Genomic DNA, 288,358 nt, shown 5'->3' on the forward strand with positions numbered 1-288,358 from the left:
TAATCGGACACTCGTCATCCCAGACATGAAGAAAGGAACAGCAGCACTTAAGGACATATACTGGGTCTGCGGCAAACAGGCGTACTTGCACCTCCCACAGTCCTGGAGGGGCACATGTTCCTTGGCAACACTGCATTCAGCATTGATGGTGATTCCGGAGAGCCATATTAATGGGGGAAAAGGAGTGTCAGATGCCCGTTGTGAACAAAACACTCAGCCAACAGAAGAACCACTGCTGTACGCCCTGTCCCCAGGAAATGTGCAGAAGGTGTTATCAAGGCGGCAAATATCATCCAATTACATATCCAAAGCCTCTTCTGAACTATTGGCACAGATGTCAGACAGGTACCGACTGTTCAATTCTGCTGATACATTCTTCGCCTCCCTCGTTCCAAGCATCCAGGTGCGGGCAAATGCAAAATGGCTCCAAATCACACGCTGGGAGCTGATCCAGCTCGCTAACAACACTGAAGAAGGGTTTAACATGATCGAGGTGGAGCTAAGAGCCCTGCGGTTAATGACCATGCAGATCATATATGTCCTAGACCTGTTGACGGTGATGGACGGCGGTGTTTGCCAAAAAATCGGGAGTGCATGTTGCACATTCATACCTTCTGAAGACGCAGACAATGGTACACTGTCACATGTTATCACAGCAGTGCACAACCTTGGGGAACGAATGAAAGATGAAGGTGGAGCAGACACCAGCACCTGGTTCGACAACCTTTTCTCCTGTGTACCATCATGGCTTGGATTGACGGTCAAAATGCTGATGCCTGTCGTGGTATTTTTACTTTTGGGTTTTTGCGTGTGCCAGCTGGGTCTTCGGTGTTGCGCAAACGCAGTGCCTAATGGCGCAATGATGATGGTGACAATGGGCAACACTAGGGGAGTGCCACAGATCATGCAAAAGGCTCAAGTACAAACAAGTGAGGATCCAGAACCAAAGTACAGAATGGTGTCTTTATATTATGATTGGGACATAGTAGATAGGTTATATCATACCACAATAAAGGAGCCTGACGAACGGGAGTGGTATACAGAGGTTTGGGTGGACATGGAGGGAGATGGGGGATGTATATATATTACCTGCACACCAGATGAGTATGCTAGGAGGGGGGAGAGCCTGCGGGGGGTGTGTAGGGTGTGTAGAGCATGGATGCCAATAAAAGGCACACCAGCATGGGATGAGGCTGTAGCGAATGAGAAAGAGCGCCAGAGGTTGGGCGAGTTACAGTATTTGTTACTTAAGTAACAAAAGGGGGGAAATGTATGGGAGGATAGGTCCATGGGACCCCCTCCCCGACATGCCCCACCTGCGTGAGGCTAGTGGCTCGACGGAGGCCCACCATGCACCTGTGCTCAGGTGACAGGGTGGCTGCTGATCGACACACAGGGCCAATCGAATTGTACTGTAACAGGGCATGGACTTCATTTTGAAAGTGTCAAGACTCCATTTTAGATAGAAGCGACTAAAACCCCAATGAGGCAGCCTGCCTGTGAAAGCTGCAGCTTGGCCCCCACTCGCTGTGCGCAGGGAGCCATGCACTCCCCCGGCGCCTCCACCCCATGGCAGATCCGCTGGAGGCCCGTTCTCACGAGCAACCAGACACGAGCAAATATCAGAACAAACACTGTATAATTTACCTTCCGCAGTACACCACTGTCCCCTTCGTGACCTGACTTGCGGTTCAAGTCTGGAAAATAACAAAAACCATCCCAACTGAACAGGCCTTAACCCAGCACCTAACCCCTAACATTTAAAATATATGGTGTCAATGCCCTCCGTGTATGAACCCCTGCCTATGTTCCCCAAAATTAAGTGTCAACCGCATATCAGAGGCTAACGATTCGTAAAGTGTGTATAAGTTATAACACGGGTGTTGGGAAAGGGATAAAGGTTTACAGTACTGATAAAGCAAGAATGACCCCAGCCCGTCACAAGATATTATGTGCCTTGAAGATTCAATGAAAGGGCTTGACCCAGCCCACCTGGTGCTAACTAACGATTGCTGCTAATGTACAAGGCAAGGCGAAAAATCATTACTGAAGTGTGTCATACAGTGGTACATGTTTAAATGTATAACAAGAATGTAAATGTACAATCACAAATGAACGTACTGCTTCTATGCTCCTGAGAACACAACCAAACCTAATGCTACCTCATGTGTCATCTATCCATCTGTTGCCTTATGTAATTGCTAAAATGTATTCAACTAAATGTTATGAGATATATGTAAACACTGCCAGACTCTCATAGTCACATATGGAGTGGTACATGAATGTATAAACACTAGAAATGTGTAATCATCCTAAATGTATTAACGTTACTAATCATCCCCTCGTATGGTATTGTTGGTATTGTGTGCAGCCCAGGCACAGAAAATTGCATATAACCACAAGGCCATCTCCCCCTCCTCCCGCCAAGGCCGCCAGGCCTTGCTTGTGCGCGAGCAGCGCGGCCTCACCTCCCCTCATTTAGTTGGACCAGCTTCAAATATTCACCTCCCCCATGTCCAAGGCCGCCATGGTCGGCCAAATTAATTATTTACAACCTGATCCTAAACCCCACCGCCTCAAGGGGCCAGAGGTGCACCCTTGCTGATCCAGTAGTACTCCAGTTCACCCCAAGTTAATGGGCCTTGGAGATAGGTATTCAACCCTGTACTAAAATATCATAAGTAATCCTTCACTACATCTAATAAGAACGGAATGACAGGACAGCTCACCTCGTGCCCTCAGACCAAACACCCAAGTTTATGACACCCGGTCAGCAGGTCAAAAGTAACAGTGCCCTGATATATTGGTGAAGCTTCATATTGCATGCTGTTCCTCCGGTCTCCTATTATTTCGTAGAGTAACATATTGTAGGATTTACAGGACAACTGGAATCGTCTAACGGATGAGTGTTAGTGTGTGTGTGGCCACAAGGGCAGAAGGTTAGTGCTGCCATCTATCAACGACACTGACTGCGTCTGACCTGGCAGCTCCCCCCCGATGAGCCCAGCTGACCCATCCACCCCACGTTGGCACTACGCAGAGGTCCACCAATCCTGGAGCGGCTCATCGCGGGTTCACCTATAGTTAGTCGACGCCACCCAATCCCTGAGACTATGTGCCCCCTGTAGTGTGTAGGACATGTGACGTGGTTTTGTAATAAATTAGACTGTCTTTGCTATTGTCAGACAGAGCGCTCTCGGAGCTTGCAGAGTCCTTTGCATGCCCTATTTTGATTAGATAAAACTCTTTATATTCACCTGCACTTGGTCGTGGTCTCATTCCCTCCTGGGGTGTGTCCTTATTGCCTCTTATTGCGGGGAGGGTACTGCCTTGGGGGACACTTGCTTTCAATAGGGTGGTAGTTAGCCGGCCCGGAATCATTGGCAGAGGGCGTTTTTAGGAGAGGATGCACAAGGAAGTGCTTGAGGGGTAACGGTAAGTAGCCGGTGGCAAAGAAATGAGTACAGAAATCAGCCAAGGCTGGAGCAAGGCAGGTAATGTTGTCCTTGATGCTGCTGGAGGAGCAGTGGAGCACCTCTTTGAACAGGCACCGGGGGATGCGCAATGCAAGACATGGGCAGGAGCTTTTGCCGCCTCACTTGCATTTCGAATTCATCCTTCACACAGGGATAGACACGCTTTAAGGACTGGTCACTCTGAAATGTGCAGCTGAGAGTCTGTAATACATCATTGTTACATCATTTCCGCTGCTGCCCAGTCCACTGGAAATGTGCAGATCAACTTTGAGAGTAAAGCGACCTCCACTTTTCCAATAATTGGGCATCTGAAAACAGCTCATCCTCTCAGCTATTTTTGAGAATCCGGGCCCATGTCTCTAAATATGAATTGGTATAATAGCTTAATCTTTGCCAACAGTTCGCATTCACTAAAATTGCACTTGAAGGCACTTGGGCTGACAAGTCAAAACGACAGGGATACAAAACATGACAACTCTGATAGCTGGTGCTTTATAGGAGGGCATGCATAGGATATACCCTCCCAAATAAGCCTCAGTGAATCTCCCCTAAATCCATATGCAAATCCCCACCACCTCGATCGCTGGATTTGGGCATAAGGGGCAGCCCATGGAAGGAACAAGATGCCCAAAAGGATCATGCAGGAATGGTGAAGGAGAGAAGACAGGATGAGCATGCAGGCAAGAGCATGAGCATGCAGCCCTCCTGAACCACTTATACCAATGGCACAGGGAAGTGGATGACTCGTTCCACCCCCTCTAAAAACAAACAAGTGAGGAGGAGGGGGGCAGACTGCTGGCAGATCACTGGCGAACGTTGCCGTCATCATAAGCTAAAGCGTGCACCTCCAGTGAATGAGTCCTGCTCACACAGCAGATTTGCGGCCCCCCCACACCAAAGGCTCACAGCTATTCCAGGCCTGGGACATGGACAACATGGTCTGGCAGATCAGGACTGGGCACATTGTTAGCCATGGAGAATTGGTGGCTAGTGGGCTTCAGCATTGTTTGAAGTACCAACCCGACCGCATTTGGAAATGCTGACAGTGTTGTTGTCGTGCCACAGACACTAATCAAAATTGTCCAGTTAAGTTGTATTTATTAAGCACAACTTACATCCCATCGCACACCTTGGCGATGAGGGATAAACTAAGAGATACAGTTTCTAATATGAATTTATGATTACGCTGTTATATCATTAGATAGACCACCTGACGGGTTAATGAGCATTTCATAATGTTTTGAGCTGGTTTCTGCAAGTATGATGATTGCTTTCTTTGCTAAATGATGCAGTGATGAAATCCCATACTGTCACTGCCTTTATCTAGTTCCCCACTTTAATAGTACATTTCCAAGTGGAATAAAAAGGTTCTTGTCATTAGAATAATGAGGACGATTTGGGATATGTCTTTTGAATGTTCTAGCTAAGAAACATGGACCTGTGGATTGAAAGGGAATGGACATGTGACCATGTCTATTGCAATATGTGAGCATGGGTGTTATTCCCACTTGTGCCAAACAGACTTGTTTGCGAAGTTGGGCTTTGGGCTGGAAGAAGTGAAGTGTCAGAGACAGCCAAGCCAATGATGAAATTAGAAGCACCAGTAGCCAGCTCAACCAGAGTTCCAAAGCTTGCACTACTTGTCCTTGGCGGCTAATTTGCTACTTCGACTTGCTGCCAATTTTTTCCAAACGCAATGTGTGCATCAGTTACAATTTTGGTGCTGGGTGTTTCTGAAACAATTCCATATCTTCCTCTCCCATCCCAGAGTTGGCCACTGACCCTGTGGACTTGCTATATATTGATGCTTGTTGCCTTACACATTCATATATTAATGGCATTGGTGTTGTGCCATGTAATGCTGTGTTGTGTGATCTTCCCCTTAACCTCGGCTGCTGGTGCCATCTGCAATGCTGCAATAATCATGCCATCTCAGTACAAATGCTTCCACTATCCAGGCAGATGGTGCATTGCGACACATGCCCATTGGCATTACTACTCTACTCATGCCACTGCCTGATTACCAACACCATTCAACAGTTTCCTCCCAGCGACCCCACTTTTCACTTTCTCTCAAAGTGGGAGTAAGAATGAAATAAATGCATGCACTGCGGTCATCTATTGGACTAAAGAGTGGGTGGATTCAAGCAAGCTACTCCAGAGCCAAATGTGCAAATATAAAACTTAAAATTAGATTCTGTTCAGCACTGCCTAAAATTACCCCTAAAATCAAGGCCCAACTGCCCTGACTAAAGTACATTTCTACAGTTTTCAAACAGCAACACTCATCACGCTGCTGCATCTATTAAAGCAAGTCTCTAGCCTAGAGATGCAATTCTGAATGCCCCAAGCCAATTACGTGAACCTCTCAGAGGTTTGAGAAGTTCAGTGTACCCCGAAAGTAGTATGATTGAGGAATAAACTGAACTTATTCACCCAGGCATTGATGCAAAATGGGGGTAATAGTACTTCCATCCTCCAATTATTGTGCATATGTTCATGTACTCTACACATGTGGCCATATTGTTTGCTTGTGCATTTAGTTCTAAATCCCTTTGTGAATAATGCACAATTGTCAAGTAGTCAAATCGCATTTCTTTGGTACTGTAAATTATGTTTTGACTCATAATAATAATAATTCTTCTTCTTATTATTATTATTATTATTGTTAATATTATTATTAACAATTCACACTTGTTCATTGCCTCACTAGCCCATACCTGGGAAGGAGAGAGAAACTCTCCAAAATGGCTGTATCACATCCCAGCACCAGAGTGTTCTGGGATTGCAGCTGGATGCTGCTTTGATTGGTTCCTCGCCCGTTAAAGAGGCCAATCAGGGAGCCGGCAGGCAAATGCCTGCCGCCCCCAAAGGCCCACGATTAAGGCCCCTGTCTGAGCCTGTCGGAGCACGATATGGCAGAATAGACAACCTTACTTTACTATTAAGATTACATTCTAATACAAGCTGCAGGACCTTGCCACCAATCTTCCCTAAAAACCTCACTCTTTAAGAGCCTTGACACTCCCGTTGCAGCTCCACCAATATAACAACCTAACACAACCTGCCTCAAATCACACTTGTCCAGTGAAGCCTCCCCTCTGAAGCCCACAGCCCCTGATGGATGCACGCTCCTCCACCCTCATGCTACTTAACTTGCCGCTCTCTCTTACTAATGGGAAGAACAATCCCGATGTGAGACACTCCCATCCTGCCCATCCATCACCATCAACGGGTCAATATACGGAAAAGTCTACAATATATACATCCGAACCCTGCATATTGACTTTAACCACTCTCATGCTGCGTACCGCGCTTGACTACCGAAAATCTTACTTAGATATGTTCTATTGCGCACATTGTGCTGCACACTCACCACGATCTACACCTGATTACTGAAAGTCAAATCTAGATGTGTTTTTGCTTACATTTTGTTGCGCCTTCACTGTGTTCCATGCCTGTTTACTGAAAGTCATACCTTGATGGGTTCATTTTTATTGTTTACATTTTGTGGCACTCTCACTGCGCTCCTTGCCTCACTACTGAAAGTCATACCTTGATGTGTTTATTTTTATCGTTTACATTTTGTGTCGCTTTCAATGCGCTCCATGCCTGATGACTAAAAGTCATACCTTGATGTGTTTATTTTTATTGTTTGCATTTTGTGGCCGTTTCACTGTGCCCCATGCCTGACGACTAAAAGTCATACTTTGATGTGTTTATCTTTAATGTTTACATTTTGTGGCGCTCTCAATGCAGTCCATGCCTGACTACTGAAAGTCATACCTTGATGTGTTTATCTTTATTGTTTGCTTTTTGTGGCACTCTTACTGCGCTCCATGCCCGACTGCTGAAAGTCATACCTTACTGTGTTTATTGCTCAAACTCGCCTCACTATTGACAGTGTAATCTAGATCTGTTTATTGCTCAAATTTTGCTGTGCGTTAACCGCGCCCTAGGCCTGACTATTGAAAGTCACATGCATACATACCCTCTGCGGAATATGCCCATTGCTCGTACAGAAAGTTTGATAAACCCTACCCTATCAATTGCAAGCAAGTCTCACACCTCTCCTGGTCAGAGGCCAACTCCAATCTAAGGCAATCCCCCCAGTGGCAACTCTTCCACAAGTCTAGTCCTGTACCATCTCCAACCAATAGATTCTCCCCATTCAGCCACCTAACCGGGGCTAGCTTAGACCACCATGTAACTTGCAGGGGTACTACACAATCACCTCCCAGACCTAACATTCAAAAGAAAAAGCCCTATGCAAATGGCACTTGTGCTCCCCGACACCCAAACACGGCCCTTCCCGCATCCCACGGATCCACAAAATATACCTAGGACCACCAGTGAACAGAAAACATTGGACCGCACAGATCCCAAAAACAAACCCTGTATGCCAAGCACTATGACAAACACTGCTCCATGCTCCCTCGAACTCAGAAACAAACAACTAGCTTCCTGCTACATCCAAATCATGAAGGACACAGCAAAAAACAATAAGCCGGGAAAGCCCAAATCTAAACTGCTGAACAATGAGCAAACATCTTCATTATCCAACATTAAGGGCACTCTCATCAATGCTAGATCCATCCTGGCACATGCGCTAGCCATAGCTGACCTCATCGCCACCCTAGACCTGAACTTCCTAGCAATCACAGAAACTTGGCTCCATGCAGCAGCCAGTCCCACCCTCTCCATTGCCATCCTCGAAGGATACACTATCTTTAGGAAAGATAGAACAGGTTACAAAGGAGGGGGAGTAGCGCTCATTGGAAAAACAAACCTCCAGATAAGAACAATCATCAGCCAAACTTCACATCAGGCTAACTGATCTCATTCAAACTCTCACTCTCAGCAACATCTACTCTCACTATAAACCTGATCTACAGACCGCCTGGCCCTCTGACATCCTTTGAGGAAGATATAGCAACCCTTCTCACCACTAACACCCAATCTCTATCAAAAATGATCATCATGGGTGACTTCAAACTAGGCCTAAATTACACTTCCGACTCCCAGGCTACTACCATCGCCAACACTATAGAAGCACAAGGATTTACCTTCAGAATCACAAGCCCCACACACAACAAAGGATGCACTCTAGATTGGTTAGCTGACTTGAATTGTCTTACCAACATCCTAGCCAACTCACCTTGCCCATGGTCAGACCATAACACCATTCAATTCAATATCAGTTTCTCAACGAAACCCAACATCCTACCGCAACCAACCTCAGCGGTGCTTGCAAGAAACCACAAGAACATTACACCTGACAACATGCGCCCCTTACTACTTCCAATCATTACTCACGCAAACACCACAACCAACCCCATCACTCTAGTAACGCTCTACAACCAAACATTACAAGATGCCTTTGACAAAGTGGCCCCCCTAGGCCTTTGCAAATCAAAGCCACTTGCCCATTCCAACACATGGTTTATGGAGAGCCCAAACAACCTTCGAACAGCCAAAAGATTAGCAGAGAGCACCGAGAAAATAAATCTCCATCAAAAATAAATGTCTCTTCAACTCCCTAGCATCAGAATACAAGACAGCCACCATCCACGCGAAGGGCAACACCTACAACACGAGAATCAAGAATGCCAACTCTGACACCAAAGAACTTTTCACCATACTAGGGGAACCCGAATGATATGATATGATTGGTTATTTATTACGCGCTTAATACCCATCGGGTTCTAAGCGCGGACCTGGGGATCGAACCTGTGGTGCTCTGTGTCACCTTGCTTCCAAGGCGAGCACATTGCCCCTGAGCTATCCTCCTGAGACAAACACACCCACCCCACCCCTGACCACAGTATCAAGGATCTTCCCTGGTGCACCAACATCCAAAATGCCTTATCTGGCAAAAGCACCTCACTTTACAATAAAATCAAAGCCAAATCATCAAAGTTTGTCCCAGTCAGCCTGACGCCTGACCTTCCCCCATCCCACAACAACTCTACCCCTAGATTCAAATTTACCCCAATCTCCACCGTTGAAATGCTCAGAATCATCAATGGACTAAAACCATCCAGATGCCAAGGAGACATTTGTCCAGTACCCATCATCAAAGAATGTGCTGAGAAAATTGCACTGTTTATCACAACCCTAATTAACAACTCCTTCAACTCTAGTAGCGTACCAGGAAACGTGATAGAAGCATGGGTGCTCCCTCTGCTAAAAAAAATCTATCCTAGACCCAGACATCCCTACTAACTACCTACCTATTGCCACAGTACCGTTTCTCTTGAAAAGCCTTGACAGAATCGCGTACCTACAAATTAAAAAATACTTTGAAACCCACAACCTCCTAGACCTCTGCCAATTAAGATTCCGCCCGGGCCACAGGACAAAAATGACCCTACTGGACCTCAAAATCCAAATGGATCAAATGAAGGACAAAGGCGACCTGGCAATCCTCCTCCTCCTAGACCTGTCCACTCCATTCAACCTAGTCAACCACAATATCCTGTGTCAACATCTGGAACATGCAGCCCACTTCTCAACTAGTGTAATAAAATGGATCAAATCTTTCCTGGCCCACCGAACCACAAGAGTTTTCTCATCCACTTAAACTTAAACTCAAACTTAGGTGGCCTCTGTACCTAATACGCTCTCACTGTTCTGAATTGTGGTAACCAGGGTTTTTCTTCCCCCGCAGGATTCTCAAACTTAGGCGGCCTCTGTACCTAATACGCTCTCACTGTTCTGAATTGTGGTAACCAGGGTTTTTCTTCCCCCGCAGGATTCTCAAACTTAGGTGGCCTCTGTACCTAATACGCACTCACTGTTCTGTAATGTGGTAAACTAGGGCTTGCCGCTCTCTTACTGCCTGCGTGCTCTTGTATCGTCTGTTTTCCTCCCCCACTCCCTCCTACTCCATGGTGCTCTCTATCTCGCCTATCTTATCTAACTGCTTCTCTATTGACTACCCTGCTCTCCTCACTAAATCTGGTAGGAAAAAGTTTAAAAAGGACATCCTGGTCTCCAACCCAGGCCTCCTTATCACTAACACCTACACTAGTGCCTGCTCCAAGGAAACTCTCACTGACATCCTCTTTTTCGTGCCTTCGCCTGACCTATGGACCCTTCATATGGTCTCTGTGCTCTCTCCTTTCTCCTCTTCTCCCATTAATGGTGGCACCCGTTGGGATGTCCTCTTGGCCTCCTTCCACTCCTCTAAGGCCATCATTAATGTCTACGCTAATGGGACCGTCTTGGTCCAAGGCCCTCAGGCCAGCCTTCACCTCTTTGATAGACGCTTCCCATGCCTCATGAACTTCCTTTCCTCTCCTGCTGTCCCCCCTCCTCTGTCCTCGGCTACCTTGCCTCTACCCTCCCTCCCTGCACCCTCTCTTGCTCCTTCTTCTACACCTCCACAGGGCGTACCTCTGATCTGTACCCCTCCCCGGAAGTCCTTCAAGGATGGCAACCTTCTCCACATTGCCACTCTTAACTCTCGCTCTGCAATCAAGCATTCTTCTGATATCTGTCACCTTCTTGAGGAACTGGACCTTGACGTCCTCGGTCTCACTGAGACATGGTTCACGGCCAGCTCTGTCACCAGCTTTGACACACTCCTACCTGACGGCTACAAGATCCTCTCCGTGCCCAGGTCCAACGTGCAGGGGGGGTGTAGCCCTTATCTTCCCTGAGTGGATTCCTGCCACTGTCACTCCTCTTTTGAATGCCTTGTCTGCCGTCTCTCTCTCTCTCTCTCCTAGCCATTCCCTTACCGTGGCTACTATCTATCGGCCACCTGGTCAAATCTCCTCCTTCCTCTCTGAGTGGGCTGACCTCTCCTCCTCACTCCTGTCCTCAACCACTCAACTCCTCTTTCTTGGTGACTTCAACATCCACTTGGATGTCTCCTGTCCCCCCACAGGACTCTTTTGTGACCTCTGCGACTCTCTCTCACTCTCTATTCTCCCGTCTGGGCCTACTCATTCTGCAGGGCACACTCTTGATGCTCTGATCTCTTCTGACCTTCGCCTCTCCGTCCCTCTCTCCACTTCTCTCTCCTGGAGTGATCACTTTCTCCTATCCTCCCACCTCACCCTCCCTACCCCACTGGCAAAGCCACCCTCAGCACTGCCACCCACCTTCTCGGTCATCCGGCCCATGAAGCGTGTGTCAGTTGAGGCTTTCACTGCCACCTTCGCACCCCCCCCCTTCGGCTGACTCCCACCCTGACACTGCCCTCTCCATGCTCCACTCTGCTATATCTGATACTCTTGATATCCTTGCTCCTGTCATGAGAATCCGCCTGAAGCCCAAAGCCAAATGTAACTCCTGGTATGACTCGGAGCTCGTCACCCTTAAACGCAAGTGCAGGGTGGCAGAGAGGAAATGGCGTGCTTCATGTTCATCCTCTGACAAACTGGCCTGCCACCTGCTCCAAAGGCAATACCGTCTCTCCGTTCTCTCCAAGAAGAGAGCCCTTATCCAAGCCCGCATCTCTGCGGCATCTAACAACTCGGCCAAAGTCTTTAAAATCTGCAAGGAGCTTGCCAACCCTGCTGCAGTCTCTACCTCTCCTGTCCCCTCTTAGGCCCTCTGCACTGCACTTGCCTCTCACTTCATCTCTAAAACTCAGGACATCCTGTCCTCACTCTCCTCCTATCACCTCCCTCCCTCTCTTCCTGGCTCTTCCTCTGGCCCTTCTACAGCCACCCCTCCTCCCTCCTTCTCTGCCTTTCCCCTTTTTTCTGCTCACGAGGTTTCCAGACAAGTCCGATCTATGAAAGTCTTGTCTAAACAGGTTCACCCCTGTTCCTCCAAAACTATCAAGGACCACATTGACTCCCTGGCTCCTGCCCTGGCTGACTTTTGCAACCACTCCTTCGCCTCTGGAGTCTTCCCATCCCCCCTTAAGCACTCCCTTGTGCACCCTCTTCTTAAGAAACCCTCTTCTGACCCCTCCTGCCCGGCTAACTATCGCCCAATCTCCATCACTCCCTTCCTGGGCAAGCTCCTGGAGAAACTGGCCATCTCCCAGCTTAACCTCCATGCTGAATCTGTTGGCAGTCTTCATGACCATCAATCTAGCTTCAGAGCTGCCAGAAGCACGGAAACTGCTCTCCTAAACATCCGTGAGGACCGACTCTTGAACCTTGACTCCAACACTCCGTGTGTTCTCATTCTGCTCGATCTCTCTTCTGCCTTTGACACTGTCAACCATGCCATCCTGCTCAACCGTCTCCGTGATAACCTGGGTATCACTGGTCAGGCACTGGCGTGGCTGACCTCTTTCCTCTCCAATCGACCCTCCCAGGTCCAACTGGGGTCCTTCCTCTCTGACATCTTTTTCTCCACCTGTGGTGTCCCCCAGGGATCAAATCTCTCCCCCTGGCTGTTCAACCAGTACCTGGCACTCCTTGCCCATCGCATCGCCGCTCACTGCCCCAACTTTCAGTGCTATGCGGACGATACCCAGTTCATTTTCAGGATACCCTCGGCCTCCTCCTCTCCTTCCCTCATCTCTGACTGTCTGTCTGCTATCCAGGAATGGTGTGCCGCCAATGACCTCTGCCTTAATGCCAGTAAGACTGAGATTCTACTCATCGGCACACCCACTCCCTCCTTCCCTGCAGCTCTCTGGCCGGCCTCTCTTGGCCCTCTTCCTGCTCCTACCTGCATGACAAAAAAACTTGGGTTATATTCAACTCCACACTCTCCTTCTCTCCTCATATATCTGACGTCTCTAAGAAGTCACACTACCAGCTGCACCTCCTCAGAGGTATTCTTCCCTTCCTCTCCTTCCCCCAGAATCTCACTGTCTCACGAGCCCTGGTCTCTCTAAGCTGGACTACTGAAACAGCCTCTATCTTAATCTGCCTGCCTCCACTCTCCACCCTCTGCAACTCATCCAGAACAGAACTGCGAGACTTGTCCTTGGCCTCAAGCCCAGGGACCGTATCTCTCCAGGACTGAAGTCTCTACATTGGCTCCCAGTGGCTGCAAGGATAAAGTTCAAAACCCTCTGCATTGTCCACAAGCCCTTCTGGGGCCTGGGGCCTAAATACCCTCCAACTCCCTCAGGGTCAGCCGCTTCTCGAAGCAACGAGCTGAGGGTAGATCTCTCTCCGCGGCAGGGGCCTCCCTCTGGAACAGCCTTCCTGCCTCCCTGAAACTTGAGGAGAACCATCTATGGCTCCGGAAGCACCTCAAAACCTTCCTCTTTGCTTCTGCTTTCTCTCTCCCTCTCCCCTGCTAATTCCTTGCTGAATCTGCACCGAATCTGCAACTGGGCCACTCTCGCCGACCTCGGTCCTGGGCCCAGCCACTCTCCACTTGCACTGCCTCCCTGGCAACCCCTGCACTGCGGGACTGTCTCTGTATCCCTACAGCCCCCGTTCCCAGCACTTGTCTGCACTTACCTTGCACTTGCCACCAGCTGGCCCTATTTATTTTATTCTACTTACCTTGTACTGCACTTCCCCCCTCCCCTCCCCTTGCACTTTCTCCCTTCCCCCTACCCCTGCACTTGCGCGATCTGAATGACACCTGGCCTAGTAGGATTGTTGTCTGTCTTCCCCTGTTCCCCCCTCCCTGCCTCGTCGCACCTTGAAACACTTGAAACTCTTGTGTATAGGCGCGTTACAAATGCCATATCAAATGCCATATCCACTGCAACAGCACAACCTGTCCCGGTCACATGTGGAGTACAAGGATCTTGTGTCTCCCTACTCTCTACAATGTGTTTACTAAGCCACTTGTTGACTTCCTTGACAAACTGGGCATCATGTACACTAACTTTGCTGACGACACCCTGCTACTCCTACCTATATCAGGCAACTTCGACACTGACACCAAACTCTTGAACAATATTTACCTCACGATCCAAGCTTGGATGGCACAACATGAGCTTTGTCTGGATGACGAGAAAACTGAAATACTCATTATCAGCAACCCCTAGATTAAACTCACTACAGAAAACCTACAAATCCTTCAATATCGATAGCAACATCATCAAAGTGGCCAATGAGGTAAAAACACTAGCAATATACCTGAACTAATCTCTCTCTCTTTTTAGACAAGTCAACACCATTACCTCATCGGCTGCCTACATGGCCAAACTGATCACAGCTAGCAGACCCTTCCTCACGACAGACAACTGCATCACACTAGCCAGACCACTTATCCTTTCAAGAATTGACTACTGCAACTCTCTATTTTCAGGCTCAATCTCCAGAAAAATCAGAAAGCTGCAAATAACTCAAAATAACACAATCAGATCTGCCCTTAACATCCCCAAAAAGCATCACATCTGCACAGCCAGGTGCAACCTCTACTAGTTACCAGGACGTGACCGCATTAAATTCAAAGTCCTCTCACTAACACACAAATGCTTGTCCAATTGTGCCCCAGCCTACCTCGCCAACCAAATCACTAGAGCCCAGACTTACAGACTGACCCGATCGGCATACTCACACCTTCTTACCAGATTCAATCTGCTGGAGGCTGCAGCTTCCCAGTAATCGCGACCAAACAGTGGAACTCTATGCCACTAATTCTTAGAGCAGACATGCCGTTCTGGTAGTTCTGCAAAGGTCTCAAAATGTAGCTCTTTGGCCCAAGACAGCTAAAAGCACCACTAATGCCCACAAGTGCAAACCTGCCACCACTGCGACCAGGGCACACACTACACTATATTCAAGTAAGACAACTGCATAGTCAAACCGTATATACAATCAATCAATGTACCTGCTCTATGACAACCTGTATGTAACCAGCCAATGTATCCGCTCCATTACAACCTGTATGTAACCTAACACTCATGCACGCTCTGTGGTATGACTGCAACCTTATGGCCACAGCAAAAGGAACCTGTAATCAGATTCTTAAGTTAAGTGCCCAGATGCCTGAGGACTTGGTGCTCAATACAAGTGCACAAATAAATAAATACATTATTATGGGCAGAAAGGACTTAGGAATTAGCCTCTTAGTGCACTTAAACTTTTTTAGTACACAGAGATTTACAATTCTTCTTATGCTGGATAACATATGACAACAAATAAAGTTTGTTGACAATAAGAACTAATATTATTTTTTATATAATGCATTCCATTAATATGTACGGATTACTAATGTAAACCTGTTTTTCGTGTTAAAGAATTATTCCTTCTCATTTTAATTCCTCGTTTGAACATTAGCAGTGAATCTCAAGAGAAAGGACTGGATAAGGAAACGATCAATGAAGAAACGCTGCAGTCCATTGGTGCATTTCACTGCCATAGCAACACCAAAGCCCATGATGCCAGGCAGAAAGAACAGAGCTTAGCCAAGAGGAAGCTCTACATAGCCACAGCAATTTGTCTGGCTTTCCTCATTGGTGAACTTGTAGGTGAGTTGTCTTTCTTTGAACGTCGATGAACCTGTAAAGTTTAGTTAAGAAAAAGTACAATGTTGCTAGTACAGAGGTCGTTGTCCAGATCACCAACAAACATGCTGTGATCAGAATTAAATGCTAAGGAAATGGGTTTCTAACAATGCATATGTCTTAATTTAGTTATTGGTTCTAATTCGATGGATTTAACACAAACACATTGGGCCTCATCACGAGTTGGGCGGTAGGGCCGGCGCTATTAGCGCCGGCGCTATTAGCCCTACCGCCAAAACCCCCTGCACTATTAGCGCCGGATCACGGGTTTGGCGGAACGGTTAGTGATCATTCCCCATTGGGCCCATTTGGGAATTCCTCATTCCCCTTTGGGCCCAATGGGGAAAATTTGTGCTATTACCGCTGGCGGATTTCCCGCCGGCGGTATTAGCACCGAAAATCGTCAAATTTCCCCCCAGCTCAGAGCTAGGGGGAAATCCGCAAAGGCCATGATCTGGCGGACCCTTAAATGCGGCGGCAATAGTGCTACCACCTCATTTAAGGGTTACCGCCTGACTCGTGATGAGGCCCATTGTGTGGTGTGGTGTGTTGGATATTGTATTTTAGATCCTTGTTTGATTGATTGATTGTTTATTTATAATGCGCTTATACACAAGTGTTTCCAAGCACAACCATGCATGGGAGGGGAAGACATAGGGAACACAAGAAAAACGATCTTACTAGGCAAGGTACATTTAGATTATGAAGGTGAACAGAAACAGGAAGCGCGTGGGGGGGCAACAGGGACCAAGTGCACCCAGTCCTGGGTTATGTGCAAGGAGATACCAATCTCATGGGTCGTAACCAAAGTGCAGCAGTGCTGCAGCAAGTGCAAGGCCCGGGGGCAAGTGCAGGAGACTGGTGAGGCGGCTTGGGACCTGTGAGGCTCTGAAGGCGCACCATGCAGCCAGTTGGCGAGACTGAGCAGAAGTAGAGGAGAGAGAGCAATAGAGCAGAAAGAGGTGGTTAGCATGGGAGGGGGAGAGAGCAGGAGGAGGCGAAGAGGAAAGTCTTGAGGAGTTTCCGGAGCTTAAGGAGATCCGCCTCAAGACGGAGAGAGGCAGGGAGGCTGTTCCAGAGGGAGGCCCCTTCAGTGGATAAAGATCTCCCCCCAAGTCTCTGCTTGGAGAAGTGGCTTACCTGCAGAGAGTTAGAGGAAGACGAGCGGAGGGCTCGGGAAGGTGAGTATTTAGGAAGAGAGTGTTGCAGATAGATTGGGTCCAGTCCCCAGAAAGCCTTGTGGACAATGTAAAGGGTCTTGAACTTAATCCTTACAGCCACAGGGAGCCAGTGAAGGGATTTCAGTGCCAGAGAGATACGGTCCATGGGCTTGAGGCCAAGGATAAGTCTTGCAGTTCTGTTCTGGATGAGTTGAAGGGGACAGAGTGTAAGAGAGGGCAGGTTGATAAAGAGACTGTTGCAGCAGTCCAGCCTAGAGAGGACCAAGGCACTGGAGATAGTGAGCCTCTGGGGGAAGGTGAGAAAAGGTAGAATTCCTCTGAGCAGGTGCAGTTGGTAGTGTGAGATGTCTGTGGTGTGAGATGAGAAGGATGGAGTGGAGTCGAAGATGACCCCAGATGTTTTGCCTCATTGGTAGGTGGAGGTGCAGGGCCAAGGGAGGCCAGCCAGAGAGAAAGAGAGAAGGTGGAGCAGGGGTCCCATTGAGGACAATCTCTGTTTTACTGCCATTGAGGCAGAAGTCGTTTTGGAACACACCACAACTGAATTTCAGACAGACAGTCAGGTATGAGTGAGGAAGAGGAAGAGGCTGAGGGTAGCCTGAAGGAGAGCTGCGTGTCATCACATAACACTGAAAGCTGTAGGTGAAGGTGGCTATCATATGGGCGATGGGGGCCATGTACCCGTTGAAAACCGAGGGAATAGGTTAGATCCCTGGGGGACACTACACATAGAGAGAGTGATAGGTGAGAGGAAGAACCCCAATTCCACCTCCAATGGACGGTCCAAGAAAAGGAGGTCAGCCGCACCAGGGCCTGATCAGTGATGCCCAGGGTATCATGGAGATGTGCGATCAGGATGTTGTGGTTCACTGTATCGAAGGCAGAGGAGAGGTCGAGTAGAATGAGGACAGAGGGAGAGTTAGAATCAAGGTTTGAGAGCAGATCTTCACGGGTGTTCAGAAGAGCAGTTTCCGTGCCTCTGGATGCTCTAAAGCCAGACTGGTGGTCATGGAAGCAACCAACCGATTCATTCAGTGGGTAGGGTAAGCTGAGAAATAGCCAACTTCTCCAGGAGTTTGCCCAGGAAAGGAGTGATAGAGAATGGACGATAGTTTAATGAAATGCAAGGGTCAGCAGAATGTTTTTTGAGGAGAGGCTGCACAAGGGGAGTGCATAAGAGCAGTGGGGAAAACTGCAGTGGCGAAGGAGAGGTTGCAGAGGTTGGCCAAGGCTTGGGTGAGAGAGTCAAGGTTGTCCTCGATGGCTTTGGAAGGACAGGGGTCCACCTGTTTGGAGGAGGCTTTCATAGACCGGACTTGTCTAGTGACCTCCTCAGGTTTGACAAGGGAGAGAGAAGAGAGAAGAAGGGCAGTGGTGGGGGTGACCAAGGGCGGTACAAGAGATGTTGGCGCATGAGGTGGTGAGGAAGATAGAGGATAGGATGTCTTGTGTTTTTTAGGTGAAGTGTGCAGCCAGGGCAGAGCAAAGGGCCTGCGTGGGTGCGATGGTGGGAGAGGCTGCAGTAGGGTTGGCTAGTTCCTTGCAGACTTTAAAAAGTTATTGGATGCCACAGAGAGATGCAGGCTTGATAAAAACTCTTTTTTTGGAGTGCATGCAGAGTCTATACTTTTTTTTTTAAGGAGGCAGCAGGCCAGTTTGTCAGAGGGTTCGCCCGAGGAATCCCTTTTCCATTCGGCTCTCCTGCACTTGCATTTAAGGGCAGCCAGTTCGGAGTTGTGCCAAGAGTTGCACTTTTTGGAAGGCTTCAGTCGTACCCTCATGACAGTGGCAAGAATATCAAGAGTGTTGCGAATGGAACGATTAAAGTCAGAGAGGGCTGTGTCAGGGTGGGAGTCAGCTGCAGGAGTAGAAGGAGCAGAGTATGTAGAGGCAGATGCAGCTACTGACACTCTATTCATGGGTCAGATGACCGTGTAGATGGGAGTCAGTGTCAGGTTTACCAATGCAAGAGGAGAAGAGAGCTTCAAGTGGAAAGAGAGGAGAGAGTGATCAGTCCAGGAGAGAGAAGTAGCGATAGGGATAGATAGAGGAATGTCAGTTGAGATGAGAGCATCCGAGGTGTGGCCAGTGGAGTGCATTGGGCCAGAGGGTAAGATGGAAAGAGGGAGAGAGAGTTGCAAAGATTGTGGAAAGGTCCTGAGGAATCAGGTGAGTCAAGATGGATGTTGAGATCACCCAGTAGGAGGAGTAGAGAAGATGAGGAAAGGAGAGAGGAGGCCAGGTCAGCCCCTTCCAAAAGGAAGAAAGAGGGTTGTCCAGGTGGCCCACAGAAGGTGGCCAGCAGGAGTAAAGAGCTAGGAGAGAGGGAGATCTTGCAGACCGGGAACTCAAAGGATGAATAGGTCTGAGTGGGAATGACAGACACAGTGATCCACTCAGGAAAGATCATTGCTATTCCCCCAGCAAATATGTTTGGTCTAGGCAGAGAGAGTATCTTGTAGCCTTCTGGGGAAGCGTGTCAAAACTTGTGACAGAGCTATCCTTCAACCATGTTTCAGTGAGGGCAAGAACATCAAGATCCAGAAGTTCAAGGAGGTTGCAGATGTCAGAGGAGTGTTTGACAGCTGAGTGAGTGTTAAGCATGGTGATGTGGAACAGATTGTCATCTGTGAAAGATTTATGGGGGAGCAGGGGACAGTGATCCTCCCCATAAGTGGCAAGAGTGCCTGAGGGACAGAGGTGGAAGGGGGAGGAAGAGCCAAGGCCGGCAAGGGAGCTGGGACTGCAGTGCACGAGAAGAGAGCCAGTGCAGGAGGGGCATCAGGGGACAAGGGAGCCTCAGATACAGTATTAGTGGGTGGCAGGTTCATCAAAGAGGAGAAGACTGACAAGGTTGTCAATGTTGGGGGGATGGCAGCAAGGAGGCTGTGCAGAGGGTAGACGTTGCTTAGGTGGTGGCAAGGGAGTCAGGGTGGGCACAGCTGGTAAGAGAGCCAGGGATGCTGAAGGAGATGGTGCAGGAGAAGGGAGGTTGATAAGGCAGGGTGGAGACTATCAAAGAGTAGAAGGTTGGGATGAGGACCCTGTACCATTACAGTAGACATTGATGATGTGGAGGTGGAGAAGAGAGAAGAGAGCAAGAAGGACCTCCCAGCCAGTGCCACCAACGATGGGTGAGGAAGAGAAAGGATAGAGAAGAGCGATCATATGGGGAGTCCATAGGTCGGGTGAGGGAACTACAAAGAGGATGTCGGTGAGAGTCTCACTGGTAGAGGCAGTGACATAGGTGTCTGCAAACGGAAGGCCTGAGTCAGTGTGTCCTTCTTGAGTTTCTTCCTGATGGACATAGTAAGGGGTGAAGGATAAGAGATAGAGAAGCAGTTTGAGAAGATATGAGAGATAGAGGGTGCCATAGCAAACTGCAGAGAATGTGGTGCACTTAACCAGGCTGATGCCACAGAGGCATGGGGAGAACAGTAGGAGGGGGAGGGAGACAGGGAGGAAAAGTTGGAGAAGAACACTGGGAAACTGGGGGGAGGTAATATGCAAAGAAAACAGGGAACACACAGAGGAAAGAGGATAATGGGTATAGGGCTAATGTAAATAACAACACAGAGAGACAATGGGAACTGAGGGGGGCGGGGAGCAGGTAACAAACCAGAGTAGAGGAGGTAACCAATCACTGTGATCCCAACAGTGAACAATGTGAACACAGTGGGAGATGACGAGGGTGGGGGAACCGAAAGCAGACTAGAGAGAGAGCAGAGGGGGTGGAACTGTCAACAGATTCCATGATAAGCAGGTTGTGCACAACGCTAAAATCGAATTTAAATAGCAGCAAGAAATCAGGATGTGCACACAGCTAAATTAGAATTTGGAACAGCAGCAGACAATCAGGATGGCACACAGCCAATCTAGACTCTAAATAGCAGCAATCAGGATGTGTATACAGTTAAATTGGAATCTAGAACAGCAGCAGACAATCTGGATGGCACACAGCTAATCTAGACTTTGAACAGCAGCAGACAATCAGGATGTGCACACAGCTAAATTGGAATCTAGAACAGCAGCAGACAATCAGGATGGCACACAGCTAATCTAGACTTTAAACAGCAGCAGCCAATCAAGATGTGCACAAAGCTAAATTAGAATTTGGAACAGTAGCAGACAATCAGGATGGCACACAGCTAATCTAGACTCTAAACAGCAGGAGACAATCAGGATGTGCACACAGCTAAATTAGAATCTAGAACAGCAGCATACTATCAGGATGGCACACAGTTAATCTAGACTTTACACAGCAGCAGACAATCAGGCTGTGCACACAGCTAAATTAGAATTTAGAACACCAGCAATCAGGATGGCACACAGCTAATCTAGACTTTATACAGCAGCAATCAGGATGTGCACACAGATAACTCAATTTAGAGCAGCAGCAGACAATCAGGATGTGAACACAGCTACATTTGACTTTAAAACAGCAGTAAGAAATCAGTATGCGCAAACAGCTAAATTAGAATTTGGAACAGCTGCAGGCAATCAGGCTGTGCACATAGCCGAAAAACGATTTTCTTTTTAGGTAATCAGATATATAAGCAATATATATTTTTATATATTGGATATTGGATTTCATTTGGATAAAATACCCTTTACCAATCGTTATAACAATATGGCAAGTCACCAAGGGGTCCCAGGACCACATTGAAGGCCAAGTTCCTTTATAACATCATTGAACCTCACAATGACTTGCATTATCCTTACAACGTACATTAAATACATGGTAATACATCTTAATAATAAATGGCTGCACCATCATTCACTTTAACTCTGGACTCTTGATTACTCTAATGAGAGAGATCTTCGAGTTTTTGATATGCATACAATCAATGCAGCATCTGTTCAGAGGAAAAAGGCACACTCGTATTCAGCTGGTAAAGTTGTAAAATATATTAAGCAGTTTACAGAGGGACGTTTTGTGGTTTAAAATGAGAGATAACGTGCAGATCTAATCTTGCTCGCCCGTGTTATAATCCAGCAGGGCACAACATTAGCATAAACGGTTCCTTATCAGTTAATAGCTGGAAAGTGTCACAGAAAAAAAAAACTGTTTTAGAAGAAAGGAATCTGAACTCTAGTCACTGCTTTAAATAAGCATACCAGTGACCTCTGGGATTCTGCTCTGCACTGTTTCAAGCATCAGGGATTGTGCCATCACATGTTAACTGTGCAAGTTATTACAGCTGCAGTAGTGATGCAAATTCTTTTATTACAGTTGAGTGATGTCACTTCTAGACTATACTAAGGAAATTATGTACAGGGTTTTATTTGGGCATTGCAGGCTTCTATCAATTACACAGTGTGCAATAGTTATAACACAGTCGCTTTAGAGTGATGTAGTGGCCAGAGACAGAGTGGTGTAATGCAAATTAGCACTTGTACATTCAATATTGACATTCTCTAAGCCAATCGGAATGTCTACAGTGCAGTCAATATTGACTACGATCTGAATAATCTGCCTAGTGACTAGACAGGGAAAAAACAATGCAATTCCCAGGCAAGAATTTGTTTCAACATTACAATTCCATTCTGGGAGAACCGTTTTTTGCTGCAGCATGCTATTTAACATACAAAAGAGAAAGATAACACTTTGGAAAATGCTTTCATGTTATACTCATGTTAAACCTATTCCAGTTCAACCAAATCGCAATTAAAATGCTTAACTTACGAAAACAACCATGTTTTTCAAATACTACAAAATAAAACCACATTTAATTTACAAACTGAGTTTCATTTACTTTACTCACTCCTAAAGCACCATTTTTAACTTTAGCACAAAAACTACAAAGCATATATTGCTACTACCACCTCGTGCTAAAACCCTTATGGACCTCGACAGGTGCCATTATCACTTGGGATGAAAACCCTTCCCCACTTTATGGCGCTCAGCTTTACCTCGGGTTATAATTTGGTGTGCCGCAATAACCACCCCTCACTATAATGCTATAATATAGGAAGTCCCATTGGACTGCAATATTTGTCACCTTCTTAAATTAAGTGTGAAATACTTTGTTCATGACGAGCAGCTGTAAGAACTATTCAATCAGTCACTTTCCCTTTTCCCTTAATATGAAATGAGTGAGAATTAAATTTATTTCTGACTGAATTATATAAAAGCGGTGATAACAGCTGTTGTTACTGCCTAACTCAATGCTACTTGCGTTATCCACCTCAGAGGAATTAGAAGCTGATTGGATGTGCTCGCTTTTTAGCATGCGATGTGCCATACTAGCATGTGCAAGTCACAGGCTTTGGGGCAGGCAATTTCGTCTTTTATGGGAAGTGCTTCTGTTTCCGTAAAGAAGTAGACTACAAAACGGGTATATACAAATGTAGTTTGTAATTGTATGAGTTTGGTGGTAGAGATCCACAGTTGTCATATTTTCAGTTGGCATTTGAAACTAATGAATAATTTGGGATACTATTTGTAAAGTTTTAAAAGCTTGTGGTATCTGAAAGATTTATTAGTTGGTCAGTCATCCAATTAATGGATTTTATTTCGTACTAAAATCCCATACATCCAATTCACACCTTTTATACCTTAAAAAACATCTTTGAATGTCTCAACTGTCAAATGTTTATATAATATTGTAGCATAAATCATTTCAATTGGGCAAACAGATGTATGTGTAAGGACCCCACAAGATAAATGCATATGGGGACTGCAAATGAGGCCTGTGCAGCTTGTAGATTTACACAGATTAAGCGGTTGGAGCATAGAGCGTACAGAGAAAGAATGTATATGTGGCTTAAATGAATACCTCCAAGTGGATGGACATGAAGAGCATGCAAATAAGAAATGTACACACGCTTCCATCTTGTTTGGGAAACATCAGTTTGAAAAGCGTTACATGTTTATCCAACCAGAATAAGAACTCAGACTGACTCACTGGGTGTAATGGGGGAAAACAGTACTCTGGGATCCCCTAGGCAGACTTGGGGGTGATATGGTGGGGCTACAGGTGGAGTCATGGCAGATACGCTTCTAAAATGTGTACAAAGACATTGCTAAAATACAGAGATGACATGAAATGTGCAGAAATGACATAATAAACCAACCTGACAATCCAGTTGTGCAAAAAGGGAATGAGTATGGCTGTGATTTACCACATCTTAAATGAAGGCCTACTAGTACCAGCATGCAGAATAATGGAGGCCTAAAACATCATCTCAGAATCTAGAAAGAAACATAGTTCATGAAAAACAGCTGTCCTTGTCATGGTGTCACACAGCATGCATCTTTATGCACCCTCATGTTTAATTTCCCACCATTTGTACCTATTCATACCTCTTCACCATTTGAGCACCCAGCGTGGGTGAAAACAAACTCGATTGTTTTGGTGTGTCAGTGCCCATTGATGTTTATTGACGGCTAAGTGCCTTTGCGTTGAGTGAACTGATTCCATGATGGGTGACAAAGCATGTGCGTTACACGGTGTGCCTATGAAGAGACAACAGCCACTCTTAGCCATTCACTGCTGCTGTGTCTGCAGCAATCTAACCTTTTCTGCACTTTTATGTGCTTAAACTCAACAACAACAACAAGACAAGCAGAGCAGAGCTCTCCTGAGCTTGGAATGCCTCTGGCTGCTGAGAACAGCTGATGACTGTGGGTGCACTGTATTGTATTAAATGGCTCATCAAGGGTATGGGTTGTTTGTTTTCCAAGATTCAGGATACATGGGGGCATTTTTTGCCCAATTCCGAATCCAGGAATATCCGACACAATTCCATCAATGGCCTGGCTGTGATATATGCCCTGATAACCTGCTTTCTTCATTGCATTCACCAACATGGGTTGTAGAATCCGCTTCTCTTCAGGCAGAGTAGGAGCATCACAAATTACATTGTCATTGGTGAGACAATAGGTCTCTCTTTGTATATGCAGAGGGTAATATTTTTCTATTATGCCCCCTAAGGAAATAAGGTTTAATGTCTAAATTTGCAAAGCAGACATATTCACTGGCCAGTGTTTACTTTTGTAGATATTCACTGAAAGGGAAATCTTAATCCTTCACTTTGTAATGTTTTCCATAGTGCTGAATGCCTTGTTTGCTCTGGAGCCCTATTGTGTGTTAATGTCTTTGATCAGTACGTATCATGCAAGCTCCAGAAATCAGCCAGGTCTATCTCTATGCAACCCTATTGCTTGGATTAGAAAAAGGCCTCTTACTACCTGAAAATCATTCAATAGGATGCATTACAAATGTTGGGGTGGATGGAGGGGCTGTGAGAATAAACATGGTCACACTAACATTAAAATCTTTCAGATAGTGCTCTACACACTCCCAGTTTGTTCGGCACAAGTGTTTGTATTGAGCACTTAGAAAAATATAGTAATTTTCTGGGGTACTTATTATGTTTATCCTTTATGTTAAAGTTGACTTGTAATGTAACATTTTCTGAGAAGAATGGGCAATGTTTCATAGAAACATAATGAACACATTAGCTAATGTAGTCTACATTGCAGTACTTGAACCCTATAGGCAACAGAAATACATTATATTGGCATGACCCAAATACCTACATTTTTCTACTAGGAACTAGAGATGTGCAAGTTAAAAATCTGCTTAATAATTGTAATTCCAAAATCGGATAAAGATCATCAAAAGTGTGGGAGCTATAGACCAATATCATTATTAAATGTAGATTTAAAATATTCAATAGAATATGGTGAAATAGACTGAATGGATACATGCGGGGCTTAATTGATGAGTCTCAAGTAGGTTTTACACCTGGCCGATTTGCTTATCATAATATTAGAACAGTGTTAGATGTTATAGGTACACATGATATTAAGGAGTCAGATTCAGTACTTTTTTTGATTCAGAAAAAGCTTTTGATAGAGTCAATTGGATAGTTTTAGAATTCATACTAAGGAAAATGGGATTTGGACCTATGTTTATGCAGCATAGGTACACATCAATGGGCTAATATCAAGATCCTTTTCACTATCAAAAGGTACCAGGCAAGGATGCCCATTGTCACCTTTCCTATTTAATCTAGCGTTGGAACCATTGGCAGCGTACATAAGACAACAAAATGAAATAAGGGGGGTTCAAGTAGGAAATACTTAACTAAAAAATATTAGCTTATGCGGATGATAAGACAATACTTCTTTCAAATCCTGCAATATGTGGCTCGGTTCTGAAAGAGATGTTTGAAGAAGTTGGGAAACTGTTTGGACATAAAATTTGCTGGGATAAGGCAGAAATATTCCCCTTTCCAGTGTATTTGATAAAAGTGTGTTGGAATCCTGGAATTCTAAATGGTCCCCAAATGGAGTGAAACATCTAGGGATACATATCATTAGAAACTTTAAATAAATTGTCCAATTAAATGTCGATATGATAATAGGGAAAATATTAATGAATATAATGAAATGGGAAAGGCTGACTTTGAATTTGTGGGCTAAGGTTAATGCAATAAAAATGGTAGTATTACCAATAGTATTGTATATTATACAATTGCTTCCTCTATTAATTTAAAAAAAAATCTTAATGAAAGTTGATATGGTTTATCAATTTTTTTTTATGTGGAATTGCCAAATGACTATGTATTCCAAAATATATTTTATTACGTGGAGTAAAGGAAGGGGGGTTGGATATCCAGACCATTTCAAATACTATAGAGCATTCCTTATAAAGGAAGGTTCACATTATTTTGATAATGAGGATATAATAAGTCCGATTTGGTTGAAGATAGAAAGAGATATTTGTAAACCGTATGCTTTGGATAGCCTTTATACGATGGGAAAAGTGTCAGGAAAAAACATGAGATTGCAGTCAATAGTGGCAACAAAGAATGCTTTGGAAGCATGGTTTAAGGAAAATGGTCAACATTTTGGGATTAGTTATGATGCCTCAATCTGGCATAATCAAGCATTTCAATTGCAAAACAGATGTTTGCATTGGCATATCCGGATTAAGAAGGGTATTCTAAGAATAAGGGACATTTTTCAGGGAGGTAGGATTCTGAGTTTTGAGGAATTACATGTAAAATTCAGCTTAAAGGATAGTTCCGGGACTTTTTTTTATTGTCCCTACGGTTCGGCCATGTGTTTTTAAGCATAAATCGGTAGATCGTAGAAAACTTTCCTATGGACCTTACCCGACTTTTCGTCCATTAACGCACTCGAAATCAGCCGCCATTTTCTGATAATCCTATCATTTCCCCCCATCGACCTGGCTCACCTGCTTTTGCGGCACTAAATCAAATCCCCCGCCCCTGAAACAGACTTTATCAAAACATTCATATTCCCCGCCTCTATCCGTGACGTGACTGTGCTGCGTAGGCAAATGCGCCCAGGCATGTATGTGCCTATCTAGGACATCAGCAATAAGTCTTTCAATAAACTGTGCAGGGGACAACTGCATTGCCACCCAACATTGCCTCTGTTCCATGTCCACCTAAAGCAGAGCTCATTGAGAAATACACATCACGGTTTAAATGATTGTAATTTGATTGTCTGTTCTCTCGAGTCTCCTCATGTTGCAGGCCCATTGAATATGTGTATCTATGTAATGTGTAAATAAAAGTGATTGCTCAGTGTACATGCAATGTGTCTCTCCACCCTTGCCCCACCCTTCACCGTGCAGTAGTGCGAACCACCCGGGTGTCACCTGTGACTTTGCTCTCGAGTCTCCTCATGTCGCAGGCCCATTGAATATGTGTAGCTATGTATTGTGTAAATAAAAGTGATTGCTCAGTGTACATGCAATGTGTCTAACCAACCTTGTTCATTTGCGCATTAAATTAAACCAAACAGTAATATAAATCATTTTTCAAAAAATATAGAATGTCTCCGTATTTATGGTTCGCTGGGGCTGCAAATGCACGCAGACAAAATGCAAAGATGGAGTGTAAATTTCAAGTCCTGTGAGATGGCCTTACACTGAATGTAGCTAACTAGGAATGTGTGCTCGTTCAAAGTGAAGGTCAGCTGCTTTGATTTTTTGCTCGGGTGCCGGAATGGCCCACGACTCAGTATAAGGTTCTATTGTTATTTGACCTTGACAGGCCGGGACCATCCCGAAAGACTTCTTTTTGGGGGTGTGTTGCAATAACGTAAGAAACGATAATGAATATAATTTCAGAAACGAAAGCCATTTAACAACATAATATAGTGACCAGGACACTAACCTTCTTTTGCTTTCTTTTCTTTGAAACTTTCTTGCCTCCAACTTCAACATCAGGACGCTGTTGCTCCGACTCGTGTGTGCATGTCTCCACTTCCTCTTGCGCTGCAACGACTATATTTTCATGATAAGCACATCCATCACGCACTGACGCTCCATCGACTCCCTGAAACATAGAACTTTCATTAGTATGTATAATAATATCGAAAACACAAAATGTACTTGTGGACCAATACCCACGTACATCTCAATAGCAAAACACGAATGAACGCTTTGTGTAGAACATTCAAACGACAATTTTTCACGCTTAGTTGATCTAGTTAGATGGAACTGTCAAGATCCATACCTCGGGCTCCTCATAGACTTCCATTGATGATATTATTGAAGATGATGCTTCAGTAACTCCCTGAAACACAGTAATTGCATTAGTATGGTTTTCTATTTTGTTAAAAAGAACATAAACTTTGTGCAGGCGTCAACGGCTCATCTAAATAGACCTGCACAAAAGATCAGTTGTCTAAAATAAATAATGGATATGTAAATATGATTCGATTTGCTCGATCGTTGGAAGTGTCACCACCCAGAGATCTGCATCAACTACTAGGGGTGATGTTCTTGTAGAAGAAGCTCCGTCATCTCCCTGAAACATAGTACTTGCGTTAATAAAGAAGGAAGTATAGCGGATGTAATCACGTCATATGATTTTGCTTGATCGAACTGTCAGTATCCATACCTCGAAATGCATAAGAACATCAAGGCACGATGTAACTGCGGTGCACACTTCTGCAAGCTGTTGCGCCGACCCGTAACTGCATGCTCCCCCTTCTTCTTGGACTAATGCTCCATCGACTCCCTGAAACATAGGACTTTCATTAGTAATGAACACACTATTGAAAAAAGAAGACACATAGGAGGGTGACGACAGAAGGACATATCAATGGCTAAAAACGAAAGAAACATTGTGTGTAACAATCACGCTACAAGAATGCAAGATCTGATGATCTCCATCGATGGAACTGTCCGGAAACGTACCTCGAGCATCTGAGTGACATCAACGGTTGTCGTCAATGCGTTGGACTCCTCAGCATCTCCCTGAAAGACAGTACTTGCATTATTTTGGATAACAATAATTATAACTGAAAACAAAGACTAGAGGACGAGTACAAGGGTGTACCATTAGGTAAAATAATTACACGATAAATTAAAACTATTGATTTACATGCCTAAAACAAGTCAGTGGCAGAATAGCCAAGTAAGATTACCCGATAGGCGCTTGAAGTGGCTGATGACTGCAATAACGACACGGATGGAGAATCTTCTGCCTTCATATTGAGTGGATACATAAATGGGGAAATTATTGTTAGCTAATGCTACACACTACCGCAAGGCCGAGAGATAAATACGTAAACTTGACTCACCAGTGGACAGATGTGGACGAATAGAGTGGGAATAGCGGTTGAGAGCAATTTTCGCCTCGCTCGCGGTGTGTTCTTCTTTATTAGCAATGATGTGGAGTACATGTCTGAGCTAAAGTGCCTGCTGCAGATGCGGTATCGATCACCCCTCTTGTCCGCAAAGACTTCTAGGACTCTACTTTCAAGCTCAGACGGTGGATATCTGCAATATCCGACCCATTCTCTTATCTGATCTATTGTCTTAGGGAAAACATGCATTATAGTACCTTCAGATTTATTATGGGTCTTCGAAGGGCAACCGCCAATGGAACAGGCAGGCATTGTAGAAAGTTCTGAAAAGTAAAGATCAACAATTCTCTATGAATACCAATGTGTTAAAAAATTAAATGACACATAAAAGGTTCAATGCAAGGTTCGTTTTGGTTCTTGGAACTATACACGTTATTCACATGCGGATAAGTATTTGAATAACTTTAAAAAAATAGAAAAATAATTTGACTAAACTCAGAACATGTGACTAGTTCCTTGCATGTACTGTCTTGAACGAAAAGAAATTGGACGCAAAATGATTATGGTACATGGCCTTACCTTGACGAACAAACAGTTAGATGCAGGGATCAGAGTAGTTTCTTGTCGTAGAACAGGGAGCAGTTCACAGGTTGCAAACTGACGAGTTTCCTCGAAGTGGTCACAGAAGTTCACAGAGACGAAGAGCAGATAACCAGCACCTTCACGGGTTGACTAGCAAAGCGCAAAGTTCTCATTAGAAATATGAAGTGGGTTATAAAGAATTCGAAACAGGGTTGTGTTTGTGAATGAATGACGTGTATATGTCGTGGCATTATGCGGTTTTCAGGGGGCCGTCCAGCGTGAGGGGGGATGCTTGGCAGGAGACACGGGGTCTGGAGGTAGACATGGGAACAACAACCCATGCTCTATAGACCACTTTGAAGTGTACATGGTCTTTGGCACCTCTTGGCCTTTATCGCTCCCTGACAGCTCCACTTGCCAGCACAAGTACCCCGGTGCGAACTGCCTTTGATAGGGCGGGGGGGGGTGGATTGGGGCGGTGGTCGTGCAGACAAGACACAGGAAGACTCGTGAATGGAGACACACTTATGTGGATTGCAGGGGGCCGTCCAGCGTGAGGGGGGATGCTTGGCAGGAGACACGGGGTCTGGAGGTAGACATGGGAACAACATCCCATGCTCTATAGACCACTTTGAAGTGTACATGGTCTTTGGCACCTCTTGGCCTTTATCGCTCCCTGACAGCTCCACTTGCCAGCACAAATACCCCGGTGCGAACTGCCTTTGATAGGGCGGGGGGTGGATTGGGGCCGTGGTCGTGCAGACAAGACACAGGAAGACTTGTGAATGGAGACACACTTATGTGGATTGAAGGGGGCCGTCCAGCTTGAGGGGGGATGCTTGGCAGGAGACACGGTGTCTGGAGGTAGACATGGGAACAACAACCCATGCTCTATAGACCACTTTGAAGTGTACATGGTCTTTGGCACCTCTTGGCCTTTATCGCTCCCTGACAGCTCCACTTGCCAGCACAAGTACCCCGGTGCGAACTGCCTTTGATAGGGCGGGGGGGTGGATTGGGGCGGTGGTCGTGCAGACAAGACTCGTTTGCCGCAGGGCCTCACCAAGGAGAGGCCATCTAACTGCATGTAAGAGGCAGGCTGCAGGATCTAGTACATGGAAGGCAGGGGGGTGAGTTTATAAATACCTCACCCTCCCAGGAGAATATATGGGTGCAGTTCACCCTGGAGACCCTGGATGCCTAGGCAGTTAGTCAGCAGCAGGCTGGCCTGTGGTGGCAAGGCGGCACGGGCCAGAGGGGGTCATCTCTGTACCCGGTGCCCAAAAGGATGATTTATTATGATCAACCATATTGATTATTTACCTATAACCATGTTTTGTATCAATAAAATCCAACAGCCTTTTATTGCCAACGCTTGAACAAAGTGGTGTGGTAAGTATTTTTGGGGGAGGAGGCAAGGCCGGGAGGCTTGATGCCAACCCGCAAAATAACATATGTATGTCTGCTGCATATGGGTTCAACGGTTATGTGGATTGAAGGTGGGCGGCCAGCGTGAGGGAGGATGCTGGCCGGAGACATGTGGTGTGACAAGACAAGGCACAGGAAGACTATTCAATGGAGACACACTAGATTCATTTAAAAAATCAAAACAACCATTGTTAAAATATATGTTGGGTTTTATTTTAGATCTTAATTTCAATTGAACATAAATAATAAACATTACACATTGTAAAGTTCCGGTTGCAGCACATCCAGGGAAAATCCGCGGTATTGTCCACTGTCGCTGGGGAAATGTTGTCTAATGGCAAGTACCGCACAGGCAGGTATTACTCTCCGAACGCGGTGTCCGAGCCTCCCGTGAAGCCACCAAGTGAAGCAACGATAGGCCACCAGCCTGTACCACCTGTGAAAATGAAAGATGCAAACTGTATTAAAATGACAAAACTTTCTTATCACTGTCGATTCAGGTAAAAAATGTCATTCTGCTTTGAAAAAAATTCTATCTAGAAAATGCACACTATGGAACCAATTTACATGCATTCGAATGATATGTAGATGTAATTTTATATGTGGGAGACGACCATGAAATAGTAGTGGCATCACTGACATCACAACCAGAGTATACTTACTCGTTACTCGGATTACGCGGACGAACAGTGCCGCGAAGTTCGTGCATAAGCACCATCATCATCCTCAACATGGTCCGTGAGAGGCAGGCTTCCCTGAACTCTGGCAGCTCGGTGATGCATTGCGGACTTGGCTCGCCTTCCGAAATGTAGGCCAAGCACCCGGAATTTTCACGGCAGCAGCAGTTCTCCTCCTCAGTTGGCATTAGCTTGCACCGATTGCACGTGCACCAGGTGGAGACGCCGTCCATGCGACATGGTCCAGGCTCTTCATCCGTTGACTGGTCCTCCCAACTGCCGTCCGAATCCCCATCGTTTTCGCGTGCTTGCCTTTCCAGTAGTTCTTCCTCGGTGTACTCGGGCTCGTACATATACGGCATTATTGTAGCCATTGTGTGGTAAAGAAAGTAAAATAATTTACAGAGATGGTACAGGTGTTCACAAGGCCTAGAAGCGGCGAATGTAGCTGACCAGAGCACAGAAACGAGTCACAGAATACTCAAAGTAACACAGAGAGAGTAATGGAATCGAAAATCTGCTGCTGTGTGTTGTGAAACGGTGTGTTTATACTTATTGAGGAAAGAGGCGTCCTGCCATTTCCATGGCGATACTTCATTAGCTGAGGCGCAGCGATTGTTGACACGAAACGTGCTTTGGCGTTGGGAAATGGGCGGTACGCGTCTGCTGATGTCAGGCTCAGGGGCGGGGGATTTGATTTAGTGCCGCAAAAACAGGTGAGCCAGGTCGATGGGGGGAAATGATAGGATTATCAGAAAATGGCGGCTGATTTCGAGTGCGTTAATGGACGAAAAGTCGGGTAAGGTCCATAGGAAAGTTTTCTACGATCTACCGATTTATGCTTAAAAACACATGGCCGAACCGTAGGGACAATAAAAAAAAAGTCCCGGAACTATCCTTTAAATAGAAGAGAGTTGAGTCACTATATAGAGCCTAGTTCCTTGATAAGCAAATAATGAGTATGTTTGATAAAGAGATAGAGCACAGACCATAGATTTGTAAGCTGTTTGATGGGCGGGAACATGGTGTATCTACTTATATGCATTTTATGACTATGGGGTCGGATTATGCAGGTTTGTGGATAATTGAAAGAGGTTTGGTCAAATGACATCAATTTGCCAATATCAGACATAGAGTGGGATGACCTTCTTAGAGTAGGATCTAATGCAAAAATGGATACGTGTTTACGGTTCGTAAGACAAAAAGTTATTGGGAGAATTTACTGGACTACAGAAAAAATGTATAAGGTTAAGTTGATGAATGATGATGTGTGCTGTAGTTGTGGAGCTGCCTGCGTGTACAAACTTTTTGGAAAGAGGTTCTAGACAGAATAGATATGGTTTTTAACATAACTACTCCTAGGTCAGCTGCAAATGTGATTGTGTTACTGCATAGAGGTAGATGTTTATTTGCAAGGGAATATAATGCATGGATTGGCCAGGCCTTCCTTGGTGGTTGCTCTCAAGTTAATTCTTAGAGTTTGGAAAAGTAGGAAAAACCCTGTTATGGAAGATTGGTTGGTAGAAATGCAAATATTGTCAAAATATGAGAAAGTATCTATAGTAAATAAGGGTTGTGAGGACATATATCTTTCATTATGGAGTACTCTCAATAGCCTATATTAGTGAATAATCTAAGGAGTGTGTTTTTGTTATTGCTTTGTTTTGTTTTATGTTGTGTCTTGTTGTTTGTGTGTGTCAATTATTATATTTCGTTTCTTTATCTTTTTACATGGGATTTGAGATAAACTATCGCTGTGGGGTTATTAGCTCATTGCATAAGATTGCAAGATGATGTCAGAAGGTATGTTATTGTTATGTTAATATGGAATATTAATATGTTTAGACATTTCATAGTTAAGGAATGTTACTGAAATCTGTATGTATTGGGAATGCATATTTGTTGTAAAAATGTAAAAAATATTTATATTTGTTAAAAATCAGCTTTTGTCATTTTGCAAAATGCAGAAATGTTGTAGGCCAGCTATTGGGCAGTTTGGACCTTTCAACTTTTGAACTAAGGGGAGAATAACATAGATTAAGTGACAGCAGGCCATCTTCATACAATGGAGGGCGTGGTGGTGGAGGAATGTTCACACAAGGGGAAAGGTCACCGCACAGTGATGTGTGCCATGTTTCGTAATGAAATATATTATCTCAGAACTTGCTGTTAGGCCAAGTTCCAAAGAATATTCGGCAAAAATACTGTCAGTTTCAAATGGTGATTGTTTCAATTTCTCCCCTTGTTTGCAATGCAAGTGTTTTGGATGTACAGCTGGCCCAAGATCACAAGGCTTCACTCTAATGTCCGGCTCAGATTCCAGTCCTCACTGCTCATCAGATTGTTTTTCCCCATAGCTGGAACACACAAGCTCACAATATAATGTTCACCAAAAATCACAAGGCTGCTCTGCATTGAATCCCTTTTCTTTTCTCTGCATAGAAAAAAGATCTCATAATATACTGCTTGATCAAGACCACAATTAATTCATTAATTCATCTCCCATTGCTGATTTCTCTCCTTTCCTCCTTGTGGAGCTGAATGTCTGTGGGAGCCTACAGAGGTTTGCAAGTCTGCAAAGAAATACATCTCTCTATCTCGAAGTGCTGAATCCATCTCTTTCCTCCCCAGGAATACAAGAGCCTGGAGTACACAATTAACCCACGATCACAGCTATGATCAAGAAGAACCCATCCTTCTTTACACTGTTTCACTGTAACCCTATGATTTGCCATACCACTTACCACTTTCTGTGCAAATCAGTTAAATCCGAGGAATACTGCTCTCAGGTCTAATTCAGCTATAACTACAATGTATAATGTATATCTTTGGGAGGTCTTCCAAATCAAGAGTGCCTTACAATGCAGTTTACCTTAACCATTGCAATATTACATATACACTTGTGTTATGCAGTTCCATAACTACAACATCAACAGCGATTTCAAATTTGCTTGAATTATTTTTGGATGTTTGTATGGAGGGAAGTGGCTGATGTCCCTTAAATCCTCCATCTTGCAATGATATTCCATTTTAATAATACAATTGCAGTACTGCCTTTTTTGGACCTCATTGACAAATCAAATGACAACTCCGAGACCTCTGTGACAAAGCAAGTCACCACAAAACTATAACCACAGAGAGGCACCCACCACTGTGTAACCCACATCGATCCATCCAGTCAATTCCCATGGTGATTAAAACCAGGCATCTTACTACCAAAATAGCTTAACACACAACCAGATCTGCAGTAGAACAATGGGCAACAACAGTCACAAACAACTGAAACAACAAACATAGGCTGATACAAGAAGGAAACCAAAAAAGAAAGACGGATAAAACCACACAGCCATCAAACAACAGGAGCTACCTACCAGAATTCACAACACCACAAAATCAGCATCAACCGCCTCTAAAGTCTAAATGAACTAAAGATACCGACAAAGACAAGAACAAAGACATCATACATCTGTTACCTCTCCACCTACAGTCCTACTACTTGGGAAAACGAAAAACCCACAACAAATGATCCAATGAATACTAGAGTGAACCCAAGGGACTATTAAACCACCCACCACAACATGCTGAACCCAGCAACATTGATAACAGCTTTGGAAAGACACCTATAAGAACCAAAGCTAAGCTAGAATCCCTAACCATACACACCCCTTATATAACAAGATATTGGAAAAATGACTGGACGGACAACTGAACACCCCATTACAATGAATCTGAACACAGAAATCGATTGTGCAACTTAATGGAACTCCTCAACAAAGGGACAGATGACTCAACCATGCACCCAGCAAAAAACAGGCTCCCCCAAGAGAGAGCCGAAGAATCGACGGTCACCACCCCAACGAAAATGTGAGAAACGGCACTTAATAAAGAACAGGTCAACTCACACACACTACACTGCAGCCTACTCAATGTACCATCTAAAGCAAAGCACAAAACTGAAATGTATGACTTCTTAGACGAAGGTGGCTGTTCCTTACAGAAAACTGCTCTGCACCATCTTGAGCAAAAGAAACAAGTGATATGTTGAACACAAGGAGGGCAACCATGTTTATACCTGACCCATCTTTAGTGGACAATATGCTCCCATGAACAGAGAGGAAAATATTTCCATGCTCTGTTGACTTTAAGAAACGCTTTTGACTTAACATGGCATACAGGGATCTTCCAGAAATCTATGGAAAGTTATAATGGGGAAAAGCGTATGATTTGATCTGAGAAATGCATTCACCGGCTGCATGCAGTGTGAACATAAATAACATGAATACAAACCCCTTCTTATAAGAACAAATAGTGAGTCAATAACTTGTCACAAATCATTGATACCCAACTAACTCACGGAGATTAAAGAGTAACTGCCTAGTTTATGCATAGGGCCTGTTATTCATGTCTCCAACCGACATAAGCTTTCAGAAAAGCCTGGACATACATAAAAGCTAATGCAAGCTATTGCGCATTACATTAACCGGACAAAAGATAGTCCCCCTGAAATAAAAACAAAAGGGTAACCAACAAATACCAGTTCAAAATACATAGATTATCTAGCACATATCCAATAACACCAATAAGGAATACAATTCTACAACCTCGGAAATCATAGTTGAAGGTATATGACTGTGTGATGAAATATATTCTTCTTTATGACTGTAAAGTCTGCGACCCAAAATACAGAAAATGGAACACCGGTTGTGAGCCTAGCCCATCAGACAGCTTGCACCTGCTCTTCTGCAAATAAATGCTCTGGGCCAATGGAAATACCCCAGACACTGCTTGCCCAGCAGAACTAGAATGGCACCCACTCTAGTGCCTGATGTAGAGAAATGGATTGCAAACTTCAATATACATCACAGGGAAATCAGCATCTAATCCTTCCAGGCGAAAGCTCTTCAAGCCCAACAGAGAGAGCCAACAAGCTCTCCTAGTGGCAAAGAAACCCCATACACCAATGATTCAGAGGCTCATACCTCCCAGAGAACCAAAGAAAACCTGGAATAACACCACCTCCTCCTGATCCCTGAAGAGGAGCCGCAAAGATACGCAACGCACTTGGAAACCTAGAAACAGACACAGTAGAAAGAAATTATAGTGACTGCTACAAAAGAGCTACAGACTGCCTGTTCACCCCGAAGAACTCCAAGCACACAGCTTATCACTAAGAACATGGTCAGTGACCGCAGTCTAAATATAGAAGTAGGATGAAGCAGAAACACGTGTAAAGTGGAATAAAAAATAATCTGTAAGCAATATGACATATGTCATGTGGGAAATTAAAAATACTTCCTCTTAAACTGTACAATGAACCCCATCAAAGACACTACTAGAAAGAATTTGCAGCCATATGAATGACTTCTCAAAGCCTGAAGTTGCAGAGATTAGAAACGCCAGCTATAGCAAATTAATATCGAACAACCTGCAATACCATAAAGCAACTTAATATCCAACAACTTGCAATAATTCACTAATTCATCTTTTATAACACGCATAATACTGGAGACCAGTCTCTAAGTGAGGGACCGGGATTCGAATGCCCAGGGCTTTGCTTTATGCCGCTTCCAGGATAAACGCCTTGCCCCAGAACTATCCTCCCGGCCCGATATCATTGGTAATTGAAAATTTTAAGTTTCACATATAACTACACTGAAAAATCTGTAAATGTGTGTGAATCTCTAAGCATTATTGTATTATATTATTTTTCACTGTTGTTCTGTAATGTTGTACTAATGCTCATATCTCAGAAATAATTGTAATGCTATGTTCGTGTGTCCATTTGGTTGCAGGTGGGTACATCGCAGGAAGTCTTGCCATCATTACCGATGCAGCTCACCTCCTAGTTGACTTGATGAGCTTCCTTATCAGCCTCTGTTCCCTTTGGTTATCTTCCAAACCTGCAACACAGAGGTTAACCTTCGGCTGGCACAGAGCAGGTAATAGGGTGTCTTTTTACCTTCAGGTTTACTATATTCTTATAAAAAATGGCAGCACACTGGGAATCAGGAAAAGAGTCATCTGGCATATTGCAAGGTTAGGAATCAGAGGCATTTTCCCATATTGCTTTTTCGTGGTGTCCTTTGCCATAGGCATTGTTGTGATGTGTTCTCTGCTACCATCAAAATGCGGGGGTGGAGACTCAGATATGAGTCTTTTCTTGGCACAATTTGTTGATCTGTGTAGGTGTGGGCAAAGACATGCATGACCCCCTTTTTAATTGTATTTTAATTTCTTGAGTGGCAGGGCCCTTGCGCTATCCAAGAATACAATATTCAGTCTTAAAAGATGGAGCAGGCATCCTATTAAAAAACAATAATTACATATAAGTAATCATAATAATATCTGCATCTGCAGAAAACTATTCAGCAAAGGTGTGGACAAGAAGTATCATCTTTGGATGGGAGTCAATGCCACAGAGTCTATAGTCTTGCTTTGCATGGCAAAGTAGCAACATGAACTTTCAATATTGTATTCTCATTTATTCATATAGAGGTGACTTCTTTGGTTATGTTTTACCTGGAATGTTTGCATTGACCAATATCACCTACACTACCTGCCATTATACTTCAGGATTCTTTCAATAATTAGAACACAAGAAAACTTCAGTATTGTACTCTAAACCGTTCCCAGTGATGAAAAATGACAGGCTGGTAGGAAGTCAATAATGTAAAGTATTGTAAAGTGGTCATGTATGCCCATCGGTCCTTCTTGGTAGTCTTGCTGTACATAGCCCCTTATGCAAAGTAGGAGGCGGTTGTTAGAGAGACAGAGGGAAAGGTAGATGATTATTGTTACTAGTATTATTATTATTATTATCATTATTTGCAGAAATTATAAGGAGAACAGTACACTATAGTGTAACAATGAAGGCAGAAATACATATGACTCAATTATTAGGTTCAAGAGACATGATTCAGGAAAGGAGATCTGTAGTAAATAGACATTAAGATGAGTTTAAATTGTGTAAAAGTTCAACAAGAATGAATTGCTGAGAAATTCCACAATTTAGAAGCAGGAACTTGAAAAGAATGAAAACGGGGTGTAGAGAAAGAAGAAACTGAGTGGCAGAACTTAGATCACGAGTGTGGTAATAAAGAGAAATCAGAGGGCCAAGATAGGAAGGGGCAAGAACATGAATATATTTGAAGATAAAACAGAGGTTGTGAAATTTGCAGGGACTGGTACCCACTTAAGATGGGCAAGAAATGGGGACATATGAGAAAAAGGAGGTAAATAGAAGAAATTCTTACAGCGCAGTTTAAAAGCAAACACAAAGGAAAAAAGGCATCATTTGGTTGACCAACGTAAAGTGAGCAATAATAATATACCAGAGAGAGGACCAGAGATTGAAGTAATGTATTAGCAGAGGAAAAGGTAAGCAAAGGTTGCATTTTCTTGATGTTAAATACATGAAAATGACAAGGAACACAGTTATAATTTGAATCTGGAATGAAAGAGAGAGGTCAAATAAAACTCTGAGATTCAGTGCCTGAGATAACACAGGAAGATTAAATGGTGGAAAGAAAATTGATAAAGATGGAGAGTGCTTGGCGGAAGCTGGAAAAAATTGAATTTCAATTTCTTTTAGTCTTGACAAAGGAAGCGGGAAGGTATCTAAGAGGAAATGGCCGAAAGACAGGAAGAAAGATGAAGGTGGATAGAATAATTACAAGAAGGAAATGCCAAAAGAATCTTGGTATCATAAATTTGAACCTGAAAGCAAATATCTAAGATTAAAGAAACAAGAGAAGAACTGTAAAGGGTGAATAATACAGTACCAAGGACAGAACCCTGTGGGACACCATGAAGAAGAGGAAAGAAACTAAATGTAAGGCCCTTCCAAACTTGTGGTTTTGATAAGTGCAGGTCAGAAGTAACCAAGACCTAAGTGCTGTTCTGATTCAATGTGTTTGGTGGTGACATTTGGAAATAGCTTTATTTGGAGGGGAAGGGTCAATGTCTGATAAATTAATGAGCTCTGGGTCTGTTTTATCCACTGCTGTGGGAGGCTTTGTTTGAGGTAGATGTGAGTTTAGTCATAGCATGAGTCTTCTTGTTGCTGTAACTGATAGGCCTATATGGGGCCATAGAGTCAATATTTTTGAGTAGTGTAAGGTGGTAGAAGTTTTTTTGAGGTGAGTTGGTTAGTCTGGAAGAGCTGGGGACTAAACAAATTAGGGATACATGTAATGGGGGGAAAAGTGGTCAGTGCTGCCCAGAAGCAAGATACTTGACACCATCCAGGGAAATAATTATGGCACACTGTTATGCGTTTGTGGAAATATTCAATTGATTTAATTTCAGTTCGATGGAGTCTGAATGTGTCTCTATTCTCCAGTAGTCTTTATTAGGGAGTTGAGTAGAGGTTCCGCATATTATGTCCTTTTTCGCTAGCTGCTTATAACGGGTATAGAAACTATGAGAAGGAGTGTAATTCACTGATGGTTCGGTGCTTGTCTCATGCTGGTGTTTGTTGACTAGCCATCAATACTGTGATGAGGATCTGCCATTCGTAGCTGGTATTTTATCCATTCTTTTAACAAGCACATGTATAAAATACACAATAAAGAGGGTACGGTTGGAAAGGTATCTGATACGATCTCAAAAGAGAGTGAATGGGACAGACTAGATTTCAATTAAATAAAACAGTGTGAGAGGATGAGAGTTAAGAGCAAGAGATGGGTGAAGCCAGGCATGAAGGAATTATACATGTCCAAGAGAGGGGAGAATGTGAAGGTTCAGCACTATTGAGGAAGAAGCAAGATACCTACTTTCCCATGAAAAGGGTAAAATGAATATAGCATCTGGAGCAGGTAATTTTATCTCAAATTCACATAAGGCAGAAAGAATACATTATGCTATCCATTCTGAGAAAGGTGTATGCCACACGCCCACAAAGGTGTCCTGCGCATTTCCCTAGGGCTGTTGTAATGATTTCTATCTATGAAATATGTCTAAATTTCGAATGTTTGATTCATTTATGGGAAATAGCCCTGTTCTAATAACCTCACCACAACAATCCAACCCCAAAGTTCTACGATAAGAAACAGGCTGTTTTTAATCTGAATATCATTTTATATTTAAATAATAAATCCAGACGGTAAAGGTGGCCCCCTAAATGTCAGTGCTTGAAAAGTCACCCACAACATTTCACATATATACACATAACTTCTCTACAAAAATGAAATTCAACCTGCCTGTTTTTATCTCACTAGTGTTTACATTCAAAATGCACACCAACATCCATACGCATTAAAGCAAATCTGAATAACTCTCCTAGGCAAAAGAGTAAAAGCCTCCCCAATATAAATATGCTAATTATTATTGCTTGTCTGGTTCAAAATGACAATTCATTTTAGAACAGAATTCACTTAGTTTTACCTGAAATCATTGACAAGTGTCGGAATCAGATAATAATAATGACTTTTTCCTTTTCTAGGGCTGATTCCACTATAAACTGTTGGACAACATTGGTTTCTAGCTTGGGCATGGAAGAATGTTTGGTAGGGATGACTTGCTTAGACTTATTCTACAGGCTTTATTTCAGGGTTGAAGCATTTATTAGCAAAATATCTTGATACATTAAATGGCCACACAAACAAGGAATTAAAAATTCAAACAGAAAAGGAATCAGGAAGTTAACTTGAATTGGCATTAGGCATCTAATTAAGGCAGCACCCTTCTATATATGTGCAATATTATTTGGGAAAAAATACATTGGTTATTTAAACTGACATTACTTTCTGGGAACAAAGGAAAGAGACTAATCTCCTTGCTATTACACTTTGATGAGTAGAAAATTCAATTCAGGATTTTTCTTTTATGAAAAAAAAATATTGTTTTCATACGTCAATAAGTTTATCAATCCATGAAAATCTGTGATTCATGTTGCTCACAAACAAGATATAATTTGCTCCTGTGAATACTCATGTAACTAATTCATAATTTTGTACCGACATAGATGTATGTGCCCTGTGCAATTTTGGATTTGAGGACATTCAATTTAAGTATACTTCCACAAAGTTTCATTTACATGCCCAGTCCCTCTTTAGAGACACAGCTTGTAAACAGGGTTCCCCCAAAATACATGTAGAAATTCTTTGAGAATAAAATTCATTTTTGGGACATTTATCCAAATGTACTGGCGTTATTGTATTGTTTTTTGTTTAAAGGACCGGGACAGGTGTGGACATTAACAACTCTGTCAGGTAAGCTCTTCCTTTCAGTATGTTCACCTGCTCCCAAATCCCTCTCACGAAATCTGATTCTCTTTTGGAACAGTCTCTCTTCCTTTGCTGCTTTCCCAAAGGTTCTCCTCTCTTCCTGCGTGTTTAACTTTAAATACCCAGCATCATTTGAACAAGACAGGGCCTGTGATAGATTCCCTTCACTTACTGACACCCAGTATAATCCTTTTCTTTGTTTGGGTTGGCCCAATGCAGTTAGCCATATCTTAGGGGGTGTATTTATCTGTGGCTTAGCCCCCCCTACAAGAATTATGATCACATTTGAATAAAATGTGTCTTAATTTCTTGTATGGACCTTTGCCTAAAATGAGACCTATGCATTTCAAATTACAAGAACATTTTGATTTCAGAGACATCCTTCATGTTTCCATTGCTGCAGGCATAACAGAGATATACAAATATACACATTAATTAATCGTCTTCATATTTGTGATGTGATTCGGGATGCTTTGCATAATTGAAATCTACCCCTGGGTTTTGAATCAAGCAAAGTCTTAAACAATTAGAGCCAATAATGTATTTCATTATTTCTCATTTTAAATGCAGTCCGTTTTCAATGCTTCACATTACATGATTTGTAGCGTTAATGATATTAACAGAAAATAATATGCTGAAACGGATATCATTTGAACAAATACATCATTTGATTAGGCTTCTTAATGGCCAAATATGCATTTTACAAGAGTACTTATTGTTCGGCCATGTCAAGGATCGCTTAGACTTTTGTTCTTCTGAAGTTGCCTTGTCCATTGGGAGGTACAGTGTGGTTCACAGCGCCTTCACAAACAATACCGTTTTTGATATTTTCAAACAGTGTTGCAGTACTTAATTACTCCAAGACTTAAAAAAAAATACATTGCTTTTATTGTACTTTGTCACTTTTGTTTTCCCACTGACAAATGGAGCAACAACATGCTTACACTTAGTGTGGCAAGACTCAGTTTGTGTGAAGAGTTCTGCATGTTCTCCCAGCTTGTTACACTTCTGAATATTCAAATGGCTCTCTTTACAAACATGTGTGACTGTTTGGGCCACCTTTTATACATCAATTTGAATTTTTAGTTGAGTAGCTGTAGGGTAAGCGTGACCAATCTATATGTGATTATTAACTTCCTGCAGAGTGCCCTATACTGACACTGACTTCTTGCAAATTGTTTGCACCTTTTTATATGAGCAATGTCTTTATACCTGGAATGAAAAATGTCAATAAGCATTATTAAGGTGCCAAGCATCAGTGGCTGTTCTACATAAACCAATTAAACTCAAGGCTTTTAATCACTTTGAACTGCACAATGTCGAACGTCATTGGCCCAAAAATGATTGCCGGGCTGAGGGAGTTTTTTTATGTTGCATATTCCTTTATAGATATCTAGAAATGGCATCTACAGTGTGCCTCAGGATTTACAATCAATACCAGATGACAACTGCAATGTGACATGACATCACTGCCACCGTAACAATGTTCAAAGATGGGTGGCACTGCTCCCCGTCAAGAAATCTGCAAGTTCAGGAAGGACACAACGCAATTTGCAATGCTCAGGATTCCCTGTGCAGATGTGTGTTCGCCAGCATTTCCATGTCTCATACTACATCTTTCTGACTTGGCTCTGTTCCCCTCATCCCTCCATTGTTCAATCTCCCTCCCTCTGTCTCCAGCTCGGACTTACATGAGGGCTGGTATTCTGGTCTTCTGACCTCTTTGGCCAGATGGCAGCCTCATCCTGCTAAAGTCTCTCCCTATTCAGATGCAGTCCTGCCTACTACTTCTGAAGTTACTGGTCATTCAGACCACAGTTTTGTCAACTCAGGGTTTTCTTCCCCCTGAGGATTTCCTGTGTGTGGTCACCTTTAGGGTCACTTTTTCTCCCTTCACTATTCTAGTGGGAGGTCTAGTGAACTTCAGTGGCGGTCAGTCCTTTCTTCAGTTCAGTCCATACAAGCTTCGCTCTATGGATGAATATGTATCTAGTTCAGCTGTTGTTGATCTGACTGTGGCACTCTAAGGATTTCCTTCACTCAGTCTTCCATCTACTACCACACAAGTGGAAAAATGCAAGCACTGAAGAGGAGACTTGATAATCAGGATGCCCAAACATGCTACCGTCCTTATTTAGAAGGATAGACTCCCAATTGTTCAACCAAAATGTTGCTATTGTTGCTAGATGTTTACTTATCTGCCTCCTAAAATATCACTCACCTCAATGTTAGTCAATGAGCACTGCAGTGTCCTTCTTAAAATCTAAAAATAAATATTTAAGTCATTTTGAACACCCTTGTACATTACTTTTTGCTGTACGTTTTGGAGCCAGTGTGAGATCATTGACTCACTGATTGAGGAAGATGATGAGAGAGCTGCAACCCAGCCCAAATCTCTAATGTCCTCCCATCATGGGATTAACATTACAAACGGAATCATGAATCGTGCTCAGGGAGCTATCAGTTGGAAATGGTGGACTGCAATGTGAGTCATACTTTGCCATTGCACTGCGCTACGAAGTATGTTTTGTATTGTATTTATGGCAAATTGAAAACACAAAAATAAAAATTCCCCGATTGCCAAGGAAATCCAGGCCACAACCTGATTTCAATGGTGCATCCAACAAAAAATCGTAACCGGAGGGGGTAAAAAAGTAGCCTTCTTTATATTTTTTACTGCGATACATTGTTTATATCAAACCGAAGGGCAAACCGGTAGGAATTGGGGAAATCATATGAAAAAAAGGAAGGATGTTCCCACAAGGATGTTTTCTTAATGTCTAGAAATCTATACAGTTACTTTAGCTACTATCAACCCCATGGGGCTACACTTCAACAACCCAAACAAGTGAATCAATCACTAAACTTGCATGTAATTTTGCATGTAATCTATGATATACTGTCATGCATCCGCAGTGGCGTATGTGGCAACGCTGGAAGCTTCAGAGCCGGGCGCAACGTTGAGTCTGGGAAAAAAGGACCATAGAAGTTGGAGTGAAGGTCTAGACTTCTACCAAGATGGCTGCCCGAGATTCGGATATCAATGAACTATGCATTCTACGTGGTGCGTTGTAACCGTTCCTCTTCCGGGTATTCCGCTGTTGCTCTGTGCAGCGATTCCTCCATTCATCTCCCTGTGTCCAGCTCACCTCTCTCCCTTTTTGCTAGTTTACACTAGCGTTTCTCTTTCTGTTGTCTGCCTTCCTGCCGTGAGCCTGATCTGCCTCCAATTGCCATCCACGGAGATCCGGCTCGCTGTTCTCTTCTCATCTCTTCTCTTCATTTCTGCTATGTGCTGCATATTGTAGCCACTGGACTGTACCTCTGTACATCCTTTCACCATTCTGGTGTTCCCTCTAAATGTAAATCCATTATTTCATCTATCTCAGATTCCATACAGGGATCACTCCCTATTTCCTTTTGGATCTGGATTAGACACTCATTCACTTTTTTGGAAGTATTTACGAACCTCTCTCGGAGCAAAACAATCTTCTGAAGGCTTTCCTGAACACCTGGAGCTTGCCATCATCAGGGTTATTTGGTGCTTTCAAGCTTGTTCCCTGCTATTTGGGCTGTCTCCCTGGGGTTCCCTTGTGCTAGGGATTTAGAGCCTGTCAAGGTGGCCTCCAGCGGTGCCAGACCCTACCTGCATTCCAAGAAAGAGAAGAAGCCAAAAGAACCGAAGGAACTACGAAGACCCAGACGCCGGACATCAGAGACTTCCGACCAGACCTTAGAAGCAAGAGGTGAGAAGGGGTCACTGGAGGGTACACCTGAGTTTACCTCACAGGACATATACAAATTAAAGGCATTTCAATCAAAATGAAAGAAAAAAATGGTTAATTATTAAATGATAGCAAAAATATATCTCACATGAAGGAATCCTCTGTAATTCTAAAATAAGATCTCAAGAAGTAAACATGTTTTACACTAATAACACTGGTAAAGTAGAAAAAACACACATAACAACCATAAAGAGTTCACTAACAGAGACCAACTACTCTTTATCTGCAAAGATACACTCATGTTGTGATCAGCATCAAATCCATATTGAAACAAATCACACATAGCACCCAACCCAACCCTGCATTAAATAACAGAGACCAGCTACACCTACACTTTACCCAGGGTCAACATATGGAAATGCATTCAATAAGTAGTGCGTGAGAACAAACTTAGTTAATTAGTCATATAACATGCACCATACATTTCGGTGGATCATCTTAATATTGCAGCCTTCATCAGGACTAAAATGTATTGACCCTGTAAGTAAAACAAAACAAATTAGAAGATAAAAAAACATTTTAAGATTGTGATTAGGATTGCTAAAACCCCTAACCAATAACCTAAGAGGAATGAAAGAACCATTCAACAGTGTTTAAAAATGTTGTCAACCTTTGCAGGGACAGGGCAGACCCACACTGGGTTGACCTCAGTGAGGTTCGCTCTAATTTCATATCTGAAGCTAAAGCACAAACATGCTCTAGTAAAGCGGACAACGGAGGCAAGTTCACAAACTGTTGGAGATTCGCTACAGAAAAGATTGGATTGTGGCACTCACTAATTTGAATGTATATTCCTTTGTAAGAAACAGAATACACAGTAGGACGCCTGGTAAATGAAGAAAAACCGGCAGGCAGCATGATGGGAACAGAACTACATATGGCGCACCTACAAAGTCATAATAAAATAAATGCCACTGTTCTGCCTCGGACCCTGAGTGGCCAGAACTCAGGCCTGGAGTACCAGTTCACAAACTGTTGGAGATTCACTACAGAAATGATTGGGTCACGGCACTTACTAATTTGAAGAGTATTTCAATGTAAAAGACAGAAAACGCAGAATGTTCCCTGTTAAATGAAGAAAAAATGGTCGGCAGCATGGTGGCAACAAATCTGCATATAGTTCACCTCATAAGTCGGAATAATAGAAATAGAGATGATCTGCCTCGGGCGCCCCATGAATGGAACTCTGCATACGAGCAAGCTCAGGGTACAGCTGCTTTGCTAGGTCTAGAAAAGACCCGGGGCTATGCTGATGTTTGAACTTTCGGGACTGGGGCCTAGTTAGCCTTTTGGCTGTAGCTCCTGAGATTCTATCCGGGGCTACAAACAAAAGACCAGGGGCTATAGCCCCCTTAGCCCCCCTCTAGCAACGACTCTGTCAGGGTATCACTACTGCCCTGAGCTTATGTTTCCTCTGCTCGGCGGTGCATGCTAGACTTAGTCACATGATCACACAATAAACTAAATAGAACTAGTACAGTGAAGGTAAATATGAAACCAACATAGATGCCATGTTAAAGATCATAAGGGCCAATATATATGGCTGTGAGGACTGCCCTGATATGCAGAGTTTAACTTGTGGAGAGTATCAAAAAGATTCACTGCCAGCATCTAACATGCATCTGATGACAAGATGGAGTGACACCCCAAGTTTATCACTATTTTATTTTTGCATTGGCTTATGGCTATACTCAAGACACAGAATCCCTGTAGTACCAGTACCAGTATACCCACTAATATTTTGAATGTGTTAGCCAACCAAGTGGGTATCCATGAAAACCGATAACTAAAGCAGTGTTCATCTGCAGTGTTGTCCATCTCTTTCACCATTTTTGCGTGCAATTCTGTCTGTGTGTATATGTTCTCTGTGAGGGTCCCATTTTCTTCATCGTTGGTGGATGTGTATGTGCAGCAAGAAGGTCACATCTTTGCCCACACTCCCTCTTCCATGGCTATTATTAAATAGAGGACATACCAATTTTGAAGGGTCATGATCCGGATTGCTCTTAGCTCTTCCCTTATGGCATTAAAGCCTTTTACAGTCATACTCATCATCTATAACGGCTCCCAACTGGTTATTTGCAGCCACTTGGCATTGTTATTGGCTTGCACACCCGCAGTAAAGAGTGACACAAAGAACATTTCTGTTCTACTGAATAATTTATGCTCATCTGGTATGTCGTCATTTGATTTTTCCGTCTTGATTGAGAAGTAGTTACTCCTTTTTGTGAGTTTGAGGGTGAGGGGCCTCTTGTTTCTTAGTTGTATGTTCATTAACCTTTTTAAGTGCCAAGGACGAGTATACTCGTCCTTTTTACATAGACTTCAATAATAGGAAAATCACTAATCTGCACCTCAGTTTGGGGTACTACTAGGGCTGCAGAGCTTAGCACCACCAGGGAGCACAGCCGTCCCGAGTTTGGAGGAAGCTTCATGTAAGCTGGTCCATTAATACTGCTGTGCCTATTTTCATGCCAGGTAAATCCAAAACATGTTTGCACCCTTTATTTTCCCATATTTTATTGGGCCCATATTTCCAAAACATAATGTGGCATTATTCACTGGTATTATGGGTAAGGGTACTGCTTCATCTTCTACCCACATGAGCTATTTGGAACTTCCTGTCCATTCTTTAATGCATACATCACTTGCATGCTGCACAACCTCTACTGACACTGCTAGGATTGCTATATTAGTAATTGGGGTCTTGCCCAGCACCCAGGTGTTTATTTTCCTGCTGCATTGATGCATTGCAACAATTTATGGTCTGCTATCTTAACCTTTCCACTATTTGGGCCTTGTACCGTATTGCATCACTTCATTTTTTGTTTTAGAATCATCCATCATTGCTTTTATTTTTATATAACTATCTTCATGAGTGAACGTCTTTTTTGTCATCCAATGCAAGCTGGCCCCGCTTCTTTGAAATTGCCATCTAGTTGTGCAAATTGCTAAGTAGTTAGGCAATGTGCTCTCTGTGCAGGTATTTCTGTGTCGACGAATATCCAGGAGGCACTCATGGCAAAGGATATGAGGGAACCAACTAAACATCTGTCATTAGATGTCTCTTTCCCCACCTTGTATATATGCTTATACCACAAATTGTTGGCGACATGCCAGATATCATCCATATATCATGCCACATTGCTCAGGTACATGTCATCTAGCACACTCCCTTGTATCCTTTTAAGCTGTGTGCTCACTTCAGGGAATATCTCTGGGGTTATTTCATTGCCATTGCCATCGGGATCATACTTTCATTTATTGGTTTAGCTGTATTATACATTTTCAGCTGTCTTAATCCAGCAAAAATAACAAAATAAAGACCAAAAAATGTAAAGAACATTGCTATGACCATAATGGGCAGCCAATTTACCTTATTCAAATATCTAGGGCTATAGCTTCCCCTATGTTCTAGGAGAAAACATCACGTTTAGTGCACGCATAGTTCTTTCAAAGAAACTGTTTCTGCCATTTTTCTTATGAGAGCAACTTCTGTTAGTCATATGAGATAAATAGTATAACAATTATACATTATTTTAGATCTAAAATAATATAGTAGCTTGTTTGAAGTACCATGTTCCTGAATGAAAATATTTTTTCATTAGGACTGAGAGGATCCAAACAACAAAAGTGCAAATGCCTCTTTTGCTGAATGTTGACTACGAAAAGTTCTTGTGCTGGAACGTTTATTTCTGTTTCTGTTACTCTTGCTGTTACTCTGACTGTTGATTGGCTCTGGTCACTGGTCTCAACTGCGGTCGCAGAACAACTTCTTCCCCTTCGGGTTCAGTATCCATGGAGGGCGGGTCTCTCCTCTGTGCAGCTTTATGACGTAGAGGTGGATCCAGGAGCGACATCCTTCTATTTTTACTGCAGATGGCGTAACAGTTTCTACGACAAATGGTCCCTCGAAGTGTGGTTTATGCCATCTTCTGTAAAAGCGGGTAGTTGTTTTTACAAGTTGTCAGGATACGATTGTTTGATGTTTTCATCTGTGTTCCTTGTACCCCTGCCACGTCTGTACCTGTTGAGATATAAATATAAGAGATGCCATCCTTGCTGTCAAATATTCATGAACTTCCTTTCCTAACACAGTAGCCACAATTTCAGTATCAGTGTGAGCCCATGTGGGAGGAGCAATGGGCATAGGCATTCTGCATGCTGTCACCTGCACATGTGGAGTAAAGTGATTGTCAGAGCCTAGCTGGTTACATAAGTCAAACGGTGCTAGAGTCAGGTAATATAACCAGCTCTTTTTAAGAGTCTCTTTTAATTTGCCAATTCTTTCTTTTATGTGGCCATTGAGGCTGTCACAAAGACTAATCGCTTGTGGGTGACACGCAAACAAGAATGTGTGCCTTATTCCCAATTGGGAAGAGGTAATGTGTTGAAAGATTTCATTTACAAAATGTGGTCTGTTGCCAGAAGGCTATACATTGCATACTTCCCACCTCAGAAAAACCTCACATACTCAGAACTTGGCTACACATGTGTCATCTGGATGTATGCATGGGCCAACTTTGATCCATCAAGAAAAGGGACATACAACTACTAGCATATATTGGTAGCCATTACAAATTTGGAGCACATCCAGATAGTCGACATGCAAATGCTGAAATGGAAACAGAGGACACTGTATCACTCCTCTCACACTTCTCAGAGTATGGGAAGCAGTGAATGTTTGGCAGATCTAGCAATTAATTATGAAATTGGCAACGTGCTCAGCCATGTTAGGAACAAACCACTCTTCCGAAATCACTACAAGACTTTATCTGGATGTGTGCGCTGGGTAGTGCAGTTGTTCTCACATTACTGTAAGCCGCCCTTGCGGCACAACATGTTTCGTGGTGCTGTCCTGCTGCAACATTGCATCTGTGGGGGACAAGGAGCAGCCTTTCCTTTTTCCTAATTCTTGTTCTCTTCTGGTGGTGCCCTTTCTTGTAATTCCACTATTTGTGCTATGGGCAGTGTATTGAAGCCCTCCTTCAATCCCATGCTGCGTGCACATGTAGATTTGTGAGGTGCAATTGCAATGTCAGATACTTAAACGGTGATAGCCGAATGGAGTTCAAGTGTGTCTATGAGCCTGTTTAGAAATGGATTGTGCTACATACTGGTGTACTGTCTGCATGCAAGAAACCCCTCCTTTTCTGACTTGACAATCCTGCGTGTACTGTTGACATCATCATATACTGCTACCTCCTCATCTGCATGCGCTTCAAACGCTAATATTAATGCAACCAACTCTGCAGCTTGCATTGAGAAATGCACTGGCAAATTCATGTTTGTCACTGTCTCAAAGCTGTCCTTCAATTTTGCTTTCACTGCTGCTGTCCTACTATGACTCTCACCCGTGCTCTGATCGATCGACTAAGACCCATCAATGCAAACAATCCCCCCCCCTAGTGCATTTTCTTTAACATGGGGTACCTCATCATGATATTCAGTGTAGTTTGTGCAATCATGTACATATTTGCCCTCCTTCATGGGTTCTGCTATGAATCTAGCTGGGTTTTCCACTTGACATCTGATAATTTTGATTGAGGGATTTGATATAATCACCTCATACCTGGATGCTCTCTGTGTGATTAATGTGCTTTTGGATTTTTCAAGGATAGCAAATAAAGCATGTTCTGGGAGACAGTAGTCAGAGTCTGAGTTGGGAAGTCTAAAAGACAACCCTGTGTAACTGCCCTGAAGGTGCTGTGTAACACACAGTAAAAAGGTGATGCCTATGGAGTAGGTGAGGCTCCACAGTCTATGAACACAAGAATGTTAAACACAGCAAAACACATGTAAGAGTGGGGAAAAAAGGCTCACACTCTTACCAGGTGAAAAGAAAAATCCTAGAAATCCAGCACAGCTGCTGAGGGACTCAGTAGGTAAGGGAAATTAGCCATTCTGGAGAATTCTCCCTAACACTTCTCTCTTATCAGACTGGGATATGATATGATATTTTATTTCTATTGCACTCATACACAAGTGTTTCAGAGCGCACTATGGACTCTCCTCGCCCTAGACGCCGGCCTGCGGGAACCAGACAGAACTTTCTGCAAGGGTTCTCCTGTCGACCCTTCTCTGTTGCGTGTATGCTTGCTCTCCACATGTCACCTCCAAAGTCCTCAGAGAGCACAGTAGGGACTTTCCCGACACTCTGATAACACATAGCCAACCATCCTCTTCTACCATGAGTTACATGGGCTCAAAAGTCATGGGTATGTCAGAGGTACTGAAATAAATACAAACGAAACTCAAGGAGGAAGAGGACAAAGTGCAAAGAAAAGTACAGCTTTATTATCTTTCAAATAAAGCAGGGACAGCATACAAACATATAAATCTCGAAGCTCTCTCTGAGTAAATGTGAAACAATATATTAAGTACCTTGTTCGCGTAACAGTAATGGGATTCGTAAAGAAACACAGCTACATACAGGTTGTATATGAATCAGACATTTGATTGGGTTAACTGAATACGAAGGCACCTCCTGAGACCACCCCAATATTGATACAAATAAAAATGCATCACTTCTAAAAAAAACAATTGGCTGGCATACTACATGGTGGCTGGTATGATGCTGGGGAATTTGAGTGGTTCGCTTCTTGCTGAGCAACTTTGGACATTTGACAGGTCGTCAAGATATGTGCCAGACTGGTAGTAGGGTAATACAGGTCCATGGACTGTCTTCTGTTCATTAAAGACGTTACCCTCCCTCATTCCTAGGCCCTGAGCCCAAGCAATCTCTTTGTCTTTGGCCTTGGCAGTTAGTGTCCCATGCCTGCTTTTAGGGAGTACCACAGGTGTCCACATCTATTGGCTCTTAATGAATTGACAGTGTTCTCAGTTATACATCATGTGTTAGGGAACCATGTATGAAGTGAAATGAACTCCTATTTATTGGGATTTTAGTTAATTCTAACTTGCGTGTCGTGTTTTCTTCTTCCACCGGGGACTCTATGGAGTTATTCTTCATGGAGCTTGCTGGATTACTATTCTCATGCACCTGGCAAAGAAAGGATGGTTGTCTACATATGAACTTTTTAATGCTGTTGGGAGTATCCTGCTTGTGTCTGGAGAACTGCTATCTTATGCCTTCAATCTGCTATTCTCATCCTCACTATCTCTCTGTAACCTTGGTTATAATTGCTAATTACCACCTGAGCACTGCTGAGCTCTGTATTTCTGTCTATTCAGCGTTTCGAGTTATTTTGAAGTCTCGAGGCCTGGGCCTATTTAAAAGCATGCTGAAGCATCATTTTTAAATAAGATGGCTGCCTCATTACACTCTGGCTTCTATGTTAGTGAGCTATACTCGTGTGTCGTTCATGTTGCATTGAGTTTATACATTAGTTATGTTAATGTTCTTCATGTCTTGTGGTTGCTATGTTAATATTTTTCATGCATAAATGCATGTTTTACCTAGTGTGCGTGTTCTTCCTGTGGAGTGCATATTTGCTTTGTCTCTAACGCATGCGCGTTACATGGTGCAACATTAACTAGACTGCGTTCGTCATCTTCAGCCTTGGTTGTCTACGTCTTGTTGTACCTGCCTGGGATAAGGGCGGTATGGTTGTCTTAGTGAGTAACGTTTCTCACATGTGCGATACTTGATCGGAGGGGAGACAGAAACTATGGGTTATTTCTACATCTGCCTCCCAACAGAGTGAACCTCATTGACGTCGATCCAGTTTGGGCCTGTCGTGTCTCTGCAAAAGTTGACAACTATTTTAAACATTTGTGAGTGGTTGTTTAATTCTCTCTTAGGTTATTGGTTGGGAGTTTTATCAATCCTAATCGCAATTCTAAAGGTGTTTTTGCATTTTTTTGTATTTGGTTTGTTTTACTCACAGGGTCGATACATTTTAATCCTGATGAAGGAAATAATATTAAGATGATCTGCCATAATGTATGGTACATGTCATATGACTAATTAACTAACTTTGTTCACACGCACTTCGCGAGAGACTGTAATTCCATAGGTTGACCCTGGGTAAAGTGGCCTCTTGGTAAAGTGTCCCTTTAGCGTAGGTGCACACGAGCAAGTTTGCACCGGCACTGTCATCTGGATATTTAGCTGTGTGTAACGCTCATTTCACTTGATTTTCCCATCGTGAGTGCATGCCCACTCTGTGCTTTTAAAACACTGACTACTATTGTTCTAGTTTATTTGACTTGCTTATCTGCATTTACAGTGCTATATTGTTTGAACTAAAGATGTATTGCTCTGTGATTCATAAGAAGTTTATTTGTACGTGGGAGCGTTCTATATTATCTGACTACATTTGCTAGCATTTCCTGGGTATATATGCCAGGGTCCAGGTGCATCTGCCCTGGCATTTACAAGCCGGTTTGCGCCGGTTCGCATTGGGTTTGCTTGGGGTCGCAGACAGCTCCTTTCATCTAGGGTTTGCTACATTTTCACACAATGTTTCACTACTTTACTTTGTTCCAGTCGGAGTACTGATGTTGCTCGTGCCTTCTATTTCACAAGCCCCATGTGTGTTGGTGGACTGGGCGTGTGGCACTGCCTTGCGGACTGTGGGAGAAATGGGCAGTGTGGTGAAGTGGGGATGCCCCCTAAAAATGCAGAGATTCTGGACCATTATCTAGCTATGAGTCTCACAGATGGTGAGAGTCCTAAGCCCATTCCGGAAAATTCCTTACCTCGTTTGGTCGCCGACTTGGCTAATGCGCCTTTAAGTAAGTTCAGGGAAAGATTAGAGGACCTTACTGCAATTGCTTCACCAGTTCAAGAGACCTATATTAATTCAATGTCTCTGCAAGGAGGGACGATTGTCCCCTCTTTCACACAAGAGGTTCCCATGCCCTACTGCAATGATGTGTTTTCTATAAAAGGACCAGTTCTCACACACTGTTCTACTGTAGGATATGAGGCCCCCTCATTGATTCTTGATATTTCCAATCTCCCAGCCAGTGTTAGTGGAAATTCTTGACCGCCTCACCTAAAGCGTGATCAATCTCTAATGTTACAAATAAGGATTCAGAACCAGCTACCTTGAAGGTTGCATTATTGAACACCCGCTCTCTCGTGAAACATGCAGTGGAACTTTGTGATTATATCATCGACTCTAACCTAGACATCCCCCGCTCATACCTCCTACATTGCTACCCCAGAGAGCTATAACTTACTTGGTGTTGACTGGGTTGAGACTAGAGGGGTGGGGGGGCACTCTTTTTTTAAGAATACGTCCATCAGTCTCTTGGTCCTTTATAGAACTGATTTAAGATGCCCCATTTTGAGGAGCAACTCTTGGCCTGTTGCAATGAAATACTGAAACTCTCAGGCCATTTTCTACTCATGGGCGATTTCAATTTATGGGCTGAAAATTACCTAGATGCAGATGTTACATGCCTTACCCATTCCCTTGAAGCTCTAGGCCTTATACAACATGTGTTAAGATTTCCACCCACCAGGGTGGCAATATTCTTGACTGGAGTTTGACCTTTCACTTAAAGATGTCCTCTGTAGTGATTGATATCTGTCCTTGGTCAAACCTTCATGTAATATCTTTTGACCTTATACTACCTGTAGGTTTGCTACACGTTCCCAAGCCGTTCATAGAACTAAACTAGCCAGAAATGTCAGGAACATTACTCCTGAGACTCTGGCAGATACTGTCATCGCTTAACTGGATAAGGTCTTACCCCTTGGTTGTGTTGACCATATGGTATCTAACTTCCAACTGGCTATTGGGAAGGCGGTAGACATTCAAGCCTCTCTATGAGAAAAAATTGTAAACGATACAAAGTGGAGACAAATGTGGTTTAATACAGAAATTATCAAAGCCAGAAAATATAAACGAGGCAGCGAACAGCTATGGCGAGAGAAAAACCGGTTCCCAGTCAATTGGTCGACACCATTTGGTCGAATGCCAAATGGTCGAATCTTTTTTTTTTTTTTTTTTACCCCTTTTTTGGTTTTTTTTCCCCACACGAAAACCCACAAAACACATATATATATAAAAAAAAAAAATTCGACCATTTGGCATTCGACCAAATGGTGTCGACCAAATTGCAGTCGACCAGTTTGCTGTCGACCAATTGACTGGACACCAGAAAAACCCTGTGTCCTAATACTGCAAATACGAAAAGTCTTTTCTCCTATATAAGCGGGCCACTTTGACAGCTAAACAAACTAGCTATAATGATAGAATCTGCCTGTAATGCTCACCTAGCTCCCACGGAGGGGCCGGTCTGGTCTGTGGCCTCTTTAAGCGTGATGCGCAGAATTCGGACCACCGATTGAACAGGACCCCCAAATCTTGCTTGTCGGGCCCGTAGGTTTATCCTTCTGCAGATGAGAAAGGGGATTAACTGTCTGCCGAATAGTGTGCTTGCTCCCCCCTCCCCCCCTTCGTTCTTCTCTGATTCCTCCAAAACCCCCGGTTAAAGCTCACCTTATGGTTTGGAAGGATGAACTCTCCATCCTGCTTCTGGTGCAGGGGCGCGCGTTCGTCCAGTTACTTCACTGGTTTTCAGAATGGCACTGACATATCCACTTGACTTTTCTGAGCAATACGCCGTAAGTATGAAGATGCAAAAGTTCAAGTGTGAGCCTCCTTTTATGTTGTCTTTTCTGTCCTTTATTTCAGGTGCAGAACAAAGGCGATGCGTTGAGGGGTTAAATTGCCGGTGGTAAAATCAGGTGAGTTAGTGATGAGGGCGACCCCTCTAAATGTCTTTATAATTCCCCAGTAATGTCTTTTGTCCTTTCCCCATAGGGGCCGGGGTGCGGTACCTGCCAAAGATGCGGCGCCAACCCGAGATGTGGAATGATTCACCAAGAAAAGCCGGTAAGTAATATGGCTAAAAATTCGGCTTTCCTCTTGTGTTCCCTTGCTCACCTTTTGTCTCTTCTTCTCTCCCCTAGGTGCAGAGATGTGGCGACCGGTGCTGAGAGCCGCGATGGAGCCGGGCGGCGTCTCAGGAACAGGTGAGTGAAGCGCGGCGCTGCTACGAGCAACGCAGTGCTTTTAAATGGAAGTCTTCCTTCAGGAATGCTGGCGTGAAGATTCCGGATGCAGGTAAGAAGGTTGAATAAGTTCTTGGTTTTCACCTTTCTCTTCTCTTATTCCCTTACAGGTGTTCCAGGTTCGAGGCGGGCGTGGCTGGAGTCCAGGTGCAGGAGCAGACACGGTGAGCGTTCAGCTGCTGGGATGCAGAACAACGCAAAGCACATGTGGCTGTCCGGGCGTGGCTTAAATAGCTTTGGAAGAAGTTCCAGGTGAGTATTCTTCCACAGCCCCACCCAAGTAACAAAATAGTTCCATCAGAAAAATAGTTCCTCCTAAGCCTCATTTGGCTTGGTTCTTCATGCAGCATGGTCTGCATGAGGTGAGTGTGCAGCATGGTCTGCTTCAGGTAAGTGCACCAAACACTTCCCCTTATGAGCCTGGCGCTTAAGGCGCCAGGACTGATGTCCAACATGAGCCTGGCGCCAACGGCGCCAGGACAGAGTCCAAAGAGCCCCTATAAAGGGCCGCTGGGCTTTTACCCGGGGGCGTGATGCCTGCTCCCGGGGGTGCTGGGCCTGGCCTGGTGCTCCTGGGGTAGGCATCATGACAACCAAGCCAAATCCAGCTCCGGGGAGCTCTTTACTATCCTATGGGAGCTTGAAGATAAAGATAAGAGGCTCTTGGTGCCAAGCCATCCAGGATGAACTGACAACAAAGGTTTCAGGGCATCAGCAATCTATAAAAGCATGTCAATTGACCCCGGAGTGCCTTCATGCCCTACCATCTGCCAAACAATATATCCCACTTCTGTAAGACCAGCCTATGTTTACCTTTTCACAGGTCTCTGAAAATGAGGCTCACAGTACCGTTGCTGGAAGAAATCCACATCTTGTCTGCAGGACATTTGCCCATCCTCTGTGATCCGGGAATCTGCCTTCCTTATACCATGGACCACCAGGATAATGAATGCTTCCTTTGCATAATCTCATGTTCCAGCTACACCAAAGGATGCTTGGATTACCCCCATCTAAAAAGGGATGTGTTCGAACCTACGAAGGCCACCATCTAAAGGGCAATCACCAATGTCCCCTTCTTTCTTAAGATTCTGGATAAACCAAGTTACAGGAGATTTCAGAAACATACACCTTGCTAGGTGTCTGCCAATTGGGTTTCCTGGCCAGGCACGGGACAGAGACAGCACTGCTCAATCGAAAGTCCAACATATCAAGCACAATCAACATCAGGTGAGTCACACGCTTAATGCTTGTTGATCTGTCTGCCGTGTTTGATCTCATAGACCACTCTTTGTTCATCAAAAGGCTGGCCATTTCTCTGAAAGTGCTGCCTCCTTGATGTAATCTTTCCTGACCTCCCCTGTGTCCCGGGCTGCTGTCAAAGGCTTCTAAGCATCCCCTGTCCATCAGACCTGTTGTGTCCCACAGAGAACATGTCCCTCCCCTACTCCGTTAAATCTTTACAGCAGGCCCTGCTGAAACCTATTAGACTGAATGGGTGTCTGCAATACGCACTGCGCGGATGACACCCAAGTCCTGCTGGAACTTTCAGATGATTACACTAAGGATACCCAATTGGTTAATGGAATCTTCACCTAAATCTAATCCTGGTTGATTACGAACTCCCTGGCACTCAATAATAGCAAGACTAAGATGTTGATCCTAGGCTCAGGACCAAGGGTAAGGAAGTTGGATGCATTTTTAAAGCAAACCTCCAGACAATCAGGGCAAGAAAAAACAATCCTTTACTGGGTGGACCTCGGATCTGTAAGGGTCCTGTCATTAGCATGTAAAACTGTTTTGTGTAAGCCCATGAAGAATAAGGAAGGTATCATTGATAACATGGGTGGTGGCACACTTTGTGCTACATCATAGTAGAAATCCAGATTGGTAGTCCCATAGGAGATTAGCTGTTCTCTCTATTGTCTGTTGGTATGTTCATAAGGTCCCTGTTATATTTTGTATTTTTATTGCCCTTGCCTTGCCCCATAAAATATTTTAAAACTAAAAATATAACTATTTTCCCACTCCCTTGCCCTTTTTCTTTCCTCTGTACAATCACAAATTTCCTGAATATTCAAAAAAGTGGCAAAGGCCATATGCCTTTTGTATTCCTAATCCTGTTTGAATCCTTCCTTTGTATGTTTGAGAACCATTTACAATCGTCTGTTCGAGTCTCATGTGAATCCATTCATTTGCCATACTAAGTTGCTTATCTTCTGTTTTTGTGTGTGTCCTTCCTCATAAAGGAATTAAAATCATGAAATGGGACTGGGTGTTGTATTTAGATGGAAGAGGCGATCCTCTACTCAGAGGACGGTGCTGTTCTTTGCTACCGCAAGGGCTTGGAGAATGATATGCCTGTTTTTGTTGTGGGGTCTGTTCCAGGCATCCACAGCCACAGCAAGTGTTTCCTCAAGTGGGAGAATTATTTGGGCATGGCCCATGAAGAAGATTAGAGGAAGGGTTCACAAAGGAGATTTGCCATTCCCACGGGGGGATGAGGAGGTGGAGGAGTAGGTGGGAAAACAGGACTGTAGGAGGGGGGTATGCATATCCAAGGATTCCTTGTGCTGGAGGCGTTGAAAAGAGTAGGTGAGATGGCTGGGTAGGACCTAGCTGCCTTAATGGAGGAGGGTATTGTAGCTGTGGATACACTGCATAACTTAAAGGACAATGCCTTCATTGACTTTGGAGTTGGAAATGGGGTGGAGATCTCTTAGCAGGAAGAGGGGAGGCAGCATTGCAGTGGAGAATTGCACACCAGAGAAGAAAAAGGTGGGGTTGTGGGTGGAGGTGATGAAGGAAATAGGAGACCAACAAATATTTCCTTCATCACCTCCACCCACAACCCCACCTTTTTCTTCTCTGGTGTGCAATTCTCCACTGCAATGCTGCCTCCCCTCTTAGAAATAGAAGAAACAGAGGTAGCTCCCAGGCAAATGGTTCGCGTGGCATAGACAGAGACTTGGGTGTCTGCACACGTACCTGCTCTTGCAGAGGGAGCAAGGCAGGCACAGGCATCACTTGTCAAGTTTCAGACGGGACTGAGGACATTGCGACCCATAACAGTGCCCACCTCATCTTGGACCTGAAAATCGCCAAACCTGCTGGAGAGGTGGAAGGTGAAGGGGTACAAAAGCACACACCAGTCAAGTGCAGAAATCCAAGAAAGGGTTTCACCTCTGGAATGCTGGCAATGGAGAAACACATGAATCAACATGGTTTGACAAGTTCTAGGATACATGTTCAGCTTCCAAAGACCCCTTTCAACGGCATCCACCACTAGTGAGGATTGCAGTTGGGGAGTATCTGGAGAGTCCTCACAGGTGGGCACTCCTGCTTGTCACGGGACTCACTAGCTCAAGCAGTCCTGACTCCCTCTGCCCTCTGAGCCCAATCAAGCACCGCGGACATCTATGCATATTGTGCCAGTGGGACCATCAACCAGTAGGGCCTTCGTAACTGTCACAGCTTGCTGTTGGTGGTGGTGTAGCCTTGAGACTGAGGGAATACTTGAGCAGTACTTGACAGACTGATGCCCCTTGCTGGCACATAGTGTAGTGGAGAGGATCATGCTCCGGCACCATCCTATCCATTTGCAATTGACTGACTAGGAATTGCGCAAGATGATATGAAATGGATAGGTAGAGTGACTGCCCACAGACTCTGACCCAGAGGACTATCGCATGAGTGGCCCTCCAAATGAGTAAGAATGTAAATAATGTGCAGGTCTTTTCCAAAGCCTATTATTTAAAAAAAAAGAAAATTCAACCACTGGAAGATTCATTACTATGCATTACTATCCGCAGAGTTGAAAAGAGTGAAGGGAATAGAAAGATGATGTGGGAGTTAATTTGTTACAACTTCCAATCAGCAATCATGTTAAGGGACCACATTTCACAAGACACATTTATTTTTTCTTTTCGCTAAATATGTTTTCCCTCTCTGTATGAATCAGTTTACCAAAAAGATAAGGCCAGTGCAACTGGGTGATATCACCAACTTAGAACTATGGAATTTCGGTTACTCCATAGAAGACCATAAAGTTGCAGAGGATTTATATTAAATGGCATAGGCCCTCTTTCCTGACATTGCAATGATGTTCCTTTGTTTTTAATTTACTCATTCAATGTTAGAAATGTTCGCTTAATATTAAAGCTTTTCCAACAAGGGCTATCCCAGTGTTTATGTCCCCCTCCATGTTATAGGCTTGTGTCTCGGGCTCTAATCCGATAATCCGAGGAATGGTCATTGTGGTAGGTTAGAAGAAGGAGGTGGACATAATGATATCATTCTCACAATGTTTTATTATAAAATGAATAAAGAAAAGCCCTGTCTATCCCACACAGTAAGGGTTTGCCCTACCTAACATAAACTAGCTAGGGTGCTCGTCATGAAGAATTTAGTCGAAATCAACAGTTTGTTCTCTATCCAAAACTACTCTATGCTGACCCTACCACTATAAAACAAAATATTGAAGAAAGGGGGTCCAGGAAAATGACTCCCTTCTCCTGGACAGGCTTCTTGAGCCTCAGTATGTTATCCTCAAATAGTTCTTTGAGATTTGCTTTCATATGTTTCCCCAGCCCTTCTCCCCTTCCGGGTCTCCTGCCATTCCCTTTACCTCTTCTTAGTTGGATTGGCATCACTAGTTCTTCATTAGGGATTGGGCTCACTCTGCTACAGTGAAAGTGGTCTGAGTTGTTTGTTCTTCTTTTTCTGCATGGCTCCAGGGAGCCTGTTCTCCTGTGGTCTTGGCGTAGTTAAAGGACCAGCCGGTCCATCTTGTTTGGGTCACGCCACCGCCACAAGCTGCTTCACAGGAACACAATGCAGCCTTCTGCCTGCTGTGTGCTGCTTTCTCTTTTTGGTTGCTTGTGTCCTCTCGACTGAGGACCACCCTGTCTCGATTGGCTTCTTTCTCTTTGCAGGTTTGAACTTCCCAGCCTCTACCAACATTGCACGTTGGTCCTTCCTCTCTTTCTGTGAGGATGTTTTGGGTACTCCCCAGTGTAGATCTGTAGTTCTTTGTCCCTCTCCTTTGAGCGTTTGTTATTACTCGCTCAATCTTCTTCGTCTCAGTATAGTTAACATCCAACCATTGAGTACTCTTCATGTTTTTCACACTCTTCTTCTTCTCAGTATATTTGGCTTTCTGTTGTTGGTTTCCTGTGATGTTATAATAGCAAACAGTGACTTGTGTAGGATGGCTCACAGGAAATTCTGGTGATATCGGGATCTTTTAATCTAGGGATTTAGGGAGCTCCTTGACGGAATGGGAGTCCTTATCCCTGTGAGGTCCTGCTTGACACCACCACTAGGGGGAATGGTGCATAGTGGGCTCACCTCCCTAGCCTCACAGGGAAGGGCTCCCCTATAGGGAGAAGTGATGAGATCCCATGAATCCCAACACCATATATAACAAAGCAATAAAGCTGCATTCGGAGGCTCTACTGGGTGGTTATGGCCCACAGCCGAAATCAATTGGCCTGAGTGAAGTGAGCACCTTTAGACCAGGGCTTTTCCACCTGCTATATTCCAAATAATTGTAATTATTAGTATCCTGTGGCAATCCCCCAAGTGCTAAGGGATGTTTCCTGTGTAAAGACATGGACCCTCACCAATCACATGCTCCAAGTTTCAACACCCACAAACAGTGCACTGCAAAATGGCTGGCACAGAATTGACCTGAAGGGCTCCAGCCAAAACCCAATATCAATGTCTATGTCGGTAGGATTCTGGATGTGGAGAGAGACTGTGGGATGTTGGCAAAGCTGGAAATGGTGTATAGGTATGTAGGGTCAGGTGGACTGTTTTTCATTATTTAATGCATATTTAGTCATTTCTGAATTTCATTAATAACTTTCCCTAAATTGTTTGAATCCTCAGAAATCCTTGGTGCACTCTTTTCAATGATCACAATTTGGATTGTGACTGGTGTGTTGGTGTACTTAGCATGTGAGAGGATACGCCGACCGACCTACAATATTGAAGGAACCATCATGCTTATCACATCCATCTGTGCACTTGTGGCCAACATTATGTAAGTCACCTTACTTAAAGTATGTTAGTCTTCTTCAGAAGTGCCACCTCATAATTCTTTATTTTCATTTGATCAGCAGCTTGACATACAACTTTGAGTCATTTTTGTATTGCAAAATCTGCTGCTACATTTCTTTCCCACTCTCTTAGATAAACTATGGGATGCACTATAGACTAGTGTGGTATGCTCTATGAACATTCTCCGTCTCTTACAGATTAGGATTCACTCTTCATCAAGGGACCCACGGGCACAGTCACAGACCACAAAGCAATCAACATATCTTAGAATCAGAGCACAAGCCTCAGGCAAATGCCAGTGTTCGTGCAGCATTCATACATGCCATTGGGGATCTGTTCCAGGGCATCAGTGTGCTCATCAGTGCACTTATCATATTCCTGAAGGTCAGTATTTTAAAATGATCTGTAGTTCAACTGTGTGTCTGCTTTTCAAACAGTATGTATTCACACTGCTTGCCATTTTTAATGTCTGGATTCTTCCCATGGTCATTGTTTACACTTCGTTACTCATAAGCATAATGGCCGGTCTACTCACCTGAAACAGCCATTTGATAGACATGTAGCGTGCGAGGTCCTGCCTTTCTTTTTGTCGCTATTTGTCTCCTTGACATTCAACACAGTTCATCATGCATGAGCATACATACCCTGTCTACAATGTACAATGGCGTCTTTGGGTGAAAGTAGGACCATAGCTAGTCAGGAACACATCATACCCTGATGTTAAAACTCTAACTGGAAAACAGGCAGCAACAGTAGCTGATAGTTCAAGCCTTTTCACCAATGATCTCCTTATTTCTTCTCTTTCCATTGTTAATAATAATCACAGATATGGTGTGGGTGTAGGGTGCTTAATGCTTATTACAGTAGTTATGTGAAAATGGCAGTCTCCATGTGGGAACCCCTGACAGCCTCTACTTTAGTTTCTCCATATGTTACTTGTTGTTTATTGTGGGTTTTCTGCATTTCCCATTTTTACCAATGTATTGCGTGACTTTTATTTTTCCCAAATGTATTTTCCATCTTGCACTGCATGTGACTGTATATTTGCCCCTAACTACAGTTTCTGTGCTATTTATGTGTTTTTTCTGCCAAGTGCTTGTGTGTTCCCCTGTGTGTGTATCTTGTCCTGTATTTAACTATTGCATCAATACTTGATTGTGCTTGGTTCCAACATTGCTTGATCACTGTGTTTTGTATTTTTACTCATGATCCCTATAGTTGCTTGTTTTCAGACACACTGAACATTGCCCACTGTTGACATTGTGTCTTTAGTGTGTGTATGTGACCTTGCCTTGCTATGTGGACGTGTGCTGAGTTCCTGCCTGAGTTTAGTCCACTTTGTGTCCCCTGCACCTGCGGCATGTGTGGGGTTTTTGGAATACCTCCAGCCCTGGCAAAGGTCTCCACCCCCTCCAAAAATCAGTTTCTCCTGTTGTTAAACTTATTCCCAGCATAGACAAACAGATTACGGCCAGTGACAAAGGGATTCCATTCCTTCCAAGGCCCAGCCCACTATGGGCCTCATTCCGAGGCTGGCGCTATCCATGGAGTAAAGAGCACCATGGTAAGCAACCATGGAGATATTTACTCCATGGAAATCCGGCATGGTGAATGGAGTAATTACCGGTCCATTCCAAGGTTGGAGGGAACGGTAATTCCCCATTCACCATACCGGTTCCCCATCCCCATTCCTGCCCCCATAGGGCTCAATGGGAATGGGGACGGAGTAAATTACGGCACAGTAAATTACGGTGCCGTAATTTACTCCAAGGTCCCTTTGCGGGTTGGATTTTTAACGCCTGCTAAAAGCAGGCGTTAAATGCCAACCCGCAAAAGGGAACTCGGAATATGGTGGTAAGTGTTAACGGTCACCGTTGCCATTAACGGTGACCGTTAACCCTTACCTCCAGCCTCGGAATGAGGCCCTATGTCATTAAACCTGTTCCTCGCCCAGCTACCAGCATTTGCAGCAAGTCTAACCTATAGCCTAGCGGTTGGCACATTAAATCTCTTCCTGAGCTAACAGACTGGCCTGCCCTTTACATGTATTGTCCCTGCCTGTGGGCACCCACTTGTCCAACCTTGTCATTTCCATCTCGATTCCTGTCACTGAGCCCTGGCAGGGAACAACCAGAAACCAGTTCTGCAGCCTAGGGCTGACCCTTAACATATCCTCCCCCACTCTCCAGTGACAGCAATCTAATAATCTGGCCTGCCATTTTCATCTATTGTCCCTGACTGTGTTTGCCTACACCCTGAAATTAACCTCCTGTTTGTTCCCATCTGCACTGCACCCTGTAATTTCCATTTCACCTTTCCTGGGAACCACACAAAAGTGAGCTGTCCCCCCCTTGTGGGAATGGATGGGAGGTGAGCTCTGGAAGGACACTTGTCCTACACCCTGTAATTACCCTCCCCTTTGTCACGTCACAACGCATCATGTGGGTGGGTGTAAGACAGTTTTCCCACTTGTCCTAAACCATGGGACTCTCCCTGCCCGTCCATCCAGTAAGCCCTGGCAACATACATAAAACAAGTTCCACGTGTTGTTTTTCTGGGAGTGGGTGGGTAGTGGAAGGGTGGAGCAAAAGTATTATAAGTGGACAGGGGGCCTGGTCTGGATCTCTTTTTTTGTTTCTGGCACCGTGTAGTACTGCCCGTTGAGGTACCCTTGTTTCCTGTCTGACTTCTCCAGTCCCCCCTTTGCTCATCCTCCCCAACCTGCTCTAACTCTCCACCAGTAGGCCTCCTGGCCTCTCTGCCATACTTTCCCATGCTCTTTCTCCTGGCCTCTCTGCTTTGCTTCCCCTTGCTTCTCTTTCTCTGTGCATCTCTGTCTGCCTCTCTCTCTGTGCCTTTATGTGCCCCTCTTTCTCTCTGCCCCTCTCTCTCTGTGCCTCTCTCTTTCAGTGCCTCTCAGTCTGCCTCTCTCTCTCTCCCTCTCTCTCTCTGCCGATTTCTCTTTCTCCGTCTCTCTCTCTCTCTGCCTCTCTCTGTATCTCTCTCTCTGTGCATCTGTCTCTCTGTATCTCTTCCTTTCTCTCTTCTTCTTTCTCTTTCTTTCCTCCTTCTCTCAGCCCTCACTCTCTCTACCAGCCACCTTCCCTCCTCTTTCCCACTATCTCCCCATCTCCACACTTACTATATTCCTCCTCGCTCTCCATTCTCTCCCTCTCATTGTTCCCCAGTTACCAATTCTTTCTTCTCTCTCACTTCTGCAAAGTCACTCTGCCCCTCTCTCCTCCTTCCCAGCAGCCTTCCCACTGGGATAGCTCCACTTGGATATCTTCCCTTCCTCCCTTGGGGTCCCCCTCCACACATCCAAGGGTACTTCTCAGAACCCCAGGTCCCATGCCATTAGGTGTGCCTTGCTATTATGCCTGCTATCAATGCCCAACCTTGTGCCCACAGACAATCATCTGTGTCCAGTGTGCCTAACTTACTCTGCTGGTATTACGTCTACTTCTCTGTCTGTAATAAATACGTTCCTGATTTCTGCAAAGACTTTGGTGCCTTCATTTGTGTTCCCACTTTTCGGCGTAGCCTGCCTGTTCTTGCCAGCGGGGGGACCAAGTCCCTTTGCATAATACAACACACTTCCACCGGAGTCTATTAATTACCTGGCCCAAAACTGTGGCACGGCCTTCCCCATTTTAGCTTGCATCCCACATCCATAGTTTCCTGGTGCTGTGATTCGGATCTAGAACCGGGTCGAGGTCCCTGGTCACAAGAAGAGCACCTTAACATCTGTAACTTCTCTGACTGTTCTGAGGCATGTGCGTTCTCTCCTCTGTCCCTTTTCTGCCTTCAGCAACAGCCATTTCTATTCATGTGGATTATAACTTTCCCCTTTGTCAGAATCTACGTACCAGAGCCCACCAGTCCTGGGGATGAGGGGAACCTCCCATGCAACCTGCCTGGTGTAGCTGTGCCTAGCTTCCTGTCTGTTGGATCAAGTAGTAAGGTAAGAACTGATGCACCAGTCACACACACTGACATCGCCAGCTTGTAGCTTGTGGGGAGGGCTCCTAGTCGCTGATGGGGTGGCAACACTCAGGGTAAGTCTGTGTGCCCATCCATTCAACCCGGGTTCCACTCCCACAGTGGTGAGGCGCTAGTGCACTGCCACTGTCAGAGGAGGACCTGCACATCCACACAACATCACACAATTGTACTGACAAATTGTAGGGTGTACCTTTCTAGATAATTTACCCAACCAGTCATTGCCTCCAGATCGCCACCCCTAATTTTATCTGGTGTTCATTTTGAATCCTGAGAGTTCCTCAGGAGAGGCGGGTCACCTATCTCATGACAAACACACCTTCTAGGCCCATTCTGAAGGGTGTACAAGGGTAGCTGTGGCTCATGGCTCACCTTAGGGACAGGTCCGTCTGCAGCCTCGTTTTTGAAGCACGGTACCTGACACTTAATTCAGTTTACTAGACCAGGGCCACCTAGTCTGTACCAAACTCATCTCCTAGATACTAACTAGTAGTGAACAAGGCTAGTAGAGGGCCTGACCTCACCCACTTACCCAGTTTGATAGTGTCCATATCCTGGTTGTGAGAGACGGGTATTTCTTTAGGACCACAAGAGTGGGACTTTAGAGATCGTCTTTGCCTGGAACTCTTTTGTGTGGAGTCCCTGACCTCCCTGACCTGGCTGCTTTCCTGAATCTGCATAGTATTTCAGGGACGCCATGGAATTATATCTGACACTCTTTTGAAAAGTGGACTAGCAGCTTGGAATTACCACGCCCCCGTCCTGCAACAGTTTATCTCCCAACACCTTCCCTAGTGGAGCACCTGTGAATGTGCATCTGTGAGTGCCTGTGAGCAGTTATGAGTGTGCAAGAGTAATCCTGGCTGACAGACTCAGATAGTAGGGGCTCAGTGGTCCTGACATATGCCTTGTAGTGATTTAGCATTTGACCTGGGTAAATTGTCATGAAATGTATGTTTTCTACGACATTTTTTTGCCTGTCAGAATGTTAAATTCTGCAAGCCAGGGAGTGAGACTTTCCCCAGATTCCACTGTGACCCTCATAACCACAGTGCATAGCCCAGAGGTTGTCAGATCGATGCCAGTATGGCATAAACAGACCAAGCACCAGAGCTTACTGGCCTGGCAACTAGAAGGCTCCTTTCATGAGAACCACCCAGCTGCAGTGTGTTAGGTTCTTAAAAGGGAGAAAGGGAGCTCAGCAGTTAGGCGGTGGGAGGGTTACACGTTGTGGTCCCAGAAAAGTGTGTCTATGGCCTGGAAGAAGTGGTTGAAACAACAAGTGACCCTAGATGAGAAGCTAGAATAGCATAATTTAGAAAAGATGAGAAATGACCCCAGTTATAGGTGTGAAACCTGCCTGTTCCACAGCATTACCCACAGTAACCTCTTCTGCCCTAGGGGATGTCCTCCAGATTTCTCTGAGCTTGCTCCCTCACCCAGCTATTTTTCTCCCTTCCCAGTACCTGCCACTTGGGTGTAGGCCCATGCTGCGTCACCCCCTGTACTGTGTGAACCGTTTGAGCCTGCCCTCCAGAAGGTGCACACACCCTATGGGGGCCAGTATGGAGCTTCTAAAGGCCAACATGGATTTAGCAGGGACGGGATAGGAAGAGGAGGAATCATTCCTCACTCCCAAATGCTCCTCTGAACCCCAGTATGGGGACTATCAGAACCCTCAGTACATGGCCAAGCGTGTTCCAGACCAGTATCCACCCCCAGTCAGGTTCCCATTCCAGTAAGGTCACCTCATGCATCAGGACCAGTGCACCTATTGTAAGGTATGGGGCCACTGGAAGAACAACTGTTCTCAGTGGATTCAGCATAAGCAGAACAAGGCCTCAGTCCTATCTGCTCAGGGTCATCATCGCTGCCTGCAACATACCCGCCTGGTACCTTTCAGCTGCGTGATCAACTTAGACCCCCAGATCAGAATGCTGATTCTGGCTGAGCACCCCATCCAGTCCAACCCCCGGCCAGAACCCAAAACTATGGCTCTCATCCTCCCGTCAGTAGTATGAGCAGCCAGAGTGCCCCTTCGGGCACCGCTTTGCTACCCTGGCCCTAGCAGCCAGGTCAGCGTACCCCCCAGTTCCCAAAAAAGCCTGATGAGAACTGGACCCCTGGTACCTCAGCTCCTCACCCTAACCATCCCCTTCCCATCTAGTGGCTCCTACATGACAGCCCAGGTAGTTAACAGGCATGTCAGGATGCTGGTGGACACAGAAGCCACCTTTAGCACACTGAGACTGGGGAGAGTTCCCGGATGCCCCAGTGCCTGACCGCACTGTCACACCTGTAGGAATAGAAGGCATCCCGTCTAAGGTGCCCCTATCATTGTGGTGCACTGCCTCCTCTGGCCTACTTTAGCACTCTGCTTGACCCATGGCTGCTGTCCTACCTTCTTGTCTGTGCAGTGTTGCAGGTTCTGTATCTCTGGTACATTCTCCCCAATTTATCAGTACAAGAACCGGTAGAAGAACTGACAACATTTTTACAGAAAACTGCAGGCAACCCTAGGAACAAAATAGAGCACAAAGCTTGGGGAAAATAGAAAAGAAGAATGAGGAGCTACAAGCTGGCAAAAGTGTGCACACAGACAGGACTAGGTTTGCCAGATGCGTTGCCTTTGCCCTCATGTACATGAGAGGTATGCCCAGCCACTTTGCTGGACTCTCTCTATTTGAGATCCTGATGGCAAGACCAATGCCCCTGCCAACTGTAGCTCCTCCCTCTGTGAACAGGTTGCCTTCGGCACTGACTGATGACTCAGTTCTGGCATATAATTTAAACACCTTACTTCAATCGCGAGGGCAGCTCAGGGGCAATGTGCTTGCCTTGGAAGTAAGACAACGCAGAGCAACACAGGTTTGATCCCCGGGTCCGCGCTTAGAACCTCTGGGTATTAAGCATGTTATAAATAACAAATTATAATTATAATCATGAGACAGATCTACCCTCAGGTCAGAGAGGCACTACCTGTGCCAGGACAGAAAAATGAACATTTAGTGCAGGAGGGAGATCTAGGACACTGCACTCGAGAGCATAGACTCTATTTTTCCCTCCAAAATCTGCCCTCAACCCTGCTCTGAAACTCTGCCGGCATGGGAACGGTCTATCAGATCATTTTGGTCCCTGGTCCCTTTGATTTTGTTAGACCTTAGTATTTTGACGGTGAACATTTTGTATTTTTGATATTTTTAATTATTACGTTTTGAATTTAATTTTGAATTTGTGACCATTCACATATTGCAATATTTGGAATATTATGTTTGGAGTTCGGTCTGTGTTTTGGGTGTAAAAGTTCTGCTTTTGAATTTCCCCTAGTATCTCATTGCGACCACCATACAGCTACAGTGTATAAGCTAATTTAGCTTTAAGTGTATATTGTTTTACCTTTTCTGTTCCAGTGTACGAGCCTTGCCTCTTATCTCTCATTATTTCACTATGACATCGTCCCGTCTCTATGTACCAGCTTTTTTGATTTCTTTCCAGCTTGCTTTCTTGGAAGATCTCTGCTTTCCCCTGGATCTAGGGAACTTTGCATTTGCTCCCCAAAGGACTTGAAGGACAGAGAGAGAGACTGACTCATCTGCAGATATTCTGCTCTAACCGGGTGTTCTTGCTCCCCGTGGGTCCCCAAAGCCAATCTGTAATGTGCAACATCAGCCAGTTGCTGCTTGCTCTGATCCTGCTGCTCCTCCCTTCTGCATTAACTGACTACCAAGAGAACTCTTTCCTCCAGATCTTCCATTTGGTGGGCCACAAACTCAATCAGACCAACTGCTGGGTCTCTGCCCATATGCCTCTTCATCAGGGCGCAGAGGTCTGCTGCAAACTGTAACTGTCAGTGTCCTCATCATCCTGCGAAGCCTAGTGCCCACATGGAAAAAGCATATTTAACTGTATGGAACAAGGCCACCTCCCGTGCGTGCTTCGATTGGGAAGGTCAAAAGGGGCACGCCTGTACATGTGGATCCCTGACTGCCTCCCTCTGTGTTTAACTTATATGCCACTTGTTGTTTACTGTGGGTTTTCTGCATTTTCCATTTTGCCGATGTACTGAGTGACTTATATTTTTCCCAAATGTATTGTCCATCTTTTACTGCATGTGACTGTATATTCACCCCCCCCCCCCCGCCCACTACAGTTTCTGTGCTGTTTATGCTCATGGTTTATTTCTGCCAACTTCTTGCGTGTTTCCCTGTGTGTGTACTTTGTCCTGTATTTAACTACTGCATTAACGCATCACTGTACTCGGTGCCAACATTTCCTGATCACTGCGTTTTGTACTTTTACTTATGATTAGTATAGTTGCTTCTTTTCTGGCACACTGGACATTGCCCACTGTTAACATTGTGTCTTTAGGGTGTGTGTGTGTGTGTGTGTGTGCCTCTACCTTGTTATGTGCACCTGTGTTGAGTTCCTGCCTTTGGGTTTAGTCCACTCTGTCCCCTGCCCCTGTGGTATGTATAGGGGGTTTGTGGAATTCCTCAAGCCCTGGTAAAGGACGCCATTCCCTCAAAAACACAATCTCCCCTGTTGTTAAACCTGTTCCCAGCCTAGGCAAACATCTTAGAGCCATTGACAAAGGGATTTCATTTCTTGCAAGGCCCGGCCAACTCCACCCATTGTTAAACCTGTTCTGAGCCCAGCTACCATCATTTGCAGGAAGTTTAATCTTCAGCCTAGAGCTGGCCATTACATTTCTTCCGAGGCTAACAATCTGACCTGCCCTTTTCATCAATTGTCCGTGCCCATGTGTACCCATTTGTCCCACCCTCTAGTTTCCATCTCCATTCCTGTCACAAAGCCCTGGCATGGAACAACCAGAAATTAGTTCTGCAGCCTAGGGATGACCCTTTACATAACCTCGTCCACTCCCCAGTGACAGCAATCTAATAATCTGGCCTGCACTTTTCATCTATTGTCCCTGACTGTGTTTGCCTAAACCCCGTAATTAACCTCCCATTTGTGCCCACATGCCCTGCACTTTGTAATTTCCATCTCCCCTTTCCTGGGAACAATACAGAAACTAGTTCTCCCCTGTTGTGGAAATGGTTGGGGGGCAGGCTCTTGAACGACGTTGACCTTTGTCCTACACACTGTGATTCTCCATCCTCTTCCAGCCACTAAGCCCTGGCAACAGCCAGAAACATGTTGTGTTCCTTGGTGTGGGCGGGCTCTGGAGGGGTGGAACGGGCCGTACAAATGGACTAAGTACCTGGGTTGGCTCTCTTTTTATTGGCTGCTGGTGTTGTGGTGTGCTGATCGTGGGGGATGGGTTGACAGCAGAGAAGCTAAGGAGGCCCCCTTTTAGTAGGTACCCTTGTTCCCTGTCTGCCTGTTAAGCAAAATCATATGCAGTACCCTTTGGGAACACCACACACAATGAAGACTATAGGTGTAAGCACAATTTCACCTTTGGTACAAGCCTGTACTACACAGTAAAGTGGTAGCGATGGCTGAGCAGCCAGACTTATCTCAAGAGTAAAGTGAGCAGCAGCAATTACTATGGTTCAAGCAAACACTGATTCAAGGTTTCTGAGTAAAAGAATATACATTTATTTGCACCATCAGTTATAAAACAGTTCACTAATATAAAGCATCAGAAAATCACAGTTTAATATACTACACAACACTGAAATGTGAGCAAAATGGCACGCCAGTAATTTAAAAAGGGGAGGAAAGACAAGGTTATTCAAAATCAACAACACCAACAAGTGATATGCAGGGAAATCTAGAAAAGGATTACTACAACTAGGAGTCAAGTCAATAAGCCTGGGCTAATGTTAAGGGTTCAGAGTCTTTGCAGAGGATCACACAGTTCAAAGTAGTTTGCGGTTAAGTCTTTGCCAAGAGTTCAAAATGAAGTTGGTCGGAGGAAAAGTTATTCAAAAGAGAAGAGAAGGACAAGCCTTTGGAGAGGCGAAGGATTTCAAACACTTTCACCGCGGTCGGACGGCATGAACGACCGGATTTGAACAGTACCATAATTGAAGAAGAATGCTGTAGCTGAGGCGGTCGTTCCTGGTAGTTCCTGCCGGCTCACCGTTCCTGAAGCGACTGTTGTGCTGACAAGATGGAGGAAGACTGGAGGGACCTGCACTGTCCAGGGAAGAAGCCAGCAGCAGAGCAAAGCGTTGAATAAAAGGTGAGCTCCTTACAACCCAAACAGGTTCCCTACTCTTGGCTATCCGGTTCACTGCAGCGATGCACAGCAAATTCGACCAGGAGAGGAGGCCAGCGTTTGGTGCATGGCGAGCTGGTTGGTCTCACCAAGCTCAAGGGTAGAAGATTCCTTGCAGATCTTCTCTGTCGTCAGAGTTTTGGGCGATTTGGACCTGCAGCAGGGCTTCACCAGGATATCCAGTAGTTGCAGCAGTCGTCTTCCTTCAGCTCCTCGTTGGTTCTCTTGTTCCAGTGGCGACTCTGCCTTCCAAGTCCCAGAGACCTGCTTTTAAGCAGTTTTCCCCCATTCACACAGCATGGCTGTCAATCACACAGCAGGGTGTCTGTCCTGGCAGGACAGCCACCTTGCCAATCAAACTAGAGTGCGACTTGGGTCTCCAAGGAGACCCTGTGCAGGGGGCCTAAAACCCCTCCCTCACATCCTGTCCACCCAGACACTCAGGCGCCTAAGGAGGGCTTCTGTGTAGAAGCCCGCCAAAGGACGGCGAACAAAGGAACCAAGCCTCGTTTTGCGTGCAGAGTATAACATGAAAAAGACCTTTACAAAAAGAAATGGCAAATAAACCTGACCTGAACCAAAATAAAATCAATGGGGTCCAGCGGGTTAGAGTTTGAGGCTACCAGCATAGCCTCTAACGTTACTGAGGCTATTTTCATAGCTTGCGGTAGAATAAAAATGGTAGATACCACTGCCACCAACTAAATCTTAGAGAAAGGGGAACAAAATAATGTTACATGAGAAACAGACAGAAAGGGATAACTATTAACCCTTCCAGTACTCTATGGAAGATAGTTTGTACTGGGTCTGTAAATTTAAAAAGACTAGTAAAGTCAATGGCAACTTTACATGTTCTGGGAGACAGTAGTCAGTTTAACAGTGGGAAGTCTAAAAGGACAACCCTGCGTCACTGCACTAAATGTGCTATGTGACACACAGTGAAAAGATGATGCCTATGGAGTAGGTGAGACTCCATAGTACATGAGCACAAAATGTACAACACACAGCAAAAACACATGTAAGAGTGGGGAAAAAAGGCTTACACTCTTACCAGGTGAAACAAATAAATCCTAGAAATCCAGCAAAGCTGCTGAGGGACTCAATAGGTAAGGGAAACTAGCCATTCTGGAGAATTCTCCCTAACACTGCCTTCTCCACGCTCCCCTTCTCTCCTCCTCCTCAACTTGCTCTATTTACCCCCAGTAGGTCTCCTGGTCTCTCTGCCCTGCTTTCCCCTGCTTCTGTCTCCTAGCCTCAATGCTATGCTTCCCCTGCTTCTCTCTATCTCTGCGCCTTGCTCTCTTTGTGCCTCTCTCTCTCTCTCTCTCTCTCTCTCTCTGTGCTTCTCCCACTCTGTACCTCTCTCTGTGCCTCTCTGTGCCTCTCTTTCTGTGCCTTTCTCTGTGTGCCTCTCTTTCTCTATGTGCCTCTCTCTGTGCCTCTCTCTCTCTCTCTCTCTCTCTCTCTGTGCCTCACTCTCTCTCTTTGAGCCTCGCGTTCTGTGCCTCTTGCTCTCTATGTGCCTGTTATTGCCAGAAGGGGGACCCAGTCCATCTGCATAATACAACACACCCTCACCGGGGTCTGTTAATTCCCTGGTCCAAAACTGTTGCTGTGCTTGGGGTCTTCCACAGAGCCTTCCCCATTTTGGCCTGCCTCCTATGTACACAGTCATTCATTACTCACAAGCACCCAACACCCATATTATATTCTCTGAACGATATTAAGGCTTGGCTACAGCTGTTCACTGGTGTACTTCAGTGCTAATACTGTGCGCTAATTCAGCCAGCGGTAATACAGGGCACTAAATGGGATTTTTACCTCCAGAAAAAAAAACTCCTAACTCGTGATAGGGCCAGCCCTGAAATGCAGCGGTAATACCGTAAGTGCTGCAATCAAGGGCTTCAACCCAACTCGTGATCAACTGGAGGGCCTCATCACGAGTTGGGCAGTATCCCTTAAATGCAGAAGTAATGCTATTACTGCAGCATTTAGGGGCTGGCCATATTACGAGTTGGGCAGAAAGTTTGGAGTTTTACCTCCAGCTTTTTGCTGGAGGTAAAAATCCTACTTTCCGACTGTTTTGTGTGCTAATTGTGTGGCGCTAATAGCGCCATGAAACCCCCATGACACAATAGGGAATAAGAACTTACTGTTAACCTGCTACTCATGATCCGACACCAAAAGCGCTGGACCGAGTAGCAGTAACACTATTTGCCCTGGTGGTATACCAGCAACCCAGCAGTATTACTCATGGTTTGGCCAGCATACCGTCAGACTCGTGATGTAGCCATAGTATATAGGGCCTCATCATGAGTTTGCCCTGAGCCCTTAAATGCAGCAGTAACGTTGTTACAGCCACATTTAAGTGCTGGCCAAATCATGAGTTGGGCAGGAAATTGCATTTTACCTCCAGCTTTTTGCCTATGGACCAAATGGGGAATGTGGATTTAACACCCCCCCCCACCACAACTCGTAATCTGGCATTCAAGTATGGTAGCAACCTATTCAAAGAACTGTGCTAGGGCCTCATCACTCAAGTTGGGCGGTATCCCGGCAGTAATACCACCAGGATACCACCCAACACTAATAGTGCTACTGCAAATCGGCCTGGTGCAATTTGCGCCCGAAAACGAGTTGCAGGGGGCGGTAGATACCCATTCCTCATTTGGGTTGGAAAGCGCTATTACTGCCGGCGATAATTGTGACAGAAATGCTGGAAAACAGCCCGAAAATGATCAATTTTACATCCAGCAAAAAGCTGGAGGTAAAAATGCCATTTTCCGGCCAACTCGTGATTTGGCCAGCCCTTAAATGCAGCGGTAATACCGTTACCGCCTCATTTAAGGGCTCAGGCCAAACTCATTGTGAGGACCACATTGTACATCTGTATACTCTATTAGCAGTGTCATACCACAAAATTTGTTTTGGGCAAAGCTATTGAGAGTAGGAGACAATTGGGGATACCCTTTCCCCATTCCTCAGAGTATGCCTTGGCCAGGGCTGCACTTTTTGCTGAAATCCTTACCCAAGCGCTATGAGCTATGAGCAAATCTGAAGCTTCTTACACCCCCTCCAACATTCATTCATACCCGCAGAGAGCTACAGCATACAGTAGTATTCAGTAGTATTCAGGCCATCCATCATGGTTACTGTCCCACACCTCATGTTCTGGGACGACTTTTAATGAACTGTAAAGCCAGAAATATTATTTGTGGCTGAACTCTTGTCAGTCTAGAAAAATGGAAACCTCTCATGATTAACCACAAACCTATTTTGGTGGCGGAGGCCATCGTCTCATGCACGAAACGATAGAAATACAGGTTTCCGAGTTTACCAATGAACGGCCATTTTGATGTAACAAGGATCGCCATTTTTGTTTTCTAACAATTGCTCATTGCTTTCTGTTCATATTGTTTTGCAGCACATTTTCTGCTTACACTGCTCGACTGTTAACATTGTTGTCTGAATGTGAAAGGACAAGGCCGCAGTGCCGCGAGGCTAATAAGAGTTTGTTGAAACACAACGTAGGCAGCGTCAGGAAGGAATGCCAGGCTCCCTCCCGAATGTAGCCTTGAAGCAGAGCCACAGGGCATTTAATCATTTCACAGCTGCCAGCCAGTCTCGTTATATGGTAGAATATGTTAGAATAAAGCAGCTAAAGGCTTGAATTATGCTCTTCTTACGGCCCCCCTTTTCCGAGCCCTGTAGAGCGTGTCGGCTCCCAGGACACGAATAGCACCTCATAGATAGCAAGGTCTGGAATGTGACTCTTCCCCCGTATGTAGCTTGCTTCCAAGAACAGAAGCACTGTGTTCTGTTCAACAAAGAAAAGATGTCTCCGCACTTGCAAAGTTGCATATTGTTGCTAGAATAGACATTTGAAGGTGTCATATTCATCGAAAGTGTTCATCATCGAACCGAGTTCAAAGAAACCTAATAAAGGGGGGTGTTAAACATGTCACAGCTGATTGTATGATATGCATTTTGTATATATGTAACTGATGTACGTAATTCGCTCTCTTGTGTCCCTCGAGGTCTAGAGATACACGTCGCGGGGCGTGAGACCGAGTTGGCCAACTGAGACTATTTGCTTTGCAATAAACCCTAGCTTTGGGAATACAACCTCGTGTCTGGCGTATCTATCGTGTGTGGTGACTTGCCTTGTTTCCGTAGACGTGAGGGACCCCTAGGGGCCCCTTTCACTCTAAGAAACAATGTGTGCCTTTTAACTAAGGCTTTCTCCCTGTCTATGTTTCTCCACACAGGCTCATTTATAGAGCAGCCTTAAGCATAATTTGCTCTTCCTAGGAACCAACGTGTGCCTTGCTACTGAGACAGTTTCTCTTTCTATGTTTTCCAAATATCTATTGTAGAATAAACTCAACTCCTACACCTTTTAGTGCATCCTTCCTAAACCTCCCTCCTCTTCCCTTGCCACCATAATGGTCATGGAAACATGGCATGGCCCAAATATCTGTCAAACCCTATGCATCACCAACCTCACCATCCCTTTCCCTACAAAATGGCTTCCCAACATGAGAATAAAATAAAGTATGTTGCTATAGGATTAGATATTTGTTGAATATGTCATGCCAATACAAATCTAATTCAAAGACTATGGGCCTCATTATGACCACAGTGGTAGGGGGTTAACGGCGCCGGTATAGCTGCCGGCGCCGTTAACCCCCTACCGCCTCATTACGAGGTCCACTCGTGGGACCCTCTAAGGATGCCTGGTTTTACCAGACGTCCTTAGCGGGTCCCGCGAGCGGTCCAGCATGCTAACAGTGGGCCCGTCATTAACCGCCAATTGTTAGCATGCTCCCCATTCCCATTGAACCCTATGGGGGCTCAAATGGGAAAGGGGATGGACTGGGTCTGGGTTCCTTGAACGGGGAAATACCGGGCCCTCCAAGGTCGGAATGGCCCGATATTTCCCCATTCAGGGAACCCAGACCCGGGTTTGGGGGTAGCCATGCCTTTATTAAGGGCATGGCTACCCCCAAACTCGTAATTTTATTCACCAGTCGTGTCTCTAGGAATATTTTTAGCTCTCTTTCGAGCATGTCTTATTGTGCGTTTTGGATACCCACAGCATGCTAGTTTTGCAGCTAGGTGGGCAGATTGTCTGTCATAGTCAGCCGTATTGTAGTAGTTCCTTCAATATCTGAGGAACTGGCCGAAAGGCAAGTTATTTTTGAGACTCAGCGGGTGGTAGCTTTTAAAAAACAGCAAAGAGTTCCGGTAGGTTGGTTTGTTAAAGACCATGCTGGTGATCTCTCCATTTCTTATTTTTAGGGTCAGATCTAGAAAGTGGATGGATACTTGGCTGTGTGTTTCAGTAAAGGTTAATAATCTATTTTGTACAAGAACATTTGAGGTATCCGACAAAAACAGAAGAACTCAGAAAATAAGAACATTTGAGAAATGAACGTGCAATCGCGCTTTTGTAATCTCAGGACTAGGATCATAGTTTTTCCATAATCAGTTACGGACATATATGATGTCTGATGCCCTGTGCGCCGCTTGACAAACGGACACTGGTCGGTACACAATGAAAAAATGACTGTCCATGATGGCGCAAAATGTGGAGAACGGCGCATTTTATTTCCACCTTTCATTTCCGCGCATGCGCCGTGCATATTATGACGTATGTGGATGCAGCGGATTCACAACAGACGGTCGGCCGACAGTGCAGCAGACCGCTCCGCTCTTCGTGGAAGGAAGAAAATCTTGTTTCTCTTCCCATCGACATTCTACCTAGCAGGTAAGCCGTAAGGCTGCTCTTGAACCCTGGTGACATGTCCTGATGGAATATCCCCAATTCTGGTTGAAATAGCGTGACATATATATCTGGAGAAATGCCTAAGACACATCTCTTATAACTAAGCACTGAAATTTGAAATTGAGGACTATTGTTTTAAAGTAACCCCTCCTCCAGCACCCTAGAGACTTATATATTCTTTACATTGTCCTAGGGTGGACAGGAATGCAAAAATCAAAACACATCCAAGTGAGAACCATCAGTCGCCTTACCCACAATGACTACTGAGTCTGGCAATAACCTAGCAAGGGAAAGAAACTCTACCTGACCTACAAGCAGATATAGCCAAAGATTTATCTAGAAGTAAGAGTAATGTACCAAGTAATTCTACATGTCTCTTCCAATCCTGTTACCCCGTTCTGTCCTTTACAGGTGCAGTGATTGATTGTGGGAGAAAAATCCTTTTTCTCCCCTTCTATTGACAGCACGCAAGACAGTGCTGTGGCCCTGAAGAAAGTGGGAAAACATTACATACCACTGAAACCAGAAGGCCCAATCTGACCTTTTTTTGTAAAGGAATTGACCATAGGGTTGGCAAAAAGTTATTTTAGTCAGTGATTTCTTTAAACCCTCTACGCGAGGATGTAAAGTTCCCCCTAATAACATTACACAAGAATCAGAATACCATCTAGTAATGTTGAGTTGGAACACGGACAAAAGTCGCTTCTATAGCCAATTGAAACAGACTTTACTTATGATATTTTACTGTTCTTAATTGCGGAGCAAAGAAAAAGAATAAAGTGAAAAATTTCATTTGCTAAGCAGATGACACATATTTTTTTGAAAATATGTATTTTAGAAGATATGGTGACTGCAATAGAATAGCGATAAGCCTAGTCTCTTGACCTATCCCCTCACCCTAGATAATCGGCCCATTAGCTCAACCTAGGGTTAGCCATCTCACAAGGGTTTAGCTAGATCTGTTGGAGGGCAAGTTAGGTGAGTGTTACATGATTGGTAACGGTAAAAATTAAAAGTAATTGTGAATCATAACCTTAGATCTTATTGTGTGATATAAATATTATGGGAATCGGCAGACGTGAACCCCCCCAACAAGTCCAAAATGTGTATCCTTAGAAGTATACCACACACACATATGCCCTGATACATTAGTCTCCTGATCTGCAACCCCTTCAGTGGTACAGGGCAGGTTCAAGGTTGCATGTGCCCTGTTTGACAGCTGCTGGGACACCAAAGACCAAAGCCACTGCAGACAAAGTGCATCATCATAAATTGGGTGGTATACCGACTGGGATCCTGCCCAACTTTATTTGCTTTACTGCCCACCCTTCCAGCTGTATTCCCGCCGGATCATGGTTTGGGTGGTAAACATTATTCCCCAGGAATTTCAGTGCAATTACTGCCGGCTCTGAGCTGGGGGTAAATACACCATACTCCTGATTGGGCAGACCATTAAATGCAGCGATAACCCCATCACCACCACATTTAAGGGCTACAGCCCAACTTGTGATGAGGACCAAAGGTGGCATTTAACTTCTGCACCTCTGATCCAAAACATGTTTGTGAGACAACCCGTCTGGTGGCAGGGTGATCTCTCAAAATAAGCCACAGCTGGGTTTATTACTAAAGCCACATTAAATTGATATCATACTCATGTGAACCCAGTGAGCTCAGGTCATTATGGAAAGGCTATTTGGATTCATGACCAGTCTGCCTGTTTTGGCTTCAGCAAACAACACAAAGGGCAGGAGAGCTGTCTCTTTTGATCCTCTAGGAGGTTGGGTAACTTCTCCTCTGAGCACAGGGACACTCTAATTTGGAAAGTCCCTGTGAAACCATAACAAAAGGCTATCCTTACACTAGGATGTTGCATACCAAAGGGCCTTTCAAGCTGCTGACTTGGGAAACCAGCAGAGTTAGAATAGTCAGACCCAGCAGAAAGCAATGGAGGAAGGGTCACGCTTGTAACAGCACCAGGGATATTTGTATTTGTATTTTATTTGTATAGCGCAGCCAGGCCCAAGGGCAACCGGGCGCATGTCTTGGCAAGCTAAGTACAGTAGGTAATGGTTACAGTAGGTTACAGTAGGCTAAAGACATAACACAATGTACCGGAGGTACCAAATGTTAGGACAGCTTAGTAAGGTGAGCGCAGTATATACATACAGTAGACAGAAGAGTTATACAAAGTATACAATATAATATGCAGCAATATTTACAGTTTCAATGGCAATGCACAGGGTTTACAGTGTGCTGTGCACAATATTTACACTAGCAAGAAATAAATACAGACAAGGGCAATTGAGGAACCGAAGAATGTCCTAATGTGGATTTATCCATTAGGCATGAGTGGTAGATAGCCACAATTTGGCTCTTTGTTTGATGAGGGTGGAGAATGTTCTGATCTGATAGATAATGGAATCGAGTTCCATAGTTTGGATGCAAGAACAGGGAAGATAATTCCCCCTGCTTTCTGCAGTTTGTATCTGGGGATGGTCAGGCGGGTGGGTGTGTAGTGAGAGAAGTGAGGGGAGAGATAGGTGGGGGCCTGTATGCGTGAGGGTAAGAGATTTCAGAGAAACTCTTTGTGTTACTGAGAGCCAATGTAGGCTTCTCCTTGTTTAGGAAATGTGTGAGGATCTGGTCATGTTGAGGGCAGCTCTAATGGTGTTATTTTGGGTGACCTGTATTTTGTTCAGGTTACATTGGTTGGTCCCTAGATATAAGGCATTGCAGTAGTCCAGCTTGGAAATAACCAATGTCCTGGCCAAGATAGTACAATTCTATGTGGAAAGGAAGGGGTGGCATGCTGTAATGAGCTTACTTGTGTAGGCGGCTGCCGAGACAACTGTGTTGGTTTGTCTGTTAAGTGATAGAGTAGAGTCAAGGTAGATTCCTAGTGTTTTGGTGTCGGAAGAGACTTTAATAGGGTTACCATCAATGTTGAAGGTTTTGAAGGCAGGGTCGAGTCTATTCAGTCGTTGTTGGGAGCCCAGGATGAGGAGCTCCGTCTTGTCATCGTTGAGACAGAGCTCATGCTGGGCCATCCAAGCTTGGATGACATGATAGATGTAATTCAAAGCTTTTGGGTCCACTATGTAGTCACCTGTGATTGGGATGAGTATCTGGGTGTCATCGGCATAGCTAGTGTATGTGACACCCAGATAATCAAGTACATCAAACAGTGGTTTAGTGAAGACATTATATAGCGTTGGTGAGGTGCATGAGCCCTGAGGAACCCCGCAAGGCACTGGAGTAGCCTCTGCTGAGGCAATAGGTGAGAATACCCTCACCTGCCTGTTATCCAGGAAGGAGCTGATTCATTTGGTGGCGTTTGTGGAGAAGTGGGCAGCTGATTTCAGGTGGCAACAGAGGATTTGGTGGTTGACAAGATCAAAAGCTGCCGAAAGATCGAGGAGTAATATTCGGGCCAATTTACCAATGTCTTTTAGGTCCTCAATTTGGGTTTTGAGATCTAATAAGGCTGTTTCCGTCCCATTCTTAGGACGGAAGCCACATTGTCTTGTGCCAAGCAGATTGTTGTTTTCTAAGTATTTTTGAATCTGTAAATAGGCTGCCCTGTCCAAAACTTTCAATAAGAATGGGACCGTGGTGATCGACCTATAATTAGTGGGGATACTCGGGTCCAGCAAGGGTTTTTGAGCAATGGGATGATCCATGCGTCCTTGAGGTTGTCAGGAACAATGCCCAAATGAAATGAGGAATTGATAAAGGCAGTGATGAAAGGGGCAAGTTCATGGGCAGATTCCTTGATGATAGGAGCGGGACAGGAGTCAACTTGACAGTTGGAGGGTTTCAATTTACTAATAATGCTTTCTACCTCAGTGATGGTAAGGGGAGCAAAGCTAAAGGGAGTGTGCGTGAATCGTGTTTTTTAGGGTTATTAGTCAAAGCTTTAGTTTGGAGAGATGTTTGTAGGCAGTTTTGCTTCATATTAATTTTAGACTGTAGAGTGGCTATTTTAGTGAAGAGCGCTTTTTGAATGTTTTCGCACCATGTGCTGTCCTTATTACAGACATCGGGGGTGGAAGAGGGGGATTCTAATTCTTTAAGAATTTTGAATAGCTCCTTCGTATTAGATTCGGCCTGTGAGATGCATAGGTTATACGTCTCTTTTTTGGCTTGTAGAATTGCTTCTTTGTAATTAAGAGTTGCTAAGATGAGGTTGTCTTTGTTAGTCTCAGAAGGAAGGTTTTTCCAGAGTGCTTCGGCATTCCGCTTTTCTTTGCGTAGTGTTCTAAGATATGGAGTGAACCAGGAATTGAGGTGGGCACGCTGTTTGGGGTTCCTAGTTTTAAGAGGTGCTATGGTGTTGATGGGTTTGAGCAGAGTTTGGTTGAAGGTGTCCACCAAGACCGTTGGCTTGTCAGGTGAGAGTGCCTGATTATTGAGTATAGGCAGGATGAGAGGGAGAAGTTTGTCCTTAGTAATGTCCTTTTTGTTTCTAGTAGGGATAGATGGCGCAATAATAGGTTTGATACGAGGATCATTGGCTGGTATATTGAAGATGATGATGTGGTGGTCTGACCAGGCACAGGGGCCGTTAGAGATGATATGTGTGTTACAGTTTAAGTCAGCAATCCAGTCGAGCGTTCTCCCTTTGGAGTGTGTAGGTTCGAGAATGCGATGAGAGAATCCTAGATTAGAAATATTACTGGCGATCTCGCCGGCATGTGAGTCATTGCGATCTAACAAACCGATATTAAGGTCACCAAGAAGTAGAACTTGGGAGTTAGGTTTGGTGTTGTCAGCCTGAATGGTTGAGATGTCATTCGAAAAGTTAGCGAGTGGGCCCGGAGGTCTGTATATGAGGTGCATAGTGGCTGTACTGTTGTGAGATAGAGAGAGTTTGACTGATAGGGACTCAGCCGAGCTGAATTGTGTGTTGGGAATCTGTCTCATATTGACGTCATCTTTGTGGATAAATGCGACTCCACCTCCTTTGGAGAGATTGGAATTGTGGTCATTTCTGATAATGGAGTATCCATTAGGGATGGCAAGTGCCAGTAAGGGACCTGAGGCTGTGTGTAGCCGCATTTCCGTGATAGCAATAAAATCGAGGTTTTGTGTGGTGATGAGATCTGCGATGTCAAGGGCATGGGCCGCGAGGGATCTAGCATTGATAAGAGCACCCTTCACCTCATTTGTAGGTGGTGTCTTAGGGTTGTCTGGTTGTACCTGGGCAGATTGTTTTTGGGTGGTATTTGAGTGCGTGTGGGTGGTAGGCTGCAGTTGGGTACGTGAAGGAATCTAGTTCTTAATCTGATATTTCCCAGATGTAGCGGGCAAGGTTGATTGGGTGTAGGTTTGGTAGCAAAATGTTGGAGCCATAAGGCAGGAGAGTTGAGGTAAGGATTAGGCTTATGGGTGTAGCAATGTTCCGGTGTAAGAAGTGATATAAGTGCGGTGGTGTAGTGAGTCAGTAGCTTGGTAGCTAGGTTCAGTGATGGAGACATGGTAGAGATATGCTCAACGTAGGTCTTGGGTGTGGTGTAAGGCAGTGAAGGGTGGGATCGAATAAGAGGATTATCTGGGGCCCACAGTGCAGTGAGATGGCAGATACTATAAAGGGGCTAGCAGCATAGCGGTGTCTAGGTGTGCAGAGGGTGGCTAATCAAGTGCAATAGTGAGATAATGAGTGTTCTATGCTAAATGTAACAATCTAGTATAAAGCTACCTAGGGCTAGGTACAGCAGATACAGGTAGCAGCATACGGTCAGGGTAAATCGAACAGAGTAGACCACCTAGGGCTATAACAGTAGATCTTAGAGAGCAGCGTAGGCTAGAAACAATAATCCACTATGGAGCCACCTAGGGCTAAGTACACCAGACACAGGTAGCAGCATAGGGTCAGGGAAAATCAAACAGAATGGGCCACCTAGGGCTATAACAATAGATCTTAGAGCAACGTAGGCTAGATGCAATAATCCAATATGGAGCCACCTAGGGCTAGATGCAGCAACAACAGGTACCAGCATAGGTACAAGCATCAGACAAATTTGGTTACGGAGGCATAGCACTATAATGCCAGGCATATAGTGTATTTTTAGATCACTAGATCGGACTAGTCAGGGTCACAGTGGATCTGAGAAGCAAAAGCCAGTTGACGGACGAAATCAGCGTATAGTAGTCAGGCAGCAAAGTGTGGATTCAAAGACACGGCTATTCTCAGGTGCACAGTTAAGAAGAGCAATAAAATGTGGGTGCTATGCAGTAGGTTGGGGCAATGTAAAGCATCACTTTGCATAGGGCTAGGTGTGCATGATGTAGCACAGACCCGATGGGGGCACATAAAGGCAACAGCATTACAAAGAAAACAGTTAGATGCTGGGGTGCAGTCACATATGCAAATGCATGAGTGTGCGGCAAAGAGGGTCAGTTTTTAAAGCTCCGTGCAAAAACAATCTTACGTGTGAACAAAGCAGTAGCGCCGGCGGCGGTTGCAGCTGCAGAGGGATACTGGCCCGGCATAGAGACCACAGAGGGAATAAGCAGCATATCAACAGGGATACTTTTATCCACTGCCCTGTGGCATGTTACCTTTATAAGGAAGGGTTCTCCCACTCCTTTGATTCATCTTGAACCTTTAAGAACAGAAGATGTCATTTGGACCCTGTTGGGAGAGCAGATATTTATATGTATATTTTATACTTTATATTTCTAAAGTTCCCTGGCGAAGACAGGTGTCCCAAGAAAGAGGCAGGCTCTGCCCCCTAAACATCCCCAGAAAACAATAGGGGGCAGACTGCTGTTGGACCAAGGCCTGTCCTCTCTGTCAGGTGCATCGTTACCCAGGATCACCATGGTGAAGTACTCCTGCAGGTGCCACCTAGCATCCCAGACTGAGAGTGCAGAAGAAAAAGACTCATCTTGTCTCAGCACCCTTGGATTTGAACTTGCACCATAGACATCAAAGCAGCAGGATTTCTGTGTTGCACCAATTAGAACTATGCCTGAGTCAACAGCGTGTGAATGCATTTGAAACATTCAGGACCTGTGGTGCTGCCTTTGGTACTATCTTCAAACCTCGAACCACTGTTCATCGCTGCTCTGTCTCAAACAGGAAGCTCACAGCTGCGGGGAAATGTTGAACCAACGCATCACTGAACAGCATCTTGAACTGCCAGGATCTTCACATCAAACTGATCTGGATCTTAACAGGAAGTACTAGAAGCATTCTTTCACCTGACAACTCAACCCAGCAGTAGCTATCGCATTGAACTGGCTTGAATGTAGAACCTAACCTGTTGGACTCTTTGCGCTGCACCATTCTGACACCAACTGCACCGTTCTGACACCACATTGCACTATAATTAGAAATTAGAAATGCCTAAGTACACTGTCTAAGTTATATCTTATGTTAAATCTTTATTTAAAGAAAAGCCTTGTGAACTGTGTTGCTGCAATTTGTTACTTTATATGCACCCCTACCAGTGCATACAAATAAACAATAACATTGAAAAGAATGTGACTCTCAAATCTGCACAACATTCTAAAGTGTCATTAATGTTTTGTTCTCTGGACACTGATTTTTAAAATCAAACAGTGATCTATATTCGATATATGGAAATGTACTAAACTATGAAAGAGTTCTTTTTCTGGGATTTTCCTGTTCTATGGAAAATACACCTTTCCTGAGTCATGTTGTAACAAAACAATTGGCATTGTATAATGTACAAAGCACTTGTCTAAACAAAAATAATTTGCCAACATGTGCTTCGCTCTACAGATCTGTCCAATTACACTATCCTCAGTGAACCTCTTCAGGGTAATTGTACAATGAATCTGCATATTGTTATCCGTCATATTAGTTTAACTACATTCTAATATTTCATGTATTTTAAATCGGTTTTAAAGCAGTTCAAATCTTTGATAAACCATCAATTAGTCTGTACTGTGTAAGAAATCAATAATCAATTTATGATCAATATGCAAGCAATAATCAATATTCAAGCAATAATATGTATTATTATTTATTTATTTGTTTTTACATTTAGATAGCGCACCTAACCGTCAGACATCTGGGCGCTTGTACTCAAAGTCGGTTAGATTGCAATCTTAGTCAAGTTACAGGCGATGCATACATGGGTTAAAAAGTTCAAAATTACATTCATTACATGCATAGGTTGTACGTATCGGCCGTGAGGTCACATTCATGGGAGGGTGTTTTATGTTAGGTAACAGTTTTGGTCTTGGTTCTCAGGAATGTAGTAATTTATTGGGTGTCTTGGCTAAAGAGCCAGGTTTTGAGGCTTCTTCGGAAGGACCAGAGGGAAGGGTCTCATCTTAGTGCCAGGGGCATGGTATTCCAATATTTGGTTGCAATCACCGGGAAGCTGCATCCTCCTCCTTTTTTTCGTATGAACCTTGGGGTGGCCAGGTGGCTGGCATAAGTGGAGCAGGATGGTCTGGAGGATTGGACTTTGGAGATTTGTTTTGTCAATTATATCGGAGCAGTGTTAGATATACATTTGTGTGTTAGGGATAATATTTTGTATTTGATACAATCCCGCACTGGTAACCAGTGGATGTTTCTTCTGACTTTGGATGTGTTGTCTTTTTTCAGGTTATTGAGGGCAGCTCTAATTGCATTATTCTGTACTATCTGGAGCTTGTTCATGGTTTTAGAGGTGGAACCTGAAAAGAGAGAGTTGCAATAATCAATCCTGGAGAGAATGAATGCTCTAGAGATTGAAATACAGTTGTCAGTGGTTAAGAAAGGTCTGGAAGAGGTAATAAGTTTGGCAGTATAGACTGATGCTGATGTAATTGCGTTAACTTGTCTGGTTAGGGAGAGTGACGAGTCCAGGTACATACCTAAAGTTTTTACTTCTTTGGCTACTGTGATGCTATTGTCATCAATGTCAAAGCATTTATAGGCTGGTGGTAGGTTCTTTAGCCTTGGTAGGCTGCCCACAATGAGGAGCTCGGTTTTATCGTCATTCAGGCAGAGTTTGTGTTGCACCATCCAGGCTTGGATGGTGAGGTAGATACTATTCAGGGATTTGGTATCTATGTCATGGTTTCCAGTGATTGGAAGCAGTATTTGGGCGTTGTACGCATAGTTGGTATACGTGACACCCAATTTGTCTAGGAGGTTAAAGAGAGGTTTAGTGTATACATTGTACAATGTTGGAGATATGCAAGAGCCTTGTGGGACTCCACAGGTGACAAGGGTGGGAGGGGCTGATGCGGCAGTGGAGAAGCCTCTCATGGTGCGGCTGGAGAGGAAGGATTTGATCCAGTTTATGGCATTATTCGAGAAGTAGGTTGTCCGAGCTAGGTGTTGGCAAAGGATGTTGTGGTTTACTAAATTACTTTAGTATGGGGAGAGAAATAAGTTACATATCCATCTCCTTTGTTTCCTTGTCAATCTAGTTTTATTACATCTCATTGGTATCTTATATTGTCTTTTTGTGTTTAATTCTATGTACTTAACTATATAGAATCAAACACCCCGTCACAGACTTTTCAACTTTCTTGGCAGCCATGAACAGCAGGAAAGCTCTCTTCACAGCCTGCAAACACTGCTCAAACCGACTGCCTGACCTAGTAATCCCTAAATCTATTGAAAAGTGCAACACTATTAACAACCTTTTCACCAACTAGACCGATAACAAACAACTAAAGATCAATACCAAAAACTGATCATCCCTCACTCTCGATACTACTGCGCATAACTCAACCCTGGACCGCCTTCACTCCCCTCACCTCCATGGATCTTGCTGACAAACTCACATCACTCAAAGCAACCATATACAAAGGTGATGCCATACCCACTGCCTTCCTTAAACAGACTAACGGGGCTACCTCAATAAAGAAAATGCATAACTCATGCAAGGCATCTTCCAAAGCACCGTAAACATTTGACATTTCCTCTCACTGCCTCAAAAAGCCCATCATGGACCCAGACAATCTCACAAACTATCACCAGCCCTCTAGCTTCCCATTAATTGGAATTATCATTGAGATGACAGTTGCTAACCAACTCCATGATTGGATTAATTGAAACAGCCTACACCATAATTCCCAATCTGGGTTCAGACCAAAATGTAGCACTAAAACAGCCACCATCAAAGTCAAAGATGATGCTCTTCAAATCATGGACAACAGTGACTCTTGTCTTATGGTCATTATGGACCTGTCTGCTGCATTCAACAGGGTTGCCCACCTCACACTCAGGAGCCTACTCATGAACAGAATAGGCTTCTTTGGCACAGTTCTCAACTTGTTTACATCTTACCTCTCAAACAGGCACCTAGCCATACTGATGAGAAATTTCATGTCAGAACGCAGACTGGTCACCTGTGGAATCTCGCAAGGCTCAACACTCTCCCATGTCATATTTAATCTATACATGATGCAGTTGGGATAATCTCTCAATGACCACAAAATCTAACTCCACCAATATGCAGCACACATCCATTTCTACCTGAAAGTCAATTGTACCCAGGACAAAACACTGTTTCAGGAATTGCCTTGACACCATGCAAGCCTGAATGACAAGCGCATTGCTAAAGCTCAATCCCACAAAGGCAGGATTCATCTTACTCTGTCACCCATCTAAGCAGGATGCCATCCAAGGTGGACATGTATCTTAAAGGTTTCATACCTCACCTGCCCCATATGTGAAATCGCTCAGGTTCACTATAGACAGTGCTTTCTCCTTCAATGATCATATCAACAAAAGGGCCCAAACCACCTAGGATGAGGTAAATTCCCTCCGGAAGATAAAACTCTTCCTTCCACCGAAGACTTCAGAACCACAGTCCAGACCCTGGTAATTTCCCACAATGATGGGGGAAACACCCACCTCAACAGTGTTCCTGTGATGCTGGTGGCCTCAACTAGGGCTCTTCAACACACCACAGCATTGCTCGTAATGCAAAACAGGAATTCTGATCACATTTCCCCCATTTTAAGGGGGCTGCACTAACTTCCAGTGCCAGCATTAATACTCTTTACGTCTGCATGCATTACCTATGAGACCAACATTTCTCAAACACCAGCCTACGTAGCATTACTCTGCAGCTCAAGTGGGTTGCACTTCCCTAGGATGTAGGCCTTCACTAAGCTTGATAGCTTGATACAAAACCCACATGCAAAAAAAAAGATTAAAAAACAGGTCCTCACTGGCTATGCCTCTCACTAGGAGTACATAATCCCGCTGAAAATCCAGACTGGGGCTACTCTCAAACAGTTTAGGAAGTAATTTTAGTGTACTCTTGATTCAAAACTTGGTGTCACCTAGGGTGCTGGGGTTTTTGACACTTATCCCACCCCATGCCTGGAACATCCCATGCCACACAGTGCAATACCCCACCCACCGTACCTCATAAATGACAGTCAATGACATGTACAGTGACCCATTACTTTCAAACTAGGTTTGCTCTATATAAAACCACAAATACAAAAGAACAATACATAAGTCACTCGCTATCTGAAATAGCCTATTGTACTCTTACATTACAGGCAGAATTTTTCTTGCATTTCATTTTTCTATATCCACCCTAACATTGATGATATTTGGTAAACATGCCCCAATGAAACAGTCACCAAGATGTCATCCTGCACCACAATTAGATTTTAATGTGTATGTGATTGTCTGCTTCCTTTAAAGCTAAGTGTCCTGGGTTGATAATCTCAATTATCAGATCTGGTGCTAAAATGCAAGCCTTTCAGGTAATGGTCATGTCCACAATTCATTGCTTGTAACTTGGACCCAAGGGTGAATTTCCAGGGATACATACTAGAGGGTGCTGTGGCATGTTTCACATATTAACAGATATGGAATATTCTACATGTAGGTTACAGGTAGAAAGGGATTTTGCTTGCATCCTTTAATTCCACAATAAGATACATGGGCCCTCATTACGACCCTGGCGGAAATCGTGGCGCAATATGCACCATGGAGCACGGCGGAAAGCTGCCGATAGCGCCATGGGGGTTGGCGGATTTACCGCCCCATTCCGACCTTGGCGGGGCGGTAAATCCCCATTCCCCATTTTACCCTTCCCCATTCCCATTTTTGCCCCATAGGGTATAATGGGAGTGGGGAAGGCGTTAATTGCGCCACCGTAAAATACGGTGGCGTAATTAACAACAAGGTCCCGTAGCGCCATGGATTTCTCCGCCCGGAAAAACCAGGCGGAAAACGCTCCATGGCGCTACGGGAACTCGTAGTAGGGCGGACGGGTCCGCCGCGAATAACGCTGGCGTAAACCCACTCCGCCAGGGTCGTAATGAGGCCCATGGTGTTTGGTTAAAATGCACCAATCACAAGGTTGTCAGACTGTACCATGCTGATTATGCCCAGGGTAAAATGTGCTTGCAATTTTTTGCATCCTTCAAAGCTGTCTTGAATTGATAAAGCTATGTATAAAATAACATTGCCCTATGAGATGACAGTTGCCTCTCATGGAATTTCAGCTATGTTGCATGCCTGCAATGCATTGCTTTGTCACTGTTTATGTTTTGTTTTGATTTTTTAATGGAGATTACAGGGAAAACAATGCATTAATTGCACAAATATGCATACACAACTTTTTAAGATTGATTTACAGTGCATAGGACTAATGTCCTTAACAATGGGTGAGAGGACATGGATATAAGACCAGCTGATGCAGGCGAGTTAGAAACATGAACCAGGGACAAGAAAAGGAGAGCATGACATAGGAACAGGATAGTGGGTGAAATGCAAAACTTTGGGAGGAAGGAGTGAGGGATAAATACTTTCGGACTGTTATAGAGAGGTATGGGGAGAGAACAGGGAGATTTGGTGGTGTAGAATGCTATGCAAGTTAAATACAATATGTTAAAAGTGCAAATATGGGGGGAAAAAGCGTGCATTCTGCAACAGCCTTTGCCCACTCGCATGCCTATCGCAAACAGCTCTGATGCCCCATTGTTCAGTTTTAATAAGGTCACCACACAAGAAACATGCAGCATCTTACTAAGCCTAAAGCCATCCAGATGCAAAGGGGATATCTGCCCGGCAACTGTAACCAAAGAGTGCTCCCTTGAACTTGCCTCATTCATCACAGCCTTTATCACACCTCCTTCAACACAGGCATAGCACCTACATGCCTCAAGGAAGCTTGGGTGCTCCCATTATTGAAGAAACCCACGCTCGACCCTACCATTGCAAACAACTACAGGCCCATTACCACTGTGCCGTTCCTCCTTAAAATTCTTGACAGAGCAGCCTTCCAACACATTTAACACCATCTAGAAACTAACCACATCCTAGGTATCCACCAATCAGGCTTCTGCCGTGCCCACCGTCCTGAGTCTGCTCTCTTGGACCTGAAAATCCATCTGGACTCTATCAGAGATGAAGGAACGTTGGCTATGCTCCTTCTCCTTGATCTGTCTGCAGCCTTCGATCTAGTTGACCATAATATCTATGTCATCATCTCACCTCCACTGCCACCTGCTCACAGGAAGCTGCTGCCTGGATAGCCTCCTTCTTCGGAGGGAGAGTGATGAAAGTCTTTTCCGACAATGCCTGCGCCTCACCCTGCCCCATTAGCTGTGGGGTATCCCCAAGGATCCTGTGTCTCGCCCATGCTCTTTAACATTTTTACAAAACTCCTCTTTGACCACCTGGACTCGCTCAGCATAGTTTATACTAACTATGCCGACAACACACAGATTTTCCTCCCACTCTCAGGTACCTCGAGAAAGATTATGCCTCTCCCAGACCACTTATTCCACCATCCAAGCCTTGATGGCGACCCACGCCCTATACCTCTACGATGAGAAAACTGAACTTCTCATTGTTGGTCCATCATCTGCACTAAACACACTCGACCCTCAATAATGCAACTTCAACATCGACGGATCTGTGATCCCCGTCTCCTCCTCAGTAAAAACACTGGGAGTTTACCTCGATGACACCCTTTCCCTAACACGCCAAGTAAGCGCCATCTCCTCTGCAGCAGCTTACTTCACAAAACTGCTCAATGCCGCCAGACCCTTCCACCGACAACTGCCTAATGTTTGCCCAGGCTGCGGTGGGCACCAGGCTAGACTACTGCAATGTCCTCTTTGCTGGCACGTCAACTTAGAATGTAAAAAAAACTCCAAACTATCCACAATTGCCTTACAGGCTGCCCTCAATATCTCACAGTCAGATCACATCTCGGCCGCCTGTAGAGCTGCTCACTGGCTACCCATAAACAAAGGAATCATATTGAAGACCCTTTCATTTACCCACAAATGTATCTCAAACTAAGCCCCACCCTATCTGACTCAGAAAATCGTCAAAGTTTAATCTAGCAAGCCAACTAGAACCCCATTCTCCCACAGGTTGGTCGAACCCAAATTCAAACGAGCCAAAGCAGGAGGATACAGCTTCCCAGTTCTTGCCGGCAAGTACTGGAACTCCCTCCCACCTGCCTTGAGAGCAGAAGAATCATACCTGATCTTCCGCAAATCCCTAAAAACTTGGCTGTTCACTTAGTCGAATCTCCCCACCACTTCATTCCAGCTTTGTCTCTACCGATGCACCTTGATTGTAAGCTCATTATGACAACAACTGTATCTATGCTTTGGTAGTTATAATTGTTAAACTGTACCTATGCCTTTTCCCCACCATGGTCCCCATGTAACTGATAAAAGTGTCCTGATGCCCATGTGTTTGTGCATGCTCTACAAATGGAAAAAAGGAGGAGAACTAGGAGGTTGGATTTAAATCGAGATAAAGTGGAAACGGAGCGGTGATGGAGAAGAAGAGCATTCCAGAGTAAATGAGTGAGGACAGGAAGAGAGCAAAAACAAGAGGGAATGCAAGGGGCACAAGTTGAGGCAAGGAGGTGCGCCAAGGATGATTGTTGGGAGCGAGGGGGAGAGTAGGGAGCGTGATGGGCTGCTAGGTATGGTGGGGCAAGTCTGTGAATAGTTTGGAAGATGATGAGAATGACATTATTCTTTGCCCTCTATCTCATCAATAACCTGCCTAAATAACAACGGGCTGGGGAGGTTGAGGTAAAAGGGGAAAGGTTGAAGAGTGTATTGGCAGCAAAGTTGAGGACTTTGTCAAGGGGTGAAAAAGCATAGGTGGTAATGTCATATTATAGACTGGCACAGTAGACAGATTGAGAGAGTGCTAAAGATGAGAATGGTTGAATAGCACGGTTGACGGGAAGAATATGTATGTCTGAAGCTGAGGAGAGTATGTCTGGCCACAGTGGCAGATTTGGAGATGAAGAGCGAGAAGTTGTGAGATGGGTCAATGATGACACCAAGGTTGCGAGCAGAAGCAGATTAGGGAAGGTAGTCAGGAGAGAAGAATACAAGATTGGGAGAGGAAGAGATAGCCTGTTTGGATGGGAAGTATTGAACTTCAGTCTTAGTGGAGTTGAGTATGAGCAAGTGAGATGCCATCTAGTATTTGATGGCAGAGAGACAGTTAGAAACATTTTACTGTAGCTCATCAGATAAGGAGGGAAAGGAGAAAAAGATATGAGTGTCATCTTGTGAGAATTGATAGGAGAAGCCATAGAAGTCGATCCAGGTGCCAAAAGCAGAGGTATAGCGAGTGAAGAGAAGTGGACCCAGGACTGACCCTTGGGGAACGACAACATTAACAGTGATGAGTGGGGAGGTAAGGCTGTCCCAGGGCACTGGAAGTGACACTGTGCTAGTCCCTGATGCCTAGGAGAAATAATGTTGAGAGAAGGTCTGAATTTTTATTTTTTATTTCTCTATTCCGTTTCCCCCTTCTTTTCCATTACAGCAAATGGTATACAATGCACAGTAGACATTTTATTATAAATTATCATAACAGAGAGAAAGGCGGACACATATACCTTCAATCACATAATTCTCCCACTCCCCGACAACTCAATCCCTCCTCCCTACTCCCCCAAATGCTTTTAGGCCCTGTGTCTCCTCTTCAAATAATCCTTATCATGCTTGTGAGCATCCCTCCATGTCTGTGTCCTAGTGTCCTATCTCACTTATTCTATTTCCACGTCCTTCCCCCAGGTACTCTTCATGGGAGGGGGGCCTGTCATATAAAGGGTATGATAAACCACTCAGGAGTGATGCCCATTCCATTCTGTATGTTTGATATATCCACATACATTCCCTCTATCCTGATCAGGGCTGCAAGTTCCTCTTTTGTCCACTTAATCATAACCCTGAACTAATCTATTATTCTGGGGCCCTCTGTGCCGTACCATGTCATAGCTATTCTACTCTTTGCGAGTACTGAGGCCAAGTCTGCCATTTTACTTTTGTCTTCATTGTCTTCTTAATGTGGAACTGTCTCACTGAGCATATTCGGGGAGAGTCCACCTGTTTTGTGTATTTCGGTCAGCACTCTCTTCCAGAAGCCCAACAGCCCAGGCATTGCCAGATCATATACTTGAATTGGGCATTGTCAGACCCACATCAGAGACAATTGGCACTTCGTATAGGGTCCATTTTATGGATGCGACTCAGTGTCAAATATGTCCTCTGTAGAACATTGTATGGTAATAGCCTCAGCCGTGCATTTTTTCATGACACCAATTTAGTATATTCACAGACTGTTTGCCATTGCTCCCCTTCAAACAAACAACCCAAATCTCTCCCCCATTTTACCTTAATGTTCACCCTTTTCCCCTTTCTGTCCCTGTTCTCCATTAACATCTTATAAATTGTGGATATCAACCAGCCCCAGTGACCTAGGACATACATTAATCCCATTAGTGAGCAGGATTGTGGCTCTTCCGGGAGCTTCTGCCCGTCTAATGTGCGCCGCTCATTATTCCTGCGTAAACCAAAAATTGACCCCTGTTTGACCCCAAAGATGTATACAAGTCCTGAAAGGTTCTCAAACTCTCATCCTCAAGCATGTCTCCCCAAAAGGTCAGGTCCACCAATCCCCAGTTGTTGAGGTATTTGCTTCTCAATTTACCTAAGCAGACAGTATTCATACTCAGAGGAATAAAAGGAGAATAAGGATTCATACTCCCTATCCATTTACACGCTCTCTGCCATATGTCTACCAGATTGTGTCAAATATGGCTCCAAACCTTTTTTGCCTTCCTTATATACAATTTCCGTTAGTTTGTATGGTCTCACTGAGCCAGCCCACAGGCTCCATTCTGGAGTTTCAACATCTGTCGGCCACTGCGTCACATATTGCAACTGAGCTGCTAAATAGTATGCCTCCTGTTTTGGCACCTTGACGGCCTCCCCCTGGTATAATTCCTATTAAATTGTTGAGAGCCACACTCTACCTTGCAACTAAAGTATATGTCTCATTATTATATCCCATTGAGCGAAAACATTCTTCAGTACTTTGTACAGCACACTGGCGAAGTAACACAGCTGCCTTGGTAGCACCACCAATTTTATCATTGCCATGTGAGGGGTCAGTAATGCAATGCAGACAACTGCTTTTAGTTTTCTCAAAGGAAAACATTTTATTAAAGTAAATGTTTTCAAATATTGCCTTGCTTGCCCTACTGTACCAAATAATTCCCTGCCGAGACTAAAGGCTGTGGGAACAATCTCTGGCATGGGCAAACCAACCAACATTCAAAGAAAGTGATAAAGCAACACAAGACAATAAACAAAAATTTAACAATATTTGGATGGCCTTCACCTGTCCTGGGTAAAATCCCTTTCCCAGGTTTGTTTTAAAGTCAGCTTCAAAATGCCCAAAAGAAGAGAAAAGTCTTGAACTAGTTCAAAACAAAAGTTCATTAAACACAAATCCACTGGTAACAATTCTCTGGATTAGTTGAAAAGGTCCTCTTCCAATTACAGCAAAGAAAATAGCACCAATGGTAATCGTGTTTTTCTTCTCTTCAACATTATTTGTCAAATTGCAAAAGAATAGTTACTTTTAGGACTTCTCCACCACAAATTTACAACGGGTGAGATACTTCTGCAGACAATTATGTATATTTGTCAGGATTCTTTTCTCTGGGTTCCTGCTTCCTTTTAGCACCCACTTTTCTCCTCTTGTTACTAGAAGAACAGTTACCTTCGTCCCACAGTATCCCACTACTACAAATCACTCCAATGTGACATCCGCTGACAACTTTATATAACACCACAGTTCAGATATTTCTACCACTGCATTGTACTTCAGAATTATCAGGCAGATTCTGACAGATTCTGACAGGACATTTCGACCTCTTCGGGTAGCCTTTAATGACTTTCTAATAGGGGCAGCCTCTTTGCCTCTTCTTTCTGTCTAACTGGCCCAAGGATACAATTACAACTTTTCAATATTTTACACTTTACACTTTTTAGGCATGTATTGACAAGACACTGTGAAGTATTCAGGTAGGCAAGGCACTCTTCCTTTTGATTAATTCCTAAGAAAGGGCAGACTCTTCACCTCTTCCATCTGTCTAACTGCTGCATGGATAACCTGCATCTGCCCACAAGACTTACTTCCTTTAAGCTTCAGCAGTCTTCTAGCATTACAGGTTAACTTCTGTATATTCTTTACATGCACCAGGCTCCGCTTCCCTAGCTTTCTCACACCTTTTCTGTCCAAGTCATTACCCAGAAGCCATAGTGCCACTTTTTTCAGCTTCATGTAACAATGGCACACTTATATCTGACAACATCACAGACTAGTTGGATGGCTTTAAACAAGGTTTGTTTCACCGTGAAAAGGGTTTGTCTCTTGGGTAATACGTGTTCTCCTCTTCAGTATAGTAACTTCTTAAAATAAAGAATTTAAATTCTGAATAATACAAGGTTCAGTTTTAATGTGAAAACATAATTTGGCACACGCAACCACTATTTAAGGTTGATTTTTAAACTTAAAGACTTAAATGTAATTGTATCAAGGAGGCAACTTCTGACTCCTCTCAGGTAACGCAATTGGTCACACGCAACCTTCCTTTGATGCAGTTTTCACTTCTAGCTCTTGTAACTCTTGTGAGACATTAATGTCAGGTATTCGGAATGATTTCAGTAAGCATTACTTCTACACAATTAAGGATATGCGACAACACTGGTAATGCGAAAGAGTTCAACAATGGATGTAATAGTTTTTACTTCTCACACGAACACTGCAGCTTTCAGAAAAAGCGCAAGTGTTACATTTCCATTGTTAACAGTCAGTTTAAGAATAACAAGCAACTTCTACTCACTTTTAACAATACGTGAGCCACTTTGGAGCTGGTTACAGTTGCCGGCAAGGGTTGTTGAGTGAATCTGAACGCTGTGCTTCACCAGCTTCAGGGACACTGTGGTTGCGGGTTGCACTATTTCACCCGACTTCCTCGACTACTTCGGGCTCACTTGGGAGCCAGACCCTTCTCCAGCACAGGTGTCTCCAGTTCGGCCTCCTTCATTGGAAGTCTCTTTTACTCTCGAGACCCTTGGCTTGTCTTCTGCTTCTGGCCTTGGGCTCCTGTATTGTATTGGCTATGTAATCACAGCAACACGGCTCACATGGGGAAAACATCACTTCCGGCATGTCTTCCTCTGCGCAGCCTCTGCAATACAGGTTTTGCGAACACAGGACCCTCTCAGAAATTGCAGGTGAAATCTGCTGTCTTCACATTCTGGGGTCCTTTTTGCATTCCCACTTCTTCGTGAATTGCCAGCCTCTTACTATGCTACTACTACTGTCAGCATTCCAACTCCTCCTCCAGCTCATTATTCCTCTGCTTTCCTGCTAGGGCCTTTTATGCCTCACAGGTTTGTCAATAGGCTTCAGGTGTGAGCTATTAGCTTCAATTGCCCAACTCCTGCAATGGCTACTAGGCTCAATTGCCTTACCACTAAATGTACATACCTCTTCAGCCCTCGTTCTCATCTCAGTCCCTCTAGGATTCTGGGACATGTAGTTTGTTTTAACAAAGTTTGTTTTTTCTGCTTCTTGATTATTTATAAGGGTAGATTTAATTCCCTTCATATTTTTAATGGAGGGGCTATGGGTTTTAACTTTTATGGTGGAAGATGATTTAGAGAAGACAACATTTCCACAATCCTTTGTATTATACCATTGGGATTGAGAGGGGCATTTAGTTTTGAATACCAAAAAGGGGCTTTCTTTTGGTGTACGGTGCTTTATTGTTACAACCATTGGATAAACAACCTTAGATTGAGAGAAGTTAAAATGACAATAAACCATAATCTCTTTTGGCACAGTGGTAAGAGTCTCCCTATCACAGGAAAAATACTGTGTCTCACCCCACGGATTCTCCTCACTACCCTAGGCCTTGTCTCCACCCAGGTGATCCTCCTGCAGTACACCACCACCAGGGTTTGGATCAGGGAAGCCTCTGCCTTCCCATGGCCACCTGGGATGAGACTTTAAGCAGGGTGTCAGTGAGGGATCCACAGGATTCTTCACACCTACATATAAGTAATAGAGGTAGTCTGCTGCAGGGCTCCGCCAATTTCTTTTTCCCCTCCACAGCCCTTAAAGTATTATTTTGAGGCGTGTTCTCAAAATCTCTCCAAATTCTGATCCCCAGGTATGTGCACGTATCTCTTTTCCACTACAAGGGGAGAGTCTGCATTGCCAAGGCCAAGAGAAACTCCATAGATCCCAAGGGGATTATGCAGGACTTCCCCCTTGTTTATCCTGTTCCCTAATATGATGCTGAGGTTGTCAAAGACGTCCATCAATAATGGAACATTTATCTCTTGATTCTGTACATAGAGGAGCATATTATCGGCATACATGGAGATCACATGTATCTCCCCTTCCACCGATATCCCTGCATCCACGATGTCCCGCTGGAGAAAGGTCAGCATGGTTGACGGTATGGAATGCAGCTGAGAGGTTGACAAGAATAAGGATAGATGAATGGTAAGCATGACGAGCGGAAGAGATGAAGTTGCTTACATTGATAAGAGCTAACTCAATAAAGTGCAGAGGTTGGAAAACCTATTGAAGAGAATCCTGGAAGTTGTGTGTGTCAAGGATCTCAATGAGTTGGTTGAAAACTACACACTCTAGGATTTTGACATAGTGAGGTAAAAGAGAGATGGGACAAACGTTTGCCGAACAGTTAGGATGTAGGCCAGGTTTACTAAGGATAGGGATGGCAGTAGCCAACTTGTAGGATGATGGAAAAGTGGCACTGTCAAGAGAGGAGTTGAAGAGGGAAGTAAGAAATGGGGCAACACAGCAATCTTTGCATTTTACTATGTGTGGGGATAAAGGGATGCTAGGGGCACACAAATGGTTAGCCCTGAGGAGAGTGTCAAGAATCTCATCAGGTTTAGTGGGAGCAAAGGGAGGCCTTGTCACAGGACAGGAGGGTAAAGGTGGTTGAGGAAAGTGAGCAGATGGAGGAGATAGGTAATTTGTGAGGTTATTTTGAATGTTGGAAAGGTTTGCAGCAAAGTAGAGAACTAGATCATTAGCACATAAGGTAGAGGAGATGTAGGAGGGATTAGAAGGTGAGAAAATTAAGTTGCAAGATTTGTGTAGACACCTATGTTGAGAGGATTGTGGCAAAATGAGAGAGTGATGGAAGTCACCTTTGGCAGATTCGAGAGCAGAGGTGTAATTTTGAAGAGCAATCAGGTAGACTTGGAGAATCTTTGCCAAGTGCGAAGGTTTTTCCTCATTGTTGTAGTCAGGTTGTTGATGGTAGGTGTAATCTAAGGCAGTGTAGGGGACAGTTTGGGAGTGCATGTAGTAACAGGAATTGAGTAGTGAAGGCAGTGTTAAGAGCATTTTTTAAGTTAGTCAAGGGTTTATCAGTGGGTGGAACACTGAATTTTGCATTGAAGGAGAGATAGTGGTGTAGGGCCGAGAATTCGACAGGGAATATCGAGGAGGGAAACCCGTGCTTGGTAATGGGAGTAGTAGATGGAGAGAAAGGGGTGGAAGTCGGAGTGGTGATTGAGATACAGCCGATGGAATGATTAGAGGGAGAAGGAGCGGTGGGGATATTGGAGGTGATGAGTTGAGAGTAGATGAGAATAAGGTCAAGGGAGTTACCATTTGAATGGCTGGAAAGACAGTGGACAGAAGACAAGGCGGGGTTAAGGAGAAGTCAGTGGATGGAAGAATGGAGAGAGAGGGAGGTTAATGTTACCATAGACAATGAGTTAATGAGGGGGGTGAAGGGAGTCAATTAGTTGGGAGAGGTGGTCAATAAATTGACAAGCAGATCCAGGTCATGGTAGAGAGATGTAATATGAATACCACAGGGAGCCATGATTATGGATAGAGTGTATATGAAAGAGTGGAGTAGGAGAGATAGGAAGTTTGGGAGATGCAAACAGTTCTGCACCAACACCCTTACCAATTGGGTTCAGAGAGTGGGTGAAGGTGTAGGTAGCGATGTGAAGGGCAGCAAAGGTTGCAGAGTCTGACAGAGAAATCCAGGTTTCTGTAAGGGTAATAAGGTCAAAAGAGGGAGGATGGGAAAGAAGGAAGTTGGAGTTAAAGGAATTATAGTTACAGACAGATTGTGCATTCCAAAGACCAATATAGAGAGAGTGATATGCAGAAGCATATTGATATTGAGTCTGTGAAGTAGAGAGGTGCGGGGATAGATGTGAGAAGAAGGAGTGTGATGAAAGTTAGAGCTATTGGGTTTTTGTATAGAGAGAGTAGGTGAGCGAGAAGAGAGATGTTGTTGATGAAAATATAGGGATAGGAAGAGAGATGAAATGGTTTTGAGCAGAGGAGAATGAAGTAAGAAGTAAAAGAGAAAGGAAGAGATTGTAAGAGATGTGTATGGTGGGGAGGGAAAGAGGAAAGATGTAATTGGTGCACACAAGCAAGTAGCAGGGCACAGCAAATCAATAGCTCAGAGGCAAAGATGCAAACAAGATAGAAGAAAGGCTGGAGGCTGACCCTTAGCTGTTTGCCCTTTGCTGGGTCGCCTGGGGCAAGTCGCCCCAAAGCAGAGAGTCAAGTACTGGAAGTGGTGAGAAGCATCAAATGTCAGGAAGGGGAGATGGGACTATCAGCCTGCGCTACAGAGCACAGCAGGACGGGAGATGGAGTGCAGGCCCAGCTGTAAACTGGAGTTGTACTTTGAAGGATTAATAATTGGCAGAGCTGTGACATGTGTCGCCTACTAACCGAAATCACCTATTCTACTCTTACTTTCAGGTAGAAGGGATTTTTTTCTTGCACTTATGAATTCCAGAAGAAAATGGAATGTGTATGGTAATGTATATTGCGATGAATCCAAGGAGTTTATCACCTCTCCCCAACGGGGAGCCACCCCCTTTGGGACTAGGGAGGTGATCGTGATCCACTTAACATCCCCTTGGGACTTGACAAGTGGGACTCCTCTAGAGTTCCCTCCCCATTAGTGGTCAAGGAAATCCCAGAGAGAGAGTTAAGTTATTATTACTTTTCCTCATAGACTAACATTGTTATGGTCTGTGCAGGAAATAAAGCCTGTGAAAACCCCTCAACAATGGCTGGCTTGGCTTCTGATACTAACTTCATTTCATCCTCTTTAGGGAAGACAGCATAACGTTTAATAACAGCCTTCTGAAATCACGTTAAGCAAGAGACCAATCAGGAAGATATATTTGCACAGCCCACAGAGTTTAACATGCACTGCAGGGCAAGTTGGGAAGACAGATTCCTGGAGAGGTGCTCGGAGAGACTGAACGCCAGATGCAGCATTACATATGGATCCTCACACCAGTAGAATGTGATGTGCCCTGGCTGGTGAGAAACTGGTTCCAAGGTCTGTGCAGGCCAAGCGAGAATGGAGGGTCCCAAGGGGCCAAGACAAAGCCACGGAGGAGGAACCACCTACAAGCTCCTGCATCAAGCAAGTGGGAAGCAGGAGAAGACGCCCACCTCTGCAGAGTACAGTTGAGGAGTCATATAGGTCTGCCACAATGAAGAATTCATTCAGTTTAAAAAACAAAAGTAAATTGTTCTGCATACGGCAATGATTTGCTCCTTCTGTGTTTGGAGACAATAACCGTGGCCCCACTAAAAACTCTCTCAAATTGGCACACTTTGTGGGTGGGCACCTTAGCAACCCCAGTCCACTCTCACAAGTTCTGCCGACCATATGGACCATTACACCAGTTATTGAATCACTCTTAAGCCCAGGGATTATTATCCCCACCAGCAACCCTTGTACTACCCCCATTTTGCCTGTGAAAAACATGTTAATGGCATTCTATCATTTTGTAAATGGCCTAAGGGCCATCAATGCAGTGGTAATACCTTAATTTCTGGTGGTGCTAAACCCGACCACCCTACTGACATGTATTTTGCCAGAAGCCACGCAATTCGCTGTAGTTGACCTATGCTCCGATTTCTTCCTGGTACCCTTACATAAAGACTCTCAGTTCCTTTTCACATTTTCCCTCAGAGGAGTCCTGTATACGTGGACTTGTTTTCCATGCGGTTTTATGGAGCACACAGTCACTTCTCACAAAAGCTTAAGAAGGATCTAAATGATATCAAGTTACCTGAGAAGTCGACATTAATACAATATGTTCACTAATTGTTGATCGCCTCACCTTCCTATTAGGCCTGCAAGATAGACACTCAAGTGCTATTAACAGCATTAGCAGAGAAGAGGCACAGAGCCTCCAAGAAAAAGCTCCAGTTGTGTAACTGTACAATCCACTACTTGGGACACAACATTATGGAAGGATATCAGCTGATATCCTCCTCATGAAAAGCGACTGTCCACAGAATTCCTAAACCACAGAAGATCATCGAAATGAGATCATTCATAGTTGTAGTCAGTTACTGCCGACAGTGGATTTTAGGGTATGCAGAGATAATGAAGCCACTTCAGGCCTACATACGTCCTAACACTGTAGAGCCCTTAAAGTGGATGCCGGAGGAGACCTTTATAAAGATGGGCCTCATTACGCGGTAGGAGGTAACCATGGCGCTATTAGCGCCATGGCTACCCCCTTACCGCATTCCGGGTCTGTGTTCCCGGAATAGGGACTTACCGGGTAATTCCAACCTTGGAGGACCCGGTAAATCCCCATTCCGGGAACCATTCCCCATTCCCATTCGAGCCCCCATAGGGCTCAATGGGAATGGGGATGGAGCTAATAACGGGCCCGCTATTAGGGGGCCCGTTATTAGCTCTGAAGTCCCTTAACGGGTCCCTTCCATAACGCCTGGTAGAACCAGGTGTTGAGGAAGGGACCCGCTAAGGGACCTCAGAATAGGGTGGTAAGGGATTACTGGCACTGGTACCCTTACTGGTGCCGGTAATCCCTTAGCGCCAACCGCGTAATGAGGCCCAAAGACTTGTTTGACTGGGGCAACAGTTAAAGATCTTCAAGACCGCAAACATGAATTTAATTTATATTGTCACGAAAGAAACAGTGTCACACTGGCATTGCTTACCCAAAGGCATGGAATCTGTTGTAGACCAGTTGCTTACTACTTTAAAGAATTAGACATTATCACAGCTGCAATGTTGCCCTGCTTATTGTAGCCTGCTGCTCTGCTAGCTGTAGAACAGAGTCAAAATATGGTACTAGGATACCCCTGGGCTCTCCCACATGCATTAGTATCAATAACTGAGCAGACCAGAATATTGAATGCAAAAATGGCAGATTTCAAGGGGCATATTTCCCCACAATTATATGTTGGGAGGGGGGGTTTAGGATTATAGAACATTTGAAAGGAGTATGGGAGGGGCTGCAGGGGTACTCTAGCCACATACAATTGTGGTGAAATGTTCAAAGAAAAAGAATAAAATCGGCATTTGGGCATTCAACATTTTTATTTCTCAGTAATCACATAAATCTGACAAAAACACAACATATTAAAAGAGGTGTGGGAGCCCCCTATTGACAATGTGCCAAATAACCTATTCTAGCGGCAGGTGCTGTAAGGGATCAAGAGTAAGGCTCGGACACAGTCGCATTTTAAATGTTGGTTGCAGACTTTTATTCATCACAAAAGAAAAAGGGGTTTGGAGGAATTCTATCTATCCTGAACTTTAAGAGGGGTTTCCCAGCTTCAACAAAACTAAGGAACATCTGTGTCAGGGTGTTTAAACCAAAAAGCATCCTCCATCCTGTGCCCAAAATCCTAAACTGACCCTTACATGCTAAACTCAAAATAATGTGCAAATTGTGAATTTCTGTAAGCTGTACGCATGTAGCTTTCTTTAAAAGTTCCAAACATACATTTCTAAGGTGCAGAAAAGAAAAGCAATACATTTCCACTAGAAAAGTCTTCCCTTCCCCTAGATATCTTCTGGTAGTTCGAATGTCACTTTAACACATTCCAAGTTTTACTCAAGGGGGATGATTCTTCCCTTGAGTCTCCTTTACGTACACGGTTCTTTTGGATATTTTCTCTCTCGTTTTCTGGACATCAATCATCCCCAAAGGGGTGTGGTTCTTCCCTTTTTGCATTGATTGTCTCTGCTCCACAATTTCAAAGAGGGGGTTCTACCCCTCAGATTTCTCACATTTTCTTACCCCTGGTTGACTCTCCTGCCAGGGTATCACAACTTTGTTCAATCACACAGTTCTTTTGGATTTTTAACCTCTCATTGCCTGGAAATCAATTATCCTTCAAAGGGGTATGGTTCTTCACTTGTTTCATTGATTGTCACTTTCTTACCCCTGGTTTACTTTCCTGCCAGGTTATCACAACGTTGTTACTTGGGTGCGGATCCCAGATTGTCAGACTGCCTGGTTTACTCTCCTGCCAGTGCTTTTTATATCCACTCATGGGTGAGAGTACCAGGCTAGCTGTTTGCTTGGTTCACTCTCCGGCCAGGGCTTTTGCATTCACCATTCACTCTTTGTATCCAGGAAATAATGTTCTCATATATTGGGTCACTGACCCTTTCTCAACAATGTTCGTATTTGTATCAATTGTTTCATTTCCTTTAATTGAGCTCTCTTGTGTTGTCAACGGTATGCAGTATTCACCCTGAAGTGCCCAGGTATCACATTCGCTTTCCCTATGCTTCCCAGTCTTCACTGGCGGCTTCAGCGTCCCTCACGTCTCACTGTCTCATTTGCTCCTGGCCCACTAACTGGGAGTGCATTTCATCAGACTATTGGTCCCCATTTTGCCTTCCACTTCATTCGGCAGCTACAGCTGCCCATGGCAATTATGCGGCAAACTCCTTTCGACTTGTCCTCTCTGCACACCTTACTCATCAGCCTCCTCACTGCACTATGCTGTCTGCTCTCCTACTGTTCAGCTGTGTTGGTTTGTAATGTCCTGGCATTGGTTAGCATTTTCCAATGACTAGAGCGCAGCCTCGGCTCCCAGGGGGGGGCCTGTAAATAAGGTTGCTGGTTAGCAAGAACATGAAAATTCTATGCCTACATTACAATAAGCCATACAAGAATGTTGAAATGTCCAATGGGTGTCACCCAGAAATACAGGTGAAAGATTATTCTGATACAGTGTTTTTATTCTGTCTCTCTGGAGTTCGCCCTTCCTTACGTGGCCATCCACAGATAGCCACCCCCAGGGTCAGAGTCAGGTAGCTTCTGCTTTTCCCTGGCCACGTAAGAGAAGCGTCCCTCCAGGGAATCATGACAGTGTTGCTCGATTCATCACAGTGCCCACTCGGGAGCATCTGCAACCCTGTTTTTGCTCACCCAACCTTTCACATAAGAGAGACATCCATTAACACATCAGTCTGGTCTCATACACTTGGGCAGTCCAGCACTGAAATGCTAGGCAACTCTTCTCTGAACAAGAACACCAACAGCAACCCCAGACACGTGTTTCACACTTGTTCAGCTCATCAATGAGGTGAAGCTGTTCCTTTCATTCCCCAGTGAGCAAGAGGTCCATGTCTGAATTATCCTGGGTAACTTAGGGTTGAAGCCCAAGTTTCTAAACATACACAAAGGCCTGGGAGCCCCTCTACTGAGAACAAAGAAGGCCAAAATAAAATGGCAAAATATGGCAGCCACTTTGGAGGATGCAGATACTTATGGCTTGCCTGTCAAAACTGGCCCTGAATCAGCACCATTTAACAATTCTGGAGGACCTGGCATTCATAGAGGAAAATGCTCCACCAAGTGAGAAGGACAATTGGATCAAGAAGGGCTGCCAGTTGCATTAGGACTCTCTGTTGAGGAATGAGCATGGTTGGTTAGTAGCTCCCAAAAATATTGGTGTCCAACCTTGTTAGAATGTATCATGGTCAGGCAGGTGATAATGCCAATGAATCGCTCATGATTTGCACCTGATTTCACAAACATGGCCCAGGAATATTGTCAGAGCTGTGTAATTTGCTCATAGAATAACATTAGAAATGCTGTTCTAGCCCACTCCCCCATAGGCCACTTGTGTGGCTTCAGATTGATTTTCTGCAGTTTACGCAGTGCAACCAGTGGCAGTATTTATTTGATATTGTAGACATGTTTTCTGGTTGGGTAGAAGCTTACCATTGTAGAAAGGCAGGATGCGGTGAAGATACCAAACAATAAAAAAAAGATAATCTGTCCCTATATTTGAGATACCTGTATGCATCAACAGTGATTGAGGCACTAACTTTGTGAATGATATTATCAAGACGCTAATGTCTATGCTAAATCTCCAACTTAACCTACCCTGCCCACACCACCCTCAGTCGTCCGGGGCAGTAGAGGGACAGGACAGGGTTTTGAAGATTAAGCTAGCTAAGCTATGTCAGGAGATGGAATTGAAGTGAACAGAAGCCATTCCATTGGTCCTATTAGGTATGGGAAGCACCCTGAGTAAACAACAAAATGGGGCTAATGCCCTATGAGATGCTCTATGGATGGCCTATGCAATTACATGTGCCCCCTCCTGTAAAACCTATGCCTGATCATTTGCAGTTTTCTGATGATCGATTACTTGAGTAAGTGATGAACACATTCTCTCCCGTCAAACTCATTCGTTATCACGTCCAAGCAGCCATGACATGGAACCAGCCCTGTCAGGTCATTCAGTGCAAACAGGTGACAGCAGCATCTTAAGAGTTCATCAAAGGAAAACAACATTAGTTAATAGGTGGAAGGTGCAATTCCTGCCTCTCTTTACTTTTAATTTAGCAGTTACAACAACATGGGTTCACATAAGCCACTGCAAAAGGCTGGTAGCCCCCGCAGAGTCACGTATATGACTACTATCACGTGCACTGACCTTTAATAACTCTGTTTTCGCTGTACCTGATACAATAGTGCAGACAATACTAGAGATTATAATCTGACTAACATTCTAACCTCTTCAGACATAAGGGCATGGCTGTGGTATTTAGGTGGTATTCATACCACAGCCTGACAAATGCCCGGTTGGAGTAGGTCCTTATCCTTGTCAACCTCTTCCTAATTGGATGAGCGATGAGGACTACCACCAAGCACTGAATGCAGAAACTGAGATTCCCACTGTAGTGCCCCACTCTCAGCTTACATATAGAACTCTGTCTACAACTAACGTACTAACAACTACAGATGAAACCATTTTGGTTCACTATTGCTATTCTGTTCTCTTTACCAGAAGGAGAAACCTAATTATCTTCAAGCTTATCTACTGGTACTCAGTGGCCTGTTACTGCGGTGGTGACAGCGCAAGGAGAAGTTGGTGGATAGGTCAGTTTGATATCAGACATAGTGAACCTACCTTTGATGATACACCAAGTAGTGGTGCTTGATTATTGTACTTATTACTGCACTAGGGAGGAATAGGGGATGGGTCATACACTTAAAATGTTATTTGTTGACCATATTAAATCTTGGGAATGATACACAAGGGGTGAAGGTTTACTCAAATTCTACAGATGTGCATTGTTAATTTGTATGTGTTTGGGATAATAGAACGTGTACTATGATACAGCACTTACAGTGTCCAGAATTAGACATTGAAGAGTTTATAGAGTATATACAGATGTACGGTCAGAAGCTTTGGTATAGCACAGTGTCAAAACTGGACAGATCTGTATATAGATATGTAGTGCTGAATGCTACTTGGCGACTGTCCTATTCACTCCTCCCCTGTCTGCCTTTCAGGTCACCACCCATTACCCTAACTGTACCACAGGGGCCAAAATTAGATTGCAACAGCAGAAAAAGTTGTTATTTGAAAGACGACAGAAAAGGGAAGTAGTTGATAAAATGTAGAATGGGGAAAATACTGTGCTTGAAGCTTGGGGTAGCTATAAAGAGACACATTTAGATGGGCAGGTAGATCAGCTAGAGCAGACGACTGGGCTTATCTCTGCGGCAGAGCCTTCCAGCAGCAAGGCACATGTTGGAGAACTGCATGTAATCTGTACCCTCAGTCAGCTGACATCAGAAGCACTGCTGCATCAGACGAACAGTTTGATGGAAGCCGGGTGGAATCTGGAGTGGGATATGGCCTGTGAAGAGGTGCAAGATTATCTGAACTCGCTACTGCTTTCCACCGAGAAGGATGTTCTACATAGCAGCTGGCTGGAACTGTTGAAGAATGATTCAGGACTAACAAAGTATTTATGGCCCCCAAGAAGCATTTGGAAATACAGCAGCTTTCAGTGCAAGAACATGGAATGCCCCTTCACTGTGCAAGGCCCAGTGAAGGAGCTATGGGCAGTGGCGAGTCGAATATTGCCTGATCCATGGGCAGGGTGCAACTGGGAGTGGATTACTCATCATGAAGACTGGGAGGTGAAGCCAGCCAAAAGTGCTGCCAAATACCTTGTCTCTGCCCTGGAAAAACCCCTGATTTGTTGTTTGGGAATGGCACCAATTGGCAATTATGGTCTTTACAGCCTCCCTAGCTGCCATGGTTGAATAAGTTGGATAAGGGGCAAATAATGTTGGTAGGAAATAGAATATGTCCTGATGGCTAAAGAGTTGGGTATAGATTGGTAGGCAGATGATTATTTCAAGTAAAAGACAGGGGTGTATTACTTGCATTACATCCTGAGACAGATATACCTTTCATGGTGCACACTAAGACTAGACAGTTCACTGTGTTGTGGCCAACTATAGAAAGGATAACAATAAAGGTGTATGTCAAATTTTTAAAGGATTGGCCCAATTTAGTGCCTCACAGATTTGAAGAAATTGAGACGGTAGAAGAAGAGATCATGAAGGTAACAGATATTACTAGGAATTTGCAAATATTGGAGACAGTACATAATGAAGAGAAACATTCTTTGAAGTTGCCCATCTCACAGCCAGTATATATGTTCCGGGAGATGTTTTATGTGCAGTTCACCAAGAAGTGTCTTTTGTGGGTGGACCTCTGATCTCCTTACTCAAAATAGGCCCACCTCATCAGAAGTGAGTGTACAGTTTCTGTAAAGCAAGTTTATTGTATACAAACAGCCGGGAGGGGCTAGATGATACCGTAGAGTAAAACTAACCTGATTCTCTCAGAACCACACAAAGGTTGCACATTATATACATTTTGCAATATTTAAAAGACTCACACATATTTTATTACAACGTCATCCCCCAAACATGATTGGTCAAACCTATACAAAGAAATCTAATCCTCCAATTCCCATGTTCTCATTGGATACATTCAACTCCTTTCACCAAATATTTGCATGAACTCATGTTAACGGCACACCCCTTTTCGGAATCTTTATATAGTCAGTACTGACATCAATACATAGTTACATATTCATGGACCACAAATTGCAAATTTAGTCATATCTATGATGCAGAGGTAGCATCACAAAAGAAGCTTTTAACAAAAGACTTACGAAAGCTAAAAAATTCAATTCCAACCATCAAGAAGGAGTTTATATGGAAAAGGAGGCAAAGTTATACAAACTGGCACAGGCTACAGAAAGCTAGATTACTCCAAAGTGATGCTGAAAGTAAGTTGAAGGCACTTGCTAATGCAAATAGCAGAAACCTTTGGCAGTTGCTGAAGGATAGGGGTAAGACAACTGGTCCACACTTATTAAATCCAATACCGCAGGAGGTATGGGTTTCCCATTTCCAGAAGCTATTTGAAAAATCGACCAAAACATCAACACAGGTGGAGAGTGAAGGGGCACAAACAATGGGCTGGAACATTGTATTTGAGAGGGAGGAGATTGCTATGTTCATAAAAAAAGCAAGTCAGTCCCGAGCACCTGGGCTGGATTGTATATCTAACGCCATCCTGAAAGCAGCACCGGAACAGTGGGCCGAGTTCAGAAGGATATTGGAGAAAGGTAAAATTCCCAAATCACAGTAATCTACAATTGTAGTCCCTACATTCAAACAAGGGGACTGCCAAATTCCAACAAATTATAGACCTATCACATGACTTCATGTTTTGGGGAAAATGTTCGCGATGATCATCTTAAAGTGACTGAAAGAGTGGATAAAGGAGAAATTGAGTTTTTACAAAAGACAAACAGGTTTTGTTAAAGAGGTGGGGTTCAGTCTGAATTTATTATTACTCAGTCTCCTAAAATCACGAGCTGCCCATAAGAAGGAGAAAATATATATGGCCAGTACTGATCTGCAACAAGCATTCGAAAGTATAGATTATGATCTACTACGGGAAAAATTAAAATCTAAAGGATGCCTGATGGATCTTCTGAAAATCATTCACGACCGTGGATCTATATTCAGGAACAAACATGCAGATTAAACTTGATCAACAGGGGAACCATTCAAAGAAATTAATGGTGCAAAGGGTATGAAACAAGTATGTCGACTTGCCACAACCTTGTTCAACTTCTTTATCGAAGCTCTGAAAGGGATGTTGGATGACAAAACAACATTTCCACAAAAAATCAATGAAACAGAGGTTGGTTGGCTATTATAAGCGGACAATTTAGTCCTTCTGGATCAGACCAAAATTGGGCTTCAGAATAAATTAAACATCTTACAGAAATATGTTGATTTGAATAATTTGAAAATCAATGCTGCCAAATCAGAGATTATGTTTTTTGGGGATGTGAGAGGACCAAAGGGAAAAAAGGAGAGCTGGTTTTTACAGGAGAAATACCTAACTCCAGTAAAGAAATTCAAATATCTAGGGGTGGTGATAAATGTGTTTAAACGACAGAAGCCTTGGATCGATCGCTTGAAAAAGAAAGAAAAACATCTTACGGCGCAAGGCAAGGCTATTGACCGATGGTTTGGAAAGTTCTTGCCCCACCCAATCCTAACCTATAAACAAAAGACATCACCAGTTATTATTTTTGGAGCTGAGGCTTGCCTGGGTATGTGCAGAGAAGTGTGAGATTATCTGGAAGGTTCATTTTGGAAAATAATTTTACATCTACCTTTGGCAATGATTCGCCATGAACTGGGCTTAACAACACTGTATGCTAAGGTAGTATGGAATGTGTTAGCGCTATTCAGGAAAGCCAACTTCATGGATTTCCCCCCACAATTTGAAGTGATTAAGATATGCGAAAAACACATAAAGGATTGATCCTATGGGTCCTATGGGTGTATGATTAGAGAATAACAGAAGAGCAAAGAGCAATGTCTGGAACTCATACTTTATTGGAAAAAACTACAGACACTTAAACTAACCCGAGGGTATTTGGAAAAAATCCTAAATAATAAGCAGAGGGATTTGCTGTTGATATTTAGGTTGAATTTACTGCATAATCAACCACTCTTGTGAGATATGACAAGCACCAGGGAATGGACAAATGTTGGCTGTGTGACTCCCAGAGTGAAACTCTAAAACATCTGACCCTGTTTTGTCTGAATCTGAAAGATTTAAGATCAATTAATCATTATGGGAACATTTACGAAATAGCAGGTTTAGATGCACAGAAATGATGGGAGCTTGTGTTTGGTGCTCAAGATCAAATAGTTACTTTTGTTATGGTCAAATTCCTGAAAGCTACACTCAAAAAGTTTAGAGAGAGCGATGGAGTTTAGCAGTCTTAAATCAAGAATGATAGGAGTTTTTGGGTCATAAAGGACTAACTAGGTGAAAGAGAGGGAAGATTTGGGGCCAATGAAACTAAAGGAAATTAAATGGAGTATCTGTTATGAAAAGTGAAATGTTTGTAATAAACTAAACACACTAATACAAAAATAATAATAATAGTTACATATTCACACACAACAAAACAAATGTATTACAAGTTCCATCTGATCAGGGACCTCTAAACCTGGTTGTGATGCACATGGCTTTAGAAAGACACTTCAACAATATGAACCGATGATAGCCATCTTATCCGCCCAAACTTGCTGGGGTCCCTGAGATTTCCCATTTTATGTTAATCTATAATAACACCATTTCAACACACATGGCCTCTGGACATATCCTGGTCATTTCTGAGAACCTGATTGCTATCTATAAACCATTGACCAACTCTGCCCTTACCGGTTGCAGCGGGTTTATTACCTTGTGTCGAGTTGGTCCTACCAGGTGGCCGGACTTCCTTGGCCACTGAATAACAAACTCCTGTGTACTCAGGAAGATTACATTTCCTCTCCACAATAGCACCAAGTCGTAAACCCTGACCTGGCCGCAACTGACCATTTGATGTTATCGCAGATGCCTGAATGTAGTTATCCACCTTCCCTGATCTTTCGTACCTGATCGACCAGCTTTCCAGTTAGTTTATCTTACCACCCCAGGTACTATGTACCCCTTGTTCCTCAACTGTCCCAAACACATTTGACTGAAAACCTCTGTGTACATATGTATGCTCAAGACTACCACGTCCCCTCACAGTGGCTTCTTCATCCACAAATCTCCTGTCTTGGTTGTGCATATGAAGCTCCTCGCTTCCCATCTTTATGTGATATATCACACACCACATGACTGCATTGTGTTCACATTGTATTGGCAGACTTTCCATTATATTGCTACACACGTGCAAAACAAAAATGTATCATCTATACACAAAGTAACACTAGTTTCATTCCCATTAACTACACTGAATACATGCTAAATATATATTTAGAAACACCATATCCAAGAATAAAGACATGGAAAACACTGCAATGATCCATCCATGAGGAAAGAGCACAGAATCAGCAAAGATAGCAAGATGCAGCACTCTGGGTAATGAATTAGATGTGTAATGCAATTAAAATCCACAATGTGTTGATCCAAGCAATAAGATTGCATTGAGAGGGGTCAAATGCAGTGGCTCTGAGTGGTTTGAAGGTAGTGTAGGTTGGAGCACTCACCAGGATCAATTTGGGTTGAGGCGGTTCAAGATATGTGAAAAGCTCTGGATACGTTAAGCGAGTGACGCACCCATAGTACGAGTCAAAGGTTGGCAACAGTTCAAAGCAGTGATCCTGATGCTTCTGTATGCAGTTCAACAATGCTGCAGTTCTAGGTAGGGTTGTTGTGTAACTGCTTGTTCTAGTCGGCAAGTGACACTGCAGTGGTTCAGATTGGGGTCCAGCGATGAGCAGTTGATTTCGGCTGAGCAGGTGATGGGTTCTGTGAGGTACGATTCAGCATTGAGCTGGTTAGAGATGCAAGAACATTGGTTCAAAGAGTTTGATTGAATGCTAAAGGTAGCACCGGTGGGTAATGTGGTTTGAAATGCAGTGAACCGGGTTCGTAAGCAGTTTGCTTGGTTCAAGGCGAACAAAAATGGCATCCTGACTTTCTTGACTCTTAGAATGCTGTGAATCCCATTCCATGGATTTAAGGAGCAGATTGGTATTTGTTCTTTGGCACTCAAACACTGGGGATGCTGGCACACGACTGCAGGGGTCCCTCAACACAGTGAGGTCCTGGGTACCATTGTACCTGGCAGAGAGGCACTTCACTTTCACTGGTCCCTGAGGATGGTTAGAGGACAGAGATCCCCTCTGCCTTATACTCTCAGTATTCACCTCACAGCTGGAGGACTCTGGAAAGATCATCTTTCCCAACAAAGGTCCAATGGATTCTTTCTTAAGTGTTTGTCCACAGATGAATCAAATAAGTGGTGGAAGATCCCTAATTTTAAAGGCAAAAGCCCACATGTGATTGGATTAAAGCTGAGCTGCTTTAGGGGTCCATTCCCTGTTCTTAGACTTTGTGGACTTTACCCTCTGATATCACACCCACAGTGCTTTGTGTTACAGGAAGTGGAGAGTATAGGATAGAAAGCTAGCGGCAGAGAGAAACACGATGGTGGGAACTTCCACCAGGTGTAAGGAACTCCCTCTGTCTACACTAACCCTGTCCCCTTCCTTTCCCAATAGAATCATAGGCCTTTAGATATGCAGAACCCTAGGGTGAGGCTACCTCTGTTGTGAATGGGTGTGACATTTGATTCCTGTTCCCCAGACAGCTTCCGGTGGAATGATTGTCTCTCTGGGGAGGGTGTTACCTGCCCTCAAAAAAGGAACAAAGTGAGGCACTCTCCAAGGCTATAGTCCTGCCAGCAGTGGCAAGGTGCAGCCTGTCTGCAGGGATTAAACACAATCCTTTCAAAGCAGAGTTGGGCTCATAGGGCTGACACGTATGTGATATCAAATTGATGTAGCTGTAATCATTATGATAAATGCCATCCACCAAACCATAAGGCATGGCTTATATTTAGAGATGTATCTGCCACAAGAACAGTAGACTAATTATAGGGTGTTGGTACAGGGCTGCATGCCTTAAATGCAGGCCCTGCACTGCAGAGACTTGGCTGTCACTGCCGTTGTTAAAGGGCACTTGTGACCTTTGAGCCTAGTCTGTGCTACTGATAGAGTAGGAGTTGCAGACCAGGATAACATAAAACCAAGGGACTTCTACATATTTCCTGTGGTGATAACCAGTGTGTGTCAACATTTGTTGCTCATTACTAATCCACTCACAGCAAATGTCACTTCATTATTATTTCCATCAATCTGACTGGATATATTCAAAATGCAGAGACTCAATTTATGTTTCCTAAAGAACAAAAACCACCTTTAAATGTTGGTTTCATGTTGCCTTTCCCCACAATCTACATAATCTGAAAGGTGAGCAATCAGATTTACTGACAGTGCCAGAGCCATATTCATAAATGCCTCAACTAAGTCACAGTTCCAAGGTATCTACATCATAATACATATTTTTAGCATGCCGGACAGCCTTAAAAACAGTGTGCCATCATTACTATCATCTAAGGTTTGGAATGCGCATGTAGCACATTAAATGGTGCAGGATGGTCATATTCGAATCCCAGTGGGTCCTGGATGTTAAAGTTATTACCCAAAAGTCTTCTAAAATCTTGCCTGCAAATAAATTCAGGAGTCCTGTGCCAATATCGGTACGAGTCATGGTTATAGTGCAAGCTGACTGCTGCCTTGTCTTACTCACAAAAAGCTCAAGTATGCCTGTAATACATACACGGCTGGCAGTTGGAAGAGTAGCTGCATGCCTCTGCAAGAAACCCCACCCTCCTACCTCCCATATGTTGGAAACCTTTGATCGTGCTGTGATTGACACCAGCAGTTGTGCCAGTACTGCAACATATGTTTGAAATAAGATACCCATTGAGACAACCCTATCAAATGTATCCCCGAAGGGATGACAATTTGAGGGAGGAACTCCTTGAGGGAATATGAAAAAAGAGCAAAGAAAGAAACATGTGACTTCATAAGAGAGTATAAGTGACGTTGCAGGATACTTGCTGAAGAGGAAATATGGGTCCAATAGAAACTGATGACGGAGTAAAGAATCAAGTGAACTTTTAAATGCGAAAAAGAAGATTACATGTGCACAAAGTGCTACAGAGAATCAATCGTTCAATAATTGTACATACACTGAAATGCCAGTAGACTAAGTCATCATAGAAGCTGGCTATATGTAGAGAATAGAATGCAGGCAAAGCCGCCATTGTACAGAAGCTGGACATCAGTATCATGAATTTTGATAAACCGGGGCCCATGAAGAGGAAAGGGAAATTTGTGTTGCAGCAGGAATAAGTTGAATCGTGGAGCTGCACAGCGAGGTTGTCTGACCTGAATTCAAGACTGAAGCAGCGAAGGCCGGCTATCTAGTCTGGAAAGGAGTGAATGTACAAAGGATGAATCATCCTTGTTAAGGTGCAAGAAAAAGAACGCCAAGAGTGCCAAGTTTAATTCTGTTAAGACATTTAAAAGCTTCAAAATGGACCAAATTGTGGTCTGCTGTCACTTGAGCCAAGGAAGAAAATAGAGTCGTACTTGGAGTCCTAGAACACGACACGTGCAAAATGTACCGAAAGTTCCAGACATGGCATAAGCGTGCCAATTATAGTTTGAGAAAACCAATAAGAAACTGTGTACTTAATGTTTTTGTAGATGACATTTGGCAGCCAATTACAGTCCCAGCTCCTATATAAGGTATACTTAGAAGTTCCCCTTAAGCCTATCTCGATCCCTAGTAGGTTTTTCATTATTTGCCACATAGTATGACGTCACCTGTGACGTATTTTGAGTATATACCCATGTTTTTTATGAAAATATGATTTTGCAAAATCGAGCATACGTCCGTTGATGTTTGTTGCAACTCCCTGTTTTAGATAATAGTTAATAAAACAGTACTTTGCCATCTTCCTGAGTTGGTTTGGTTATTTGGACTCAGATTTATTCTGTGAACCCATACGTTGCTTGCACATTCCTAAAGGGCCTTAAGCTCAAAGTACATGGGTGCCCCACAATAGTGAGGCTTCCTGATTCTACCCTTGCTAACACACATTCAATAAAACATTGCTGGCAAAAAAATGACTCACTGAGCGGGGTTCTCTACACAGTACTTTTTGTGACTGAGTCCTTGTACCTTAAATCATGAGGGCATGCTAAAACATGTACATGAATACTCACACACACAGGTTGAAGACTAACTCCATTATAATGGCATGTTAAAACAGCATGGGTGACTGTCCTTCATTTGTAGTTCAGATACGGTATCACGCCTATATAATGCCGGGGAGGCACATCATAGTCCAATGTATGGAACAATAGCCATGGTGTATTACATAGCAACCAGGTGCACATGGAATATATTTTTCTCACAGATGTAATAATGATCTATCTTATTTCAGTTAGGAAGGTAAGACATATCAATGTTATATGAGTTAAATGGTTCCCAGTATATACTATATAGCAGCAGTATATGGCAATGCATTTTAAGCATTGTATGATGCTATGCAACTCAGTGTCCACATTGAATCCTATTCCTACTTGATGCAGAGGCTGGATCCACCTCTGTTCAAAGTGGGCGAATGCTCTCTTCATCTGCCCTCCCTTTGCATGTGCTTGCAGTTGTCTTATCACAAACCAGATAAGACCCTGGTATGTGTGTTTGAATGTTGGAAAATGCTTACCAATAGTTTCTCCTATACTACATTTTCTTCTCCCCCCTTATACCACATGTATATGTGGGAGGGGGGTATGCGGTATAATACAAGTATGGTGTGCTGAAGGGGGTCTCCCCCTGCATATGTATGTTGTGTAAAGGGGGTTGAAAAAAGATGGAAAAAAAAGTCTGTCTTTTCGGCCGTCGGACTTCTGGGGGTCACAGTAATCACATAGATCTGTTAGGTACGCTATCCTTGTAAGGCCATGCTATGCCATGTAATCTTAAGTTATTGGGATATGTTATGTAATGTTGGTATGTTAGGGTATATTGTTCTCAATGCAAGTTTGACTTTGTTAACACTGCTAAATGGAATTGTAGTTACGACCAACGGAATCTGTGGAATGTCTCACATTATGACTTGTGTTAGACCCAGGTCTGAAATCCCATTCGACTTTGTTTTAAGGAAACCAATCCAGGGGTTTCTCCCAGAAGAGCTAATGTTTGAAGCCCACCCTTATTTAAGAGTGCCCATAGTTCCTCGAGCTGGCCTTTTTTTATGTTCAGGCCCTAGGAAGTATGAAGACGTATATCTTGCTCCCTTGTGCATTGTTTCAATGCACTCTTGCTAATGATGGCACCTAAGAATTTCAGAAGACCTCAGTGCCTGACTACCACTGAGCCAATGGCACACCCAGAACATTTACTTGGAAATTGGGGATGGAGTACTCTGCTCCCCAAACTCCATAGGACATTTTTCCTGAGGGTACACCACTCCCACAGAAACAACCCCAGGCCAAGTTGCAGCTGTTAGCGGCATGAAGCCATGGTAATTGTGAACTTTGTGCTTTACAAATGTCTCTTATGAAAGCAAAACTAAATCAATAAACCTGCACAGTTCCCTGTATATTCAATTGACTAATGGAACAAAAGCTGAATGCTCTCATATTGCACACACTACTACACAGACACACATATCTCTGCAGTAAGAACCCTGCGACTCACATGAGCGGTGGAGCTGCACTCCTGTGACACATTCAAATGCAGCTTTTCATCTAACTAGCAATTACTGGTACAACTCTCCCTTCATCCCTTAGGCACGCATTCAGGGTTCAGCATGCTGCCACTGTGATGCAGCAAGTAACTGCAGTGCCGGGAGGGGGTCTTTCAGGAAAGTTGCCACAGGTCAGGTGACAAAACTGGGAATTTACAAATTAAGACATTTAGAATTCAATCTCACTCTCACTTGTATACATTGTGTTTATATGTGTATTCTATGAGCATGCTTCATTTTAGAGGTATTGATAGGTAAGGCATTCATCCGTTATTTATTGTCTTGCATGCTTAGTTTGATACTAAAACTTTTTTCACAACACTAAAAACCACTCTGTATATCATGCAATGAGACCCCAGCATCCGAGCTAGCCCCCAGCCCCTACCGTGAAGGATATCTGCTCTTCAGGTCACTCATTACAAGACTCAGAAGTCCCGGATGCCCCTAGCACAAACAATAGTCAGCTGTGTTTTTTCTCCTCGCAGTAAGTGCTGCACCCATTCCACGTCTGACAGAGACAAACAGTTCTCCCTCAGATTAGTGAAGAACCACAATCACTTTTCAATCAGCGCGGGGCAGGAGATAAACAAGTGGGGTAAATCTTCTACCACTTCCTTACTTTTGCAAAATCTACACTTCATGCCTCTCCTGCCCCCACCGACTATTATTGATTTCTTCTCCGCTGTATTGCAAAGGTTTAGCCTTATCCGCAGAAATTGGTCCCTTAGATGTTGGTCTGGAAATGTAACTAAATAGGGTGGGATCTGGCCAAAGGCTCTTGACTCATTTATCAGACGAGAAAGCAATTTACATCTCGAAGTTTCCTCATTGGTGGTCATCCTGTCTTTCCCACATCTTCCTTTGCACTTTGCCTGGGTTCTCCAAAAGCCCTTCACCTGAAGACCCCACTGGGCCAGCAAGGCTTTACAATCCGCTTCCCACTTTGCCCCCACTGGGCTTTCACAACTGCCTGTTTCAGCCTTTATGGCCGCCAACATGGGTACAGGCTGGGCCTTTGAACATTTCCCATAGAAAGCCAGGGTTTTCCAATCCACCCCGGCTTTCAATGAGATCAGACCTAGTTCTCTTCTAATGAATCGCACAAGACCTCGGTAGATTAAGCACTCTCTTCCAGAAAGACCCAACTAATCTGTTCCATAGGGGAGTTTTGGCTCGTGGCATGGTGTCCGCTCCATAGGTCATAGTTGGGACTACTTTTGATTTGTAGAAGACAATGGGCCTCATTACGACCCTGGCGGTCCCGTAATGAAGGGTGCCGTTACGGGACTGGCACCCTTCATTACGGGATGCCCTATTATGAGGTTCCCTTTGTGGTACCGGGTCCCGCGAGGGGACCAGGGAGCTAACAATGGCCCGTTATTAGCTCCCTCCCCATTCGCATTGAGCCCTATGAGGGCTCAAATGGGGATGGGTTTTTCCAATGAGGACTTACCGGGTCCTCCATGGTTGGAATAGCCCGGTAAGTTCTCATTGGAGGAACCCAGTACTGGAGCCCGGTATGGAGGCCCATGAGTGGTTTGACAGAAAACTGACAGAACCTATGCTTCAAAATCAGAGCTTGGTCTGTCAGAGCAGTCATTTTCTTTTTTTGAGTTAATGTCTTCTGGGCCTCGACTGTGCTGTTACTGATCTGTATATCAAGATATTTAAAATAGTTCACATGCTCAAACTTCTTTGAATCTAGGTACCAGTTGAACGACCCCCTCTTTTTTCCAGGCTCTTTCTGGAAGGTCAAGATCTTTGTTTTTACTATAGTGATTTTCAAGTCGTTTTGCCTTGTGTATTCCTGTAGGCAGTTTAGCTGTCGTTGGAGCCCTATAGGTGTCATGTCTATGAGGACCAAGTTGAGTTTTATTTTGAGTTCATCCTGCAATTAAACTATGTTGATCCATTAAACACTGCTGCATTTATATGCTGGTCACGTCCTGAATTATGTAATCCATGTATATGGTATTTGCTTGGCCTGGAAACATGCACATTGCGCTTTTTTAGGGTAATGCATTTACGATACACAAAAGAAATGTGAAGAAGTAGAGATACATCCAAAGATATTGAGTGATCATGCAAGCCTGTGTTGGAAAGCGGTTGATCTCGCAAAAGGGATTATAAACAGTGATAAACCTTTGGTAGGAGTGAGTTGCAATATTAGGGGTTTGAAAGTAAATTGGTCTGCTGAAATAATCAAAACTATTAATGAGATATTGCAAATTAAAAAAAGTGTTTTTAAGCAGGACTTAGAAGACTTACAGGGTGATATTATACTTTTGTTAGAATCCTATGCAAAATCTCATGGAATAAAAACAAGTGGAGAAAAGCAATACATTAACAAGATCAGTAGGAAACAATATGATGCAACAATCAGGGATAGAAAGAGAGCCTATAGAACAGCAAGGAACTTAATTAAAAAACAATACTGATAGATAATTGTGAAAAACAACTTCAGATAAGAAAATGTGCATCAGGCTATAGGAACTGGCATAAACAACACAGGTTGAGTAGACAGAATTTGAATTGGTTATTATTGTTTAGATGGCTACGTACTCACGATAGTAAATCCTTTTGGTCTAAATTCAACGTATACAAGAAAGATATATCACCCATGGATTTCAATCCAATTTCTGAGGAAAAATGGTTAGAGTACATAGTAGAGTTTTATTTTGTCCCATATGTTAAAAACAATGAAATGAAGGAGGACACAACTCTATTCAGCGTGTCAAATTTTGACATCGAGGAAGAAGGTATACATAATATCATAGTGAATTTGAAGAGCTCTCGGGTGCTGGGCCCAAATGGGATGCCAAACATAGTCATGAAGGCACAACCAGAGCTATGGGTGCGAATGTTAGTTCTAATGTTCAAACATATTGAACAAAATGGGATCTTGCCAAAAAGTTGGCACAAAGCGATATTGGTCCCTATTTTTAAAAAAGAAAACAGGGAAGATCCTCAAAATTATAGGCTTATAGCACTCATGGACACTAGTCAAAAAGAATTTGCTAGTGTATTACTGTGGAAATTGATGAAATGGGTCGAAGAAAACGATATACTGAGCCATTACCAGGATTTAGGAAGAACCACAATACCTTAACAAATATATCTGTGGTTCAATATTTGAAGGCTGAGGCGGAGAACATAAATACCCACTGCCTGTATGCCTGTTGTATTGATTTCTCAAAGGTGTCAGATTTGGTGCCACGTACTATCCTTTGTAAAAAAATGAATAGATTGGGGAATAGATAGAAACTTGTTGTATTACATCCAACTTCTTTACACAAATACTTGTATTGCAATCCGGTTAAACGTAGTAGGGCATTGTACGAAATTTCAAGAGACAACCATAGGACTAAAACAAGGGTGTGTGCTTCGGCCAATACTATACAATCTATTTACTGCAGATATGGAAAAAGAATTTGTTGAGGCAAAACATTTCCCCCCCTAATGTCAATGGTGTGAAGATACCAACCAATGTTGGCTTATGCTGATGACATCATTATATTTGATCGCACCAAGATAGGGTTGCCGAGATCACTAAATTCTTTGATAACATATGAGGAAGAAAATGCAACGGTGATCAATATAGCTAAAATAAAAAGAGTGCTCCTAAGTAAAAAGGACATTGGTAAAAAGAAAAAATGTATTTGGCACATTTACGATTCTCCATTGGTAAATGTATCAGAGTATAATTACATGGGATTCTTCATAACAGCAAACACTACTGGGAAATTCTACTACGAAAAAGTGTGTGAAAATTTGGAAGAAGTGGTTAGCGATAAAGCATTATGTAAACCACTGTGGGGGAAACAACATAGAGGGTCTATTAGAAATATATAGAGTGAGCATAATACCTACCATCATGGATGGATTGGCTGCATTGCATGTTGAACAGATAAGCTGGCTAGAGAAACTGGACGGTAACATTCTTTGATCTATTATAAACGTAACAAGATAAGTACCAGTGGAGACATTACGTTTGGAGTATGGGGTGACCCTTATTGAGAACCACCTGGTGTGTACAAAGAACGTTGTTATATGCAAAATTTAAATGCAATAATGGTGAGTCAAATCATCTGTTTAGGCTGATGGTAAAATATTTAGACAATCAGTGTAAAAATAGTGTTTTGATATCACTTAGAGAATCTGCAGAGAGGCTCATTACTCAACTGAATTTAGATCCAGAAATATTAGACCCAAATTCTGAGAATAAAATAAAAAATAAAGCAAAGGATTGGGAAATGATAAATAATGTTGATACATTACACATAAAGATGTGATATCAGGACTTAGTCCGACAGGGTTGGCGAAGACATATACTGTGCCCTTATTTGACAAAGCTAAGTAGTATTGAGTTTAAGCCCTTTATATTACATTTGCGTAGGAATGTTTTGCATACAAGGGACATTTTAGGAGTGTGGTCAGATATCCCCTATGCAGAAAGACTATGTAGATATTGTAATGACGAATCGAAACCAGCCGTCACATCATGACCCAATGTAAATCCTTGTTTCCCTTGTATGTAAGGGGCTATGGAAATGTTTTGAAAAACCTGCAGGGTAGTTCAGGAGATCAATTTTGGTCACACATACGTGGAGCAACTTCTCTAGTAGTATGCAGAGTGGCATATGATATATGGAAAGAGATTTTAAAAAAGGATGAATTGCTAAATTGTACACCTAAGAGATCAGGAAAAAATTAGCTAAGTGGAATTTTAAATATGATGTAATGTGTTATAATGATGTGTTCTCGGATGCAGTTAAGGGGAATTCTATATGGGATCCAATGTGTAATATGTGTATTTTGCTGTGTTTTTTGATCATTTGGATATGAAATGTGCTTAACGTTTTAATGAATTAAACTAATTGCACAATAAAAAAATGTAAAAACTTTAAAAGTAATGCATTTTAGCTTCACTTCTATCTCTTGCAGGCTTCAACTACAATCACTTGGCACCTCCTACTTCTATCCTTGTTTTGGTTTCTGCTTTCTACTGTAGTCACGTTTTACATAAACAACCCGTGACTTCGCCCTCTCTAGCAGTCAAGCTCAGGCATCCCAGGGTTAGGCACCTGGTGTATGTCTTGGGATGATAAAATGTACATTTTGCAGACACGCCTCCGTGCTTCAAATGAACACTTAAACACACCTAGAGACCTTCACACAGCCACACACATACTACAAGTACTGTTTACTGAGTTATAAAAAACTGGCCTCAGGGCAATTGTGCCTATATATATATATATATATACATATATCCAAAATGACCCAAACATTACCATCGCCCCTAACTATCCTAGAAATCTCCCTAACATCTAAAGGCTTTCCCAGGATCCCACTTTTTCTTACTCCTCCACAGACCACAGTCAGAATACCCCAGTTGAGGGTACCATACACCACTTTTTGGACGAGTCTTGACACACTATGAGAACACTACAGTCCTAATTTGGAGCACGCCAAAAGCTTATTTGTGTTTGCATTTACAATGCATTGCAAATTGTGACCCTGGGCACACAGTTGTAATACCTTACAGGGCTTCTTATAGAATGCCCAGTTAATTGCAGCAATATGGTAGTAGTACCCGGCTGTAAAATGGCACTGAAATATTTATACTACTATAACTGGGATTATTATGTAAGTATCTGGGCATTACTTGGCGAAGCCAGAACCTGATCATGTGATCACAATGCATACCTTAACACACAATGCCCAAGACATGATTCAAGTGTCTAAAGGAACATGTTGTAGCACACCTTGCTATATGATGTAAAAACTTGACTTTTGGTGGGAATACCTGGACATGAGGTTTCCACAGTTGTGAATGGTGTGACAATCTAGGCAGATGATGGCGATATCTGTTTTGTCATATCAAAGCCTCTCATATAATGTGAGCATCAGAGCGTCTCATCGTAATATTGCAAATCCCTAGCAAATGATTGTAAAACACGTAAATGTAAATGCTATAGCCATTGAATGGAACTATCACCTGGGCATGTGATCCAATATCCAGCATTTTCACTATGTAAAAATCCATTCCTATTGGTTTTGACAATTTGTGTCTAGTCAAGAAACTGTTTATTTCTGCTAGGAGGATGGATTTTTATTAAGAACATTAATAATTAAATATTCTTGTGTTTTCCAGCCAGAATACAAAATAGCTGATCCCATCTGCACATTCATTTTCTCGATCTTTGTTCTGGCAACTACAGTTACAATTTTACGGGATATTTTGCTTCTTCTGATGGAAGGTAAGATTCCTCTTTTGTTAAAAGTCTCACAAATGTTGTCTTAGAATTCATAGAGCCTTGCAAATACCTGTATAGACCCTTACACCTAATTTCGTTCGATATCATAGATATCACTGCTCTCCTGTAACCTGAAAATAATATCTTTACCATACAGAAAAAAAACGTGTTAAAGTTGGGGTTTTGTTACCAGTTTGCCTGAGCCAAAAGAGCACCTTCCCAGCTACTTAAACACTGACATCAATGCATGATTTTCTTTTCAGAAACTTTTCGTTTGAACGTTCTTGTTCAAACTGTTCATTTGCAGATAATGAAACTGAAGCAACCCTTATGGCTGAAGAGAGGAAAGCAAGCCATTAATGTATGTAGTTAGGCTCTTCAATAGTCCTTCTTTAGTAGCCCACCAAAAAACAGAGGTGTATATTGGAGGTCTCGAACCGTCCACCCACAGTCAAGGTACACTTGGGGAGTGTTAGGGAGAATTCTCTGTTTAGGCTGAATTTCCTAACCTAGTGAGTCCCCCAGCAGTTTTGCTGGATTTTTGGGGTTTATTTTTTTTTCTCCTGCCAAGAGTGAGACTCTTTTACCCTCACTCTTGGGCCTGATTTGAGTGTGTTTCCTTGAATCTAGATGTGTTTAATGGGCTATGGGGTCTTTTACTCCATAGGGCCTCATGTGTTTTTGTGATGTGTGTTACACAGCACCCTCAGTGCAGTGACACAGGGGTGTCATAGTGACCCACAGGATGGACTCCATACCCTGGGACTGACTACTGTCTCCCAGGGCATGTAAAGTCACCATTGACTTTACTAGTATTAAATTCTGAACAGAACCAGTACAAACCATCATATTGTGGACGTACTGACTGAGGCAATTCAATTGCCCTGGGGTCTGTTAGTCGAGGGGGCACGTCTCCGTCCCCCCTGATCGAGTTTTGGCTGGTGGCAGTGGATACTACTTTTTATATTCAACCGCGAATATTTTCGTATGAGATTTCCCATTGTTTTAGGCTACTATCTTTATTTAATTATTTACGGTAGCCTCGAACATCCCGCCGGTTTATTTAATTAATATTAATTCTCTGGTTGGTATTTTTTGCCAAAACTTGATTCTAAAATGGCGTTTGTGTTCTCTTCTGTGACTCCAACCCAAGTCGAGCCCTTTGTTCCACTTTTTGGCGGGCTTCTCCACAGAAGCCCTCCAAAGTGGTGCCACTGTGTCTGGGGTACTTAGGAGGCGTGGAGGGGAATTTAGGCACCCTTGACTGAGTTGCCTAGGCAACTCAAGTCGCACTCCGTCCTGATTGGCCCAAGTGGTGAGCCGGCCGGCTCACCACTTAGCATGTTTGAGTGACAGCTAGGCTGAGTGAATGGGGGTTTGCTGCATAAAAGCAGGGCTTTGGGGACTGGAACTTCAGAAGTCGCCACAGGACCTAAGAATCCAACGAGGGAGAAGCTGAGCCGACCTGCCACAACACCACGACCGGTGGAACCCTACTGGACCGTCTCACCACTTTTCCCAACGACAGAGGAGATCTCCCGCCAGAGAGTCTTCTTCCATTGACTGGTGGGGATAACCAGTTTCACCGTCTTTTCGCTTTCCCGACGTATTTCGTGGCCGCCTTGCCCGTGCTAAGCACCCCGGCAACCGGGATACCACGTTTTACCACGACCGCGAGATAAAGGTACCACCTTTTACCTGAAAACTCTGCGGCTGGTTTCTGCCCTGGTAGTGCAACGGCCTGCATCTTTCCTCCACGTCGAGATCCTCTCTTCCCCTGGACGACGCCGCAACTTGCAACCACTACCAGGAACAATGCCACCGCTGGAGGATCCTTCCCACTTAACGTACCGTGTCCCGCCTGGCTTCCCTTGCAACCGACAGTACGGGTAGATTTAGCCCCCGGCTTTCGAACCTGGGTTAGCCTGGGACACCCTGGCTAAACTTTTCTAAGCCTCTCTAAACTCTTCACTGAACCCTCTGCAAGACTTTCTAAGCCTAGTGTAACTGTGTGATCTTGGGCACATTTGTGCTCTGCTCTCTCTAAGAGTGGGCCCAGCCTTTGGACTTTGGCTCACCAGTGACTTTTTGCTCTCTGCCTTGCTAATAGTGTTCCTGAATCGTAGAGTGGTGTAATCCTGCATATTCTGTCTTTTTCCCTCCCTTTTTCACAACCTTAGTATAGTGCAGTCTAGTTAAGCGCTCACCTCTGTATGAAAATAAGTGGTGTCTTACTGTGATTTTCTAATAAGGGAAAAAGGGGTGTATGTATCATAATAGTAACTGTGTTTAGAATATTTTTACAATAAGAGTGCTGGAGTGTTTCAACTGTGTGTTTATAAATAAATAATTATATACTTTGATACCAAAGCTCTGGTCAGTGTTTGCTTGTATTATTGTATCTGAGTGCCTATTGAGTATACTTTGCATACTGCCTAACTCTTCTTGAGGGAAGTCTGACTGCTCAGCCACAGCTACCAGGTAAATCTGGGTGGTACAGACTGCTACCAAGTGAGTTTACTGCTAACACCTGTAGTCTTAAATCTTTTGCAGTGGTCCCTAGGGAACTGCACAGGTTTCTGCCTAACATGGAGAATGTCACACAGAATGCCACATATCACAGAAACAATGTTACAATGACAGCACTATGCTTATACAGACTACAGTGACACTGTGGAGCAACAAGAACAAGATAATTGATTGAAATCTGATTTGTATTGTGTTGCTTTTAAAGCACACTTTTTGAATTTGTATTTGTGTTGCTTATATAGCGCAAATGTTTCTCGGACGGGCACCGGTGCACTGAGCAACAGCAAGAAAGAAACGACCAAATGTCAAGCCAGTAGCTGAGTAGTTTAATGTTGGGAATCAAAATGTGTTTAGTGCAAATAACTGCTTTGTCTTCGAATGGCTAGAGGCAGTTAATTCCATAACATTGCTGCCTGGTAGGAAAAGGACCTACCACCCCATTTGGAGAAAGTTGTTTTAGGAACAGCCGCTAGGCCCAAGTCTTGAGATCAAAGAGACGTCAATGATTGTTATGGTAGGATTAATTTAGAAAGATCATTTAGCTCAGGAAGTTCCATGGTTTTACATTTTAGGGAAAGGAGCCAAGTAAGTTGTATCATTGTCAGACACTTTACCGTGGAACCATGTCACGGGAGTAGTGTTGATCAAACCCACACTTGGCAAAGTTTAAATGAGTCACAAGCAAGGTTGCATGGTGGATTTCTGCCGCATATAGGGTTGGATGACCAGACTTCAGCAAACTATTACCATACATACTCACAGAGGCATTTTTCAATGAAAGCGAGCCATGGAGCTCTTTGTTACGCACTACTACCATCTGCTGCTGCGCCGTCCCCTCCATTCACCTGCCGGATCTTGATGCCTGTATGTACTCTTGCTGGTGTGGGCAGCCGCTTCAAGGCCGACGGATACTGGGGGGTATACGGTCACTGGATGGCACCGACAGTGTTTCCAGATGGCACTGGTGGAGCGGGTTCCCTTTGTGGCAAGGTCCAAACAATACCATCATCATGTCGCAACCCTCTGCGATCCGATCACATGGCACCATTCTCGTCGGCTGCCATGGGTTTCCACAGACACAGGAGGAGTAGCGCGGCCAGGATAAAAGGCTGCCGGCTTCTCTTCCCAGTGCGTCTTAATGCTCATCTGAGTTTGTACGTTTTCCTGCTGTCTCTGGTTGCAGTAGTACCGTTCAGCCCCTGTCCTTCCTTCCTCTTGCTCCTGCTCTTAGTTCATTGCTTTGACTTATCCTGCCTTGTTTTCCTTTCTTGCTCTTCTGCTTCCTCCTCCTCTTCTTTCTCTTCATCCTCTCTTGGTTCTTGATCCTGCCAGGAGGTGGCTCCTCTGACTTCTTGTCATCATCTCGCTCCCCGGGCCAGTGGGATCCTTGTGGTCTCACTGCCTTCACATCATGTTGAATCCGGGGAGCTTTTGAGCCCGTGGTGTGGGGGAACTGGTTCCCAACCTTGTCCAGGTTCACATCTTCCTGGATTGTAAGGGGGCTGGGTCTCCTGCCTACACTGACCCTGATCCATTCTGGAAACCCCTGCGAGTCGGTGACTCCAAGGAGAAAAAGAAGGGAAGTACACAATCAGGAACGGGTAAGCATCACACCAGTGATGTGGCCGTTGACAGATTAAGACGCCTAGACAACAAACAGGACATGGCAAATCTGAAAGAACTACAGGATGAGATGCAGGACCTGCATCCAGAGGTCGCCTCTCTAAAGCAGAAAAACACCAGCCTTCGTGCAGTGGTGGACTATGATGTTGCCTCCTCGGCCTCTGAAAACGCTGTAGCCCACTCTTCAACCATTACGTTTGATGGGGACCCGAGAAAACATACAGAATCCGTGAACCACTGCAAAATTCAGTTCATTTACAGGCCGGGCCATTTTTCACACGAAAAAACAAGGATAGGGTATATCCTGAGCAATCTGATGGGGAATGCATTGCCCTGGGCTGCACCTCAAAAATCTACAAACAGTCTGATTTTGAACGATTTCCATGACTTTGAGAAGGTGTTTCTGGAGACATTCCAATCCCCAATCAGGTCTCAAAGGCCCAAAACCAGTTGATGGAGATCAAGCAAGTTTCTCAGGACCTTTTGATATACATTGTACGATTCCGCCAGTTGGCCACTGGCACCGAATGGCCAATTGCTACATAACAGACGTTGTTTAAGCGAGGACTACCAGAGGAATTAAAAGAAAACGTTGTGCCTTACGGGGACCCTCAAGAACTTAACGCCCTGATCGACCTAGTCCTGCACATTGAATGCAACTAACTGAACACAGAGGCAAATGAAGAGGGGTACAGCACATTCCACATGTGTGGCCAACCTTGCCTCCATCTTACATAGCCCTGAGCCCCAAAGTGAACCAATGCAATCGGGGGCAATTCAGGGTCTTTTGACTAAGGAAGAAAAGAAATGAGGAAGGGCAAATCGCTTATGTTTGTACTGTGGAGGATCAGGACATTTCCTAGGTACTTGTCCAGTTCATCCCACCCAGGATGGCGGAAAACTAGTCGGCTTGTCTGAGGGGAAGGCAACAGCAAGTCTGTCCAGTATCCCGTCCATTCCCGATCTCACCCGGGTTTGATGCCTACATCACACCTCATTGTCCTGGAGATCCAACTATACAATCCTAAAACACTTCGGACCATGACCACAATGGGATTGCTGGATTGCAGTGCATCCAGCAATTATATGGACCAGGCATTTGCAACTTTACACCGCATCCTGCAAATACGAGAAGAAAGCCTGGCACCAGTGGCACTAATTGATGGATCATTGATCTTCTCAGGCCCTGTCACCCATCACTCTGTACCTGTTGGTATACGTGTCAGCCAACATCAGGAACAACTCGCGTTTGATGTCTTACGGAAATTGTCCTATATGATGTCTTATCCTTTGGTTTTTGGTCTACCTTGGTTGTCCTACCATAACCCTTTTATTAACTGGACCAAGCAAAGCATCATATTTGAATCCGATACTTGTAACACCAATTGCTGTAACCAAATGGTCGGAGGCACCCATAAGTCTTCCACATTACTCAATTCAACCAGTATCTTGTCCAACATTTGTGCCACCTATGATGTCCCTGGGGTATACTCAATGTTCTGTAAGGTCTTTGCCGAACTGGAAGACATACCTCTTCCCGCACACCGACCTTTTGATTGTTCCATTACACTGCTGCCAGATAAACCCATACCCCATGGAAGGATCTACTCACTATCGCTGCTGGAAGATCAAAAGATGCAATGCTATCTGAAAGACTGCCTCCAAAAAGGGTACATCATCCCTTGCCAGTTTCCCGCAGGTGCTTCTCTGTTCTTTGTACCTGAGTAAGAGGGCACCCTGAGACCTTGTGTGGACTACCAAGAACTCAATACTATCACGGTAAAAGACCAATACACCTTGCTCCTTATTCAGGACATCTTGGAATCACTAAAATGTGCCACCTACTTCACCAAATTGGACCTACTTAGTGCCTACCACTTGGTCCGGATCAAGAAGGGTGACGAGTGGAAGATGGCTTTCAAAACATTACAGGGCCACTTTGAGTATAAAGTAATGCCCTTTGGTCTGTGTAAAGCCCCATCGATCTTCCAACGATTCATGGATGCCACCTTCTCTAATCTGCTCGGGATAACCATGTGGGCCTATCTCAAAAACATTCTGGTCTTCTCCTACGCTCGCTCAGAACCTCAGAAACATGTGGCCCAGGTTTTTCATCGCCTAGCGCCCAACCATCTTTATGCAAAGCCCACTAAGTGTATATTCCATCAAACGAAGATCGACTTCCTAGGACACTCCATCAGCGCCCATGGAATCCAAATGGATGCCAGCAAGATGCAAGCCATTAAGGACTGGCAGAACCCCAAGGAACCAAAGGGAGCACAACATTTCCTAAATTTTGAAAACTACTACCGGGACTTCATATCCGATTTTGCCTGGCTGACCTTGGACATAGCTCAGGTACTCAGCACCAATCAGGCTCTCCGTGGTGACCACCGGCAGAATCTGCATTCCAATGGATTAAAAGGCATTTATTTCTGCACCCATACTACGTCTTCCTGATGATTCTGTCCCGTTCTTCATCAAAGCCGATGCCTCTGATGTAGCCATTGGAGCAGTACTGCTACAGTCCGATGCTCAGACATCTGTGGTACAATCCATTGCCTTCTACTCCCCAAAATTAACATCCAGTGAGGTCAACTATTCTGTGATCGAAAAGGAATTACTAGCCATCAAGTAAGCCTTTGAATGTTGGAGACATCATATATAGGGAGCCTTGTAAACCGTGACTGTTATCACCGATCACCGCAATCTGCAACACTTGCAATCCTTGCCATGCCGGAACAGCTGTCAGGCCAGATGGGCATTAATTTTCTCCAAGTACGATTTCCTTCTTACCCATATTCCTGGTATTTCCAATGTATGTGCTGATGCCTTGTCCATATCTTTGGACTCCAACGTTGATCACAAAGACTACCCTACAACCATACTCCAGCAAAAACAATACATAAGTACCATCCAGTCCTTTTTCGATCTTGTTTGTTCTGCCATGACATCTGAACCTGCAGCTATCCGTCTCTTGATGCTAAAGGACATCCATATCAAGGATGGTCTGGTTTTCTTTCATAACCAGTTATACATGCCTACACATGAGCTCTAAAAACAGATCCTGTTTGGATTCCATGACATCCCCAGGCTGGGCACAGAAGTCAGAAGACCACTCAGAACTGGTTTCTCGTATCTTTTGGTGGCCTGGGATACATAAACAGGTGGCGTCCTATGTAAAATACTGCCCCATTTGTGCCCACTCCAAAACATCTTGGCAGAAGGCTATTGGTCTGCTGCAAAGCATTGAACAACCACCCAGACCTTGGCATACCAACGCTTACTCGGTCTACCCATTAAGATCATTTTGGACCGTGGTACCCAGTTTATTGCTCGTTTTTGGTCACAGCTCTGTACCCATTTAAAAATACAAAGAGAACTCAGTCCCAACTATCATCCCCAAACAAATAGCCAGACGGAGAGGACCGATCAGACACTCAAGAAATACCTCCGTTGCTATGCCAACACCACTCAGAATAACTCATACTCCTGCCTGGACATGGCAGTGTTTGCCTATAATAATTTGTGGCATTCCTCCATTGAGCCTTCGCCCATTCTGGTCAACTACGGACAAGATCCTTGTCTGTCCCCCCTGGAGGCCATCGTGGATAGCAAGGTTACTTCGGCAGAGGCACTGATGCGACATGTTCAACACATCCATTGGCTTACGGACTCCGTTCTACAAACCACCAAGGCCCAGGGGGTCAGAGTGCTATGCGCCACTGCATCTGCTGTGAGCCGCCCGGTCCACTCACCTGCCGGATCTTGGTGCCTGTACTCCCGCTGGTGTGGGTGGCCGCTTCGAGGCTGACGGATCTTGGGGTGTATGCAGTCACTGGATTGCACTGATGTTAGTTCCAGGTGGCACTAGCGGAGCCGGTTCCCTTCAGGGTCAGGTACACACAATACTGTCATCATGTTGCATCCATCTCGGATCCAATCACGTGACTCCATTCTGGATGGCTGCGACTGCTTTGGGTTTCCTAGGAAACAACAGACGCGGAAGGAGTACCACAGCTGGGATAAGAGGCTGCCGGCTTCTCTCCACAGTGTGTCTTAACACTCCTAAGAGCTGGTACATTTTCCTGCTGTCTGTGGTCTTGCAGTAGTACTGTGCATCCCCTGTCCTTCCTTCCTCTTGCTCCTACTCTTGGTTCTTTGCCTTGACTTACCCTACCCTGTTTTCCTTTCTTACTCTTCTGCTTTCTCCTCCTCTTCTTTCTCTTCTTTCTCTCTTGGTTCTTGAACCTTCCTGTCGGAGGCTCCTCTGGCATTTTGTCTGCATCTCACTCCCCAGTCCAGTGGGATCCTTGTGGTCTCACTGTCTTCACATCACATTAAATCCAGGGAGCATTTGAGCCCGTCGTGTGGGGGAACTGGTTCCCAACCTTATCCAGGTTCACATTTGTCTGGACTGCAAGGGGACTAGATCTCCTGCCTACACTGACCCCGATCCATTCTCGAAACCCTGTGAATCGGTGCCTCCAAGGAAGGAAAGTGCACAATCAGGAACCGCTAAGCAGCGCCCTAGTGATCTGGCCCTTGACACCATGGAGCTACAGACGAGCATGAGGATTCTAAATATTTAGTGCATTAGGACGTAACCATAAACCAACAGCCTAAGCATGAAGCCCTGATGACGGCCTTGTGGAGGTCAAAACATGTGTCGGCATTGTTTGTCTAATGATTATAAAAACATTGTTGTGATTTGAGCAGTTTAGCTGTTTACTTTTTTATGAGTAGAGATTTGGACATTCTTTGGTACAAACAATCAACCTACTAAGACAAGGTTCCTCTTCATTTTCTTAGGAGATAAGGAGTGCATAGATTTGTACCGATTCTGTACTGACTTTTAAGGAAGGCTCTTATAAAAATGAATCAGAATATTTGAGATTAGTTGCGATAAAAGCCTTCAGCACCAACACCTTAAGTGACAAGGAAGAGCCTTTGTCAGAACCTTTAGTTGGTAAAAGCAGGTTTCGAGAGATTTTACTGATGTGTGGAAATGTTTTGTGTCCATCCGGAGTCCTCAATTACATTTTTTAAAGGATGAAGGATGTGGAGATCCCAAGGCATTTAAGGAGTCAAATCTGGAGGCAGGATCCCAAAATAAATTACTGCAATCTTAGAAGCATGACAGTCAGTTAAGGTTCATGGATTGGCTAAGCATCATCATAGTCAGTAAAGTTAGCATCTATATCTTGTGAAGTGTCATTAAAGTTGACCATTATTTTAATATGATATTCATATGCATAAAAATCATACCACATTTGTGCAGTAGCTTTATAAAGGACTGAAGATAAGGGCTCTATTAAATTGGGGACGAATTAAATCCTTGCCACTCACCCCAGGCTACAGGAAAAGTGTAGAAGCAAAAAGTGTATAATTTTACTGCCTGTGTTCTGGCCTTCAAGATCGACTTTCTCCAGGACAGATCATAAAATACTGAAACATGGGAGGTGGACTAAAAGGATGTCATGATTGACTGTGTCAAATGCCACTGACAAATCAAATGGGACCAACGTCTGGATGAACCAGTGTCAACCAATCTGTGGCTGTCAGTTATCATTGCAAGGATCACAGTCTGTGTATATTTTCCAGGGCAAAAACCTACTTGCCAGTCATCTAGTAGTTGATTTTCCTCTATCTAAAGTTCTAATTGTCCAGTGGCTATTGTCTCATATTCATTCCATATAGATAAAAGCTGAAAAGATAAAAGATAAAAGCTGATATTGATCTTACACTAGTGGGTCGGGAGGATAGCTCAGCCGCAACTCGTTTGTCTTGGAAGCAAGACAACGCATAGCAAGACAGGTTCAAATCTCAGTCACACTCTTAGAAACTGTGGTATTAAGTGCATAATAAAATAACAATTATAATTATGATCAGAAGGATCAAGTTGTGGTTTCTTAATAATGTGAGAAAACAGGCATTTTTTAAATCGAAAGACACTTCCACCATAAATAATAACTGATTGATTAATCTTCAGAGAGGGGGCAGATAGTCTTAGCCAGTCTTACAAGGTATGGATCCCTTAGAAACCAGGTGAGTTGGGCTAGTTCAATATTATCTAGCTCAAAATCACATACATGTTTAAAGTTTGAAAACTGAACTGGAGAATTATTAGCATCCCAAGTGGAAAACAGCACATCAGAGTCTGGAATAAACATTAATGGCATAATAGAAAATGTAACACTATTTTATAAAAAGGATGCTACTTTATTACAAAAGCCAACAGAAGCTTAATTGCGTGTGGCACATGCTGATGGGGTTTGCATTTCAGTGTTCAGTGTAAATATTTCGTTGTGTATGTTAATACAAGACTAAATTATGTTGCTCAAAAAAGCCTTTTTGACAGAATAATCATTCCTTTGCATTTTCCATTCTCAATTTACAGTGAAAAGATCATTAGTACAGTAAGTAATCTTGAAACAACAGAGTGGCATAACAGCTGTGTGTTTCTTACAGGCAGTGAGTATATTTTGCCTCTTGGCTTGTCCATATCCCTTTCAGTGACACTTTCAGTAGACATGGAGTAAACCCCATATTCCTGATTTCCTGATAACACCTCATTGCCCTGATTACTAATTTCAATGGTACTCGAGGCTTTACCTGCACATGTCTTCAAAAGTTCCCTTTTCTCCTTATAACCTGACCATCGAATCCTCCTTAGTCCAACCGATGGAATCGAGGATCAGAAGACACTTCTTTTGGAACATTCTGGAAAAAAACAGAATTAAGTTTACTGGAGACCATCCTTGTTCTCCTCTTCAACATCACCACTCCAAAAGGAAACTCTCTTCATGTTCCAGAATAAAACCTTAATTAAATTGAACAACATTCTTAAGAACTTTTTTAATTTTTTTATTAAATAAAACATTTTATTGTTTTTCATGACTGAAGCAAAACAGCCACAGAACAAAAGAACAAAAAACCCACAAACAAAGCGGCAGAACAAAAGCACTTTAGGACAGCGTCCACATCTTAAATCAACAGAATATCATTTGCGTTACAAAACACCACAAGTTCTTCCCCCGGCCCACCCTCCATCTGTACGTGCCTCAGGGCCCAGACTCGTCACATTTCCCCCATATTTTAACTGCTTTGGTTGGGCAGCCTCTTCTGCCATAGATTCGGTTTACCATCATAGCACATGAGTCCATATCCAAAATCCACTGTTCCAGTGTCGGGGGGTCTGGCACTCCCCATTTTTGTGCAATGTTACGCTTCATTAGGGCCATCGCAGTATTCAGTAGCAGCTTGTCCCATTTATTAAAGACAGACGGGTCCGGCACACCGAGGATCAGGACCCTCGGGTTCAGTTCAATGGCGCAAGTGAGCACCCTGGAGAGCTTTGTACAGCAAGCATTCCAAAAGGTACGAATCCGGTGGTATAGCCACAGAGTGTGGAAGAAGGTACCCTCCTCCTCGCCACATCGGAGACAGTTCGAGTTTGTAGCCCTCTTCCAGCCATATAAAGTAGTTCTAGGATAGTATTCTATGCAGGACTTTGAGTTGCACTAGCCTGAGCCTGGAGAAGATAGCCACCTCCCGTGGATGCATAAGAACCTGGGTCCAGTCCTCTGGATCTATCTCCCATTTAGCCTTTAATCTCGATAGCTCGGGGATAGCAAAGGATGCAATGGCGTTGTAAAGGATGGATGTGCATTTGGTGGGGATGTAGGCGGGGAACATATTTCGCTCTATCGGTGTGTAGTCGGGACGGTGTCCTCTGGAGATATGTGAACTCTCAGGGTGTGGGAAAACTGCATAAAGTGATATCGTTCTGTGGTAGGCAGCTGAAATTTGCACTGCATGTCCTCGAACAAAGCTAGTTTCCCGTCCCTCACAGTATCCTTTACCCTCAAAATTCCTGCTCTTACCTAGCGTGGCCATGGTTCAAGCTTCTCAATTTCCCTCAGGTTACCATTTTGCCTTAGAGGCTGTGCTGCGGTTATCTTATTTCCCCACCCAAGAAACACGTGTGCCTGTCGCCAAGTGGTGGTGATGTGGGTTGTAGGTGTCTGCCGAGGGGGCCGTTGTGGGGATTGATATAATAAACCGGTCAAGTGGCACAGCGATTAGAGCGCTCGCTTTGACATCCGTGCAGAGCCTGTTAACGCAGGTTCGAATCCCAGCGGGGCCAAACTCAACCTTTCATCCTTCCGAGGTCGATAAATGAGCACCACACACCGTGGGTAATAATAAGCAGCGCTCAGATACCTGAGGGTTCGTAGCGCTATATAAATGCCTAATTAATATTATTATTATTATTATAATGTCTGTAGCGGGTCAAAGCCCTGCATGGCATCCAATTTTGCTCTGATGTGGGGCAGAGCCCGGTCCCCGTGGATCAGGTCGTTGACCACCGCGAGCTGTGAGGCCCAGTAGTAGGTCTGGAGGCGAGGTACCCCTATCCCACCCTCCCAGACCGATCTCTGCAAAGTGCTCAACGCAATACGTGACTGGCCTCCCTCCCTGATAAGTTCCCTGAGAAGGGTGTCTACTCGGGTAAATTCAGAGGTAGGGATCATAAGTGGGGCGTTCTGCAGGACGTAAAGGAATCTAGGGAGTGCCATCATCTTAAAAAGTGCGGCTCTCCCCATGAGAGTCAGAGGAAGGAGCTTCCAGTGACAAACGTCATTAACAAAAACCTTTCTATGATCGGTTGGAGGTTATACATCGCATATTTGGTTAGATCAGTGGTAACCCATATTCCCAAGTATTTGAAGCCCTGCCTTTCAATCCGATACGGGCAGCTCGGTGGGCTGGCCTGCTCCCCTCCCTTCACCGGGAAGAGTGTTGACTTCTTCCAGTTGATTCGCAGTCTGCTAAATTCCCCGTAGCTAACGAGCTTCTGGGTCACTATGGGACAGGTCTGAACCAGGTCGGCCAGGTACAACAGGAGGTCGTCGGCGTACAGGGAAGTACGATCCTCATGCCCCTAGGGCCATCTGAAAGCCGTCCGATTCCTGCACTGGCGAAGCCACAAAGCCAGCGGTTCAATCGCGAGGGCAAAGAGGAGGGGGGACAGGGGGCACCCCTGTCTTGTGCCTCTGCCCAGGGGAAAGGATCGGGAGGTCCACCCGTTCACCCTGACCTCTGCTTGGATGTTTGTATAAAGCAATTTTACCCAGCACAGGAAACCCTCTCCAAACCCCATACGGTCCATGATTTCCCAGAGGCTATCCCATCTGATTGAATCGAACGCCTTTTCAAAATCAACTGCTAAAAGGGCTAATGGGGTGTCCAGAATAGGGGCACGGTCCACCACCAGATGGAGTAGGCGCAGATTCTTTCGGGTTGATTTATGTGGCATGAAGCCACATTGACCTGGATGTATCAAGGTGTTGACTACTTGCTGGAGCCGGTTGGCCAGAAGTTTAGCCAGGACCTTTGCTTCCCCGTTAATTAACGGGATTGGCCTATATGAGGCACATTTCTCCTGTGGTTTATCCGGTTTGGGGTTCACCACAATGGTGGCCTTGCAGAGGTCTTGTGGAAGGGAACCTTGTTCTCGGGCTGTCAGCAGCATCCGATGCAGGGGGAGCTATGTTATTACTCCATAGTTTCCGCCAGATTTCGGCCGGGAACCCATTGGGGCCCAGAGTTTTCCCCGTTTGCAATTGTGCCAGTGCATCTGCTATTTCAGCTTCGGAGATGTTGGCGTCCAGCAGCTCTCGCTGTTGTTCTGAGAGGGTAGGGATTGCTCTGTCGTCAAGAAGGGTTGGGTCAAGCGACACCGATGGGGCCCGATACAGCTCAGCATAAAATTGGGCGAATGCCTCCGTTATCTCAGCGTCCAATCGGCATCTCTCCCCCTGCGGGGTGATGATTTCCCGAATGCAGCGCTGTCCCTCATCTTTCTTCTCTAACCACGCCAGCATTTTAGCCTTGTCCCCCAGCTCATATATCCTAGCTCTGGATTCCCAATGGGCCTGCTTGGCGTTATCCAGCATGAGATTACGGAGGTGTTTGGTGGCTCGTTTAAGGGATATGTGGGTCTGGGGGGTTGGATCGAGGGTATGTGCATTTCCCGATGGGTTTCCTCGGCTTCGGTCTCATTTATTTTCCGGAGCCTCCCCTCCTCCTATTCGCCGTCCAGGAGATAATTTCCCCCGTAACACTGTCTTGTAAGCCTCCCAGATCACCACTGGGTCGTTTTTGCCTGTATCGTTAATCTTGAAGTACTCGGTGGAGACCTCTGTGAGGCGGTCCACCAATTCTGGGCAGTTCAGATAGTAACTGTTCAACCTCCACGTTCTAGGTGGGGCCGTACCTTGTAGGCATGCTTCCACCAACAGGGGTGAGTGATCCGAGATTCCCTGGGGAAGTAATTCCATCAAAGGTATTCTGAAAAGATCTGTGTGCGGGATAAATAGATAATCGAGCCTGGAGAGGGAGCCGTGGACACCCGAATGGAATGAGTAGCCCCTGTTTTCAGAGTGGAGTTCCCGCCACACATCACAGAGACCCAGAGCAGATACAAAGCCGGAAAGCCTCGTGGGGACAGTCGGGTTACACTGTCTAAAATGGGAGCGGTCCATGGAGTTATACATGACGTCATTAAAATCGCCTGCCAGGAACCATTTATCGGGTTGGTGTTTACCCATAAGGGTGGTCAGTTCTTCTAAAAGCACCTGCCCCAGTCCCGTTGGGGAGTAGATTGAGACAAACCCTTATGTTTCCCCCCAGAGTGTACCCAGGTCCAACACATAGCGACCCCAGGGGTCCTGCTCCTGTTCCTGTAGTGCAAAAGGGACGCGTTTGTGCATGAGAATGAGGGTGCCCCTGGATCCCATGGTGTATCCCATGTGGAAAGCTATCCTATAATTGGTCCGCTGAAAGAAATTACAGTGCGATCCCGCTAAGTGAGTTTCGGTAATCAGGGCCACATCGGGGGAGTGTCTAGAGAGTAGTTGCTTAATCAGGCGTCTCTTGATCGCGGAGCCCATCCTGTTCACATTCCAGGTTATGATCTTAAGGGACTTGGGACGTGCAGTAAGTGGCATTTGAGAATGGTCAGGTGTCATCTTGCAAGATTATTTGAGGGGTTGGCGGGTGGCCCACGGGGATATCATCTCAATGCATGGTGGTGTAGTGTAAAATAAACAAAAATTGATGGTTGAGTCAGTGCCTGGGCGTGCTATAAGCCCAACTAACCAGAAACACTGCTGTCCCTTGGGAGTTGCAGGGATAAGCTGGTCTTGAAACAACCTGGAACTCTTCCCAACAAAACCTTCCCTCCCACTCCCCATACTCCACACCAACACGAAGTACCTGTCGCCCCAACATGTGCTGACAATCAGAGAGAAAAAGAGTAGATTGTCAGCGTATAACAGCCCCTATAGAAGTTCAACTAGAACTGATGGGGGGGGATAAAATACCCCAGGTGCGAGGGTAGCAGATGCCCGCTTACCGCATTGTAGGTGTGTGACACGCCTTTGGCGTCCTTCTGAGGGCCCCTTGTGGTGGCCTCCATGGTATGGAAATACAAAAAGTTGTGGGATCGCTAACAAATTGCGTGCGCTCTTTTCCACTCTCAAATTTCAAAAAATATATATAATGAAAATACGGAGGGGTCGGCAGCAAGTAATATCACTCCCTCAAACTTCCCACAAAGTTTGTACAAAGTAGACAAAGAAATCAGAGTTCGGGAGGATATCTCGCGCTCACACCAACAACTTATTGTAAGACCTATTATCACTAGTGCTAAAATTCTTCTGAATAGGTACAAAAGTTCCTCAAGTTACATAACAATTGTCAAATATATTATTTAATTTTGACTTTCAAAGTGTAGAACAGCCGACACGTGTTTCGACCTTTGGTCGTTATCAAGGCTGTACAAATCATTACATTCGTTCAATATATCATAAAAAAGGAAAGAGAAAATTCAAAAAACCATACCATATAGTGCCAACATGTCAGATCAGGATATGGGAAAATTCACGCCATAAGCAAGATATAAAATGAAAATTCAAAGAAAAATAAACAAAAGGCAATGGTTTAGTTTTTCTACAAAAAATATAAATACATAGATAAATAAATATATTAATTCTGTGTGTTCAACATAGTGTCCAATTATCATCTGATTATATAGTAATACTCAACCCCAATATATTAGTTACACAGATTACTGGTTATCACCCTGTGACGCCATTCCAACATGACCAGAGAATATGTGAATATTCCAAATACATCATTGGACAATAGAGTTGCAACTTACCCTCTCTATGTCAATAGATTATATCTTCTGTCTCTGTATAATAGACCCTTTAGGTTAAAATTGAATAATATGAATTACATAAGCGTTTTATCCCATATTGTAACATAAATTAAAAATAAAATGTTCACCAACCTGAAAGTCTATTCCTAACATACCATATGTTCCAATGGTCTTAACATTCCAAAATTTTTAATCCAAAATTGGCTTTCTCCTACAAAAAATAATATATGTATTTTGGTAATGGTGCTTCATAGGGTTAACTATAGATCCCCCATGTGTTGTCATTTCAAATATATTATTGAGCAGGATAATATTGTATTGTGTTCAGTTCCCATATGCACATCATGAGTTACTAAAAGGACCTCCCTCAAACATACCAAAAGGATAGTTCAATATATCTTGTTTACAATTCTCCATAGGCTTACCTATACATGGGCTGGATCCCAGAACTTCAATATGCTAAGGGGGTCCCACGAGGTTGTCCTTCCATTTAAATGTATTGTCACTCGCGAGATCGCGGGCCGCAACCCGATGACGTCACGCGCACGCATGCGCGATGACGTCACGCATGCGCAATGACGTCACGCGCATAACCGCGCGATGACGTCACGCGCACGTCCGCGTGGCGGCGCCAAATAAACGCGCAATTAGCGTGATACGAACAAATATCACAGATTTTCCTAATTAGGAAAGCAACATTAAATTGCAAATAATTCTTATTCATTGACTATATCCATCAATTATGGTTATCCAATGTTTTAATATTGATAAAGCTACTCTAACTCAAATTTAACTTGCCGTATTGGTTAATACAAAATGATACAATAAAACCACAAATAGTTCTACAGTTACATCCTCATGATGTATATGCGTCCACCAAACAAATGAATTACATTACAACCCTTAAGTTATTTAGATAATCTACACTTTCACTAATGAGTACATGGGATCCTATGTTTTCTGATCCGAGCATTTGTCACAGATTTCCCTAATTGGAGAAACATTAAATTGCCAATATATCTTATTCATTGGCTAGTATCTATCAGTTAAGACTACCCAATACTTTAAATCAGTAGAGCTACTTCCACTCGAATTTAACTTGCCGTATTAATTAATAAAAAATGATACAATAGAACCACACCTAATTCTACACTTACATCCTCATGATGTGTATACGGCCACCAAACACATAAATTTCATTACATCCCTTAAATTATTTAAATGATCTACACTTTCACTAATGAGTACATGGGATCCTATAATTTCTGATCCCATATTTGCAAAACTCTGGTAAGGCTGGAACAGCATCACAAGTTGCGATAATTACAATAGGTGACATTACCAATTATGCTGGTTACATTGATTTGTAAATCAGAAAGGAGAAAAATTGTCAATCATATTACTTTATAAGAAAACATGCATTTCGTGGTCCTGATTAAGACCGACTATAGTACTCCTGAAATAACAAATTAGTTTGCTCTCTTGTTGCCTGAGTTTGAGCCTAAGATTTCCACCCCGTTTACCCATCTTCACTTGCATAAGACCAATGAATCTTATATCCTCCTGGCTATCCAACTGATGTTGCAGCTGCCAATGAATGGACATTGGTGTCATAGGATCACTACTCTTTAAACTAGCCAAATGTTCCCTTACTCGTATTCTCAGTTGCCGAATAGTACTACCAATATAAAGCTTACCACATGTACATATAATGGCATAAACGACAAAGCACGTTTTACAGTTAATAAACTGCTTGATCTTAATTGTCATTGCATTATCATCTGTAAAGGAGTCACAATTGACATGCGCATATTTGCACTGGTTGCAATTGCCACATTTAAAAAATCCCTTCTTGCCTTTAAGCCAAGTACCTTCAGTACTATTTGTCTGAACATCCAAAAAGGAGGGACTCAACTTCTGTTTGATACTGTGTGCTCTCGTGAAAATAAATTTGGGTTTCTCAGTCAAAAAAGATAACAGATCCTTATCAAGTCTCAAAATATCCCAGTGTCTAGACACCATTTTATACAGTAAGGATGAGTCTTGCGAAAATTGAGTTATTATAGAAATACAATCACTCTCAGGTTTCTCTTTCACACGGTCACATAAAAGCTCCAATTGACTACACTCTTTGTACTTGTCTGCCGCTTTCTTAATACATTTCAGGTTATATCCTCTCTTTTGGAATCTTCGCGTGAGCAGATCAGACTCCCTCTGATAATCCAAATCTAAACTGCAATTTCGCCTGGCCCGATAAAATTCCCCAGCCGGGATATTATCGATTGTTGATCTCTGATGACTACTTTTTGCATACAGTATTGAATTGACTTCTGTTGGTTTACGATATGTGTGTGTTTCTATTTGCCCATTATTCACAAAAATGTGCAAATCTAGAAAGTCAATGCTTTGTGGGCTCACTAGACCTGTAAACCTAATACCAAATTTGTTATGGTTGGTGTGTAGCACAAAGGTGTCATATAAAGCAGGAGACCCTTTCCATACAATTAAAATATCATCTATATATCTTCTCCATGCTATTAGATTCGTTTGAAAGATCTCCTGATTGTAAATATGTGTTTCTTCAAATTGGGCCATAAACAAGTTCGCCAAAGATGGCGCAAATTTAGCACCCATGGCCACTCCCTTGGCCTGTGCATAATACTGTCCATTGAAAATGAATACATTATTTTGCAAAGTAAATTTAAGAAAACTCTTAAGCATTTGTATATGCTGCATGTAAGAAGCAGAAGAATTCCCAAAGGTGTAGTCAATTGTTTGAACTGCTAGATCATGATCTATGCTAGTATAAAGCGCTGAAACATCAAGGGTAGCCAAAAGATAGTCTGATTCCCACTTAAAGGATTTGAAAAATTTCAAAACATGTGCACTGTCTCTAACATAAGATTTCATTTTGAGAACATGGGGTTTTAAGGCTTCATCCAAATATTGGGACATACCCTCCGTGACCCACCCTATCCCACTCATTATAGGTCTGACTGCTGGTAAAGTTTCATAACTCTTATGTAGTTTAGGTAAAAAATACATAGTGGGCATGGTGGGTTCCGTATTGGTCAAAAAACTCTTTTCATCCTCTGTTAGAAAGCCTCTATCATACCATAGCTGAATTAGTTCCAAATGTTCAGAAACAATTCTCTTCGTTGGATTAGATTTTAGAGGGGTGTAACATTGTGGAGTGTTCAAATGAGACATTGCCATAGTTATATAATCCTGCGTATTCATCACCACAATGTTGCCCCCCTTATCCGCTTCTTTAATGGTTATGCTCTTATCATTCATTAAAGCTTCTAAAGCTACCAATTCCTCTTGACTCAAATTGGTTTTAAGTCGCTTTATTTTATTGGATCTGCTATCCATATGCTTGTATATATCTTTAATGATTGCCTTATGGAAGGTTTCAATTACATTCTCTGTTCCTAGATTAGGTGTGAATTTGGACTTTAGCTTCAATTCTTTGAGATTAAGGTGTCTAGTGTTAACACCAAGTGATGAGCAAATAGATTCAAAATCCACTGTACTTTCTTGAGCTAATGCAGTCAAGGTGGTAATATTATGAATATCTGAAATGGTATATGAACTAAGTGGGCTCAGAGTGGTCTTAGGTTGAAATATTTGTACCTGTGTGGCAAAAAAAATTTTCAGTTTTAATTTCCTTATAAATTTGAAAATATCTATCTGAAAATTCACAAAATCTGTTCTGACGCCTGGTGCAAAAGAAAACCCTTTATTCAACACAGCATGTTCAGCCTCCGAAAGACATTTATCTGATAAATTAATAACCAAGTCACAATTCACTAGTTCATCTGACGTTTCTTGCTGCTCGATCTGGTCAGAATTCCTGGCCGACCCTGATCTTCGTCGGAGCTTCCACTCCCGCTTCTGCTTGCCCCCTCTCCTGCCCCTTGTGTGGCACCTGGTATTGGTGTAGTACCTATTGGTGGTATTGTAAATCTGACCTGTTTTGAATTTATGAATCGTATGTTTCCCTTTTTGTGTCTGCGAATTTGTTCTAAAAAACTTTGGCCTCCACTGCGTGTGGATTCTATATCTTCTTGATTATTAGCTTCACCTTCTCTAACTTCTTCCTCTGAATCAGGATCTGAGCTGGCAGGTGTAGTGTTGGAAGACCTAGGTCTAGTTTGTGGTATTATGTTATCATATTTAGCTTGAAAAGTATATACACGTTCCTGTCTGTAATCCTTATCATCTCTGAAGTACTTTCTAAATTTCCTCAATTTAATATCGTCTTGATATTCTCGCAAGATTTCATTCATTTTCTCATAATTTTTGATTTTAGTAGTTTCTGCATTTGGCATAGTTTTTATTTCTTCCTTAAGTTTATTAATTAATATTATAACTCTTTTATGCTCTCTTGTAGCATGGGTAATTAATAATTCCAACATAGTTTTAGAACTCTGATTTAGATTCTTCTCCCAATCTTCTGCCAGATCAGCATCCTCATCATTGTCAAAATTAGGAAAAATCAAAACTCTCAAACCTCGAGGGATAATACTATTTTCTAAATAATTCATCAAAGACGCATGTTCCCAATACTTATTAATTTCTTTTTTCGACAAGCGTCCCAATCTAATAAATTTCTGTTTGAGAGTTTCTGCTGTAGTGTAGCTACTCTTAAAAGGGTTCGACATACTCCCCCTTGGTGCAAAAAGAGCTGCTCGGTCTTCATCCCTGTTGCACATGTAATCTGCCATCATCAGTAGTGGATTTCAGCAGGCACACAGACATTGGATAACCATAATTGATGGATATAGTCAATGAATAAGAATTATTTGCAATTTAATGTTGCTTTCCTAATTAGGAAAATCTGTGATATTTGTTCGTATCACGCTAATTGCGCGTTTATTTGGCGCCGTCACGCGGACGTGCGCGTGACGTCATCGCGCGGATATGCGCGTGACGTCATTGCGCATGCGTGACGTCATCGCGCATGCGTGCGCGTGACGTCATCGCGTTGCGGCCCGCGATCTCGCGAGTGACAATACATTTAAATGGAAGGACAACCTCGTGGGACCCCCTTAGCATATTGAAGTTCTGGGATCCAGCCCATGTAGAGGTAAGCCTATGGAGAATTGTAAACAAGATATATTGAACTATCCTTTTGGTACGTTTGAGGGAGGTCCTTTTAGTAACTCATGATGTGCATATGGGAACTGAACACAATACAATATTATCCTGCTCAATAATATATTTGAAATGACAACACATGGGGGATCTATAGTTAACCCTATGAAGCACCATTACCAAAATACATATATTATTTTTTGTAGGAGAAAGCCAATTTTGGATTAAAAATTTTGGAATGTTAAGACCATTGGAACATATGGTATGTTAGGAACATAGACTTTCAGGTTGGTGAACATTTTATTTTTAATTTATGTTACAATATGGGATAAAACGCTTATGTAATTCATATTATTCAATTTTAACCTAAAGGGTCTATTATACAGAGACAGAAGATATAATCTATTGACATAGAGAGGGTAAGTTGCAACTCTATTGTCCAATGATGTATTTGGAATATTCACATATTCTCTGGTCATGTTGGAATGGCGTCACAGGGTGATAACCAGTAATCTGTGTAACTAATATATTGGGGTTGAGTATTACTATATAATCAGATGATAATTGGACACTATGTTGAACACACAGAATTAATATATTTATTTATCTATGTATTTATATTTTTTGTGGAAAAACTAAACCATTGCCTTTTGTTTATTTTTCTTTGAATTTTCATTTTATATCTTGCTTATGGCGTGAATTTTCCCATATCCTGATCTGACATGTTGGCACTATATGGTATGGTTTTTTGAATTTTCTCTTTCCTTTTTTATGATATATTGAACGAATGTAATGATTTGTACAGCCTTGATAACGACCAAAGGTCGAAACACGTGTCGGCTGTTCTACACTTTGAAAGTCAAAATTAAATAATATATTTGACAATTGTTATGTAACTTGAGGAACTTTTGTACCTATTCAGAAGAATTTTAGCACTAGTGATAATAGGTCTTACAATAAGTTGTTGGTGTGAGCGCGAGATATCCTCCCGAACTCTGATTTCTTTGCCTCCATGGTATGGTTGCCTAACGGCAGGATGTTGAGCCCACGAGGGGGGTCAGGGCGGAGCACCGACTCCTCCGAGCACCGGAGGGTCCGGGGGTGGTGGTTGCTCAGGTCTGGGTCGTTGTACCGGAGGTGTTCTAGGGTTTCTTTGCCTGTTTCCTCGGGGCCCCGACCAGTCCCCCTCAATGTGCTGCTCCACCCAGCGCCATGCTTCACCCGGGCCGTCGAAGTGAACCATAGTGCTTTTGTGATAAATTTTCAATTGTGCAGGGAAAAGCAGGCCATACTTGACACCCAGAGATTGCAATTGTCTCTTTAGTTTCGCAAAGGATTGCCTCGCCTTCTGTACCTCCTTTATATAATCAGGGAAAAAGGCCAGCCTGGACCCGTTGAAGGTTACCGTGCCCTTGGTCCTAGCCAGCTGTAAGAGTGCGTCCCGGTCTCGGTAGTTCAAGAACCTCGCTATCATGGTGCGCGGAGGAGCGCCAGGCAACGGCCTTCCCGTGGGCATTCAATGTGCTCTCTCTATGGAGAAGAATTTTGAGAAGGAGTGTGAGTCGAAGAGGTCTGCTAGTAGTTGTTCCAGAAAGAGTTCCATATATGGGCCCTCCTCTTTCTCAGGGATACCGAGTATACGAACATTGTTACGTCTGGACCTCCCTTCGCTTTCTTTGACCCTCGCCTCCAAGGTCTTGAGTGTGGCCGTGACTCCCTGAAGTTGGTGTTGCACATTGTAGCCCATCCTATGTATTCGAGATGCGCTGCTCCGCTTCTCTGGTACGCGCGGACAGTTTCTGCAGGTCATGACTGAGAAGGGACACATTCAAACTTATCCAATCAATCTTCTGCTCCATGGACGAGCGTGAGTCGGCTATTGCGGCCATGACATCTTTGAGGGAGAGCGCGTCGGCGGGTTCCATGTCTCCAGATAGATGCGGTTGAAGGTCGGTGGCCTGAGAAGAGGCGACTGTATATTGTTCAATCCTATTCTGCATGGCAGGCTTTTTCGTTTTTTCTTTGCCCATGGTTGCAACCCGGTCGGGCAGGTGTAATGTCGTGGCGGAGCTCCTGTCTCTCGGTCTCACGGAGTGCGTCCCGGTTCGGTCGCGACTCAATGATGAGGTGAGAGGCTGGGTTTTGCTGTTTATTTAGTTCACGTATGATTGCGGGCTCCGATGCCAAGCCACCGCACTCTGCGAGAGTCGCCCAGTCGCCCTGCTACCAGTATCGGTCTATTGGTCTTACTCCCAGTGTCTTAGTGTCAGGCCGCAAGCAGGAACGTGTCGGGCCATGGCGGGGTGGTGCACCGTCACTCCTGACCCCCCACCCTGCCCGGCACACTCACCAGTGGTATATGGCGGAGGGACCTCCTCGATGAATATGGTGGCACCCCTCACTTATTCCAGGCCGTTCCGGGTGAGGCTGATGTGCGCCTCCTGCAGTCTCTCCGGCTAGCTTCGGCAGGCCCACCGGCTTTCACTACCCCGCTGCCTCAGGGCCCAGGGGGGAGCCGGCTATATTGTCCTTTTCCGTGCCGGTGGTGTTACGCTTTGTGCTGTTCCACTTGGACGTTGTTTGTTCCGGTCCACGGAGGACCCGACAGTTCTTCTCTGGGCGATCCAGCAGCAGCCCGCGGGCCTGTACTTAATTGTCCACCCTGCCCCAGTGGGGCCATGGCGCCGTGGGTGGGCCACCCTGAATCACCCACACACGTTGCTGTTGCGGTCCCCAGCGGGCACCCCAGGGCAGTGAGCACAGGAGCAGCACCGCCCCAGGGATCGGTCCGGCCCAGCAGCGGGTCACAGAGCGGGCGCCGCCCCTGCCCCACCCGATGTTGCTCCTCGGTTGCGTCCCTTGTTGACTCAGGCTCGTCTGGGACCACCGCCAATCCCCTCGTGGGCCCCGGATGGCGGCGGGACAGCCAATCCGCCGGGGCAGCAGGCCGTGCAGGGGACGCGTTCAGGTCTGGATCGGTTCAGATTTCAGGGCGCCGGAGGTAGGCACCGCCTCTGCAGCCCCACCGAGCCCCCGGCCCAGCCGCGGTCAGGTCTCCAGTCCCCTCAGCAGGGCGTCACCAGCCCGGTCGGAGCCGCAGATCTCCAGCAGCGGCCATCTTGTTTCGGGGACTCCGCTCAGGGCCTCGGACTTCGAATCGCCAGGGTTCAGCGCAGCTGCCTCCCCAGTCACCACAACTTCTCAGACTTGTGCCGCGGGTGTTCCTCTTTCTTGCGGCCCTCTTGGAGCACTGCTAGTGGTCACATATCAGGCTGGTTTTCCAGGATGTATCATGCGGCAGCGGGAGCCGAAGGGACTCACGTCTGCATTGCCTCACAGTTGGCCACGCCCCTCCTTAAGAACTTTTTTAACTTGATGCTTTAGGTGGTCTACAACTCTAGTTTTACGTGTACCTAGTCACCTTTATAAGAGGCATGTTTACTGGAAACAATCATTTTGTTATGCTATGTTTTATGTTCTGCTTGATTTAACGTATATCAATTCGACTTCTACAACTCTACATTTATTAACTCACAAAGAAAAGAGTTTTCAATTGATTACTCACCTTCTTATTAGTACAGAAGGGCTGGCTATTCGATGCAGCTGAAGTTTCGATTATCCTGTAACTCCACACTAAGTCCTTAAGGATGTTTTTCCAATGAAGGTTATTTTCTAAGGCAAGTTGAGACTCTCTACAACAGCTATATTAATTCTCTCAACCAACCAGTTGCACTTACAGTCGTACACAGGCATGTGATTTATGGACACTTTGATACATGTTCTATCAAAATCATGAGATGCTTATCAAAACCACCCAATGCATTATAATGTCCTAGTATGTCACAATTAACTGCACCCCATGCCTTTCAGTCTAGGTAAAGGTGACAGGGGATGACTTTATATGTTCTGTTTTTTGGTCACTATTGCGAGGGGGCCACAGACATATCTGGCAATAGCTAAATCAGTGCTGGGTCATCAGTAATTACTCTCAGATCAGCCTTGCTGATTAAAATCCCTGGATGGCACTGGTGAGTCATCTGATTAGATGTTCTGTGACACATGGGTTAGCTAGTAACATGTTACATCTGTATGACAGACAGTATTCTGCTGAACCATACTTTTATGGTAAATACTGATTGTCAAACATGTACTATTGTAGTTGAAGGCCAATTTAGCAGCATGAGTGGTGGTCCTACACAACTGACTAATGGTAAGTGCGTCTAAAAGTATTTTTTACCATACATATACTAAACCTGCTGACCCATATATACTGCCTTACTGATGCATGCGCCAGCAACAAGCAAGCAACTTGTGTTGTAATACTGAGAACCCAGTGTTATGAATCCAGGGATTTTTCTAGGCTCACCACAAGGGGGAGCCACCCTATTGGGGACTAGGAGGTTGAACCTCCTATGCATAGCACCCCTTAGGGGACAGGGGTAGCAGGATCCCTCTCGAGGTGACTCCCCCTAGTAGACAGGAAAACCCCAGAGAGGATCTAAAGACTGTGAAAACCTTTTAACAATGGCTGGCTTGGCTTCTAGCCCTAACTTAATTTCATCCACTTTAGGGAAGAAAGCAGAACGATGGAAAAACCAGCCTCCTAAAGTCACGTCAGGTGAGGAACCAATAAGGAAGGAGAATCAGTGGGGTTTAATTGTGCTGAGCACACGTTGGGAAGAGAGACACCAAGAGAGATGCTTGCAGAGACAGAACACCAGGCTCAGCGTTGTGCGTGGAGTCCCTCACCAGGAGAGTGTGATACAGCCAGGCTGGCAAGAAACTGGGTCCCGAGGCAATGGCAGCCCAAGCAAGAATGTAGTGGCTCAACGGGCCGAGACAGAACCTGGAGGAGAAACCACCTACAACCTCACACACCAAGCATGCAGGAACCAGGAGAAGACACTCACTGCCGCAGAGTCTAGCCGAGGAGTCGCATAAGCAACTCTGCAGCGAGAAAAGGGGTAGCCGGAATACATATCACTCCCAGAGAGCACTGCTCATTGAATACAGGTATATGGTGGCTTCTGAGGAACGGGAGGCAGGCGGCAAAGACAGGGAAGACATCCCTGTTGTGGGTAAGAAACAGAGAAGCCCCAGAGTGGGAAGAGAATCCAAAAGAAGCCCTGCTGTGAGGAAGAAAGGGAGAAGAAGCCTCTGAGTGGGAAAGAAAATGAGAGGAGAAGTCCCGGTGTGAGGGGGGAGACACAGAGAAGCCACAGAGTGGGGAGAAAACCTGAGAGACACCCCAGTATGCTGGAGAAACAGTAAAGTCCCAGAGTGGGGAGAGAAAATGAAAAAGGCCCCGGTATGGGGAAGGAACAGAGAAGTCAGAGAGGGGGCAAAGACAAATCAAGAGATGTCTTCATTAGGTAGAAGAACCATTCACCCCCAGAGTGGGGAAAACGGACCGCAAGGACACTGATGTGGGTGAAAGAACCCAGAGGCCTGAGTGGGGAATGGGATTGAAAAAGCCCCAGTGTGGGGAAAGAACCAAGGAGCTCAGCGTGGCAATTAAGCATGAGCAAGCCCTGGAGTGTCCAAGGAGGAGACTGTAAGAACCTCAGACTACAGCAACGGCCAATACGAAAGTCTCTCCGAAGGGAGAAGGACTGTGAAAGCAATTGTCAAGGAGATCCCGAGATACTCAGCTGGAACCCTGTGACGACAGTCCCGCCGTACACAAAAAAATATTTTTTTCGTCTGTGAACGTAGGCAAGAACCTATGTTAAAAAGACACAAATGGGAGGGATGAGAAGCCGGCAGCCATCCCTTTTACTTGTAAAAGGTCCAAAGTATGTTTTTAAAAAAATGTTATTTCCTTTGAGGAATAAGGAGAGGAATTATAGGGTTAGAATCGAATTTTTGGACAGAATAATTCATTTATATTTAACCACCTTCACAGACTGACGAGCACCCCTTCATTTGTATTGTGTAGGGCTTAGTATCACTGAATAGAGAAAGAGCAGGTGTTTTCTGAGAGAATAAAATACATTTCTGAAAATCATTCCTCCTTGTCCATCTCCTGGTTCTGATTTACCACACCAAACAATTATACACTTCCCCTTTCTCAGGGTATTAAGATATAACCATACCTAAACGTTTCTTAGTAGGATCCACTACTCTGAGAACTCTAAAATCAGCCTTTTAGGCCGCAGGCAAATACATGGTAAAATCCCGAAAATTGACTCTAGTCCTACAGTACTGAGTTCCCTACTACGGCTAACACTTGCAATGTGCATCTGTTTTTAACAAGGCTGTTTGACTTATGAGGCAGTTCAACCTGAAGAGCCAAAGTACTCGGCCTCCAAAATGAAATTCTCAGAGGTATATTTCTTCATTTAAGAGACGGATCACCCTGCTCTTAGAACTCCTGAGAGCTAAGTAAACCAAACCAAAAAGGAGGGTTTGTTTGCTACATTCTGAGGTTCAAGAACAGCATGCCTGTTTCTCTACATCTGTCACCCATTCTTATGGTTTTTTTAAACAAGTACTACAAATTATTTGGTTCCCTAGTATGCAAAAAACTATACCTATTAGTTTAGTGATGTTGTATGGTTGCCATAGATTTAGATCTGTAGATTATACGTATTGCAATATGTTTGCCAACACAATGTTTAGTCCTCAGCTAAAATGTTCCTAGGACTATATTTTACTTTGTGAATAGTGATGGCAATGGATTAATTTACTGTATGTAAAGGGTTGCACCAACTCTTTTTAGTAAAGTGTTTGCTCGGTATGTATTCTAACAAAATAGAAAAGTTATTGTGTGAATTTTCAGATCAAAGCTCCAAAGTACTAGAATCTATTGCAAATATCCACTTTACCTTTGTTAAGAGCAACACACAATCTTTACTTCAACTCGGAGACAATCCCCATGTTGGAGAAAGTTCCATTCAATCGACGTATTCAAAATAAACTACCTTGCCCTGGATGGACCCGTCGAAATACTATGGGTAGCCGGCAGTCTGGTATGGAAAATCACACAAAGCCACTCTCAGGACAGGAGGGCTGGTCCCTTTCCATATGGTTATTATATTTTGATGGGGCCATCCAGGGCAAGGTCGTTTATTTTTAATACATCCATTGAATAGAACTTGCTCGAACATGGGGATGGTCTGCGAGTGGGGATTCCGCTGGGCTACTACTTAACAAGACACAATACACATTGGACTGTGTACATTAGAAACTGTATTTCGTCCTGATGAAGGCTGCATACTTGTGACACTGCAGTTGGTGAAAAGACAGCTGAAACACATTGGGTCAACCTTGTACATACAGCTACCATCAGAACTGCTTAAGTTAGGGTGGGTTTATTACAAAGCAAAAAGGAACTGAAAGAGGGCACTGTAAAATATGAGGGTCTTGATTTTTGTGTCTGTATTAGATATGTGTTGTTATCATTGTATAACACATTGTATGAGAGCCTTGTTCTGCTAATGAATGTGTATAAATGAACTGTTTAAAAAAAAAAAAAAATATATATATATATATATATATATATATATATATATATATATGTGTTGTTCCGGTACAAAATAATAAACAGGGGGTTTTATGAGAAACTGAACAACTCTATGGTACTGGTCTAAAAACTTAAGGTGGGGAGTGTGACAGAATAGCCTTTGCGATTTCTTGATTTTTTTGCCTAGGAGAGTGAACCAGGCAAACAATGAGTCTGGGACTCACAACAAGCAAGAAAGTGACGTTGCCCTGGCAGGCGAGTAAACCGGGCATAGGAAGATAATGGATAAAAAGGGAAGGTCCATACCGCTTGTCCAGGGACAAGGAATAATACACTGGAAGGAGAGTATACCAGGGAAATGAAAAAGATTGAGAAAGCTGAGGGGTCAAAACCCCTACATTTATAAAAGTGTGTAACAGAAAAGGAAAGGCTCATACCCATTTAAGGATTCAAGTGAACCATGTTTTGATTCAATAGAACTGTATACTTTTGAGGAGGCTTAAGGGAATAGTTTTCCCCCTTGAACAACTTGGATAAATATTATCAAAACCACTGGAAGAAATCTAGGGGAAGGGAATCCCTCTTTCCTAGTGGAACTTTATTCCTTTTCTTTCTGGCACTTTAGTAAATTAAGTTTTTGGACACTGGCCCTCATTACAACTCAGACGTTAAGGGTTAACGCCACCGTTAACCCTTAACGTCTGATTCTGATTTTAACGCCTGCTTTTAGCAGGCGTTAAAATCCATGGCGCTAACCCGCCATGGTGCTAATTACGCCGCCGTAATTTACGGCGGCGTAATTATCGCCTTCCCCACTCCCATTATGCCCTATGGGGCAAACATGGGAATGGGGAAGGGAAAATGGGAAATGGGGATTTACCGCCCCACTCACCTTGGAATGGGGCAGTAAATCCGCCATCCACCATGGTGTAAACGGAGTTTACACCATGGTGGTAAAGTTGGTGCACTTAGCACCAAGGTTGTAATGACCTCCACTGTGTTTGAGAGCTGAAGATATGCTGGAACCTCAAGAGAAGGACAAACCTTCCCCCATCGTTCTGAGAGTTGTGAAACCTTGTGGAACTTAAATCATTTGTTTATTTATGCACCGTTTGGAACTTTATGTTCAAAGCTTGAAGAAAACTAAAGATGGCCAGTTGAAAGATTTTACCTGTTTGCACATTTTCTTAGGTTTAGTTTGTAAGGGTCAGGATAGGATTTTAGTCACAGACCGAGGATGCTTTGCATACTGACACGGATGCTCCTTAGTGATGTTGAGGTAGGGAAACCGCTCGTAGTGTTAGGAACAGATAGGATTCCTCCACATCCTTTTGTTTTTGTTATAAAGGTTTGTAACTCACATTCAACATGCCACTGTGTACTAGTCTTACGCTTAACCCCTTACATTATGCAAATATTTGCAGGCTTGAATATTGCCATTGGATATTTTAGCAACTATTAAGTGCACAATTTGGTGTCAATAAATTCAGTTATGACCCTTTGAAAAATGGTAAATTCCCACTCAGTTTTGCTACTTCCCATTTATTAAAATGACATTGGGCCTCATTCCGACTCAGGCGTTAAGGGGTTTACGGCGCCATAAACGGCGCCGACCCTTAACGCCTGATTACAAGGTTCCCTTTGCGGGATGGCTGTTTAACGCCTGCTTTTTGCAGGCGTTAAAAGCCATGCCGCAAAGGGACCTTGGCGATAATTACGGCACCGTAATTTACGGTGCCGTAATATCACCTTTCCCCATTCCCATTATGCCCTATGAGGAAAAAATGGGAATGGGGAAGGGGCCATTGGTGAATGGGGAATTACCGCCCCACTCACCTTGGAATGGGGCGGTAATTCCGCCATCCACCATGGCGGAATTGCAACCTTAGCGCCATTGACCATGGTGCTAGTAGCACCATGGTCCTCCGCCAAGGTTGTAATGAGGCACATTATATCTTATCTTTTGAGCCATGGGAATAGCAATATCCCTAGGGACTATTTTGTGTATGTGTCTGCTCAAATTTCCGATTTCTTCTTTGAAAACCTAAAGAAAAATGTCTGTTTCAGAGATGAAGGTAGGATCTGCTTGATTTCTATGTGTTCTAAATCAGTGACAACCAAGTCAGGATTAGCGTTAAGCTTGACTTGGAGTGCCGCTTGATCCTGAGTGCCACTTGACATAACCAGCACAAAATAGAAAGGTATTTCTTAGTAACATAGATTTAAAAAAAATAACATCCGCTCTTGAAGTCCAACAAAATATTAACAAAGCCATCCATGATAATGGGAGAATCCTCAAAGCACAAAGGAACATATCTGAGGATTTTTTTAAGTAATGAGACCTCTACACCTCCAATCCTCACAACACATGATGTGCCCTCCTTTTATTATCCCTAAGTATTAATATGTATAGCTTTGTATTCATTTATATCACAGTATTCTTTTATACACATAGCCTTAACGCTTCTTTCCTTCATACACATTTTATAAGCATGGTCAGCCATGTTGCAGTTGCTACACCATTCCCCGATCACTGGACATGTTTTAAGAGTTAGCAACATGGCTGTCCCTACCACATCTATCAAGATAGGCCCTGATTTCCTCTTAGAATTATCTAGTAGTTTCTTCATAAACTGTCGAAGCCCTTCCATCTGTTGAAACCCTTCCATATGATGCAGTAAACTCATATGTAAAACATTTCTGAGAATGTATTGTTCTTTACAGTGTTCATTCATCAGTCGAGTAAGATAGTAATAAGAGAACCCATTGCTTCATCCTCTGATCAGGCATACCAAAAGCTAACCGTCATCCATGGAACACTCATCATTCTCCCATGGTGCTATACATATGAACATACATGACATCTCTCTAGCCTCACCCTCACATGCAAGCATTGAGGCACAATACAGGTCTACACTACTATCTACTTCATTAATTTTCTTGCAGTAACTTGGAACATACCATTGTGTTTCACATGTTTATAGACTGTCAATTGAGACCTAATGCAGAAGTCCATGTTTAACTGATCTTAAGCGATTCACCCTCCCCAAAATCAGCATCAAAATAGCAGATTCCTATAAGGCAGATACATATTCCTTGATACTGTATGGAACTTTCTGTTTGCATGAAAAACATATCTAACTGTAAAGTGCCATGAAGTATAGTATTAGTCCATGTTTAGGAAAGGCACTCTCATATTCGACCATTCTGAATCTCTTTTACAGTAATAGCAGAGAACTTTCTAAAATGGGCTGAGGTTCCGGTTATGGACAATGAAAATAGGAGTTTATTTTTCCTTGCTGACCTTTAGACAACAGAACATTTTCGTAATACTCCCTGCATTCCATCTAGGGTATGGAAGGAGCCCCAAGAGTGAGAAGACAACATTGTGCAGGCACTACATTGTTTTTCTAGAGGGAACATGTTTAGTTGTTCACTGTCCATTAGATGCAACACCATGGTACTCCTTGAGATTGCTGCTGTTACACACTGGAACTGCGATGTCTCTGCCTGCGAGTCCCTGCAGCGGATTTCAACATTCAGAGAATACATTGCAGCCAGTCCTTAGAAGATTCATGTAGTGTAGTTTGACAAGTGTCGTAACAAGAGAGTAATGTGTGCAGCCCTAGTGGATCTAGAGTAAGTGGAATGCAGACAGTATGCCCCACAGCCTATCGTTACAAAATGTCACAATGTTGTGGCGAGTGGTTGTCTTATATAGGCCCCGGGCGGACCAGGGGGAGAGCTTAGATGATTCCATCTAGGCCACTGCTTGAGTGTGGGATAAGTAGGCAGACCGGGCGTTCGTGCAAGGTCAGCTGATGCAGCCCACAAAGAATGAAGCGTTACCATAATTTGTGGCAATGGCTTGAAAGGTAAACATAAGCTGGTTTGATCGATTGCTGTGCCAGATGGGAAGATAAGCCAATGTCTCAATGTGACCTAGTAGGCACTATTTGTCGTGGCTTTCACAAGACGACTTTACACAAGTAAGCCACATGAATGTTTGGCTCTCACCCATGGCTTTGTTTAAAATAATGATACATTGTAGAGCCCCTGGACTTGCTAAAACATTTTGGGAACATTTTGACTTATACCCTTCTTCCACAGGGATCAAGCACTATGAGGGGTGACTTTAATATTTGGCTAGACGATATATCCACCCCAGACTCTAATGAGCTATGGGAAATTCTAAACAGTCACAAGTTGGGGCCATTAGACATTGACCCCCCCCTCTCATCAACAGGGCCACTGTCTGGTTCCTATTATGGTTTTCGGCTCTGGAATGACCAGGATGAACACCTTGCCTGTCCCGTGGTTAGATCATTTCATCAGATTTTTTCTTTTTAGTCAAAGTTAAATATGCAATGAACATTAGATAAAAATACATCGGTTATGTGTCACAAATCAAAAGATCTTTTGGAAATGCTTGGCCTTAAACTACGTAGTGCCTTTGAATCTGTTGACCACTCACTGGACTGTGATGACCTCTTCTCACAGGGAGTGACAATCATGAGTTCTATCCGCACGGAATATGCACCTCTTGCACGGATGGTTTTGAAGAAAAAATCCAATCCTTGGTACTCTGTAACATTAACTCTTTAAAGAAAAAAATACCAGCTACAGAGAGGAAATGGGGGAAATCTTGAACACCCGAAATGGCCGGAACGTTAAAATTGCTCTGAAAGACAATAAAGTGGCAATTTTTAATTCTAAATCAGAGTTTTTGTATACAAAATTCTATCAGTTAATAATACATCAAGAGAACTCTTTTCAGTCATCTCACAATTTTTTTCATTCAGGCAGTATTCCTTTAGCTATTGAATCATCTGTAAGTTAAACTAATGCTCACTTAGTGAGGAAAAATATTAGACAAGGTAGTTACTGACTAGCTCCAGGAGCATGTAGAAAATGATGCCCTACTGGACTCTCACCAATCTGGGATTCGACCAGGATTTGCAACTGAGATAGCCCTGTTAACAGTTTGGGATGAGCTATTACAGTTATCAGATGCCGGCAAAATGTCTTTGCTGGTCATGTTCGTCCCATTAATGGCATTTGATATGGAGGACCACAGTATTTTACTAGATCGATTGAAGATGTTTGGGAAAGTCTCAGACCAGGCTATTAATTGGTTTAGTTAATTTTTGACTGACTGCGGGCAGCAGGTGAAGATTGCAGGGTTCTTGTCAGACTCCCTCCCACAGAGGTGTGGCATGCCGCCGGGCTCATCACTCTCCCCTCTGCTATTTAACTTCTACATGCAAAAATGAATGGGGATCTTGAGGAAACATGATGTCGAATTTCAGTTGTATGCTGATGATACCCAGGTCTTAATGAAGCTGGGTAACTTTGAGGAGTCCTTCGATAGAGCAGGGCAGTGTTTGGAAGAAGTAGGATCCTGGATGTCTCAGAATTGGCTACACCTAATCCTAGCAAGATGGAAGTGGCCCTGTCCAGGTCGAAACATCTTTTATCACAAGACTCAAAGCGCAGACCCAATCCACGCCTCATGGTCTCTAGTCTTACCTTTGCTCTGAAAATTCAGAACTTTGGCTGCATTTGGCAGGCCAAACTCGGATGCAAAAGCCAGGTGGGAGCGAAATTACAATCAATTTTCTATTACTTACTCCGATTAGCCCTTCCATATGCTCTACATAAAGATCATGCTACTGTTGTGTGGACTTTAATTAATTCCCAATTGGACGATGGAAATAGTATGCAAGCCCGCATCCCAAAGAAATATTTGAACAGGTTACAGAAAGCACAAAATGCGCCAGTCAGACTTATCTTTAAAGTCTCCAAAACAACTCCAATTTCAGCTATGCTTCGCTCTCTCCACTGGCTGGCTTTCAGTGAATGGCAGAATCGACTTTAAGATTCTGTGTATCATTTATAAATGCCTGAATAATTTGGCCCCTGCCCATCTTGGAAAAGAATTGACGTGATATCAACCAACCAGCCTGCTACGCTCTGAGGTCCCAGTCTCCTCGCCAATAGCAGAAGAGATGCAGGAATTCACTTTACATAAGTATCAATAAGCCCAAATAAAAATACATCCAAACTGAATTTCTGGCTTTGTTCTCTATATTCATTATTGTGCTTGTTCTTTTACAAAAGTTATTTTTCTTCCAATTTCTCAAAAGATAGTTGAAAAGGTTAATTTGTGCTCAAGTAGTGATTTATGTGTGAAAAAAGGAGCCATGTGTTTCTTGACACATGGCTCCTTTTTTCGAAGGCTGGAACAAATGAAAAACACAAATAAAACATTCTCACCAGCAGAGTGTAGTGTGTGTTTTGCAAAGCAAAAAAAAAAAAAGGTTACTCAACCACAGCTTGACTTAAAGTCATATTGTACAATTGTACAATTGAACACTGCTATGAGAAAATTTAGATGCAAGCAAATAGAATGCCTAATTTTAAAACAAGCCTGCATGGATTGTTAATGAGCACTTGAGTACATTTTGGGGACATGCTGGGTGAGGGCAAAGTTAGTGGACAGCTTACTGTGTATTTAGCCAAAGATGGTTATGACGTCACTACTGCCTTGTTAAGGTTAATCATGGTGATCATCAATTGTATCTATTCATTTAGATACTTTCAAATACACATTCTAATCTGATGTAATTTTATTGTTTTACATTTGAGATAAGAATTTATCTTCTTGTTTTCGAGGTTGGGATTCTGTAAAAAGATTACTGATGTTCCACAGATTTAGGCTGACTGGGTAGTTAGTGCATGTGTTGCATACCTTTTATTAGGGTTGAACATTCATCTCACTTACGTTTGGGCATTAGTGAGATGGAAGATGCCATTGGCTGTCCCTGGAAATTAATGTATTCACCTAAGTGTAAGTATCTTTACCTTGAAAAGTTATTTAAAAAAGCGATTAGTTTCCGAATGAGAGAACCGGGGTTTTAAAAGCTTTCATCCTTTTATTTGGGGCAGACAGTTCCAGAAAAGTCCCATAACCCACAACGTGGCCGTAACTATGTTCAGACCTGCCTTATGCTCTGACAAGCTGGCTGTTGCCAACTATAAGGAAAGGCTTGCTATCATTAATGAAGACCGACACAAATGAGATACAGTTCAAGGGTGTTTATTGAGTTTTATATATAAAACTAAATTTAAGGATGGGAGCAAGCTACAACCATAAAATGATAATAACATAGTCCTAGTCGAATCTGTCAAAATAAACATGCCTATGCTAATAAACTTATTTATTAGCATAGGCTTGTGGCAAAAAAGGAAAAACAATATGTCAGGACAGTTGAGCAGTTTGCCGCCCTTCCCCACACTTTCAGCACGGGACAATGCAGCACGCACAAGCCTTGTGCGCACTCTGGCTTCCATGCCATGAGGACACAGTTCAATGGTTCAGCTGGTCTGACACCACTCTGGCAGTCTTTAAGAAAAAGAAAAAAGGATTCTCAAAAAGAAACGTCTCTTGTCAAAAAACATGCTTCCTCCGCCTTGAAACAGAAGTTCACTTTACTTGTCAAAACACACAGTATTACCTTCTTTCCCAGTGACTGCTGGTGTTAGGGAGAATTCTCAGAAATGTGCCGATTCCTCTCTACCTTAGAGACCCCCCATCAACTTTGCTGGATTTTAGGACTTTTCATTTTTAACCTGGAGAGAGTGAGACCCTTTTTTCCTACTCTCTCACATATCTTTACTGTGATTTGAACTCTGTGTTTCTTTGTAAGTAGGGAGTCTGACAAACTCCATAGGCATCATTTTTACATTGTGTCACACAGCACCTTCAGTGCAGTGGCAGCGGGAAGTCTTTCAGATTTCCCAAAGGTTTAAATACCTGCTCTTGGATAAACTACTGTTTCCCAGAAGCAGTGAAGTGAAATTGACTTTACTTACAATTGTAGCTTTCTAGACCCAGCACACACTATCTTACAATAGGGTATTGGAAGGGTTACTTAGTATCCCCTTTATCTAGTTTCTCATGTAACATTTTTATGTTACCCTTTCCTCGATTAATGGCTGGTGGCAGGGGTTTACTTTTAACTACTGGGCTGTGCTTTTACCATGGGCTGCGTTTGCAGCTGCAGTAGAGCACCCAAGGGTGCCATTCTTGTCAAAATGGCCCGGTCTTCTTTTTCCACCATTTCTTTTTGGAAAGGTCCTTCTTGAGATTCACTCTGCGTGCCAAATTAGGTTTGGTCCCTTTGTTAATTTTGAATTTGGCAGGGTTCACGAGTGAAGCCCGCCTCTGGCTTCAGGGTGTCTGCAGGGGCAAGAAGTGAGGGTGGTGTCCGAAACTCCCTGTGCATAGTCTCCTAGGAGACTGGAATGCACTCTTAGGTGATTGGCTGGCTGGCTGTCCAGTAAGGACAGCCACCCTGTTGGGTGACTGACAGCTATGCTGGAATGATTGGGAGAAACCTGCTTACAAGGCGAGGCTTTTTGGCTTGGAAGGCAGAGTCGAACACTGGACTAAGGAATCCGAAGAAGAACTTGGAAGAGATGCCTGCTGCAACTCCTGGACCGTTGGTTTGCCTGGTGAAGCCCTGCTGCTGTGCAGAAGCTCCGAATTAGCCTCGACTAGAGAAGCCCTGCAAGGACCACTTCTCCCCTTAAGTTGGTGGGACCAATCAACTCCAAAGTAAGACCATCTGGACATCCTCTTGAAGCTGGTTGTATTTCCACTGCTGCTGCTGCTGGAAACAGAAGAGCCAGGGAGAGGAACACCAGATTGTGTGCATAGCTTTTAAGTTGGCCAAGAGCTCCAGGAAGTTCCTCCAGAATCCCAGGAAGCAGCACTGACTGAGCATGAGCCACCTCAACAAAGTACTGGACCCCAGATGCAAAGAAAGCCCATTTCTACAGCCAAGAACCACTGTGGTGTTATATGCTGAGACGCGAGGAGCTGAAACCGCAAAGTGACGATGAATAGAAGTTGGTTCTTTTCTTTCGCTGAGTGTCCCAACCCAGTGCAGGAGTCCTCCAGGTGTCCTCCCTCTTGTCCCCACGACTGAGGACCAGGAACACAGGATCTGCAGAGCTGCACAGGAACAGAAGGCAGCTAAGACAATTTTTATTCTAACCAAAGGTACTGTACAGTCTAAGAGAACTTACCTCTTGTGTAGCTTCAGTTGAGACTTGTCTTGGTTGCTTCTGTGAAGTTGCTAACAGCTTCTTTGCCTCACAAGCCTAAACAGCTTGTGTCCCAACTTTGATTTCTTCTTTTCTACAAAGACTTCGAAAACATTGTGCAAGACTTTCACCTACTTCTAAGAAGTGCTTCAGCTCACCTAGACGTTTGTCCAATTGACTTTGGCCTGGCCTGGCTCCCTGAATGATTCTTCCTCCCTCTGACTTTGTGTTTGGTCTTCCTTCCAGGAATGGGTTAACTACTTTGCATTGGGGGGGGGCTTTAGAATATTTGTGACATCTCTTGTCTTATTCTAATAACACTTTTCTTTGACATACTCTTAAAACTGGTTCTAAATGCAACAGTATATAGTAATGTCCACAGTGGCCTAGCAATTTAAGTCACCTAAGGGTGTAGGAAGTTTATGTATGCCCTCCCAAAAGGGTACTTACTGATTTAGGAACATTAAGAGTATGTATTTTGTAGTGCATGTTTCTGTTACTATTATATTGCCCCTTCTGAAGAAGGCTTACTCAAATTGACTGTCAAATAAATTAATAATTGTTTAATCAAGAAACCTTGTGTGTAAGAGTTTATTTGAATACTTGTCACTGTGAATCTCTGTGTAACTCCACTTCTGCTCACATTGACCCCTCCTGAGATAAGCCTGGTTGCTCAATCACGCTACCAACCTGTGTAGTACAGACTTATACCAAAGGTTGTGTTCCTATTTCCAGGAGGTCAAGGTTGTTGTAGTGCACCCAAAGGGTACTGCTCCAAATCTTGCCTAACAGCTGGTACTTGTCGTTCCTTTTGTTGCTCGTACAGTTCAATATCTCAATATCAGGGCCTTCTATGCTAAAGTCTCTTTGCCATTCAAAGTCTCTTACCTCAGAGGGTCTGATGTAGCAAACAAAACACAAAAGCTCCTTTCCTTTGTCTAGATTCTCACATCCATAAATTCATGATTCGTCTCCCTCCTTTGGGCTCGGACCATGGGTCCCTCTCGTCTGGGCTCAGACCCCTTTTCTACAATGTTCATAATTCACAATTTGGTCTCCCTCATTCGGGTTCGGACCATGGATCCCCCTCTTCTGGGCTCTCTGGGCTTAGATCCCTTTTGACACCAGAATCGAAGAATTTCGGCTGTGCACTGGATTTGACTTGACCCGTTGCAGGACCACTGCGATTGACAATTCTTTACAACTCTGCCACTTCTCAGCTGGATATCTGACAGAGACCTTTGCTTGGGCACACACGCAGTGCCGGACCACTCTGTCTCACAGCTTTTCTCTTCTGGACTACATGTCCCAGAATGTACATTCGAGGTTTTGTTCCCACTTCGCCAGTTACAGGCATCTTTGCGACTTACACAAAGTTCTTGACACAACAGGTTATCCCACCTTAGCTTCCCTAAAGTCACAGGGTCTCCATCTTTTATCCTCAATAGGGATTCACTTGAAGTCAAGGTCCTGGCACCTGCCCCTCAACTACCTGGGTTTCTGGAATGCACCCAGGGAGCAAGCACTGGTTTAAACACTACCAGAAAAGTTTACCTGGTGTTTTGGTTCCCTGGGCCACGGCTCCCATGCCACACTGTAGCATCCTTTGTACTCACAGGCATCAGTGGCTTGGCAGTCCATCCCCCTTATGGCTTCCCAAGGTTCTCCAAGCTGCTGACTTCTCCTTCTGGTCTTCACAGTTCCCTCAGCATCCCCAGCTCGCTCACAGTATGCGTCGGTGCCTGACTTTTATACTCTTTGAATCAGGTTGAGTAGTTGTCCCTCCCTGCCTGACTCTGCCTGACCTCATTATCAGGACAACATGGAGACTGCCCATAGTTATACTTCTAGAATGGAAGTAGGGATTGTGGGAGCTGTAGGTTTTCCTGGGGATCATGGAAATACCATGTAGGTTTTTGTCAGGATGAAGGGGTTAAATGTATTGCAATGGGTAAATGGATATTCTATTGGGTTTTAATTTCCCTGGTCATTTTCTCCTTTTTCATACAGAAAGGTACTGAGGTATGATGGACTCTGCTGACAATATCCCATGACAACTGAGGGGATGTTAGGTAAGGGTATATCAGAAGGGGAGGAATACCATGTCTCTCCTGAGGACATGTCTCCCATAGTCACTGAGGACCCCCTGCTCAGATTATCATCCCTTGCTCGACCACCCCCAGGGTTGGGATCCAAGAGCGATGGCCCTCCCCTGGCCACCTGAACAAAGGAACCCCAGCAATAGCTTGGGATAAACGCCTCACGTTTCTCACACAGCCCTATCCATCTCTAGCTATAGAGGTTGTTGTAGCTATATTTGGAAGCATGCCCTTCAACCTATTTCATGACATTCTTGTTTTTCCTGCCTAGGAACACCATGGGGGATTAATCACAATGCTGTGAAAGAAAAGATTTTAGCAGTCACTGGAGTGAAGTCTGTGCACAGCCTCCATCTTTGGGCTTTAACAATGAATCAGGTCATTCTCTCAGCTCATGTTTCTGCAGGTGAGTGTATGAATAGGCAGAAGTATACAAAAGTTCTTCATAATGATGAATTCTTTTTTCGTTCAATCTGTTAAACGGTAGACTTTGTTGACACAATCTTCAATTTGGAACATGCAAGTTCACATGTTGTTACACCAAGGAACTCTTCGCGTATGCTGACATACATAATATATTAGCAGTCCCTCCCAATAGGTCTGTTCATAAGGAGCCAGAGAATATATAGGGATTGGCGAGCCTTAATGCGCATGACTTGAATGGTATTTCGAACCATTGACAGTTGCATAACGCAAAATGTGCGTGCCCCACCTCTGAGCCATAATGAAGGGGTGCCACAAGCACTGTAACAAAGGCACAGGTCGTGCCACACTCTCTGCTGGCATGGACCACCATGCATGCACAATGTACATTATGATCATGCTGTTGCAGGGGCATGCCTTGTGCTGCACTAGATGAAAGATGCAAGTATGTGGTTTAATCAAATTTATAATCTTTCACCTAGTCTAGAAGCAGCATGCTCTGTGTGTGGCCAGTAATATTAGGCACCGTAATGGTACCATAAGACCACACAGTCATGCTGGCTCTGTCAGTATATGCCAGTATTCCCATATATGAACATTCTCTTGCTGGCTTTGCCCTTAATGCCATTAAATATCTCCTGCCACAGGAAGAAACTATGTTATTGCTGCTGCCCAAAATACTTGCCCAAACCCCACACTGCCATGTAAGAATTCCCTTCATGTTGAATTTGCCCTTAACTCCAGTAAAACGTGTAGTGCTGCAATAAGGAGCCATTTCCTTGTTTGGCTGCACAAATGCCTCTCCGACCATGTATTAACAATCATCATGTTGGTTTTGCCCTTCACACCAGTGAATCCTGCAATAGCACAGTAAGACAATATTTACTTGCAACTAGACAAGTGCCCAGTCCCTCCCCATGTTAGAATATACATTATATTGGTCTGATCCTTTTCTGAGTGAACAATTCCATGCCACAGTAAGAAAATGTACCCCCATTGTGCTATAAGCCCCCACCCCAAACTCTCCTCCAAGTAATAACATTCATCATGTTGGCTTTGCCCAAAAATACCAGTAAAATGTGTAAGAAGAAGTCCATGCTCCACTGCCCCTTGCCTGGGCCCAAGAAATGCATGCTCACATTCATAACCATTCAGCCACCAGCCATTCATCCAGTGGCAGCTAGGTCATTTTTTAATTGGAGGGGTTTACACATTTCCCACAAATATGCCACAGAATGTAGCAATGGAGCGCAAACCAACCAAAGGAAGTTCAGGGTTTTATCTCCCCTCACTTCAAGATTCCTTCCCAAGATGACTTTTGGAATAATGAGTTAAAATGGTGTGTTATACAGTACAGTTTCTGTGAACAATTGGGTAAAAAGACATACAGTTTGCAATTGGTTTTGTAGGGTAACTCCAATCCAAAAATCCAATAGATCCAACTCACCAACAGTGCACAAGAGCATTTCCCAATGTGTTTTCATGATGCATTTACCCACAACATATGCCAGTATAAAAACATGTTCACGCTGGCTGTGCCATACATGTCCATAATGGCTGCACCAATATATGCCACTATGTGCATAATTCCAGTAATGATAATATAAGAAAACATGTCAATGTTGGCTCTGTCAATATATGGCAGTATCCCCACTTAAGGGCATATTCCAGTTGACTTTGCCATTAAAAATGCCATGCCACTAGAAGTAAACATGTCCAAACTGCCACGTAATAACACTTATCATGCTTCTTTATCATAGGTGCTCTGAATAAAATGCCATGCCAACATAAGAAACAGCTAGACTGGTTGCATTAAAATTCAAGTTTTTCCACACATATGCCCAATATAAAATGCCATGCTACAGTAAGAAATGGCTAGACTGGATGCACCCAAATGCCAATCTAGCCAGGTAATATCACTTATAATGCCTGCTTTATTATAAATGCCCAGTAAAATTATTTATCTCACAGTAAGAAACGTCTAGACTGGCTCCATCAAAATTCCAGTCTAGCCACATAACACATAGCATGCTTGCTTTATCTTGGATGGAGGCCCATTAAAAATGTTTGTAGTAGCGCATCCATCCCTCATCCCCCACCCACCAAAATGAACTCCTCTGCACCAGCATAAACACAAGTACACACCCATTCACACACCATCCATTCGCTCATTCATATGTGCACCCAGCCACACATGCATCACACACTCACTCATTCACACACACATTGCAAAATACAAAAAACACCCTTACATGCTTACACCCACACATACAGACATACATCAAACATGCAGCATGCACACACACACACACGCTTACAAAACAAAGTTTCTTACCTGCTTTGGACCCAAATCCGTCTCCTCTGAGGAAGGCATCTGCTCCACTCTGGCAAGGCATTTTCACCTTCGATCAAAGTTACGCCCCTGATGGACATGATCTTCATTATGTCTATTCCTTAATGTTTTAGAGTTATGTGATGAATTATAGATCATTAAGTCATCCCTTTAAGTTTGTTCTTAATTTTTGATAAACTGTTTGTCAAGAAGATCATTATTTATTTTGCGTTTAAAGCAACAATGTGTGGAACTCGCAGCATCACTAGTCCTTCATTGTAATTTTCTTGATATATTGACAGTTTTACTACTAAAATGTGATTTTGTTTTGCACTGAAGGCTAAATATTCTCAAATGTACCTCCCTTTTTAATTCTAGCTGGAACTTGATCTCTACCAGACCTAACGTACACTATATTTTAGGGTCACTGTAGTCAACTACAATTGCAAGCTTGGAAATGTGCTAGATGATTCAGGCTGGCTAATTGCTTTACTCGTTAATGTATCTATTCCTTTATGACTTTCTGTTGGGAGACTAGATGTTGCACCAGATGAACACCTTCATGATGAAAGAGCGCATATGGTGACGTAGGCTGAGGGAAGTTATGAAAGCTGTAAACTCTATTAGTCTCTAGAAAACCAGTGTACATACATATTGGACTGTGCTGACATCTGTAGCTGTCACTTAGAAACAGCAGTAACACCTTTTGAAGCCCTTGTTGTGCTCCTCCATCAGGCTGAAAGGAGTATCCTGCTAATGTGATTAGCTCTAGCTCCTCTAGCATTTTCTGCCAAATGATGACTACTAAAGTACTTTGGGCCTCATTACGAGTTCAGCAGAAACAATTGCTGTCATTTACCATTACCGCTGAGCATCTGGCAGAGTAGAGGCACCAACTATCAGCAATAACAGTAATTCTGGCCCAAAAACAATACACCAACAGTAAATCCACGACATTTCTGTGGAATTAACATTACCGTGGAACATATTGCAGAATTACCATGTGGTACCACCTAACGGAAAGTCGTCATGATGTGAATGGGATGTTCAGCAGTGGCAGAAGGGTTTTTCTGGAGGGGGTGCACAAGGGAGTGCTCGATGGAAGAGGGGAAAACCCTGGTGGGAAGAGAGTGAATGCAGAAATCTGCAACTGCATGTGGCAAGGGAGCTGATACTGTCCTCAGGCTATCGGGAATACTCTCTCTTCCTCCACTTCCTGGATGTCCTGAGTTTTTGAAGTGAAGTGGGTGGCCAGTCCTTCCCTTTGCCCTCCCCGCCTCCCATCCCCCTGTCACCCGTGGCCTCTCATCCTCCCCCATCCACTCTCTCCTCCTTCTCTCCTATCACATCGGATGAGGTCACCAGAGTTGTCCGCTATATAATAATAATAATGTATTTCTTATATAGTGCTACACACCCATAGGTCTCAGAGCGCTCAAATAACAGACAACATTATTGAAAGTCTCCTCCTAACAGGTCTCCCCCTGTTCTTCCAGAACTATTATGGGCAGCATCGGTTACCTTGCCCCTGCATTTGCTGATTTCGGCAATCATTCTCTTGCCACCAGATCTCTCCCCTCTTCCATCCAGCACCCACTTGTGCACCCCCCCGAAAAAGCCTTCTTCCGATACCTCGTGTCCAGCTCACCACCACCCCATCTCTATCACTCCCTTCCTTGGGAAATATCTGGTCTTCCCTCAACTAACCCAGCATACTTAGTTCGTTGCTTGCCTACACAACCATCAATCTGGATTTCTAGCATCCATAGGCATGGATACTGCTCTCCTGAACACCTGTGAAGAACTGCTTGCATCGCTTGACTCTAACTCACCCTCTGTTCTCATTCTACTCGATCTCTCCTCTGCTTTCGATGCGGTCAACCAATCCATCCTCATAAATGGATCCATGATACCCTTGGTTTCTTGGATTGGGTACTGGACTGGCTGACCTCCTTCCCCATTGACTGTCCCGCCCAGGTTATCCTGGGTTCTTTCTCTTCTCCCACCTCTGTCTCCACTTATGTCATTGCCCAGGGCTCTAACCTTTCACTCTGGCCTTTAACATGTATCTCGCCCTGCTTGCTCACCTTATCTCCACTTTCTCCCTGCACTTCCAGTGTTATGCAGATGATGCCCAACCATTCTTCAAGCTTCCCTCTGAACCTCTTCTTACTTCCTCTACCATTCCTGACTGCCTATCTGCTATCCAGTCCTGGTGTGCCTCTAATGATCTCTGTCTCAATGCCAGCAAGACTAATATCCTTCCTATTGGGACTCCTGATCCTTCTTTTCTCCTGGCACTCTGGCCACCCTCTATGGGCTCTCTCCCCTCCTTCATCTGAAGCCAGAAACATTGGAGTTATATTTGACTCCTCTCTATTTTCTTACTCACATCCTGGACCTTGCCAAGAAGGCCCATTTCCAACTCCACCTCCTCAGAGGTATCCTCCCTTTAATCACTTTTCCCTAGAAGCTTAATGTCTCTAGGCTGTACTACTGCAACAGCCTCTTCCTTAATCTATGCTCTTCCTCTCTCCGCCCTCTCTATCTAATCCATACTAAGGCTGCAAGATTTGGCCTCAAGCCAAGGGACCATATCTCTCTGCCCCAAAATCTCTCCACTGGCTCCCGGTTGCTGCAAGGATCATCTTCAGATCCCTCTGCATTATCCATAAGGCTGTCTGGGGACCACACTATCTACAACTTGCTCTCACCAAATACTCTCCCTCCAGATCCCTCTGATCTTCTGGTTCCAACTCTCTGCATGTCAAGCACGTCTATAAGCAGCGAGTGAGTGGCTGATAGTTTTCCTCGGCTGGCTTCCTCCTCTGGAACAGCTTCCCCCTTTCTCTCCGTCTTGAGCCGGACCTCCTTAAATTCTGCAAGCTCTTCAAGACTTTACTCTTCTCCACCTCCTTCCCTCTCCCTCCCTTGCTAAACCCCACAGTCGCTGAGATTGGTGGCCTGGGCCCTTATGTGTCCTTCTGGGTCCTGGCCTTCCGTCCAATCACCTTTTGCCTCCACCCTCTGTAGGGGAGACATTGTATCACAAGTATGACGCTGAAACAAAAGGTACCTTTATCAAAGTTTCTGGGTTTGGAAAAACTCCTACTTTGACCTAAAACTAGGATGGGAATAGTCTCAACCATTAAATAATAAATTAAATAGTCCTACTTGCGTCCGTCAAATCAAAATGGCCTATGCTCACAAGACCTAATGCTGGCCCTATCTATTGAACAAAAAGTGTATAAAGGAGATATGTATGTAATAGAAAATCAGTCTTCAAAATATAAAGAATAAAGTCAGCTCTCTTCCCCAGATTAGACAGCACAGAGTAAGGCGGTCCTCATAGGCAGGATGACACATTCTGGCTCGGGTTTTCAACAAAAAAACTGTCCAAACCATGGATACAGGCCAGTCTGGGCTTCTATGTTAAAGTCTCTCTTTCCAGTCTTCCAAACAACGTTAAAAAAGTTCACGCCGGTCCCCCTCTGGTTGGCTCAGACCTCTTCAAAACAAAAGTTCACATTGGTCCCCCTCTGTTGGGCTCAGAATTTTCCCAACAAAAGTTAATCAATACTTGCAGGGGGCTCCCTTCCCCAAACCTATTACACTTCAGTTCTCCCTCAGTCGGACTCAGACCATTTACGGACGTCGAAGACTTTCGAATGTGCATGGCTCCCTCTACAGACCTCTGCAGGACAACTTCAAGTAAAAGTTTAACATTCAGCTTTTCACTCTCCCCTTCTCTCAGGGTTAATTCTGATCACTTCGCTTTTACAGTTCATTCACTTTATCGCTACAAACAATTCACCTTTTACTCAGACTTTGGAATGGGCTACCTCCTTTCGCCAGACCACTCTGTTACTCAGAATTGCTGATTTCACAGCCATCCTTACTTCAAACTTCATTCACAGGTCTGCCTTTCTTCACTTCTCAATCCCACGCGTGCAGCCTTCACTTGCGATATAATGTTGAAACTTCAATCTTTCCTTAACACACACTAGTCTCTCGGGTCACTTGCCAACTCACCGGCTGTGTGTGTTGCTTTCTTGTCTTTCCAATTTTCAATTCATGAGTCAAGGTTAGTACCACAGGCTTGGCCTTGCCTCCCCAACTGTTCCATTCACCCGGGAGGGTCGCTGGCATCCTTGAAATACAATGCTGCCTTCTGCTTTGGGATTTGGCCTTTTGGAGGCCACAACCTCCTGTAGGGAACTCCTGTGATTCTCCACCCGCTGCTCTCGTCCCTTGGTCCCTTGCTCTGCTCCAGTAGGTTTGCTTTTGACCCAGAGTTTCTGATCTTACTCGTGTTCTACTTTGCTCAGAGTGTGTTTCTAGGTTCCGCCTTTTATCTGTGTGAGGAGCTCTAATTGGTATCAGATGTATGCACTTAAAGTCAACTGTCACCCTCTTCCTCGGCCCAGTGTTTGTGTAGGAGGGGGGGTGGGCCAAACGGCATCTAATTTCTTGTATTCTATGTTAATCCTGCATTTATTACTCTGTGTTTTTTCTGATGTTTTCTGGCCCTCTCCCGCATGTAACAATGTACTTTATTTTGAATTTTGATGTTTACTTTTTACCTTGTGTATATCATGTGCTTGCCACACTTGTGATTTTTGTGTGTCATTATGAACAGCTCTGCCTTGAAAAGGACCTGTTGTTCAGGGTCGAAACACGTGTCAGCATTTCTGTTCTTCATTTCCTTATAAACTTTTAAATCCAGCAATTGCATCTTTGACTTTATTGCCAAGCATAATTTGGACAATGGTTCTCTCTAGACGGTCTTGATCTCGCAGATCTGTGTACCTACCTAATTCACGTTAGGGCTGTGCAACATTATTGGGGTGACACACTTATGTTTATATTTGCACCCATCTCTGACATATCAGGATACTGTGCTCTAAGTGCCCTCTATACGTCTGCTCTACAATTATTAAATGGAGCTCAATCTTGTGTCGTATTTTGTGCTGTCACACTCGCATATCCCAGCGTTGCCAAATGTCGTCAGATCTCTTCCCTAGGATAGCTGCTTATAGGCCTTTTACGTCACCCACTGCTAATTTCATTCCGCTGTTATTCTTTCAAACTCTTAAATCCACTTACCCGCTCCTGCGATCAAACTTGGAAATTTGCATTTCAAATTATCTTTATATATCTGCAGCTACGGTATATATCGTGTTCCTCCTCCCCCTTTCTCTAATAACAGGAATTGTGTAAATCCTGTTCAACAATTGTATCTTCCTGCGCTTCTTGTCTTCCAGGTGGGGCTAGTTTCGACCACTCATGTTTGCCCTGTTAATGACCTCAATCTATTTAAATAAGGCGGGGACATTTCACTTACTTGTGGTCGTTCAGGATATGATATAGGTTCTGATGTTTTTGCTTCTGGTTCTCCTAAATCTAACCACTTTACCCCTTATACCCAACTGGTATGGCTGTTATCCCTTTCCTCATCATCAAGATCTTGTCTGCTTAGGGACAGCGTGCTATGCTTGTCCATCATTGAGCCATCCGATCTACCTCTTGTTTCTCTCGGTGGAGGTCCTTCGATACTCCCTCTATTCTTATAGCCATCTTTTCCCCTCATCTGTCTGTATAAATCCCCAATATTTTTCCCTATGCTTCTGCCTCATGCTCATCAGCTCATGCCGGTACTCTAGGTATCTCATGCATCTCCCTGTGGGGCTGCTGCCACCTTCTCTCTTCTTCCCATTGTTCTCGTTCTTCAACTGATATTACAAATCCGTTAACAATGTGATCTATTTCGTCCTCCTGTTGTCCCCTACTCCTTCTCATTTCCTTCTTCTTTTGCCCTTCCCTTCTTCTCATCTCCCTCTTCTCTTCTTCCTCTCGCCTTCTTTGCAGCCTTCTTTCTTTCATCCTCTGTGTTTCTATTTCCTCACGTTTCTTCTTTTCCCCATCTTTTCTCTCTCTCTCTTTTACCTGCTCTTAATACCTTCTTCGTTCTTCCTTTTGCATCTTCTCTTTTTCTTTCTCATCTTTGTATGCCCTTTCTCATTCCTTTCCCTCTATTTCTTCTCTTTCTTTAACTTCGTCGATACCCTTTCGCTCTAAGTTAAGTAATATTTTTCCTCCCATCCACTCATTCTGTACAATTGTTGTAAGTTCATAAATATTATACTGTGGAAACAAAATAAGATCACAAAGACACGGAGCTAGATATTTGAATGGAAAATAGTTTATCATGCTTGGCAGCAGCTAACAAGCCAAGCCCCCAGCACTCGGCACTAGCAATGAGAGCTTTAGCAACTGAGCAATCAGCACCCTCTAGCAATGAAAGGTTTCCAGCACACACTACCCCACTCCCTCCTTGCTGAGAGCTTGCTTGCTCTCTCGCTCTTCTACTGAACAGAAATCCACTGTTATACATAGTGACATTGAAGTACATTACATGCGTAGAAGCATTCCATGGAGACAGCATGCTTCTACATATATGCGTACATACGTGCATACATTTGAACATAACCTTGTACTGTGCTGCTACATATTCTACGAAAACAAGGCATATCGCACAAACATTCTTCTCTCATTCGAGACATCCTAACTGTGCAGGAACAAAACATCAGTCATGTTAGCTCTTCACAGTCAAGGCTGTATTCTCTGTGCTAAAGGATAGCTGACAGTCTGCCAACAGACAAGTTGTTAAAGTAACATCTCTACACTGCGTTCAGCTGCATGAACACATTTCCTTGTGTAGTCAGTAAAGCCGAATTCATAATGGACAAAAACAGACCACTTTTAGCGCTTGGAAAAACAGAATGTGCGCTTTACAAAATAACAAGTATATCTGCATTATATCTTTCTGCATGGCTCTCAGCAAATGTTGATCCATGATAGCTCAGAACAAACCGTAGTGCGAAATAGATGTTATATTAAATGAGTGAAATGGATTAGCTCATGCTAACCATAAAAATATGCAGATTGACATTGTTACTTCACTTGATTTATATTGCTATCCTTTTTGTCTCTTTGTTTCTTCTTCTGTCTCTATATGTTTGTCCCTTCGCATTTTGCTTCTCACTTTTACTACATCTAGACATATATTTGCGTCTTACTTTATTCTGTTTTATCTTCACTACTATAAGCAGGGGGTGCATACATCGGATTAATATACTCTGCTGCTGCTTTGAACTCTTATAGAGGATAGAATCCATGTTTCTGGGTGGTTGTGCTATTGTCTTCAGAAGTTGAAAGAGGAGCCAAAGGGGCTGGACCTTCTCCTTCATGCTGGTTAAGCATCCACTCTTTTTTAAGTGGGTCTTCTCTCTCGCTCTGATACATTTTCCATAGCTGAGGCCTGCGGGTGTGCTGGCACAATATAAAGAATCTATAGAATAGTAGAGAATACATGTTCCTTTAACCAATCCCTCCGGCTGAGACTTGGTTGCTCCGTCTTGCATGTGCTTTCTGCATCTTTATGTTCACTCCTTTACTTAATCTAAGAGAAATATGTTTAACGCACATGGATTATCCTCTTCGACTATTTTCGTACCTTGCCGTTTCTTATTGCTGCGGCATCCTTGATTCAGAGCCAAACAAATATCCTTTGTTATGCACAAATCTGAATTTCAGTGCCTGCTAACTCTGCAGCCTTGATCTTTCTCCTCAAGGCTTCTTGCTTACTATTATACAATGCCAGCATCTATTTCCTCAACATACTGCTTTACTTGCATTATATTTCCTACTTTAGCAAGATTCTTCATCGGCTTATCTACCTTGTCTTTCTGTGTTTATACATCTACAGCTTCTCTTGTTACTTATCTTCTAAGTGTGCATGGTTTTCTTCATATTCACAGATCTGTTTACTTCATCACTTTAGTAACATCTTCATTCTTTAGATATCCATACATCAGGTTTAGTGCGTCCATGGTATCTTCTTTTTCTCATGACGTGACTTAACACCTGTCAGACTTTACATATAGTTCTTCTATATCCATTGGTGTCTGCAGGCTCATGTCTACCGCATCAGTTCGAGGGTACATTCGATATAGTTGTCTGAGTACATAACATCTCTCATACCTTTGATGTGGTATTGGGATGATACCAGGTGTCATGCACAGTGTTCTCTTGCTGTTCTTGCAATATGACAAAGGTGAGGGGGTGGGCTCTACAGATGATGTGTACCTCTGCCTCTCTACAGAACCTTGTTTGGACATTTTGTTTACTTTTGGGATCACAGTACTATTGTTGTTATGGATGCTGCCTTGCTGGTTCACATGCATTATGAAAAGTATAGCCTGCTCTCGGCCTATGCTACCTTAAAGTGTCAAAGGAGGTGTAACTTTTCATATTGTGCGGTTTCACCTTTGTAATTGTGATCACTGCTGTTTTAGTATTATCATGGGGCTGAGTAAGAGTTTAGAAACCAGTACTCACCCGTGTACTACTACAGAGTAGTAGTTATTTGATCACACAGGTGGCAAGCAGTTGGGATCGCGCACCCACTGATCCTACAGCATAATCATCCAACATAAAAGGCAATGTTAGAAACATTGTCAAGTAATTTATTTGTAGAATGGCATCCTTGCCAGGCTAAAAAAAGTCATAACAGCAGGTCCATGTGGCTAGTGCTAGTTACCAGCCTACTAACCAGTGAAAGAGATAGTCAAGTGTAGGATTACCATCCCAAAAGGATAGTAGTAGTAGCCCTATAGAAAGCTGATCAGAGTGTTGATTAGGGGACACAGCTCGAATTCCCTTATTTAACCCTCTCATTTTCAGACCTCTATGTTTGCCCCCCTACCATTTCCTTTCCCACTTCCCTAATTCCTATTTCTCTGAACGCTCACAGTCTTGGTGTTACCTTTGACTCCTCTTTCTTGTTTTCCATCCACATCTCACATATTGCTCACTCCTGTCTTCTACCTTGCTACAATATTCGGTAAACTTGCCCCTTTCTTCCTTTCAGTGATACTAAACTTCTCATCTCTACTTGAGGTTTGTCATGTCTTGACTACTGTTCTGACCTGCTGATTGGTCTCCCTGTCTCTAGACTAGCTCTACTATGTTCAATCTTCAATTCCTCTATACACACCCAGTTCCTTCTCTTTCCACGTTCCGCTATTTCTGCCTTTCTCAAATACTTTTCGTGGCTTTCATGTGAATCTCTGCTACTTTTTCATTTCTTATGAATTGTTTACAAATCCATACATTCTCTTGCTCCTCCTTACCTCTCCTCTCTAGTTAACTTCTATGTCCCTGCTTGATCAGATCACTATGTTCTCAATCCCTTTTAGCTTTGAACTGTTCCTAAACCACTGTGTGCACAATCCTGTTTTCACTACCTTTCTTTGCTTGTTCCCAAACACGTCAACTCCATACCTCTTCCTTCTATCTCATTGTACTCCTGTATAGTGCTTTTGGGGGAAGGTGGAATTAGGAGTCCCTGTGAAACCTCTGCAGCAGCGGGAAGCACTAGAGTCAACGCGGGAGATGTGGCCATTGATGGTGCCAAAGGATCCCAGGCAGCTCACCACAGAGCAGAGGGAAACTCAGCACTGAGTATATACGAGTGTACAGAGTGTAAGACACGGTGCGATCACAGCACTTGGCGTGACATTGTAACCCTCACCTCAGAAGGCGAATGCACCACTCACGTCCATCAGGCCGCAGCAAGCCGCAGCATCCATTCATGTTGGCACCTGACCACGATCGGAGCTGCGGATGGCTCAGCATCTCTGCCACCCCGCTGAAAGTTATGGGGCCCCGCGAAGGCTTTAGACAGCTCTGATACATCCATGGAGTAGACACAATCTTCCTTGTAATATCCCCTCCAGTCCGCTGCACCTGCTTATCAGTTATGAGGCTCAAAGTCAGAAGTATTCAATAAAGGAATTTTCGCCAACGTCGGAGCTCATGGTCAAGCAGCCATTTCAGTTGCTGCTCAGCAGTGCCCCCGATCAAACAAGTTTTAATTAAATAACGTGTATGTAAAGGTCTGGCGGAAGATTCATTATTCAACTATAAATGTAAAGCTATATCTAGTCAATCAGTCCCGCAACTGTCAGAGTGTGTGTGTATCAGTGGCTGGGACTGAGCTCCACACACAGCCAAACGTTGCGTTCAACCCTATGTGCCCCCTCACCACTGGATCTATATCCGTAGGCTGCTGGGAACAAAATACTGACCATGCGGATTCCAGGCCAAGATGGCAGCATCCACAGGGTTAATCATGTATTCCCGACCATCAGCTGGGCTCTTTTAGGGTGGAACCCCTGCAACCACCTCTGGTGGGTAATAATTGTTGTTTTGGCTGCTTCATTGCTGGCTCACACACTTCATGATGAGAATAGCCTGCTTTCAACCCATGATGCCTTAACGAAGCAAATGAGGTGTACCTTGTCATGCTGTGCGTGCTTCGCATGTAAGATTGTGATCATCACTGCGGTTACAGCACTAGTGTGGGGCTGAGTAGGGATTGTGAAACCTCTACTCATCCCGGTTCTCCTGCAGAGCAGTAGTCATTTCGTCACAGTATAAAAGCAGCAATTGCTCTTAAAAGTAACAACAGGAACGACTATGTGAGAAAACAAAAAACGACTACATTAAAATATGCCACCATGTAATGTATAATAGCACTCTTAAAAAAAAAATGCAATTACGAGGGTAGAAAATGTGTTTACATTACAGTGTGAAATTTTGAAAATTGGACATTTGAAAACAAAACAAGGGGATCATTTTACATGATGCAGTTTGACATCCACTGCTGCAGCATTATTAATGAACCATGCCTGCACTTAACCTACCCCGCCATCCAATGTAGGAGACATATTCCTGTACAAAAAAATATCAACACAGCACCATGTGGCCTAGGTCATTCAGCCGAGAAAGAGGCTAACCCCACTGGCTAGGGTTGGCTCTTTCTATAATGGCACTCAAAGCCTGGAGGGTAAGTAATTAAAACTGAATCATACAAGCTCGGAAGAGTGGGGTTAAGTGTGAGTTTGAGTTCAAGTCATTACCTGCAGACTGCAGCTAGGCTCAGGTACTGCTGCATGTAAAACAGTAGACGCTACACCTGGTGAACACATTGTTAGAATGAGAAGCCGGCAGACAAAATGGTGTACCGATGATCACAACTGAGGACAAAGTCAGGACTCTTCCCCTTCCCACGCACACTGCATACAGAACAGAGGAAGGCTTGGTCTGGAGTCAACCACTCAAGCATATGACGACAGCGATTAGACTGTTCTGAAAGGAATGTTCATGGAGAGCCGGTTAGAGGGAGGGATGGGTCTCGATATTGAATCTTGAAGTAATTTCGAATGGACTATCCAGTTCCAAATTAAATCAAATAACTCTGTGCCTCTCCATCTCAACGCTATTGACAAAGAGAACCAGTAAAAGTCACTCTCCATCTGAGACATGCACAAAGGTCCAGTTAGCAGTTCAGTGCATGGCAGAGGCACATTACAGACATAACAACCCACTCATTGTGATATGTGTGCTGCCTCTTACCCAATGCTCCCTCTGTTTGGCATTCATTTTGGCCACCTCAAGTGACAGTAAAGCTCAAAGAGCCACAACTAAAATGTAATTTGAAATATTCAAAATAAACATAGAACCTGGAGTAGGACATAGCAACATTTTTAGAGCACATTCTACTGTGGGTCGGGGGGAGGGGGGGTAATGTGAGAATGATTTAATGATTTGTTCTGTTCTGCACTACATTGAACGCAGTGTGAATTAAGACTTGCATGACGAGGAAGAGAAGTCAGGTGCAGTAATGACATCATTAATCATAACTTCAGAAACAGTTGCATAAACGCGACATACACCATATATTTGCGCAGCGTTATATATGAAAAAGATATTATTATTGTTATTATTTATTCATATTTGTGTTTTATAGTGCAAACATGTAGGGGTGCTGCTTCAAAGTGTCTGGGAAACACAAAACAGGGCATTGGGTACAATATAAGGGTGCAACATATATACAAGGAATAGGAGGCATGGGATGAAGTTACACACCCAAGTAGTCCGCTTAGTAACAATCAGTGTCACAGATGTTAGCTGACAGTTGTGTTACATAGTGTAGTTGATGCTTTTGCTAAGACACCATTGGTTACATACATTCTGGTGCTTGCCGTTTATTTGTGTTATGACAAACATAAAACAAGTGGACATAGGAAGAAGTCAGATAACCTTTTGCAGGTCCAAGAGAGGCACATTTGACGTTATTGGGTAATGGCTAAAGTTGGTTGTGGGGCAGAAGTGCTAGTCATAAGGTCTAAGTGCGGTAGAGTTAACTATAAGAGTCATTGAGGGAAAGGGAGTTTATTTGGTTAATGTATGGAGGCATATATATTAGTCAGACCGTCTGTTCATGGAGCCAAATTGGCCTATTCTTTTTGAACTTCTTGAGGGTATATTCTGTTTTAGGGTTCTATTGTGATGTTTTGTGACACAGTGAATGTATACAGTGATTGTAGGAATTTCTAAGCCAATGCAAACTGTAACCCAAGAATGGTTCCACTGACAATGATGTTTCCTGTATTTGTCACTTGCAGCAGACACAGTGGATCCCCAGCAAACGCTGAGGGAAATCACTGAGGTGGTGTTCGACAGCTTTACCTTCCACTCAGTCACCATTCAGGTTGAACAAGAGGCAGACCAGAAGCATGGGTGCACCTTCTGCCAGGATCCAAAAGATTAAAGCATGCGGTCCAATGGACCAAATCATCGGGCTGCTTTCACATGTCAATGGCCGCCTGCTGTTTACACAGCCTCTTCGGTAATGGACCAGTGCACGGCAAAGAACAGTGCAATCCAGGTGACGTGCAGTGAGAAAGGCACTTTGCATTGTTAGTATTGGCCCTCCAGAGAACAATATTGAGTCACCAATTAATGTTTCAGTGGAATAAAAACACAAAGAACTTCATTTGTGCTGAGCAGAGGTGTAGAGAACATAAGGTGCTTCCGCTGGAATAATTCACTGCGTCATGCAACCTGGCAAAGCAACCACAACACAGCAAGAAAGTCTGCCCAGGTGTGCCTTGATCGCAATCATGAGCTTTGATGGAGCACCTGCGACTGAAACATTTCTCGGAATGTACCACCTTCCTGTTGTGAGCTCACAAAGCCTGTAAAATAGTACTTTGAGCGTTCTTGGAATTCCTCCTCAACCAATGATATTTCCTGTGGGGACGCGGATACATCTCGACTTCTCTCGACTCTTCAGTGAGTGCTATGTGGTCCATGCATCGGTGTGAGTGATCCTCAGGCAGGTCCAAGCCTTAATGGTTTGAAGAGTGTGCACCTCTGTAGCACAAGCCTGAGTCCTGCCACTGGAAGTCAAGCTTGTGTCTCCAAACATCGGAGAGTGGACATTTTCACCTGCCGGCAGGTTTCAATCCTGTGGACCATGTCTTCTCTTTGATAAGTTCACCTGATTGGGAACAACACACTGGCCAATGTGTGCATGAAGTTACTGTGGTTCCCCTCTGATCTGTTAGAGCTGCATTCCCTCATTCCCAAGTAGTCTGCAGTTTATGCTTTTGCTAAGGCACCTTGGGTTACAGAAATTCTGGTGTTTGCAGTTTATTCGTGTTATAACAAACATAAAGAAAGTGGACATAGGAAGCAGTCAGATGACCTGTTGTTGCAGGTCCAAGGGAGGCACATATGACGTTATTGGGTAATGGATAATGTGGCCGTCGGGCAGAAGTGCTAGTCATGAGGTCTAAGTGCGGTAGAGTTAACTATACGAGTCATTGCCTTCACTAATCCTTACGTGAAACTCCTGTCCATTGTGTTGCAATCCTTCAAGTTGGGCATTTATGCATACACGAATGACATGAACATGTTTAAAAATGTTTAGAAACACTGCATGCACTCCTCTTCATCTCGGTTTGTTTGAAAGCTAAACAATGCTTTTCTTCCAAATAATACAAATGCTACGCTTTATGCTGTGTTAGGTTGTTTCCACTGATTTTTGTGTGTGTCAAAAATCAATCCTTTCATTAACGGCAGAATATGGTTAACATTCTTTAAAACCAATGAATAATACAGCAACCACTTTGGGCATTGAGTCCGTGAGACAATACAGTTATTTGGTTGCATGCTATTACACCCCCACATGTTCTTCACTTGCATTTAATAACGCATCACAATTTTTCTAGAACACTGTCAGAGGGCACCCGGTTTGAGCATCTGCCCATTTCTTTTCCAATGAACAGCAAGTTAGGCCTATTTTAGCTGTAGCAATAATTAGTAACATGATTGTGGTCATTGCACATTACCTGTATGTGATGTTGATTGCTCCTAGCGTGTGATGGGGAGTTGGCATTCTATTAATGGCATGAGGCATGGATGCAAGTATAATGCATTTTCTCTTTACTGTATGGACAGCAGCAAAACAAATCGGAAAAAACACAACAAAACCAATAATTCTTTAGCACATAAGACCCTCAACCAATCCCCCAGAGTCTAGTCTCATGAATATCCTCAACATTAGCTGGCTTCCCTCTTTTCCTTGGGACACTAAGGCTAGTCTATATATGTCCTAAGGTAGGAATGACAACATCGCCAAAACAACCCAGCATCATCGAACGTACCACATGGACCCAATACATCGCTCAGTAGAACAACTGTCCTGGGAAGCTCTGGTCATTTGAAAGACAAAATGGCAACCATGAGCGAGTAGACCGCGGAGGCATAATCCTTACCTCCAGGGTATTAATAGAATCCTTTCTCCCTGTCACAAGCTAGGAACTGGAACTATATGGCATGGCATGGAGGCTTCCTGTTATGCACGTTCAAAGCCCTTCAAGTACAGTCTGTGAAGTGTGTAGCAGAGTTTTACAGGCAAACGGGTATAACGTGCCTGCATTAGACCATCAGCAGCATGTAAAATGCTTTCCAACCTAGCCCCCGGCCGAAAGCCTTAGAAGCCATGGCCCGAGCCAAATAAGCTCCGAACAAAGAATCATACATTCTTGCTTTATCCATAACCCAGAGAAACAGGGAGAAAGGGCTTATGGTAGGAGACGATCTGTTGAACCCCGAAGAGACAGTGGCCCTCATTAGGACCCTGGCGGAGTGGGTTTCCGCCAGCGCTAATCGCGGCGGACCCGTCCGCCGTACTACGAGTTCCCTTAGCGCCATGGAGGTTTTCTCCGCCTGGTTTTGCCGGGCGGAGAAAACCATGGCGCTAAGGGACCTCGTTGTTAATTACGCCGCCGTACTTTACGGCGGCGTAATTAACTCCTTCCCCACTCCCATTATACCCTATGGGGCAAGAATGGGAATGGGGAAGGGTAAAATGGGGATTGGGGATTTACCGCTCCGCCAAGGTCGGCATGGGGTGGTAAATCCGCCAACCCCCATGGCGCTATCGACGGCTTTCCGCCGTGCTTCGCGGTGCATTTAGCACCGCGAAATCCGCCAGGGTCGTAATGAGGGCCAGTGTCCTAGTCTCACAAGCCCAAAGGCATGAAACCACATTCAACTGCGGAAAGTCTGGAAATGCAGGGAAAGAAATGACCCTAGATCCGCATGTAGGTGAAAACTAACCCCTCCCGCATAGTCAAATATCCCAGAGAAATATAACACCCTGAACTTCCCCACTCTCCTAAAGGACACCAAATACATCAACATTATCACTTTGGCCAGCAAATCCTGTAACAAACGCCTATCATTTTCCGGCTAACTTCTGAACTGGGACAACACAACGGTAACATGCCAGAGCTATGTATACCTGGAAACGGAGGGAGGACAAGAAACCCACATCCCCTTCAGCAATCTGCACACCAAAGGATGCTCCCCATGGGAAGGCCCTCCTCTAAGGTGTGTCTTGAAGAGAATGCTCACCTGCAGATATTGATAGTGCAACAGGAAGGAGCCGGGTATAACTAAGCCAAAAGATTTACCACCTCAGATAATCTGGAACAAATTGGATCGAAGTTACTTGGAATGCACTAGTGAATCCATCTTTTCCAGGTCGGATCATGAATCCTAATTATCGTGGGTTCCCAGAAACATCGCAGTAGCTCTGTAGCTGCTAGAAAGTTTGTGATGCAGTCCATCTGCCCCTGAAAGCAGCCAAGCTGCACATTTCAGAAACCCATCCAACACCTTGCGGCATGGGGGCAGCAGCGGGTCTGTAAGCAAGAGTGGACAAAACGGAATATGTGTTGGTGGTGGCAAGGTCATCTGCAGGGCCAAAGGAAGCCATGCCTGACCTTTGCAAAGAGGAGTCAACAGGGTCACCCCCTCCAGATGGTCCTAAAGGAGGGTCTACACAATCATGGCAAAGGAAGGTGCATAATGCCTTCCTTTGCCCCAGTGTTGAAAAATGCATATGTTGCTGTGGTAAACAGGTCTGTTCTTTAACTGAAAAAGGTCAAAAACTGAGTGTTCAACTGTGCTGCAAACATGGAGTGTGTCCCACAATGCCCGAATCCTCTGAAATATGGGTGGTAAAGCATCCATTTGCACAAATCCCTCCAATGAAGAGAACACCAATCTCCCACCAGATTGAGGGATCCCAGCAAATACTCTGATGGCACCTTGATGAGGAAACATGTAGAATTCCGAGAACACTGTTGCCAGGTGCGAGTGAGACTGAGATAGGGTCCCTCCAGCGTGTTGACGTAGCAAGCTGCTGCAGCATCGTCAATGAGTAATGGTAGCACACAGTGGGAGAACTGTCCTGTGAAGCACAGATTGCAAAAGAACATGCAAGCATCTCCAGTCTATGTTTATGCCAATAGGATTCCTGCTTAGACCATAACCGTCCAGTCAAGGTCGTACCACACATGCCTCACACCCCCTTTGACTTACATCTGGTTCTAATTGAAAGTTGGGAGATGCAGCAAAGATATACCTTCCCTTCCAAGAATTCAGGTGTTGAACCCATCAACTAAATTCTTCTCTTGCATCAGTGGAAATTGGCACTCAACCGGCATAACATAGACCTGGCCAAGAGCTTGATATTTCTATGTAACATAGCAATAATACCGGATTGGTATTATTGCTATTAGCACCCTGAGTTGCCAATCAGGTAACCCAGGGTGCTGACAGCAATGTTTTGGTATGAATGAATGGACACTTTGGGGCATCCTGTTAAATTGTACACAATAATTAGGCAAGATGGCTGCCACAGAGCTGGAAGATGGGCCCTCAGCGTAGCCCCACTTCCATTTCCATGGCGGCAGCAGGAACAGGAGCGGCAGTGGTGGTGGGGTGCTCCCACCACTGAAAAAAAGGTAAGTGGCAGTGCGAAAGACAGGGAATTTAACATTAAGGGAAGGGAGGATAGGGAAAGATGTTGGGGGAAGCAGCTGTCAGGTTGCTCACAACGCAGCTTGGATCCATAGATTCAGTCCACAATCTGAGCAACCTGATTGGTTGCTCCCCCTCCCTGAGTGCTAATACTCGATATTGCAAGAGGCTGGGGAAAGTAGTATGGCTAGGAGGTTAAAGGAGCCTCTTGATCCTGGCTAGATGCTTGTTGACACAGTTGATAATGAAAGGTTTATCTGAAGTTCTTTATGGTTGACCATCAGCTTCCCAGGTGGCAGTCTGGGAGTAACCTATCTGGAGTTTATAAACCCTATGAATTGCATTCTCTCTAAAGGCTCCAACTCCAATGTATGATGGTTTATTACAAACCCCAAAGCACAGAAAAATATTCACCACATTCTGCATTGACTGAATAATAAAACAGTCACCTCTTGCCATGAGAAATTCCACCACTGGTCTGAGAAGCTTAGTAAAGCACCAAAGAGCTGATGAAAACCCAAAGGTGAGGACAGAAAATTGCTAAGACTTGCCTACACAAAAGAACTGTATAAAATGACTGTGAGGCTTGAAAAGAGGCATCGGGAGATAAGCATCCTTGGGATCTAGCCAAGTAAACCAATATCTTGGACCTCCAAATGTCCTTGAGAGTTGCTATCATCTCCATTTTAAAGTGACAATATTCAATGAATTGGTTAAACTTTCTCAAGTTCATTACTGGTCTGAAGCACTTCTCTTTCTTCCTGATCAGAAATATATTGCTGAGTAATCCCAGAGGAAGAATCCGTGCCCTTTCTAGGGCTTGATTTTCTAAGAGACGCTTGATCTCTTCACTGATTAACATGGTGCAACTTTGACATGTCTTCAGAAATACTAGCTGGAACCCTCTTGCCGCTTGCAGGACCAGAGGGTCCTGAGAAACATGCAACCTATTTTGTGTGAAGTATCACAGACACTCTCTTAACTGGCCTCCCCCTTTTGAGGAAGGAAAATACTCACCCTGTCTCAAGCCCGGAGGGGAACCCCAGCCACAGAAGTCGAACAGAGTAGAGTCCTCCCAGCTTGGTTGGCATGGGTCTCTGATTATAGATAACAGGTCACCGTTCAGCAGCCAATAAGGGGAAGAGGATTAGGGAATGATTGTAGATGGGTCAAGGGAAGTGGGAACTCCAGAAAGAGGTTTAGAGATGCATGATTGGATAGGTCTGGGGAAATAAGGAAAACAACTCTACTTGGTACCCACTGAGGAGGATACCTTTACACCTCTCCTAGATCACACACCTGATACTGCACAGTCTTGGAAGTGCCATTTAGGATTCTGTACAAAGAACCCCACTGTATGTGTGAACTAGTAATCCTATTCTTATTTATTTAACACTCTCTTGCACTCCATACATAATGCAGTTCATACATGCTGTTTAGCCATGCAGACAAACACAAGCACCTGGAGGAATGAAGCACAAATAATACACATTTCTATTCTAGACAGAATGCTTACATAACTTGGCATGCTGATATTGGCTAAGAAACAAACAGATGATGAGCAACAAACAATGATATGATACAGCGACTGATGCTTTCTTCTCCCGCTCGAGTGTTCTTAGCATAGCATGTAACAGTTACTCAGTTTTCATAGCATGACTCTGCTACTTCACTGAGCGACAAACACAAGCGTTACTGTTATCCAATTCACATAATGTGACTGTTACTTCACAGAGTGACAAACACAAGCACTACTTATCTTATGCATGCTCAGAGACTCTCACACGGAATCCTCAGGCTTGTTGAGGACGACGAGAAATGTTCACATGTTATCAAACAACAAGGGCTTGCATTTTGGAGCGCAACCAGGAAGAGTTTGTCTCTTCGGAAACTCCTGGTTACCAAGCTCCGGCGAGCAAGGCAGAAGGACCCTCTCGCCGCTCGCTTACGGCTCTGTGATTTAATTGTGTTGGTTAATGCTACCACCTTCCCTGCCAGGTCAGAGCATATCAGTAGGCCCCGGAAGCATGAGCGTAGAGTGCTTTGCCGCTGGAAGTCATGGTAATTGTAGTCCCAATGTAGTCTGAGGCTCCAGAGTGCCTCACCTCCAAGGCTTATTAGCTCATTTCTGGTGACTCTGGCCACAAAGGCCCCTATGAGTCCCCACTACACCACAAATCCTAACGCTCTGAGAGAAAGCTGCTCTTCCACCACCTCCTCTGAAACATCATCCTCTGTTTGACTGAGCTCTCTTTGGGAGGAATGGCTTTCTTGTACTCTAGTGATGGCAGGCCTAGTGTCATCACCTCCTTGGCTGACCGATTGATGCCTGGTAAGGGCCAGCCCTATTGGAAACCTGAGGAGAAAATGTCTTGCTAAGGGAGACCTGAGCCTTCTCTAATGAGTGAATGGTATTCACACATCTTCTCAAATCCCTGATGATGTCACTTAACAGCATAGTTCGAGAATCCATCTTTGGCACTTATTTGAAAAAGGTTGCCTTTTCTTCTTTCCCGAATCATGGATGAGTTGGCATCCCCCAAAAATATCCCCCTCGGAGCACACATGCTGATCTCTACAGCATCTAGCACTTCTCCCTTGAGCGCCTCAGCTTAGTCCAGGATCTTGACAAGAAGGCCTACCATATTAAGCATCCGGTCCTGATATATCTACCATGCTCTATCAACCCCATTTTGACATGTCTCTCCCATTCTGCAAAAAAGGCGACTATTCAGCATTAAGCTCTCATCTTCGTCCTAACTGCGGTCACCATCCTGTGTCTATGGAATTCCTCTGTGTACTGTTGAGTAGCCTGGGAAGAAACCCAGTGCCTAGAATTGGGATGTGTAATTAAGTCTGAAGATTGGGGTGCCTAACCTACCTTGCAACCCAGGCGGACCTTCACCCGGGTCCAATGGGTCAAAATCCCCTTCCTGGGGTACTGGATCACACAGTACATCTGATAATAAAGGTACTGTGGTGCCAGAGCCGGGGTCCCCTGGCAATTGGTCTACAGCTGATATCCTGTGTCCCTTAGCCTGCTTGTGGTCCTCTTCCAGGCCTGAGGGTCTATTCATTGTTTGAAGGCATTCCATGATGGATGATCCCAGAGTCGTCTGTAAAACCATTACAATGGATCACCTGTTCTGGGTCTTTCTTCTTAGCAGGGGCTTTAGCACTAGACACTATTCCACCGCCTCCCCCTCCCCATCACCTGCCCCTTGTGCCTGACTGTCATGGGCTCTGCGGGGAATCCCCAAGGCTAAGATTTGGGTCACTGAAGACTGGATGGTCTGGGATAATTCAGAGATGTTTTGGTCTCAGGCTTTATCAACTTCCTGAGAGCGGGAAGAACTGACAAAAGAAATGACCTGGCCCTGCCATGCTACATATTCTAAATGACCCTACTCCCCCCATTCATCCTCTGAAAGCAGATTTCCAAGAGGGATGTCCCCCAAATTGTCCCCCTGGGTCATAAATCTGAAATCACACAATCCGCCCTGCTGTGTTAGACGTCTTGACCATCTAAATACCACCCAGCAACTTAATGCCTTAATTCAGTGATTTCCTGACCATGCCTACCACATCAAACCACTTTCAATAATGCATGCACATACCCCCGTCTCAAAGTAACCACACAAGAAGTCATACAAGAAACCAATAGAATGGGAGTTATCTTGCCGTCGTTCTAGAGCAGTAAGGAAAGAGGACAAACTGCTGACCTTTTGGATATTTATGGGACTGAACTCAGGGAGATTGGTGAAGGGCCATATGTCAGTAAAGAATTATGGGTTTTGTAGTTTTTTCTGTTGATTTGTAAAATGTGTTACTGTTGTGGATACAATAAAGTGAAAGATGCATAATAGGAAGTCTCCGTGCCATACCAGACTCTCTGCGGATAAATGTTTTATCTGAGTGTCTGTGAGTATGGGCAAGTATATATGTCACTTACGACCACTGTATGTCTCACAAATTGAATTAAAGCATCTATGTACTTAGGATACTTGTGTTTTTGAGTGGTTTTTGTTCAGCCTTTGCCTTGTTTAGTGCACTTAAAGTTATCTATTTGGTCATTTGAAACTATGGTGCTGACGCCTCTGTATGTATTCCTGACTGACTCAGGACCAGAACGCTGTTTCTCTCGTAAACCAATTAATCTTCACACAGGCTATACAGCAGAACACACCCCATAGTGTCAGCATCTGGATCCTCCAATGCCTGCTCTTTATAAAAGTAAGAGAACATCACTTTCTGCAAGACACCCTGCTGGCACTGAATTGTACACAGAGTACAATAGCCTACCACCCACTTCTAATGAACTGGAACATCACACATAGAAGAGTTAAGAGTCATCTAAATTCGATCAGCGGCCATATATATACTATCTACTTGGCAACGACAGGAGAAGGGCATGCATAATATTCAGCCATGAGCACAGGAACATCGTCTACCACTTCGGGCAAAATGGAACAGGACCAACCTGTATTCAGTGGGACATGTAAATGCTCACATAATGAAGCCATCTTGCTAATGGCTACTAAGCCATAATCTTTCATATAGCTCAAAAACCATCTACATCTATCTCCAGTTATACAGTTCAGTCGACCCATACAGCAATGCTGCCTCTGTGCCACTGTGTGCCCTGCATTACAGGCCTGAATAATACACGCATCCCAATGCTGCCAGATGCAGAGCTGGTCCCAAAGCCCATCGAGGCCATACTGGCTATACCCTTTGGCCCTGAACTAGAGCCATGACAGAATACTGAATGTCTCACCCATAGAGAACAGATTTTGTGAGGAAGCTGACAATATGAATGCCAAATCAACTTGGTAGGGTGTGAAAACCAATTGGATAATCTTTTAAATGAACCAGATACTGAAGGCAGCAATGAAACATTCGAGCAACACAAATTAGGGTATTTCAAATTCCCCCATGACCATCAGCGGTGAAGGAGAAGAAACCAGATCAAGCACAAAAGTGTTCTGATCTACAGGTTGACGTGAGACAAATGGAACACAGGGTGACACAGGATGGGTAACTGAAACAGAAGAGGGCCAGAATTAATAGTGAGTTCAACATTAAAGGGTGCATAGACCTGGAAAACAACTCAATGGGGAAAAGTTGAGCGGGAAGAAACATTTAATATGGTCACTTACAGAATATTTCGGTGATGGATTTCTCAGCCAACCAGCACATCATAATAGTCTCCTATAGAGCATGCAACTTCTCAGCAGCTAAAGTGGTGGTCTGTTATTATTCGAGTAAAGAGCACTCAGAAGACAGAAACTTAACTGTAGAAAGGCAAGCTCCATAAAAACTCAGGGACCCAGGGGCTGACTTAAAGGCGTACAATTATTATAGGAAATCTTAGTGGTGGAAAGACGAGCTTTCAAATACACCTGGGCAGGATTGTCAAAACAATGAAAACATTTCTCCAATATCGGATTCACCCACTTTGTATGGACATTAGTTTGTGGATAATATTCGTAGGGGAGGGCAATTCAACGTGCAAAGCTTTACAACCAGATCCCAAAAACATGGAAGTATACTAGGAACCTCTGTCAGACGTGATCTTCCTTCGTGAAGAACCTGAAGATTGACCACCTGAGTCAGAAACACTTGAACGCACCCCACGAGGTAAGGCACCATCTCCAAATAAGTGAATTGTGTCATCTTTGAAAAGGTATTCAGAAAAAGGTCCATCTTTAGTAAAATCAGTAGTGATTGCATGCCATAGTTGCCTGCCAGTGCCTACTCTAAAGAACACCAAATGTATAGTAATGTCCTGCCTGTAATACTGCTACGCCTCGTGTAACTAAATCATCTGTAAGTATCTTACGTTGCTTCCCATGTAACCTTAACTTTGCTATGCCGTATGTAACCTGTAAGCAACGTATGCACCATGTAACTAAGCCACTCTTCTGTAACAGCGCCTCAATGCTACTGGGCTGCCAGTGTGCTTTTTAAATGCAAAATAAATAAAAAATAAAAATATTTCTGGGGCTATCTCTAAGGTCAGTCTGCTGATGTAAAGATTATATTTTGACATAATGAGGATAGGAGGTAATGTAAATGAAAATAAAAACAGATGTAGTTAGCCACAAAAATGTTCTTCAAACCAGTCGTAAGGAAGACTGTACTCCCATATGTTCTGTAGGAGCATTATCATATCATAGCCCACCCCCTCTTCTTGTACCTCAGCATTGGGTGCAAAAACAGCAATTTCTTCTTGGTTAATCAAACTGTCAGGAACACAGAATCTCTTGGTATTGGGATTCAGTGCCTTTTCACCTTTAAGGGAGAAGGGCATCCCAACCCATTAAACGGTCCCTAACCACCAGTGCTTGAGATAGAACAGCTTCAAATGCCAATTCAGTGTACTTAATGGATAATGCACCTGTCTAAACTTCATACGAATGCAGGATATACATTTTAGCAAATTCGTTTGTGGGCAAAGGAATGCCCAATGTGCCTGCCATCTGTTTTGACACTACACGTTCTATCAATTCATATGATGTGTTCAAATCTCAAATCTCAAAAAATCAAATCTCAAAAAAACAGATACCTCCCTTCATAAGTGGACACTTTTAATGTCACTTCTCAATACCAGAATAATCTCCCTCACAGGAGGTGAGTGTGTAAAACAAGACAATAATATGATGCCCCACAGATCATTAATCTAAACTTGAAATTACACAGCTACAATGGCCCTTTTGGAATCATTGGGAAGATATAATACAGGGCCAAATAGGAAGTTCTTCTTTTTTTCACTTATATCTTTTTTTATTAGCATTTAACAACATTTCCAAGAATATTGTTGTAGATTGCTTGAATTACAGCTATATCAAATTATTAAGGATGCAGCCAAAAACGTGTGACAACACAACCATGTAAAAGAAAGAAATAGCAAGCCAAGAAGCATTGGTGATCTTGCTAAAATCACAAACATACCTACAGATCCCCACAATACCAAGCACACTGAAACTCCACTATAAATCGGTGTCTAGAGTCTGGCTAGCATGGGCCCCCCGGAGCACCTATGTTTCGGCCCTGCTTAGACTGCATGACAATTCTAAGAGCCACCCAGCAGGCCTAATGCCCTCAACCTCGTTGGGCAGGTAAGATCCTTGTTTTAAGTCCTGGCATGAACCAGGAAGCACTACCATTCCCCAAAGAACACATGAACACTGTCTTGTATAAAGTGAGAGATGTTCTTGTTTATCAGCACTGCCCGCATTCTTGTCCAACACTCCTCTAGCGTGGGAGATCGTACTGTTTTTCAACTAGCTAAAATTGTGGTTCTAGCTGGTCTCAGGACAGTCTAATTGTTTAATACATGGATAACATGTGGCCTCGAAATACCCCTAAAAGATACACAATGGCGGCCAGTGTTGGGATTATGTGGTTATACGATTGAGAGCATCCACCACCTCTGTCTAGTAATGTGTGAGCTTGGGGCATCGCCACCAAATATGTATAAATGTACCACATCTGTCACAACCACACCTGCATAGCCCTTCACCTCTTTCCCGACTCATGTTTTGTAATCCATCTGGGGTTAGGTAGCGCTTTGCCAGAAAATTGAAGCCTCCGTCTATGCGTTGTACACTTTTCATTGGATCTATTGGGACCCCTCCAAATCTGCCACCAACTCCCCACAGGGAGTTCCATCCCTAGGATTTTTGTGCCAGACCTGAACATATGCAGGTATGTTTTTGGCTTGTTTAGTGTGGGATATTAGGCCTAAGGAGTCGCTGGAGAGAACACAATTTTCTCAAATTCCATAAGTGCCCTGGTGGCTGCTACCCTTTTATGTGGTTGCATTGCCAAGTAGCTTAGTTGCCAGAATTGAAAGCAATCCCTTCCCGTTACCCTGAAAGTTGCTTTACATGAATAAAATAATCACATCTGTCCCCCTTCAAATAGGTTGGTTAATTACCCCCGGACCTCAGCCCTCCACCTACAAAAAGCAACTCCATCATAAGCTGTCTGGAAATTCAGGTTAAAATGAATAGTTGTGACAGGTGAGGACAATTTCAACAGGCCCAACCTGTGGACGGCAGTGGGACACCGTCCCGCACCTACATAGTTGTTTTCATGGTCTGGAGCTCATACATACTCAATGGTCTCTCTCTACTCAGGATCCAAGGCATATATCTAATAGGTCTACCTGCCACCTGCTCTTCCAAGTGTCTCCATCCCTTGGGTGAGCACAGTTTGACTCTGTTATGTATAGTTCTCAGTTGAGCTGTCTGGTAATACCTCTTAAGATGAGGGAGTGCTAACCCCCCTTTGTCTCTTGGCCTGTGGAGAGTCGATCTGGCAAGCCACCGGGAGAGCCAGAAAACAATGTAGTAATCGTGGTAAAATATAAATTGTGGCTGATGTTAATCTACCCATTCGATGACAACAGCACTGGGCAGTTTGCAAGGTATAGACCCCCTCTGTGTGGTGTCAGTTGAATGCCCACATATTTTAGTGAGCCAGGTGCCTGCAAAAATGGTCAGCCTCCTTTATGTGCTTGAGAGTGGCCTGGTCTAGATTAATACTAAGTGCTTCACTCATGTCCAGGTTCACTTTAAAGGCAGAGGTTTTGTGAAATGCCTCTGAAAGGCCCAGTAGTAATGGGATCGAGGAATCTGTTTCTGTTAACATTAAAATTACATCGTCTGTGACAAGTCCATTTTATGGTCCATTTGATACAGTATGCCCTTAATTCCCTCCTCCACCCGGATCCTCTCCACAAAAGTCTGAACTACCATGGCGAGAGAGGATCTCCCTGCCTGGTTCCCCTGGTAAGGCTGAGCCCTGTTGACAGGTGCCCTTTCACAGCAACTCTAACCACTGGGGGAACAACAGGGAAAAGACACCCATGACAAAATTGTCCCCCAGGTTGAACCTGTTCAACATTTTCTTGAGAAAGGGTCATTCGACAAAGTCAAACGCCTTTCTGGCATCCAGCCCCAAAAGCATGGATGGGATAGGCTATGTCTGTGAGTCCTATGATCCTTCTGACATTGTCTACCCCTTGTAACCCCCTCACAAATCTTGCTTGGTCGGCTCCACTGAAAGAGGCAGCACCTTATCTAGCCAGCTTGGTAGTATTTTGCCATATTTGTTTATGTCCGCATTCAACACCATGTTGGGGCGATAAAAGGTTGCATATGGTAGGGTCTTTGCTGTCATTAGGTATCACTGATATTTTGACCTCCCCCATGGTACCAGATGAAACTCCCTCTGAAAATATCACATTGAACAGGCTGTAGAGCGGAGTCACCAGATTTCTCACAAATCACTTTAAAAAGGAAGCTGTAAGCCATCCAATCACGGGGCCTTGCCAGATTTCAGGGAGGAGATAGCCTGGCAAGGATCTCTTCCTTTGTGATGTCCTGGTTAAGTAGACCTTACAGTTCCCACCAAGCTGTGGGGCACCTTTTGAGAACTCTGCTCTTTTGTAGGCCAGGGTTTTCTGTGATGTATAGGGATCTATAGTATCTGTCAAACTGTCCTAGTACTTCTTTCTCCAAGTACACTATGTCCCAGCTGGACCCTCTAAACCCGACTATCTGCCCAGCCCTTTGCTTTTGCTTGAGTTTCCCCCGCTTACTGACCTCTTCAAAGTATTTTAGTTTCGTACGGTTTAGGACAAACTCGGCTGTGAACATCTGCAACGCATTAACCTCTGTCATAGCATTTTGCAGGGCCTAAAAAGCTCTTCAGTGCCTGTTTCCCTATACTCCTTTTCTTTGTCCCTCACCTCCTGGCTAAGCAAGATGGCCTGCTCCCTCCTTTTCTTGTCAAGTGCTGCTGCCTTCGAGATTAATATGCTGCACAGATATGACTTAAATGCATCCCACCTAATTGTCTCTGGCACTTAACCCTCAGGGTTGTTGACAAAAAAGTCCCCTATAGTGTTTACATTTCTTTAGATACTATCAGGTCTCTCAACAAGGCTTGGTTAGGCTTCCATTTTGTAGGTCTAGGGCTACTGGGAGAGAAACTAAGGGTCATCACCATCAAAGAGTTGTCAGAGAAGTCTATGGTCCCTACCTAGACTTCTGGGGATTACATCCCTCCCTACCCAAAAGTAATCTATCCTGGATATCATACAATGGAAGTTACAGACAAATGTATACTCTCTTGCATTGGGCTTGCTTGTGGCCATGCATCAGCCAGGTTGGAGTCCTCCAGCTGCTAAAGGAGATCCCATGAAGGTCAGGTGGCACCCCAATACTGGCCCTTACACGTATGCCAGTTAGTTTATACGAAGAGCATGGACAATTAGGGGGTTGCAACCAGGAACAGCCCACTCTAACCCAAATGGCATAGAATAATGTAACACCTCACACACAATAGCACAACTAAGTATAGGATATATCTCCCCGGTAACATCGCACATGAATATAGGATGCAATTAAATCTCATTTAATTAAAATCGCAATATCTGGCTTTAGTAAAGTAGCATGTACAGATTTTTTACTTTGTTTAGATTTATTAATTAATGAGCAAAAATAAAGATACATTCATACTAAATCAAATGTATCCATGTACTGAAATGTAGAGTTTTACTGTTTACTTAGTATCTGTATAAATGTCTTAAATTCTCTGATTTAAATTTTTTAATGCATGTTGTGATTGTTTTATGTGATGTTTATTGTTTTATTCCGAATAAAAACTGACTGTATACCAGTTAGTATCCATAGATAGGTTAAGGTCCGCCCCCTAACATTATAAGCACTGTTGCACATTATTTTATTTTGCAAGTAATTCCCTTAGTGCAGCTGCAGGAATTCATTCTGCCCAGCGTTCAGCCCATAGATTGACACCAGCATCACCTGCACCTCTCCCACTGTCCCTGAAATGAATAGGTATCTCTGCTTCCTATCAACCTTGGTCCTATCAATGTGGAGATGGGCTCTTCCACTAACTAATGTACCCACATCCCTTTTCGTCAAATGATAAGAGGAAAAAAACAGTTGTGGGTAAAGTGTAGTACAGATCCTCATAGTATCACTTCTCGTCCGGTTAGTCTCTAGTAAGGAAGCTATATCTATCTGCTGTCGTTTTAGCTTTTGGAGTAAGATGATCTGCTTCCTCTGAGAGTTTAAGCCCCTTACATTGTACATCACACACCTCAGCTCCACAGGCACATTAAGGCTCTCAAGAGATTCCCCATGCGACTTCCCAACCAGATGACTACCTGGTGAACCTTCACCCTTCCCCAGGCTACCCACTCACAGCTGCTTCATGTTGACATCATTGGGGACCACAGTAAGCAGTGCTTTCGCATGCGTCATACCTTTATAAAATCTAAACACAGACAAACTAAACCAAATGTCTACTTTCCTCAGGCATTTAAGTGTGGTCATGGGCATTCCTCTTCTGAACCTAGGGATAGTCCCCCAAAAGGGAAGAGCCCACAGTGTGTATGCCCTGAACAACAACCACCCACCACCTCCAGCCTGCCCTGTTCACATACCCACAACCAATGGTATGTGTTCCTTAGTCAATTATGAGAACAGACCCTGTAAAAGCGCTCAGTCCATGATCAACTCGCTGGTCACTGTAAGGTGTTCTTTGCCCGTCTCCGACTGCCTCCTGGTGCCACCTACTAGCTACTATCATTCCCCTCTTCTCTGGGCGGGCACAATGTGATGCTCATTACTTTGGCTGGTTCCTCTGCAGTTGTGCACATCCATTGCTTCCACTCCCAGGCAAAGAGTAGGCCAAAGGGGAAAGTTCATCTATATTTAATATATTCTTGCTGAAAATGTCCTGTGATGGGCAGAAGACCTTCCTCTTCTAGAGGGTTAATGCCGCAAGATCCTGATAGAGTTTCTGGATGTTGTAGATAATCTCCCCTTTCACCTTTGAGGCCCTCAGGATCTTCTCCTTGACCATGAAGCGTGAAATTTAATTATTATGTCCCTAAATTGTGCTCTTGGTCCCTTCCGAAAGGGTCCAACCATCTGGACCCAGTCTAGTGTGATGTTTTGTCTGCTAATTCTGAGAAAGTCTCTTCAAAGAACAGGCCTTCATGTCTGTTCCTTCAGCATTTTCTTCTAGCCCCCTATATCGCAGGTTTTCTCTCCTCTGTCTGTTTTCCAGGTCTTCGATGGTAGTTAACAGGTCCTCCATTCCCTGCCTCGCACCAGCAAGGTCCCCTTGTAGATGTAAGACATCCTCATGTAGGGAGTCTATAGCCTCTTTAGCATCACCCACTCTTTAATGTAGTTTTTTCAGATAACTGGAGGGGTCCATCAATGATTTCCTGATCCCCTACATTGCTTCTGAAATCTCACTCTTAACGGTCTAGGAGAGTTCTTCTTTTTAAAGACGCCATACATTCTAGAAGGTCCTCTTTCATGAGTGGCCCACTGGATCTCCTGTGGTAGGCTCCGACCTCATTGCCCCAGCTGATCTCTCCTCCGCTTCCTTCACACACCGGGACTTCTTAGGTGACCAGAGGGAAATGGTAGATGTAGTCTTGCTTCAGATCTTAAGTGGAGACATGCAGAGATTGAAGGCCCTCTACTCCGCACAGACTGATCCCCTGCTCTAAACGGTATTGTCGGCTTCTGGGAGCCACAGATCTTACAAGCCCTAACTTTGCCTTCCCAGTAGGTGTGGGATGCCTGTGTTTAATCTTTTTCTTCTCTTTGGCTCCCCGGCCAGTGATTTCCTCCAGTCGAGGGCTGCACCCACCTCCTTATCTCATATGCCCTAGCCGTATACATCGCCCATCAGTTTGAATGTTGCCGAAGCCTAGCGACGACTCCACCATCACTCATTCCACGCCCACACAGGTCCGGGGCAAAGGCCTTGGCCTAGGTGATAAGGCCTGGGTGGGGGATACAGCTGTTCACCGGGTCACTGTACCTCATTTTCTTTGTTATGCCTTCCTTCTGTCTCATTCTCCTTCCACAGGATGGTCCTCTGCATCTCAACAGTGCCCTACGGCCCAGGCCGCAAGCATGGGGCTGCCAACATCAGGCAGCCACTCCTTTGCCAGTCTCCATCCTAGTCTAGTCATCCAGTCTTGCCACCAGCTTTTCCGACTGGCTCCTGAGAATGCCGGGCTCCATTGTCATCTGTAAAAAAAAAAAAAAAAGAATGGTTCACCACACATTGACTGTGCCACACACAGGTTAAAAAAAAGGATTTTTTTAATGTATTTTTGGTTTGATCAAAAGAAGATAAATGAAAAAAACGTGCAGTTTTCCATTTGTAATCACAATGCCCTCTGGTGTAACTCTGGTTTAACCAGAGGGCATTGTGATTACAAATGGAAAACTGCACGTTTTTTTGATCAAACCAAAAATATATAAATAAATCATTTTTTTAACCTGTGTGTGGCGCAGTCAATGTGTGGTGAACCACTCTTTTTTCTTTACAAACCAAGGAGGTAGGGGACTGGTTCCTATAAATTGCCACACTGACGCGACACGGCCGAAAGGCAAAAATTAATAAGGTCGCCGACAGAAGAAGTTGCACCCAAAACCCACCCCCAAAAAATTCTACTATCCATTGACATCTGTAGCTGCCTGAGGCCGCCTAGGTGCCGTACCACCCAAGCCATCCACTTTCTTTCTCCTACAATCAGGGTTGGGCCCGTGGCTGCTCACAGTGCAGTATGCTCGGCTGTGCCAGTCATGTGCCTTGTTCAGCAGTGTCGGGTACGCTACGCTTCTCCCTCTGGCCCTCTCCACGTGGGTGCACCAGTAGCACTACACTATTCAGCTGGCTCACCCCAAACCCTTCAACCCGGTTTTGCTAATTTTAAAGAAGAGTAATCTAAAAAACATGCAGCAATTAGATCTGAATGAGAATTCTCTAGAAAATTGAAATCCGTAAAATACATTAGGTTTCTTTACTGTGGCTACTATCTATCGGCCACCTGGTCAGATTTCTTCCTTCCTCTCTGAGTGGGCGGATCTCTCCTCCTCACTCCTGGCCTCAACCACTCAACTCCTCCTTCTTGGAGACTTCACCATCCACCTGGATACCTCCTGTCCCCCCTCTGGACTCTTTCATGACCTCTGCGACTCTCTCTCACTCACCATTCTCCCCTCTGGCCCGACTCATTCTGCAGGGAACACTCTCGATGTTCTGATCTCCTCAGACCTTCCCCTCTCTGTCCCTCTCTCCATTCCTCTCTCCTGGAGTGATCACTTTCTCCTATCCTCCCACCTCACCCTCCCTACCCCTCAGACCAAGCCACCTCCATCACTGCCACCCACCTTCTCGGTCATCCGACCAATAAAGCGCGTGTCAGTTGTGGTTTTCGCCACCACCTTCTCACTCCCTTGTCCCCCTTTGGCTCACTCTCACTCTGACACAGCCCTCTCCACGCTCCACTCTTCTATAACTGATACTCTTGATATCCTTGCCCCTGCCATGAGAATCCGCCTGAAGCCCAAAGCCAAGTGTAACTCCTGGTATGACTCACACCTCATCACCCTAAAATGTAAGTGCAGGCTGGCCGAGAGGAAATGGCGTGCTTCATGTTCATCCTCTGACAAACTGGCCTGCCGCCTGCTGCAAAGGCAATACCGGCTCTCCGTTCTCACCAAGAAGAGAGCTCATATCCAAGCCTGCATCTCTGCAGCATCTAGCAACTCGGCTGAACTCTTTAAAATCTGCAAGAAACTGGCCAACCCTGCTGCAGTCTCAACCTCTCCTGTCCCTTCCCAGGCCCTCTGCATGGCACTGGCTTCTCACTTCATTTCTAAAACTCAGGACATTTACTCCTCACTCTCCTCCTATCGCCTCCCTCCCTCTATTCCCTGCTCTTCCTCTGGCCCTTCTGCAGCCACCCCCCTCCCTCCTTCTCTGCTTTCCCCCTTTTCTCTGCAGACGAGGTTTCTAGACAAGTCCGATCTATGAAAGTCTCGTCAAAACAGGTTCACCCCTGTTCCTCCAAAACTATCAAGGACCACATTGACTCCCTGGCTCCTGCCCTGGCTGATTTCTGCAAGCACTCCTTCGCCACTGAAGTCTTCCCAACCCCCCTGAAGAACACCCTTGGGCACCCTCTTCTGAAGAAACCCTCTGACAACCCCTGCTGCCTGGCTAACTATCTCCCAATCTCCATCACTCCCTTCCTGGGCAAGCTCCTAACCATCTCCCAGCTTAATCTCCACACCAAATCTGTTGGTTGTCTTCATGACCATCAGTCTGGCTGCAGAGCTGGCAGAAGCATGGAAATTGCTCTTCTGAACATCCGTGAAGACCTTCTCTCCAACCTTGACTCTAATACCATGTGCGTCCTCATCTTACTTGATCTCTCTTCTGCCTTTGACACTGTCAACTATGCCATCCTGCGCAACCATCTCCGTGACACCCTGGGTATCACTGGTCAGGCTCTGGCTGGCTGACTTCTTTCCTCTCCAACCGACCCTCCCAGGTCCAACTTGGGTCCTTCCTCTCTGATATCTTTTTCTCTATCTGTGGTGTCCCCCAGAGGTCTAACTTCTCTCCCTGGCTGTTCAACCAATTCCTGGCACTCCTTGCCCACCGCATCGCCACTCTTTGCCCCAACATTCAGTGCTATGCAGATGATACCCAGCTCATTTTCAGGCTACCCTCGGCCTCCTCCTTTCATCTCTCATCTCTGACTGTCTGTCTGCCATACAGGAGTGGTGTGCCGCCAATGACCTCTGCCTTAATACCAGTAAGACTTAGATTCTTCTCATCGGCACACCCACTGCATCCTTCCCTGTAGCTTTCTGGCCAGCCTCTCTTGGCCCTCTTCCTGCTTCCACCTGCAAGGCTAGAAACCTCGGAGTCATCTTCGACTCCACACTCTCCTTCTCTCCTAACATCTCTGACGTCTCTAAGAAGTCACACTACCAGCTGCACCTCCTCAGAGGTATTCTTCCTTTCCTCCCTTTCCCCCAGAAGCTCACTGTCTCCAGAGCCCTGGTTCTCTCTAGGCTGGACTATTGTAACAGCCTCAATCGAAATCTGCCTGCCTCTACTCTCCGCCCTCTGCAATTTATCAAGAACAGGACTGCAAGACATGTCCTTGGGCTCAAGGCCAGGGAACGCATCTCTCCAGGACTGAAATCTCTGCACTGGCTCCCAGTGGCTGTGAGGATTAAGTTCAAAACCCTCTGCTTTGTCCACAAGGCCTTCTGGGGCCTAGGGCCACAATACCTTCAACTCTCTCTTCCTAAATATCTTCCTTCTCAAGCTCTTCGCTCATCCGCATCCATCTCCCTCAGGGTCAGTCGCTTCTCCAAGCAACAAATTGGTGGTAGATCTCTCTCTTCAGCAGGGGCCTCCTTCTGGAACAGCCTTCCTGCCTCCCTGAAACTTGAGGAGAATCATCTCTGGTTCCGGAAGCACCTCAAAACCTTCATCTTTGCCTCTGCTTTCTCTCCCCCTCTCCCCTGCTGAATTTCTGGCAGATTCTTCACTGGTTACCTGGCCACCCTTTCTGATTCTTGGGCCCAGGCCCCGCCAGTTGCCCACCTGCACTGCCTCCCTGGCAACACCTGTACCTGGGGACTGTTTTCTGTATCCCCACAGTGCCCCTACCAGCACTAATGTCTGCACTTGCCTTGCACTTGCCACCAGCTGGCCCTTTTTATTTCTTATTTATTCTACTATCCCATGTACTGCACTTTCCCCTCTCGCTTCCCCCTCACACTGGCCTAGTAGGATCTTTGTCTGTCTTCCCTTTGTTCCCCCTCCCTTGCATCATCACGCCTTGAAAGACTTGTGGGTAGGTGCATTATAAATGCCAAATCAATTACTGGAGATAGATAATCCAACACTGCGGACAGCCTTTATGGGGCCGTTTCCAGAAAGAAATATTAAAATCACAGATTCTACACTATACTTCATAGGTTCTCTTTTTCTGGCTTTATAAATAGCTAGTTCCGGCATAGAAACACCTGTAATGGTAAAAATACATGACTCTGATTCTCATTTATCAAGGAATAATAACTCAAAATATCAAATACACTATTACAAAATAGATTTCAGTTTAAAAAATAGAATTAATAAAGCTCTAAAAGATCACCGAAGCTTTGATGCACAAAGTTGACATTGTGAGATACCCATGGTGGCCAAATGGCATTCAAAAAGCAGTATTCCATTCACACTCCGTCCACATTTGTGAAAGGTGATAAGCCAGCTGATGAAACAGGAACACTACAACAACATTCTCCTCCTAGGCAATAATAGAACCGGAACAGCAGTTTTTCAGAAAACCTCTTGAGGCATAAATGATTGAGTCCTCTTGCAATTGCCCAATAGTCAGTAGCATCATGTGTGGCGATAAGTGACATCCACAGCTGTCATTAATGATAGGGCGCAAACCCACTGCACCGTACTGGTCCCATGGTCCCACAGATGCCCAGCAGGAGCACACATACGCAAACAGCACATTGGCCCCCATGGCGCGGTGCACAAGGGTGTTTCTGCTGTTCTTGCATGTGTGTTGTGTGGAGAGAGTTCTAGGGCACCCTGCTCAAGTACAGGTACCAGAGCTTCAGGCGTCAGCCTCAACTGGGTGGTGGAGATACACCTCCATGCTGCCCGGCAGAAATATTTATGCCCAATAGGTCTATGACCCACTGGCTCAAAGCTCTTGGTGGGAAGAAAAAAATAATTGCCTGGACTGTTTTCCTCTCCGCCTTTGTGACGTTAGGATACTTTTATAATCCAACTCTGTCTGGGCATTGCCACCTTGGCTTACAGTGAATATTTATAAGTCATTTATTTTGGGCTTTCAACCATATAATTATACAAGCATAAACGATGTACAGTGAAATGCATTGCAATACAATACAACACTAAGCAATATCCAGCACAAACAATAAAACTAGATAAAACAAGACCCAATGTTATGTGCTTTTTGTCCCTAACATTATAAAGTGCTGAAATAGGAAAAACGTATTTTGGGCTTAATTCAATTAAAATTAAAATGTAGTCGCATTAACTTAACATGGTACTTTTTTTTTGTTTTTAAATATCCTACAGTGGACAGATATACACAAATAAGGTGCAATAGCAAATATTACGTATTTCTCAATTGGCTAATGATATACCTTCACAGCATCCTTTAGCCATATCGACCACACATTCCTAAAACAAAGGAGCAACCATCTCTGTCCTGTGCTACAGCATAAAGGGCAAATAATACCAAGTGCACACTATTGTCTTTTGGAAGGAGGGGGTCTCCCAACAGAGTTTCCCTGCTTTCATCTGTCAGTAGATGCTTCTATCAGTGGAATGCTAAATCGAAAGGAATGTTCTAGCATACACAGGTTCTGTCACATCAAAATGCCCCCTCTTCCTGAGAGTCCCCTGTGGGCGAAATACAGATGCTCTAGGGAACACCCTTTCCAGTTCTCCATTATACCATTGGCTACTCAAACATGGTGAGCTTTAATTATCACCTTGAAGGAGTAAACACCGAGATTACAAGGATAATTCCGCATTGCCAGAGGTCTAGTGCATTTCAGTCATGGCAGGGCCTGCGTGCAGGGTGAAGTCAAAACCTCTTTTAATGCATCTCTGTTTTTCATAAGACTTGGTGATCTCCAACGTCTAGACTAGTATAGCAGGGTTTTTAACTGGGAATTCATAAGTGATGCAGGCTTTCCCCAACAAATCTCAGAATTACATCCCAGGGTACTCCTAGGGAATGCCAACATACTTATTAGAAGATTGCTTTTGGTGGTGACAAACAGCTTAGACGTTTCATAACCAGGGACGTCATTTAGGGATCGGCAGAGGTCGAACTACGACCTCTGAGGTCTCCCTTGCGACCTCTGTTTCTTTTTTCTTTTTTCAATGCAAGCTCCTGGGCTTTGGCCAGCACCATGTGGCTCTTTAGTTCTGGAGTGGCTAGCTTTCTTGTTCAGGCCCCTAAAAATAAAAGAAGAAAAATTAGAACACGAGTGCCACAAGTCGCACACTTTCAGCACTGACCCTAAATAAGAAAGAATAGGAATACTAAATCATTTGTCTTTCTGGAATTCTATACAATAATTGCTAGACTTGTTAAAGGTTTATTTCAGGCACACTTCAGGGGTTGAGTCACTGATTTAATATGTTCTTAAACACCTCAACTCAGCCTTTCATCCTTCTGAGGTCGATAAATGAGTGCCAACACAGGTTGGGTGATATTGGGTGTATATTTTTTCTATATAAGCACTTAAGGGTAAGTGATATATAGTAACACATCATTATCATTTGGTCATGGACATCTGCTTGCATTCACAGTAATTTGGTAACATGGGCCTATACACAGTGATCTTAACGATACATATGGTGATCCATTCTTGTATGAAATGTACATCACATTATAGTGATATCGTAACCACATTTTTCGTAGTGTACAATGCTTATGATGCCACTTCCTGTTTTGTCAACGGGTGAAAGGTCGTGTTCCATCGCTTCCCGTGATATCACTTCGGGGTGGAGTCAAATTACATCATTTCCTGTGATGCCATCAGGGGGTCAAGGGTCGTGTGATGTCACTTCCGCTACACCTGGCATTTTGGTGAAATGATGTCCCTGTTCATAACCCTATAGCTCAGCTCTATGGATGGTTGCTGAGATTGGGCTCTGTAGGTTTCAAAAGTGAGTGTTATTGTACACAGACTAAACATTTTAAGAAATTGAAAATTGCTCCTCCTCTAAGTGATAAAACCAAATTGCTTCTTAACAATTGTGCTTTCCATAGGCTGCAGCTACTAAACTTTATCCAAGATAATAAAACGTTAGAGTGATCAGATGTGCCAGTTTTGCCGGGACTGTCTCGGAATTGGGCCCTCTGTTCCGCCGTCCAGAGATGATTTTTTTAATTTAAAGACACTGGGCCTCATTTCGAGTCTAGCGGTAAGCCTGCCGGTGATAACAGCAGCTTGCTGGCAGACTCTAAAAAAAATACTGGCGCCTGATTTCCCGGTAACACCGGGGTATTACAACCCCGGTGGCCGGGAAGTCAGGCGCCAGTGATTTTGTAAGTCCCCATTCCCATGGTGTCCGATAGGTCTCCATGGGAATGAGGACCACGAAAGCACCGGCACCGTTTGCAGCGGTGCAGGTGCTTCCGTGAAACTCTGCGAGTGGGTGCTGTTCACCCGCTACTGGCGGGTGGGACGGCATCCGCCCCCAGAGTTGTAGTGTGCAGGTCCGGTAACAATGGTGGTAGTAGGCTTAGCGGCACCACTGTTACCAGACCTGCTCACTTGTAATAAAGCCCACTGTCCTGGTTTTTGGAAACAGGAGGGTGACAGTCCCGTTTTCTTTTTTTGCCAACAGTTATAAACTAAATAAACATTATAAGCTTTCCTGAATTTTGTCATCTATGGATGAATTCAAACCTTCAATGTTACGGGTATCAGCAGTGCTTAATTTGTAAAAAAATAAGTGCCAGTGCCCAATAAATATTGACCCCATAATGCCGGCGTGGAGCCGCCCCGCAGTGTGGACGCGCCGCCGGCGCCGACCCGCAGTGCAGACACGCGCCCCGCGCCAGTTCAGTACTAGACCTACCTAGATCGGCCCACCAGCAGCCCATCACACTGCTGCTGCTCCATGTCACATGTTTGGCGCTGCAGCACAGCAACGTTGCGCGGTGCTATATAACCCTTCTCCATTTCAAATTGTAACGGGGTGGCTCTCCCTGCTCACATGGTAATTGTTCTGTTTTATTGTTTGCCCCACTACAGTGTTTGCTGGCATTTTTTGCAACCAAGCCAAACCACTCTTCAAATAGTTAATTTCGTTCACCCTTGCGAACTGGATGAAAGACATGTTCTCCATGTGGGTGGAAATACCAACCAACTTCGATTGCCAGATGCCAGTGCTAAACCCGCTGAGCTATCTTGCTAGCCCAGCACACCTGGTCCCTCAGTAAACCTGCCCGAGCACCTGAAATCAGAGGGGATGCACTAAACCCGTCCCCACTCACAGTGACAACGAACCAGCAGTAATCCCTATGCAAAACAAAACACGGCAAATAAAAAGCTTGCATCTCTGGTGGATGATAATTAGCTAGCCAACAGCTGTTAAGGTGACAAATGGTGGGAAAGACCCTGCAGTATAAACCCCAGCCAATGTGTCAAAAATATTGTGGTACATTCACATGCCCCACAGTCCAAGCACTATGCTGCACCGCTGCACGGGCATATGTGTGGCACCTCAAATAACGATTTTAAAACCACTAGTAGTCTGGGTTGCACTATTATTCAGACTGCACAGGAAGAGTATACATCTCAAATCAAATTTTAGAGCACAATGCAGAACATTAGACTGATGTGATTTTTTTTCTGGTTAAGTATTCAGAAATGTATTTTCTCATGTGTTGCATTCCGATGCATACTTCTTGTAGCACAATAATCTTCTCTGGACATTTTGTCTAGTACAATATTCTCATTTTTAGGCACACTATTCGGGTAGTTTGTTCTTTTGTCATGTACTGCACACATATACACTTTAGCACAAAATTCTGAGAGAAATGTTTCTGATACAATATTAGCACTGTGGTGGCCTAGTCGATGTGCCCTGCACACGCAGCAGACGTGCCAGTTCAGGGGATGCAGGACTGGGCATGCATGTTCACCTCTACCAAATAAGGCAAATTGAGCAGCGGCGCGAGGGGTCAAGAGCATCTCTCCTCCACAGGCAATTATGCATACCATTTGATTAGTGGGACAGTTCAAATCCGGATCCCTCTTAGCATTCCACATTACCCGATTTGTGAACATTTTGTTATATGGATGCAAAAAACCACCATAATGGCACGCCATGATCTGATTAAGTTGATAAAGTACAAGGTCACGCAGACATGTCAGTGCCTAGACAGTCCTGGCATGCCATCTGCACTAATGAGCCCAGTCGTCAGCCTGAAACACGGCATTGGACCTTAGCAAGAAATGCAGCCAGCAAGCAGGACACAGAGCTTGGCCTGGCATGCAGCGCGTTAGAGGACCTGGAGAAAGCCTGAAATGTAGAGCCGAGTGCCTCAGCATGGCAATAACCCCACAATGCAAGTCGTAGATTTTCCTGCAGCTTGAAATGCAGGACCCAGCCCTCAGACCGGCATACAGCCTGCAGTGCATCTCTCAGACCTCAGCAAGGCAAAAGTAGCACGCGGGAGAGCACCCGCTGCCCGTCATCAGTACATGCATCCTCCACATATCAGCATGCATGCGGTCTACATTACCGGGCACAATCATCAGCATGAAATGCGGGGTGTAGTGCATGTGCCAGTTTGTAACATTCCATGCACTTTGCAGGGCATATCTCAGTCCTCAGTATTGCACTCAGCCCATCTGTTCTAGTCCCTTAGTGGCATCAAACATGCAGAACACGGAGCAAGTCCTTACATGACAAGTAGACTGCAGCACAGATGCTTAGCATGGCATGCAGCCTATGCTTTAGCATCCAGTCTTGAGCACGGCATACAGCTTGCAGCGCAGTGGCTACTCCTCAATATGGCATGTAGCTTGAAGGACAGGCCCTCTGTATTACATGCAAACTGCAGTGCTGGGCCAAGTTCTTAACACGGTGTGGGGCCGGTCAACAAGCCCTTGGCATGCAGCTCATGGGGCTTAGTCCTCAGAATGGCATTCAATGCATGGATGCATGCACTGCAAGACATGCAACTTGCAGCAGCAGAGGCTTGCCGGCGTCATTGTGTGTACAGCCTCAATGGTTGAGCAAAGCATGCAGCCTTTTCTGCTGGGCCCGGCCCCCTGCAGCACAGCCTGCAGTGCAGTGGTCCGCTTTCAGTGTGGCATGCAAAGTTCTGTGCAGGGCCGAACCCTGAAGAACAGCGGAAACCCTGGAGTGCAGTGTGTATCTTTTAACATAGCCTGCAACCTGTGTTGTGCAGGCCCATTCCTCTTGGCATCAACCTGCATCGCCAAGCTCAGCCCCCTCAGAGGCCTAAAACAAGCAGTGCAGAACAGCAGTGCTCCGTCGGTACCCCAGGCAGTGAAGGAGCCAGGGTGGAGCAAACGCGCCCAGCAAAAGCCACCCACCCCTGCCGCGCGTCCATGTGTGTGCAGCGTCAGGTGGTTTGCAGCAGCGCCCCAAGCTCCAGCCTCCTCCAGGCCGTGGTACAGATCACCCGGCTGTCCACTCTTTCAGCTCAGCCCCCAGCCCCGCAATAGCCTTGCCTGCCCTGCTAGTTACGTCACCCCTGCACTAACCTTGCCTGCTCCCTTACCTCTTTTGTATTCACAGTTCCTGCTCTCTCGTGCCCCCCCCTTCTTTGCACTCAGCCACTCTGTCAGACCCCCTGGGTGATAGTCAACAGCAGCGGCCGCACTGGCTATGGGATCATCTGCATCATCAATATTGATGCATGCATGCAGATCATGATCCCATTAGCCAGTGCCGCCGCCGTTGGCCCGGCCGCTTACATTTGCCTTGCGGGCCGCGGCTTGCTCGCATTTGCCTCGCAGGCTGTGGCCTGCTGCTGACTGAGTCGGACTCAGGCGCTCGTGCTCTGGCCAGGCCCAGGCACGGATCAGGCAGGGCGTCCACCACGAGGCGAGCGGCCGCGGGGGCAGTGGCACACACTGCTGCGCCTGCAATGCATGCAGCATTGCATTGCACGGTGATGCCACACGACACCCACGACACTGGCGGCCGGGCCGGGTCAAAGTTGGGGGGAAGGGGTGAGTGCATGCGGGGGTCTCTGCACTCGCAGACATATGGATGGCATGGCGCACGGCCCGCCGCCGTGGAACTGAGCATCATCATCATGTACACATACATTCCACGGCGGCGGGCGGAGACGCGCACTGGACAGTTAACAAGTTACAGCAGTCAACTTTCACTTACTGTTATACCGCCGGCGGCGCTGCGTTGTTCAGCAAGCGTGGCCTGGCTGCCTGTGCCTGGCGGCCTGCCCCCGAGGAACTCAACTTACTAGGCCCGGGCGCGGAGGCGGAGCGGAGCACACAGAACACATGAGTTTCAAGTACCTCCCACCCCTTAACAAGTGTGCTCACTGCTCCTGCCTCTGCTCAACAACAGACCCACGTGACACCCCCACCCCCACACACTCACGTCATCATATCACGGGGGAGCCTGGAGTGGAGACAACAAGTTAACAACACAGCCAATGAAAACTGTGCATCCTGTGTTACTATGCAGAATGTATCAGATACTACATAATAACAACAGAATGTTGGTTTTCATTGGCTGTTTGTTGTTGTTGTACTCTGTAGGCCCAGCCAGCTAGGAGGCAGCCATGTCTCTGCAAGGAGGGCAGCAGCCCAGCAGCAGAATGATTTATGATGAGACATGAAACTGTTTAAGTGTGAACAAACAAAGGAATTACACGTGCGCCAACCGCACAATGATGTTCCGGTCCCCAAAAAAGAGTGCCGGTGTTGGGAACTGGCAACCACCCCCACAAATTAAGCACTGGGTATCAGGTGTATGTATTAACTGCTTGGGCAACATAGAAAGGCTGAGAAATAGCTAACTAGAAAGGCAGATAATGTCAAAGAGAGCAACCATTTCCCTGTTATTTACATGCCTTTTTTAAATTAAAGTGTGCTATAGTTGAGTTGCTAAACCTTTGACACAAAATACCAATAATAATGAAGTTCATTGTCTACATACAACATTACAATACATCATTCAATCAGTATATAGTATATACTTAAAATATATAACATGCATGTTATTTACGTGCTTTTACATGCTTTTATCAATAGTCAAAAAGTGTTATGCAAATGCTGAGGAATGGTGGGTGGACTCAAGGTGCAGAGGGAGTGGGGAAAGTCCTTCTTTTATGTTGTGGCCCGTCCCGGTTTTCTATCTTGAAAATCCGGTCACCCTATCAAAAGTGGATGGATACTTTGATCTATCACTGCTCTTTAAAAAGTGAGGGTCAGTTCCAGCTTTTTCTTTCTTTTATGTAACACGTACCAGAGACTCTCTCATTTACACAAGCGTGCCTGTGAAACTGCTTATGAGGCTAATGCCACTCATTTAGGAGGATTTCTTTGGGGAACAAACCCTGTTTTGTTGTGTTTTGGTTAATAATAAACCTTCGTACATAAACACAAACAAAATACATATAAAAATACCATAAATTACAAAAATCATCAAAATTATTACAACCAGTATTCTAAAATTCTATTCCAAATAAAACCTTACAATTATAATCCTAACCATCGTGTAACATGTGGGCAGTATTTACATATCATTCGCCAAATATAAAAAGTTGCCGCAGCAACAATCAAATGAGACCTAGAAAATATGTGAGCCCAAAACTGATCCCTGGTAACATAAGCATTATTAAACACAAACTTTGCATAATTATTTTCCAGCAATATGTTTTTTAGTAATGTAATAAAAATAGGCTTTCTGATCTCATACACTACTTTGTGCATGCATGTATCAGGACAACAACCCTGGTTGCGCATGGACTGTTTTAGAAATAACCTTCAAGGGGGGGCATGGCTTGGCACCGAAGAAGATGGCCGCACAGGCGCCGCTGCTCCAGCCCACCTCACATATTTCTTTAATGCAACATCCCATATATCATAAAAAAGCCTCCTCTGCTCCTTCTTGCTACAACAGTTGCGGGCAGTGTGTCTCTTCACAGCGGTGTGCTCCAGCGCTGGAGCTTGCTGCTCCACGCGCCCCAGAGCTCTGCGACTGCCAGCTCTGAAAGAATCTGTCTTCCATGTGGAGGCTCCCGGCAGCAGCGGTGATCTAATCAGCTGGTTCAGGCCTAGTCGAGCTTTCTCGGTCGACATCCAGCGGACATAATAATAATAGCATTGGACGAGGTAAAACTATTAACTTTTTCTTACAGTTGCCCTTTAACACCCTTCCTTGGAAATAACTATTTATTTTGCTGGTGTGATATTGTGCTTAGCATTCTTTTATCTGCTTTTCATCTGCCATTAATTCTTCAACATGGCCAGAAATCGTCTACTCCCTCCAAAGATGTTCAATCTATGTCTGGCACTCACAAAAGACTCAAAATTGAGTCACCTCCACTGCTATCCTTCACAGAACCTGCGATAGAGGCCATTTTACAAGAAATTAGGTCTCTCAAACCTTTTATTGAAACCACCAACCAAGAACTTCAGCAATTAGATGAAAGGTGGAATATTTTCAAAAACAGAATGACTAAAATGGAAAATTGAGTTGGTTATGTGGAGGATGTCGCACCTAAAGTAACACAGCCGGAAAAAGTGGTGAGAGACCTCCAAATACATAATAAAAATGTGGAAAACAGAAGTAGGCAAAATAACCTATGCATTACAGGGCTTCCAGGGGGATGTGAGGGGAATAAGGCTATCCACTTTCTTCAAAATGTGTTATCGGCCCTACTTCCTATCCCAAAAGAAATCTCCCTCAATATTCAATGCACTCACAGCATTGGCCCAGTGAGAAGCTTGTAATCTTCACAATTTCCACCATGTACTTTGATTTTGTGCTTGCTGGAATACACCCAATTACAGCTTATCATCTCAAAAGATAAAGAGAAGAACATGTTCGTCTGGCATGGCAATAGGATTTACATATCTCAAGATGTGGCTAACAAGACCAGCCAATGCAGAAAGGAGTTCCTCTCTTATTGTCCTGCGTTGAAATAAATGACCCGGCTGATCTTAAAGCTTAAATCCATTCCCTCAAGACTGACAGTATGGATACATCACTTCCTACCAGCGCCTCCTTCTCTGACACTTGACTCTGTGTATCATTGGGTGTTGCAGTAACATATTTTTGCCCTCAATGATGGTGGGATGGGAACGGCTGGTGCACCCTTCTTCTTCCAGAGCTAGATTTGTTCTTTGTTTTTGTTTTGGACCTGCTGGTGTCATCTGCTCCTATATCTTTTTCACTCTTCTCTCCTTCCTGTAACTTGATCCTTTCTGTTCTTCCTATACCCTGCGTATTTGTACCCTTCATTCTGTTCAGTGTCATGCCTCATATCTTCAGCTTCATTCCCCTGTTTACTTTTGTTTGCCCGTCTGTGCTTTGACTTGGTATTTTGGGTGTTTATCTTAGTTGGACATGTCCGTGCGCATGTTGTGCTATATGCTGATTTGGCTTACAGAATTATATAATGTTTCCTTCCCTAGGTATTTTTATGAACCAGTGCTAACCTTGCTTCTTAGGTACAATGGTTTTTAAATGTGTGACTTGGAACATTATGGGCTACAATAACCCAATTAAGAGGTATATAATTATCTCCCATCTCAGAAAGTTGAATCCATCAATCGCTTGCATACAGGAAACCAATATTTCTCTTATGGAAGCTAAGAAACTCAAATCCTTCTGGGTTAAGGATGTTATTGCAAGCCCAGCCGTGAGAGGTTATCATATAAAATGTCATGTCAAGATGTTAATATCAATGGGAGAAGGGCTTGGGTCAAATTGCTTAATGGATCAGATATTGTCACTTTTATGAGTAATTATGGTCCCACTCTACCCAATCCTGATTTTTGGGATTCAATCAAAGAGATTATTCTCAAATCAAATGTCACTAATCATATTTTATGCAGCGACATGAACCACTTCCTAGATCCCTTTTTAGTTAGAAAATCCAAATGTTCGTTTAACTGTTCCAAGTCCCATAAAGCTTTTATACGTAGCATAACAGAAACTGTCCTCATTGACACCTGGAGACTTGTCCACCCGGGCGACTTAGAGTACATGTTCCATTCCCATGCCCATGACAGTCTCTCACGTCTTGACTACATTTTCACTACCAAATCCCTAGCTAATACTATTATTGATTCCCTCATTACCAATATCAATATTTAAGACCACGCACCTGTCATTATTTCCTTCGATCTCTCTGATATCATGAAATCATCCTCCAAATGGAAATTCAATAACAGTCTACTTCAGGACCAACAATTTATCCAGTCATTTATGTCCTTCCAACAAAACTTCTTTGCTGATAATTTAGATGAAGACACCTCAGTGACTAACAATTGGGATGCTTTTAAAGCTGCCTTAAGAGGTACCATGATTGCCTATTCAAGTATGAAAAAGAAGCAATATAAGAAAAACCTTGATGCCTTATACCTTCAGCTCACCAACGCAGAGAAGCAATATTGTCACTCCTCTTCAGATATTGACTTTCACACTGTCGTGTACATATGTTTTCAAATTAATTTAAAAAATCACTGAACAAGCCTCAGTAGCTATCTTAAAATATAATTCCAAAATCTACCAAACCACCAACAAAGCCAGCAAAGCTCTAGCTTCTTATCTCAAAGCCAGAAAAGAAAAAAACACTTATCTCGCAAATTAAAGATCATTATGCATCCTGTTGGTATTATTGAAGTCTTCAAACATTTCTTTTCAATTTATATTCCCCACAAACACTGGTCCCAGAAGATAATCTTAAAGCTTTCTTTGATAACATGAGTAGAAGTTCTTATCCCTCTTTAGACCTTAGTTGCCTAGAAGGTGACCTAACTATGCAGGAAATCAACCAAGCCATCAAGGGGTTTGGAGGGGCAAAGCTCCTGGACCAGGCGGTCTATCCATAGAGTTTTAAAATCATTTTCTCAACCCACATACTTAAAACCCAATACTCCTCTCTTATCTCCAAGGGTAATTTATCTGGAACCTCCCCGAGGCACTCCTGATACTATTCCCAAAGGCAGAGAAAGATTTGGGTCTCCCTAAAATTTTAGACCTATCTCCCCTGTTAATGTAGAATGCACGATATTTGACAAACTAATTGCCAACAGAATTGAATCTTATCTTCCCAGGTTGATCAAACCTGAGCAGGTAGGGTATGTCAAAGGCAGGAACATCTCAGCCAATGCAAGGCTTCTTTGTGATGCCATGCATATTATCTCAGAGGACAAAAATGACAAAATGAGCTATGTTGCTATTTCTTTAGATGCAGAGATTGCCTTTGACCGGGTCAATCAGGAATATATGTTCCAGGCTTTGCGTTGGCATGGGTGTGGAGAGGGCTTTATAGCTTTAGTTAAACCTCTACATTCTGATAAGAAATTCTCCATATGCATTAATGGTTGTTCCTCTTTTTTTCCCATTGCAAAGAGGTACTAGGCAAGGGAGGCCCTTATTGCCCATTCTCTATGGGTTTTCCCTTTGACCCCTTTTAGAATATATTAGATTTGATAAAAAATATTCCTGGAATCTCTCATGGCATCTACAAAACCAAGATATCTGTCTATGCACACAATATTCTCATTCTATTGAAAATCCCTAAACAACACCTCTCCCAAGTTACCAAGTTACCTGGCCAAGTTACACAGATTTTCTTCAGTTTCCTGGTATAAGCTTTATAGAGATAAATCAGAGCTATTACCTCTCAATCCATTCTACCTCAAGCATGAACTGGATTTCTTTGGTTTTAAATGGTGCAACAACTCTTTTAAATATTTAGGCATACAGTTTTCTTCCTTGGTGAGTGGCACTGTAAAATTTAACATAGATTTCTTACTGAATAGACTTACATAATTGTCCTCCATATGGTCACCTCTATATATATCCTGGTGGGGACGCCTTGATACTATCGAAATTATGTTATCTCCCATACTCTGATATTACCTACAATGGTTTCCTGTTCCTCTCCCATCTCCAATCTTTAAGTCCATTAACTCAATCTTGCTTAATTTTCTTTGGGGAAAGGGTAAATGGTAAATGCAAGAGAATTGCTATTAACAAGCTTAAAACCTCTGCTGGAAAAAATATCACAATGCGTTCCTACTTAAACAGACCAGTTGCAGGTTTGTCCCGACTGATGCTGGCAATATCCTTTCCTGGTGCAGACTAGAGAAACAGTCTCCCCTTGCGAAATTGATGACTTATTCGATATTTTTGACCACTCTGCAGCTGCATACTCCGACCATATCAAAATCTCAAGATCTGCCCTTCGAATCTTCCTTTTCCCATCTATCAAATTCCTGTCCCTTGAACTCTCACCATATTTGTGGCATAACAGGTCTATCATTATTAACAACAGAGTATTATATCGTAGGTTTTGGCTCATCAGGGCATCAGAATCATGTATCAAATTACACAAAAACACACTATCACATCATTTCAAGACTTCAGACTTTCCTTCTCCCTACCTGTATCATACTTCACCTTGTATAACAAGTTGGTCAATTCTTGTCTTGACAGCCTTCCGACACATTCAAGCAATTTTCTTATACTAGATACCTCCTTCAGTATACAACTATTAGCTAACGCTGCGGATGATAGAGCAGCCAAATTCTACAAATTGCTTGCTTCTGTTGACTCTACTACCAACAAGTGGCCTGTTTAAGGCCAGTGGGAGATGGATTGTGATGAAGTCTTCTATGACAGTGCATGGATTCAAATATAGACTAGGATCGGATGTTTCTCCACCTCTGCTGACATCACAAAATATCTTCTCTTTTTCATGCAAAGAGCCTTTAAAACCCTTCAAAAATCGATAACATTGAAAAGTGAATCATACAGTAGTTGTTGATCATGTGGGGATATCCCTGGTTCTTACAAGCATATGTTTTATGATTGTCCTTTTGTATTCAGGATGTGGAAGAAAATTTGTAAACTATATAAGGTAATTTTTAATTAAAGTTGACATCCCTCTTTCTTTTGCTAATGTTTTTCTCAGTAGTTTCGCTGTCAGACAAGGTAGGTTACTCCGATTACCCATTATATATGACCTTTTAATTGCCATTGCCATCAAGCTTATAACTACTGTTAGGTATAATTCTCAAAATGTGCTAATTCCTCTCTACCTTAGAGACCCCCATCTCTTTTGCTGAACTTGATTCTGTTGTTTTCTGTGTTTATTTGCTTTGGATATGGAGTTTTAGACAACTCCATAGGCATCATCTTTTTCTTGTGTGACACACAGCACCTCAGTGCAGTGGCACAGGGATGTCTTTCAGACTTCCCAAGGTTTAAAACCCTTCTCTGGGACTGACTACTGTCTACCAGTGAATGTAAAGTTAAGTTGACTGTGCTAGTCTTTTTAAATTGCTAGACCCAGCACACACTACCTAGTATTCCCTATGCCTAGAAAACTCATGTAGCACTCAGATGCTACCCTTTCCTCTTAGAATGGCTGGTGGCAGCGGTATTTCCATGATTTTCTCGACCGCAACCCGTTTAAACGCTCAGCTAGCTAAAATATGGCGCCTGAGCCCCCTCTGTCAAAACGGTTCCGATTGACTTTTTTTGCCATTTCTTTTTGCAAAGGTCCTTCTAGTGTTTGTCTCTGCGCGCCAAACCAGGGTTGGTCCCTTTGTTAATTTGCCTTTGGCGGGCTTCAGTACTGAATCCCCCCTCTGGCGCCTGAGTGTCTGGGGTGGACAGGATGTGAGGGAGGTCCCTGTGCTTAATCTCCTAGGAGACCTGAATGCCCTCTGGCGTGATTGGCTGGCTGACTGTCTGGCAAGGACAGCCACCCTGCTGGGGGAGTGGCAGCCAGGCTGAAATAAATGGGAGAAAACTGTTTAAAAGCAGGTCTCTGGGACTTGGAAGGCAGAGTCGACCACTGGAACGAAAGAACCGAAGACAAGCTGAAGGAAGACGACTGCTGTAACTCCTGGACCGTTGGTTTGCCCAGTGAAGCCCTGCTGCAGGTCCGAATAGCCTGAAACTCCCTCGACAGAGAAGCCCCTACAAGGATGACTTCTTCCCTTGAGCTGGTGGGAACAACCAACTCGCAGCTCTCCTGGAAACCATCTCCATACTAGTCGAATTTTCTTCAGAGTGCTGTTGAAACCGGATAGCCAGTGAGAAGGATACCAGCTTGTGGACTTTAAGGCACTCACACCTTAAACCGACATTTTGCCAAGCTTGTGAAACCATCCCTGTGCAGTGCAGGAACCTCCCTGTTAGGGAGAATTCTCCAGAATTGCTAATTTCCCTTACCTACTGAGTCCCTCAGCAGCTTCTCTGGATTTCTAGGATTTATTTTTTTCACCTGGTAAGAGTGTGAGCCTTTTTTTGCACTCTTACATGTGTTTTGCTGAGTGTTTTACATTTTTGTGTTCATAGACTGTGGAGTCTCACCTACTCCAAAGGCATCGTCTTTTTACTGTGTGTCACACAGCACCTTTAGTGCAGTGACACAAGGTTGCCTTTTTCAGGCTTTCCACTTTAAACTCCATTTTCTGGGACTGACTACTGTCTCCCAGAACATGAAAAGTTGCCATTGACTTTATTAGTCTTTTTCAATTCACAGACCCAGTACAAACTATCTTCCATAGGGTACTGGAAAGGATTAATAGTTACCCCTTTTTGACTGTTTCTCATGGAACATTATTTAATTCCCCTTTCTTTAAGATTTGGCTGGTGGCAGTGGTATCTACCCTTTTTTTCCTACCACGGACTATGATAATAGCGTTGTTACTGTTTTAGGCTATGTTAGTAGCCTCAAAGTTTAAGCCGCTGGACCCCTTTTAATTTAATTTGGTTTCGATTGGGTTTATTCACCATTTCTTTTTGTAAAGGTCTTTCTCGTGTTTTACTCTGCGCGCCAAACCAGGTTTGGTTCCTTTGTTCGCCGTCCTTTGGCGGGCTTCTGCAGAGAAGCCCTCCTTAGGCGCCTGAGTGTCTGGGTGGACAGGATGTGAGGGAGGGGTTTTAGGCCCCCTGCACAGGGTCTCCTTGGAGACCCAAGTCACACTCTTGTTTGATTGGCTAGGTGACTGTCCTGCCAGGAAAGCCACCCTGCTGTGTGATTGACAGCCAGGCTGTGTGAATGGGGGAAAACTGCATAAAAAGCAGGTCTCTGGGACTTGGAAGGCAGAGTCGCCAATGGATCGAGAGAACCGAAGAGAAGCTGAAGGAAGAGGACTACTGCAACTACTGAACCTCCCGGTGAAGCCCTGCTGCAGGTCCAACTCTCCTAAACTTCAATGACAGAGAAGATCTGCAAGGAATCTTCTTCCCTTGAGCTGGTGGGACCAACCAGCTCTCCAAACATCAAGCAAGGCCTCCCTCCCCTAGTCGAATTTGCTGTGCATCGCTGCAGTGAGCCAGATAGCCAGGAGGACCTGACCCTGTTTGGGTTTTAAGGAGAGCACCTTTTATTCGTCGCTTTGCTCTGCTGCAGGTTTCTTCCTTGGGCAGTGCAGGGCTCTCCAGTCTTCCTCCTTCTTGTCAGTCCGACAGTCGCTTCAGGAACCATGACCCTGCAGGACCTGCCAGGAACTTCTGCCTCAGCTACAGCATTCTTCTTCTACAAAGGTACTGTTCAAATCCGATTGTTCATTCCGTCCGACCGCGGTGAAAGTGTTTGAAATCTTTCGCTAATCTGAGGGCTTGTCCTTCTCTACTCTTTTAAATAACTTTTCTTCCGACCAACTTCATTTCAAACTCTATGCAAAGACTTAACCGCAAACTAATCTGAACTGTGTGATCCTCTGCAAAGACTCTGAACCATTAACATTGGCCCAGGGCTATTGATTTGAATCCTAGTTGTAGAAAGCCTTTTCTAGATTGCCCTGCCTACTTACTTGTTGGTGCTGCTTTCATAACCTTGCATTTCCCTCCCTTTTTAAATTGCTGGAGTGCCATTTTGCTCACACTTCATTTTGAGCTTAACTTGTCCAGAATTCATTGGGTGGTGTGTAGTGTATTAAGATTGTGATTTTCTGCTGCTTTACAGTAGTGAACTGTTTTTTAATTGATGGTGTAAATAAATGTATATTCTTTTACTCAGAAACCTTGAGACAGTGTTTGTTTGAACCATAGTAACTGCTGTCTTTGTGTAACTTCTAATACTGCTCACTTTACTCTTGAGATAAGCCTGGCTGCTCAGCCATCGCTACCACTTTACTGTGTAGTACAGGCTTGTACCAAGGTGAATTTGTACTGTCACTTGTAGACTTAATTGTATGTGATGTTCCCAAAGGGCACTGCATATGATTCTGCCTAACACTCCTGACGTCCTCCCTCTTGTCCCCATGACTGAGGCCCCGGAACAGCGAGATCTGCAGGAACTGCCACGAACAATTGCCTCAGCTACAGCTTTTCTTCATTTCAAAGGTACTGTGCAGACGCGTGTAAGAGGATTCAATTCAGCACTACAGCCAAGTCAACGCCTAGTCTAGAATACTGAATGAAAACCCTTATTGATATATCTTTATGTCCAGTTCATGCGTTCTGGATGACTACCCCTATATAACACCCCTCTCTTGGAATCCTCCTGACCCCACTGAGCCAAGAAGTAGTTCTGTTTTGCAAGTTAAAAGGTTTAATTGATAATTTAAACAATAGATATATATATCAGACTTTATAATAAATTAATAATTGAATATCACACTTAATCTGATATGATAAAGATTAACAACGGAGAATCTGGCACTAGCACACTTCTTTATAATCACTAAGGAGTTGACATGAAATGGATAAGATAGCAACAATACTTTTATGGTTTCCAATGGATGCAATGTGGAATGAAATGCAGTACAGAAAATAACTTGATAGGATTTCAGCAAAAGACAATGTAATCACTTTCTTGGACAATTCACCCCCCCTTTTATGCAATGCAGGGAAATGGAAGGAAGGCACACAATTCTCAGAAATGCAATTCAAATGTAATTCAGTTCACCCAGCAACTTAGACTACAGAAGTTGAAAACACAGGCCCAAAATGCTTTTATATGTGCTGGCAATGGAGTGAAAAATATGCTAAAATGCTTTTAATTCCCTCTAGAGGTTCAGGGTGAGTGGTATATGCTTTGAATAAGTTCAGGATCACTTTAGCAATGCTCTATAATGGTTGTCAGGTTGCAAACGAATTTTTTCAACGGAAGGCAAGCAGCTTCTGTTTTCACACGTGGAGAAATTTGCAAATCGCGGCAAAATTCGCGAATGCATCTGGTGCGATTACAGAGGAACTACAAGGACTATCACTATCGTTTTGGGGTCCTAGGAAAGCCTAGGATCTCAGCTTCCAGATGAAAGTTACTGCAAGTCTCTAGCACAAACGGTCACGGAGATATGAGCGATTAAATAAAGGTCGTTTTTCAGATTTGAAATTTTAAAGTTCAAAAAGACAAGTGCAGCTTGCAACTAGAAAATGACAGGTGACAGTTTTACAAATGACAGGTGACAGTTAGGAGACAGTTCTACTTAGATTAAAATAGGATTGAATTATATTATTTTAACTAAGAGATTGGTTCTGCACAGTTTTCTAGGTACTCACACTATATTCTTGAGTGAAATGGGCCACGCCACGGATCTGGTCAGGTTTTAGACTGGACTCTGGTCTCTGCAATTCACAGTGATCTGGGTCAGCTCTCTCTGGTTCTGCTAACAGGTCAGCTCTACTCTGCTGGTTTGGTCTGGGTCTCTGAAGGTTGATGGAGGTAAAGTATGGATTTTCCCGGCAGAGCTTCCAGCTGCAAATGGATTTGAAGGTCCCTATCTGTCCTGTCTCTCTGCTTTTATGTGTTTTTAAAATGGGTGTGTGTGAGCAGCATCACTAGCCAGCCCCTCTCCACTTATCATTGGCCAAGCTTTCATTTCTCCCCTGATTGGGGGAGCTAAGTTGTGTCAGAGTGATGTCATTTTACAGCCTGCAGAAAGTCCACTCCTCCTGTCAACTTGCACACAAATCTAGATTTGAACCAAATACATATTTCATAGCTACACAGTGGTTTGAAATTACATGCACCCATCACATATCACAGGAGGTATACCCTGTTCAAACTCTGCTCTTCCTGGGGGCTTGCATTCAGAAATAGCGATATTTTGCACTTTTTAACTGGTTTGCAATCCCGGACATTACCCCAAATTTACACACATGTGCGCAAGGAGTATGGACATTAGTTGATGAAGTGTCAGATTTTTCACATGCACACATTTTGAGTAATATCCTCTTTTCCGCTAAAACCCCCCTGAACATGCCACCGGTTCTAAAAACCTCTTAAAATGTGGGCAGAAAAATCACAAGAATTATGGTGTCATTTATAAAATTTTCCCAAGTCCGCTCTATGAGTTATTCATCTTTTTCTAAAACCATATTCTGGCTATAGAGGTGTGTCTTTTCATGTCACATGGTACAGAAACCAGTCTTTCCAGTTTCTGCCAAGCTCAGAGACCCTGCCCCTCCCAGCTTCTGCCAAGAGGAAGCTCCATTTACGACTCCCGCCAATAAAACATTTGCCTGAGTCAGGACAGGGCTTTGTTCAGAGCTCCTGTATTCTGTGGGGGCTCCCCTTAATTCAATTATCAGAGAGATGGCATATCCTTAGTGTGGCCAGCAAAAGGCAGATAGGCCTGGGAACACAGCTGTGACTCAAGTTTCACTCCTGATGGGGGGTAGTTGCCAGGCAGAATTCAGTTCCTTAAGCCAGGTTTCAGATAAAATGTCACTTCTGTTCCCCAGTTTAAGTCAAGGCATTTTTTTTACATATGCAGCTAGGATGCTGATTCTAAGTTTAAAACTATGACATTTAAACAATTGCAACCTATGTGACACTCAAAGTAGGTCACTCATTTCTTTTAAACATTTAGATTCTTAGTGTCCTTCAGTCCAAATCCTCTTAAACTGCTGAAATCCACAGCTTCAGCCAGTCTTGTTATAAACCTTCAAGTCACTTCAGAATATAACTTTACATTGGATCCACCTCTTAGTAAGTCTTTCTTTGGCATGTTTTGGGATCATTTATTCAGTTTTCTACAAAATCTGGTGGTTTTAAAACGCCGGCTTTTGGATAGTGGTGAGTACTGGTACTGCACCCCTTTTTGGGATTTAAGAAAATGAATTCCCAACAGTTATGGGTTTGCTTTTGGCAATCAGCATTGCCACTCCCAATGGTTTCAGACTACTGTGTGGGTAGTCCACTGGTGGTTTTAGGCAGTGTCCTTCTGTGCCCATAACATCGGCAAAAATGAGTGGCAGCCTATTCTTTATGCATTTCCCTGTGCATTTTCTGGGAAGCTCTGGCCATCATGATGTTTTCCATGTCAGTACTGCACAGTTTTTGAGGTAGGGCTTGGATGCGTGGATAAAAACATCCCACAAGCCCCCCTCTTGCGATGGCCATTCGGTTTCACTGATGGGACTCGCAAGACCTGGGATGTATCCTCATCTTCTTCCAATAGATGGCACAGTTCAGCATCTTTTCCTCCATCCGGTACTGATCGATCGGTTTTCCTCGCCGGTCCTGATGGGAAAATTGGGCGGTACCCCGGGCCCGTTGCGTCTCTGCTCCCGGTCTCCGGATCGTCCTCCTTGTCCCGTCTCCAGGTTTTCTTTCTCCTAGGACGACAAAGGAAGAGCGGCAATACCTATTCATAGACGTTTTTTCCACCACTGTTGAGATAGTGGGGCAGCATATGCATTTCATCATAACAAAACATTACATTCTTATTTTGAAAAAAAAACAGTATAACTAAGAGACAGTTTCATGCAAATCACAATATTTTAGAGACTAGATGTGGTATGTTTTATGGTTGGAACTGAATTAGTCTGAGACAGTACCCGCTAGGATTCCAGAGGATTCCTCCAGTTGTTGCAGAGTGTGCCTGGGATGGCAACATTTCAACTGGTTTATGTGGACCCACTTGTCTTCCCCCTCTGCCAAAGGACCTTTGGGGATGTGGATTTTGTAGGCCACAGGGGAGATCTTGTCGATGATCTCAAAAGGTCCCTTCCATGTAGGCAAAAATTTGCGCTGCTTGGCCTGGTTCCTTTGGAAGTTGTATAGATAGACCCGGTCTCCCACCTGATATTCCTTCCTGGAAGTCTTCAGGTCATAGTGGGTCTTCATGCTATCAGCTGATCTTTCTAGATTCCGCTGAGCATAAGCAAAAGCATGTTGAAGGTGTTTCCTTAAATTCTCCACATACTCATGAGTTGTGGAGGCATTTATTAGTGTCTGCTCTTGGGTCCTATAGAGCAAATGCTGCGGAAGCACCATCTTGCGCCCAGTCATCAACTCGAATGGTGACATTTTGGTTGCAGATGAAGGGGTAGATCTGATGGCCATTAGGACCAGAGGTAATCGGATATCCCAACTTGGCCCAGAATCTGCCACAAACTTTTTTAAGATGCTCACAATGGTTCGGTTGTAGCGTTCCACTGCTCCAGAAGAAGCTGGCCTGTAAGCAATGTGTAGCTTTCTCTTGACCCCCAGTATCTCCCACATCTTTGTCATTACTTCACTGGTGAAGTGGCTACCTCTGTCTGACTCAATCCTTTGAGGTAGACCAAATTGGGAAAAGATGTGGTTAATCATCAGGGCAGCTGCAGTTTCTGCCTTGCAATTTGGGGCTGGGAGACATTCCACCCACTTGGTAAACAAGCATGTCACAGTCAACATGTACTTATTCCCCCTAGCCGAGCGAATCACGGGGCCTACAAAGTCGATTTGTAAATCTGACCATGGCAGGGTCATCCCCCTCTTTTGGAGAGGCGCACGGTGCGTGAGGGATGATGGCTGAAATTGTGCACACACAAGACACCCCTTCAAGTATTGGTCGAGGTCCTGCCCCATGTGTGGCCAGTATGCAACCTCTCTTAAGATTTCCAATGTTGTGTGAAACCCCCTATGACCGGCAGTGGCCGCATCATGGGCGTGACTTAACATCAGGCTTCGGAATGAGGTAGGAACCACCCACTGATCGTCGCCAGCTTTGGATTTCCTTACCAGCAAACCGTCTTGGATCCGGAACATTTTTGGACATTTCATCAACACTCTTAGGTCCTCTTTCCCAATGTAATCGGTATCCGTCAGGGGAAAGTTCTCAGGGTCCTCAAGGTGTTGGTAAAACTTACCAATAATTGGATCCCCCTTCTGAGCGGTAATCAAATCAGCATCAGGGGTCTCCTTACTCCATTGTGCAATTGAAAGGTCGTTGTGAGCATTTGTCTGGGACCTAGTGATAGCAGTGACCTGGATTTCCCCCAACAGGGACTCAATCTCAATTAGATTCCCTTGGATGGCCCCGGTTTTGGCCAGCTGATCAGCTAAGTCGTTTCCAGTTTTGTCTGGTCCCTCTACTTTGGAATGACCCTTGATCTTTTTCCAATAGATGGTCATCTCATTCGAGGTGACCAGATCATCAATGTTTTGGATCAACTTCCCATGTTTCAAGGGTTTGTTGTTAGCACATAACATGCCTCTGGTTTTCCAATTAACCAGGTGCTCCACGAACCCGTTCCGTACATAATCCGAATCTGTGATTATGACCAGTTCGTGGAGTTGATGCTGGACAGCAGTGAGGATGGCCTGATGCACAGCCATCAATTCTGCCACCTGACTACTTCGGGGACCAATTTTGTATCCAGCGGAGGGTTCTGGGGACTCATTCACCCAGGCATTTCCTACGCCGGCCACCAGTTCTTTCTCCCCGTTGTTGTCAACATGGTAAGAGCCTCCATCCACATAGACAGTGGGCATTCCCTCACACTTGTCCTCTTCAAAGACTTTGTGTGGGGAATTAAGGTATGCCTCCGTGTTGTCCTTGATTTTTAGACTTTCGTCCTCGAGACAGTTTTCTCTGGCACAATCATGCAAGTCAGCCAGACCTTGCGCGAGGGACTCTTCTTGTTTTGGCCATATCTGACCTCCACAGGAAAGCCTTGCATTGACAGAATCCAGGAAGTAATTCGGGAATTACTCACATTTCCGGCCCGGATTCTGTCACTTTGGAGATATTGCAGAGGCTGGTGTGGAGTCTCCACTATGATGTGTTCCCCCTGGATAAACGGGCGGTAATTCTTCAATGCCCACACCGTCGCCAGGAGTGCCTTCTCACAATCGTTGAATTTTTCCTCCACAGAGGATAAAGTTTTGCTCGCATAGGAGATTACTTTATTGACCTTGTCATGCTTTTGGTATAATACTGCCGTCAAGCACGTATTAGAGAACCCCGTCTCCAGGAAGAACTCCTTGTTTCTGACAGGGTAAGCTAGGCAAGGCGCTTGTGAGAGGCTTCTCTTGAGTTGTCTTACTGCCTCGGCTTGTTCTGGACCCCATTGCCACTTGACCCCCCCCTTCAGGAGATGAATCAGGGGTCTGGTGATCTCTGCGTAGCCCTCAATGAACTTTCTGCTGTAATTAGTCAGTCCAAGGAGGCTCCTTAGTTCCCGCAGAGTTGTGGGGTCTTTCAGTTTCTGAAGTGCTTCCACTTTCTTTTCCTGGGGACAGAGACCCTGAGGAGTAATCTCATGCCCCAAGAAATTAACACGGGTTCTACACCACTGTGCTTTCTGAAAGGAAAGTTTTGCTCCGGCGGCCCTCAACTGGGTCAGAACATAACGGATCTCCGCTATGTGTTCCTCCACAGATGAACTTTTGATGAGGACATCATCTACATAAGCCAGGTTACCCCTCGCACCCAGGTCGGGCATGGCCTTATGTAGGAAAATGTTGAACTCATAACCGGAGTTAAGGTATCCGAAAGGAGTCCGGGTCCATGTATACTGCTGGCCCCCAAAGGTAAAAGCCAGCTTGTATTGGTCCTCCCTACTGACAGGCACGGTCCAGTATCCATTGGTCAGGTCTATTGCTGTGAATACCTGTGACCCCTGGATCTGGGCCAGCCCTTGGTCAATGTAGGGCAGAGGCCATCGGGAAGTATGGACCCGTCTGTTGAGCTCCCTGAGGTCAGCACAGAGTCTCCACTGGCCGTTTGGCTTCAATATTCCCAGCACCGGATTATTGAAGGTGCTGTGGACTGGACGGATTATTCCCCGGGACTCAAGGTTCTTAATTATTTCAGTAAGGGACTCCATTGATGCGAGAGGCAAGCGATATTGCTTCACAAACACAGGAGTCATGCCAGGGTCCGTGGGGATTGTTGTTGTGTGGATGTCAGTGCGACCACAGTCATATGAGTCTACCGCAAAGAGATCTTGGAAATCCAAGAAAACTTGTTTCAACTTTTGCTTTTGTTCCAGAGTCACACAGGCATCAGCTAGGTTGACTCTCTCTTCCACCATCTGCCTGAAGCCTGGAAAGACTTCTGGTTTGGCTATTTCACCGGCCTCCTCCAGCTGGGTGGAGAAGTCCCTGGTCAGAGTGCTGATTTGGACCGGAGGCTTCAGGTGGGAAAGGCAGCCCTCATGGACCTGGAAAATCACCTCATCCCTCCTGAAGTCACAAGTCACATCTTCGTTACCATAGGGGCAGGAAGTGTACACCAGGAAGTTCCCCCCATGCCGGGTAAAAATCCTGTCTGGTGTGGTATTGTCATCACTGTCACTGTCAAAGCAGTCCTTGGGGATTGGCCCTAACAGTTCATTTCCAAGATCAATGGAGAAATGTCTGTCATCAACCGCCATTCCAATAATGGTGCCTGCGGCTAGAGTAATACTCTTTAAGTCGCTGTTATCCACCTCTATTGGAATGGTGTCATGTTCTATGTTGACTAATGGTGTTGGGTTTACCCCTAACCCTTGCTGTTGGAGAGAAGCATTTAGATGTATGTAAGCATCAGGGTTTTGCAAATATTGTCCTCTTTTAACTTTCACTTCCAGGGAGAATTGTCGGGTCCTTTCTGGGATGGTGACTTCCTCTTTAATCTGAATTTCAACTGCATAAGGTAGCAATTGAGCTGACCTAAATGCTTTTTCTGGATCATCAAAGCCCATGGGATTATCCGCTAATCGGGACCAAGCTTTGAAGTTTATTAGGTCCAAACTAATGGCAAAGCGATTGAGAATGTCACTGCCTAAGTAAAAGGCGGCAGTAACGTCTCGCACGACCCAACAATTATGGACTATGCTCTTGTTGCCAATGGAGATTTTGAGCATACACCTGCTTGGCAGGAGATGTTTGGAATTAGGTGCTTCCAGGTCCATTTCCCATTTGTCTATCAGTTTGAATGTGGGAATGGCTGGATCTTTTGGGAGTTGGCGGAACATGGCTTCGCTGATGAAGCTCTTACCGTTGTTCACACACACTCGAGCGAGAACAGAGTCCTTCCCCTCATTTAACTGAACAGGGATGAACAACTGCTCTCCAATTTGCTGAATATCAGCCAGGCTCTGAGCTGATTTCACATCTTTCTGGACTATAGGAGTGGGAGTTTCTGATTGTGGATTAGTATAGAATTTCAGAGTGTTTCCTTCCAGCGTGGAATACCACCTTAAACTGGAAGGAAGGTTGATTTTCAGAAATAGAGAGGACCCTCCATCACCAGTCTGTTGTCCTACTGCTATTACTGTCACGTCTGGAATTTGGCTATTCTGGAAGTGAAATTCTACTTGGTCAGATTTTTGTTCAACCATGTGGCAGGTGCCGTTTAAACTAACATGGTTGACACTCTGTTTTAATTTTATTGGTCGGCTAGTCTGGGTCCAGAGGACCTTGTTTACGCAATCTATTAGGGGTGACAACCTTCTCAGGAGGTCATTCCCTAGTAAACAAGGGGTGCCCTCTGGAGTCACAACTATGACCGGGTGTTTCAACTTGTGTCGCCCAATTTTAATGTCCAAATCTGCCGTCCCCTCGACGGGAATTTCCTTCCCGTCAAAGTTCTGGAGTTGTCCCGGAAGAGAGGTGAGAGGAATACGATAATTCTCTCCCCTTCCTGCATTCAGTTCGTCAAAGGCCCTTCTGGACAGAAGGGTAGCTTGAGATCCAGTGTCCACCAGTGCCAAGATTGTACCCTGCCCCTGTACTTGTACCGGGGCATAATATCTTCCCTCCTTCTCCTCAAGGGGGCACAGATAATGTACATTTTTGGACAACTGGTGGGCTAATTTTCTGGTTTTGGACATCGCTAGCGAAGAGATTTGGGCAGAATTCTGTGGAGAGCCTTGGGAATCTGAAAGAAAAATTTGGCAACTGGAGATCAGAGCCATTGTGGGTTCCCCTGGCTCCGGTTCCGGGCCGCCCCCCCCTTTTTAAAGGCAGTCACCAGGATGGGTCTGAACCAGGGGATTTTCTTGCTGTTGGTTCTGGGATGAGATGGTGGGCGGCGGTAGCTCAGTCTCCACATCTCCCCATTCTGGATTTGCATCCCTAGGGACCCATTTTTCTTTGGGAGGAGTTCCCCCCTCTCTGAAGGAGAAGATCCTTTTCCCAGGATCCTCTGAGGATCCCTCTCCCTCAAATTGGAATATCTGTACCTCCTCCTCAAACTGAGTCTGTTTGGGTCTTTTGTTTCTCCTACCCCCCCTCTGCTCCTTAGGAGGCAGACTTTCAGGGGCAAGAGATTTTGTTTCCGGTTCCTGGGTTTCCAGGGGCTGTTTACAAGTGAGGAAGGAAGCTTCCTCCAAGGCTTTACACCCCCCTTCCCCTTGTGCCTCCTCCCTGGGAACCGGTGAGTTATCGGGGTGCTGCCCCCGTCATTGTTCTGGAGCACCAGGTCCAGAGTTGGGTGCGTTCTGCACCGGCATGCCGATCTGAGGGTTCTGCTGAGCCCTCAGTATTTGACCCAGATCCCGTGCCATATTTTGGACCTGGTGCTCTAATTGGGAAACCCGCTCAGGCTGATACGGGGCCCTGTTTTCTCCCCTGGGCTGATCCCGGGAAGGGTAGCTATCCCTTCTTTGGTAGTACCCCTGGTTAGGAAGATTTGGATACCCCTCCACCCTTGGCCTCCCCTCTCCCGGATTCGGTTGTCTGGGCTCAGGGAATTGGGGAAAGAAGGGTGGAGGATTTTGGGGTTGGAAGTTGGGTGGATACCTGGGGAAAAAGTTCTGCCCAGGATTTGGAGAATTTCTGCCCTCCTGTGGGAAGTTGGGAGGGAAGTTCCCTGGGTTAGGTGCTTGGCTGGATCCCCCCCCCTTGGGCTGGAGGAGTCCACACATAACCCAGGATGGGTCGATTTCCCTTGTAACGGGGACTTACATAATCAGAAGAGCGAGGGACCCCATTTGTGGGGCTGCCTCCCTGGCTCCCTGTCTGTGACTGGCCCGAGGACCTTCTGGGCCTAGCATTATTAGGTGCAGGTAGGTTTTTAGGCCCCCCCATCTCCAACTCTAAAACGGGGGTGACCTTTACCTCTGCCACCTTGGCAGCAGCAGGGGTGTTGTTGGCTTTGGGGTTTTTGGGCGCATTATTTTTATTTTCTATTGGCTTCTGCACCTCATAGATCCGGGTCGCCTGTTCGATGACCCAGTCTAAAGATCTTTTCTCGTGAAAATCCCTCACGAGCTGGGTCATTATGTATTTGGGCAAGGCATGAAAAAATGTATTAATGAATTCTCTACTGTCTGTGCGCACCCTTCTGGTGGTCTGCGCAAAAGCACGTTTCAGTTCTTGCACAAATTCTTGTGGGGCCTGATCCTCCCCACATTGCAAATTGTAGGCTGCCTTGCGAGCCTCTTGAGGATTTCTATGAATGGAAAAATGTTTCAAGATGGCCGCCTTATAGGTGGACCATCTTAAATGATTTTGGTCCTCCAGCCCCGCAAAGAAACTGGAGTATTCCGGGAAGAAGGTCCACTTTACATATTGAATACAGCTTTGGCTGTCCTTCAAATGGAAAGTCTACATCATTTGCTCAAACAACTCTAAGTGCTCCCAAACAGAATACTTAGCGTTCTTATGGTAAGGCGTGATGACGCTCCTGATCGCCTTAATCTGCTTTAAGGGGTCCTTAAGCAAGGCCCTTTTTGCCTTATTGGCCTTTTTGGTTCGGGTAACCCTTGTCCATTCATCCTCTGACTCAGAGGCACTGCTCCCAGAGGTTCCTGTCTGCTCTTCCAGGTTTTCCCGGATTCTGCGAGCCTGGGAATGGCTGGCCGAATGTGGGGACCTGGTCTCCTGCGTCCTGCGCAGTTCAGAGGAGTCTTCAGATTCCTCCTTGCTGCCAGGATTTGATGGGTACCCCCCCCACTGACCTAACTGGGCAGAGGTTTTCAGGATGCCCTTAATGGGCCTACTCTCCTGGGGTTCCCCATTAAATTGCACTGTGCTGGGGTGCCCATACCCGGATGCCCGCCCCTCCATACCTGGGTGGTACTGGCCTATGAGCCCCATACTTTTGTCTGGATAGTAGTCTGTCATCCCTGTGGCCCGGTGCTCATGTGCGCCAGGGAATATGGGGGTGGCAGAGTCCAGTGACTGAGAGGTATGAGGGCCTCTGGTACTAGGGCTCCTGAGGTTATGCTCCGGAGCTTCCCTTTCCCAGCGAACCTCATCTCTATCCGCCCCTGCTCCCTGTTGCAATGCAAGAGCCTGCATTTGTGTCTTCAGTTCCTCAGTTAAGGCCTTACTAGACTCTATCAGTCTCTCCTGCATCGCTACCTGTTGCTGGAGCCTATCATTGTGCTGGCAGAGAGCCTCATTCTCTCTCTGTGTTTCCTGATTGGTCCTGGAGCACTGGGCCAGTCTTTGCTGCAGGAGGGTTACCTCCTGAGCTGTGTCCCTATTGGCCTGCTCCTTTCTTGCTAGAGCATCTTCCACCCTTCTGGTGTGCTCTACCAAGTTCCGGTTTTCTTTTTGGAGGTCACCCAGCCCCTGGAGGGCCAGGTGATTTTCTTCAATTTCCTTTTTTAAGTGGCAGACTTCCTGGCCTAAAGTGTCTCTTTCCTGACTGAGAGCCTGCATCTGTGCTGCCAGGTCGTCCCTCTGTCGTTGAAAGGCACCAGCTTTTTGGCGCTCCTCATCAAACTCTGCCTGGGTATCCAGGTCTTTCAGAATCAGTTTATTGCTCTCCTCTTTCTCTCTATCTAGCTGGCTTTGCAGGGTGACTACCTGCTCCGCGCATGCCCTGTTGAAATTGATCTGTTGCTCCAACTTTTTCTGGTTCTGCAGTAAGGAGTCCAAACTGTCTTGGTGCTCCTTCTGCAGGGCCAGAAATCTGGTATCCTGGTCTGTCTTTTCCTGTTGTAGGATGCCCATATCCTCTTTTATTTTAATGATATATTGCCTACTATCATTTTCTGACTCCTGGCTCCTCTGCAGCCTCTGCTCAGAAGAGGCCAGATCAGATCGGGCCTTCTCTAATGCCATCTGTTGCCTATTTGCCAGATCTTGGCTTTCAGTGCATTTATCCTGCATGTCTCCCATATATAGGTACAGGTATGCTGCTATCCTGGCAATCTTATTGTGTTCATCTTTGGCTTTAGGAGCCATATATAGTTCACTCAGGGCCACATGTAATGGACCCTGATCTCTCCATAGGTCTGACCCTGTTTCAGTGACCTGTCGCGTGATGGCCTGCAACCAGGCATCCTGGCCCTGTTCAGTCCATTCACCTCTCACAAATAGTTTATGTAAGAGGTGCTCTCTGGCTATTTTCATGTCTACTAAGGTCGTCATTCTAGAGATTGGTCTCTGTCCTGACTTACAGAAGTTTGTATTTTATTTTTGCAAAACAGACCTTTTCCTAAGAGCGTTCCTATGAGGAGTGCTTTACAGCGTAACACAGCGTGGTGATCCGACCGGATATGTGTATCTGGTCAGCTGGCACGCTGTATTAATCTGCACAAATGGTAGATCTAACCCAAACGTCCGGCACGAGCCCCCAATTTGTAAGAGGATTCAATTCAGCACTACAGCCAAGTCAACGCCTAGTCTAGAATACTGAATGAAAACCCTTATTGATATATCTTTATGTCCAGTTCATGCGTTCTGGATGACTACCCCTATATAACACCCCTCTCTTGGAATCCTCCTGACCCCACTGAGCCAAGAGTTCTGTTTTGCAAGTTAAAAGGTTTAATTGATAATTTAAACAATAGATATATATATCAGACTTTATAATAAATTAATAATTGAATATCACACTTAATCTGATATGATAAAGATTAACAACGGAGAATCTGGCACTAGCACACTTCTTTATAATCACTAAGGAGTTGACATGAAATGGATAAGATAGCAACAATACTTTTATGGTTTCCAATGGATGCAATGTGGAATGAAATGCAGTACAGAAAATAACTTGATAGGATTTCAGCAAAAGACAATGTAATCACTTTCTTGGACAATTCACCCCCCCTTTTATGCAATGCAGGGAAATGGAAGGAAGGCACACAATTCTCAGAAATGCAATTCAAATGTAATTCAGTTCACCCAGCAACTTAGACTACAGAAGTTGAAAACACAGGCCCAAAATGCTTTTATATATGCCTGCAATGGAGTGAAAAATATGCTAAAATGCTTTTAATTCCCTCTAGAGGTTCAGGGTGAGTGGTATATGCTTTGAATAAGTTCAGGATCACTTTAGCAATGCTCTATAATGGTTGTCAGGTTGCAAACGAATTTTTTCAACGGAAGGCAAGCAGCTTCTGTTTTCACACGTGGAGAAATTTGCAAATCGCGGCAAAATTCGCGAATGCGTCTGGTGCGATTACAGAGGAACTACAAGGACTATCACTATCGTTTTGGGGTCCTAGGAAAGCCTAGGATCTCAGCTTCCAGATGAAAGTTACTGGAAGTCACAAACGGTCACGGAGATATGAGCGATTAAATAAAGGTCGTTTTTCAGATTTGAAATTTTAAAGTTCAAAAAGACAAGTGCAGCTTGCAACTAGAAAATGACAGGTGACAGTTTTACAAATGACAGGTGACAGTTAGGAGACAGTTCTACTTAGATTAAAATAGGATTGAATTATATTATTTTAACTAAGAGATTGGTTCTGCACAGTTTTCTAGGTACTCACACTATATTCTTGAGTGAAATGGGCCACGCCACGGATCTGGTCAGGTTTTAGACTGGACTCTGGTCTCTGCACTTCACAGTGATCTGGGTCAGCTCTCTCTGGTTCTGCTAACAGGTCAGCTCTACTCTGCTGGTCTGGTCTGGGTCTCTGAAGGTTGATGGAGGTAAAGTATGGATTTTCCCGGCAGAGCTTCCAGCTGCAAATGGATTTGAAGGTCCCTATCTGTCCTGTCTCTCTGCTTTTATGTGTTTTTAAAATGGGTGTGTGTGAGCAGCATCACTAGCCAGCCCCTCTCCACTTATCATTGGCCAAGCTTTCATTTCTCCCCTGATTGGGGAAGCTAAGTTGTGTCAGAGTGATGTCATTTTACAGCCTGCAGAAAGTCCACTCCTCCTGTCAACTTGCACACAAATCTAGATTTGAACCAAATACATATTTCATAGCTACACAGTGGTTTGAAATTACATGCACCCATCACATATCACAGGAGGTATACCCTGTTCAAACTCTGCTCTTCCTGGGGGCTTGCATTCAGAAATAGCGATATTTTGCACTTTTTAACTGGTTTGCAATCCCGGACATTACCCCAAATTTACACACATGTGCGCAAGGAGTATGGACATTAGTTGATGAAGTGTCAGATTTTTCACATGCACACATTTTGAGTAATATCCTCTTTTCCGCTAAAACCCCCCTGAACATGCCACCGGAAGAATTATGGTGTCATTTATAAAATTTTCCCAAGTCCGCTCTATGAGTTATTCATCTTTTTCTAAAACCATATTCTGGCTATAGAGGTGTGTCTTTTCATGTCACATGGTACAGAAACCAGTCTTTCCAGTTTCTGCCAAGCTCAGAGTCCCTGCCCCTCCCAGCTTCTGCCAAGAGGAAGCTCCATTTACGACTCCCGCCAATAAAACATTTGCCTGAGTCAGGACAGGGCTTTGTTCAGAGCTCCTGTATTCTGTGGGGGCTCCCCTTAATTCAATTATCAGAGAGATGGCATATCCTTAGTGTGGCCAGCAAAAGGCAGATAGGCCTGGGAACACAGCTGTGACTCAAGTTTCACTCCTGATGGGGGGTAGTTGCCAGGCAGAATTCAGTTCCTTAAGCCAGGTTTCAGATAAAATGTCACTTCTGTTCCCCAGTTTAAGTCAAGACATTTTTTTTACATATGCAGCTAGGATGCTGATTCTAAGTTTAAAACTATGACATTTAAACAATTGCAACCTATGTGACACTCAAAGTAGGTCACTCATTTCTTTTAAACATTTAGATTCTTAGTGTCCTTCAGTCCAAATCCTCTTAAACTGCTGAAATCCACAGCTTCAGCCAGTCTTGTTATAAACCTTCAAGTCACTTCAGAATATAACTTTACATTGGATCCACCTCTTAGTAAGTCTTTCTTTGGCATGTTTTGGGTTCATTTATTCAGTTTTCTACAAAATCTGGTGGTTTTAAAACGCCGGCTTTTGGATAGTGGTGAGTACTGGTACTGCACCCCTTTTTGGGATTCAAGAAAATGAATTCCCAACAGTTATGGGTTTGCTTTTGGCAATCAGCATTGCCACTCCCAATGGTTTCAGACTACTGTGTGGGTAGTCCACTGGTGGTTTTAGGCAGTGTCCTTTTGTGCCCATAACATCGGCAAAAATGAGTGGCAGCCTATTCTTTATGCATTTCCCTGTGCATTTTCTGGGAAGCTCTGGCCATCATGATGTTTTCCATGTCAGTACTGCACAGTTTTTGAGGTAGGGCTTGGATGCGTGGATAAAAACATCCCACACGCGGTTGAGAAATCCTCTCTGCCGCGGCAAAAGTTTGTGAAACTTTCCCAACTTTGGAGTCTTGTTCACTCCTAATCCGACATACAACTCTTTTTCGTGCAACCTTCTTCTAAGAACATTGGCAAAGGCTTAACCGTTTACTACCAGAACTGTGCTATCCTATCCAAGACACTGATCCATTGACTTTGGTCCAGGCCTATTGAATTGAATTGCCTCTTGTAGTGAAATGAAACTATTTGCCCTGCCTAAGAAAGTATGTGTGTTTAATTCTTATAACCTGTGTCTTTTTAATCCCATTTAAAGTTACTGAAGTGCCATTTTTCTCCCACTTCTGGGAGCCTAAATTGTTCAGAAACGTATTGGTTTATTATAGTGTATTATAGTGATTTTGAGCTGCTTATTGCTAGTGGAATATTTTCTAAATGATTGTGTAAATACATTAATATTGTTTTACCAAGAAACCTTGAGTACGTGTTTGTTTGAACCACTGCCATTGCAAGTCCTTTGTGTAACACCTTGTACTGCTCACATCCCTCTTGAGATAAGCCTGGCTGCTCAGCCCTGCTACCACAAAACTGTGTAGTACAGCCTTATGCCAAAGGTGAGATTGTGCTTACACCTGTAGTCTTAATTGTGTGTAGTGTTCCTAAAGGGTACTGCATGTAATTCTGCCTAACAACTACCAATTGGAAACATTTTCAGAACTGAGCAGGGGGAACAATATTGGTTATTTACATACAATTGAACATTGTGTGACCACCTACCTTGATACTATACTCATGTATAACATGAAACGGGCTCCTTTTATCAACTATTTAGATTTTCATGATATGTCCGCTCATGGTTCATAAAGTGTTTTCTCTTTGCCTACTGTACAGTGATGTCAACCAATATATAATATGTGTTGCATATATCCTTGTTGATCTCTAAACGAATATGTTAAATCTGCCCTCCTTCCGTACCTCCAACCTACTTATTGTATCATGTCTGTCTCTTGTCTGTCCCCCAGTGAGTTCTATGATTAATCATTTTCTTCTCGCTATATAAGTCATGTACCAGTGAACGCTCATTTTATTTACTCCATAGATGGATTTTGTTTATAAAATACTCCTGTTCTTAGTCACTAGTCGAATCTTATTATTACTAGGTTTATATTAGTTTTGACATATATGTTGCTGACCATTTTTCTAACCATATTGTTGAAACTGTTATACGCAACTACTTGAAATGTTTTGGTGTTCACTTGTTAATTCTCAATAAAGATTACTAAACAAAAAAACGAAATAAGCTTCAATAATGTGCTTTCAGTTCCAATAAAATCTCAATATCACATATACACCAACCTTTTCTTTCGTATGAGGTTCGCATTTTCAGTAGTAAGGTCACAGATAATGGCAAATGCTCTACTGCAATAAGTCAGACTTTAAATCAGGTGGGGACTCTGGTGAAAATATGAGTGAGGTCCGATTACAAGAGGTAAAGCGGGTAGTGATGGGGATGGAAATGGTGTCCAGTTTAGAAAGGGTAGATCCGTGAATAACAGTTATAAAATAACTACATATGATCCTGCCACAGAGGAAATAATGCAGGAAACCTGTTGTCTCTCAAACAATATGTTTTTATTTATTCATTTTATTTATTGCATTTGTTACACGCCCAGACCCTTAGGTATCACGGCGAGGTTACAGACAGCTTGTTAAACATTTGTCAAAAGACCATTTCAGCGTGGCTACAGGGATAATTACAACAAAACAGAAGTACAAGTGCAAAGATATTTACAACAACGGAGAAATACAACACAGGCAAGTACAAGTACAAAAATATTTACAACAAGGCAGAAATACACCACAGGAACAGCATTATTTACAATTAATGGGGTGGCGGTTTTATTGGTATTGGTTAAATAACCAGGTTTTTAGCAGTTTTTTAAAGCCCATGAGGGTTTCCTCTTTTTTGATACTGAGTGGGAGGGAATTCCAATGTTTGGGGGCTAGATATTGGAAGCTACTGCCTCCTGCTCTGGTATTTTTGTAGCAGGGTGTAGCTAAAAGCAAATGGTTATTAGATCTTACAGGTCTGGTGGATTCTTTTTTGGCTATAGCATTGTTCAAGTAGATAGGGGCATTTTTATGGAGGCATTTGAAGGTGATGCATAGAGTTTTGAAAATGACTATAGCTTTGATAGCCAGCCAGTGGTGATCTCTTCTGGTCTCAGAGATATGATCAGAGTTTCTTATTCCTAGGGTGGCCGGTAGGGCTTTGTTTTGTATTTATTGAGCTCGGCAATGGATGTACCGAGTAGCAACACATTGCAGTAGTCAAGTTTTGATCAAATCAAGGCACTAGCCAGAGTAATAGTAGGGGACAAAAACTGGCGGTTTAGGGCAATTAGCTTGGCAGTGTAAGAGGTAGATGATGAAAGAATGCAGAGTTTATTGAGATCCACAAGGTCAACGCTGCAGATAGGTCCAATAAGAGGAGAATGCAGAGTTTTCCTTTGTCCCTGATTGTATTCATCTGGGTTTTCAGGTCCAGGAGGGCCATTTCTCTGCTGTGATTGCCAAGGAGCTGGTTATGTTCCTGATGAGCTTGGGCTTGGAGCTTGGACTTGACCGTAGGCTATTTTTTTGAGTATTTTAAGTAAACACGGGACTGTTGTTATAGGCCTGTAATTGGTAGGCACAGAAGGATCTAGGGTAGGTTTTTTAGGATGGGTGTAACCCACGCTTCTTTGATACTGGCAGGAACCAGTTTGGCATTAAAGGAAGCATTGACATATGTATTATCCCCCAAGTGGCTGCTACCGGGAGTTGCATAGGAGGATCTTTCATATCTGCACTGTTAACGATTCTGTGTTGCCTTGGGTGAGTCCAGAGACAAGCCCACGTCTCGCTTCACTGCACCGGTCCGTCGGACGTGAAGTTATAATAGGTGTGTTTATGGGCACATGATTTAACCATTTGCGCTGGGACGGAGTCTTCCTTGCAGTTCGAGGCTTTGAGTTTAGATATGGTGTCAAGCACTAATTCTTGGGCGACTGGGTTGAAGAAGAAGAGGGGGTTAGTATTCTCATTAGAATTCAAGAAATGGTTGCCAGCAGAGTATTTGTCAGCTAGTAGTTGCCTTGTAGTTGTAATTTTGTTGTGTAGAAGATCAATCTTAGCGGCTAAGGCATCTTGGTGCACCACTCTTTGCTGGAATTAGTAGGATTTATGGTTGGGGCGTGATTTTCCAGTTCTTTCAGGATTGAAAAAAGTTCTTTTGAATCAGAAGCAGCGTTACTGATCTGAGCATTATAGGCATTAGCTTTGTGGGTGATAATAGCTGTCATATATAGTTTGTTCACCTCCTGGAAAGCTTTTCCAGACTCTATAGTGGGGTGTTTTCTATGGACATGTTCAATGGCGCGTTTAGTGCTCCTAAGTATAACTAGGTCATCTTTGAAGTAGAAGCATGACCGTTTGTAGGTGCATTTTGTTTTGGTGGGAAGAGGAGCTACAGCATTGATGGTAGAGGTGAGACAGTTATGGTAAGCGTTTGGTAGGAGGCAGGGGTTGTCACTAGAAATCGAGAAGATATCTAAAGCTTTAGTAAGCATAGGGCCTACATTTCCAGGTGTAAGATTACTAGGGTTTCTAGTTTCTAGATTTTGGGTTTGATGGGAGGGGTTTCATCAGAAGTAAGGGTGAACCTGATATTGTGGTGGTCCGTCCAGTCTAGGGGAGAGATAGAACCAATGGTTATGGCGGTATTGAGCGAGAGGATCCAATCTAATGTTCTTCCTTTAATGTGAGTGGGGGCATTGACTAGTTCAATAAAATTCATATCCTTGAAGGAGGAGTGTAGTGCTTCTGCTTTAGGGTCTAGGATATCATTAAATCCTAGGTTCAAATCTCCCAGGATGACACTTTTGGTGTTAGGTTTGATGAGTGGAGCTAATAATAATGGGATGTCTGCTTCTGGATGGCTGTTGGAATTGGGAGATCTATAGATCACTACTAAGTTAATCACTGTTTTTCATTTGTGGCGAATTTGGCTAGAAGTATTTTGTAGCCTGCAATATTTTCAATGGGGCAGGATCGCAGTTGGAGTTTGGTCTTGGCTATGATGGCAACACCACCTCCATGCGAGTGGGACATGTCAGTTCTAAGGATGGTGTAGTCTGGTGGAATTGCGATTGTCAAGAGAGGACGAGAGTCTTGGTGAAGCCAGGCCTCTGTGACTACTAGGGGGTCTAGTTGTAGTTCTGTGATGAGGTCATGTATTTCAATGGCATGAGCTCCTAGAGAATGGGCATTAATGAGGGCACCATGAAAACTGGTGGGAGATTTCTACCTAGGGGTATCTGCCATCATAGGGGTCTCTAGGCCCGAAGAGGAAACTTGTTTGGTATTAATTTTGGACTTATGGTGTCAGGTGTGCACCGTAGGCAATGTCCTGCCGGATGATTTGGGGTCAGGTGCGCCGCAGTGTGCACGATAAATGGTTTGTGATCTTAAACAATAGCGTCCAGTCTTGCCTAAAATGGGAAGAGTGTGGTTTTCTTCAAGGATGTTGAGCAACTGAGAGTACTCCAATGTGTGGGGTATGGTGAGATGTTTAGTGTCATGAGTGGTTGGTGATAGGTGAAAATGGTGACAGCAAGGGCAGGAAGGGAGTGGGGCATGGAATGGGGTGATGCCGGGGGCAAGCCAGCTTGGAGAGGCCACTTTTGTATCCAACATAGTGACTCCCAGAACATAATGGATAATGCAGAATGGGAACATAATGATGATGATTAACCAGCCTAACATGGTTGAGTGTGGCAGGGTAAGGTGGGGAGGAGGGCGCCTAGCGCATTAAAATACAGTTACAACGTGGTACTGGATATAAATAGATTCTAGGCTAATCAGATTGGCATATGAGGTCTGAGGTAGGTTGTAGGTAGTTGCTTCCTAAGTGGCACAGTGTGGCATAGTGAGGGCGTGGTCTATAAGGCAGTGACTTGCTGTAGCAAGAGCAGTTGAGGAGGCGCTAAAGTTTCAAGAAGTGCGACACAGTCGTGTTAGCGGGTGATACAATTTGAGAGGCTGTGGTGTAGCATATACTAAATTCCCTCTTCGTACCTGCTCAGGGAGGAAAAGTGATAACCACCAATTTTAGGCCTTTTTTTAAATATATCTTTACAGCAATATAGTCAGTCCTACAGATAAGCAGGGTACCAGCTGCTTTCCCTCTCTAAAAACAGAAAAAATATTCCTGACAAAAGAATGAAGAGTAAAAATACACCCAACAAAAAGTAGGCAACAACAAACACATAGGAGCCAATTCCCTACTTCAACCCATACAGCTACGTGGATATTCTTGAAGCAGTGGTACCATAATAGCAATTAAATGGGTTTTGATATTACCCCAGTGATGACAAGGAATATTATAAGAAATATTATGACAAAATCAGTGGTGCAACACAAAATGTGGGGGTCCCCTCCAACTTGGCAAGTAAACATAGGTCGTGCAACACTCCAGGCCGGCCTGGACCATAGCACATGCCCAATATGCATGATGATCATGCTTCTGCAAGGGCATACTGAGAACTGCACTAGGTGAAAGATATAAATATATGTTTTAATCAAACCTTAAACCTTTACCCTAGATGTACCCGCCAGCTCTGTGTGGCCAGTAATATCACACAAATAACATAAGAAAACATGTTCATGCTAGAATTCCCATGTATGAACACTCTCTTGTTAGCTTTATCCTTAATTGCAGTCAAAATCTCTTGCCACAGGAAGAAAACATGTTATTGATGGCTGCACAAATGCTTGCCCATTTCCCGCTCCACCATGTAAGAATACTCTTCAAGTTGGCTTTGCCTTGAATACCAGTAAAACATGCAATGCTACAGTAAAGAAACATATCTGTGTTTTTCTGCTCAAACACCTCCTTCGACCATGTAATAACGCACATCATAGTGGTCCGGCCCCTTATGTGAGTAGTAATTGCCACACCACAGAAAATGGTCAGTTTGCCTGCCCTCCTGCTCTATAAACCCCCACCAGGTAATAACATTCACCAAGTTGGCTTTGACCAAAAAGCCAGAAAACATCTGTGTTCCAATGCCCCTTGCCAGAGTGACTGAGCGTAATGAAGGAGCTGAAACCAACCAAAGGGGATTGTGGGGTGCACCCGCCAAATGACATTTTTTGGAATAATGGGTTAGAATGGAGCATTACACAGCACACTTTCTGGAGAAAATTGGGTAAAAAGCCAGAGAGCTTGTAAACGGTTATGTAGGGAAAGTCTAATCCAACAATCTAATAGATGCAAGTTATCAAAGGTGCACAGGAGCATTAATGCTATGCTCCAATTCATTTAATACTTTGCCACTACAAATGCAATGCCCCAATAAGAAAAAATGTCCAAACTAGATGCACAATGTAGGCAAGTCTAGACACATAATAAACACTTATCTTGTTTGCTTTAGCCTTAATGATGCCCAGTAAATAAACACCATGACACAGTTAGACATCCTCAGACTGGCTGCACGAAAATGCCAGTCTAAACATGTACTAACAACTATCATGCTTGTTTTATCATAGATGCCCAGAAAAATATGCCATTCCTCAGTAAGAAAGGGATAGACTGGCTGCACCAAAATACCAGTCTAGCCAGATAATAACACTTATCATGCTTACATTATCATAGATGGCCAGTAATAAATATAATGCCAAAGTAAGAAATTGCTAGACTGAAAGGACCCAAATGCCAGTCTAGCCCTGTAATAACACTTATCATGCTTGCTATATCAGAGATGGCCAGTAAAAAAGGTCAAGCCACAGTATAAAATGGCTGGACTAAATGCACCAAAAGGCCTGTCTAGCCACTAATAATACATATCATGCTTACTTTATCATGGATGCCCATTAAACATGGCTTTTAAAGCACCCCACCTTCTCTGTCTCCCCTCTACATATCCACTCTTCCCCACCCATCTTCCCCAATCTACACTCACTCATTCACAAAAACATTATATAATACGTATACACACTCTCAAATGGTCACACACATGCACACATACATACAAACATACATCATGAACATGCAACACCCTTGCACAAATGCACAAACACACATTTACAAAAATAAATGTGTTCTTAACTTTTTTGCTGAATTGGTCACTCCAAGGAAATCCTCTGTAGGCAGGCCTCTGGCTCCTATACACCACGCATACAGGAATATGGTCTGATAGTGTGCAGGGGATGCGAGTTCCCAAATAAGGGAACTTTTCTTTTCTAAAATGTCCCATATGCAACCCATATGTCAGGGCTGTAGTTTCTCCTCTGCAGCTTAAAAATCTACAACACTCCTTCTTTTACTTACCAATGAATAAAGATCTAACAAATTCAATATAAGTTGAAGTAAAACAAGAGTGCACGGTACTTCTGGAACTTAACAAGGAATATGGTTCCTCCATATGCCAATGGGTAAAATGCATCATTTCATTCAAGTGCAAAGAAGTATTGCAAATGGAGATCGATTTTAGAGTTAAAATATATTTTTTATTATTTAACAAGTTGAATTTCTTGTGTACGCTCTTCAAAATTAAAATACATAGGTGGTAAAATGCTGCCGTTTCAAGCCCTGAATACATTATTTAGGGTCATTATCACTAACATTGAAGTATGTGTCCATCTGTATTAATTTGGGCACTAGGACAAGAGATGGTGTTGCTGTCCAAGTGACTTTCAAAGTCTAGACTTGATCAGCAATGTTTGCACTCACTAGAAGAATACTTGATATGTTCTCCTTAGGATACATTACTTGACTTTTTCAGAAAGGTACAGTAATTGACAAAACAATTTTGTGGTTGAGCTTCTCCTTCTTTTAAAAATTAGACTTCCTTTCAAATAGAACAATCCCCATGGGATCAAGCTGAGCTTCCCTCTGTGTGCAGAGCTTTAGGCCCGTGATGACCACAAAGAATCACTGGTCATTCTCCACCAGCACATCTTTATCATCACCACTGCAAAAGCTGAGCCAGGGCCATGCGACCAGCAGCTGACATCTGCTGTTTCCAAAACGACCAAAGTCACATTAGCTGCCCCGACAGCCTTACCTGGAACCCGATTGGTCAAACAGGGCCCACATGATCAGTCCTAGCTCCAAGCTTTTATTAGTAAGATCATGGTGCCCGTGGAAGGGTAGGTGATTAAGGGTGCTGCCTGTTAGTCTGCTCAATAGCTTGACCTCCTCTTCACCTCACATGCTGGCCAAATACTGAAACTCATGATGGGGCTTATGGAACACCACTGTAGGTCGGATGAACTCGAGTACCCAGAACATAAATGTGTATTTGTATTACTTACTGGGAGCATTCACCCCTAATGGAATTAACATCTTCCCCCTTACACCGGCCATCCTTGGCCTGACATTACCTAACCTTAACACCACCTCCCAGGAAATACCACTCTGGTCACCTCACTGAAAGAACCATCATTGATTTCCTTACTAGCCAAATGCAGTCTAAACATGGTTCAGTGCTAGCCCTGCACCTCTCCTTCACCCATACCACCTGCTATCTGGATTAGCATGACTCCTACCACCCAGTCCCAGAGCACTAGCCGATAAATACCACACACAGACCCTCACAGCACTGGTCTGCCTCCAATCAACCAGGAAACACTACAATACCAAGATGAGCTACACAGTAAAACAATGCAAAATTAGAGAGATGTCTTTGCCTTTCTGAGCCACCCTGCAGTACTAAACCATCTTCTTCAGGGTCAGCCTCAGGTACACATTCTGCCCTGATCTCTCAAATCAAAAATGTGTTATTACTTTATGCCACAAGAGTCCAGAATACCATTGCAGGCATGTGCATACTCAAAACAACCCCAACCATTTAACCACATCGATCCATTGTACACATGCTTAAGAGTGCATCCTAACTCCACTCCCATAAACACAGTACCCAATGTATCAAATTCACCATCAGCAGAACACGTTATTGTTTGCTTCTCAGTAGCTTTCATTTTAACTTAATAATTGATTCTAGCTGGATACGTCCTTTTTGTAAATTATATACATTGCACTAGACGTGAAGCGACTAAGGTTATTTTTCACTGGATTCCAAAAATTGGACAAAATTGAGTCCCAGTCACCTAAGGAATCCAGTGAAAAACAACCTTAGTGGCTTCTTGAAAGTGCCGGCACCAACAGGATCTTATAAATGCAGTAAGTATTAAACAATTTAAGCAACCAACCGGTAAAACACAAGATATAAAACAATTCATCAATTGCAGAAGTAAATACGTGATTTATGTAATACAATTAATCTGTGATAAGAAATACATTGGCAGCACAATAAGGGAATTCAAGATACGTAGATTGGAACATCTTAGAGCAATCAAAAATGGAGATGCCAGGTACCCGATGGCTACTCACTTCACCAAAGAACACCGTCAATCAGATATTAAGGACATCACATTTTTTGACATTGAAAAAATAGATCAACCAGAAAGAGGAGGAGATAGAGAACTTCTATTACGGAGAGAGGAATCGAAATGGATCTGCATTATGGACACATGCCATACTGGACTTAACACGGAACCTGAGATGGCATATTGGCTCTAAGAACAAAACCTGAATGACAATACTATAACTTTTGAAATCTCTTTAATGCAAAAAATAACCTTTTCTTTCATTTTCTCCTCCTTTTATTGTACATATGCAACAGCAGTCATTTGCAGGTTATTACTGGTACGCTACAAAAATAATTTTTATTACAGCAAATACTGCGATGTCGAAAAACCAAGCAACTTTGAAGTAAGCATATGCCCGCAATGATCAAGTAAAAATGGAGATATTTGAAAAAATGTGCCCCTTTCAATTTGGCCGTCACTCGTTCCTGACGAGTTTGACGACACCATGGTAACACTACGGCAACATACTGTTTGGTGCCGAAATACCGATCACTATAAAACTAATTAATGTTCATTCATTCAAAATAGAGTAAGATGTAAGTTTGTTGGTACACTTTAAACTGTCTTTCCTATTCTATCAAGTACAGTTAAAGTAAAACACATATCCCATGGAACGAACTATCATTCCAGATGGCCGCCGCACATTTTGACGCGTGTGATGTCATCGCGGCACGCTAATGCGATGACGTCATTACGCGCCACGTAACACGGTATATAAACTGAAGGAATCGACATTGCCAGATCCATCCAGGATCCTGGATAAATCAAGGCAATCGTACCTTGTTGAGGGATTTGCTCCAACTAAAATATAAGGTAACATTTAAACTATAATTTTACCCATTTTATTTTTGTATCTAGAACCTCTCATTTTTTATTTTACTCCATTTCCTCACTAATGGCTAATCTAGCCAGGCTTATGCACAATTTGACAAGCTGTTTGTAGATTCCATTAAAGCCACTTTCATAGGCAGTCTTGAAAAAACAATGCCTATATCACACTACATGTGCATTGAAATAAAGTCACCTCTATAGGTCGTTTTTTAAAAACCATTTGCAGAGAACAGAATACATATCCCAAACTCAAGGTTATTCCCCATAAACATAGGGAATAATATCTAGAACAGAACCAAACAAAATAAACTAAAAAAAAAAGCTCTGTACACCTACCTTTACAGATTTCAGAAGAAAAATTGGAATATACCTGTAAAAGTGAATGAAAAATACAATCATCAATACCAATCAAGATTAAGAAAATAACAATAAGGGTGAGTTGTCCTCTTCCATACAGATATGATATATGTGGTTTTCTTGTTTTTTATGTTAATGTCAACTAAAATAGAGAATACTCCTAAATATTTGTATAGGAAAAACATTGTGTTTTTTTCTGTTCATTTAGAAATCTCTCCTGAAGAACCATAGCTAAAGCTATGGGGAAACACGTGTTGGGAGATAAACTAATACTATGAGAATGAAATACAAGACTTGAATTTTATGGATCAAATACATGGAATATATTAAATCACTTGCTTGAAAAACTGACTGAAGTTCTTTTCTGGGGATCGCACCTCTCAGAAGTACCAACTTTATTATTCACTAATTTGGTCTATATATTGTTTCAGCCACAATATAGGCACTCCAAGTGCAGACCCTGGAATCCTAAAACTTAAGTAAGGCACAAAGGATTCGCTTTGGAGAGGAAAGAAAGCTGAAACTGGCTGAAAAATTGGATTTTCAAAATGCTGTTTGCATGCCTATTTGTCAGGGTATGCGCCAAAGCCCTCCACTTCCTCTCAGCCACCCTACACTTGTGTTTCAGGGCAGCGTGGTCGTAGTCATACCAAGAGTTGCACTTGCAGATAGGCTTCATACGGACCCTCATGACAGGGGCAAGGAAGTCCAAGGTGTTGGAGATAGAAAGATGCAAGTTAGAGAGGGCTGTGTCAGAGTGAGCGTCAGCCGGAGGATTAGTAGGAGCAGAGAAAGTTGAGGCAAAGGCAGCCAATGACACTCAGTTAATGGGCTGAATGACTGAGAAAGAAGGTGGCATTTCTTGGCAGGGCTTTGCCTGGGGACAAGAAGTTTCAGGTGGGAGGTGAGCAGAAAGTGGTCAGTCCAAGAGAGAGGAGTAGTGAGAGTATTAGAGAGGAGAGGAGAGGACAGGAGATGAGAATATGCAAGGTATGTCCAGCAGAGTGTGTTGAAATAAATGGTAGAATGGAAAGGGTGAGAGGTTGTAGGTGGATGTTGAGGTCTCCGTGGAGGCGAAGTTGATAGGTAGAGAAAAGGAGACAAGAGGTCAGACCATTCTGAGAGGAAGAGTGTGACCTGGCTAGGTGGCCTGTAGGTGGTGGCCACAGCCAGGGAGAGGCCAGCAGAGATAGAGAGACTGCAGACCAGACATTCAAAGGAGGTAGAGGCCTGCGTAGAAATAACAGAACCATGGACCCACTCAGGAAAGATCAGATCAGGGCCACTCCACCTCCAGGCCGGTTGATTCTGGGCTTGGAGAGGATCTTGTAACCCTCAGGGAGGAGAGTGTCGAAACACTTGACAGAGCTGGTCATGAACCATGTCTCACTGAGGGCAAGGACATCCAGGTCAAGGTCTTCAAGGAGGTGGCAGATGTCAGAGGAGTGATTGACAGCAGAGCGAGAGTTGAGAGTAGCTACGTGGAACAGGTTGCCACATTTGAAAGACTTCCTGGGTGGGGTTCAGGAGTGAGGTACACCCAACAGAAGTGGCAGAGGTTCCCAAGAGTGGGCAGAGACAGTAGACAGAAGTGGCATAGGGGTCAGAGAGGAGGAGGAAGGGGGTACCAGAGAGGAGGCAGAGGAGGAGGAAAGAGGTGCAGAGAAGCCAACGAGGTGATAGAATGGGTAGCAGGAGAAGGGAGGAAGTTGATAATACGTGGGAGATGACTATCAAAAATGAGGTGATTGGGCAACGAGCACCGTGTACCATGACAATACCATTAAGATAGACATTGATGATAGCTTTGTAGGAATGGAAGGAAGCCAAGAGGACCTCCCATCAGATGCGACCATTATTGGGAGAGGAAGAGAAAGGAGAGAGAACAGAGACCATATGAGGAGCCATAGGTCTGTAGAGGGAACGACAAAGAGGATCACAGGGAGAGTCTGTCTGGAGGAAGCGCAGATGTGGGTATCAGCGATAGGAAGGCCTGGGTTGGAGACCAGGATATCCCTTGTGAACTTTATCCTTCCAGACTTAGTGAGAGTGATAGGATAGCAGATAGAGTATTAGTTAGAGAAGATGGGAGAAATCGAGAGCGCCATAGAGGGTGCAAGGGAAGAGATGGGGAGAGGAGCACAGCTCAGTGCTGCACATTGCTGGATGCAGTGACAGGGGGGGTCCACAACAGTGGGAAACACAACAGAAGAAGCAGATGCAGGTAACATGCCACACAGGGACTACAAGAACACAGCAGGGACTAAGAACGGGGGTCACAGAGATCTATTCAGAGGGGGGACCAAGTGTCCTTGGGGATTGGCCCTAACAGTTCATTTCCAAGATCAATGGAGAAATGTCGGTCATCAACCGCCATTCCAATAATGGTGCCTGCGGCTAGAGTAATACTCTTAAAGTCGCTGTTATCCACCTCTATTGGAATGGTGTCATGTTCTATGTTGACTAATGGTGTTGGGTTTACCCCTAACCCTTGCTGTTGGAGAGAAGCATTTAGATGTATGTAAGCATCAGGATTTTGCAAATATTGTCCTCTTTTAACTTTCACTTCCAGGGAGAATTGTCGGGTCCTTTCTGGGATGGTGACTTCCTCTTTAATCTGAATATCAACTGCATAAGGTAGCAATTGAGCTGACCTAAATGCTTTTTCTGGATCATCAAAGCCCATGGGATTATCCGCTAATCGGGACCAAGCTTTGAAGTTTATTAGGTCCAAACTAATGGCAAAGCGATTGAGAATTTCACTGCCTAAGTAAAAGGCGGCAGTAACGTGTCGCACGACCCAACAATTATGGACTATGCTCTTGTTGCCAATGGAGATTTTGAGCATACACCTGCTTGGCAGGAGATGTTTGGAATTAGGTGCTTCCAGGTCCATTTCCCATTTGTCTATCAGTTTGAATGTGGGAATGGCTGGATCTTTTGGGAGTTGGCGGAACATAGCTTCGCTGATGAAGCTCTTACCGTTGTTCACACACACTCGAGCGAGAACAGAGTCCTTCCCCTCATTTAACTGAACAGGGATGAACAACTGCTCTCCAATTTGCTGAATATCAGCCAGGCTCTGAGCTGATTTCACATCTTTCTGGACTATAGGAGTGGGAGTTTCTGATTGTGGATTAGTATAGAATTTCAGAGTGTTTCCTTCCAGCGTGGAATACCACCTTAAACTGGAAGGAAGGTTGATTTTCAGAAATAGAGAGGACCCTCCATCACCAGTCTGTTGTCCTACTGATATTACTGTCACGTCTGGAATTTGGCTATTCTGGAAGTGAAATTCTACTTGGTCAGATTTTTGTTCAACCATGTGGCAGGTGCCGTTTAAACTAACATGGTTGACACTCTGTTTTAATTTTATTGGTCGGCTAGTCTGGGTCCAGAGGACCTTGTTTACGCAATCTATTAGGGGTGACAACCTTCTCAGGAGGTCATTCCCTAGTAAACAAGGGGTGCCCTCTGGAGTCACAACTATGACCGGGTGTTTCAACTTGTGTCGCCCAATTTTAATGTCCAAATCTGCCGTCCCCTCGACGGGAATTTCCTTCCCGTCAAAGTTCTGGAGTTGTCCCGGAAGAGAGGTGAGAGGAATACGATAATTCTCTCCCCTTCCTGCATTCAGTTCGTCAAAGGCCCTTCGGAACAGAAGGGTAGCTTGAGATCCAGTGTCCACCAGTGCCAAGATTGTACCCTGCCCCTGTACTTGTACCGGGGCATAATATCTTCCCTCCTTCTCCTCAAGGGGGCACAGATAATGTACATTTTTGGACAACTGGTGGGCTAATTTTCTGGTTTTGGACATCGCTAGCGAAGAGATTTGGGCAGAATTCTGTGGAGAGCCTTGGGAATCTGAAAGAAAAATTTGGCAACTGGAGATCAGAGCCATTGTGGGTTCCCCTGGCTCCGGTTCCGGGCCGCCCCCCCCTTTTTGGAGGCAGTCACCAGGATGGGTCTGAACCAGGGGATTTTCTTGCTGTTGGTTCTGGGATGAGATGGTGGGCGGCGGTAGCTCAGTCTCCACATCTCCCCATTCTGGATTTGCATCCCTAGGGACCCATTTTTCTTTGGGAGGAGTTCCCCCCTCTCTGAAGGAGAAGATCCTTTTCCCAGGATCCTCTGAGGATCCCTCTCCCTCAAATTGGAATATCTGTACCTCCTCCTCAAACTGAGTCTGTTTGGGTCTTTTGTTTCTCCTACCCCCCCTCTGCTCCTTAGGAGGCAGACTTTCAGGGGCAAAAGATTTTGTTTCCGGTTCCTGGGTTTCCAGGGGCTGTTTACAAGTGAGGAAGGAAGCTTCCTCCAAGGCTTTACACCCCCCTTCCCCTTGTGCCTCCTCCCTGGGAACCGGTGAGTTATCGGGGTGCTGCCCCCGTCATTGTTCTGGAGCACCAGGTCCAGAGTTGGGTGCGTTCTGCACCGGCATGCCGATCTGAGGGTTCTGCTGAGCCCTCAGTATTTGACCCAGATCCCGTGCCATATTTTGGACCTGGCGCTCTAATTGGGAAACCCGCTCAGGCTAATACGGGGCCCTGTTTTCTCCCCTGGGCTGATCCCGGGAAGGGTAGCTATCCCTTCTTTGGTAGTACCCCTGGTTAGGAAGATTTGGATACCCCTCCACCCTTGGCCTCCCCTCTCCCGGATTCGGTTGTCTGGGCTCAGGGAATTGGGGAAAGAAGGGTGGAGGATTTTGGGGTTGGAAGTTGGGTGGATACCTGGGGAAAAAGTTCTGCCCAGGATTTGGAGAATTTCTGCCCTCCTGTGGAAAGTTGGGAGGGAAGTTCCCTGGGTTAGGTGCTTGGCTGGATCCCCCCCCCTTGGGCTGGAGGAGTCCACACATAACCCAGGATGGGTCGATTTCCCTTGTAACGGGGACTTACATAATCAGAAGAGCGAGGGACCCCATTTGTGGGGCTGCCTCCCTGGCTCCCTGTCTGTGACTGGCCCGAGGACCTTCTGGGCCTAGCATTATTAGGTGCAGGTAGGTTTTTAGGCCCCCCCATCTCCAACTCTAAAACGGGGGTGACCTTTACCTCTGCCACCTTGGCAGCAGCAGGGGTGTTGTTGGCTTTGGGGTTTTTGGGCGCATTATTTTTATTTTCTATTGGCTTCTGCACCTCATAGATCCGGGTCGCCTGTTCGATGACCCAGTCTAAAGATCTTTTCTCGTGAAAATCCCTCACGAGCTGGGTCATTATGTATTTGGGCAAGGCATGAAAAAATGTATTAATGAATTCTCTACTGTCTGTGCGCACCCTTCTGGTGGTCTGCGCAAAAGCACGTTTCAGTTCTTGCACAAATTCTTGTGGGGCCTGATCCTCCCCACATTGCAAATTGTAGGCTGCCTTGCGAGCCTCTTGAGGATTTCTATGAATGGAAAAATGTTTCAAGATGGCCGCCTTATAGGTGGACCATCTTAAATGATTTTGGTCCTCCAGCCCCGCAAAGAAACTGGAGTATTCCGGGGAGAAGGTCCACTTTACATATTGAATACAGCTTTGGCTGTCCTTCAAATGGAAAGTCTCCATCATTTGCTCAAACAACTCTAAGTGCTCCCAAACAGAATACTTAGCGTTCTTATGGTAAGGCGTGATGACGCTCCTGATCGCCTTAATCTGCTTTAAGGGGTCCTTAAGCAAGGCCCTTTTTGCCTTATTGGCCTTTTTGGTTCGGGTAACCCTTGTCCATTCATCCTCTGACTCAGAGGCACTGCTCCCAGAGGTTCCTGTCTGCTCTTCCAGGTTTTCCCGGATTCTGCGAGCCTGGGAATGGCTGGCCGAATGTGGGGACCTGGTCTCCTGCGTCCTGCGCAGTTCAGAGGAGTCTTCAGATTCCTCCTTGCTGCCAGGATTTGATGGGTACCCCCCCCACTGACCTAACTGGGCAGAGGTTTTCAGGATGCCCTTAATGGGCCTACTCTCCTGGGGTTCCCCATTAAATTGCACTGTGCTGGGGTGCCCATACCCGGATGCCCGCCCCTCCATACCTGGGTGGTACTGGCCTATGAGCCCCATACTTTTGTCTGGATAGTAGTCTGTCATCCCTGTGGCCCGGTGCTCATGTGCGCCAGGGAATATGGGGGTGGCAGAGTCCAGTGACTGAGAGGTATGAGGGCCTCTGGTACTAGGGCTCCTGAGGTTATGCTCCGGAGCTTCCCTTTCCCAGCGAACCTCATCTTTATCCGCCCCTGCTCCCTGTTGCAATGCAAGAGCCTGCATTTGTGTCTTCAGTTCCTCAGTTAAGGCCTTACTAGACTCTATCAGTCTCTCCTGCATCGCTGTCATGATCTCTGCTTCCAAAAGGTCAGGGTTTTCCCAACTCCCTTGGAAGCAGATCCATAACCCAGGTTCCGAGTGCCAACCAGTCCCAATTGGGACCTTTTGGACCCAGTCCTGGCGCCAGTGGCACCAGGCTCATAAATATGCCCAGTCCCAGCGCTGGAAGCGCCGGGCTCATAATGCTTGGGTGGACTTACCTTCAGCAGACCATGCTGCTTACTTGCCTGCCAGTTGAGCCTCTGATCCTCTTCTGTTTGGAACTACTTTTCCTGTTGGGTGGGGCTGGAGCCACTCCCTAGATTCAGAACACTGGAACTCTTCTGGAAGGCAGGAACTCTTTTCTTACCAGGAACTCTTTTCTTACTTAGGCGTGGCTGTGGAAGGAGACACCTAAGCACTACAGGAGGCTATTTAAACCACACCCGGTGGATGAATCTTGCTTTGTGTTATTCTGCAACCTCTGCAGCAGAACGCTCATCGTGTCTTCTGCATCTGATCCTGGGCCTAAGGAAAAAGGCTTACCATCCTGAATCCAGTCTTCAGCAACACCTATAAAGACAAGAAAGAACAGGTTAGCATTCCGGCATCTGAAAGGCAAAGGCTTACCATCCTGAATCCAGTCTTCAGCAACACCTATAAAGACAAGAAAGAACAGGTTAGCATTCCGGCATCTGAAAGACAAAAGTTTACCAACTCTTCGCACGCTCCGGAGGCCTTCGGCGCTGCATCCCGCATCTGAAAGACAAAACAAGGTGCGTTTAAAGACATTGGGGAACTTTAATACTCACGTGCCATTACTCCTTTCCACATCTAATCCAGTGGGTATTCCGGCACACTGCAGCCGCTCCGAACTCGTACCTGCAAAATAAAAAGACAGTTAGAGCGCACAGTGAAGCAGGCAACAAGCGCTTACTTACGTGCTTCCAGGCGCTTCTATTCATCACACGGGCTCCATCTTCAACTCACTTCAGCCCGTCATCCGCCATCGCCGGAACCCTGCAAAACAAGAGACATCATTACTAAAGACTTTAAAGACATTTGAATGACTCGAAACCTACCGTTCGTGCAGTAAACGACGGACAGCAGTCCTCTGAAGTCAAGAGGCCTGCGCTACCTATCCAGTGAAGAAACTGGTCACAGCACCCTGCCCCGAGGCAGATGGAGAGCTCGGCATTCACTTACCTAAGACATCTTACTCTACACGTCAGGCATACAGTGCACAGAGGTCCAGCCCAAAGAGCCAACCGGGTGCTACACATCACCTTTGAAGATACGGTAGTCGCCCAGTCAAGACCGGCGCCTCTGCGAGAATCAGGTGAGCGTTACAGAACACAAAGCCTACCGCAAAACTCTCGCCCAGGCGCTATGGAAACCTCGGATACTGACCCCCTAGCCCGGTTACTTGGGGAACTAAGGGCAGAAGTGCATGCAGCTCGTCAGGAAACGAATGCTCTAAGAAGGTAACTAATTATTTCCAAGGAGAGAACAGACAATCTTGCTAGACAAGTGCTACAGTCACAAGCCGGACAGACCCCGTTACCCGCATCAGGGGCAAATCTTCCTTCAACATCCTCTATGAATCCAGTGCAGATCAACCTACCTGGGAATGTACCTCTGGCTCCGCCCGAACGATTTTCTGGTGACCCAAAGAGGTTTGCAGTATTTATCAATCAGTGCCGGTTGCACTTCTTATGCCGGCCAGCAGCCTTTCCAACTGATCAAGCAAAAGTAGCTTTTGTACTTTCGTACCTTAGTGGCAATGCGGCAGACTGGTCGATCCCTCTAGTTAATCAAGATGATCCGGTTCTCCATGATTTTCAAGCCTTTCAGCTTAGTATGGAAAAACTGTTCGCAAGACATTCACAGGGGCAGGCCTTGGACAATGAGCTTCTTTCGTTGCGACAGGGTAATCAAGACCTTTTGGCTTATATTGCATCTTTCAATAGACTAATAGTGGAAACTCAATGGCCTGAGGACAAAAGGATTACGCTGTTTTATAGAGGTCTACGTGGAGAGCTCAAAGACGTTTTAGCCCAAGTAGTGAATCCCCCACAAGACTGTTCGGATTATATAGACTTGGTCGTTCAAATAGATCACAGGCTGCAGAACAGGAAGGCCGATCGTTCCAAGTTTGATGCTCGAGTATTTTCCAAACCGCCAACTCCTTCCAAAGGAGTAGACTCCGGGGAACCCATGCAAATAGGGGGTCTGAAAGGTCCTCTAACACAAAGGGAGCGGGAAAGGAGGAAACAGTTGCAATTATGCCTATATTGCGGAAACTCAGGGCACTTTCTTCGAGACTGTCCGGTGAAACCTGCCAAGAAGGCAGTAGGAGCTGCAGTTACCAAAGTTACAAACTCTGAGCAGGGAAACGACCTCGCCCGACAAGAATAGAGGTCCTCTTGCCGAGCGTGAAAACCAGTTCCGTGACCTCGCATTTCGTGATACCTATGGTCCTCATTAGCCCTGATAATCCGGATCGATTACATGCAATTGAAGCTTACGTCGACAGCGGTGCCATCGGCAATTATGTGGATCATGAAATGGTTTTGAGGATGAATCTAACTCTTTGTCCCAAGGCTGTAAAGGACGTCATTACTACGGTGGATGGTACGGAGATAGCCTCCGGGCCAGTAACGCATACCACTCAAGAGGTGACGCTAGTAAGTCAAGATGGACACCGTGAGAAGATCGTGTTCGATGTGATCAAGGCCCCTCAGTTTCAGATTATTCTAGGAATACCTTGGTTAGAGAAACACAATCCTCTGATCGATTGGCGAGCAAGAACGGTCCAGTTTCCAGAATGTGTCTCTACTTGTCACCCTCCACCTGGTGTTGCACTGGCCGCAATTTCTTCAGAGACTCCCCAGTTACCTCCTGAATACCTAGAATACCAAGATGTTTTCCGGAAGGATCAGGCTAACTCTCTACCTCCTCATAGGTCTTATGACTGCCAGATAGACCTGATACCTGGATCTACTCCTCCTTGTAGTAGAATTTATGCCCTCACCGAGCCTGAGAACCTTCACCTTCGACAATACCTGGATCAATACCTGGCAAATGGGTTTATTCGTCCTTCCAAGTCCCCTGCTTCTTCAGCTTTGTTCTTCGTTCCAAAAAAGGAAGGAGACCTTAGAACTTGTATCGATTATCGCTCCCTGAACCAGATCACCGTTAAGAATAGATATCCGTTACCTTTGATCCCTGAACTCCTGGACCAAGTCAGAAAAGCATGCATATATACAAAGCTGGATCTTAGAGGAGCTTACCACTTGGTACGAGTAAAAGAGGGCGATGAATGGAAGACGGCCTTCCGCACCAAGTATGGGCTATTTGAATATCAGGTCATGCCCTTCGGACTTTGCAATGCCCCGGCCGCCTTTCAATATTTTATGAACGATGTCCTCAGAGAGCTCATAGATGTGTGTGTTGTTGTTTACATTGACGACATCCTCGTTTATTCTTCATCGGAATCTGAACATCGGAAACACGTGAAAATGGTCCTCGAAAGATTGCGTCAACACAAACTTTTCGCTAAGTAGGAAAAATGTGTTTTCAACGTGACTGAAGTTGAATTCTTGGGATTCATATTATCACCTGGCGGAGTGCGTATGGATTCAAAGAAGGTCGATGCAGTTCTCAAATGGCCATCACCATCCTCCGTAAAAGGTGTGCAAAGCATGTTAGGCTTCGCTAACTTTTACCGCAGGTTTATCCCCGAATTCTCTCGAATAGTCCAGCCCATCACTGCCTTGTTAAAGAAAAACAAACGTTGTGAATGGTCTACCGAGGCGGAACAAGCTTTCCAGGATTTGAAGACTAAATTTATCTCTGCACCAATCTTAAAACACCCTCGCCCCGAACTCCCCTACATCGTGGAAACTGATGCTTCAAGCCTTGCCATGGGGGCAGTTCTATCACAAAAGGACCCGGTAACCAATCAGTTGCATCCCGTGGCATTTTGGTCCCGCAAATTCTCGCCTCCTGAAATCAATTACACGATTACTGACAAGGAACTTCTGGCTATCAAGTCTGCCTTTAAGGCTTGGCAGCATTATCTGCTGGGGGCCCGACACACCGTTACTGTGATTACGGATCACCGAAACCTGCAATATTTGAAGACCGCAAAAGCCCAATCCTCTAGACAACTCCGTTGGGCATTATTCTTTGCCGAGTTTGACTTCATAATTACCTATCGACCTGGTACAAAGAACGGTAAAGCCTATGCCCTTTCTCGGATGGGAGTGGAAGAACACTTGGTCAACCCTAAACCTGTACCAATCATTCCCGAACAAAGAATTCTGGGTGTAATCGCCACAGAATCCATAGAGGAAGTTAAGGATAAAGCCAGGCAACTTGTAACTCCAACAGACATACAGAATTGGCATCTGCAGGGAAAGGACTTTGCAGTAAAGGACAACTTATTGTATTTCCAAGAACGATTATACCTACCCAGCACAGATTTACAGAAAAAAGTAATCTCTTGTTATCACGACTCTTTAATGGAAGGTCATCCCGGTATAGCCAAGACCTCAGAAAAGATCAAACGCTACTTCTGGTGGCCGTCTTGGAAAAAAGATATCAGAGACTTTATAATGTCCTGTGGAGTATGCGCCCAAAACAAGAGTCAAAAGGAAAGACCAGCAGGCCTCTTACGCCCTATTGACATCCCACCTCGCCCTTGGCATACGCTTTCTATGGACTTCATCACCGATCTACCTCCATGCTCCGGATACAATACGATTCTAGTAATCGTGGACTTATTCTCCAAGATGGCGCATTTCATTCCGCTCAAAGGCTTGCCAACAGCAGCAACTCTGGCCCGAGAATTTCTCGAAAACATCGTCCGACTGCACGGTTTTCCTTCGGTTCTAATTTCGGATCGAGGTAGTCAATTTTGGCGAAGTTGCTGTCGGTCGGCTCAAATTGATGTGAGACTATCGACCAGTCACCACCCTCAGACCGACGGACAAACCGAGAGGACCAATCAAACTCTGGAACAGTATTTACGCTGCATGCTGCAACAAACTGAAAAAACTTGGAAAGATATCCTTTGGATAGCCGAGTATGCCTACAATAACTCTGTCCATTCGGGAACTGGGAAAACCCCGTTTTTTCTTTTGTACGGCAGTCACCCTCGAACCTCGGAGTTGGATCCCCTCCAAGATCTTGAAACACCAGCAGTAGACTACCTGCATTCTACAATCACCCAAGCCTTTAAGGAAGCTGTTTCTCTCACCTTCAAAGGGCTAAAGAACAATACAAGAAAGGAGCAGATCAACATCGGAAGGAAGTCCCTCACTATCAAGTAGGGGATCAAGTCTGGTTATCCACCAAATATCTATCTCTAAAGGGGCCACGCACATTCAACCCAAGATACCTTGGTCCCTATTCCATCACTACCATAGTAAACCCAGTAGCGGTCAAGTTGGACTTGCCCCCGCACATGAAGATACATCCGGTCTTCCACGTCTCTCTATTAAAACCCGTGCAACCTCAAACCCGACTAACCAAATCTCCAAAACCTATCCTAGTGGATGGAGAACTCGAGTTTGAAGTCAAAAGCATTCTGGACTCCAAGATCTCCAAATCTAAACTATTCTACCTAATTGACTGGAAAGGCTACGGCCCCCAAGAGAGATCCTGGGAACCTGCTGAATATGTCCACGCTCCTCGCCTAATCAAAAGATTTCACCGAACATTTCCTGACAAGCCAAAACCCCCGGAGAAGCCCGGTTTGGGAGGGGCCTTGAGGGGGGGTACTGTCATGATCTCTGCTTCCAAAAGGTCAGGGTTTTCCCAACTCCCTTGGAAGCAGATCCATAACCCAGGTTCCGAGTGCCAACCAGTCCCAATTGGGACCTTTTGGACCCAGTCCTGGCGCCAGTGGCACCAGGCTCATAAATATGCCCAGTCCCAGCGCTGGAAGCGCCGGGCTCATAATGCTTGGGTGGACTTACCTTCAGCAGACCATGCTGCTTACTTGCTTGCCAGTTGAGCCTCTGATCCTCTTCTGTTTGGAACTACTTTTCCTGTTGGGTGGGGCTGGAGCCACTCCCTAGATTCAGAACACTGGAACTCTTCTGGAAGGCAGGAACTCTTTTCTTACCAGGAACTCTTTTCTTACTTAGGCGTGGCTGTGGAAGGAGACACCTAAGCACTACAGGAGGCTATTTAAACCACACCCGGTGGATGAATCTTGCTTTGTGTTATTCTGCAACCTCTGCAGCAGAACGCTCATCGTGTCTTCTGCATCCGGTCCTGGGCCTAAGGAAAAAGGCTTACCATCCTGAATCCAGTCTTCAGCAACACCTATAAAGACAAGAAAGAACAGGTTAGCATTCCGGCATCTGAAAGGCAAAGGCTTACCATCCTGAATCCAGTCTTCAGCAACACCTATAAAGACAAGAAAGAACAGGTTAGCATTCCGGCATCTGAAAGACAAAAGTTTACCAACTCTTCGCACGCTCCGGAGGCCTTCGGCGCTGCATCCCGCATCTGAAAGACAAAACAAGGTGCGTTTAAAGAAATTGGGGAACTTTAATACTCACGTGCCATTACTCCTTTCCACATCTAATCCAGTGGGTATTCCGGCACCCTGCAGCCGCTCCGAACTCGTACCTGCAAAATAAAAAGACAGTTAGAGCGCACAGTGAAGCAGGCAACAAGCGCTTACTTACGTGCTTCCAGGCGCTTCTATTCATCACACGGGCTCCATCTTCAACTCACTTCAGCCCGTCATCCGCCATCGCCGGAACCCTGCAAAACAAGAGACATCATTACTAAAGACTTTAAAGACATTTGAATGACTCGAAACTTACCGTTCGTGCAGTAAACGACGGACAGCAGTCCTCTGAAGTCAAGAGGCCTGCGCTACCTATCCAGTGAAGAAACTGGTCACAGCACCCTGCCCCGAGGCAGATGGAGAGCTCGGCATTCACTTACCTAAGACATCTTACTCTACACGTCAGGCATACAGTGCACAGAGGTCCAGCCCAAAGAGCCAACCGGGTGCTACACATCACCTTTGAAGATACGGTAGTCGCCCAGTCAAGACCGGCGCCTCTGCGAGAATCAGGTGAGCGTTACAATCGCTACCTGTTGCTGGAGCCTATCATTGTGCTGGCAGAGAGCCTCATTCTCTCTCTGTGTTTCCTGATTGGTCCTGGAGCACTGGGCCAGTCTTTGCTGCAGGAGGGTTACCTCCTGAGCTGTGTCCCTATTGGCCTGCTCCTTTCTTGCTAGAGCATCTTCCACCCTTCTGGTGTGCTCTACCAAGTTCCGGTTTTCTTTTTGGAGGTCACCCAGCCCCTGGAGGGCCAGGTGATTTTCTTCAATTTCCTTTTTTAAGTGGCAGACTTCCTGGCCTAAAGTGTCTCTTTCCTGACTGAGAGCCTGCATCTGTGCTGCCAGGTCGTCCCTCTGTCGTTGAAAGGCACCAGCTTTTTGGCGCTCCTCATCAAACTCTGCCTGGGTATCCAGGTCTTTCAGAATCAGTTTATTGCTCTCCTCTTTCTCTCTATCTAGCTGGCTTTGCAGGGTGACTACCTGCTCCGCGCATGCCCTGTTGAAATTGATCTGTTGCTCCAACTTTTTCTGGTTCTGCAGTAAGGAGTCCAAACTGTCTTGGTGCTCCTTCTGCAGGGCCAGAAATCTGGTATCCTGGTCTGTCTTTTCCTGTTGTAGGATGCCCATATCCTCTTTTATTTTAATGATATATTGCCTACTATCATTTTCTGACTCCTGGCTCCTCTGCAGCCTCTGCTCAGAAGAGGCCAGATCAGATCGGGCCTTCTCTAATGCCATCTGTTGCCTATTTGCCAGATCTTGGCTTTCAGTGCATTTATCCTGCATGTCTCCCATATATAGGTACAGGTATGCTGCTATCCTGGCAATCTTATTGTGTTCATCTTTGGCTTTAGGAGCCATATATAGTTCACTCAGGGCCACATGTAATGGACCCTGATCTCTCCATAGGTCTGACCCTGTTTCAGTGACCTGTCGCGTGATGGCCTGCAACCAGGCATCCTGGCCCTGTTCAGTCCATTCACCTCTCACAAATAGTTTATGTAAGAGGTGCTCTCTGGCTATTTTCATGTCTACTAAGGTCGTCATTCTAGAGATTGGTCTCTGTCCTGACTTACAGAAGTTTGTATTTTATTTTTGCAAAACAGACCTTTTCCTAAGAGCGATCCTATGAGGAGTGCTTTACAGCGTAACACAGCGTGGTGATCCGACCGGATATGTGTATCTGGTCAGCTGGCACGCTGTATTAATCTGCACAAATGGTAGATCTAACCCAAACGTCCGGCACGAGCCCCCAATTTGTAAGAGGATTCAATTCAGCACTACAGCCAAGTCAACGCCTAGTCTAGAATACTGAATGAAAACCCTTATTGATATATCTTTATGTCCAGTTCATGCGTTCTGGATGACTACCCCTATATAACACCCCTCTCTTGGAATCCTCCTGACCCCACTGAGCCAAGAAGTAGTTCTGTTTTGCAAGTTAAAAGGTTTAATTGATAATTTAAACAATAGATATATATATCAGACTTTATAATAAATTAATAATTGAATATCACACTTAATCTGATATGATAAAGATTAACAACGGAGAATCTGGCACTAGCACACTTCTTTATAATCACTAAGGAGTTGACATGAAATGGATAAGATAGCAACAATACTTTTATGGTTTCCAATGGATGCAATGTGGAATGAAATGCAGTACAGAAAATAACTTGATAGGATTTCAGCAAAAGACAATGTAATCACTTTCTTGGACAATTCACCCCCCCTTTTATGCAATGCAGGGAAATGGAAGGAAGGCACACAATTCTCAGAAATGCAATTCAAATGTAATTCAGTTCACCCAGCAACTTAGACTACAGAAGTTGAAAACACAGGCCCAAAATGCTTTTATATGTGCTGGCAATGGAGTGAAAAATATGCTAAAATGCTTTTAATTCCCTCTAGAGGTTCAGGGTGAGTGGTATATGCTTTGAATAAGTTCAGGATCACTTTAGCAATGCTCTATAATGGTTGTCAGGTTGCAAACGAATTTTTTCAACGGAAGGCAAGCAGCTTCTGTTTTCACACGTGGAGAAATTTGCAAATCGCGGCAAAATTCACGAATGCGTCTGGTGCGATTACAGAGGAACTACAAGGACTATCACTATCGTTTTGGGGTCCTAGGAAAGCCTAGGATCTCAGCTTCCAGATGAAAGTTACTGCAAGTCTCTAGCACAAACGGTCACGGAGATATGAGCGATTAAATAAAGGTCGTTTTTCAGATTTGAAATTTTAAAGTTCAAAAAGACAAGTGCAGCTTGCAACTAGAAAATGACAGGTGACAGTTTTACAAATGACAGGTGACAGTTAGGAGACAGTTCTACTTAGATTAAAATAGGATTGAATTATATTATTTTAACTAAGAGATTGGTTCTGCACAGTTTTCTAGGTACTCACACTATATTCTTGAGTGAAATGGGCCACGCAACGGATCTGATCAGGTTTTAGACTGGACTCTGGTCTCTGCACTTCACAGTGATCTGGGTCAGCTCTCTCTGGTTCTGCTAACAGGTCAGCTCTACTCTGCTGGTCTGGTCTGGGTCTCTGAAGGTTGATGGAGGTAAAGTATGGATTTTCCCGGCAGAGCTTCCAGCTGCAAATGGATTTGAAGGTCCCTATCTGTCCTGTCTCTCTGCTTTTATGTGTTTTTAAAATGGGTGTGTGTGAGCAGCATCACTAGCCAGCCCCTCTCCACTTATCATTGACCAAGCTTTCATTTCTCCCCTGATTGGGGAAGCTAAGTTGTGTCAGAGTGATGTCATTTTACAGCCTGCAGAAAGTCCACTCCTCCTGTCAACTTGCACACAAATCTAGATTTGAACCAAATACATATTTCATAGCTACACAGTGGTTTGAAATTACATGCACCCATCACATATCACAGGAGGTATACCCTGTTCAAACTCTGCTCTTCCTGGGGGCTTGCATTCAGAAATAGCGATATTTTGCACTTTTTAACTGGTTTGCAATCCCGGACATTACCCCAAATTTACACACATGTGCGCAAGGAGTATGGACATTAGTTGATGAAGTGTCAGATTTTTCACATGCACACATTTTGAGTAATATCCTCTTTTCCGCTAAAACCCCCCTGAACATGCCACCGGTTCTAAAAACCTCTTAAAATGTGGGCAGAAAAATCACAAGAATTATGGTGTCATTTATAAAATTTTCCCAAGTCCGCTCTATGAGTTATTCATCTTTTTCTAAAACCATATTCTGGCTATAGAGGTGTGTCTTTTCATGTCACATGGTACAGAAACCAGTCTTTCCAGTTTCTGCCAAGCTCAGAGACCCTGCCCCTCCCAGCTTCTGCCAAGAGGAAGCTCCATTTACGACTCCCGCCAATAAAACATTTGCCTGAGTCAGGACAGGGCTTTGTTCAGAGCTCCTGTATTCTGTGGGGGCTCCCCTTAATTCAATTATCAGAGAGATGGCATATCCTTAGTGTGGCCAGCAAAAGGCAGATAGGCCTGGGAACACAGCTGTGACTCAAGTTTCACTCCTGATGGGGGGTAGTTGCCAGGCAGAATTCAGTTCCTTAAGCCAGGTTTCAGATAAAATGTCACTTCTGTTCCCCAGTTTAAGTCAAGGCATTTTTTTTACATATGCAGCTAGGATGCTGATTCTAAGTTTAAAACTATGACATTTAAACAATTGCAACCTATGTGACACTCAAAGTAGGTCACTCATTTCTTTTAAACATTTAGATTCTTAGTGTCCTTCAGTCCAAATCCTCTTAAACTGCTGAAATCCACAGCTTCAGCCAGTCTTGTTATAAACCTTCAAGTCACTTCAGAATATAACTTTACATTGGATCCACCTCTTAGTAAGTCTTTCTTTGGCATGTTTTGGGTTCATTTATTCAGTTTTCTACAAAATCTGGTGGTTTTAAAACGCCGGCTTTTGGATAGTGGTGAGTACTGGTACTGCACCCCTTTTTGGGATTTAAGAAAATGAATTCCCAACAGTTATGGGTTTGCTTTTGGCAATCAGCATTGCCACTCCCAATGGTTTCAGACTACTGTGTGGGTAGTCCACTGGTGGTTTTAGGCAGTGTCCTTCTGTGCCCATAACATCGGCAAAAATGAGTGGCAGCCTATTCTTTATGCATTTCCCTGTGCATTTTCTGGGAAGCTCTGGCCATCATGATGTTTTCCATGTCAGTACTGCACAGTTTTTGAGGTAGGGCTTGGATGCGTGGATAAAAACATCCCACACGCGGTTGAGAAATCCTCTCTGCCGCGGCAAAAGTTTGTGAAACTTTCCCAACTTTGGAGTCTTGTTCACTCCTAATCCGACATACAACTCTTTTTCGTGCAACCTTCTTCTAAGAACATTGGCAAAGGCTTAACCGTTTACTACCAGAACTGTGCTATCCTATCCAAGACACTGATCCATTGACTTTGGTCCAGGCCTATTGAATTGAATTGCCTCTTGTAGTGAAATGAAACTATTTGCCCTGCCTAAGAAAGTATGTGTGTTTAATTCTTATAACCTGTGTCTTTTTAATCCCATTTAAAGTTACTGAAGTGCCATTTTTCTCCCACTTCTGGGAGCCTAAATTGTTCAGAAACGTATTGGTTTATTATAGTGTATTATAGTGATTTTGAGCTGCTTATTGCTAGTGGAATGTTTTCTAAATGATTGTGTATATACATTAATATTGTTTTACCAAGAAACCTTGAGTACGTGTTTGTTTGAACCACTGCCATTGCAAGTCCTTTGTGTAACACCTTGTACTGCTCACATCCCTCTTGAGATAAGCCTGGCTGCTCAGCCCTGCTACCACAAAACTGTGTAGTACAGCCTTATGCCAAAGGTGAGATTGTGCTTACACCTGTAGTCTTAATTGTGTGTAGTGTTCCTAAAGGGTACTGCATGTAATTCTGCCTAACAACTACCAATTGGAAACATTTTCAGAACTGAGCAGGGGGAACAATATCGGTTATTTACATACAATTGAACATTGTGTGACCACCTACCTTGATACTATACTCATGTATAACATGAAACGGGCTCCTTTTATCAACTATTTAGATTTTCATAATATGTCCGCTCATGGTTCATAAAGTGTTTTCTCTTTGCCTACTGTACAGTGATGTCAACCAATATATAATATGTGTTGCATATATCCTTGTTGATCTCTAAACGAATATGTTAAATCTGCCCTCCTTCCGTACCTCCAACCTACTTAGTGTATCATGTCTGTCTCTTGTCTGTCCCCCAGTGAGTTCTATGATTAATCATTTTCTTCTCGCTATATAAGTCATGTACCAGTGAACGCTCATTTTATTTACTCCATAGATGGATTTTGTTTATAAAATACTCCTGTTCTTAGTCACTAGTCGAATCTTATTATTACTAGGTTTATATTAGTTTTGCCATATATGTTGCTGACCATTTTTCTAACCATATTGTTGAAACTGTTATACGCAACTACTTGAAATGTTTTCGTGTTCACTTGTTAATTCTCAATAAAGATTACTAAACAAAAAAACGAAATAACCTTCAATAATGTGCTTTCAGTTCCAATAAAATCTCAATATCACATATACACCAACCTTTTCTTTCGTATGAGGTTCGCATTTTCAGTAGTAAGGTCACAGATAATGGCAAATGCTCTACTGCAATAAGTCAGACTTTAAATCAGGTGGGGACTCTGGTGAAAATATGAGTGAGGTCCGATTACAAGAGGTAAAGCGGGTAGTGATGGGGATGGAAATGGTGTCCAGTTTAGAAAGGGTAGATCCGTGAATAACAGTTATAAAATAACTACATATGATCCTGCCACAGAGGAAATAATGCAGGAAACCTGTTGTCTCTCAAACAATATGTTTTTATTTATTCATTTTATTTATTGCATTTGTTACACGCCCAGACCCTTAGGTATCACGGCGAGGTTACAGACAGCTTGTTAAACATTTGTCAAAAGACCATTTCAGCGTGGCTACAGGGATAATTACAACAAAACAGAAGTACAAGTGCAAAGATATTTACAACAACGGAGAAATACAACACAGGCAAGTACAAGTACAAAAATATTTACAACAAGGCAGAAATACACCACAGGAACAGCATTATTTACAATTAATGGGGTGGCGGTTTTATTGGTATTGGTTAAATAACCAGGTTTTTAGCAGTTTTTTAAAGCCCATGAGGGTTTCCTCTTTTTTGATACTGAGTGGGAGGGAATTCCAATGTTTGGGGGCTAGATATTGGAAGCTACTGCCTCCTGCTCTGGTATTTTTGTAGCAGGGTGTAGCTAAAAGCAAATGGTTATTAGATCTTACAGATCTGGTGGATTCTTTTTTGGCTATAGCATTGTTCAAGTAGATAGGGGCATTTTTATGGAGGCATTTGAAGGTGATGCATAGAGTTTTGAAAATGACTATAGCTTTGATAGCCAGCCAGTGGTGATCTCTTCTGGTCTCAGAGATATGATCAGAGTTTCTTATTCCTAGGGTGGCCGGTAGGGCTTTGTTTTGTATTTATTGAGCTCGGCAATGGATGTACCGAGTAGCAACACATTGCAGTAGTCAAGTTTTGATCAAATCAAGGCACTAGCCAGAGTAATAGTAGGGGACAAAAACTGGCGGTTTAGGGCAATTAGCTTGGCAGTGTAAGAGGTAGATGATGAAAGAATGCAGAGTTTATTGAGATCCACAAGGTCAACGCTGCAGATAGGTCCAATAAGAGGAGAATGCAGAGTTTTCCTTTGTCCCTGATTGTATTCATCTGGGTTTTCAGGTCCAGGAGGGCCATTTCTCTGCTGTGATTGCCAAGGAGCTGGTTATGTTCCAGATGAGCTTGGGCTTGGAGCTTGGACTTGACCGTAGGCTATTTTGTTGAGTATTTTAAGTAAGCACGGGACTGTTGTTATAGGCCTGTAATTGGTAGGCACAGAAGGATCTAGGGTAGGTTTTTTAGGATGGGTGTAACCCACGCTTCTTTGATACTGGCAGGAACCAGTTTGGCATTAAAGGAAGCATTGACATATGTATTATCCCCCAAGTGGCTGCTCCCGGGAGTTGCATAGGAGGATCTTTCATATCTGCACTGTTAACGATTCTGTGTTGCCTTGGGTGAGTCCAGAGACAAGCCCACGTCTCGCTTCACGGCACCGGTCCGTCGGACGTGAAGTTATAATAGGTGTGTTTATGGGCACATGATTTAACTATTTGCGCTGGGACGGAGTCTTCCTTGCAGTTCGAGGCTTTGAGTTTAGATATGGTGTCAAGCACTAATTCTTGGGCGACTCGGGTGAAGAAGAAGAGTGGGTTAGTATTCGCATTAGAATTCAAGAAATGGTTGCCAGCAGAGTATTTGTCAGCTAGTAGTTGCCTTGTAGTTGTAATTTTGTTGTGTAGAAGATCAATCTTAGCGGCTAAGGCATCTTGGTGCACCACTCTTTGCTGGAATTAGTAGGATTTATGGTTGGGGCGTGATTTTCCAGTTCTTTCAGGATTGAAAAAAGTTCTTTTGAATCAGAAGCAGCGTTACTGATCTGAGCATTATAGGCATTAGCTTTGTGGGTGATAATAGCTGTCATATATAGTTAGTTCACCTCCTGGAAAGCTTTTCCAGACTCTATAGTGGGGTGTTTTCTATGGACATGTTCAATGGCGCGTTTAGTGCTCCTAAGTATAACTAGGTCATCTTTGAAGTAGAAGCATGACCGTTTGTAGGTGCATTTTGTTTTGGTGGGAAGAGGAGCTACAGCATTGATGGTAGAGGTGAGACAGTTATGGTAAGCGTTTGGTAGGAGGCAGGGGTTGTCACTAGAAATCGAGAAGATATCTAAAGCTTTAGTAAGCATAGGGCCTACATTTCCAGGTGTAAGCTTACTAGGGTTTCTAGTTTCTAGATTTTGGGTTTGATGGGAGGGGTTTCATCAGAAGTAAGGGTGAACTTGATATTGTGGTGGTCCGTCCAGTCTAGGGGAGAGATAGAACCAATGGTTATGGCGGTATTGAGCGAGAGGATCCAATCTAATGTTCTTCCTTTAATGTGAGTGGGGGCATTGACTAGTTCAATAAAATTCATATCCTTGAAGGAGGAGTGTAGTGCTTCTGCTTTAGGGTCTAGGATATCATTAAATCCTAGGTTCAAATCTCCCAGGATGACACTTTTGGTGTTAGGTTTGATGAGTGGAGCTAATAATAATGGGATGTCTGCTTCTGGATGGCTGTTGGAATTGGGAGATCTATAGATCACTACTAAGTTAATCACTGTTTTTCATTTGTGGCGAATTTGGCTAGAAGTATTTTGTAGCCTGCAATATTTTCAATGGGGCAGGATCTCAGTTGGAGTTTGGTCTTGGCTATGATGGCAACACCACCTCCATGCGAGTGGGACATGTCAGTTCTAAGGATGGTGTAGTCTGGTGGAATTGCGATTGTCAAGAGAGGACGAGAGTCTTGGTGAAGCCAGGCCTCTGTGACTACTAGGGGGTCTAGTTGTAGTTCTGTGATGAGGTCATGTATTTCAATGGCATGAGCTCCCAGAGAACGGGCATTAATGAGGGCACCATGAAAACTGGTGGGAGATTTCTACCTAGGGGTATCTGCCATCATAGGGGTCTCTAGGCCCGAAGAGGAAACTTGTTTGGTATTAATTTTGGACTTATGGTGTCAGGTGTGCACCGTAGGCAATGTCCTGCCGGATGATTTGGGGTCAGGTGCGCCGCAGTGTGCACGATAAATGGTTTGTGATCTTAAACAATAGCGTCTAGTCTTGCCTAAAATGGGAAGAGTGTGGTTTTCTTCAAGGATGTTGAGCAACTGAGAGTACTCGAATGTGTGGGGTATGGTGAGATGTTTAGTGTCATGAGTGGTTGGTGATAGGTGAAAATGGTGACAGCAAGGGCAGGAAGGGAGTGGGGCATGGAATGGGGTGATGCCGGGGGCAAGCCAGCTTGGAGAGGCCACTTTTGTATCCAACATAGTGACTCCCAGAACATAATGGATAATGCAGAATGGGAACATAATGATGATGATTAACCAGCCTAACATGGTTGAGTGTGGCAGGGTAAGGTGGGGAGGAGGGCGCCTAGCGCATTAAAATACAGTTACAACGTGGTACTGGATATAAATAGATTCTAGGCTAATCAGATTGGCATATGAGGTCTGAGGTAGGTTGTAGGTAGTTGCTTCCTAAGTGGCACAGTGTGGCATAGTGAGGGCGTGGTCTATAAGGCAGTGACTTGCTGTAGCAAGAGCAGTTGAGGAGGCGCTAAAGTTTCAAGAAGTGCAACACAGTCGTGTTAGCGGGTGATACAATTTGAGAGGCTATGGTGTAGCATATACTAAATTCCCTCTTCGTACCTGCTCAGGGAGGAAAAGTGATAACCACCAATTTTAGGCCTTTTTTTAAATATATCTTTACAGCAATATAGTCAGTCCTACAGATAAGCAGGGTACCAGCTGCTTTCCCTCTCTAAAAACAGAAAAAATATTCCTGACAAAAGAATGAAGAGTAAAAATACACCCAACAAAAAGTAGGAAACAACAAACACATAGGAGCCAATTCCCTACTTCAACCCATACAGCTACGTGGATATTCTTGAAGCAGTGGTACCATAATAGCAATTAAATGGGTTTTGATATTACCCCAGTGATGACAAGGAATATTATAAGAAATATTATGACAAAATCAGTGGTGCAACACAAAATGTGGGGGTCCCCTCCAACTTGGCAAGTAAACATAGGTCGTGCAACACTCCAGGCCGGCCTGGACCATAGCACATGCCCAATATGCATGATGATCATGCTTCTGCAAGGGCATACTGAGAACTGCACTAGGTGAAAGATATAAATATATGTTTTAATCAAACCTCAAACCTTTACCCTAGATGTACCCGCCAGCTCTGTGTGGCCAGTAATATCACACAAATAACATAAGAAAACATGTTCATGCTAGAATTCCCATGTATGAACACTCTCTTGTTAGCTTTATCCTTAATTGCAGTCAAAATCTCTTGCCACAGGAAGAAAACATGTTATTGATGGCTGCACAAATGCTTGCCCATTTCCCGCTCCACCATGTAAGAATACTCTTCAAGTTGGCTTTGCCTTGAATACCAGTAAAACATGCAATGCTACAGTAAAGAAACATATCTTTGTTTTTCTGCTCAAACACCTCCTTCGACCATGTAATAACGCACATCATAGTGGTCCGGCCCCTTATGTGAGTAGTAATTGCCACACCACAGAAAATGGTCAGTTTGCCTGCCCTCCTGCTCTATAAACCCCCACCAGGTAATAACATTCACCAAGTTGGCTTTGACCAAAAAGCCAGAAAACATCTGTGTTCCAATGCCCCTTGCCAGAGTGACTGAGCGTAATGAAGGAGCTGAAACCAACCAAAAGGGATTGTGGGGTGCACCCGCCAAATGACATTTTTTGGAATAATGGGTTAGAATGGAGCATTACACAGCACACTTTCTGGAAAAAATTGGGTAAAAAGCCAGAGAGCTTGTAAACGGTTATGTAGGGAAAGTCTAATCCAACAATCTAATAGATGCAAGTTATCAAAGGTGCACAGGAGCATTAATGCTATGCTCCAATTCATTTAATACTTTGCCACTACAAATGCAATGCCCCAATAAGAAAAAATGTCCAAACTAGATGCACAATGTAGGCAAGTCTAGACACATAATAAACACTTATCATGTTTGCTTTAGCCTTAATGATGCCCAGTAAATAAACACCATGACACAGTTAGACATCCTCAGACTGGCTGCACGAAAATGCCAGTCTAAACATGTACTAACAACTATCATGCTTGTTTTATCATAGATGCCCAGAAAAATATGCCATTCCTCAGTAAGAAAGGGATAGACTGGCTGCACCAAAATACCAGTCTAGCCAGATAATAACACTTATCATGCTTACATTATCATAGATGGCCAGTAATAAATATAATGCCAAAGTAAGAAATTGCTAGACTGAAAGGACCCAAATGCCAGTCTAGCCCTGTAATAACACTTATCATGCTTGCTATATCAGAGATGGCCAGTAAAAAAGGTCAAGCCACAGTATAAAATGGCTGGACTAAATGCACCAAAAGGCCTGTCTAGCCACTAATAATACATATCATGCTTACTTTATCATGGATGCCCATTAAACATGGCTTTTAAAGCACCCCACCTTCTCTGTCTCCCCTCTACATATCCACTCTCCCCCACCCATCTTCCCCAATCTACTACACTCACTCATTCACAAAAACATTATATAATACGTATACACACTCTCAAATGGTCACACACATGCACACATACATACAAACATACATCATGAACATGCAACACCCTTGCACAAATGCACAAACACACATTTACAAAAATAAATGTGTTCTTAACTTTTTTGCTGAATTGGTCACTCCAAGGAAATCCTCTGTAGGCAGGCCTCTGGCTCCTATACACCACGCATACAGGAATATGGTCTGATAGTGTGCAGGGGATGCGAGTTCCCAAATAAGGGAACTTTTCTTTTCTAAAATGTCCCATATGCAACCCATATGTCAGGGCTGTAGTTTCTCCTCTGCAGCTTAAAAATCTACAACACTCCTTCTTTTACTTACCAATGAATAAAGATCTAACAAATTCAATATAAGTTGAAGTAAAACAAGAGTGCACGGTACTTCTGGAACTTAACAAGGAATATGGTTCCTCCATATGCCAATGGGTAAAATGCATCATTTCATTCAAGTGCAAAGAAGTATTGCAAATGGAGATCGATTTTAGAGTTAAAATATATTTTTTATTATTTAACAAGTTGAATTTCTTGTGTACGCTCTTCAAAATTAAAATACATAGGTGGTAAAATGCTGCCGTTTCAAGCCCTGAATACATTATTTAGGGTCATTATCACTAACATTGAAGTATGTGTCCATCTGTATTAATTTGGGCACTAGGACAAGAGATGGTGTTGCTGTCCAAGTGACTTTCAAAGTGTAGACTTGATCAGCAATGTTTGCACTCACTAGAAGAATACTTGATATGTTCTCCTTAGGATACATTACTTGACTTTTTCAGAAAGGTACAGTAATTGACAAAACAATTTTGTGGTTGAGCTTCTCCTTCTTTTAAAAATTAGACTTCCTTTCAAATAGAACAATCCCCATGGGATCAAGCTGAGCTTCCCTCTGTGTGCAGAGCTTTAGGCCCGTGATGACCACAAAGAATCACTGGTCATTCTCCACCAGCACATCTTTATCATCACCACTGCAAAAGCTGAGCCAGGGCCATGCGACCAGCAGCTGACATCTGCTGTTTCCAAAACGACCAAAGTCACATTAGCTGCCCCGACAGCCTTACCTGGAACCCGATTGGTCAAACAGGGCCCACATGATCAGTCCTAGCTCCAAGCTTTTATTAGTAAGATCATGGTGCCCGTGGAAGGGTAGGTGATTAAGGGTGCTGCCTGTTAGTCTGCTCAATAGCTTGACCTCCTCTTCACCTCACATGCTGGCCAAATACTGAAACTCATGATGGGGCTTATGGAACACCACTGTAGGTCGGATGAACTCGAGTACCCAGAACATAAATGTGTATTTGTATTACTTACTGGGAGCATTCACCCCTAATGGAATTAACATCTTCCCCCTTACACCGGCCATCCTTGGCCTGGCATTACCTAACCTTAACACCACCTCCCAGGAAATACCACTCTGGTCACCTCACTGAAAGAACCATCATTGATTTCCTTACTAGCCAAATGCAGTCTAAACATGGTTCAGTGCTAGCCCTGCACCTCTCCTTCACCCATACCACCTGCTATCTGGATTAGCATGACTCCTACCACCCAGTCCCAGAGCACTAGCCGATAAATACCACACACAGACCCTCACAGCACTGGTCTGCCTCCAATCAACCAGGAAACACTACAATACCAAGATGAGCTACACAGTAAAACAATGCAAAATTAGAGAGATGTCTTTGCCTTTCTGAGCCACCCTGCAGTACTAAACCATCTTCTTCAGGGTCAGCCTCAGGTACACATTCTGCCCTGATCTCTCAAATCAAAAATGTGTTATTACTTTATGCCACAAGAGTCCAGAATGCCATTGCAGGCATGTGCATACTCAAAACAACCCCAACCATTTAACCACATCGATCCATTGTACACATGCTTAAGAGTGCATCCTAACTCCACTCCCATAAACACAGTACCCAATGTATCAAATTCACCATCAGCAGAACACGTTATTGTTTGCTTCTCAGTAGCTTTCATTTTAACTTAATAATTGATTCTAGCTGGATACGTCCTTTTTGTAAATTATATATATTGCACTAGACGTGAAGCGACTAAGGTTATTTTTCACTGGATTCCTTAGGTGGATTCCTTAGGTGACTGGGACTCAATTTTGACAAAATTGAGTCCCAGTCACCTAAGGAATCCAGTGAAAAACAACCTTAGTGGCTTCTTGAAAGTGCCGGCACCAACAGGATCTTATAAATGCAGTAAGTATTAAACAATTTAAGCTACCAACCAGGAAAACACAAGATATAAAACAATTCATCAATTGCAGAAGTAAATACGTGATTTATGTAATACAATGAATCTGTGATAAGAAATACATTGGCAGCACAATAAGGGAATTCAAGATACGTAGATTGGAACATCTTAGAGCAATCAAAAATGGAGATGCCAGGTACCCGATGGCTACTCACTTCACCAAAGAACACCGTCAATCAGATATTAAGGACATCACATTTTTTGACATTGAAAAAATAGATCAAACAGAAAGAGGAGGAGATAGAGAACTTCTATTACGGAGAAAGGAATCGAAATGGATCTGCATTATGGACACATGCCATACTGGACTTAACACGGAACCTGAGATGGCATATTGGCTCTAAGAACAAAACCTGAATGACAATACTATAACTTTTGAAATCTCTTTAATGCAAAAAATAACCTTTTCTTTCATTTTCTCCTCCTTTTATTGTACATATGCAACAGCAGTCATTTGCAGGTTAGACTGCCATATTTCTTAACGTTTTTTCATGGATTTCCCATCTATATCTATTACTGGTACGCTACAAAAATAATTTTTATTACAGCAAATATTGCCATGTCGAAAAACCAAGCAACTTTGAAGTAAGCATATGCCTGCAATGATCAAGTAAAAATGGAGATATTTGAAAAAATGTGCCCCTTTCAATTTGGCCGTCACTCGTTCCTGACGAGTTTGACGTCACCATGGTAACACTACGGCAACATACTGTCATGTGCCGAAATACCGATCACTATAAAACTAAATAATGTTCATTCATTCAAAATAGAGTTAGATGTAAGTTTGTTGGTACACTTTAAACTGTCTTTCCTATTCTATCAAGTACAGTTAAAGTAAAACACATATCCCATGGAACGAACTATCATTCCAGATGGCCGCCGCACGTTTTGACGCGTGTGATGTCATCGCGGCACGCTAATGCGATGACATCATTACGCGCCACGTAACACGGTATATAAACTGAAGGAATCGACATTGCCAGATCCATCCAGGATCCTGGATAAATCAAGGCAATCGTACCTTGTTGAGGGATTTGCTCCAACTAAAATATAAGGTAACATTTAAACTATAATTTTACCCATTTTATTTTTGTATCTAGAACCTCTCATTTTTTATTTTACTCCATTTCCTCACTAATGGCTAATCTAGCCAGGCTTATGCACAATTTGACAAGCTGTTTGTAGATTCCATTAAAGCCACTTTCATAGGCAGTCTTGAAAAAACAATGCCTATATCACACTACATGTGCATTGAAATAAAGTCACCTCTATAGGTCGTTTTTTAAAAACCATTTGCAGAGAACAGAATACATATCCCAAACTCAAGGTTATTCCCCATAAACATAGGGAATAATATCTAGAAAAGAACCAAACAAAATAAACTAAAAAAAAAGCTCTGTACACCTACCTTTACAGATTTCAGAAGAAAAATTGGAATATACCTGTAAAAGTGAATGAAAAATACAATCATCAATACCAATCAAGATTAAGAAAATAACAATAAGGGTGAGTTGTCCTCTTCCATACACATATGATATATGTGGTTTTCTTGTTTTTTATGTTAATGTCAACTAAAATAGAGAATACTCCTAAATATTTGTATAGGAAAAACATTGTGTTTTTTTCTGTTCATTTAGAAATCTCTCCTGAAGAACCATAGCTAAAGCTATGGGGAAACACGTGTTGGGAGATAAACTAATACTATGAGAATGAAATATAAGACTTGAATTTTATGGATCAAATACATGGAATATATTAAATCACTTGAAAAACTGACTGATGTTCTTTTCTGGGGATCGCACCTCTCAGGAGTACCAACTTTATTATTCACTAATTTGGTCTATATATTGTTTCAGCCACAATATAGGCACTGCAAGTGCAGACCCTGGAATCCTAAAACTCAAGTAAGGCACAAAGGATTCGCTTTGGAGAGGAAAGAAAGCTGAAACTGGCTGAAAAATTGGATTTTCAAAATGCTGTTTGCATGCCTATTTGTCAGGGTATACGCCAAAGCCCTCCACTTCCTCTCAGCCACCCTGCACTTGTGTTTCAGGGCAGCGTGGTCGTAGTCATACCAAGAGTTGCACTTGCAGATAGGCTTCATACAGACCCTCATGACAGGGGCAAGGAAGTCCAAGGTGTTGGAGATAGAAAGATGCAGGTTAGAGAGGGCTGTGTCAGAGTGAGCGTCAGCCGGAGGATTAGGAGGAGCAGAGAAAGTTGAGGCAAAGGCAGCCAATGACACTCACTTAATGGGCTGAATGACTGAGAAAGAAGGTGGCATTTCTTGGCAGGGCTTTGCCTGGGGACAAGAAGTTTCAGGTGGGAGGTGAGCAGAAAGTGGTCAGTCCAAGAGAGAGGAGTAGTGAGAGCATTAGAGAGGAGAGGATAGGAGAGGAGATGAGAATATGCAAGGTATGTCCAGCAGAGTGTGTTGAAATAAATAGTAGAATGGAAAGGGTGAGAGGTTGTAGGTGGATGTTGAGGTCTCCGTGGAGGCGAAGTTGATAGGTAGAGAAAAGGAGACAAGAGGTCAGACCATTCTGAGAGGAAGAGTGTGACCTGGCTAGGTGGCCTGTAGATGGTGGCCACAGCCAGGGAGAGGCCAGCAGAGATAGAGAGACTGCAGACCAGACATTCAAAGGAGGTAGAGGCCTGCGTAGAAATAACAGAACCATGGACCCACTCAGGAAAGATCAGATCAGGGCCACTCCACCTCCAGGCCGGTTGATTCTGGGCTTGGAGAGGATCTTGTAACCCTCAGGGAGGAGAGTGTCGAAACACTTGACAGAGCTGGTCATGAACCATGTCTCACTGAGGGCAAGGACATCCAAGTCAAGGTCTTCAAGGAGGTGGCAGATGTCAGAGGAGTGATTGACAGCAGAGCGAGAGTTGAGAGTAGCTACGTGGAACAGGTTGCCACATTTGAAAGACTTCCTGGGTGGGGTTCAGGAGTGAGGTACACCCAACAGAAGTGGCAGAGGTTCCCAAGAGTGGGCAGAGACAGTAGACAGAAGTGGCATAGGGGTCAGAGAGGAGGAGGAAGGGGGTACCAGATAGGAGGCAGAGGAGGAGGAAAGAGGTGCAGAGAAGCCAACGAGGTGATAGAATGGGTAGCAGGAGAAGGGAGGAAGTTGATAATACGTGGGAGATGACTATCAAAAATGAGGTGATTGGGCAACGAGCACCGTGTACCATGACAATACCATTAAGATAGACATTGATGATAGCTTTGTAGGAATGGAAGGAAGCCAAGAGGACCTCCCATCAGATGCGACCATTAATGGGAGAGGAAGAGAAAGGAGAGAGAACAGAGACCATATGAGGAGCCATAGGTCTGTAGAGGGAACGACAAAGAGGATCACAGTGAGAGTCTGTCTGGAGGAAGCGCAGATGTGGGTATCAGCGATAGGAAGGCCTGGGTTGGAGACCAGGATATCCCTTGTGAACTTTATCCTTCCAGACTTAGTGAGAGTGATAGGATAGCAGTTAGAGTATTAGTTAGAGAAGATGGGAGAAATCGAGAGCGCCATAGAGGGTGCAAGGGAAGAGATGGGGAGAGGAGCACAGCTCAGTGCTGCACATTGCTGGATGCAGTGACAGGGGGGGTCCACAACAGTGGGGAACACAACAGAAGAAGCAGATGCAGGTAACATGCCACACAGGGACTACAAGAACACAGCAGGGACTAAGAACGGGGGTCACAGAGATCTACTCAGAGGGGGGACCAAGTGGACACAGCAGTGACCATCAGTAAAGAGTAGTCAAAGTCAGAACATAGAGAGTGGGTGAGAGCCTAGTAAGCACAGGAGAAGCACAGTAACCAATAGTAACCAACAGTAGAGTGGGAATATAGAAGGGAAAAGAACAGACCGAGACAGTACAACATTAATCAACAGTAGAGTGGGAACCTAGAGGGGAAATAAAAGCCCTAGAGAGCCCAACAGTAACCAACAGTACAGTGGGAATCTAGAGGGGAAGAAAACAGTCCTAGAAAGCACACCAGTTAACCGTGTGGAGGCACAACAACCTCAGAACACAACAGATACTTGCAAAACACAAAGGACAGCTAACCACAAGAGGGGAAAGCCTACGGTTGCGCCGCAGAGACAAAACATTAAGCCAGTAGGTTCCAATACTTCTGGGATTTCAGTGCGCTGGTGGAGTGCGAGAACTTGAGAGTTACATGGTGTCGGAGTTGGGAAGCCTCTGAAATGACTGAGAGGTTCGATTTGGACAGACAGTATAGCAGCTGAGCCCCTACAGTGTTGTGATGGAATATTGGGGGTTGAAGGAAAATGTTAGCTCTAACCCTCTACAAGGTGGTTTGCCCTGAGGAAGGCTGGGTCGTGAAAGGTATTGTTAACACAAAGCCAAAACTACAGTTGGAAGTTGTTGAATGTGTTATATGCTATATTGGACAAGATGTTCCATCAAATAAGTCTTTATATATTGCAAATAGAATAATGTAGATGTTACATTTCTGTTTGCACATAACAAAGAGTAGTGGCAGACGACATTAGGTTTATCAGTGTCAGGTGATAACGAGTTGTATCAGCTCTTACGCTCTAATGGTTTGATATTATGTGCTTTTATATGTATGAGGAAAGAGTGTCTGGTTTGTAACATGTGTGGTTAGATTACGGTTATGTGCTTTTGACATTTGGTTGTGTGATGGGTTAGAGAGGTTTGATATGCAGATCAATGTATTTCTGATGAATACATTTGTCTGAATTATTATTGATATGTTCAAATGAATAAATAGATGTTTTGATTAATAGTTTCTGGCCTTGTGACTGTTGTCTGTGTTCTATGTAAAAATGGTTTTCCAGCTTGTTTTGAAAATATGAAATTCTGACCCTAGGACTTTACTCTGTTCTACTGAAGTTGGTGGCCAGCAGAAAAAGCTTTATTTTTTTTAATAATATTAACGGGTACCCAGTTGTGTGGGCCTTTTTTGAAAATGTCATATTGCAGTCGATGATAAAGCTTAATGATGAAGCATTTGGAGTCAGTTTAGGCATGCAACAGTTACTTTTCATATCAGATGGCCATGATTGGATGAGTGACTGGCTGGATTATCACACGTTACAAACTTGGTTTTGGGGTTGAGGTTGAGATATGAGCTTGACACCCAGGACTAAATTGGCATCAGTCAGCCGTCCAATGTCTTCAATGCAGCTGACCTTTGGGTTTAATTGTGTGTCTTCTGCGTATTAAAGTACAGATTCATCAAGGACATTCAGCAGAGCTCCTAAGTCCCGATGCAGAGGTTGAGAATTACTGGATATAGGAGGTAGGATATTGAATTGAATTGATATTTTATTTATATCGCGCTCAATACACAAGTGTTTCAGAGCATGACAAGGCAAGCGAGGGGGACAGGGGAGAACAAAACAACAATCTTACTAGGCCCAGTGACATTGAGAATGTGCAAGTGCATGGGGTAGGGGAGGGGAAGTGCCAGGAGGGGGGAGAGATGGCAAGTGCGGAGCAAAAGGAGAACAGAATAATGAATACTAAATAAAATAAATAATAAAAAGCAACAAAAGTGTTGGTGCTGCCAGAAAGTGGCAAGTGCTGAGTTTAAGACAGGAGACGGGGTAGGTCAGATAAGTGCAGGAAGAGAAAAAAAAGGGGGGGCTTTATGGGTACAGAAACAGACCCCAGTGCAAGGGGTGGCCCAGAGGCAGTGTGGGAGGGTGGCAGGGTGAGCAGGAACCTGGACCTGGAAGGACAGAGGGTGGCCAGGTGCACGGTGCTATGAGTGCACAGATCAGCAGAGGAGAGAGGGGCGAAGGCAGAAGCAAAGAGGAAGGTCTTGAGGTGCTTCTGGAACCGGAGATGGCTCTCCTCAAGTTTTAGAGTGGCAGGGAGGCTGTTCCAGAGGGAGGCCCCAGACGTAGAGAGAGATCTATCCCCAGCTAGTTTCTTTGAAAAATGACTTACCCTGGGGAGTTAGAGGTAGAGGAGTGAAGAGCTCGAGAGGGGAGGTATTTGCGGAGGGATAGCTGAGGTATTTTGGATCCAGGCCCCAGTAAGCCTTGTGGACAATGCAAATGGTTTTGAATTTAATCCTTGTATCCACTGGGAGCCCATGTAGAGATTTCAGGGCTGGAGAGATCCAATCCCAGGGCTTGAGGCCAAGGACAAGTCTGGCATCCTGTTCTGGATTAGTTTCAGAGGGCAGAGAGTAGAGGCAGGTAGGTTAAGAAAGAGGCTGTTACAATAGTCCAACCTAGAGAGAACCAGAGCGTGGGAGACAGTGAGCTTCTGGGGGAAGGAGAGGAAGGGCAGATTAACTCTGAGGAGGTGCAGTAGGAAGTTAGACTTTTTAGAGACATCAGAGATGTGGGTGGAGAAGGAAAGTGTGGAATCAAAGATGACCCCGAGGTTCTTAGCCTAACATGTGGGGATAGGAGGAGGGACAAGGGAGGCCGGCCAGTTAGTGAGGGGAAGAGGGGGAGATAGATGATAGAAAGGCCCCGAGTATGACCGATCAGAGAGGAAAGAGGTCAGCCAGGCCAGAGCCTGGTCAGTGATACCCAGGTTATCACAGAGACAGTTGAGCATGATGTTATGGTTGACCGTGTCAAAGGCAGAGGAGAGATCAAGTAGGATGAGGACAGAGGGAATGTTAGAGTCAAGGTTGGAGAGCAGATCTTCACGGATGTTCAGGAGAGCAGATTCCGTGCTTCTGGCAGCTCTGAAGCCAGACTGGTGATCATGAAGACAGCCAACAGAATCAGAATGGAGGTTAAGCTGGGAGATGGCCAGCTTTTCCAGGAGTTTGCCCAGAAAGGGAGTAATGGAGATTGGGCGATAGTTAGCCAGACATTAAGGATCCGCTGTGGGTTTCTTAAGAAGAGGGGGCACAAGGGAGTGCTTCAGGGGGAAGGGGAAAGAACCTGGGGCAAAGGAGTGGTTGCAAAGATTAGCAAGGGCCGAAGCGAGGGTGTGAATGTGGTCCTTGATGGTTTAAGAGGAACAGGGATGGACCTTTTTTGACGAGGCTTTCATAGATCGGACTTGACTGGCAACCTCATCGGGGGTGAAAAGAGGAAAGGAGGAGAAAGAAGGTGGGGGTAGTGAGGGAGGGTCAGCAAGAGCAGATGGAGAGGGGATAGGAGAAGAAGGGGAAAGGGAAGGGGAGGAGAGGGTGGACAGGATGTTCTGGGTTTTTGAGATTAAGTTAGAGGTAAGGTCATTACAAAGGGCCTGGGAGGCAACAGGAGGGGTAGAGACTGCACAGGGTTGGCCAGCTCCTTGCAGATTTTAAAGAGTTTGGCGAGGACAGAGAGTCAGTATTGCCTTTGGAGCAGGCGACAGTCCAGTTTGTCAGAGGATGAACAAGAAGCCCTCCATTTCCTCTCAGCCGCCCTACACTTACTTTAAATGTAGCTAGGTCAGAGTCATACCAGGAATTGCACTTGGCTTTGGACTTCAAGCAGATCCTCATGACAGGGGCAAGAGCATCAAGGGTATCAGAGTAGAGAAGGGATAGGGCTGTGTCAGGGTGTGAGTCAGCCAGGGGAGGAGGTGGGGGGAGAAGGTTGCAGCGAAAGCCTCGAATGACACGCGCTTGATGGGCCGGATGTCTGAGAAGGTAGGTGGCAGTGTAGGGTTAGGCTTGGCTTGGGGGGAAGAGCGTGAGAGATGAGAGGAGAGGAGGCAATGGTCACTCTAGGAGAGAGGAGTGGTCAGAGGGATTGAGAGGGGGAGGCCAGAGGAGATCAAGATATCAAGTGTGTGACCGGCCGAATGTGTCGGGCCGGAGGGGACGGTAGAGAGAGAGAGGGAAGTGCATAGGTCGCAAAAGAGCAAAGATGAGGGACAGTGAGAATCAAGGTGGATGTTAAGGTCACCAAGGAAGAGGAGTTGAGTGGTTGAGGCCAGGAGAGAGGAGGAGAGGTCAGCCCACTAGGAGAGAAAAGAGGTGATTTGACCAGGGAGCCAATAGAGAGTAGCAACAGTAAGAGAGTGGCTAGGAGAGATTGAGAGCCTGCAGACAAGGCATTCGAAAGAGTGGTAGATCTGAGTGGAAATGATAGTGGCAGGAATCCACTCAGGAAAGATCAGGGCTACACCACCACCAGGCCGGGTGGATCTGGGTGCGGAGAGGATCTTGTAGCCATCAGAGAGGAGAGTGTCAAAACTCGTGACAGAGCTGGCCATGAACCATGTCTCAGTAAGACCGAGGACATCAAAGCACAGTTCTTCGAGGAGGTGTCAGAGGAGTGTTTGACAGCAGAGCGAGAGTTGAGAGTGGCAAGATGCAGAAGGTTGCCAGCCTTAAAACATTCCGGGGAGGGGTACAGATCAGAGGTAAACCCTGCAGAGGGGTGGAGGTAGGCTGAAGTGGGGCAGAGGAGAAAGGAGGAGCAGGCAAGGTAGCCAAGGAATAAGTGGAAGGGACAGCCGGAGATGAGAGGAATTTGATGAAACGCCTATCAAAGAGGAGGAGTTTGGCCTGAGGACCTTGGACCATGACAGTGTCATTGAGGTAGACATTAAGGATGACTCTGGAGGAGTCCAAATAAGCCATGAGGACTTCCCAGCGAGTGCCACCGTTAATAGGAGAGGAGGAGATAGGACAGAGCACAGAGATCATATGCAGAGTCCATAGATCTGGCGAAGGAACGACAAAGAGGATGTCGGCGTTGGTCTGTCTGGAAGAGGGGCTGGAATAGGTATCAGCGGTAGGGAGACCAGGGTTAGAGGCCAACATATCCTTTCTAAACTTCTTTCCAGACTTAGCAAGAAGGGAAGGATAGTTGATAGAGAAGCGGTTGGAATAGATGGGAGAAACAGAAATCGCCATGAGTGGGAAGAGAGAGAGGAGGCAGAGGGAGAAGTATGCAAGTACAGTGGTATGGAACAGTCACTGGGCCAGCAGGTTACAATCAGTGGGCAAAGTTAAATGCAAAATGCGCCCAAGTTTAACTTTCAATTCAAATGCAAAATACACCCAGGTTTCACTTTCAATTCAAATGCAAAATACACCCAAGTTTGACTTTCAATATAAATGCATGCAAGGCCCTGTAGTTAAGGTAAAGCGGTGAGAGTAAGAGGGTGAAGGAGAGTACAGAGGCAACTTAAGTTAATACATAACAGGGAGAGGTTGAGAGTATAGGCAGAGATGAGTACAGGGCAGTCAGGAAGAGGTAACTAACCCAACCAGAATGCAGTAGTCATGGTAGTCCAGTGGCCACATGTAGCGGCCTCTCAGCGGACAAAAAGCTGACAGGAGCCTTAGAGTTGGGCCTTTTGACGGCAGTGGGCCAGCTAAAGCCTGCCGCTCCCTTGCTGGTGGTGGAAAGCCTACTCTCCCACCAATCAGTGACTGAGCAGTGGCTCAAACAGCATTGCCTCTGAAGGAGAGAAGGCCCAGGGGCCATGTTGAAAGCTCCACATGGTGCACAGATATGTAGGCAGGAGAAACCCTGAAGGCACCTTATACATATTTAATGCAGCAGGAACAGTGAGGCAAAAGCTGCCCTAAAGTGCATAGTGTTTGATGATTACAGCAAAGAAACAAAATAAAATGCAGTTTTGCAAATTATTCTAAATGTTGCCACAAATGAGCCCACAATTCTTTAGATGTTGTAGGGGTGCAGGATAATTGTACCTACCTCGACCTGGGGGGACAGAAACCACACTGGTCAATGTCACAAACTCTGAATGGTGAAAGGCAGTTTGAAGAAAGGAAGATTGTAGATCCGCGCGCTCCGTCACTTTGAAGAGAAAGACACTGACACTGAGTGAATTTGCATAGGACTGACTAGCGTAATGATCTAAAATTACCTATTTGACTAGCAAGCTTGCCCAACAGGTAGCAGCAAAACCAAGTGAGTACAGATTCTAAGAAACCCATCCATCCATCTGGCATGGAACATAAGAATAGTTTTGAGGTCAACTTCATTGAATGCCACATAAAGGTGGATCAGGCAAGAAGACATGAGTCCCCATTATCCATGATGTGCAAAGCATTGTCGATAACCACTTTAGTTGAAGTCTCAGTGCTACATCTTGGCTTAAAACCTGATTGGTAATTCCATAGGAGTCACTGTCTGTCTCTTTGTTCATGTAGTTGTGGGAATAACGTGTTTTCAATTATTTTTCCCAGAAAGGGAAGGCCTAAAATTGGAAATACTTCATATGATTGCCTAATCCATTTTCGTTTTTATTGAGAAGTACCTACATCATACATGTTTTAAAAGATAAGCAGAAGGTCCCCTGTGACAGGGATGTATTGATGAAGTGGCAGAAGGTCAGGAGCGGCTGGCCCTTAGTTAATTTTACACTGGTAGGGGAGTAGACATCATGCTCATATGAGGTGGGTCTGTATGATGAAGAATAGAGGAGAGCTTGTTGGTAGAAATTAGTTCAAATGTTGATCATTTGTGGATGTTCCATGATGGAATTGATGGGTGATCTGGTTGGAGCTGGCTACATTGTAAATGCTTGTCCAGCTTTTTAGATATTATCAATGAATAAGCAGTTTTGCACCTATCCACAGACTACACACTCGATGGGACTGGAAGGGAATTTTAGGAATGTTTTATTGCTTGAAATTAGGCTGTGACTTGTACCAAACTTCTTCTGCCCAGTGGATGGAATGCTTGCAATCCAGGAGTTTCTGGGAATACTGGGTCTATAGGTTTTGTCCTCACAGAGCATTGTTTTAAAGGAACATGAGTGTCTGTCAGATTGCAGCGATGACGAGGATCAACATCTGTTATTGGGCAGATGGTCACAATCAGGGATTTCAGGCTAGCCTCCAGGGCTTCTATCTTGAAATCCCTGCAGTGCACATGGCAATTGATGTCGGTGCTTTTTGTCCTTGGTTGCTGGGTATCAATCTATTAAGAAGTCTAAGTTGGTAGCCTGGCCTGAGTAGTCCTCTTCCCTCCTTATGCACTGTCATGCATCGTGCCGTATTAGTAGGAGTGAAAGGGCTACATTGATTATCCTTCCCTTGTGGTGGGTGGGGCCTCTGGAGAGCTGTTCAATGACCATGATGTTGAAGGAGTGCCTCCCTGAAGGATTTATGGCTGGTTGAAATGACTCAGGATGATACTACTAGAACTGATGTCAGAGGCTGCAGATGTCCGATCAGGGTTCTATGTTCTTACATCGCCAGGTATTTTCCACCTTCACTATTATTTAGTCCCTATTTCCCAGACCCCTTCTTCCTCTTATATGCCCTTACCCCCCACCTCGATATTTTCTCAATTCGTTTTTTCAGCCGAAATCTTTCAGCAAAAATCTCAGTGGAAAAATACCTGGTGATTTAATAACGTTGTACTGTCAGATCAGTAATGTTGTCCAGGAAGCCTTTGGAAGCACGAAGAGAACACAAGATTAGAAAGAATATCGCAGCTTCGGTGTAGAACAGGGGAAGCGGCTGATAAGGAGCTCCATGGATGTGAGTCTGTCAGTTTCCTTTGTACATTTATCCTTCTAATGTATTTCAGTAGTAGCTCATTAAAAATTTGCAGAAATTACAACACTGTTAATTAATGTTCATTTTCCTTCTTTTAATGCTTTCACAACCTTAAATACCATAATGGAGGTAAATCTTTTGTCTTTTACAAAGCAGAAAGAAATTAGTCTTTGGTATTAATAGAGGGTGATGCATTATGCATATGTTCCCACCTTCAAGAATGGTAATTGGCTACAGCCTATTAATTGTCACCCCATTGCTCTTCTTGACGTAGATGCTCAGGTCTTTGCATCCATCATATTGTCAGAACCAAATGATGTGAGACAACTTTCTGATTGTTGATAATGTAAACACATACTTCACTAATAAGGGACATACAATTAGAGCAAACTACATAATCCTTGTCTGGCAAAATAGTTGCAGGGGTTAAGCAAATTCGTTCATCATTTTAGACAGCTTTCAAGCAGTAATAATGGAATAATTGTATAATTTTTAAAAGTCTTCACAATGCTCATTCTACCATCTGGATGTTATACCACTCAAAGTAGCTAAGGAGATCCTCCCATAATATCACAGTGTTATCAGAGATGCATGCAATTATTCTTTGACCTCAGGCTCTGTACTCGCGTGCTGGACTTAGACGGTTTCTCAACCTCTATTCACTAAACTGTCTTTAAACCCAGAAGATCCATCCATCTATTACCCTATCTCACAGCTCCTTTTTTCTGGAAAAACAACTAGAACAATTTATTACCAAGTAGCTCAAACAGTTTGCATAAGAAAACGTTCACCTGAGTCCTGCTCAAATGGGTTGTGACATCCAATAGCATTAGACAAAATATGGGGGAAGCTGTCGAGGCAGTGCAATAGCATCAATATCATTCGATTTGTCAATAGAATCTGACACTGTGGACCACCAGTTCTTGTTGAAATGCTTGAAATCTGTTAGGTTTGTTGATACTCATCAATGTCTATTCTAGTTTTCCCATAGACAATCTGGGAAATGGTCCCATTCTTTTCTTCATTCTGTCCCCTTACTTGCAGGGTCCCTCAAGGCAAATTACTTTCTCAATTATTATTTCATCTATACTTGAGCCCACTGAATGTTATGAAATGACAATGTAGGTTCTGCGTTATGAATTATTCAGATTATACCCACATTGTGTTACCTTTGTCTAGCAATAGGTCCACAACACTGAGAAACTCAAGAAATGCCTGCACAATATAGAGAGTGGAAAGATATGAATGTGTTCAAATGAACCCCACTATGTCCTACTGATTTACTGCCAAACACAGAATGAGGCTGTATGCCTCATGCATAAGACCATATATGCTACCAGATAACCTTCTCTCTTTCAGTGACTATCACATTACTACCTGACACAAGCACTAAAACCAATCCCTGCCTGTCTTGCTACCATTCCAGAGGTTCCAGTCCAGAGGGTATGGCCCCTTCACCCAGCAGAGTCTAATCTACATTTGCAGCAGTGCAGTACCAGATGAGCTGACTTAGCTTTCCCACCTCTTATTCTCTGTTGTTTTTGGCTCCCTGTTTTACAGTACAATTCCTGGTGTTTAGCCTGTCTAGAAGTGTGTTTGTTGGCAAACAGCCACAATATTAAGTCTAGACCTTCATTAATTAGGATGCTTGCTACTTCTGGACTAGAGCCAACTGCTACTCCATTATTGGTAACCATTCCTTATCATATCCGTTTTTATCTCAGCCCAGTAATGTTGCTTCTCATTAGATTGATGAGCATTACTATTTTCCTATGTGTCGGATACTGCTTGTCTAACCAATTTACCTTGCTCTATGGTCTTGCTAGCTCCAATTTCCCTACAAGCTGCTACTCTATTTACATCCGACTATACCTGTTGCAGAACAGAAAGACTATCTCAGAATCAGCCTCTAGGTCTCCCAAGAAAAAAAAAAGTGAACTTTCCTCATTTCCTGGATCATCCCTCAAACCACCTGAAAGATCAATCTAGTCACATTAAATTATGTACACTGTTTCCTAAAAGCAGGACATCTCCTATAGCTGGTCTGGTTAGACCAAACTAAGAATCCTTTAGTTATGTGATAATTGAAAATTGGCCACCATTTGCAATTTTGCTGATTTAGTGCCATTTCTTTGGAAGGTGAGTTTTGAAGACCATTTCATGGCTTCTGCTGAGCTCTTGGCACATCATTATTTTAAAATTAGCATTATACGTCACCACTATAGGATCTGATGATTTGGTGTATTCAAGATTGTTCAGAAAATAGGAGGACATAGGCTTAGAAGAACTCCTTAGCATAATGAGGAAGCTCTGAACAAACCAAACTCAAAAAGAAAGCCCATTGCTTCCTCTTCATCCACCCAAGGAAATAACAGGACTTTTTCCTCTCACCATTTATTTCCATTTTGTCTGAAAGCTATTTCCGACCTCCTCTTGGAAGCATCTGCTGACATCTCAAAAATTGGGGACATGAAAACGCCCATCCAATTATATGCTGACGATTCTCAGAAGATTGCTCAGGTAATGACTGTGTTTGTACAAGAAAGTGCCCAAAAACACTATTGTGCCCTGAATACATTTCAAATAAACCAAAATTAAAAATAATTGTCTTTGGACTAAGGAATTGAAGGAAGAACCAAACATGGACCAGTTTGTGAAATGAAAAGCTTGAGCAAGTCACAGCTTTTGAGTAAATTTCATGGTCAGCTCATATACAATAAAGCATGGGGAAAACATTGTCAGCGGCTAATGCAATCGCCTGTTGTGTGAGAAACCCTACCAATAAAATCACAAAGCAAGTGAACAACAGCTTCCAAATAAAAGGAGGCAGCATGCTCATGTGGGGGGCTGACATTTGGGGGAGTCATCATGGTATCTCTTCTTAAAATATCTTTGGACAAAGATTTTGGAAGAGTCTCCATCATTTTACTGCCTGTGCAAAATGCTGGTGTAACTCGGAAAAAAGAACATGGTTATTATAATGTGGTGAGTTGCAACCAAATAAATCAGTCACCTATAAATGTCAATCTTATTCCATTTATTCCATCTATTGAGAATTGCATTCCTCTGCAGATATATCTTCTGTTTCAAGCTTGCTGGTGTTTCTTAGTGGTGTTTAGACATGTTAGCAAGAACCGCTCTAGTCCCTTACCAGGCTTTTTTTATTGTGTCCTTCATTGTCTCTAGAGCTGAGATATCACCTACATTGGTAAACTCCCCATCAAGTATACACCACTGGGTAACCAATGTAAACAGTGCACAAATTATAGCTTAATTACAGATAAACAACCTAATCAAGTACAACTTTCTAAAATATTGTTATGTATATGGCACACCAATCTGATGCATCCATAAATACTTCCTTTGTCCACAGCTATAGCGGGCTTTACTTTCAGAGCCTTCTGTCCCAAGTGTTTGAGTCTTTCTTCATAGGTTACTCATGCTTTAGCTACTCTGTGTTGGGAGGCGGTTTGAGCCCTGCAGTTATTCTACTTCTTTTCAACAATGTCTTCCTCATCTGTTCCATATCATTTTTTCCGAGTACTATATCTTCTGGACCATCTGTGATTTTGTTCTCCGATACCTTTATCCTTCTTTTCATTTCCGGATTCCTTTTTAGGAAGTGCCATGGTATTTTGATCTCCATGTGCTCTCCTAGAATCACAAGGGAGACCTTGTCCGTTGGAAACCTCTCTAAAGGTTTGGTGCATGAGGCCTGACAATGAAATTGCTTAAAATACTTCACTGTCCAGCCCTCTCCACCTCCATCAACTCCTATCTTTATTTATTTTTCCATTGGAAAGGGAAAGGTGCTGTCCTGCAAAGATCGCAAGCAGTGCCCAGCAATGTGGCAAAGCGAATTGGACAGTAACATTTCAATAATAGATAACGTTTTAATGTATTTGCCCCTGAGCTTATCCAACACCAAAATCAGTAACCCACAAGCACAGACATAGGTGAACTAAGTCTTTGTCAGATAATCTTGTATTGTGTGTTTGGTAGATTGCCCAAGCTAAAGGATAAACACAGCCACATATACTGTACAAGAAACAACAAAAACAATAGTAAATATATATTAACATAAGCGCTAGACAAATGCGTATAGAAATATTTCAAATGTATACTCTAAAAACCCTTGAAAAGACTGTGGCTGAGGATAGGT

The 288,358-nt window shown here is 44.1% G+C and overlaps 1 protein-coding gene across 1 annotated transcript; it reads left to right on the plus strand.

Annotated features, from left to right (window-relative positions):
* The first annotated feature begins 7,956 nt into the window (after positions 1 to 7,956).
* On the plus strand, positions 7,957 to 181,418 carry SLC30A8 (solute carrier family 30 member 8). Its single transcript, XM_069622138.1, has 8 exons — positions 7,957 to 8,224; positions 15,601 to 15,831; positions 38,108 to 38,254; positions 63,209 to 63,362; positions 63,577 to 63,763; positions 125,647 to 125,752; positions 166,177 to 166,311; positions 181,194 to 181,418. The coding sequence occupies exons 1-8, from the start codon at positions 7,957 to 7,959 to the stop codon at positions 181,337 to 181,339; spliced, it is 1,374 nt and encodes a 457-aa protein (XP_069478239.1). The 3' UTR covers positions 181,340 to 181,418.
* Positions 181,419 to 288,358: the final 106,940 nt, after the last annotated feature.

This window comes from Ambystoma mexicanum, chromosome 5q (assembly GCF_040938575.1).
Source record: "Ambystoma mexicanum isolate Mex_15411 chromosome 5q, UKY_AmexF1_1, whole genome shotgun sequence".
Taxonomy (NCBI): Eukaryota; Metazoa; Chordata; class Amphibia; order Caudata; family Ambystomatidae; genus Ambystoma; species Ambystoma mexicanum.

Coding starts and splice junctions, on each gene's coding strand:
- SLC30A8 (XM_069622138.1), top strand. CDS start 7,957: ATGAAGGACACAGCAAAAAACAATAAGCCGGGAAAGCCCAAATCTAAA. Junction 15,832..38,107: donor CCTCATTGGTGAACTTGTAG/GTGAGTTGTCTT, acceptor ATTTGGTTGCAG/GTGGGTACATCGCAGGAAGT. Junction 125,753..166,176: donor TTTGCTTCTTCTGATGGAAG/GTAAGATTCCTC, acceptor TTTCCTGCCTAG/GAACACCATGGGGGATTAAT.